The 256,813-nt window shown below is 40.4% G+C and overlaps 3 protein-coding genes across 9 annotated transcripts; 1 reads left to right on the top strand and 2 right to left on the bottom strand.

The window, feature by feature from the left end:
- Positions 1-56,423: 56,423 nt before the first annotated feature.
- Positions 56,424-156,009, bottom strand: CD86 (CD86 molecule). 4 transcript variants are annotated; one of them, XM_045185893.2, is made up of 8 exons: positions 94,362-94,517; positions 81,648-81,697; positions 74,341-74,676; positions 71,788-72,096; positions 68,503-68,661; positions 67,190-67,280; positions 61,404-61,507; positions 56,424-57,582 (listed from the first exon to the last, which is right to left on the bottom strand). In XM_045185893.2, the coding sequence occupies exons 1-7, from the start codon at positions 94,376-94,378 to the stop codon at positions 61,411-61,413; spliced, it is 1,059 nt and encodes a 352-aa protein (XP_045041828.2). In that variant the 5' UTR covers positions 94,379-94,517; the 3' UTR covers positions 56,424-57,582; positions 61,404-61,410. The 4 variants fall into 4 exon arrangements, with proteins under 4 accessions (XP_045041828.2, XP_045041830.2, XP_045041829.2 ...); XM_045185895.2 differs by lacking the exons at positions 56,424-57,582; positions 94,362-94,517 and adding exons at positions 148,199-148,304; positions 155,940-156,009 and having other exon boundaries at positions 58,681-61,507; XM_045185894.2 differs by lacking the exons at positions 56,424-57,582; positions 94,362-94,517 and adding an exon at positions 125,624-125,754 and having other exon boundaries at positions 58,681-61,507.
- Positions 156,010-156,045: 36 nt separating this feature from the next.
- On the top strand, positions 156,046-194,852 carry ILDR1 (immunoglobulin like domain containing receptor 1). Of its 4 annotated transcripts, none has more exons than XM_045185890.3 (8): positions 156,048-156,282; positions 169,858-170,028; positions 171,377-171,526; positions 175,292-175,411; positions 175,689-175,835; positions 183,025-183,156; positions 183,367-184,146; positions 192,246-194,852. In XM_045185890.3, exons 1-8 carry the CDS (start codon positions 156,228-156,230, stop codon positions 192,263-192,265), a joined length of 1,575 nt encoding a protein of 524 aa, XP_045041825.2. In that variant the 5' UTR covers positions 156,048-156,227; the 3' UTR covers positions 192,266-194,852. The 4 variants fall into 4 exon arrangements, with proteins under 4 accessions (XP_024433798.2, XP_024433795.2, XP_045041825.2 ...); XM_024578028.4 differs by having other exon boundaries at positions 183,367-184,187; XM_024578027.4 differs by lacking the exon at positions 192,246-194,852 and having other exon boundaries at positions 156,047-156,282; positions 183,367-189,210.
- Positions 194,853-213,803: 18,951 nt separating this feature from the next.
- On the bottom strand, positions 213,804-249,057 carry SLC15A2 (solute carrier family 15 member 2). Its single transcript, XM_024578022.4, has 22 exons — positions 248,715-249,057; positions 246,769-246,856; positions 246,031-246,172; positions 241,071-241,163; positions 239,846-239,945; positions 237,731-237,821; positions 237,386-237,463; positions 232,022-232,104; positions 231,509-231,595; positions 231,246-231,335; positions 230,565-230,609; positions 229,496-229,528; positions 228,692-228,780; positions 227,514-227,595; positions 226,804-226,938; positions 225,724-225,888; positions 225,522-225,568; positions 223,990-224,100; positions 221,410-221,506; positions 216,892-217,038; positions 215,914-216,018; positions 213,804-215,583 (listed from the first exon to the last, which is right to left on the bottom strand). The coding sequence occupies exons 1-22, from the start codon at positions 248,817-248,819 to the stop codon at positions 215,407-215,409; spliced, it is 2,190 nt and encodes a 729-aa protein (XP_024433790.2). The 5' UTR covers positions 248,820-249,057; the 3' UTR covers positions 213,804-215,406.
- Between the last annotated feature and the right edge of the window lie 7,756 nt (positions 249,058-256,813).

Raw genomic sequence — 256,813 nt, 5'->3', positions numbered from 1 at the left:
AACCATTCCGAAGGGCCAAGAGGATAAGGCTGCTCCCCCTTCTTTGCACACATCGGCATTTCCCACTCCCACATTTCTTTGTGTGCTTACTGCTTATCCCAAAGCAGCTGCCCCTACTGTTCATTTTAACTCCCTTTGACCAGTATAAAAATGTACGTGTGGTGGAAAAGATACACAGTGGTTAAAAAGTTACTTTGGTGTAAGAAATTTACTTTGTAACCATTTAGCCTAAAAATGTGTGAAGTATAGAGCCATGCCTTGTTCTGGTACATGAAATATCTTAGAGTTCACCTGGGCCCATTGCCTCTAAGGGTAGAAATGCTCTTCAGAGCTTATTTGGCAGGTAAGCTAGAGAGAGAAGACCCTTCTGAAGGATAAATGCCTTCACTAGAATAACTGCATCTAGGGAAAGCTTATTTAATTGTAAGACAGCTCTTTGCATTAGAAAGTTCTTTCCTGAGGCGTCTCTGATGCCTCTCTTTCTCTTACACTCCACATCCAATCCACCTGCAAGTCCTGCTGGCTCTAATTTCCACATACATGCAGAATTAACCTCTTTTCCCCACCCCTACTACTATTAGCATGCTCATCTAAGCCAGCATCATCTTTCTGTTAGAAAACCTCCTGTTTCTGCCCTTCTATAGTATATTATTTCCACAGCAAGTGGAGCAATACATTTGAAATGACTTGAATTATGTCATTTGTCTCCTCAAAACCCTGACTGTAATGACTTTCTGTTTCATTTAGAGTAGAATCCAGTAAAATCCATCACCCATGATGGCCTGCATTATCTGGCTCCTGCCTATTACTTTTTTAAAAACTTTTATTTAGCTTTTAGTGTGTGTGTGTGTGTGTGTGTGTGTGTGTGAGAGAGAGAGAGAGAGAGAGAGAGAGAGAGAGAGAGAGAGAGAGAGAGTGAGATCTGTTGTTCCACTTATTTATGCATTCATTGGTTGATTCTTCTATGTGCCCTGACCGGAGATCAAACCTGCAAACTCAGCATATCAGGAAGACACTTTAACCAACTGAGCTGCCCGGCCAGGGCACCTGGCTATTTCTCTGATGTCATCTCCTACCAGCTTTCTTGGTTCCACATACACTGGTTTCCTTGCTGGTCTTTAAATGTGCCCAGTATAACATGCCTAGGAGTCTATGCATTTACTTTTCTCCATGTGGAACACTCTTCTCCCTTACTTTTTTTGCTCTCTATTCAAGTATCACCTTTTCAGAGAGGCATTCCTTTGGGATATCTATTCTCTAGTAGCATATTCCCCTTTTCAACCCACTCCATCACTATTTCTTTAGTCTAATTTACTATTTTTTAGGGTGTTGTAAACTTTACTAATGGTTTGGGAGCAAGAAATTGGGGGGGGTTGCTAACGAGAGAGTTTAGAGCAAATCACAGCACAGAAAACAACACAAAATGAATATTAAATGATCCGTTCTTTAAAACACTTAGGGAATTCAGCAACTGTGAATTTTTTTTATTAACCAACAGTTTTTATTTATTTTGTTTTTTTAATTGTTATTCAGTTACAATTGTCTGCATTTTCTCCCCATCCCTCCACCCCATCCCAGCCAATCCCACCTCCCTCCCCCTCCTCTATCCTCCCCCTTGGTTTTGTCCATGTGTCCTTTATAGTAGTTCCTGAACACCCCTCTCCCCACTTCCCCTCCCCACTCCCCTCTGGCTATTGTTAGATTGCTCTTAACTTCAATGTCTCTGGTTATGTTTTGTTTGCTTTTTTCTTTTGTTGATTATGTTCCAGTTAAAAGTGAGATCATATGATATTTGTCCCTCACCGTCTGGCTTATTTCACTTAGCATAATGCTCTCTAGTTCCATCCATGCTGTTGCAAAGGGTATAAGCTCCTTCTTTCTCTCTGCTGCGTAGAATTCCATTGTGTAAATGTACCATAGTTTTTGGACCCACTCATTTGCTGACGGGCACTTAGGTTGCTTCCAGTACTTGGCTATTGTAAATTGTGCTGCTATGAACATTGGGGTGCACAGGTTCTTTTGGATTGGTGTTTCAGGGTTCTTAGGGTATAATCCCAGCAGTGGAATTGCTGGGTCAAAGGGCAGTTCCATCTTTAGTTTTCTGAGGAAATTCCATACTGTTTTCCACAGTGGCTTCACCAGTCTGCATTCCCACCAACAATGTATTAGGGTTCCCTTTTCTCTGCATCCTCTACAATATTTGTTTGTTGATTTGTTTATGTTGGCCACTCTGACTGGTGTGAGATGGTACCTCATTGTGGTTTCAATTTGCATGTCTCTGATGGCTAGTGATGCTGAGCATCTTTTCATATGTCTCTGGGCCCTCTGTATGTCTTCCTTGGAGAAGTGTCTGTTCAAGTCCTTTGCCCATTTTTTAATTGGGTTGTTTGTCTTCCTGAAGTGGAGTCATGTGAGGTTTTTTTATATATATTTTGGAGACCAGACCCTTGTCTGAGGTATCATTAGCAAATATGTTTTCCCATACTGTTGGTTCTCTTTGTAATTTGGTGCTGTTTTCTTTAGCCATGCAGAAGATTTTTATTTTGATGAGGTCCCATTTGTTTATTCTTTCCTTTATGTCCCTTGCTTTAGGGGCCATGTCTGTGAGGATGTTGCTGCATGGAATGTCTGAGATTTTCCTACCAATGTTTTCCTCTAGGACTTTTATGGTGTTACGACTTATATTTAATTCTTTTATCCACCTTGAATTTATTTTTGTGTATGGTGTAAGTTGGTGACCAAGCTTCATTTTTTTGAATGTAGCTGTCCAGATCTCCCAACACCATCTGTTGAAGAGGCTATTTTTACTCCATTTTATGCTCCTGCCTCCTTTGTCAAATATTAATTGACCATAAAGACTTGGGTTTATTTCTGGGCTCTCTGTTCTGTTCTATTGGTCTGTGTGACTATTTTGATGCCAGTACCAGGCTGTTTTGATTACAGTGGCCTTGTAATACAGTTTGATATCAGGTATTGTGATCCCTCCTGCTTTCTTCTTCTTTCTCAAAATTGCTGCAGCTATTTGGGGTCATTTATGGTTCCATATGAATTTCTGAAATGTTCGTTCTATATCTGTGAAATATGACATTGGTGCTTTAATAGGGATTGCATTGAATTTATAAATTGCTTTGGGTAGTATGGCCATTTTCATGATGTTAATTCTTCCAATCCATGAGCATGGTACATGCTTCCATTTGTTTGTGCCTTCCTTCATTTCTTTCTTCAGTGTTGTGTAGTTTTCTGAGTACAGGTCTTTTACCTCCTTGGTTAGGTTTATTCCTAGGTACTTTATTTTTCTTGTTGCTATATCAAATGGGATTTTTTTCCTGATTTCTGTTTCTGCTGTTTCATTGTTGGTATACAGGAATGCCTTTGATTTCTGAGTATTGAGTATGTATCCAGCTGTTTTGCCAAATTCATTTATTAGGTCTAGTAGTTTTTTGGTGGAGTCTGTAGGATTTTCCATGTACGCTATCATGTCATCTGCAAACAGTGACAGTTTCATTTCCTCCTTTCCAATTTGGATGCTTTTTATTTCCTTTTCTTGTCTGATCAGCAAGTGTGAATTTTTTATTGACTGTCTTTCCACCTGGCTCCCCAGTCTCCTTTTTTATTGCCATAGGGTTTTCTCACACTCTGACCTGTGGCCCATGTCATCTTTTTTATTCTAACTACTCTCGGGATACTCTAAAAAACTCAAATAGGGCCTATCACCATTGGTTGTTTTGTGTAACTACTTTTATTAAAATATAACATATGTTTAGAAATATGTACAGTTTGACCACCACTCATACTATTTCCATTCTATGAAGACCCCACAGAGTTACCACTATCCAGACTTAGACATCATTGATTACTTATGTTCACATTAGTAGAACCATTCAGTAAATACTCTTTTATGTCTAACTTCTTTCATTCAACAATTTGTGAGGTTCAACCTTTTTGTGCAGTAGTTCATTCTTTTCACAGCTATATAATATTCCATTTGCAACAATAATCAGTTTATTTCTCCATTTTACTACTGATTGGCATTTGCATTGCCTCCAGTCTTGAGCTATTATGAATAATGTGGCCATGAATGTTTCTTTATGTGTTTCTTGGTGTACATCTGCTTGCATTTGTATTGGGCAATATAGAGTAGAATTACTAGGTTAAACGGTATGCATATGATTAGCACTAGAAGACATTGCCAAGGAATTTTCTTTTCTTTTTTAATTATGTTATATTGATTATGCTATTACAGTTTTCCTAACCCTAACCCTTTTCTTAGCTCCACCCAGCACCCCCCACTCCTTCAGACAATACCCCACCATTTTTCATGTCCATGGGTCATGTGTATAAGTTCTTTGGCTGCTCCATTTCCTGTACTGTACTTTACATTCCCATGGCTATTCTGTAAACACCTATTTGTACTTCTTAATCCCCTCACCTCTTCACCCATTCCCCCACACCCCATTTCCATTGACAACCATCAAAATGCTCTTTGTATCCTTGATTCTGTCTCTGTTCTTCTTATTTGCTTAGTTTGTTTTTTAGATTCAGTTGTTGATAGATACGTATTTATTGCCATTTTATTCTTCATAGTTTTGATATTCTTTTTCTTTTTGTCCATGTGTCCTTTATAGTAGTTCCTAAAAATCCTTCCCCCCGTTGACCCCTCCCCCCTCCCCTCTGGCTATTGTTAGATTGTTCTTAATGTCAATGTCTCTGGGTATATTTTGTTTGCTTTTTTCTTTTGTTGATTATGTTCTAGTTAAAAGTGAGATGATATAGTATTTGCCCCTCACTGCCTGGCTTATTTCACTTAGCATAATGCTCTCTAGTTCCATCCATGCTGTTGCAAAGGGTATAAGCTCCTTCTTTCTCTCTGCCGTGTAGTGTTCCATTGTGTAAATGTACCGTAGTTATTTTTTAAATATATTTTATTGATTATGCTATTACAGTTATCCCATTTTCCCTCCTTTATTCCCCTCCACCCTGCACACTCCCTCCCACCCACATTCCCCTCCTTTAGTTCATGTCCATGGGTCATACATGCAAGTTCTTCAGCTTCTACATTTCCTATACTATCCTTAACCTCCCCCCTGTCTATTTTCTACCTATCATTTATGCTTCTTTTCCCTGTACCGTTTCCCCCATTCTCCCCCCTCTCCCTCCCCACTGATAACCCTCCATGTGATCTCTATTTCTGTGAATCTATTCCTGTTCTAGTTGTTTTCTTAGTTCATTTTTGTTTTTGTGTTTTTTTAGGTTTGGTTGTTGATAGTTGTGAGTTTGTTGTCATTTTACTGTTCATGGTTTTTGATCTTCTTCTTTTTCTTAGATAAGTCCCTTTAACATTTCATAGAATTGGGGCTGGGTGATAGTGAACTCCTTTAACTTGACCTTATGTGGGAAGCACTTTATCTGCCCTTCCATTCTAAATGATAGCTTTGCTGGAGAGAGTAATCTTGGATGTAGGCCCTTGCCTTTCATGACTTGGAATACTTCTCTCCAGCCCCTTCTTGCCTGCAGGGTTTCTTTTGAGAAATCAGCTGAGAGTCTAATGGAAACTCCTTTGTAGGTAACTGTCTCCTTTTGTTTTGCTGCTTTTATGATTCTCTCCTTATCTTTAATCTTGGCTAATGTAATTATGATGTGCCTTGGTGTGTTCCTCCTTGGGTCTAACTTCTTTGGGACTCTCTGAGCTTCCTGGACTTCCTGGAAGTCTATTTCCTTTGCCAGATGGGGAAGTTCTCCTTCATTATGTTTTCAAATAAGTTTTCAATTTCCTGCTCTTGTTCTTCTCCTTCTGGCACTTATATGATTCAGATGTTGGAATGTTTAAAGTTGTCCCACAGTTTCCTACACCTCTCCTCATTTTTTTGTTCTTGTTTCTTCATTCTCTTCCTGTTGGATGTTTATTTTTTCCTTTTGTTCCTAATTGTTGATTTGAGTCCCGGTTTCCTTCCTCTCATTGTTGGTTGCCTGTACATTTTCCTTTATTTCACTTTTTACAGCCTTCACTTTTTCCTCTATTTTGTGATCACACTCAACCATTTCTGTGACCATCCTGATTACCAGTGTTTTGAACTGTGCATCTGACAGGTTGGCTATCTCTTTGTTGCTTAGTTGTATTTTTTGTGGAGCTTTGATCTGTTCTTTCATTTGGGCTTTTTTTTTTTTTTCTGGTCTCTGGGCACCTGTTATGTAGTAAGGGGCGGAACCTTAGGTGTTCATCAGGGCCAGGCAACTGGTGTTGTTGCATTGTGATGCTGTATGTGGGGCACGGGTCTGAGAGGGAACAGTCCCACTTCCTCCCCTCTGCTGGTTTTTAGTCTCTTACTTCACTACCCACAATGACATTGGTCCCTTCTGGTGCTGATTCCCAGGTGGGTGGGGTTGTGTACATTCTAGGACCCTGTGTGTCTCTCCAATGAACTCCCCTGTGAGATTGGGAGTTTCTCTCACTGCCGCCTCAACCCCCACAGGTGTTTTCAATCAGAGGTTTTGAGGCTTTATTCCTCCTCGCTGGAACCCTGGGTTGTGCAGACTACCTTGCTCCCCAGTTGTTCCTCCCAGTTTATCTGCACTCGAATGTAGGACTGCCCAGTCCACAATCCACCACCTTGCGGGGTCTGTCAGCTGCAGCCTTGCCCGCCCTGGTCCTCCAGCTGCCACCTTGCCTTGAGTCCTCTCCGCCCAGCTGCCCATCTCTGCCACTCCTACTGGTCTGGATGAATGTTTCTTCTTTAACTCCTTGGTTGTCAGACTTCCATACAGTTCTATCTTCTGTCAGTTCTAGTTGTTTTTTGTTTTTAAATTTGTTGTTGTCCTTCTTTTGGTTGTGCGAGGAGGCACAGTGTGTCTACCTACGCCTCCATCTTGGCCAGAAATCTGATCTTCTTTTTCTTAAAGAAGTCCCTTTAATATTTCACGTAATAATGGTTTGGTGATGATGAATTCTTTTAGTAGTTTCATGTCTGGGAAACTCTTTATTTGCCCTTCGATTCTAAATGACAACATTGTTGGGTAGAGCAATCTTGCTGTAGGTCCCTGCTTTTCATGACTCTGAATGTTTCTTGCCAATCCCTTCTAGCCTGAAAAGTTTCTTTTGAGAAATCAGCTGGAAATATTATGGGTACTCCCCTGTAGCTAACTACCTTCTTTTCTCTTGCTTTTTTAAAGATTCTCTTTTTATCTTTAATCTTTGGCATTTTAATTATGATGTGTCCTGGAGTGGGCCTCTCTGCATCCACCTTGTTTGGGACTTTCTGTGCTTCCTGGACTTGCATGTCTATTTCCTTCACCAAATTAGGGAAGTTTTCTTTTATTAGTTTTTCAAATAGGTTTCCAATTTCTTGCTCTTTCTCTTCTCCTTCTGGTACCCTTATGATGTGAATGTTGAACCTCTTGAAGTTGTCCTAAAGGTTGCTAATACTTTCCTATTTGGGGGGCTTATTTTTTCTTCTTGGTATTCTGATTGGTTGTTTTTTGCTTCTTTATGTTTCAAATCATTGATTTTATTGTTGGCTTCATCCACTCTACTGTTTTTTCCCTGTAAATTGTTCTTTATTTCACTTAGTGCATCCTTCATTTCTGACTGGATCTTGTTTATGCTGTTGAGGTCCTCACTGAGTTCCTTGAGCATTCTTATAAATAGTGTTTTCAACTCTGCATGTGATAGATTGCTTATCTCCATTTCATTTAGTTCTTTTTCTGGAATTTTGATCTATTCTTTCATTTGAGCCTTGTTGCTTTGTCTCCTCACTTTGGAAGCCTCCCTGTGTTTGTTCCTATGTATTAGGTAGAGTTGCTATGACTTCCTGTCTTAGTAGAGTTTCCTAAAGTAGTAGGGGTCCTATAGGGTCCAGTGACTCAGCCTCCTCTTTCACCCAAGCTGGGTACTCCAGTTGTGCCCTTCCTGTGAGCTGAGTACACCCCCCTCTTTCAGTTGAGCCTTGGTTGCTGTGGGCAGATCAATGAGAGGGATTTACCCAGGCCAGTCAGCTGCAAGGATTGGCTGTGACCACTTACTACCAACCTTTACCCTTTGTGGAGGATCAGCTGTGCAGGAGAAGGGTGGTGGTGCTCTGATGTGGTCTGTAGCTGTCCACCGGGTACACTGGCTCTGGGGTTTCAAGGGTGGTGCAGGCCAAGGTCAGCCTGCATCTGTGTTTTGCCTGGGGCCACCCTGCCTGAGCTATAAACCAATCTGACATAGCTGCTACTTGTGATGGACTTGCAGATTCCCAGGCAAAGCCAAGCTGTGAATCTAGGCTGGCTGCTGCTGGTGCCGTGCACTGAAGCCAGCTGTTGCTTGTTTGAGAGGATTTAGGAAGTTGTGCAGTATGTGCCAAGACCAGACATTTATTTGGAAAAGCAACTTTGGTGGGCCCTTAAATTGGGTGGGAGAGAGCCTCTGGGGATCTCCAAGGTGGGTCAAACAGTGTTAGCCAGGTTGATAGAGTCTCAGATATGGCACTAGCTTGCCAGCTCTCTGGTAGGAGGGTTTATTAAAGGTATAATGTCCTCTTCTTGCCTCAATGTCAGACACTTCAGTTTCTCCCTCTATGCCACTGGTGCCATATCAAGGTGCTACCCTGGTGCTGGAGCTCAGAGGGAGTGAGTCTGAGAAGGTGAGTCCATATGTGGGTTCTTTAAGAGGAACTGTTTGGGGCTCCAACAATTTCTTCCACCAAATCAATCCCCACTGGTTTTTGCGGCCAGAAATTCTGGGGATTTATCTTCCTGGCACTGGAACCCTGGGCTGGGGGCCTGGTGTGGGGCTGGGACTCCTCATTCCTGAGATACCCCTCCCAAATTTTTATCCACCGCATGAGGGTGAGAGACCAGCCAGATCTGCATGTGCACCCCTCCTATCTCTCTGGATGGATGTGGTTTCTTTAATTCCATAGTTGTCAGACTTCCAATCAACTTGATTTCTGATGGTTCTGAGTGATGATTGTTCTATATTTTAGTTGTAATTTTGATGTGGTTGTGTGAAGAAACGAGCCATATCTGCCTACACTGTCATCTCTACTGAAAGTCTCATGAATTTTTCCAAAGTGGTCATACCAATTTATATTTCTTCCAGTAGTCAATGAGAGTTTTTATTTATTCATCTACTTACCAACCCTTGTTATTATCTTTAAAAAATTATTTATTACTCTTGTAGGTTAAAGTGGTATCTCATTGCAGTTTTAATTTGCATTTCTCTTATGACCAGTGAAATTGAGTCCCATTTAATATAATTACTATTTGGATATTCTCTTTTTTTAAGTATACTTTATTAATTATGTTATTACAGTTTTCCCAATATTTTTCTCCCTTTTATACCCTCTCCTTCCTGCACAACCCCACCCTCCAGCATTCCCCAACCCCTTAGTTCATGTCCATGGGTTGTACATATAAGTTCTTTGGCTTCTTTATTTCCTATACTATTCTTGACCTCCCCCTGTCTATTTTGTACCTTCCATGTATGCTTCTTATTCTCTGTACCTTCTCCCCCAACCCCATTCTCTCTCTCCTGCCTCCCACTGATAACCCTCCATGTGATCTCCATTTCTGTGATTCTGTTCCTGTTCTAGTTGTTTGCTTAGTTTTTGTTCTTTGGGTTCAGTTGTTGATAGTTGTGAGTTTGTTATCATTTTACTGTTCATATTTTTGATCATATTCTATTTCTTAGATAAGTCCCTTTAACATTTCATAGAATAAGGACTTGGTACTGATGCACTCCTTTAACTTGACCTTGTGTGGGAAGCACTTTATCTGCCCTTCCATTCTAAGTGATAGCTTTGCTGGAGAGAGTAATCTTGGATGTAGGTCCTTTCCTTTCATGATTTGGAATACTTCTCTTCAGCCCCTTCTTGCCTACAAGTTTTCTTTTGAGAAATCAGCTGATAGCCTTATGGGAACTCCTTTGTAGGTAATTCTCCATTTTTTCTTGCTGCTTTTAAGATTCTCTGTTTATCTTTAATCTTGGGTAACTTAATTATGATGTGCCTTGGTGTGTTCCTTCTTGGGTCCTATTTCTTGGGACTCTCTGAGCTTCCTGGACTTCCTGGAAGTCTGTTTCCTTTGCCAGATTGGGGAAGTTGTCTTTCATTATGTTTTCAAATAAGTTTTCAATTTCTTGCTCTTGTTCTTTTTCTGGCACCCCTATGATTCAGATGTTGGAATGTTTAAAGTTGTCTTACAGTTTCCTATGCCTCTCCTCATTTTTTTGAGTTCTTGTTTCTGTTCCAGTTGGATGTTTATTTTTTCCTTTTGTTCCAAAATGTTGATTTGAGTCCTGGTTTCCTTCTCTTCACTGTTGGTTCCTTGTAAATTTTGCTTTATTTCATTTTGTGTAGTCTTCATTTCTTCCTTCGTTTTGTGACTGAGCTCAATTAATTCTGTGAGCATCCTGATTATCAGTGTTTTGAACTCTGCATCAGACAGTTGTCTATCTCCTTGTTGCTTAGTTCTTTTTCTGGAGTTTTGATCTATTCTTTCATTTGGGCCTTACTTCTTTGTCTTGGCACACCTATTATGTTGTAAGGGGGTGGAGCCTTAGGTATTTACCAGGGCAAGGCAACCCTCTTTGCTACATTGTGGTGCTATCTGTCGGGGAGGGGTCAGAGAAGTAATAATCCCTTTCATTTGCTCTGCTCTAGCCCCACTTTCCCTCAATTCCCATGCTTCCCACAAGTGCTTTGTGCCCTTTCAGGGGCTGATTCCCAGGTGGGTAGGTTTGTGAGAAGTCTTTTGTGAGACTAGGAGTTTCTTCCGCCTTCACAACCCCCACAGGATTTTATAGCTAGAGGTTTTGAATCTTTAGTTTTGGGTCAGCCAGACCCCACCTTGCCCACATGGTCCGCCTTCTTGCTGTGGGTCCTCTCTGCCCAGCTGCCCATCTGTGCCCCTCCTACCAGTGTGGATGAATGTTTCTTTAACTCCTTGGTTGCTGGAGTTCCATGAAGTTTGATTTTCTGGCAGTTTTTGTTGTTTTTTGGTTTTTGTTTTTTCAGTGGATTGTTATCCATTTTTTGGTTGTGCAAGAAGCAAAGTGTTTCAACCTATGCCTCTATCTTGGCCAGATCCCACCATATCCTGGATATTCTCTTTAATGAAGTGTCTGTTCATGTGTCCCTGTTCCATCCCTTTAAAAATATTGGGTTACCTCTCTTCCTCTCTATGTGTTTGTTTTTAAAAAATATTCTAGTCTTACATGTTAGGTTCTTTGTCAATTATTGATACTGAAAATAATCTTTTACAATTTTGTGGTTTGGTTTGATTCTTCACTCTCTTAGGGGTGTTTTTTCATGAACAAAAGTTCTTATTTTTAAGGTAGTTCAATTTATCTATTTTTCCTTTATGGTTAGCTTGTTTCTGTCATGCTTAAGAAATGTTTGCTTACACTAAGTCATAAATATATTCTCTAATCTTACCTTGTAGAAACCTTACTGTTTGCCTTTTATATTAAGATCTAGAATCCTCCTGGGTCAACTTTCATTTTTTTCCAATGAATATTCAGTTGACTTGGCACCATTTATTGTAAAGCTCAACCTTTCCTTAGTGTTTGGTGTTTCACTTTTGTCATAAAGTAACCATCTATGTGTGGGTATGTTTTTGGACTCTGTTATATGTCACTTGTCTATTTTGTCATTTCTTTTGCCAAAGTACCACACTGTCTTATTTATTGTGGTTTTATAGTAAGGTTTGAAAACTGGTACAGTGGTTGAATTTGTTTGAAAACTAGGTGAAAAAATGAAGCCTATGTTAAGAGAGACAAAGGAAAATGTACAGGGAACCAATAGTGATGCGAAGGAAACGGACTCAAATCAATGGTGTGGACCAGAAGGAAGAAAGAAACATCCAGCTAGAAAAGAATGAAGAAACAAGAATTCGGAAAAATGAGGAGAGGCTTAGGAACCTCCAGGACATCTTGAAACATTCCAACATCCGAATTATAGGGATGCCAGAAGGAGAAGAGGAAGAACAAAAAATTGAAAACTTATTTGAACAAATAATGAAGGAGAACTTCCCCAGTCTGGCAAAGGAAATAGACTTCCAGGAAGTCCAGGAAGCTCAGAGAGTCCCAAAGAAGCTGGACCCAAGGAGGAACACACCAAGGCACATCATAATTACATTAGCCAAGATGAAAGAGAAGGAGAGAATCTTAGAAGCAGCAAGAGAAAAGGACACAGTTACCTACAAAGGGGTTCCCATAAGACTCTCAGCTGATTTGACCTTACAGGAAGGAAGGGACTGGCAAGAAGTATTTGAAGTCATGAAAGGCAAGGGCCTACATCCAAGATTACTGTATCCAGCAAAGCTATCATTTAGAATGGAAGGGCAGATAAAGTGCTTCTCAGATAAGGTCAAGTTAAAGGAGTTCATCATCACCAAGCCATTATTCTATGAAATGTTAAAGGGTCTTATCTAAGAAAAAGAAGATAAAAAATATGAACAGTAAAAATGACAGCAAACTCACAGTTATTAACAACCACACCTAAAACAAAAACAAAAGAAAACTAAGCAAACAACTAGAACAGAAACAGAACCACAGAAATGGAGATCACATGGAGGGTTATCAATAGGGGATTGGGAGGGGGAGAGAAGGGGGAAAGGTACAGAGAATAAATAGCATAAGTGATAGGTGGAAAATAGACAGGGGGAGGGTAAGAATAGTGTAGGAAATGTAGAAGCCAAAGAACTTATAAGTATGACCCATGGACATGAACTATAGGGGGGGAATGTGGGAGGGAGGGGGTGGGCAGGATGGAGTTGAGTGAAGGTGCAGAAATGGGACAACTGTAATAGCATAATCAATAAATATATCAAAAATAAAAAAAATAAAATAAAACAACAACAACAACAAAAGAAAACTGGTACAGTGGGTCTCTAAATTTATTCTTCTTTAAGGTCATCTTGGTTCTTCTTGAACCTTTGCATTTCCATATGTGTTTTTAGAATCAGCTTGTCAACACACACACACACACCTATACAGTTTTTATTGGGATTACATTAAATCTTTCGATCAGGGATTTTCAGTGGGTGTGCCACAAGAATTTTTAAAGCATGCAATGCCTGAGTATTTAGTCTGGGGCACTGACTTCTTTTCCTTAGACTGTCAAATAAAAAAATTTTAACAGCCAACACAAGAGTAGCCATCCAGTGTGAAGAATTAAAATTATACATATTTTTTGTCAGATTGACAAAAAAAATATTTTTTTTTGGTGTACTGAAAAATTTTAGTAAGTAGTTTGTGTGCAATGAGGTAAAAAAATCAAAAATTGCTGTTTTAGATCAATTTGGTGGGAAATTGGCATCCTTATAGTATTTAGAATTCCAGCCTACAAACATGGCATATCCTTCCACTTATTTAAATCATCTTTAATTTCTCTCACTAATAATTTATAGTTATCTGTTTATCAGCCTTTCATATATTTTACTAGATTTACTCATAGGTTTTTGATATTTTTTGATGTAATTGTATTTTCATCCTTTTAAAATTTTATTCTTTTTAAAAATCATTTTATTTTTTCAATTACAGTTGACATACAATATTATATTAGTTTTATTGTACATCTCAGTGATTAGACACTATATAACTTATAAAGTGATCATCCCAATAAATCTCATACCCATCTGACATCGTACATAGTTATTAGAATATTATTAACTATATTCTCCATGGTGTACTTTACAACCCCATGACTATTCTGTAACAACCAATTTGTACTTCTTAATCCCTTCACCTTTTTCACCCATCCTCCCAATTCCCCTCCCATTTGACAATGGTTAAAATGCTCTCTGAATCTACATCTGTTTCTATCCTGCTTGTTAGTTTATTTTGTTTTTCAGGTTCAAGTGTATTTACTGCCATTTTATTGTCCATGTTTTATCTTTTCTCCTCCTCCTCCTCCTCCTCCCCCCCCCTCCTCCTCTTCTTTCTCCTCCTCCTCCTTCTTCTTCTTCACCCTTGAACATTTCATATAATACTGTTTTGGTAGTGATGAACTCCTTTACATTTCTTCTTGTCTGAGAAGCTCTTGATCTGTTTTTCAATTCTAAATGATGGCTTTTCTAGGTAGAGTAATCTTGATTGTAGGTCCTTGCTTTTCATCACTTTGAATATTTCTTGCCAATCCCTTCTGGCCTTCAAAGTTTCTGTTCAGAAATCAGCTGACTTTTTTATGTGAGCTCCTTTGTATGGAACTAACTGCTTTTCTCTTGATGCTTTTAAGATTCTCTCTTTGTCTTTAACCTTTTGCATTTTAATCATAATGTGTGTTGGTGTGGGCTCCTTTGTGTTCATTTGTTTGGGCCTCTCTGTGTTTCCTGGTCTTGTATGTCTATGTCCTTCACCAAATTAGGGAAGCTTTCTATCATTTTTTAAAATAGGTTTTCAATTTCTTGCTCTCTCTCTTCTCTTTTAGTACCACATGATGTAAATGTTGGCATGCTTGAAGTTATCCCAGAGGCTCCTTACAGTATCCTCAATTTTTATGGATTCTTTTTTCTTTTTACTGTTCTGATGGGATGTTTTTTGCTTTCTTATATTTCAAATAGTTGATTTGCTTCTTAGTGTCATCTACTGTACTGTTGATTCCCTGTAAATTATCCTTATTTCAGTTAGTATATCCTTCATTTCTGACTGGTTCTTTTTTTATGGTTTCTATGTCCTTTTTCATGCTGTTGAAGTTCTCACTAAGTTCCTTGAACAACCTTATAACTATTGTTTTAAACCCTGTATCTAGTAGTTTTCTTGCCTCCATTTCATTTCATTCTTTTTCTGGAGTTTCTGCTCCTCTTTCATTTCAGAACTGTTTCCATGTCTCTGCATTTTAGTTGCTTCCATGTGTTTGTTTCTATGTATTAGGTAGAGCTGCTATATCTCCTAGACTTGGTAGAGTGGCCTTGTGTAGTAGGTGTCATGTAGGGCCCAGTGGAACAGTTTTCCAAGTCACTGGAGCTAGGCATCCAAGGTGTGCCCTTGTGTGTGCTGTGTGCACTGTCCTGCTGTAGTTGAACCTTGATTGCTGCTGGTGGCACTGGGAGGGATTGACCTCCAGGCCCATTTTGTGCAAGGACTGGCTGCAACTACAGTGGAAGAGCTGCTGTGCAGGAGTAGACCTTATGGAGCAGGACTTGCTTCAGTGGGGCTCTGGTGTTCATCGAGTGTGCCTCTTGAGTGTGTCACTCATGGAGGTGGTAGAGCTGTGATCTGGTATGGTCTGAAGTTGTCCACTGAGTGCACTTGGCTCTGATGCTCCCAGGAGGTGCAAGGTTAGCCACTGCCAGTACCCTGCTTGGGGCCACCTGGCATAAACTACAGAGCCATCTGCAGATGGCTGCTACTTGTACTGGGCTTAGAGATGCCCAGGAGAGGCTAAGTTGAGAACCGAGGCTAAGCTGAGGACCATGGCCAGCTGCCACTAGTGCCAGGCCTAGAGCCACTTAGCAAGAGGCACAGCATATGCAGAGACCAGATGCTACTTGTTTGAGAGATTTTCAGAAGTCTGAAGCATGAGGCAAGAGAGGCCATTTGTATGGAAAAGCTACTGGAAAGCTTGAGTGGGTCTTCAAGTTGGGTGGGGCTGGGTCTCAGGGAATCACCAGGACAGGGTGAACAGTGTAAGCCAGGTTGATAGAGACTTGGATATGGCACCTGCCTCTTGGATCTGTGTGTGTGTGTGTGTGTGTGTGTGTGTTATAGGGGGTGGGGGAGTATAGTTGGGGTGGGCTGGTCTCAGAAAAGGAACAGTGGCCTCCGCTATCACTTTTGTCAGGCAAAAAGCTGCCCCCTCAGCTCTCTCCCTGATGCCAGAATTCAGTTCCTCCCCATATGTCCCTGCTTCTTTTTAAGCTGCTGCCCCAGCACTGGAGCTCAGAGGGAATGAGTCCGAGTAAGTCCATGTGCAGGCCCTTTAAGAGGAACTGCCTAGGAATCTAGGGGCACTCTATCTTACTCCGCCACAGTCTCCACTGGTTTTCCAGACAGAAGTTATGGGGACTTTTCTTCTTGGCTCCCCTGGGCTGGGGGCCCTGTTGTGGGTCTGGGATGCCTCGCTCCTCAAGAGGGACCTACACAGTGGAGATATCCCTCCCAATTTTAAACTACCATATGTGGGCATGGGACCTGACCCTTTGTAATCTCTGCCCCTCTCACCAGTCTCAATGTGGCTTCTTCTTTAAAACCCTAGTTGTAGAACTTCCATTCAGCTAGATTTCAAGTAGTTCTGAATGATGGTTTCTCTGTAGTTTAGTTGTAATTTTGATGTGGTTGTGGGAGGACTCGAGTACTGTCTTTACCTATGTTGCCATCTTGACCAAAAGTTCTAAAATTTTATTCTTAATAATTTGTTGCTGATACCTTGTTGTATTTTTTTCCTTTGGACAAATCATCACCTGACATATATATTTATGTGTTATTGTCTACTTTCTTACACAATACAAAATTTGTGAAAATATTTTGTCATTTTGATTACTGCTTTATCCCTAGTGCCAAAAAACTGTTCCTAGCACATAATGGGTACCATATATCTTTCTGAATTTAATTGAGTCAAATATATTGTTTAATATATTGAGCTGAAATCTCACAACTCATACTTCCTTCCTCTAGGACAATACAGAATAAGTCTCCTTATTCTTTTTTATGATGGCTTTTTAGCTATCCCCCAGCAGCATCCCCATCCCAAAGCCAATCATTCAGTTCTTCAGTAATTCCAGGCAAGTTTTAGAGACTCTCATCATATTGTCTGCTTCCCTTCACACGTGCTCTGGTTTGCCAGTCTTCCCTTTCAATCTGGGCTCCCAGGACTGATTTGACCAATGCATATGGTAAATTTAGACTATTACTTGCCTGAGCTGGCTCATTTTTATTTGCTATGTCACAATGTTGATGCACAGTAAGATTGTTATCAAACAATATCTCCCAGCCTGTATGTACCTCTTGGAAAGCCCCTTTCCATATAACTGCTCCAAGGTCTCTAATTCCATCTGCCTGTTTCCCCATTCCCTGCCCCCTCCTCTGCAGGGTTACTCTTGTGTCCGTCTCTCTCTGAGTTTATCTACACTGTACTTGCCTCTTCACTGTGTCCTGTCCTTCAGCATCTGCAGCTCTGATCCTCTCTTCCCCAGTCACCACCTTTCTTCCTTCATTCCCCAAGGCTTAACGAATACAAGATGGTTGTCAAGACTAGATACTGAAGGGATAGAGATAAGTAGAGCGGAATTTGAACAGAGTACTAAAGAGCATCAAAATGAATGTACATTACTGTTGCTGAAACAAATTCTCTTCCTCTGTGGTATTCTGGTGCCAACTTTTAAAATAGTAATGTGTTTTCCTCTCCTTCTGAAAAGATAATATGCATCTTGGTGGGGCTGCCAAGAGCTCTGAATGCTGAGGCTGGGCCTAGGCCCAGTGAGAAGCAATAGTGCTGCTGTCTGGTGTGGCTCAGGGAGGGCTGCTGGTCAGCCACCTTTGTCAAATGAATGTAACGTTCTGTGATTAAATAGGTTTATGTGCTGAGCCCATTTCCACAGGCAAGAGAGGAAATTAGATTCTCTAGCCTAAGAATGGAGACAGCTTGTGCTGTTCAGAACCACATTAGACAAAATAAAACAAAATTGTGCTTTCCTGCAAATGGTGCTATTCTCATATCAGTGTGCTGGAAGAAAGATGACTGGTGGCTCAGTGCCCTGGTCAGCCATGTCCACAGGCTGCAGCAAGTAGTCAAGGAAGAGCAGGAAATGACCTTGAGACGCTCACAGCAGTTACTGCTGGAGAGGAAAGCAGCCAGTGTCTTCAGGATATTTAATGGGGGCTGCAATCTTATTAAGCTCCTGTTAATAAGCGCGGCTTCCTTACTTGTCAGCATAATGCGGTCTGGGATTAGACAGAGAGAGAGCATAGTCTTTAGCTTTCAGGAAAAAATATATATTTTTAAATTTTACCCCACAGCTGTGAACCCAAGAGTAACCATTTTACTGTCGCAGTATTGACCTTCACTGTGATGTACCAAGGTCATATCTGAGTGTTTAATTGTGTCCAAATTCTTGAGTTTTAAAATCGTTGCCAGGTGATTAATAAGAAAACCATAATCACAAACATCAAACCTTCTTTCTGAACAGTGGCTCAGTCTCCTTTGAGAAGAAAAATTCTGGCCTTATTTTTCTTTATGGTAGAGGCATATCTATCTCCTTGAATTTTCAATGATTTAATTGATTGGATCCATACAATTTTTCATCAGAATTTCTAGAATAAACCTTATCCTCTCAGGTAGAGAGATACACAGAATGGCTCTCTTCTTCTCTGAGAATCCCTTCTTATTCAGCATGATAGGCTGGTTTGGGACACAATGCAGCTCAGAGGGATCCCCCTTTTACCCAGGTGTCTGGCCCCCATGAGCATAGTCCCTGCAGAGCTGAAGCTTCCATTCAACACTTGGGAAGCATCCAGAGGAGGTAGACTTGCAGGCAGGTCTCCACCTCATCCTCTCACAGTTCACAAATTGGCATTTTGCTCCTGGGGTTGGTGAAACAGATGGCAAAATAGAGAAGATAGTTTCTGCTGCTCCATTGGGAAGTTTATAATACATGAGCTGACTGAAGACCACTAGGACATGGAACAGAGCTCTGGTCAGGAAAGAGAGCTCTGAGTCCTGGTGTGGGGCCTGGGACTGGGTCAGTGGGCTGCTGGGTAAAGCTAATGCTATGTGCAATTTTACGCATTGAGCAGGTGGTTGGCAAAGCCTCTCAGGCCATCTTGAGTTTTCCTTTTAGCTAAGCTTGACTTTGAATGTTAATAAGCATTACCCAGTGTTTTTTATATATTTATTTTTTAAAAAGAATATTCAAATTGCTCTCTGCTTCTGTGACTGTGTGTGGGAAGGTGGAAGATAAATAGGTCCAGCAAGGTACCTGGACCAGGTAAATGGAGGAAGTCTTTTCCATGCGTGGGGCTTGGCTGGGCTCAACTATCTTGGAATGCCTCTGGGTCATTCTTTGCAGACCTGATCACTAGATCTCTGAGCGCCTCTGTGGGGCTGCAGAGACCACCTACCCATTTATCTCAGACATCCATCCTCTCCATTTGAGAGAGGCCCCAATAATAAAAGCACAGCTAATCAAACAATAAAATCTTTATTGGACGGCTAATATGTTCTCAGCACTAAACTGGGTGCTGGAAAAATTATATATTATAAAATTATAATGCTTTTCATGTATTAAGCATTTAAAAAGCTATGGTAGGCCCATTATTATTACACATTTTACACATGAGGAAACTGAGGCAGAGTAAAGTTAAACAACCTGAGATCATGCAGCTGGTAGAGCAGAGAGGTTTGATTGCAAATGCCAGGGCCTGAGCTTGAGGAAGACACTAGAATGTCCTTTCCTGTTATTTTGGGACTTCTGTGACCCTGAAACCACGAGGATATAATGGTTTATTTTCCAGACTATGGTGATAGAGAAAATGTGGATTAATTAGCGGCATAGTCTGTCTTCTATTTCTGTCACAATCCATATATTTAGGTTTGGTTTTGTGACAAGATTTCTATATCTTCAGAAATATAGATATAGGCCTTTCTCAAGTATAGGAGACATTTACAAGCCACTGTTTCAAACAGTACTCAAAATGTACTTTTATTTCCTTCACTCTGTTTGTTCATCTAAGCACGGAGTATTTTATCTGGATCAGGTTCATCTGATAACTCCAGAGTGATTTTTCCACCCCTACATGCTCCAAATCCCTTACGTTAGGAGTTTTATTTTTCTGTCACCTGTTTGTTGGCTCATTTTTCTTCAGAACTTTGTTTCTCAGAGCAAGAATGACTCATGCCATGCTAAGTCAGCAGGCCAGGAAAGAGAGAAGTGAAATCAAACCTGGAGTTTATCCCTGTGGGGGTGGTGGTTCAGAGAGAAATGCTGTCAGACAAAAGATGTATTGGTGGCCAAGGAATAAAAGCCACAGGGGTTAGGCAATCAGAATAAGTCATGACGGAAAGCTGCCATGGGGGTTAGCAAGGCGCTGTGAATCTCCAGCACCCATTGTCTCTTACAACACCTGTTCTTTTCTGTCTTAGTTACTACAATACAGGATCCAGCACAAATGACGACCCTTTTTTATTATAAAATATTTTATTACACAATCATAAGCGTGTAATTCGGTAACATTACAATATCCCACTCAAGCACACCATATGACATTTTATGTGAAATATTCAAATTAAAACTATAAATTATTACACCCATATTATTACCCTACCAACCACACTCATGCAGGCGTTACTTCTGCTGGACCCTGTATACCTCCGAATTTGTGCAACTTTGTTAGAGCAACTCTAGGAAATTAATACAGTGAGTAATCTGGCACATGTCATTTCTATATCCTACAGGAATAAATTTACTTTTCAGATTTAAACAAAGACATTATCCTAACGGGCTGATTTGTCTTTTCCCTAAGAGTCCTATAGATTTTTCCTCGTATGAATGAAGAAGTAAGTTAAGACTTTTAGGGAGTTCCTCTAGAAGCCAATATCAGATTTTACTCCTCAGATGTTATATACCCTATCAAAAATTGTCACAGAAACCTTGCTCTTGAGAGATAAATAGGGTGATGGCTTGTTCACATGGCTTGTTCAAGTTACTTAAATCCTCGTAAAAAGAGGGCCAAAAATAACACCATCAAAGTAAGTAGGTGAGGATTTTGATATAACTAATATTTTAACAGCACTTCACAACTTGCAACATTCTAATACATTAATTATTTCACTTTGTGTTCTGCACGAGAACATTGTAGATTATTAACATTTTTAAAAAGATTTTCTTTATTTTTAGAGAGAGGGGAAGGGAGGGAGAAAGAGAGAGAGAAACATTGATGTGTGAGAGAAATATTGATTGGTTGCCTCTTGAACATGCCCTGACAAGGGACCGAACCCGCAACCCAGGCATGTGCCCTGACTGGGAATCAAACCAGGAAACTTTCACTTTGTGGGATGATGCCCAGCCAACAGAGTCACACTGGTCATGGCAATTATTAACATTATCTATCCCTTTTTATAGATGAGAAAACTTATCTAAGTTGAACAACCTGCCAAGGTCTCACAGCTAGTAAGTTGTTTAGTTAGGAATCTTAAACCATGTGATCTTTTATTTTTTTTTAAAGAAACTTTATTGTGGTTGACTGATACTCTTTTAAAAATGTTTTGTTCTATATTTGTGTATGAGAAAACACTTCTGGTAATTAATAAGCTAATGTCGTGTGCTTTATTTTGGGGGAATATGGTGGCCTAGATTATTTGTATCGGTTTTCCCTCTAAAAATTGACTAAAAACAATGAATGAAAAATAATTTCCAAAAATCAATGAAAAGATAACAAAATAGTAAAGAATTAACAACTAAGGGTGAAAGGAAGGCATGCGAGATGCTTTTGAAGGCACTTCCACTTCTGGCAAACTTGAATCTTGTTTTTGATGGACTCTCAGACCTACTCTATGGGAGATGGTAATTGGAATTCTTCACAAATTAAGCTAGCTTCCAAAGGGCTACACCTTCAGGGTTATGATGAAGCAGAAATACTTTACCTAAAGTAGATTTGCAGTTTGAATTCATGTCCCTTGGGTCATCTAGGTAACCTCTTGTCATGAACTTGATTTAAACTTTTCTCAGTAAAACACCTCTTTATAGAAAGGCATTTTCATTTTGGCTATAGTATTTCTAAAATTCAAGGTCAATGAGCAGCACAAAGTCAAAGATAATTATGCACAAAAGGAAACAACGTATACAGAAACAAATACACAAAATTTGAATGTTGGCATTATCTGTCTGTAAAACAAATATGCTCACTATGTTTTAAAAAATAAAACACATGCTTTAAAACATCTACAAAAATAGAAAATTAAAAATATTTGGAAAGAATCAATAGAATAAATAAAAATTAATAACTAAGATTGAAAACTCAGTAAAATATTAACATCAGATTAAACATAGGTAAAGCTATAAGTTACTGAATTACAAAATAGGACAGGAAAAAATTCTAGAGGAAAACAAGCTGAGGAATGCAAATGAAAAGTTAAAAGACAAGAAGGATAACATGGGAATACCTAATCAATTAATTAGAGTTGCAGTAGGAGAGGAAAGGAAAATTTGCAGAAACAACATATGAAGAGATAATAGCAGGTAATTTACTGGACATGAAAAAGAAACATCTATATACCAACTTCAGAATCTTAACAAAACTCAAGCAACATAAATAAAAAGAAATCCAGAAATAGATATATTCTAATAAAACTTCATAACTCAAAAGACAAAGGAAGATTTTAAAAGAAGCCAGAGTAAAAACTAACCAATTGAATTCAAAGAAGTAACAGCTTGCCATTTAACTTCTCAGCATAGGAAGGAAAGTTGTTGGACAGTGGAATAATATCTTTGATGCACTGAGAAAGTAATTATCAACATAGAATTTGTATCTGTCATGAAAAGGGTTAATAAACCAAAACTCAGTGAATGTTCCAAGAGCAAACCCTCACTAAAAGAAATTCTAGTGCATATACTCCAGACAGACAGAAAATGATCCTACAAGGAAGGTGTACAATTTAAGAAGACATAAAGAATAAAGTAGTAAGTGTACAGATAAACTATGTCAAAGAATAATGACAACTTTCTTCCCTCCTTTCAAATGGGTGAAGAGGTGAGAAACATCAACATCAATGTGCGAGAGAAACATCAGTCAGTTGCCTCTTGCACACCCCCATCCAGGGACCTGGCCCTCAACCCAGTCATGTGCCCTGACCAGGAATAGAACCAGCAACCTTTTGGCTTGCCAGCCAGTGCTCAATCCACTGAGCCACACCAGCCAGGGTTCTTTGCCCATTTTTTAATTGGATTGTTTGTCTTCCTAGTGTTGAGTCATATGAGTTCTTTACATATTTTGGAGATCAAACCCTTGTCCAAGATATCATTGGCAAATATGTTTTCCCTTAGGGTTGGTTCCCTTTTCATTTTGATGTTTTCTTTAGCCATTCAGAAGCTTTTTAATTTGATGTAGTCCCATTTGTTTATTATCTTTTTTCCTTTATTTCCTTTGCCCTAGAGCACAGGTGGCAAACACAAGGCCCGCAGGCCAAATCTGACCCTCCACTTTGTTTTATCCAGCTCAGCACCTTGTTCCTACCCCACAGCAGCACCAAGCTCTGGCTTAACTGTTAAGGGTACTTACATTTATACAGTCCTAATATTACATTTGGCCCTTTGAAGGCAACCGGAAGGCTGATGTGGCCCCTGGTGAAAATGAGTTTGCCACCCCTGCCCTAGAGGATATATTAGCAAAAATATTGCTGTATAGGATATCTGAAGTTTTACTCCCTATGTTTTCCTCCAGGACTTTTATGATTTCATGGCTTACATTTAAGTCTTTTATCCATTTTGAATTTATTCTGGTGTATGGTGTAAGTTGGTGGTCTAGTTTCATTTTTTTTGCATGTACAATTCCAGTTCTCCCAACACCATTTGTTGAAGAAGCTATTTTTACTCTATATTATGCTTCTGCTCCCTTTGTCAAACATTAATTGATCATAGAGACATGGATTTATTTCTGGGCTCTCTGTTCTTTTCCATTGATCAATGTGTCTGTTCTTATGCTGGTACCAGACTGTTTTGATTACAGTGAACTTGTAATATGGTTTAATATCAAGTATTGTGATTCCTACTTTGTTCTTCTTTTTCAAGAAGCAAAGCTATCATTTAGAATAAAAGGGCAGATAAAGAGCTTCCCAGACAAGAAAAAACTAAAGGAGTTCATCATCACCAAACCATTATTACATGAAATGTTACAGGGACTTGTTTAAGAAAAAGGAGAAGATCAAAACTATGAACAATAATATGGTAAAAATACATATCTATAAATAGTTGAATCTGAAAATTGAACTAAGAAAACAAAAAGAACAGACAGAATCATGGATACAGAGATCACCTTGATGGTTGCCAAATGGGAGGCATGTGTTGGGGACTGGGTGAAGAGGTGAGGGGATTAAGAAGTACAAATAGGTAGTTACAGAATATCCATGAGGATGTAAAATACTGTATAGGAAAAGGAGAAGCCAAAGAACTTACATGCATGACCCATGGACATGAACAATGGTGTGGGGATTGCCTGAGGGAATGTGGGCATGCTGGGTGGTTGAGGGCAAAGGGGGAGAAATTGGAACAACTGTAATAGCATAATCAATAAAATTAAATTAAAGCATTTTTTCTCTCAGTAATTGATAGAATAACAATACAAAAAATTCAGGATTTAAATGATAACTAACATCGTAACAGATTTAGGATAATGAACATACATAGAACACTGTACCCAACAACTATAGAAAGTACTTCCTTTTCAAGCAAATAATGAACATATTAAAAATTTTACCATACTCTAAGCCATAAAGAAGTCACTAAATATCCAAAAGCTGGAAATCATGAAGACCATGTTTTCTGACCACAATGTAATTGAACTAAAAAATGGTTAAAAAAGAAAAAACAAAAACTAGGAAATTTACAATGTTTAGATAATAAGAAGCATATTTATAAATAACTCATGGATCATATAAGAAATCTTAATGGGCCCTGGCTGGTGTGGCTCACTGGATTGAGCACCAGCCTGTAAACCAAAGGGTCACCAGTTCGATTCCCAGTCAGGGCACATGCCTGAGTTGCTGGCCAGGTCCCCAGTAGCAGGTGCTTGAGAGGCAACCACACATTGATGTTTCTCTCCCTCTCTTTCTCCCTCCCTTCATCTCTCTAACAATAAATAAATAAATCTTTTTTAAAAAAGAAATCATAATGGAATATGGAAAACATGAACTGAATAATAATGAAAATGCTGCAGTTAAAGCAGTTTTTAGAGGGAAATTTACAGCCTTAAGTAAGTAGATCAGAAAGGAAAACACCTGAAGATCAGTGGAGGAATCTTCAATTTCAAAAAGTTAGAAAAACAATAACAAAATAAACTTAAAGAAAGTAGCAGGAAAGAAATAAATGTAAGAACAGAAATAAATGAACTAAAAAAAGGCATATAAAACAGAGGCTCAACAAAGCCAAAAGATAGTTCTTTGAAAAGACTAACCTTGGTAAGACCTAGTACATGCATAAGAGAGATGTGTTGGTGGGGGCAAGAGAGGGAAACTAAAGGTCCAGACAATGAAATGGAATCATTACTGCATATCCTGCACACATTAACATGGTACCAAGAATATTTTATAAACAACTTTATGTCAGTGCGTTTGAAAGGTTAGATGAAATGAGCAATTTCCTAGAAAAAATATAATAACAAACACTGATCCAAAGAGAAAAAGTAAGTTTGAATGGTAATATACTACTAAAGAAATAATATCAGTAGTCAAAATCTCCTTACAAGAAAACCTCAGGTTCAGGTGGCTCTACTAGCTAGATCTATCAAACATTCAATACAGAAATATGTTTCAGTGTGACACAAACTCTCTCAGAAAATTGAAGAAAGAGTAGCATTTTCACAACTTATTATCAGAAGCTAATATATATTTGATACCCAAACTAGACTAGGACAGTACAAAAAGAAAAACTGCCAGACAATCTCACTTATGAACATGGATGCAAAAATCTGAAACCAAACATTTAACTAGCCAAATTCAATCACATATAAAAAGGATCAAGGGCAAGTTGCCTTTATACTGGAAATATAAAGTTGGAAAGCTTTAGAAATACAATTAATATAATTTACCACATTAATGGAATAACATTGAAAAATGTATTATTGTCCCAAAAGATATAGAAAATCATTTGATAACAGTCAATATCAATTTATAATAATAATTAAAATCTCTTAAACTAGGAATAAAAAGAAATGTACTTAATCTGATAATGAATATTTATAAAAACTTACCACAAACATTATTTGTGATGGTCAAACATCAGAAAGCATCTTTTTTGAGATCAGGAATAAACACCTGCTATCACTTCTAATCAGCATCATACTGAAGTCCTAGCAAATATAATAAGGCAAATATAATGGTGTAAAAATTGGAAATGAAGAAATAGAGCTATCACTTGTCTCAGATGACATGATTGTGTAGGTATATAGATATAAAAGAATTTATTGATAAATTAGTAGAATTAACAAGAGAGTTCAGGAATTTTGCTGCGTATAAAATCAAAATACAAAATAAATTATAGTTCTAGATAACATAGTAGCTCATTAGACATGAAATTAAACTAAAAATATCACACTAAGTGCCAAGGAGTATGTCTATCAAAAGATAAACAGGTGAGCATGGCCACCATGAAGAAAACTTTAGTACTTTATTGCAAGTCATTAAAGAAGCATAAATGATTGGAGAATCCTCGCCTGTTTACAGGATGAAGGACATGATTTTGTGAACATTTTCATTGTTTATGAATTGAATTCATAGATTTAATCTAATGGCAGTTAAAACTCAAAAAGTCACCTTGACTGGTGTGGCTTAGTTGGTTGGGCATTGCTGGGCATTGTCCCACAAATTGGAAGGTCACCAGTTCAATTCCCAGTTGGGGCACATGTCTGGGTTGTGAGGCCCCAACAGGGCACATATGAGAGGCAACCAATCAATGTTTCTTTCTTACATTTATGTTTCTCTCCCTCTCTCCCTTCCCCCTCTCTAAAAATAACTAAATAAAATCTTTATTTTTTGTTTTTATTTTATTTTATTTTTTAAAGTTATTTTATTGTTGTTCAATTATAGTTGTCTGCATTTACCGCCCCCCCCCCAATTCCCCTCCCACCCCAGCCATCCCCACCTCCCTCCCTTGCTTCCACCCCCCTTGGTTTTGTCCATGTGTCCTTTATAGTTGTTCCTGAAGACTCTTCCACTCTTCCCCCATTATCCCCTCCCACCTTCCCTCAGATGTTGAAATTAAATAAAATCTTTTTAAAAAACTCAAAAAATCTATTTGTGAAATTTGACAAGCAAAGAATAGTCAAGATAGAAAAGTGAGAGAACTTATTTAATCAGACTTTAAGAGTTCTTAGTAAGCCCTAAACAGGCAGTGTAGTACTGGTGTAGGGATAGTAAGCAAATGGCAAAATACAGCCTCAAAGCAAATCCATGCATCTATGGACAGGTGACTTATGATAGAAGTAGTACATTAGAGCAAGGATAGATTTTTTTTAATGAACAGTGCTGGGAAAATTGGGTACTCACACTAAAAGAAACTATTTGGAACATCTATTACACACAGAAAAAATCTAGATAGTACTTAAATGTGAAAGGAAAAAACAAAAATAGTTTAGAGGAGGATATCTTCATGATTTTGATTGGAGGGACTATAAAAAGCACTAATCATAAAGGAAAAGTTTGACGCTTATTTATGTATTTATTTACTTATTCATTAATCTAATTTTATTTTTTTATCACCATTTATTCCCCCCATACCCTCCTCTACCTCCACCTCCTCCCTCCCCTTTAATCACCACACTGTTGTCCACGTCCATGAGTTTTTTTCTCTTTTTTGCTCAATCTCTCTACCCCAACCCCTCCCAAGCTCTCACCCAAAAGCTCTAGCCTGCTTTCTATCTATGAGTCTGTCTCTATTTTGCTTGTCAGTTCAGTATGTTCATTAGATTCCACATGTGAGTAAAATGATATGATAATTATTTTTCTCTGACTGGCTTAGTATAATGTTCTCCAGGTCCATCCATGCTGTTGCAAAAGGTAAGAGTTCCTTCTTGAAGAAACTTCTGTTAATCAGAGGATACAATAAAAAGAATGAAAAGAAAAGTTACAGAGGAGAGGATATTTGTAACACACACAATTGACTAAAAACCTGTTAGTAATCAGAATACATAAAGAATTCCTATATATCAAAAAAAGGACAATCCAATTTAAAAGTTGTGAAAAGACTTAATAGGCACTTTATAATACAGGCAATTAGCCAATAATCCTATAAAAACATGTAATCAAGGAAATGCAAATGAAAACCACAAATAGAACATCATTGGACACACACCAGAACGGCAAAAATTACAAAGTCTGACAATACTAAGATTTGACAAAGATATAAGGCAGTGGAAATCGTCATACATGTTTGTGGGTATTTAATTTCAGACAACCCCTTTGAAAAATAGTTTGACTTTCTCTGATAAAACAGAAGATAAGTATCTCCCATGACCCTATCTACAAACCCAAGAGACATCTGTGCACATGTGTACCAGGACATTTGTATGAGAATGCATTAAAAAACCAAAATTCAACTGAGTAAATCTGAACACCTATTTCCTTTATTAGATAACTTATGAACTGGGCAGCATCCCATTTAGCAAGTAGAAAGGCACTCCGAGAATTGAACAAAATGGATGGTTTTTATAGGCAGAAAGAGGGTAGGGCAAGGGAGATTTTGCAAAACAAAGGAAAGGATTGTTTCAGGCCAGGTCTTCTTTTTTTGAGGGGGAAGGTGATGGCAAGGGGTCTTATGGCGATTATCTTACTAGTGCTAATCAGCAAATTTCAGATTAACTGTTAATTTCCCATTCCTAGGAAGGGTTACATATAGCAATTAGGTCTTGGCTTGCTGTCATGGGGGCAAATGACTCCATTTTGGGCCTGTTCTTCTTTTTTAACAATTCCCCCATTTTGATCAAACTCTCAGCCTGGGAGATGTGACAAAAACTAAGTTATTAGTGCCACTCTCAGCTACCTCTCTCTAGTTCTTGCAGCTTTTGTTGATCCTTTGTGTGCTGTTCCTAGGTCATGGCATTGTGCTGAAGCTTGGAACTCTCACAGGCCATGTCCCAGATTCACAACTTTCAAGACTCAGTTTCTCTTTCCTCCCAGGTACTCCCATCCCAAGGAGATCATTTGCTTAGTAGTTAGCAGCTGTGAACATTCATTTAAATTTCCCCAGAAGTGTTGAACCAGCCACAGCAGGTGGTGTTGGCCACAGCAGACATTTCCTTGCTCAGGTAAAAGATAATAGAAGGTTATGCTATTATCAAGAACAACTTTGGCCAGAGAACTAAGGATTTGGGGACTGGGGCAAGGGGCAGCTATTGCTTTAACAGCAGATTCTGCAATATTTTTAAGAGCTAGGGAGAGGTTCCTTATTCTAGCCTAATTTGCATTTTTTCCTAACCAGGGAAATAGGAACCTGCCAAAGGTCCTTTTTAAATTTAAACCATGATTATATATATAACCAAGGACACTGAAATTGAGAAAAGGCCGACAGTGGCCAGAGGGGAGAGAGGAGGGAATTTCAGGGGAAAAGAGTGAAGGGTTTGTAGGAAAAATTATAAAGGACACATGGACAATGAGCAGGGCGGAGGGGGAGCGGAAATGGGAGGGAGATGGGGAGGGCTGGGGATTAGGCTGGGGTGGGGGGAAAAGGCAGAGAACTGTACTTGAATAACAATAAAATTAGAAAAAAAAATAAATTTAAACCATGAAAGCCTCCTGGTAAATCCTTTCTAACTTAACAACGTAAATTCAGGGAAGTCAACCAATGAGGAATCCCCATTCATTGGTGAAGTTAGGGTAACAGTTACATAAACTAAGAGCCATTGCCCGGCCGTGTGCCAGCTCTTTGGAGGATGATAACCACCACAAGGATAAACCCTACTGGGCACAAATCACTGCACTAAGGTGGCACTGTGAATAGACTCATTGTTGCATTTACCCATCCAAGCCAGGGGTCAGTCAGGTTTTTTATGCATATGGGAGGAAAGTCTCCCAGCCTGAAACAGAGTCATCCTAAATTCCTTGTAAAAATGAGTGCTACTGTTGAGAACTCTTAGTGAGTAGGGGCAAATATGAACTAGATAATTATATATAGACTTTGATGAGAATTCCAGCAATTTGAAAGGTTACCCTTCTCCTCTTTCCCCCCACCCCACCAGCCCATTTAACAATGGTCTGGGAGATGCATGATGACATTATCTTTCCAGGCCAATACTGGCATAAAGGAAAGGAAAAGAAAGAGTAAGTGTTTCATATATAGTGAGGGGTAAATCTTGATCCTTTGTTTTGGGCAGAAATACTCCACATTGATGTCAGCTACTCCCCCTCCTTATCAATTTGATTTGGAGGTCTCCAGCATCTGTTCAAGAACAGAAGTCAGGTAGAGCCTGAGAAGTGTATCCACAGCTCAGTGTCTTCTAGTTTTGTATCAGTGTCAGTGGTCAGAAGTGCTTGGTAAGATCCCTTCCAATGGGGCTCATGGGCTGTCTTCCTCTGCTGATGCTTCGAGATTACCATTATCAGGCTCTGGACTGTAATGAACAGGATCCTTTGAGTTGGGATTTGGGAAGGCTTCTTTAACTTGTAGATGATAGGCTTGAACAAAAGACATTAAAGACTTACAGTAACTGGTCATACTAGCATGGACAACAAGGAATGAGCATAAGGTTGTATCCCATAGTCCTGACTGTTCATTTAATTTACAGACGTTGTTTCCCCATCTTAAGGCTCTACTTTCAGAGCACACTGTTACCATGTTACAAGAACATCAGGATGACAAAATTCTGGCAATGAGGGGTTATTGTTTGCATGTGAACCTTGAACCAGTAGAGCCACATCTCTGGCCATACACAGATTTGCAAGAGAAGACTATTGTGTTCAGTTCTCCCAAAGGGTTGTAGCCTGAATAATATCAAGGGAATGATGTACCCATCCACCTATTGTTAAAATCTTTCTTTACCTCTGGGTACAAAGTTTTAGCATAGGGAAGAAGGTGTAAAAAAAAAAAATCCTATCAGGGTCTAAATATCAGCTTCCAATTTGACCAAATTTCTGATTAAAGGCTATTAAATCCTTTCAAATATGTTGTCAGGTTTTAGCCAGGACAAACAGTAAATATTTCTGACAGTACTACACAAGCCTGGTAATTTTTAGTTTCCTCTTGGCTGTTTAAGGGAATAATGTAGCTCTTTTCCAGGAGATCTCTCAAGACCATCAGTTTTGAGAGGGGGTCCTATGGAGCCCTCCTTCACGAAGGCACTGGGGAACACATCTGGGCTATGGAGGACAATCGCTTCTCCAGTGTCCCAGCTGATTACTATTAAGACATTGATTTCTGGGCCAGTGTTTTGATAATGGATGCTTAAGGGGGTGTGATGAAGAGGCCTAAGCTGTTGTTTTAGGTACCTTTTGTATCTTCAATTTTTTATTAGTAGCCTTTTGCAATAAATCCTTCAATGAAGGTATTTTGGAGTCTTGAAGTCTTTTTTAAGCTTCTTCATACCAATGAAAGTAGGTGTCCCATTTCTTTTTGTTCAACTGGGATCCTGTGTCCTCAAGTGTATTTTTTATATGAACAACTTTGCCTAATTGGAACATTCCCTGTAATGACTGTTGTTAATACTTTGTCATTTTGCTAAATACCTGCAGTTCTGGGGCTACAGTTATTAAAGAGGTGTGCCAGAAGGTGGATATAAAGGATCCCATTTCTCTTGGTCTTCATCTGCACAAAACTAGATAAACAAACCTGTGCATCTAAATATATCAGCAGTAAGCAAGAGATGTTACTGCGTCCTGGCCAAGAAAAGGCCTTGTGGGCACCACTGACAGTTCCCACGGAACCTTGGACAGGGGAAAGAACTGAACCAGCAAATCCCAGCAGTGGGACTGTGAGCATAGAGAACTGCAGCTGCTACCAAACCAACAGTGCCCAACATGAAACCTGGGATCAGAAGCAAGGACCAGAGTTTTCTGTTAGAATGTACTGGGACATGGACCTAACCCACTGCCTATGCTGGAACAAAGAAGGTACACATCACCTGCTAAATACCTGACCACGAGATTCCCTGTATCAGAAGCAACTGAAGCACAGCCACTGGCATCCTGCTGGAAACCAGTTGAATCCTCACTGCCCCTTCCTCTCTCCCTTGAGCTTTCTACAGAATTGGCCCTCCCGGATCAGACACCCAGGACACCTGGAGCAGATCAGCGGGTGACTCGCCCTCCCCCAGGGGTCTGCTACACACCTTAAAAGCCCTTCTACCCTTTCCTTTGGGGCTGCCTTCTGTTGAGACTCAGTCTCCTGATTGCAGTGTCCCGCCTCAAATAAAAGCCCTTAATTGGACTTTTCTGGCTCCGGCTTCTTTCTTAGCCACCTCGGCTACCTGATATTTTCCACTATATGGACAATTACCAAGAGATCTTACTGCATCCTGGAAACTGTGGTCTGGAAGGCTAAGGGGCTTGGCTCTGGGGAGAAAGTGGCCCACTAGCCCCATAAAGGAAAGCCAATTACATATATAGCTTAAATGCAAAGAGAGTGGAGCTCAAAACTGAGAGAAGTTACAGACAGCCCCAGAAATGTTGAGAAAGACAGAACTCAGAAGGGTTTGTGGGTACCATGTTTATGCTGGAGGTCTCCACTGATTTTATCACTGCCCCAAAATCTGTTAAAAAGCAAAATTCAAACAAGTAAGTTTGAAGATTTAATTGGCTTTATTCAGTGATTCGTGAATCAGGCAGCACCCCATTTAGCAACTAGACGGGCACTCCCAGGAATTGTACAAAATGAAAGTTTTATACACAGAAAGAGGGCTGGGCAAGGGAGTTATTTGCAAAACAAAAGAAAGGATTGTTTCTGACCAGGTTATCTATTTTGGGGGCTGGGGAGAGGAGGGTAAGAAAATGGCAGGGGTCTTATTATGCAAATTACCATACTAGTGCTAATCAGGAAATTTCAGATTAACTGTTTAAAGTTCACATTTCTGGGAGAGGTTGAATACTGCAATTAAGTGTTGGTTTGCTATCCTCGGGACAAAATGACTCCATTTTTATAGCTCTTATTTATTGGCCTGTTATTTCTTTTTAAACAAATGTGAACAACTGTATTTTTCATGACAACGCTAACTTGGGAAAAACTCAACTGCCCATCAAGAATAAGCGGATTCTCAAAATCAAGCTGAGTGAAAGAAGCCAGTCATGAAAGTACACATACTGTATTATTTCATTTATGTAAAATTCTTGAAAATCAATCTATTATCTATAAATTAATCTGTAATTGTTACAGAGCAGAGGGGGGGGGTTCCTTCACAATAAATTATTACAGAAAGGATTCCCCTTTTCTGTCTCTGGAGGTTCCTTCCCCCCACACCCACCTGCTAGGTTCGCAATGCCCGCCACCAGAGGAAAGACGTCTCTCAATGCCAGAGACTGGTGAAAAGGAAAGGAATTGTTTATTTGAAAGTTACACAAACTTAGAATAATGACCTAATGTCTTCAATAAGATACTAAAGTCCTCTAGAATACCCACAGATGCACAGTCCTTCCCTCTCCCTGTGCCCAGTCCGGGGTACCGTGTCTCAGGAAAAGAAGTAGAAGTCCGTGATTCAGGCTCCCGGCACCATCAGCTGTGTGGCTGCTGCAATCTCCAGTTAATCCAAAGCCATGTGTCACCTTCTCACGGCCCAGCAGCAAGAGTCCTTTCTCCCCTTTCTCTATGGCTGCAAAGTCTCTCCTGCTGCCTAAGCCGCGTGGCAAGAAGAAGCACTCCAAAACCTCGTGGTCCTCTCTACTCTCCTTCAGAACCGCGTGGTCCTTTTCCCCACTTCAGAACCACATGGTCCTCTTCCTTTCCCCTCAGAACCTCGTGGTTCTCTCTATTTACTTCAGAACCGTGTGGCCCTCTATTTACTTCAGAGCCGCGTGGTCTCTTCTCCATTTACTTTGGAGCCGCGTGGTCTCCTCTCTTCTCCCCCAAAACCTTGTGGTCCTCCCCACTCTTTGAAGCCGCGTGGTCTCTTCTCTCCATGGCTGCCGGGCCTAGGTTCAAATCCCAGTGCCCATCTTCCTTTGCAGCCCCATCTCCGACTCCTCCCACAGTCAGCTACACCTGCCAGCATCCCTGCATTCCTCCAGCTTTACCGGGCTGCCATAGTAAGTCTGGGCAGGTGTGGCCCCATGGCATGGAGCCAATCATCTCCACGCTCCCACGCAGGCCCTGTAACCAGGGGGAGCTACTTCCCAGTCCCATCCTGGGTGGAATTTGGTCCCATCCCCCTGGCTCAAAGCATGGCCACAGCTACTCAACACATCCATGAAACCAGTTAAAGGTTATAGATATGTTAAATGACTATGCCAGGGTTAGCTGCAAAGCTCTTGCTACCCAAAACAGCTCTGAATGGCCCTGTTCCATGTGTCCCATCCCCCTTGGCTCAGGCCTGTGGGGGTGAAGACATCCTACACACATTTCTCCAATACTTCCTGGACACCCCGAGTCCTGGACCCCATCACAAATCCCTTCTTGGGGCCCTCCTCTTGGCTGCACCCTGCTTCATAATGTCAAAAAGCAGATCAGTGGTTGTCTGAGGTCCAAGGGTGTAGAGAGGGATGTGCTACAGAGGACATGAGAAATGTTTTAGGGTGAAGGAAATGTTCTCAATCTGTGATTTGGATATATAAATACAGGATTGGGGACAAAGTACATTTACAGTTGTGAGTATGCAAAGCACAGAGTTTATTCTTGTATTATTTATTAATTATTGTATTATTCATTTGTATTACAACTGTAAACCTACTTTTGCATACCCCTGTATAAATTAAAAACTTGAATGTAAGATCTAAAACTGTTAGGTAGGATAGAAAGTAAACCAAGGCAGGGAGGAGAAGGAAGATATGTCTCACCCACTCACTCAGCAGTCCTGAGCCTGGTCCAATAATATTGCCAGGTGTTCCAACCTCACAAGAAACACCATGATAGCACAGGAGCAGGGGAGTCCTTGAAATTCTGTGTATGTGTATTCATCCCAAGGTCTAGAAGGGGAAGAGGAGAGGGTCCACAGTGCCCAAAGAAAAAGCCCATAAAACAACTTTGGTTAATTGTCTACCTCTCCTCACTATCTATTTTATGAAGGGGTCCCTAAGGCTTACAGAAAGAGCCCATAAATAACTCTGGGTAACTGCCTCAACTTTAATTAATTGCCTCCTGTTGCATATTTATTTTATAACAAGGTGAACAAATGTGGTCTGGAGCATGATAAGAATTTGGACTAGCAGACCCACCACACATACCTATGTATGGGCAGCCACATCCTCCCTGCCCCCCACCCTGGGGAAAGAGGACACCACCTTTACCCACCAATCAATATGTAACTCCCACACTTCATCCCACCAACTATATAAATTCCTCAAAACAAAGGATCTGAGGCTTTTTGTCACCATTGCTTGTTGCCACCCAAGCCTATGCTTTTCACTCCCACCTCAGCAAGGCCTGTTCTCTTCCATGAGAACACATGACTAATAAACTTTGCTTGCACGCTAATAGAGTTGTTGATCTGTAATTCTGTACTGTGTCAGCAAGAAGAACTGAGTTTTTCCCATAGCAAAACCATACAACCCTGAGAAGAAATCAGAGGTGGTAAACTTCTTGATGTAGGTCTTGGAAATAATATTTTGGATTTAATACCAAAAGCAAAAGCAATAAAAATGAAAAATAAATAAGTAGGACAACATAAAAACAATTACAAAGCAAAGGGGATGATCAATAAATGAAAAGGTCGCCTACTGAATAGTAGAAGGTATTTGCAAATCATATATCTGATAAGGTGCTAATATCCAAAATACATAAAGAACTCATACAAATCAATAGTAAAAAGAAAAAAGAGAAAAACAAAACAAAAAATCTGATAAAAAATGGGCAGAAGATTTACACAGATTTTTTTTTCAAAAAAAGGCAACCAACAAGTACATAAAAAGATGTTCAACATAATTAATCATTAGAGAAATGCAAATTAAAACCTCACACCAGTTACAAAGGCTAATTTCAAAAAGACAAGAAATAACAAGTGTTGGCAAGGATGTGGAGAAAAGGGAATCCTAGTGCACTATTAAAGGTAATGTAATTTGGTGTAGCCACTATGGAAAATGGTATGGAGGGTCATCAAAAAATTAAAAATAAAATAAATTTAAAGTAGACCTATCATATGGCCCAGCAATTCCACTTCTGGGTAACCAACCAAAGAAAACTAAAACACTAATTTGAAAATATACAGGGTCTCACAGAAGTAAGGCCTGCTTAAGTGTGGTCCATAGGGTAATAATATGGGTGTAATAATTTATAGTTTTAATGTGAACATTTCACCTAAAATGTCATAAGGTGTGCTTGAGTGTGATGTTGTTATGTTATGGAATTGCATGCTCATGATTTTTAATAAAAGATTTTGTAAAACAAAGGGAGTGTTATTTGTGCCGGACCCTGTATTTGGATCCTCATGTTCACTGCAGCATTACTCACAACAGCCAAGACATGGAAACAACTTCAGTGTCGTTCGATGAATCAGTGAATAAAGAAAGTGTGATATAGATGATGGCAGCGAGATAGGTGGGAGTGGAGTCCACTTCCCCTCAACACCAGTGAAACACCTAGCTGATCTGAGGAGCAGAGCGAACAGCCAACGGTATTCCAGCATAGATGAAGATCGGAGACCAATGATAGAGGACATTGAAAGATCTGACAGTAAGAAGAGTGCTTAAGGACAATAAGGTCCCTGGGACCTGCGCAGGGACAAGGGTTGCTGAAGCCCCGGCCTGGGCGCAGGGTCTGCTGCAGGATTCTTGGGAGAGAGTCAGGCTGGGCTGTGTGAGGAGCCAGGTGCTTGTTTGGACCAGGGGGGCTTGAATAGGAAGAATTTCTCAAAAAGAAAATGAAAATAGAGGCACTCAGCGGCTAATTAGAGAACTCTCTGCAGCAGCCGAGGCCTCTGGCGCCCCTCCCCCCTCAGCCCCTGGATGGTGAACGCAGGACAAGCAACCCTGGCGCTCACCTGAAGCCCGGTTACCTGCACCCAGATTAGTGCACTGGGGGCCCACACCTGAAACCCTGGCTGGGCGCCCACACCTGAAACCTCAGGTGAGTGCATACCGGGAGCAGAGACTAGCTGCCCCATCCACAGGCCCAAAGCGGTGACCGAGGGCCGCGACTCAAGCCCAAAGCGTCCGGATCGGTCGGCAGCCTGCTACTGAGTCCCAAAGCGGACCCGCCAGCCCACGCAACTCAGGCTCAGAGCTGTGGACCAGCCAGCTGCACGCGACCCAGGCCCAAAGCAGCAGTTCAGCTGATCAACGGCCTGGCTGCCTGCAAGGGACCACACCTACAACTCCTACCTAGCCCTGTGCACAGAGCCCTACAGGGCCTACTGGCTCTCTAGGACTAAGGCAGAACATCCAGCAGAGGGGAGCTGCAGGGCTAGGGGAGACTGAATTCCCCGGAAAGACTCAACCCAGTAGGGGGCTGAACTACCCCATAGCAGTACCGAAAGCCCCTAGCATCTAAGACAGCAAAGAGCAAGAAGGTGGAGTGTGAGTTGCCCCTAACTGATGCAACTCAAGGACAGCACAACTGGTGAACTAAAGGCCTAGTGGGGAGCAGAAGGACCCTGAGGAACTGGACTGGAGGCTAAAAAACAGCGAAGAGTGTGGCTCAGGAAGGGAGAAAAGTGAAACCAATCCTTCCAACCACCCCCTCCCGTTCCACAGACAGGAAGACCAGCAGAACTAACCTGACCAGTTTAAAGCCAGCAAAAGACTTTTTGTTTTATTTTCCCTTTCCTCCTTTCTCCCTGAATTCCTTCTTCCTTTCTGTCCTTCTGTCTTTTTTTATTCCTTCTTCCTTCCATCCTTTACCTTTTTTATTCCTTCTTCCTGCCTTCTTTTATTTATTCTTTTGTTTTAATTTTTGTTAAAATTCCTTATCTTGCCTCCAATCTTTCTTTATTCCTTCTTCCTTCCTTCCTTTCCTTTTCTATTCCCTTTTTCCCTCCTTCCCTTCTTTTTTTTTCTCCCCCCCCTTTCTCTTTTTCCCACAGGTGAGACAACAAAACCTGGAGTGCTGAAAAGACCAGAGTTAGACCATGTTACACCCATAAACGTCAGCTCAAGACCAGTGAGCACAGGAGATTAAGGAGACAGCACCACCGAATCCCATTGGCATTCTACCATAGAAGTTCATACCATAAACCCAGGGAGTCAGAACAGAGCAATTTAAGAAGCAGAGGCTAACAAGAAGAGTCTCACAAACAATGGGAAGACAAAGAAACAATTCCCAAATGAAAGGAAAGGAGGAAGCCTCAGAAAGAATGCTAACTGAAAAAGAGGCAAGTCAACTATCAGATACTGAGTTCAAAGCAATGGTTATCAGGAAGCTCAATGAGCTCTCTGAGCTCACAGAGAACTACCAGAAACTGCAGGGAAACTACAATGAACTCACTGCAAACTATATCAACATGAAAAAGGAAATAGAACCTATCAACAAGGGCCAAGAGGAAATGAAGAATACAATTTCTGAATTGAAGAACACAGTAGAAGGAATGAAACACAGACTTGATGAAGCAGAGGATTGGATCAGCGAGCTGGAGGACAAAGCAGAAAAAAACACCGAGAAAGAGCAAGAAAAGGAAAAGAGGCTCAGAAAGAATGAAGAGGCAATAAGGGAAATGCAGGACAACATGAAACATAACAATATCTGTATAATAGGAATACCAGAAGGAGAAGAAGAGCAATGGATAGAAAACTTGTTTGAAAAAGTAATGATGGAAAATTTCCCTAATCTGAGGAGAGAAAAAGTCACCCAAATCCAGGAATCACAGAGAGTCCCAAGCAAGAGGAACCCAAAGAGACCCGCTGCAAGACACATAATAATTAAAATGGCAAAATTCCAAGACAAAGAGAGGATCTTAAAGGCAGCAAGGGAGAAACAGGAACTAACATACAAGGGAGCCCCAATAAGGTTAGCAACTGACTTCTCAATGGAAACGCTCCAAGCCAGAAGAGAATGGCAAAAAATATTCCAAGTAATGAGAACCAGAGGCCTGCAACCAAGACTACTTTACCCGGCAAGGCTCTCAATCGAGATAGAAGGCCAAATAAAGAGTTTCCCAGACAAAAGAAGTCTAAAAGGATACAATTCCACTAAACCAGCTCTGCAAGAGATGCTAAAGGGACTGCTTTAAGGAAAGGAAGGAAAAGAGAAAGACAGAGGAACACAGGTAGGAAAAAATGGCAATGAATAACTACCTATCGATAATAACCTTAAATGTAAATGGATTAAATGCTCCAATCAAAAGACATAGAATAGCTGAATGGATGAGAAAACATGACCCACACATATGCTGCCTACAAGAGACCCATCTCAGGACAAAAGACTTACACAGACTGAAAGTGAAGGGCTGGAAACAAATTTTCCAAGGAAACGGACAGGGAAAAAAAGCTGGGGTAGCAATACTCATATCAGACAAAATAGACTTCCTAAGAAGGGCCATAAAGAGAGACCCAGAAGGTCACTTCATAATACTCAAAGGAAGAATCCACCAAGAAGACATAAACATTGTAAATATATATGCACCCAACATAGGAGCACCCAAATACATAAAGAAAATCTTGGAGGACTTCAAGAAAGATATTGACAGCAACACAATTATAGTAGGGGACATTAACACCCCACTATCAAAAATGGACAGGTCTTCCAAACAAAATATCAACAAGGATATTGTGTCACTTAACAATACCCTAGAGGAAATGGACTTAACTGATATATAGAGAGCTTTTCATCCCAAAGAAGCAAAATACACATTCTTTTCAAGTGTCCATGGAACTTGTTCAAAGATAGACCACATGATAGGACACAAAGGAAGCCTCAACAAGTTCAAGAAAATTGAAATCATATCAAGCATTTTCTCGGACCACAAGGGACTGAACTAGAAACCAACCCCAAAGGAAAAAACCCCAAACACTCAAAATCATGGAGACTGAATAGCATGCTATTAAACAATCAATGGGTCAAGAACGAGATTAGGGAAGAAATCAAAAACTTTCTGGAAACAAATGAAAATGAACTCACAACAACCCAAAACCTATGGGACACAGCAAAGGCAGTCCTGAGAGGGAAGTTCATAGCAATACAGGCCTACCTTAAAAAGATAGAAACATTTCAAACAAACAACCTTAACCCTACACCTACAAGAACTCGAGGAACAATAAAGACAGCCCAGAGCAAGCAGAAATAACCAAGATCAGAGCAGAGTTAAATGACATAGAGACTAAAAGCACAATTCTAAGGATCAATGAATCCAGGAGCTGGTTCTTTGAAAAGATAAACAAAATTGACAAGCCTTTAAGTAGGCTCATCAAGAAAAAAAGAGAGGGGATCCAAATAAACAGAATTAGAAATGAAAGAGGAGAGATTACAACTGATACCACAGAAATACAAAGGATGGTAAGAAATTACTATGAAGAACTGTATGCCAAGAAATTTGAAAACCTAGATGAAATGGACACATTTATAGAAAAATATAATCTTCCAAAACTGAATGAAGAAGAAGCAGAAAACCTGAACAGACCAATATCAGCAAAGGAAATTGAAGCAGTCATCAAGAAACTCCCAACACACAAAAGCCCTGGACCAGATGGTTTCACAGGAGAATTCTACAAAGCATTTAAGGAAGAGCGAACCCCTATCCTTCACAGACTATTCAAAAAAATCCAAACTGATGGAAGACTCCCAAACTCTTTTTATGAAGCCAGCATCATCCTAATTCCAAAACCAGATAAAGACACAATGAAGAAAGAAAACTTCAGGCCAATATCGCTGATGAACATAGATGCTAAAATTCTCAACAAAATATTGGCAAACCGCATCCAGCAATACATTAAAAAAATCATCCACCGTGACCAAGTGGGATTCATCCCAGGGATGCAAGGATGGTACAATATTCGCAAATCAATAAACATAATACATCACATCAACAACAGGAAAGACAAAAATCACATGATCATATCAATAGATGCAGAAAAAGCATTTGATAAGATACAGCACCCATTTCTGATAAAAACGCTCAGCAAAGTGGGAATAGAGGGAGCATTCCTCAACATAATAAAGGCCATATATGAGAGACCTACAGCCAGCATCACACTCAATGGACAAAAACTTAGAGCTTTCCCACTAAGATCAGGAACAAGACAAGGATGCCCTCTCTCACCACTCCTATTCAATATAGTATTGGAAGTCCTAGCCACAGCAATCAGACAAGAAAAAGCAATAAAAGGCATCCAAATTGGAAAGGAGGAAATGAAACTGTCACTGTTTGCAGACGACATGATAGTGTACATGGAAAATCCTATAGACTCCACCAAAAAACTACTAGACCTAATAAATGAATTTGGCAAAACAGCTGGATACATACTCAATACTCAGAAATCAAAGGCATTCCTGTATACCAACAACGAAACTGCAGAAACAGAAATCAGGAAGAAAATCCCATTTGATATAGCAACAAGAAAAATCAAGTACCTAGGAATAAACCTAACCAAGGAGGTAAAAGACCTGTACTCAGAAAACTACACAACACTGAAGCACGAAATTAAGGAAGACACAAACAAATGGAAGCATGTACCATGCTCATGGATTGGAAGAATTAACATCATGAAAATGGCCATACCACCCAAAGCGATTTATAAATTAAATGCAATCCCTATTAAAGCACCAACGTCATATTTCACAGATACAGAACAAACAGTTCAAAAATTTATATGGAACCATAAACAACCCCGAATAGCTGCAGCAATTTTGAGAAAGAAGAAGAAAGCAGGAGGGATCACAATACCTGATATCGAACTATATTACAAGGCCACTGTAGTCAAAACAGCCTGGTACTGGTGTAAGAACAGATGCATAGATCAATGGAACAGAAGAGAGAGTCTAGAAATAAACCCAAGTCTCTATGGTCAATTAATATTTGACAAAGGGGGCATCAGACAGTAAGGAATTTCCTCAGAAAACTAAAAGTGGATCTGCCTTTTGACCCAGCAATTCCACTGCTGGGATTATACCCTGTTGGGAACCATCCTGACTGGTTTCAGGAGCTGTAACCCCACTGACAGGTGAAAAGGTCCCATGGCTAGGGGACCTTGGGAACATAAGCCACTAAGGAGACAAACTTATCCTCCTGGCAGGGGCACAGCCTCTGCCCCTTTTACTTCACCCTGGTTGGCCCCTGGAGGATGGCTGGATAGTCAATGATGGGTAAGATTCCTTAAGAAAGGAACAACCTAAGACAGGCACTGTTGTGAAGGTGCCATCAGGGAAAGATTTAGGGTATGGTGGAGAAGGGACAAAAACCCCTCACCCCTTGTCTTTATCATAGCCTGAGTCCTCATTCTATCTGTAAAAATTCTCCTAATCTCTTGGCTGCCTTGCTTCTCCCGCCTGATTCAGGCCTGAAACAATGCTGAAGAGGGGTGCAACCCTGTGCTAGAACCTGTGGTTCCCAGTGGGGGAGTATCAGGCCTGAGAAAGAATGCATAAAGTCCTGTGAAAACTGCTTTGCTAAGAATGTCCTCAATTTAAATGTTAAGGGTCCAAGCACAAAATAAGTGTAAAACCTTGTTTCCCAAGGTTTTACAGCCAATTGACATCACCCTATCTACCAGACCCTGACTCAAAAGGACCCCCGTGATCCCAGACATGTTATCTGTAAACCATACCTCCTTTCTTTGATATGCATCCCTATGCAAGCTAAACTCAATAAAAGACCTTTCTCCTCTGAGAGACTGGTCAGCCTTATTCCCCAAGCAGATCATGTTTTGGTAGAATTATTCTCATCCATGGTGGCCTGGGAGAGCTCTGCAGGTGGAGTTCCCCCACAATACCCTAAGAACCCTGAAACACCAAACCAAAAGAACCTATACATCCCAATGTTCATAGCAGCACAATTTACAATAGCCAAGCGCTGGAAGCAACCTAAGTGCCCATCAGCAAATGAATGGATCAAAAAACTGTGGTACATTTACATGATGGAATACTACATAGCAGAAAGAAAGAAGGAGCCCCTACCCTTTGCAACAGCATGGATGGAACTGGAGAGCATTATGCTAAGAGAAATAAACCAGGCAGTAAAAGACAAATACCATATGATCTCACCTTTAACTGGAACCTAATCAAGAAAACAAACAAGCAAGCAAAATATAACCAGACACATTGAAATTAAGAACAAACTGACAGTAACCAGAGGGGAGAAGGGAAGGCATAATGGGGGGGAAAGGGGAAAGGGTTTACAGGAACAACTATAAAGGACACATGGAAAAAACCAAGGGGGGTTGGAATCAGGGGAGGGAGGAGGGGATGGCTGGGGTATCGGGGAGTGGTGGGGAGAAAAGGCAGACAACTGTACTTGAACAACAATAAAAAAAGAAAAAACAAAAAACTAAAATGTTTACTTAAATCCAACTGTGTTCTTTCACTGAGCAAAAAACAGTACAATAAAAATTAGTCTGAGGTTTTTAAAGGGATACAAATTCATAAATCATAATAAGCATTTCAACTAGTTAATTTTAAATAAAGGCATAATTTAAGAGTGAAAAAAACCCAGGGTTGACAGATTTAGTGAATAAAAATACAGGATACAGGAAACTCTTACACTAAAAAATTATTCATTGTTGATCTGTAATTCAAATTGAGCTGGGCCTTTTGCACTTTATCTGGCAGGCCTGTTTGTAAAGCACAGTTTCGTTCGACATCTCTTTACAGCCTTTGCACAGCAGAAGGGCTCTACCTTCCAACAAGGGAGAGGTGGTCACTTCCATAGGCCCAGAGGGTTCAGGAGATTCAAAGTTCTCGTTAAATCTTCATCTTCAGCTGTGTCTCCCCTCTGGCTGCAGGGAATGTGTCTCTTTAAATGTTGTCAGGGACATACTCTGACTCTTCTGCTGCTTAAAGTTGTTGATTAAGAGCTAAGCCTGTAGTTTTTCTGTCTGCAAAGAATCCATACTGATTACCAAGAGCTACTGGATTCCACAGCCTTTCCTTACAGTTCCTATTGCTCCTGTACCTTTCCACTGCTTGAGACAGTGGTTCCTCTATTGTCAAGCACAATGGAATCAACTGAGGGCTTTAAAAACGTGTAGCCCTGTTGTGCCCTAGCCCCAGCAGTTGTGATGTAATTAGTCTTAGGTGTGGTCTGGGTTTAGGAAATTTAAAAAATTCCAAGTATTTTTTTCCATTACAGTTTACCTTCAATATTATTTTCAGTAGTTTTACATTTACACCATAGTGTTCAGATAATCATATGCTTTACAAAGTGTTTCCCCAACATTTCCATTACCTGCCTGGCACTGTACACAGTTATTACAATATAATTGACTATATTCCCTATGTTGTACTTGACATCCCCAAGACTATTCTGTAACTACCGACTTGTATTTCTCAATCTCTTCACCTTTTCAGCCAACCCCTCAACCCTTCTCCCCTCTGGCAGTATGATTTCTGTTTTGGTTTGTTTATTTACACTGTTCTTTAGATTCCATATATAAGTGAAATGATGTGGTATTTATCTTTTGCTGACTTATTTCACTTAGCATAATGTCCTAGCACCCTATAGGACATTTTAAAGAAGTTTCCAGGTGACTTTCATGCTAGGACATTGTACTACTTAGTGCAGGGGTGTCAAACTCATTTTCATGGGGGGCCACATCAGCCTCATGGTTGCCTTCAAAGGGCCGAAATAATTTTAGGACTGTATAAATGTAACTACTCCTTAAATGTTAAGGAGTTGAAATTACATTTGACCCTTTGAAGGCAATTGTGAAGCTGATGTGGGCGCCGGTGAAGATGAGTTTGACACCCTTGACTTAGTGCATCCCCTTGTACCTCTACCCCATTATAGCTGACTACAGGTAAGTCTTAGTAATTCACTTGCACAGCATCCAGCCAGTATCCAAACCCAGTCCTCACTCACCCAACCGGTAACTACAAAATCCCCACCTACAAAATCTCACCCTTGGTTTTTACTTTCTAGGACCCTTCCTGGTTATCAGCTGTCTTGGGCAGGGTTCTCTAGATGGCAAGCTGAAGACAGGCAATCTTATCCAAGTGACTTGCTGGGAATGCTCTTAGGAAAAGAGAATGACAAAGTCAGAAACAGGGCAGAAATAAAAATGAGCAAAAATGTGGTTCTAGCTGGAGACTAGCTGGAAACTCTGATCCCTTGGGGAGTTCTAGAACACAAATTCTATGGCACAGTTAGCCCTATGTTGAGGTAAGGGGGTCGAACTTTTGTACCCCTACATTAGTTAATTATGGGCTGAAGCCTATCCCCAAGCGGATAACAGAGGGCCCAAATGCAGTTTCTTGAGGTAGGCGGGGTAAAATTTGAGGGATGCCAAGAATCTCAGTAATCAACATAAATACTATTTTAATGCAATATTTTAAATAAGCTAACATTAGGTTAAAAAATCATGATAAACAGAATCGAATTTTAAATAAAGATAGAATGAGGGGACGATGTTCCTGTTGGACTAAGGGCAAATCTCAGTAAGTGGGCAGCTGTGGGCTATCAATCAACACTCTCACATCTGGGGAAGAGGTGCACTGGCCAAGTAAAGGGGGTGAGGGTGGGACACCAACAACCACTAACCACCACCTTCCTCCATTCCATGAATTTAAGTTTGGATTGACTCCATTCCCTGAGGATTTGGGGGAGAGAGCAGGAGAGAATAACACTTGGGCCTGTTTAATAGGGTCAAAAATCGGAGAACCAAGATGGCGGCGTAGGTAGACACACTGCGCCTCCTCGCACAACCAGAACTGACAGAGAATCGAACAGCAAGGGGGACCAACACCAAGGAAACAGAAAATAATCATTCATCCAGACTGGTAGGAGGGGCGGAGACGGCACTGGGGTGGAGAGGACTCGCGTGGCTGTGGCGGGACTGAGACTGGCGGAGTGTGGGACAAATGGCGCAGGCAGTCCGAGCACTAGCAGAACCTGCAGTCCCACATTTGCACAGATAAACCCAGAGGGCCGGACTCAGAGTGGCGGAGAGTGGGGCAGGCAGAGTGGCAGGTAGCACCTTGCGGCACCACATTCGCCCACAGATAAACCGGACGAACGGCGGGCAGAGAAGCAGACCACTGCGCAACCCAGGGCTCCAGCTCAGGGAAATAAAGCCTCAAACCTCTGATTGAAGGCGCCCCTGGGGGTTGGGGCGGCAGGAGAGACTCCCAGCCTCACAGGAGAGGTTGTTGGAGAGACCCACAGGGGCCTAGAGTGTGCACAGGCCCACTTACTCCGGGACCAGCACCAGGGGGGCCCAGTTTGATTGTGGGTAGCGGAGTGAAAGACTGAGATCCGGAGGAGAGTGGAGCGGGCGCCATTGCTCCCTCTCGGCCCCGCCCCCACGTACAGCGTCACGGTGCTGTGACCAGCATTACCCCGCCCCAGTGAACACCTAGGGCTCCGCCCCTTAAAGTAGCAGAGGCGCCAAGACAAACAAACAAACAAAAAATGGCCCAAATGACAGAGCCCTTCAAAGCTCCAGAAAAAATGCAACTAAGCGACGAGGAGATAGCCAACCTATCGGATGCACAGTTCAAAGCACTGGTTATCAATATGCTCACAGACTTGGTTGAATCTATTCGAAAAACAGATGAAAAAATGAAGCCTATGCTAAGAGAAACAGAGGAAAATGTACAGGGAACCAATAGTGATGAGAAGGAAACTGGGACTCAAATCGACGGTGTGGACCAGAGGGAGGAGACAAGCATCCAGCCAGAGAAGAATGAAGAAACAAGAACTTGGAAAAATGAGGAGAGGCTTAGGAACCTCCGGGACACCTTGAAACGTTCCAACATCCGAGTTACGGGGGTGCCAGAAGGAGAAGAGGAAGAACAAAAAATTGAAAACTTATTTGGACAAATGGTGGAGAACTTCCCCGGTCTGGCAGGGGAAATGGACTTCCGGGGGGTCCGGGAAGCTCGGAGAGTCCCAAAGAAGCTGGACCCAAGGAGGAACACAACAAGGCACACCATGGTTACATTACCCAAGATTAAACGCAGGGACCTACATCCAAGATTACTGTATCCAGCAAAGCTATCATTTAGAATGGAAGGGAGGATAAAGTGCTTCTCAGATACGGTCAAGTTGAAGAGGCTCATCATCACCAAGCCCTTATTATATGAAATGTTGAAGGGAGTTACCTAAGAAAAAGAAGATCAAAAATAGGAACAGTAAAAATGACAGCAAACTCACCGTTATTAACGACCACACATAAAACAAAAACGAGAGCAAACTAGGCAAACAACTAGAACATGAGGGTTGTCAATAAGGGAGTGGGAGGGGGAGAGGGGGGTAAAGGTACAGAGAATAAGTAGCATAGATGATAGGTGGAAAATAGACAGGGGGAGGGTAAAAATAGTGTAGGAAATGTAGAAGCCAAAGAACTTATAAGTATGACCCATGGACATGAACTATGGGGGGGGAACGTGGGAGGGAGGGGGGTGGGCAGGATGGAGTGGAGTGGGGGGGGAATGGGACAACTGTAATAGCATAATCAATAAATATATTAAAAAAAAAATAGGGTCAAAAATCTCTGGCCTTGGTCATTGGTTTAGGGATAAATCTGTGACTTAAACAAGCCTGATTAGCATCCACTCCAGGATATTTGTGCTGGAGCTAACAGAGAAGATGCTATAGACAACATAAGCTGGAGCTGCTTGTGGCCATCTTTCCCAGCTGCATTGAAATAATGTGCCTGTGTTAGGAAAGGAGGTCAACATACAGGAAAAATATCTGAGCCAAAAATAAAGCTAGAGAGAGTAAGAGAGTGAGCTGACAATACTGATTATGCATTTGGCCTCAGCTGGGCCTAGGCTTTTCTGTCCTATAATGTATCAATTAGGAATATTTTGTTGTCTAGAATGGAAAGTCTGTTTTAAGGAATAAAATCAACTTGAGGAATAAAAACTGGGTGAGAGAAGGAGAAGGAGGAGAAGGAGAAAGAGAAGGAGGAGAAGAAGAAGATGGAGAAGAAAGAGAGAGAGAAACAACGTATTGGCTCACATCACTGAAGAGCCCAGTAGTAGATTTTTTTCAGAGGTGGCTGGAGTGGCCTGCCTGACGTTACCATGATTCATCTCTTGGCTTTTTCTTAGGACTGGCTCCATCTTTGGGCTAAACATGAATTAGACAAGAAGCTGAGTGACATGTTCTGGTTTCTTCAAAATCTACTTACTCCTTTTGACCATAGTTCCATGGTTCCTGAATGAAACATTTGTGCCTGGATTCTCTCTTTCTTTAAGATAAAGTATATGGAGTACCACCATTTCCTCCCCACCAGTTCTTTCCTCATGATCATCTATTCCAGAGTCTTAGTGCAGGATGATTTGGGTTCACATTGCACCATCCTGCTCCAATGCAACAAAATACTTGGTCACTGTTCTGCTGCTCTCATAATGTTTTTATCTTCTCTTAATTCTCATGTTATCTTCAGTGTGCTTTCTTTTTGGTTCTCCTTTCTCTTTTTGAAATGAAATGAATTCTTTAACTTCTACAAGATGATTCAGCCATTTGCCTTCTTCCCAAGATAATACATGTAAACTGTTTAACAGTTCCTAGCATGTGGTGTGCTCAATAAGTAACGGTAATGATGATGACAGTGATGACAATGACAATGATGCAACATCACTCCCTTACACAGGTTTGGGAAGATTTGACAATTGTTTCCAGTGCTTAAAACCCTGATGCAAGATTTTCTTCATATCTCACCTATATTTCCTGCTACAAATAAACCATTGCCAGTAAGTTCTGGATATAAGCAATTTCTCAGGGAGAATGAAAATTCTTAAAATTTTCATTGATCTGCCATCTTGTTTCTTTAAGTCTTGCTATAGTATTTTTTCCCCATCCAAGATTATTTAAACTCAGAGAACATCCACATATGTTAATATGCATGGCTGGTTTGCACGCAGAAACAGATTTATTTTTAACATATAAAAAGTGTTCCTTTTCTTTCTTTTAAAATTGATAATGAGAGTCTCAAACTCTGAGATTGTGAGTTCAATAAATAAATTGAAAACTAGGGACATTAGTAAATTGGTAAACTGATTTGATTGTTTGGACTTGTATGTGTGAAACATGGACCTGATGTTTCCTGATTAAGTGGACACAGCTCAACTGTTCTTACAGAGACTGTGAAGTCGGAAGCCCGAGGGCAAATACGTGACGTGTGCAGTTAAAAAGTGGCAAGTGCACTGATGGAAACGGCATGTAACTAGTTTGTGCTGCCAGTCAGCAAGGCAACCATACCCTGTCATGTTTTAAACTTCACATATATGCCTTGGTTTGCAAATATGAACTTAAGAAAGAGTTTTAATTATTTAATAGTTAGTGATCTGGAAGCAAAGAGCTTCCCACTCTGTGTCTCTGGTCTTTCATATCTGAAATTAACCTTTGGTCTAACTTCATGCTGGGACTATGATATAGAAAAGGATATTTTCACCTTGGTGACTAAATCAAAGGCTGTGATGTATAATACTCTTTTTAGTCTGCTAGCTATGTCCGAATCACCTAACTTTTCCAACACCATATTTTAGGATTTCTTCCCTCTCATTCTGATTGAGTGCAGAGAATTCCTGTGGTGTGTCTCTCCTAAAGCAACTCCCTTAAGTTTCCTTTCCCCTGACATTTGGGTCTGCTTCTGTGGTGGAGTCTATTTGGCCCTGCCCCTAGTCTGATGAGCCCAGGAACCAGGATCCAGCTGGGAATATAAGGAAGCTTCCCCTAGGTCAGCTCCTTAGCAATGCCATACTTGTGCCAGTTCCCTGATTTTCCTTTCTCTGATTTACACACCCCTCTTCCCACCAAACCATCTTCTGTGTGACTGCCCCTTAAAACAGAGACCTTTCAAAATCTTGGCTAGGGGCCCCTTTTTATCTCAACCTGACTGCTTAGAATTTTATGTTGTATTTAGCAAGAACAGAGCTCTCTGCTGTTTTGACAGAGAAGTAGATATTTTTGAATGTGTGGAAAAATCTTGACAAAGGGGACATAGAGAAGGTCTTAGAAAGATGGCTTTGGCCCCAGACAGTAAAGATGGAAGAGTCCCATGGGCATAAGGTGATGCACAAATCATCTCAGTCCCTGGGTTGAAATGCTGGGAGACAGACTTCTTCAAGGGAGGAGTCATAGGAGCATTTCTGGCTTTCAGCAGGGTGTGAGGGGACTTCTGTGCTAAATGGCATGAAAATCCATACCCACCCCTATTATGCCATGGTGGCTTCCTTTTCCCATTCTCCCACTGCTAATGTTCCCTCATCACCCCCAGCCCTACTCTACTACAAGCTTTGCAACTGCATGTTTGCTGGGGTCCTTCTCCTGTCCTTTCCTCTCCCCAGTTGTATAATCCTCAAATCTTCTGAATTGTCCTTGATCTCATGAGGTATGTATGGATTATTAATCCTGTTTATACATAAGGAAACTAAAAATCAGAGAGATTAAGTAATTTGTCTACAGTCACATGCTAACTATAGCAGTGTCAGATCTATCTGACCCAGAGTCCATGCTCTTCCCGAATTACACTCTCCTGACATCCAATTACCAGTTCTTCCAGCCAACGGGAAGAACAGAGGGGCACAGACAGGTAGAAAACACCTTGGTCTGAAGATTGGGAATGTAAGCTCTGGTCATGACTCTCTGATGTTTGGTGAATCCCTCTTCTCTTTGTTCTTGTTTGTCACATAAAAGGGATGCTTTCTACATTCTTTCCATTTCTAACAGACTGTTTGGACAATTTAGTGACTTTTTATTATGTACTTTATATATTTAGCAAACCCATGAGTCTATAATTTTAATTTCAGAAACAATGACATACAATCAGATTTTGGGAAGAGCAGCCCCTTTGCCACATGCTATGAGTAGCATTGAGCTGGCACCGCTGTCAGGATAGAGAGATACTTTTTGAAATAAGCTCATGTATATTTTAAAAAGGTATCTTGTCATAATAATAAAAACACTTAAAAAGTACTGAGTACTCTAATTTTTGTTACACTTGTTTATTAAGGTACTTTATTGTTCTTACGTGCATATGAATAGGGAACAGCATAACCAGTGCCAGCCAGGATGAGGAAGACTAGGGTCTGTCATCAGTAGGAGGCCTTGACCCAAAACACAGCATCTATGGTTCCCCCAACTCTGTCATTCTGATTTAGACTCCTCAGGTTGGGTCCTATGAATACTGAGATATATTTCCCTTTCCTTTTCCACTAAAATTTTTATTAATCACTGCAGCCAAAAGTGTAGATTAATGGCAAATAATTTGAGAAGTGGGAAATCTCATGTGAAATCTACTGATTCTGATCTCTTTTCTGTTTCCTTCATTATCATGCCTTTTGTCCTTAATGTTTGCTCACAGGAAAACATTAAGAAATGTATAAGAAACAGACAGAGATAACTGCCTAGATGATCAAAAGCATTTTGTTACATGCAGGCAAACTTAAAGTGCAGCAAGATGCATTCAGTTGCCATATATGGACATTTTTCCTTTTCTATTCTACTTAAACTTTGCTACCACCCCACCACCTCTGAGTGAGTCTTCACTTTCTGTTTCCCATCTCTTCAGACCCTACTTCCCAATTCCTGTGGTAACCAGCTTCCATCAGTCCCCCACAAGGGACAAGAACAGTTTGGCTTCTTTTACACTCTAAAATTATGAGATTTCACAAAATGAGAGGTTTTACTTTAGTTTATAAGGATGTCTACTAAAACTGAGGGGCAGAAACAGGCACATCTCTACCTCCTGTGTAGAATCATGCATTCTGTTATAATTCTGCTTCCTGTTGGCTGGGAAGAGCTGGGCTGGTGTGACAGCTCTGATATAATGAGAGGCTGAGCTAGGTTGGAGGATGAGTATTCTGGGTAGCCAGAGGCAGCTATTTAAGAGAGTGAATCCAAGTTGTACTTAGAGTGGAAAACTAATGTTAAAACCTGGAAGAAGGAACTGAATTTCAGGTCTAAGTAGTGTAACAAGGACAAGGGATAATTCTGTGGTTGAAAGCCAGATGGTTGGGAAGAAGTTGGCATGTAGAGCATAAAACTGTGCAGACCAAAGGGTTTAGAACTAGGACTGTGCACAACAGGAGAACTCTTGCTTATTCAGTAGCTTGAAGTTCCCCTTGGAAAACCTGGAGCTGCTCTACGAATTGGCCAATGGTCAGAGTCATAGTGCTTGGTGGGGAAGGACAGTGTTGGAACACGAATGAATCATTCCTAGAAAAGGTGTTCTTGACTCACAAGGATATGGTGTACAGCCTGGATAATAATCAAGTATGTGGAGTCACAGAGATAGTATATTTGAGCCAGGCTTTAATGATGAAAAAGAGTCCAATAAGCAAAGGGATATTGAGAGAATATTCCAGAATAGCAAAAGTGAAAAAAAGATAATATAAACTATATTTCAAAAATTATTAGTAGCTAAATATTGCAGGATCATGGTTTTCCAATATGAGAAGAGGCAAAAAATAAGGTTGGTAAAGAGTTTAGTTAATTTTGAGTCACGTTGTTGATGACTTCGGATTTTAGGCTGAAGGTAGTCAATGGAAATTGAAAATTTTCAGTAGTGCAGTTCCAGGTAAGATGGTAGATTAAATATACAAATCTAATTCCATTACCTCCTGAAATTCCATTAAAACTTAAGAAAAAATTATTTTTAAACTTAAATGGAAAATTTAATAAGTACGAGAATAGGGAAGGAGACAACAGTTTGGAACCTGAGTAGTAGATGGATGAGTGGTAAATAACTAGAAAGTCAGGACAGCCAAATCTTATTTGTTAGTTGAGAGAAACCCAAGAAACAACCCAATTTATACTCCACAATCATAAAAAACCTCAGGAACTGGTAGGACTTCACCCTCACTTCACTAAGTGAAGGTTAAGATTGGGAGAAAAGATTACGTAAAAGTTGTCTGAGATGCAGTTAGAGCTGAGCTCTCCTTTTTTACTCCACACCACTGGGCAACTTCCCTCTCCCACCCTGGCAGAAGTCTGGAGTCTTGTTCTCTGGAGAGAGTAAGGAAAAAGTGTTTGAATTGAGAGATATTTGACACATTTGAGGATGGAGTTACCATATTGAAAAAAACATAGATTTGGTAAATTTATGGATACTGAGTGAGTGTGTGCACCATGAACACACATATGAACACATACACATGCACTTCTTCTCTCACTTGGCTCCCAAAATGCTGACAGCCAGTCTTCTACCTTCCAAAAAGCATACTGCAAAACTACCAGTTGAAAAGACCTAAAGACAGTTTTCCAACAAAGGCACCCAGATTCCTTTGCAGTACAGCTAAAGTTAATAAGCTAGTCCATAGACTCAGATCCTCCAAACATATTTTTAGTTTCTGACTCTTAATTGTGACTAGACAATCAAGGATGATCAGACATCTGAGAAAGCCTCCAACATACAAACTATAGAGCAAAGCAAACACACAGGAAGAAAAAACTGGAGGATACAGAGACCATGTAGGAAAAATAAAACTTAACTTCTCAGTATCTTCAGAGAGTTAAGAGATAATATTGCAACCATGAGGAACAGACTCCTTGGAGAAAGACACATTCAGAGAACAACAACAACAACAAAAAAGCTCATAGAAATTAAAACATGATAGCAGAAGTTTAAAAATACAATAGAAAGTTTGGGAGATAAAGTTAGGGAAATCTTTAAGAAAGAGAACAAAAGTCAAAAAGATTAAAGAGGACAGAAAGATAAGAAAACAGGAAGATTAGCCTAGGGGATCCAAAATTGAAATCCAATATCCCAGAATGACAGACTAGAGAAATAAAGGGGAAAAATAATCACTGAAACAATTGAAGAAAATTTCCCTAGAGTAAAAGATAAAAGTTTCCAGATAGAAAAGGCCATTTTAGGCTAATCACAGTGATCAAACATGCATTTCATTACAAAACTGAAGAACAATAAAGATAGGAAGAAGATCCTAAAAGTGTCCATATAAAAAGTCATATGTTCTTAGAAGCATTATTTACAATAGCCAAGTGCTGGAAACAGCCTAAGTGCCCATCAGTAAATGAGTGGATCAAAACACTGTAGTATATTTACACAATGGACTATTATGCAGCAGAAAGAAGGTACTCCTACCTTTCATGATAGCATGAATAGAACTGGAGAGTATTATACTTACTGAAATAATCAAGGAGGTGAAATAATCCAGGCAGTGAAAGACAAATACCATATGATCTCACCTATAAGTGGAACCTAATCAACAAAACAAACAAGAAAGTAAAATAGAACCAGAGGCATGGAAACAAGGAACAGACTGACAGTGACCAGAGGGGAGGGGGAGGGAGATAAGGGGGGAAAAAAGAAGACAGGTCAGGAACATGTATAAATAACACATGGACAACAGGGTGGGGATTGACTGTGGGAGTGGGGGTAGGCAGGTAGGGGAGAGCACTGGGGAAAAATTGGGACAACCGTAATAAAAAACTTCAAAAAAAACAAACTTCCGGCCAAGATGGAGGTGTAGGTAGACACACTGTGCCTCCTCGTACAACCAAAACAAGGACAACAACAAATTTAAAAACAAAAAACCACCAGAACTGACAGAAAATTGAACTGTATGGAAGTCTGATAACCAGAGTTAAAGAAAAAACATTCATCCAGACTGATAGGAGTGGTGGAGATGGGAGCTGAGTAGAGAGGACTTGCAGTAAGGCAGGGGCTGGAGGACCAGGCAAGGTGGTGACTTGTGGACTTGGTGGTCCCACATTCCAGTGCAGATAAACTGGGATGAACAACTGGGAATCAAGATTGACTGAACAACCCAGAGTTCCAGTGCAGGGAAATAAAACCTCAAAGCCTAGGACTGGAAACACCTGTGGGGATTGAGGCGGCAGCAGGAGAAACTCCCAGCAACACAGGAGAGTTTGTTGGAGAGACCCACAGGGTCCTAGATCGTACACAAATCCACCCACCAGGAATCAGCGCCAGAAGGGTCCAATTTGATTGTGGGTAGCTGGGGAAGTAACTGAAAACCACCAGAGAGCACAGCAAGCGGCACTGTGTCTTCTCAGACCCCTCCCCCACATACAGCGTCACAATACAGCTACGTGGGTTTCCTGGCTTCCCGGCTCTGGTAAACACCTAAGGCTCTGCCCCCTACTACATAACAGGCACACCGAGACAAGAAAAAGAAAATAAAAGGCCCAAATGAAAGAACAGTTCAAAGCTCCAGAAAAAATACAACTAAGCAAGTGACAAGTAGATAGCCAACCTATCAGATACACAGTTGAAAACACTGGTTATCAGGATGCCCCAGGAACTCACTGGGTACTTCAACAGCATAAAAAAGACCCAGGCAGCAATGAAGGTCAAATTATGTGAAATGAAAAACCTGCAGGGAACCAACAGTGACGGGAAGGAAATCAGGACTCAAATCAACAATCTGTAACAAAAGGAAGAAATAAGCATCCAGAACAGGATGAAGAAACACGAATAAAATAATTGGGGAGAGGCTTAGGAACCTCTGGGACAACTTTAAACATTCCAACATACAAATAATAGGGGTGCCAGAAGGAGAAAAGGAAGAACAATAAGTTGAAAAGTTATTTGAACAAATAATGAAGGAAAACTTCCCCAATCTGGCAAAGGGACTAGACTTCCAGGAAGTCCAGGAAGCCCAGAGAGTCCCAAAGTTTTTGGACCCAAAGAGGAACACACCAAGGCACATCATAATTAAGTTACCCAAGATTAAAGATAAACAGAGAATCTTAAAAGCAGCAAGAGAAAAAAGAGAATTACCTACAAAGAAGTTCCCAGAGAATATCAGCTGATTTCTCAAAAGAAAACTTACAGGCAAGGGGCTCAAAAGAAGTATTCCAAGTCATGAAAGGCAAGGACCTACATCCAAGATTACTCTCTCCAGCAAAGCTATCATTTAGAATGGAAGGGCAGATAAAGTGCTTCCCAGAAAAGGTCAAGTTAAAGGAGTTCATCATTACCAAACCCTTATTATATGAAATGTTAAAGGGACTTACCTAAGAAAAAAAAAGAAGAAAAAAATATGAACAGTAAAATGACAATAAACTCACAACTATCAACAACTGAACCTAAAAAACAAAAACAAAAACTGAGCAAACAACTAGAACAGGAACAGAATCCTGGAAATGGAGATTACATGGAGGGTTATCAGTGGGGAGGGGGAGGGGGAGAATGGAGGGGAAAGGTACAGGGAATAAGAAGCATGATTTGTAGGCATAGAATAGGCAATGGGAGGTAAGAATAGTATAGGAAATGGAGAAGCCAAAGAACTTAACTGTACAACCCATTGGCATGAATTGTGGGGGGGGGGGGGGAGGGGTTGGTGCTGCAGGGTGAGTGGGGCAGTGCAGGGAGGAGGAGGATGAAGGGGGAAAAAAATTGGGACAACTGTAATAGCATAATCAAGAAAATATACTTTATTTATTTTCTTTTTTTTTTAAATACTTTTGATTTTTATTGTTGTTCAAGTACAGTTTTCTGCTTCCCCCCAACCCTTCCCCACCACCCCAGCCTTCCCCACCTCCCTCCCCTGATTCCACCCCCACCCTTGGTTTTATCCATGTGTCCTTTATAGTAGTTCCTGTAAACCCTTCACCCTTTTCCCCCCATTATCCCCTCCCCTCTCCCCTCTGGTTACTGTCAGTTTGTTCTTAACTTCAATGTCTCTGGTTATATTTTGTTTGCTTTTTTCTTTTGTTGATTATGTTCCAGTTAAAGGTGAGATCATATGGTATTTGTCTTTCACCGCCTGGTTTATTTCACTTAGCATAATACTTTCCAGGCCATCCAGGCTCTTGCAAAGGGTAGGAGTTTCTTCTTTTTTTGTGCTGTGTAGAATTCCATTGTGTAAATGTACCATAGTTTTTTGATCCATTCATTTACTGATGGGCACTTAGGTTGAAAAATCTCATTAAATTTACTTCTCACATATCCTTTCTCAGAAAGCTACTGGTGGATATGTACAACCAAAGTGAGGGAATAAGTCACGAAAGACAAATATATGAAATGCAGGAAACAGGAGATCCAGTTCAGAGTGACTGTTATCCACCAGACCTAGGATATAACTTGTTGAGATTGGAACAAGTTCAAACATTTGTGTCTAAGGACAGTGCAGGACTTTGTATCTGTATGTATTTTTCCTCCTTTAGTGCACAGGTAGCCATGGTGAAGGCCAATAGAATCTCACTTTTATTATAAAATCAACAAGAATGCTGGCGTGTGGGTGAGATTGAAAACTGATACAATAAAGAAGTATGTTTATAATATGAAGGATTTCAATGAAAGACTGATCGCCTTAGCAAGAACCTTATGTTTATGCTGTTTAGGTTGCTTAGGTGTAGAAGAAAACCAAATCTGACCAAATAAGGGGAACATACAAGGTCTGTCCAGAAACTATCCAGTCATGTAATATGAAAAATAGAGACATTTCCTGAAGCAGATAAAAGATACAAGAAACATTGTACACAGGACAATGATGCCTCTGTACCCTTCAAAGTAGGCACCTTGGGACCTCACACAGTTCTCTCAATTTCCATCAGCTGCCCCGTCATATTTTCCTGAATGGCATCAATGGTCTGAAATCTCTTCCCTTTCAAGGGTAATTTTAGTTTGGGGAAAAAACAGAAGTCGCAGTGCGCCAAATCGGGGCTGTAGGGGGGGCCAAGTCACCTGGGTGATTTGATGTTTCACCAAAACACTCTGCACAGGAGGTGATGTGTGAGCGGGTGCGTTGTCATGACAAAGCTGCCCATCACCATGCCCACAGCTGCGGCCTTCTGAATCATCTGAATAGTTTCTGTGGAGGAATGTTCAAGCTTAATTCAAAATTTGATGCAGATTTGTTGCTCTATTCAGTCATTTTGAACGCAATGGCCACACAGTACACGTGTTCGCTCAATGGCTCTACTGCCCCCACTGACTAGTACAATGAAGTCGTCATTGTTCACGCATGCACATTCCAGTCCACTCTCCTTGGCTGCCAGGATACACTGATGTCACACAAACAGTTTTTGTTATATTAATGATGGTTGGGTTTTTTCTGGATAGACCTTGTACATATATGGAATATATATATGTAAAAATATACATTAAAATATATACATACATATGTGTGCATGTATATATGGGTGTACATGTATACATGTATGTACATCCTATATATGCACACTATATGTAGGCATAGTGTGTCTATGGAAAGATACATAAGAAGCTGGAGATTGGAGTTCCCTCTGTATGGCTAGGACAGTGCAGGACTTTGGAAAAAGGAATGTAAGGGAGGTCTTTTTTCCACTATTTACCTCCTTGTTCCTTTTGATGTTTTGGACAGAATGCAGGGTAAGAGAGACAGTGGATTGGGGTCAGGTGAGTGGTGGTGTTATGTTCTTGAACATAAGGGCATGACTGAGAAAAGAAGGGGTAGATGCTAAAGCTGGAGGGACCCTTGCCTGGCCTGGCGATGACCTAATGTGGTAGTATGGGGGAGGTGGGCAGTGGGTGTAGAGGGAAAGTTCGGAGGGCAGTAGTCAGAAATGACTCTGCTTCTGGCATGGGCTAACGTATGTGAGGGCACTGAATGGGTGAAACTGGCTTCAGAATTGTGGACGGAGGATGGTGAATTGCAAAAGGATAATAAGTAGTGGAGGGGGAGGATTTGGAGGCAGCAATTGTAGTTCACATTCCCTCTGACCAAAAACTCATTTTCACATTGTGTGCCTCATCGTCCATATCTTCTGGCCTGATGAGATGATGGAATGGCTTCCAGAAGAGTCAGTGCTCAGACCTCTGGAGGCGCCACGTTGGAGGGATGAGCTACAGTAATGTGAGGTATTCTGTGGGCACTCAACCTGCAACCAGCCAAAATGCTGTCTCTTCTACAGGGACATGAAGGGGGCGGGGGGGGGTGGTGCTTTCTAAAATCTTCCCCATCTCTGCCATTTACTAAGTTAGAGACCTTGGATAAATTGCTTTGACCTCTCTGTGCTTCATCAGCAAAATGGGCATGATATTCCAATACTGATATCCCAGGGTCATTATGAGGATTGAATGAAGTAATAAATTTAAAGGTTTAGGAGAGTCCCTGGTACAAGGCAAACAACAGTGATGTTAGCACTGTTATCAAACCTAGTGGTCTCTTTTAACCTTTCATGGCTTTCCTCTCCCCAGACTTGGAACTCAGAAGGTCTAGAGAATTTAATATACCAAGGAGGGATGTTTTTATAAGAGGACACATTAATGTTTCATTCAACTTTTAAACAAGTAGCTTTGAGGTACTATCTTAGGTGCTGGGGTCCACTGGTGAAGATGTCAGTTTCCCCCCAGAATTTCCCTGCATTTATGTATTTTTAATTGAGATATAACTGACCTATAACATGTGTGTGTGTATACTGTTAATGATTACCACAATAAGTTTTGTTAAAATCCATCACCACACAGAGGTACAAATTATTTTTTCTTCTGATGAGAACTTTTGAAATCTGCTCTCTTAGCAACTTTCAAACATATAGTACAGTTACATGATTCATCTTACAATAATGTATTTTTGAGGAATAGCTTTGTATTGGCCTTTGTTTAGTGTATATACAAGCATATAAATTTTAAAATTACACAGTTTAAAAGGCTACAAACTGAATAGCAAGTAACCCTTCCTTAACTCCAAATTTCCCAGTTGTCTTCAGAAACAACCTGTCTTACCTAATCTTTTATGTCATATTACTGAGATGAACATTTAGAATGATATTAGCCCCTCTTTTTTGTACAATGGTTAGGAAAAAGGAAAGAACAGCATTTGGGATGAGTCAGAGGCTTCTGGCTAGGGCTACTGGAGACCGGGGCCACCACAAAGATGTCAAGGGGAAGGAAGTTCCTTAGGAAAACAGAGGGAGTAACTTCAGGCTCCAGGGTTTGGGTGGTACTGCTGAAGTATAAGCAAAACACATAGACTTTTAAATCTATTTAGTAAAAATTTACTGAGAACTACTCTATACAAAACATGTCAGGACCCAGCAAGGTGCTGAGTCTAAAGAAGGCAGGAGCAGGGCAGAGCACACAAACGGTAAGGTTACAAAAATGAGCGGCCTAGTGCAGTTGTCTGCAACCCGCCAGGGTCTACAGAACTATTTCTGTAGCTTGGGCCTCCCAAAGTTCTCTTTAGGTTTGAACTCAGATTGCTCCATTCCTTAGTGATGTTGCCTTAGACCCAGGGTCTCCTGACTTACTTCTACTTGACTTATTCCTCTACTTCTACTTATTCCTCTCCTGTACCTGGTTTTCTTGTTGAGAATGATGCTCATAGGCAGTCTTTAGACACAAGTTCACTAGTTCTGCTCTGGGCCAGCCAATATGTTTTTAGGGCACCTGTGGGCTAAATCAACATCTGGATGATTTGCATCCTGCTTTTCCAAACTTTAGTCCAGCCCTTTGTCTCTCAGCCATTAGTTGGAAGAGTTCTGAGCCTCCTTTCATTTATCTCATGATAGCTCTCTCCCCCAAGCTCTGCTTTCAGCAGGTGAAACATCAAAACAACCTGGGTATCATCAAAACAGCTCATCGACCACCGAGGAACCTACTGTCTGTCTTAAGTCCATTTGGACAGACTGTCCATCTCTCGCTCGTCCCAAGGCTTGTCGAAGGACTAGACAGACTGAATATTCATGTGCATCTCTGTTGGTCAAGATCTTTCATTTTTTTCTCTTTTGAGTATTGTGGTCTCTCTCTTGGCTCTTGCACAGATGCCCCAGGCCATCATCTCAGTCAGTTTTTCCAAGAAGAGAAGTGTGTTGATGATGCACAGCACTCTTCCACTTTATCCAGGGCTCTCCGCTAAGCCAGGCGTGCGGGTCCTCCTCAATATCAGCAACAGCCCATATAGAAATGGCTCCAGGATCCAGAGCTGGTTCCTTCTTTGCCTCTTCTAGTCTCCCAGATTTTGAGTTTGTCTGGTTATTGTTGTCAGCACACTAGGCCACCACTTTCCTTACTGACCCTCAGTGAAGAACAAGAACTCCTTAGCAGAGGGTGGACATTTCTCTAGGCATCGTAATTACATTATTATAATACATATTTCTTTATATTTCAAAATGTTAATATTAACACTATAAAGCAATAACATACATAGCTCCCACTCAGACTGAAGAGGTAGGTGTTCGGTCACAGATATACAAGATAGATTGAGGCACTACCTCAGAATCCAGAGTAGACAGAAGCCACTATTCCAGGAAATGGGAATTCTACAGTAAACACAATTTGTAAAATTAAGAAAAGAGACTGAATCTGATACCGGTGGCGTTAGTCCTAAACACTAGCCAGGAGTCAATCAGCATGTTCTGAAAAGAAAAGAAGCCGATAAAATCTGCTCCTGGCATAGGGAGCAGAGCTGGCATGACAGGGAGGCTATTTCATTTAGAGAGAGTCCTCGCCCCCTTGCTGTTATTCCTATAATATTTTCTTGCCTCTGGGAAGGCTCAGAGAGACAACAAAAAGGTCAGTCAAAAACTTGAAAAGGGAAGCATATGATCTTATTGCCCAATGTCACCCCAATAAGTTTAATTTAAAGAAGGAAAAAAATAGAGGAGCCAATCCACATGTGATTTGAAAAATGGATAGTCAAACGGACTTAACTCTTTAATCAAAAGTGTGAGGCACTTCTGTCACCTGAGGCCGTCTTCAAAATGTTAACAACACACTGGGCTTCATCAGATCTTTCAGGTACACGGTTTTCTACTCTGAAAAAAGAGAAGAAAAGAATTGGGTCAGAATTCCCAGGAGAGCCACTTCCTTTTCTGGATTTCAATGACAGGGACAAGAACAGGCAGCACTGCAATAGCAGTGAGGAGAAACAAACTACTGAGGAGAGAGGTGGAAGGGTGTCACCACACTCTTCCTTCAGTAACTACCCTTTATTTTTTTTTTAATTTTTTTTTGCAAATAAAACTTTATTGGTGTTTGCCCATTCATTTTTTTTAAATTTTAATTTTGTATTGTTATTCAATTACAGTTGTCTGCCTTTTCTCCCCATCCCTCCACCCCACCCCAGCTGAACCCCCCTCCCTCCCCCACCCCCACCCTCCCTCTTGATTTTGTCCATGTGTCCTTTATAGTAGTTCCTGTAATCCCCTCTCCTCACTGTCCCCTCCCCACTCCCCCCTGCCCATTGTTAGATTGTTCTTAACTTCAATGTCTCTGGTTATATTTTGTTTCCTTTTTTCTTCTATTTATTATGTTCCAGTTAAAGGTGAGATCATATGGTATTTGTCCCTCACCGTCTGGCTTATTTCACTTAACATAATGCTCTCCAGTTCCATCCAAGCTGTTGCAAAGGGTATAAGCTCCTTCTTTCTCTCTGCTGCATAGAATTCCATTGTGTAAATATACCATAGTTTTTGGATCCACTCATTTGCTGATGGCAGCACAATTTACTACACTTTATTTTTGTCTAGGCCTGTCCCCGCTCTATGCTGAGTCCCTGCTGCCTTCCCTCTGTAGGCTTTTCCGAACCATTTCTGAACCGAGCCTGACAGGGCAGGCAAGATCTTGGCACCCTGGCTCACCACTGGGATCCCTAGACTCACAGTGGCTGGTGACCCAGATAAGTGCTGGGCACTCTGGGTCCTGGGCACCCTGGGGTCATAAACATGTCTCTGTGACCAGGCTCTTCACTGAGGGCTGCTTTGACCCCACGACCACGCAGCCAGAGCCTTGATATTCTCGATAAGCTCAGTCCCTCAAGGGGGCATGGAGGTGCGGACAACCTGATTATGTCATGTTGTGAAAGGACTGATCACCAGGAGTCTTCATGCATTCCTTCATGCATACATTCATTCTTTCAACAAATATTTATTGAGCACCTACTGTATGCTGGGCACTGTGCTGGGTGCTGGTAGCACAGTGATAAGCTTAACTGATATGATCCCTGCCCTCTATAGAGTTCAGTTTATAGAGTTTAATAAGGCAATTACACATATTTATTAGTATACTTGGCGTTATAAAGAGAAAGGACCAGAATCCACACGACACTATCATAGGCTAAGTCTAGTTTGGGAAGGGTTTTTAAGAAAGTGCTGCTTGAACCAAGATCTAAAGAATGAGGTGAAGAAGTGGCAGAAGAATATTCCAAGCAAAGGGCACAGAAGTTTCAAAGGTGCAGAAGCTACATGGAACATGTTATCATTCCTCACTTACTCATGTATTCACACATGTAGGTCACCCACACGTCCAGGCTCTTTTCTAGGTACTGGGGTTACCATTGTGAGTGAGACGCAGCCCACGCTCACCATATCAAACCCCTTTGGTACTACTGAGAGTTTACTTGGCCATGACTGAGCATTGTGCATTGGATACCTGCCATCCATTTACAACTAGGACATTTTCCTCCAGGTCCTACTAGTCTCAATCTCCTTTCCCTCTCCATTAGTTCATGTTTGCTGGGAGTCTCAGCATGCCTCAGGGTTTTTTAAGTCTATTCAAGTTATAGACCCTCTGGGAATCAGACCTCTTTCAACAACGTGGTAGAGTCAGGATTCACCTTTCCTCCATCTGTTTACTCTCTTCCCCTTCCACTTTCATGGCTTCTGGAAGAGAGCAAACAGCCTCAGAAAGTGTATTTCCTATTGATACTAACAGAGGGAAAGTTTGGAGAGGCTCCAAAGTCCTAGGACCCAGAGAAAAATCATTGTAGCCTATAAGGCTACAATGTAGCCTTAATGACATGGTAGCCTTAATGTCACATATAATGTGAAATTGATGGTTACCTGATGCATTTTCAGGGGGGCTGAGAGAGAGCTCCTTGCATCCAAAAAGTAAAAGCCTTCATTTGGTCGCTGGGCCTTAAGTTCTAATGTTGGAAGTAGGATTTTTACTTAAAACTCTACTCTTTGCTAAAATAAAAATATTAGTGGAAGGGGTAACACATTTAGTTTTAGCAATCATTTAATGATCAGAAAAGAAGCCCTGGCTGGTGTGGCTCAATGGATTGAGTGCTAGCCTGTGAACCAAAGGGTCGCCGGTTTGATTCCCAGTCAGGGAGGGCACAAGCCTGGGTTGCAGGCCAGGTCTCCAGTAGGGAGCACATAAGAGGCAACCACACATTGATGTTTCTCTCCCTCTTTTTCCCCTTCCCTCCCCCTCTTTACAAATAAATAAATAAAATCTTAAAAAAAAAAAAAGAATTTCCAATCCTTTTCTGAAAATGAGATTTAGGAGGAAAAGGAAATCTTGAAGATGTTGATGCTGAAATGGGTTAGCCAGCCCACACTACCAACAGTACAGTGTTGCATGGATGGGCCAAGGTTAGAAATGTCTAGCTCCTGGACCTCCCAAAGCCTGAGTTGCTACTGGTATGGACTTGCTACTGATGTTCCTTGGGGTGTAAATTCCTCTAGGCTGACTGTCCTGACAGTGCTGTCGTTCCACTCAGAGCCTTCCCGTGGGGGTTGTTAACCCGGGTGTCTATGGAGAAATTTAGGGACCTCAGGAATCCTTTCAATAGCCCCACTGATGGTTTTGAACCCTTCCTATCATTGGCAGTTCTCATGTGTGCACACAGAGTTGAACAGTAATTAGCATTATTGAGGGATAATTAATATACAATAAAATCCAATCATTTTCCATATAGATTTTGGTGAGTTTAACCTTATGTATGCAGTCATGTAACTGCCACCATACCCAATATATAGAATGTTTATATAAGCCCCCAAAGTTCCCTCTTGCCCCTTCCTCCCACCCCATCCCCTGGTAACCACTGATCTGCTTAGTGTCACAAGAGTTTTGCTTTTTCTAGAGTTTCATATAAGTGGGTTCATACAATGGGCAGTCTTTTTCTGCCTGGAGTCTTTCACTTAGCATACATAATGCTTTTGAAATTCATCCATGGTGTGCTGTTACCAGTGCCCATTCCTTCCCCTAGCTTGGCAGTATTTCATTGTATGACTATACATCATTTGGAGCCACAGTAACACATGATCTCTGCCCCAGGTGACAGCATTGGGGGCCTGAGCAGGGCCACCATCTGTGGCTACCCAGGCCTGACCCGCTCTCCACACTCCACCGGCACTGGTCACAGACCCCTCTGTGAACAGGGCACCTGGAGTTGTGCCAGCTTGTCAGACCAGAGCTAAAGTTATAAAAAATGTTTTTGCATTTTTATGTTTAATTTATCAAAAAAAAAAAAGATATTTGCACCCTAAGACAGCTCCTCAGATATCTGTAGGCAGTACTTGTGTCATTGCCAAGGCTTTTTTCTTTTTCTGGCTAAGACCTTTGGTTACTTGAGTGATTTCTTATTTGACTGAGTTTCCAGACACAATAAATCTGGTTGGGTTCTAATTTTATTGAAGTTCCTCTGAAAAATAATGGTGCTTATAACTGAATACAGTATTTCAGATGCCTTAGATTAATGCAGAATAATTAAATTATCCTTTTATACCCATGACAAAATCATCACCATTAAAAAAAAAACACTGCTATTTCAAAGTGAAAGCCGACAATAAAAACAGATTTTTAACCTTTTGGATTTGATTACAAATTTAGCATTTTTAAGGGCAGATGTGATGATATCACCAACTTTCAGTTTTTAAGCCCTGTGAAGGTTTCTATTTAAATGGTGATTAAAATGATTTATTTTGGAAAACATACTTGCCCTTTATGAAATCATTTCTGAAAAAGCTGAGACTAAGGTTTGGTGGATGGTCGCAAGTTGAAATAAAAACTGTTGGTTGCTAGGTCACTGTTACACACAGAGTCCAAATGAGGAAGCAAAACTTCAGAAGGAGCTATTTCAGTCTTTCTCCCCAATGGGTAAGCTGGCAGGGTAGCTTTTGATTGGGAAAAGACAGTAATTCAAAATGACAATTTCTCATACACTATGTGCCTTGACAAAACGAGAGAGAGGAAGGAGGAGGAGGAGGAGAAAGAGGAGGAGGAGGGGGAGGAGAAGGAAAAGGGAAGAGAGATCAGAAACCAGCTGGAATGACCATGGCATTTCCCTTTTATTAACTTAGGCTAAACAGGGTAAATATGTGTGGTTGAGGAAAAAGCACTATAATTAGGAACAAACACTGGAAAGGACTTCTAATGCCAAGTTAGTTTGAGGGCTGTCTCCTCTGAGGAAAGGATTAATATTGAATTAGAAGAAGCTCCACTTTTGGAGAAATTCCTACAGGTTATCAGTAAGCTTGTGGGTGGATCATGACTGCCTTGATGTCTGTCTGTTGGAAAATTTAGTTCCTTGTGGATGTAAGACTGAGATCTCCATTTCTTTGCTAGCTCTCAGCTGAGGTTGAGCTGGCTCTCATTTTCAGCTTCTAGAGGTTGCCTACATTTCTTGGCTCATGGCTCCTTCCTCCATCTTCAGAGCCAGCAATGATGGGCTGAGCCTGTTTTATCTCTCCTTCCCTCTCAGTTTTCTAACCAAGCTGGGAAAGGTTCTCTGACTCATGTGATTAGACCGGGTCTACCTGGATAATCCAGGATAATTTAATCATCTTAAGGTCAGTATCTTAATCACATATGAAAGTCCCCTTTGCCATGTAAGAAAATATTCTAGATTCTGGAGTACAGGAGATAGACACCTCGTTATTCTGTTTATCATATAGCCAATGCCAGAGGTATCCACAAAGCAAGTGCAGACGTTGCTGAAGCCAAATTTACAAACAGCTCATATTACACGTCATAGTTGTTTGGTACATCTCCCTTCCTCCAGTGATATCAAGCTCTTCTCTTTGACCAAACTTACTGGCACAGGTGACTGACCAAACAACTTTTTCCTACCAGTACTTTTAATCACATTCTTGGGGGGTCCTGTATGTGCTGTGCTCTCTTGTTGCCTTCTGCCTTTTATCACCACAGCCCAATTGGACCATCTCATATGTACCCATATGTACAGACACATCCTCCTCTTTAACTACCTTATCTATTCTGAATTTTTCTGATTGTCTCTTGAGGGAAGAAACATTCTTATTCTCTTTTTCTCCATTCATTCTTCTTTGTTTCATTTGTAAGCTGATCATTCCAATGTGAAAACAAATTTAGGAGACAGCTTATTCCCAAACTGAAGGTTGCTTCTGCACATTTAGCCAATGCTAAAGGCAATGAGATTAAAAGAAACAAAAGCTCAAACCTCTCACCTTAAAAAGTCAAAGCCTGGGCAAGCATGGTATATCCATGCATCTGATCCTGTGCACTGCATTTTACACTTCTATATCATGGAAATATTTCAGTGTGCCCTCTACGTTAGCAGTTTAGATTGCTCTGCCATATGCTTTATATTAATTTATTGAAATTGGATAATCACTCCCTAATTTCCTGTTTTAAAAATATAGTAAGATGCACTGACTGATGTGGCTGAGTTGGTTCAGCATCATCCCACAAAGCAAAAGGTTGTTGGTTCAATTCCTGGTCAGGGCACATACTTGGGTTGCAAGCCAGGTCCAGTTGGGGCATGTGCAAGAGGCAACTGATCGATGTTTCTCTCCCACTCTTCCTCCTTCCTTTCCTCTCTCTCTAAAATAAATAAATAAGTAAATAAGTAAGTAAATAAATAAATAAAATCTTTAAAACACAGCAAGATGAAATGAGTGACTGCTAATGTCATTTATCTATTTTCTAGATAGATCTTAGAATCAGTACACTGAAATCTTAAACAAGGTGCTGACCAGAAGCATTATTCTTTTTACCATAAGTGAGTAAGAAGGGTATCTTAGTTATCAACACCAACCAAACTTCTACTAGAGGCAATTATTGACATAAAGTCCAACTTTACCTTACAACTGCCCAAACCAGCCCAAACCACATACAGGGATTATTCTAATGTCAGGAAGCACCTTTGCCCAATTAAACACGGGCCACTTTCACAACAGATTTGGGAAGGCTGCTGAATGCAGTGCTGTTTACAATAGCAAAAAGTATGGGAACAACTCAAGTGTCCAACAACATGGAGTTGGTTAAATAAATTAAGGTATATCCACATAGTGGACTCTCTTGCAACCGTTTCATGACATTGAATATTTTCTTTCTACATTTAGCATTAAAAAATTCAAAAACATGAGGGGGATTTATCCTAACTGTAAAAAAATAAAAGCCCTTATAAATATTATCCCACTTCTGGGAAATAACATAGATTTCTACTAAAATATTGTAGATATAATAATCTTTTTCTTACTCATGAAACTACAGGTGATTTTTTTCCAGTATATTTAGTAATGCACATGTAGTACTTGGTAATGAAAAAAAGTTAATATTTTTAAAATTCAGTGGGGAACTACTCATCTGACCTCTCAGGAAACCTGGTTTAGAGATAAGAAAACAGATCTGATGGTTATCTAATGCCCCCTCCTCCCACTAAACACCTCTGCTTGAACACCACCACCAGGAATATAACCACTAATGTTTAGAAGTGTTTTCACCATTTTACTTCATTGAATTCTGACAGTAACCTTATGAAGGGAGATGGGTAAAGTAAGAAATAATCTGTTTTTTCTGGAAACCAGAAGCATATTGTAAACCTGAGGCTAGAAATATTGCCTCTTCTAGAAATCCAGAGCAACATTATCAGTTGTTGAGTCCCATCTACACGAGTTACAAATCCTGAGGGGAAACCTTCTCCTCCGACCACTTGCTGACTTTTTGCCAGTCTGGGCTCAGCCAAGGAGCTCCAGGAGGAGGGAGGCAGGTAGAGAAGTAGCTACTAAGTGTCACTCTGCAGGGAGGACACACACTGACTCACCACGTTCACGAGCAGGGCCAGGCTGCTGCTTCTTCCTTTTCTTTAGTGTTACACAGAACCCCACCCCACACAGAAAGATGACCAACAGTGTAAGTACAGACGCAGTCACAACGATGGCAGGGTCTTGTTCAGGTGGGGCTGGCTTTGGTGGCTTTGCACCTAAAAATGACCACAAGTTTTCGATTAGCCAGGAAGTTTGATTAGAAGAGCTTTAATCACGGGCAACAGTGTGGTGATTGTGGGGTGGGTGGAGAGGAGAGGTGGAGGTGGAAGAGAGTATAAGGGGGAGAAATGGCTATGGAAAAAATACAATAAAAAATAAGCTACTAAAAATATTATATATTCATATATATTATATATTAAAATTTTATTATATATACTATATATTAAATATGTATTATATCAAATGTATATATCAAATGCATACATTAAATAAATATATATTTGTATGTTCACAATATATTTATAATACAATAATACATTGTTATTGTATTATAAATAATACAATAAACAATATAATATTGTTTATATTATATTGTTAACAATATAATAATATTGTTAAATATTGATAAAACAATAATATATTGTTTTAATTATATATTTATAATAATGTACTAAATATATTAAACTTACATATTAAATATATATAAATTTATATAATATATATAATAAAATGTAAAAGGGGAATAAAAGAAAAGGTTTATAATTACTGCTCTTTTTTTTCCTCTTTTCTTAATTACATGCCAGCTTCTCCCCAGGGCTCTACTGCCAGAGGAGCTAGAAATATGCAAGGTGAGGTTATTGAAAGTCCCAGTCTCCTGGACAGCTGACTAAGAACCAAGCCAGTGCCTCTGGCCAAATGCCTGGACTGATCTCCCTTACTTCCTGGAGGCGGGGAAGACAATGACTATGACTAGAAGAGGTCAACCTGGCCCTTGGGTTTGGGATCTGGGTAAGTTACCTGTGCCAAGGTTCTGAGTGTACAGTCATTGTGTGACGCCCTGCTTCCTCAGCCCATGTGCGGTCAGGCCCCAGGCCTTGACGTTTCCTTTGCAGTAATACCTCATCCACCATCATCTGTAGATCAGGCTCCAGACACCTCTCAGCTGGACAAATATTACAACCTCCTCACAGGCCTCCCACCTCCAGTTCTGTTTTTGTTTGTTTTTCACACTGAGGTCACAGAGTTCCTCAGGCATGCTGTCAGCATGTTTCACCCACTAGAAAAACTTTGCTATCTCTTCATGGCCTGAGGGATCAGGGTCAGAATCAGCTCCTGGGAGGTCAAGACTTACTTCCTTGCATGGAGACTCACAAGTTCCTAGGAAGTTGAAAAACAGGCTTTGGGGGAAAAACTTAGAACTGAGTGTCCCACTTTGTAAACATTTATGGAAATAGTTCTGGTAGTTAATTCTAAATTACAGGAAAATAGGACTAGCTGACCTCCCATTAGCTTAGCAAAGAGGAATCATTGCAAGCCTTATTCAACACTTTTTGAGTCTGTCCCAGTTCATCCCACTTGACGCCTGTTTGGCATTCCCAGTAAAGGAGGGTTATACTTATTAACATGGAGACTGCTACATTTTGACACCCAAAATGTTCCTTGACTCAGGGTCTAACCTATCTGTGATCAACCAGAGAATACGGACACAGAGAGGCAAGCCCCATCTTCCTGATGCAGCTAGAGCTGAAATGGTTCCGAAGCAGGAGTTGAGAAGCAGCAGCAAGGTGAGTCATGATGGGGCTATAGTGACGGCAATGCCCTATTCATTTGCTGACTGTGGGAGCTGTGGCAGAGGGCCACAGGACATGCCAGGTGTGGTGACTGGTGGCTCCAAGAAGGTGCTGAACTTGGGATAGCTTGGGAGAGGCCTCTATCAGGCTACAGTAGAAGCAACCCAGATGGGCTGGGTAGCCTCACCATTTACTGGATCCTCAGGTGGAAGTATCTGAATGAAGGACATCAGTACAAAGAGAGAGAATAGGCCCACTGGTAAAGTTGGCTGGTAGGAACTGGCCCTAGGGACTGTATGTAAGAATGTGCCCAAAGGACAAATTATGTTTTAACAATGAGACATCAAGAGAGAGGAGGCAACAAAGCCAGAGGATGAAGCAAGGAGTTGGAAGGATCACTTAGAAGGGGACAAAGCAAGGGCCCTGAGCTGGAGAAGAGCCCAAGGCAAGCAGAAGGCAGATAGGTAGAGGAGGGCAGTGTGGTAAGGATCAGAATGACCAGTGATGGAGAGAGTCCGGGAGAAGAGCGCCTTTACTCCAGGAAAGAATCTTGCAGTTACTGCTCCTCAAAAGTGGGATTTCAAACACAGATGCATTTCCTCAAGGGCAAAGATATGACTTTAAAATGGCAGGTTCCTGTGAGTGGGCCCTTTTCTCCAACTGAGCTGGTCTCCTACAACACTGGCCACATGCCACAAGAATTTCTGCCTCTGGGTCTTTTCTTGACACGCATGTACTGAGCTTGACCATTACCATTTGTGCCCACATTGGATACGGCTAATTGATTGCGGTCCTCTCACTTTCTAAGCCTGAATGCTGTCTCAAAACTTTTCTTCCTGTTCAGGAAGCCACCAGAAGTCTGAGTACCTGTCATCACCTCAACACACTCACTAAGTCCAATTATTTCTCTTACTGTGTTATAAGATTCCACTTCCTTTAGAAAGACTTCCCTCACCCTCAAAAATTTGCCCATGTCTGATTGCCTATAAACCTAATTAGAGTCACTTTTGTATTTAAATTTATAATTTGTTTCCATGGAATATAATTTAGATTCCAATCAAATCTTTTTAAAATCCAGATTTTCATGGGTGGACATCACGTGAAAATTTAATTCTATTGGAAGGTCCTTGACGGCAGAGAGCCTGTCTTACGCCTTTTAGTTTTCATCCTTGCAACCAACAACGTCTAGAATGGATCTATGCTCATAATAAGTGCTATATGGATGTAGCATGGTGTGTGTGTGTGTGTGTAACGAATGGTAGAATTCTAGCCTGGAGGAATCCTGCACTTTCTGACCTGTACTTCAGAACGGTCTACCCGAAAGTAGCCCAAAAGAGTGGGTCAGTTCCAGGGCTTAAGCACATGCTTCCTCAAGTGCAGCACAGGGTTGTAGCCTCCCAGACCCCGCCCCACTCAGATGACACAGGAGTCTGCTGAGTATAAAGTAGCTCTGGTGGAGGTTTCCTGGCAAATAAGGGATATTGGATGATTTGCCCTAACCATCTGTGTATAATACCTGATAAAAGAAATAGCCTCGGGAAGCCACTTTACCTATAATGTAAGATTCGGAGACAAGCTGTGTCTGTGTTGGCCCAGGTTGCAGGACACAGAAGATGCTCACGTTCGATCCAGGAGATATTGGAAAAGACAAGCTGATAGAAACATTGTATAATCCTGTGATATTATTTTGAAATATATTCATGACAGCATCATACTTAGTAGTTGCATTCACGGTTGTTAGCCAAAAAAACATCTTCTTAGGTTCTGGGTAACCTCGTGCAGATGAGCAGGTCAAATTTGTGATGTCAGAATTTCCTGTACTGTTAGAAGTTGCCATTATTTTAGGTTGACTGAAGTTAGCTGAAAGCAAGTAGAGATACAAGAAAGAAAGAAAGAGAAAATCAGTCTACATTGTATTTAGAAGAAAATAGCAAAGGACCAGGTACCTGATCTGGGAACTCTGGGGGCATACCTGGGAGCCTCAGGCTGTCTAAATTATGGGCCTCAGCTCATGGTGAGAACCACATAATGGCCCCACATTTATTTTTTAAGAATGGAATTTGGGGCCATGCTTACTTCCTGTTTACCCAACTCGAGGGGGACATTGTCTGAGTGATAGAAGGGCTGAATTTTAGTCATCAAAGATTTATAATGAGGCCACTTCTCTAAGAAATAAAGTCTGGAAGGAGAAGTGGTCTGACTTTAGGACCCAAGTGTCCCATGTGGTACATTCCAGGTCACCAGACCAAGAGAACAGAAAAGGATTGATGCTACAGTTCCACCAGGTTTCTTCAAGAAACCCTCACAGGATGGTAGTATGTGAGTGGATGGGGATTTTGGTTTTAGATATTCAGAATACTGGTTTTGCACATGACAGAGCTTCTCTTGCCTTGTTTGCCATTCAGACTTTTATGGCTGTTGAGGATCACTGGCACCTAGTCCCTTTGCCAGTCAAATACCTTGATATCCTCCCAGAGTTACTAGGTCATTTTCAGGTTTTACCTGCTAATGTATAATTTAGTATATTGCTTCAGAAACTTGAGTGATCTGCATGACACATGTATAAGTTTTGATATATCAACACACTACTGAAACACTCTGCCTGTAACTGTATGTGGTCTGTAGAAGGTGGAATGCCACAGTACTACCTACTGTAGCCTTATTAGCCAGATCTGTGAAGCCACAGGTTATAGAAGTTACTTATAGTTTTTCTAATACATATTAAATACAAAGCCACTAAAATTTTTTAAAACATGATTGTCTGTGTCCCATCTAAGACACACCACATTTCTTTATAGTACCTGGCTACACTTTGAAAACATTTATTTAGCACTTGGTTACATGCCCTCAAAGCCCTGCAGCCTAGTTTGAATCACACAGGGCTTAGAGGGAGCAACTTCCTGTTCTATCTCTATTTTTGCCTCTGTTTTACTCTGTGGTTTCAGAACTGGTGTTAATCTGCCTTTTCCAGTTCCATCAAAAATTAATCTGTATCTAGTAATCCCATACCTGGGTAGCTATCCTGGAGAAATGAAAATTTACGTTCACACAGAGACTTATACACAATTGTTTATAGCAGCTCTATTCATAATAGCCCCAAATTGAAAACAACCCAATGTCTTTTCTTGGTTTGAGTACAGATGTAGTAGAATGGATAAGTAGGGATAGAAGGGATAAATAGTAGAATGCTACTCAGTGATCAGAAGAAACAGACTTTTGGTACATGTAACAACATGGAAATCTCAAAGACATTATGTTGAATAAAAGAAGCTAGTCTTAAAATGTTGTGTACTCAATGGCTCCATTCACAGGATGTTCTCAAAAACACACATCTATAGGATGCAACACAGGGGTATGGATGTGGTAAGGGTGTGATTAGAAAGGGATAGCATGAGGAAATGTTTTTATGGTGATGGAAATGTTTTATATCCTTTTTAGAGTGTCGGTTACAAAATCTATACATAAAGTTAACAGAGCTATATGTCAAAATAAAATAATTAATTTTACTATATTGTAATCTTAGAAATGCATAGTAATATTTAGGCTTTCCAAGGCCTGGAGAAACAAAAGGGTTGCCTTGCCCGTATTTAGACTGTGTGCATTGGGTGATTTCCCTTCTGTCTACCAGGTTCAGGGTGGGGCAGCAAACAACTCATAAGTAACCTCTGGAAGGTTGAAGGGAAAACCCAGATTAGGTAGCTGTCACCCTCATTAGGGGCTCCAGGCAAAGATTCCATGGGTGAGAAATCTTGGACCAAAGGAGACAATGAACATAAAAGAGATTTGAGGCCTATATGGTTATATAAACTTAGTAATGGCCAAATCACCCATGGTTTTTACTTAGCCACATTACCTTTGTTCAGTTAGCTCCATTTTGTCCCCAATGCAGATTTTTACTGATCTTTCAGAGGCAAATGATAAAATGTACAAAGGACTTTTAGCTTCCCTCTCCCAAAGCCTGCATTACCTTTAAATGGACTTCCCAGAAATGGCTGTCCTGTGCCTTCTCTCTATGGGGCACCCCCTGGCCCCCACCCCTGTTTCTCTGCTCACTGCAGTCTCATCTAGAAGGTCAGGGATCAGAACACGCTGTTGACAACATACCACGCACTGACAGGTCAGTACTCATTTGGTGGATGGGAACCAATCCACTGGTCCCTTTGCGATGGACGAAACACTGATACAAGCCCTTGTCCTTGATCTGAACATTGTGGAGTCTCAGGGTCCAATTATCCTTGTCCAAGCTTGTGCGGCCCTTGTAATCTGGATCAACATTCTCAGGATTTTCTTTGCCTCTGTAGAATTCATACAGAACCAACTTATCCTGGTTCTGCCAAAATACTACCAGCTCACCCAGGCTTATGTTTTGAGAGTTGGTAAAGTGGCAGGGAAGATATCCAGTCTCATTGAAATACGCCTGATTCTTCATGGAAGCAACACCTAAAAAAGGAAAGGTGGAAATTGGGGAAGAAGAAACAAGAGAGGAGAATAACAACTCCCTTTCTCTTGATACAATAATCAGATGCTATCTTGCAGTAATGGGATTGGAGAACTTCATATTGAACTCTGGAACTGTGCATACACACTGGCATCTGGTGATGGGACTTCTGTTCTCACTCTACAGCTCACTAAACGGGTGTGGCCTTGTATAAACTGCAATTGCTGTGTGGCTCAGTTTCCTTATCTGTTTAATGAAGGGGCAAACCAAATGTTCTAAGGATCTTCCCAGTACTGTGGGTCTGTGAATTTAAATCTCAGAACAGGGAAAGCCAGTAGTTGGACAACTCATTCACCCATCTGTTACCTCCCTATAACCTGAACATTGATCTTCTGTAGCTGTTACAGGTTCCATTACTTCTAGACCACGGGAGGCAAACACAAGGTCCTCGGGCCGAATCCGGCCCTCCACCTTGTTTTATCTGACCTGGCACCATGTTTCTACCCGGCAGCAGCACAGAGCTCTCGCTTGACTGTTAAGGAATAATTACATTTATACAGCCCTAAAATTACATTCGGCCTTTTGAAGGCAACCGAGAGGCTGATGTGGCCCCCAGTGAAAATGAGTTTGACACCCTTGTTCCAGACCATCACCAAAAGCTATCCCTTTCCCACCCCATCCCATTATTCCTTAGCCTGCTATAGTGACAAGATTTCTGATAATGGTAACAATTTGATTACCCGCACCCCCGCCCCCTTCATTATGCCTCAAGAGCTGGAGATCACATTGAGTAGCAGCTTTGAGATACGAATAGTTCCCTGTATAGAGCTTCCCTCATGACTGCAGTTTTCATAGCCAACTCTCTCAAGGATGTGGCCCAGTTCCAAGGCTCAGTGATCTCTCTAAGTTCTTTCAGGGATCAGAAAGAGAACTGGGCTAATATCATGGTTGTTTGGGGATTGTGGTGGTCAGAGAGCATTTAAGGTACATGAATGAAATGCTGGAAATGAATCAGAGATTGGAAGGTGAGGATGTGCTCTTGGAGCATTGGGGAAACCCCAATTACCATAAACTTGCTATTGCCTGTATGCATTGCCCTGGAAATTTTTACAACCCCTGGAGGACAGACTGGGTGAATTCAGAGAAAAACTTCCACTCCCAAGGATGTATTGGAGTTTGTGGAAGTGATTTTGGCTACTGAACTCCTTAAATGTGATTATTTATACAAGGGGGGTACCCCCCCAAACCCTGGAATTTATTTATAAAAAATTGTGCACATATTCTTATGTTTAAACTTCTGTCACCTTCGAAGTACTCTCCATGTGATGCAATACACCTGTTGAGATGTTTTTGCCACTGCTCAACAGTTTCTTGAACTCTTTGATTTTGATGCCCTTTAGTGCTTCAGACATTTTTTGTTTCACTTCTTCCATGTTGGCAAAATGTTTCCCTTTGAGGACTTTTCATCCAGGGGAACAAAAAAAGTCGCTTGTGGTGAGATGGGGTGAATAGGGTGGGTGGGGCACGGAGGGGGAGCCATGCCATTTTGGATCAAAAACTGCTGAACACTCAGTGTGGTGGGCGGGTGCGCTCGTAAGTCACCCATCATGAAAGGGGCAAACACATTGAAAGGGTCTTCAAAAATAATTCACTGAAGGTGAGTGCAGCCTCTCACAACAATGCCAGCTGGTGCACTGATACAGATGGGTTCCTAGAACACTCACCTAGTGGGGGGAGCCTGTACTGCAAGGGCCCGCCCTCCATAAGATAATTCCAGTTTTGGGGGGTCCCCCCTCATATATTGTAATAACTATGCATGGTGCCAGGTGGGTACTTCAAATATCAGGGGAACACTTTGTAAAGTACATGACTGTCTAACTACAATGCTACAGACTTGAAACTAATACAAAATCATATTGAATGTAAATGGTAATTAAAAAATAAAAATTAAGAAATGTCATCAATTGCAGAGTTTTTGTAGGACTTATTCTGGGACACAGAATTACTGAAAGTTGGCCAAGATATTATTGGTAAGTGAGAAGTGTGGGGTTGGGGGGAAATGCTGTTTCTTAGTTAGTATGAAGTTAGATACCACCTTGGGGAGAAAGTTAAGGTGGGTTCTAAATAAAGCTTCACCGTTCAGAACTTTATTAAGGAGAAAAGGGAGATGGGTTGACGAGAGATGAGAGGAGTTTCCTTTGAGGTGTTCATTGAGGGGTGGTAGAAATTTAATTGATCTGATCAATGGGATTTTCTTCTAAGAAAAAGTAGAAGGACAAATAACAATGACATGCACTTGGAAAAATGGAACTGTGTGCAGAATGGCCCAGTGAGAACAAATCATCAAGGGGGCTGGAGGTGGTCTTGAATGTGAGGGGAAGAGGACTCCAAGCATCAGCGAGAGCTGGCACAAATTTGAGCCACTGCCTATTACTTTCTGCTCACTAAAATCGTGTGACCACTTGAAAGTATAAAAATGCAGCATCCATACAGGATACAGTCCCACATTGGTGAGAAGTGGAAAAATCTACCTGGGTACCTGAAACAGTGAAAGGGGGACCTGAGGAAGGTGTCCTGAGGCTTCTGCTCCTCCTTTGCTACACTCTGAACGATAAGATAAGAGTGCCACCTACTGTAAAAGCTTCTAGCAGCTATCTCTGGGGTAACTGATTCTGGTTGTACCAGCAACTTGCCATATGATATAGGGCAAATGGCCTTATGGAGAAACCAAACACAGCTGGAAATTCTGCCAGTTAGCAGTCAGTGTTACATTATTACTCAGAGGTCAACTGTGCTCTCTGGGCCTGGAAATGACTTAGCCTTAGGTTTCTGCCTTCTTGATTTATGGTTGTTTCTCTGCTGGGCCTCACCATACCTTCTCTCCTTCCCACTCACTCTCTTCACTCAGACTGGTCTAACTTATCTGATCCAAAGATTAAAAGGGCTTTTTCTTTTTTTTTTCCTCTTTTTTTTATTTTTTAAAATTATTTTATTGTTGTTCAATTACAGTTGTCTGCATTTTCTCCCCCCACCTCTCCCCCACCCCAGCCAAACCCACCTCCCTCCCTTGCTTCCATCCTCCCCCTTGGTTTTGTCTGTGTCCTAAAAGGGCTTTTTCTCCCACCCATCTAACTGCTCCCCTTCTCTTCTACCTACCAAACGTGTGGTCTGTGTTCTCAAGCTTCAGCATCATGGAAGCCTGCTCAGAAATGTAGAAGCTTTGCCTGCACCTAGGCCTACTGAGTCAGAATCTGAATTTTAACAAAAGTTCCAGTTTGAGAAGTTGCAATAGAGGATGTCAACCTCTGTCTCAAGAGTGTAACAGAGGAGATAATGACAGGAACAATTGGTTTCCATCCAAACCCTCTCTTTTACTCTGGGGTGGAAATCACTCTGAAGCCCATTCTGGGTGGAACTGAAAGAATTTCGCAATTTGTACTCCATAGTTCCTCATCACCATTGGCTTCCATGACATCATCAGAGCTATGTGTGCTAATCCCCTGACAATATGGGAAAGACTTACTCAAGGTCTCTTTTCCCTAAGTGGCTTCAGCGCTCCCCTCTCCCCCCTTATGACACCAGACCCTAGACCACCCAGTTACTAGACTCACTGGAACTCCATTGGTGGGTAAGTATTGAGATTCTCTCCTTCCCAGCACCTGGGTAATAGGTCTGGGTCTAGTTATAACTGGCTGCTATGATGATATCAGGAGCCAGGCACTCAAGAATCCATCTAGATACCTCCCTAAACAGCTAAAGGAGTTTGTTTCAAAGGATACTTGAGAACTTCCTGAGCAATATACTGTTTGACTGTCACACAAAAACTATGATCTTCTAACCTTGTGAGGTCTCTGACTCCACCTAGATCTTCATTCTTCCCTGGCTACTACACCAAATACATGTCTTTTATAGTCAAGAATTATCTCTCATTCATGTTACTATACTTATCTGTACTCAGGAATTTTCCTATTTTTCTTACTAAAGTTCCTTCAATGCTATACAGGGAGTGGCAAAAATAGGTTTACAGCTGTTCATATAGAAAATAATATAATAATCAATAAATAGTAATACAAGAATAAACTCTGTGTTTTGCAGACTCACAACTGTAAACCTACTTTTGCCCCATGCCCTTTACCCTCAGGAAAATTCATTCCACTGTAATAAACTACATCTTCCAACTCTTCATCAAATGTTTCCCCCAGGGTTATGCTTTCATTAAAATCTGGCCCTACCCAAAAGCCACCACTTGCCCCAGCCACTGCTTGTTTGTCTTACTTCGCAGCGACCTTGAGCAATGCCCGTCCCCTTTGAAGGGTTTCTGTCAATGCTGTCAGCCACTACAGCAATGACATCACTTCCTTGCTCACTGAGCATTTTGGCATTCATTAGAGGCAAAGTTTTTTTCAAACAACTATTACTGTGAATTTGGGTGACGTCAGCAAGGATGAGTTCACCAACAAACTTGCCTGAAAGTTCTTTGATCTTTTCCACTTCAAAGATCTTCAGCCTCAGACTGTGTTAGCAGCCCCTCTGCCCCTGAACCTAATCTCCGAGAACAGCTCTGCTCCAAGAATCTTAAAACTCAATGTACCTCTGTCCACAACATATCTTCCTCCAAGATTTGCTCAATTACTTCACCTGTCTCTGTTTTTTACTTCATCTGTCCAGTTTGGACTCTCGAGCTCAGTGCTTTCCAGAGGAGCCCTGCAATGATGGAAATGCTCTGTATCTGTGCTGACCAATATGGAAGTCAGTAGCCACTACCATCGAGCCAATGAGCGCTTGATGTGTAGCTAGTGACTGCAAACTGAATATTCAATATTATTTAATTTTAACTAATTTAAATAGCCACATGCATCTAGTAGCTGTCATATTGGACAGCACAGTGATAGTATATCTTTTCAACCATTCTCTTGCCAGCAGCTTCAGTAAATTTGCCTCTTCGTGCAGAATTCATTCCAAGAACACTTAGCTTTTGATCTACATATCTGAAGGAAATTATTCAATTATTTAAACTGGTGACATTACAAATCTACAGTCTCTTGCCTGCTCAACTCGGACTCTGAGCTGCTCACCGTGATTACCACCCTCTCCTTTCCTCACAGCAGTTCCCTCTGCTACTGCTTTTAGTTTCTCTTTCTCTTATAGTCAAACTCCCTGAAGGAGTAAGGCAGCAATTGCTGCCTTCATTCCCAGCCTCTGGCCCCCACCTCACTGCTGAAACTTCCCTGGCAAAGACTGTCAGTGACTACCCACCATTGCCAAATTCAGAGCTCTTTCCAGACCTCATTTTATTTGACCACTCTGTTGAATGTTGACCACTCTGTTGGCCATCTCTCCTTGAAATTCTATTCTTTCCCAATCTCTGACACCCCTAGTCAATTTTCTCTGATCATTTCTTAAATACTGATTATCTTGATGCCTGCTCTTGATCTCCTTACACTCTCTCTGGCTTTTCTCCTTTAGTAAAAGAAGGAAAAATCATGAGGACAGATAAGCAAGGGTTTGACTGCCAAATATATAAATCAATAATTCACAGATGCTTATCTCCAGTCAATAATGTCCACTATAATTCCAGATATCCAACTGTCTGCTGGACACTGCTGTTTAAAGAGCAATAGATATTCTGTCCTCTAAACTTTCCTGTCCTCTATCTCAGTGAATGATTTCCCCACTTGCTACTGTCAGTAACCATCTGAATCATCTACAGAAAACACTTAGAGGGTCTGCACAGGTGTAGCTGAGGAGATCTAGAACTACTATAGCCAGAGCTGAACTCGTGGCCGGGCTGGCTAGTCAGGAGCAGCTTGCATGCTGCTGTGGCCAAACTGCAGGCTCAGCTCATGCTCCCAGGATGTGTGTGTAAGATGGCTTCCCTCCTGGTGCTGAGGGTGGGGTAAATGAGCAGCAGGAAGAAGCAGGACAGGTGAAATGAAAGGCACCCAGTCACAGGACGTGTGGCAGGAACCTCCACCAATCCATTAACAGATGAAGAAAATGAAATTCAGAGAGGAGCTGAAAATAGGGAAGATCCAAGTTCTATGAGGCCTGACACTTTTAAAACTTCTCTTTTTGTGTGGAGGAGGTGCTCTTTAAGAAAAGAAATGCAGAATTCAAGTACACAATGCAGATGGCCATTATAATACCAGAGGAGAATATGATGGAGAGAAAAGTCGCAGTAAAAAGAGGCAGTGGGCTCAACTTGTTCTGGTTAAAATATCTTACTTTTGAAAATTTTACCAAAGTATAAGACATGTGACCATATTGCTGGGTCCCCTCATGGAATCTTGGAGGGGCTTGTGCAAGTGAGAAACCCAGCAGCTAAGGTTCATTAACTTCATAGTAAATCAGCTGATGTAATCAGCCAAAGGTCACTGAAGTAGATAGTAGCAGGGCTGAGATTTTTTGATCCTCCCCCTAAGCAAGGGCAACTTCAATCTATGGGTATGGGCTGGTGGGGAAGGTAGAGGAGGGAGAGAGGGAAGGTAGAGAATGTGAAAACCAATGCTCCCTAATGAAAGGAGACTTTTAGAAGCCCATTAGCTGTTTCCTAAAAGCCTGTTAATGCCAGAAATGGGAACAAAGAAGACCAGAAAAGGATATATATGGACCAAAAGAGTTAAGCCTCCGGGGTGTCAGGGCAGGGACCTTCCCCTTGCTCTCTGGGTGCCCCTGGACAGGCCAGTCGACCCTACTTCATGAGACGGCAGAGGAGAAGGATGCACAGAGGGGATAGGGCTCCAGGCCAGGACTGCCAGCAGCTGAGATAGATACCTGTTCTCAATCATGATGTGTCCTTCTTCTCCACAAAAGTCTTTTTTTTTTCTTTTTTTTAAAAAAAAATTTGGTAGCGTGTAACACTGGATAGAAAGTGAGTAAAACCCACCCAGTTTCAGGCCTGGGTTTGCAGTGGTCAGACTCATCAGGAGACAGTGGAAGGATTCTAGGACTTTACAAAGCCAAAGGTGCTTACCAAAGAGCAGGAAGGCCATCACAAAGAGAGTGGTACTCAGTCCCATAGTGCTAGAGTTAAAAAAGAAAAGATAAAACATGATTAGAAAATTAAACTGAAAACAAACACGACAAGTGAAGTTTGGGATTATCTCAGGTCCCTGGGTGCACTAGAGACCATGCTATGTGCTCACCAAAGCCGTCTCCTCTTCCTCCTAGCTCCACAGAGAAGCCCTATTTTTCAGGCTCCCCTTTAGTTAGGAGGGTCATGTCATTGGGCTCTTCCCAATAAAGTTGAAGGCAAAAAAGTTGGGTGTTACTTTCAGACCTGCCACTAAAACTCCTTTCTCTTTTCTTCCTCTCTGCCGTCTTGAATGTAGAAGGTCCAGAGGAGTCCAAGGGTGTAGAGGATGGCAAAGCCTCTTTGTGAAAGGAAGCTGGTTTGCTGAACAAATTAACAAGATAACTCACCCACCCTATCGTGACTCATACTGGACTGTGACGTTAGCAAAAAATAAACTTTTCTTGTGTTAAGCTATGAAGTTTTCAGCATTGTTTATTGCAGTAGCTAGCACTATTTATTTTGGCCAACACAATGGGTATGATGGAAAAAACAGAAAGTACCTGTTTAGAAAGCAGCATTCCTTTGATTTGCCTGTGGTTTTCAAACTTTAATGTGCATAGAAATCATCTGGGAGAGTATGTTAAAGCAGTTTCCTGGGCCTTGTCCACAGAGATTGTGACTTAGTAGGTTGGGTGAAACCCATGTCCAACAAACTCGCGGGTGATGCCAATGCTGTTGGTCAGAGGACCTCATTTTGAGAAGAGTGGCACTATTCACTTAATCTACATGATAGAGCCAAGGAAGGTGACAGGAATTGCTCTAAAAATTTCTACCTTCTCTTTCTTCCTCTTTCTGCACTCACCCACTTACCTCAGCTGAGACCAAAAAGGCTACCAAGTGGCTTACAGGGAGGCACAGGATAAGGAAGGATAAACAACACTAGAAAGAGGTGAAAAGCAAACCAAATGCAGGAATATAAAATGGAGCTGAGTACAAGGCCAATGCTAAATGCTTACCATAGAGATCTGCCCACCCTGCATGGCACAGGTCACAGGTTTGGCTTAGAGTTTTAAACAGCCAAGTGAAAGGAAAACCTAACTGGTGAACTCATGAATTATCTGTCTAGAAAATAAAAACATACCAAGGTTTAGGAAAAGATATACAACTATTCCTGATCCAATAGCAGAATTCTTCCTTGGGGGTGGATTGTCTAGAAGCCATCCCCAATCCCTTTGGGCTATGCTAGATACCCTCCCTCTGCTCCCACAGCACTCAGCACAGTGCTTTGGGCTAAAAGTGTCTGTTACGCTTTTTCCCTTCTAAACTATAACTTCTCTTTTTTTAATTAAAAAATTTTGAATACATCATACCTGCTTATGGTACTAAATTGCTTACCACCCTCTCCCTTCCTTGCAGCAGTTTCCTCTGCTACTGCTTTTAGTTTCTTTTTCTTATAGCCAAACTCCCTGAAAGAATAAGCAAGTCTCTCTCCAAACCGTATTCCCTAGCTGCCTAGCTTTCCCCCATAGACATAACTGGAGGGACCACTGTTACCTATTCACAGTTTCTTGCCTCTACTTGCAGTTATTTTAGGCAAAACAAAATAAAAATATAGACCCATATTTTTTTCATTTTATTTTTAAATACCTGGTGGCACAGTATACACACTTTTGCACACTTACCACACTACCTTGGAGATTGTTTGGTATCACCACATACTGAGTATCCTAATTCTAACAGTTGCTTATTATTTGGCTGTATTCTATCGGGTGGTAATAATTTATTTTTCTAGGCCCTATCAATGGACATTTAGGTTGTTTCCAATTTTTTGTTGCAATGAAAAACTTTGATCATATGTCAAATCACATATGTGGAAGTAAGCTACCTTCCTAGAGTCAGAGGGTAACTGCAACTTTAATCTTCACAGATATTGAAAAATTGTTCTCCCCTAAGATTATATGCATATGCCCCAACTGACAAAACATGATGGTGCTTATTTTTACATCACTTTTGCCAATAGAGTATGTTTTCCAATTTGTGATCTTTACCAATAGAAAAAGTTAAAATGACATCTCACTGTAGTTTTGAAAAATATTTGTCATTGTGGTATAATACACATAACATGAAATTTCTCATCTTACTAATTTTTTAAGTATACAGTGGTATCAAATGCATTCACATTGTGGTGCGACAGTCGTCACCACCATCCATCTCCGGAACTCTTCTCATCTCACAAAACTGAAACTCTGTCCCCATTAAACAATAGCTCCCTTCTCCTCTCCCCCAGCCACTGGAAACCTCTCTTCTACTTTCTGTCTCCATAAATTTGACTTCTCTAGGTACCTCGTATAAAGTGGAATCATACAGTAGTTGTCTTTTTGTGATTGGCTTATTTCACTTAGTAGAATGTATTCACTGTTCATCTATGTTGTCGCATGTGTCAGAATTTCCTCTGTTTTAAAGGTTGAATAATATTTCATATATATATGTGTATGTGTGTATATATATATACATACATACATATATATATATATAAAACTTTGTTTATCTGTTCATTGGTTGATGGGCATTTGAGTTGCTGCCACCGTTTGGCCACTGTGAATGATGCTATCATGACATGGGTGTGCAAATACTTCATTTGTCTGGGGCATATACGCAGAAGTGGAATACTAGATTACACTATTGTAATGTTTTTGAGGACCTGCCATCCTGTTTACCAGAGCAGCTGCACTACTCCCATTAGCAGTACACAAGAGTTCCAATTTCATTGTATCCTTGCCAACACCTACCTTGTGTGTGAGTGTTTGTGTGTGTGTGTGTGTGATCCCAATGGGTGTGAGGTAGTTCTCACTATGATTTTTAAATGAATATTTTTTATTATAAGTATCAGCATCTTTTTAAATGTATAAGAGTTTATATTTCCTATTCCATGACTCTACATTTCTTTCACCTACTTCTAATTTGGGTCTTTGGCCCTTTACTTATTGATTTGTAGGAGCTGCTTTATATTTAAAAATTAGTGCTATTTAGTGACTAATTAGAAAAATAATTAGTGCATTGTGACAATGAGTTGCAAATATATTCAGTTGTTAAAGCACACAGTAGGTGTTCAACATATGAACCTCACACTGCTCCTGATTGCTCTCTTTCCCCACTTCTAGTGATTTCAGTAGGGTTCAGAGCTTGGCTTTATCTGTTGGGCCAAAGCTCATGCCACTCAATGGTAGAGCCTGGAAACAGTTTCTATGTGATTCTTGTGCACTTCCTCATATTAAATCACTCTCAGCTGGGGGAGGGAGGTGGGTTCAGTTGGGGTTGCGGGGAGGGAAGGGGAGAAAAGGCATACAACTGTAATTGAATAACAATAAAATTTTAAAAATAAATAAATAAATCACTCTCAGCATCACATTTATCATAGAATCTGAGGACCTGAGAGCCCTTTGAATCGGAACTTCTACTTAATATAAGAATCTCCCATTGATTTCAAACCAATAATCAGTATGCTTGACCTAATCAAAGATTCCACCCCCACTCCCACATGATATGTTGAAAAGGGGCACAAAATCAAGTTATAGCTTGCTATGAATTTAACAATTCACCTTGAATTCAAATAATTACCAGAAATTACTGGCCCTGGGAAATCTCGCAGAAAGGGTCTATCCCTGTAAGTCACACAGTGAGAAGGAACGCTGGGTCTGACAAGGAAGTCGGCACCATTTTTGACTTCTCTATTTGGAAACTCTCCTCTCCTGAGTGAGCAGCTGCCTCCTGTTAACTTCCTCTCATTGATACTTTTGTTGTTCTCTGGAACTACTCAGAATAAGCCTAACACACTTTGCCAAAGCCCTTTAAGGATTTGGGGATGATGATCACATCCCTCCTCAAAATCCTTGCCCAGCTGGGACAGTCCTAGTAAACGTCACTAACATTAATTTGGAGAGTGTACTTTGGACACCAGTTTGTCAGAGACCCTAGCAAAACAGGATGCTAAAATACTTGAGACAGACATCATTCTCTTTTATAAAGTATAAATGCCCGTGTGAAGAATTTCAACTCTAGCCATTTTCTCTCTCTCTCTCTGTGTGTGTGTGTGTGTGTGTGTGTGTGTGTGTGGTGGGTGAGAGGGGAGTGGAGTTGGGTTATAAGCCAGTTTCTTCAATGTCGCTGGCTCTGAAAAAGAACAGAAATGCCATTGTTCCCTCGGGAATAAGGTCTCAACCACAACCTCGAGTCATTGCTTTCTCTAGAGGGCCTGCAAAGTAGAAACCCTTGCTTTTGGAGGGAGAGAGCAAAAAGGGTAATGGGAGAGGAAAGAACCTAAGAATTTATGGGGGAGAGTCTCTGAGAGATTTCTGTCAGCTGGGAGCAGAATAAGGTCTGTAGGTACATGAACTGGTCACAAATCTGAAATGAGTAGTTGGAGGTCACTTCAGAAACTAAAGAAGAGCACCCACAGTACAACACTTTCCCTCACTTTACATGCCGGGCCCATCATGGAATGCAAGTGAGTGTCAGATGAATGAATATACTATATGTTCTCACAGTAAGGTGGGATTATTTGCCCCCATGTTACAGATGAAGAAATGGAGCTAGTAGGGGGGTTGTTGGGAAGGGAAAGTGTCCCTTTGTATCAGAAGATTTTCTATCCTGAGCTCCCATTCATTCCACAAATATTGTTTCAGCACCCACTACATGCCAGGCAGAGAATCCTCTTCTTCCCTCCAGCCCTGGACACGTAATCAGTTTTCCGTGATGGGTTCAGCTCCAGGCACATGTTACTGTGTTCCAGCTAAGCCTCACCTAGAAGAGCTCTGGGCAAATGTGAATATTTGGGCAGAAAAAAGGAGGAAATGCAGAAGGGATCTTCTATGTCTCAGGTCTGAAGCACATGTAAGATGTAATTCGGGCAAAAGGCAGTATGAAGGGGTGTGCACTGGTGGTGGCTGCAGTTGGGTGGGACAGGGAAATACAGAAATGATGACATGGGAAGTGAGAGAAGGATTCCAAGGCAGAAGTTGGGGAGAAACAAACAAAAATGTTCCTTATTTCACAATGTTGTCTAGAATATTAGTGCCAATCAGGGTACTAGGCAAAAATGCTGGTAAGTTTGCTGCTGTCTGAGGAAGGCTGTTCACTGAGACCAGCTCTCACGCAAACATTTACTGAATTTACTCAGTGTCAGGCTTGTTTCAGAGGTTTTGTGGGGGAATTTAAAGATGTTTAGGCCTTTGTCCCTCACCCAGTTCTGAAAAAAACAGACAGGGTCCACTAATAACTATAATTCAAGCTTCAGGACTAGTATGGGAGGTGGCAATGCTTATCTCCTCCCAGCAAATTAAAGTCCTGGTTCCAAGCAAAGGAGGACACCACAGCCTTTGTGGAAGGAAGACTAGGTTGGCCTCAGCCCAGCAGCGCTCAGGGCCTGACCCTTTGCCTTTGTTGGTTCATACTGCCACTGGACAAGGCAGGCTTGTGAACTGGAGCTGCCAGCGAGGTGAGAGGAAAGTGGCATGCAGGAGGAGCATAGGCTGCCCAGGGCCTTGGCTTGCCTATGGGGGGACATGCTGCATGGATTCCTTCTCAGAGCACCAGAATCCGAAGCTATCTATACCTTTAGAGCAGCTAGTACTACCTCTGAGGTACTGAGAGAAATAAGGCAGGCTTACTTCTTTTTAAAATCATTTGTTAACTGCAAATTAGGAAGAGTTCTGGGAATTGAATGTACCTGAATTTTCATGAGGCTCTGACAGGGTGTTTTATAATATGCTTAAGAGCAGTATGGGGAAATGTGGGATTGATATTAGTACCCTAATATTGCCCTAATATTGTTGACTAGTTCAATAAACATTTATTGAGCCAGGCATTGAGCTAGGTACTGGGAATGTAATGATGAGCAAACCCAGAAACAGCTCCCTTCATGGGGTTGCTGTAGTTAAGTAGAGGAGCAAGATAATGATCAAATAATCATATAAGTAAATATAAAATTATAATGATGACAAGTGCTACAAAGGAGAGGTTCATGATATTTTGAGATTACTATATTTAATGATATTTAGATAACTAGAATATGAGTAATCTAAACTGAGATTTGAAGAACAATGTGCTAGATTAAAAGTGGACACATGGTTGGGGAGAGTGGGGGGTGGAATGGAGACAACTGTACTTGAACAACAATAAAAAAAAAAAAGTGGACATTTTTGCCACTCCTCCCATCATGGTGTGGAATCTAAGCTCTCCATGAATCTGTGCTGGCTTCGGAGACTTATTTGACCAATAAAATGTGTAGAAGAGAGGTTTGGGACTTCTGAAGCTAGATGAAAAGAAGCTCTGCAGCTTCTGTCTCTCTTGGAATACACTTTCTGGAGCTCTGAGCCACCATGTAAGATGTTTCACTACCTTGAGACCATTGTGCCAGAGAGGCTATGTGTTGGTGTTTGGGTCAATAGTCCCAAATGAGTCCAGCTTTCCAGTTATCTCTGCCCAGCCACCAGGCATGTGGCTTGAATTCTCGACATCAGAGGTCATCAAACTGGAGCCTACAGACCAAATCTAGCCACCAGCTATATTTATAAATAAAGTTTTGTTAGAATGCAGGCATACCCATTTATTTCATTATTGTCTCTGGCTGCTTTTGAACTTCAATGGTAGGACTGAGTAGCTGTGACAGAGACTATATAGCCACAAAGCTGAAAAGACTTTCTATTTGGCCTTTAATAGAAAAAAATTCCCTTGCTTTAATCAGCCCTGTCCAATAGAAATATAAGGCAAGCCACATAATTTGAAAATTTCTACTAGCCACATTAAAAAAATTAAAAAGCAACAGGTGAAATTAATTTTAATAGTATATTTTATTCAGTCCAATATATGTAAAATATTATAATCCCAAAATGAAATCAATATAAAAATTACAATGGAAATTTTACATTCTTTTTCTGTACTAATCTTCAAAATGTTGTGAGTATTTTACACTTACAACACATCTCAATTAAGACAAGCTACATTTCAGGTGATCAGTAGCCACATGTGGCCAGCGACTACCAAACTAGACAGTTAAGCTCCAGAGAAGTCCATTCATTAGGTTAATACCACCTAGTGAGCCTAGCTGATGCCATCAGAAACAGAAAAATCACTTTGAAGCCTGACCACGTTTCTGACCCACAACATTGAAAGAGAGAGAGTAAAATGTTTATTGTCTTAAGCTGCTAAAATTGGGGCAGTTTGTAATGCACGAGTAGGTAAACAGAACAGGCTGAATAGGTGCTAAGTAGGTGAAAGGCTGAGCAATGGCTTGCAAAGATTCCTAGGCAAAGGAGACAGCGTATGCAAAGGCACCAAGGCAGAAGGTTGATGTGCTAAAGTGAACAGGGAGGTGGCAGGCAAGGCTGAAGAGGACAGCCGGGGCCAGACCATGCTTACCTTATGGGTCAGTTAAGGATTTGGTCTTTTTTCTGACAGCAATGTAAAACACTGAAGAAATTAAAGTGGAGGAGTGACATAATCAAGTCAGCATTTTGAAAAGATGACTCTGGCTACTGTGAAGGAAATGGGCAGCAGGGAAGCCAGAATAGGTGCCAGGAGCCCAATCAGTTGGCTGTTACTTAATTAAAAGAAGGTGGCTGTTTGGCCTGGGGTGGAAGGGACAGAAGTAGAAAGAAGTGGATGGGCTCAAGCAATATTTAGGATTATAATCAACAGGATATGGTGACGGATTAAATACAGAGGATGATGACAAGGTATTGATTGGTTCATTGATTAATTCATTCATTTATTCAACAACCGAATACCAGGAATCATTCTTGTTTAATGGGCTGATACCAGAGTGGGATTTTACTTTTTCACTTTCACATATTTAGTAAAACTATGAACGAAAGCACAGAAATCATGCTTCTGCTTTCAAATGTGCAGATGACACAAAAATGAGCCAGACAGCTACTGGTCAGTTCGTCAGCTGAATTAATAATATTCATAAATCCCCCAAAGAGAGTCTGATACTAACATGATGAGTCTCATGGGGATAAGCATAAAGATCTTACTTAAGTTTTAAAATAACTGTGAAGTGGAATAAATGGTCAGTAGAGAAGTAGCTTATCCAGCCCTGACTGGTGTGGCTCAACGGACTGAGCGCCAGACTGCAAACCGAAAGGTCACCCATTCGATTCCCAGTCAGGGCACATGCCTGGATTGTGGGCCAGGTCTCTCCAGTTGGGGGCGCGTGAGAGGCAACCAGTAGATGTTATCTCCCACACATCGATGTTTCTCTCCCTCTCTTCCTCACTCCCTCCCCCTCTCTGTAATAATAAACAATTAAAAAAAAGAGAAGTAGCTTATCCATAGTAAATGGGAAAATAACACAGATGTTAGTGTGGCATGGCTAATCAAAAATTAATTCTAATCTTACTGCGAAATTTGGTCACTATATTCTGTGCTTATCAGAGCACATTACTTGTGGTATCACGTTTAGTGAGGTTGGTTATGCTTGAATGACAATAAAAAATCAGAGCTTATCAAGAGAAGGAGCAGCACAATTCACTAGAAAATAATGAAAGTATGTCAAATGAGGTACAGTTAAACGAACTGGGGGCAAAAAAAGGCAAAGAAGTACACGACAGCTCTCTGCAAATGTTTAAAGGCCCTCCTGTGGGACAGCACACACAATGTTGCTGGAAGGCAAGTACTTCCAATAACTGGTTACAGGGAACACAGATTCAGTGTCAGGGAATGAAGAACTTTGAATAGACTGCTACACCCAAAGACTGGATGTTCTCGTGAGGTAATGAGCTCCTTCATCACCAGAATTGCTCAAGCATTTTAGGAGAGATTCTTGATTTGGGTGGGTGGTTGAACTCTGTAACTTTTAAGTTTCCTTTAAGGTTCTCATTACATTCCAAGAAATGAAGAAAAATAAACTAGATGACCTGAACACACCACCTTTCCCTGTCCCCCGCCCTGAGTCCATTTCTCTAATTTTTAGCAGGGTATGGTACATTTGGAGGATCCCCCTGTCTGGAGGATCTGCTGAGCTGACTACAAGTGGCCCAGGGCTTCCAAAGAGAGCAATCCTATAGCCCAAAAGGTGGGGTGAAGGTGTAAAAGTAGGTTAGACTTGGTCTCAGAACTGTACCCTGAGAATGGAACATGGTGAGCTAGGCATGGCGTGTTTACAGGAGAGTTGATTTCTGCTAGAGCAGATGAGGCTTTTACTCAGTATAGGCTCCAACTAAGCCTACTCATTCTGATACTTCACTCCTGAGAGTTGCCACTACATTGCTTAACAGCTTTTCTCAGAGAACTGCTGTTTTCCTTTCACATTAGCAATTGTTGATTGCCTAGAATTCAATGTAGTGGTCTTCTGCCTCTGCCCTTAAAAGGCATTGCAAGCTTCCAACAATTCTTCTCACGAGAGCCTTTCAAACAGATTCCTGAAGAGGTACAACCCTGCATCCCAGGCATCCAGCTGATGTCTTCAAGAACTACTGTCTCCTGATGAACCACTTTTAAATGTTGGATTGAATTCAAATGGATAAATATTTCAGTCACATTCTCGATACACGTGTGCACACACACGTACAAGAACAGAGGCATAACCCTATGTTTAACATTTGTTATTGGTATAGGAAGCATTGGCAAATTTCTAAGCCACAGTAAAATATAATAGTCTATAAGGACACATGGAAGTGGGGGAATGGTCATGGCCTTTTTGCAGGACGATAAGAAACGCTGACTAGACTGAACGAGAGGTGCACTTTGGGCAAACAATGAGAAATTAGCTCCTATAAGTAGGGTAGGATAGCTTAATGGGGCCTAGACTGTAATACTTAACTAGCTACTTAATGTAGCCTGAGGAAAGAGGTGAAGGCTGATATGAGAGTGATCAAGAAAACCAGTATTAAAGGCTCATAGACCTGAGATGAAGAGGCTGAACTAGCAGTACAAAAAAGGTACGTGTGTCAGTGATGCCTTGATGAAAACATGAAGACTTCCCGGTGTCCGGTGGACACATGGGATCGTGGCTACAGATGCATGCCGCCCATCCTGAGCGCTGCTTTCCTTGAGCTCCCCCACCAGCCATGTCTCCTTCTAGCCCAGGCTGTATACTATATCTGACTACATTTCCAACCTTTTTTGGAGCAAACCCCCTTGGGCCCCCACTTTTGGAGAATTTTTCTGTCTTTTCCCTCACCCATTTGAGAGCAGAGTGCCTCCATGCAGGTATGAGGGGAACGTAGGTACAAGGAAGAAATGTCTATGCAAATGCTTGAGGAGCAGAGGATTCTTTTACTCACTCCCCAGTCTTATAGGTAATTAAAGTATTAAAGAGTTCATTCTCCTCACTCACTCAGAAGAAGGAGCATAGCATGGCGATAGCATTTAGCTTTTCCTGTCTCCCAACGGCAAGTCTGTATACAAGACAGATACCTAGCTCTCTTAGTTACATCTAGAATCAGACCTTTCTGTGTCAAGGATCATGCCTTTTTCAAATTGTCAATGGCTTTGGAAACCACTTCTTCCATTTTGCCAAAAAGTGCCTATGGGTAAGCATCATGCAAAGTTTTACAGGTACTCTGAGTCTGCGCACATCCAGTCTCGAAAAGGCAGCCATCCCAATCCTGGCCGCCTAAGGGAGACCCTTCCTGTTCTCTCAGAACCAGAATCAAAGGGAGAAAGTCAATATTTCAGAGGCACAATTTGAGAGGTGTCCCCCTCTCCCCATTTCAAGTACCATCCCTACCCTGGAATTTCCAAATTACTCATTCCTTGGGTTAAGGCATTTTTGAAAGCCCCTGTTAAAATGCAAGTGCAAGCTGGAAGAAATGTGTGTTTTTTTTGTTTCTTTTTGTTTTTAGCCATTAAAAGTTGAGTTCAAGTTAATCTATCTGAGTAGGAAATGGAACTCAGAAAGGAACCATACTCACAAAAGGAGAGCAGGGAACAGGACCTTTCCCATCTTGAACGGGAGATAGATGAAAAGTGCAGAAGACATACTTTTCTTCCTCAACACATATTCAAAATGGCATCTATTTTCCAAACCTCAGCTGGAGTATACGCCGAAGCCCAGTTAGAAAAAAATCTCTATATTCGGTTAGAGATGAGGATAAGGGCCCAATAGAGGTTGTATGCCCAGCCTATCGCCCTATCCTTCCTGCCTGCCTCCCAAGCATTCTTACCTGCCCTACCATGAAAGACCACTTGTCAGAACTTTCTTAACCACCCACTAACCTCCCCGGCACCCTCCTTGCCTTTCAGACATGTTTTGCTCTAGCTGTATCTCTTCACAGCTTTAGTATCCTGGCCCAGAGACCACCACCCTCACTCCCACCTCTAGCTGGTGTTTGAAATGTGGTATTTGAACCTTGATTTTCTCTTAAAAGAATCTGGCTTGGCTCACCTTTTCACCTTTCATGTTCTCCCCTCCCCAACCTGCCCCCCACCCTGCCTCATCTCCATAAAAATCCAATCCTCACCTCCACCAGGAAGGGACATCAACATCCAGGGATATCAAAGTAACCAAAATATCAAACCCAATGACATAGTCATTAAACAGTGAGCACAATTACAAAGAACTATTTCCTTCCCTTCATAGCACTGTTGCTATACAGTCATTTTTAGTGTGACTATTTTCCCTACAGGCTAGAAGCTTCAAAGTATTGGGACCATGTCTTTTATGCTCCCTGTGAAATCCCAGTACCTGGGACATGGTAAGCACTCAATACACATATTTAAAGCATACAAATGAACAGAGATTTATAAAAGCTTTTATTGTGTACAGGATAGCTTTTGTAAATAGCATTAATGGTATCTGCAACAGACATACTATGGAACTACGAACCTATGCACATAATTAAATAGACCTATTTTAGTCCAGAGCCTTAGTCCTAAGATTGAGGTTGCATGTCAGAGAAACAGGTCATCTCCTCAGGTATAAAAATTTGAGAGTAATGGGAAGTTCCCTTGGCCCCAAATTATTTTCACCTGTCTCTCCAGAACCTTAAATAATTACTGGAGGCATTATTTTAAGCCTACTTGCAAATGCAAATATGTTCATGGTATACAGAACACAGCGAACCGCTGCCTCTGCTCTTTTTTTGCCCAGACTATTTCTTTCCAAATGAGCTATTGGGGTCTCTGGTGCCAAGAGGGGCCAATATTGGGACAGGACACTTGGATGGGAAAAAGAAGTGGGGAAAGTTTTCTGGACCAGAGAAGGAAAAGACCAAAGAAGAAAGCAGAGGCCACTGCAGAGGCTGTGGGTTTTGTCCGGCCCCCCCCCCCCCCCCCCCACCCAGCCCGGACTTCCCACTGCCACAAGCAGCTCAGGCAGGGCCAGCATCCTTGGATAGCTTCTCCTAGTGCAGAGCTACCTGGAGCCCCCAGCACTCTAAGGCCAAGAGAGGCTGTCGGTTAAGTGGCCCCTTCTGTTTCCTGCCTGTCCTGTCGCTAAGCTCACCAAAGCAGAGAACAGAATCTGGCTGAAAGACACAGTTTTGTAATGCCCCACCTCGAACGTAGCCAGTCTGAGAATCAAGCCTCAAGATCATAGGTATTAAGCATGTATTCCACAACCCTTCTTACCCCTCCCTTGACAGCCATCAGCCCCACCTCTGAACATCTGCCACAGATGCAGCTTTACTCCACACCACGCTCCCCAGGCACACGAGCTTCATAAGAACATACCTGTCACTAGTGCCCATTCACGGCAGCTCCCAGAGACCAGATGTGTAAGCCGAGTGGCATTCCAGAGGAACACAGAAGCGAGGTATCAAGAATAAGTGAAGAGGAGACTTTGTGAGCTACCCATTTTTCCTAACACTCCTTGTAGAAATAAAACATGTTAGTGCTGAGGCCAGAACGCAAATGTAGAAAGGGGAACTGACTAGAGAGAAATAGCACCGCAGAAAGGGCCGGGCTCTTCTTCCAGATAAGATTGGCAGGTGGGCTTTTCCACTGATCATAATGACTATGAATGCACTCTCAGAGAGTGAGTGTAAAGCCCTAAGGAAACCCCCCAAAGACAGCCCCAGCCACAAGAAAAAGACACATTCCTTAACACACGGACAAATCCAGGGGTGCAGCCTTCAGGCCCACAGGTAAAGATTCATCTCAGTTTAATGAAGGTTTTGCTGGGCAGCCGTATGCCAGGCACTGTGCCTGGCACAGGAGGACTGCAAGACACAGTCCTTAACCAGAGAGAGCAGAGAGACCAGGAGCTTCACCTGCCACCTTCCCCTCCAATCATTCATTGAGTACCTACGTCTCCATAGATCCTGCTAGAAGGCAATTAATATACAGAGCCCTATTTCCATATTATCCCAATCTCTTCCTAGATGTTCTAATCTAGTTGTTTCTATTACCTTGGTCCACAATTCCTGGAAGTGAGCGGTACTCTTGAGAGTGGGAACAACTCAAAGCAGAAGTGTAAAATGTGTGTGAATGCCCAGTGGATTTTTCCAAGCCTAGTGCTTCAGCAGGGACAGGCTTTACATATACAATCCCGCCCACACACCCACCGCTTCTTTTTCTGACCTGATCAGGCTCTGCAAAGCCCTCTGCTCAATGTGGGGGACATTTATGTGCCTCCAAGTCTGCAGCATTTGAGCTCAGGGGAGAGGCAACCCTCTTCAAGCACGCCTCCCCCGCTCTCTTGGAGGCTCGCTGTGTGCTGCATGGCTGGAGAGATTAAGTGACAAAGTGAAAGCTGCTATTGCTGCATGGGTTGAGCAAGCCCACTCAAGCGAAGACGTGTGGCCCAGGGGAGGTAGTGCAGGTTTGGAACTGCTGCACCAAGGTTCAATGAATCCTGGCTCAACTCCTGGACCCTGGGCGCATTACTGAGCATCTCCCAGTCTCAGTCTGCTCATCTATGAAGTGTAGTAACTTCCTTGCTGCATTGTTGTGAAAAACAAATTATGTCTTGCACGTAAATCACCTGGCACAGAGCATGCTATGCAGCTGTATAGTCTTCATTACTACTTTCCTACCTTCCTTTCGGACTTTCCAATTTTAACTTTGAACTTTCCACAAAGGTCTTCCCTCCATCACCAGAAAGGTGATAATCATTTTTCCAAAAACAGGTCTGTAAACCCCTTCAGCTTCCCCCCAGGGCCTCTCAAACCCATAGGACTCCTGCGTGGGTCCTGGCCCTGACTCACAGGGTCATCACTTCCCCTCAGCCATTCTGTGTGCATACCTTGGAAACTTCATCCTTTATTCGAATAGGCCCCACCTGGGGTTTTCCTCTGGATTTTACAATCATAACTTTTTTTATTTGCAAGGTCCATTTGGTTTCCTTATTGTAACACATGAAATTACCTACCCATCAAAGCACAGGAGAATTAATTCACATTCAACTTTGTCTTTAAGTTTCTTTCTTTTCCTTGTACTCAGCAGTCAAAATATAAGATAGTCTAAATTAGAATGTTCTGCTATCAAAATATTTGGAATAGTATTTCCCAAACTTCATTCTTTCTAGCTACTCTTTCATATCCATGTAAAATCTATATTGTTTGTTACACAATGTTTTTCTCTTAACTTTAAGTAAATTTATTTTACACAGAATCTTTGTGTTAATACTAAAACTTTTTCAAAGCAGTATCATTTGCAATAAATAAAGGATGGGTAAAAATAACATGTCACACTGGGCTTTACAATCACAGAGACATGTGTTCAAATCCTAGTTCCACTAGTTGATGTCTGTGTGTTCTTGGGGAAGTTACTTAACTTCTCTGAGCCTTAGCTTCCTCACAGAAGTAATACTAAATATCTCACAAGTTTTTTGTGAGAATTAAATAGGATAACATATATATGGTGCCTAGTACAGATTCTAGCATATAGTAGGTTCTCTCTTTTTTTTTTTAAGTTATTTTATTGTTTTCTCTTTTCCATATCCTTGCCTCATCTCTTTGTTTCAGTTTCTTCTGAGAGCAGCCTCCCTCAACGTCATGAGCCAGGCGGCAGAAATAAAGGATGATATGGTGGTGTCACGGGATTTTCTTACCCTAAGATTTAGGGTTGCAAGTTTATTTAAGGGATCTCAGAAGTCATTTCAGTCTCTCCTCAAGCAAGAACCCCCGTGATGGTATCTCCAACAGATGGATATTTAGACTTTGCGCCCTCACTTATGTCAGAAGAACTCACTAGTTGATAAGACAGTTTATAAGGGTCTTCTTTATAATAATCCCACATCTCCCACCTTTCACTCCCCAGACCCATAAGTACCACCAAGTTGACCCTGTCCTGTTTTCTGGAACTACAAGAATGTATATTAATTTCCAGGTTTACATAAAACCCTTGAAATACTTGAAAGCAGGTTTTATAAATTTCCTGAACAGTCTCTTCTCTCAACTAAATATAGTCACTGTCTTCAACTGTCCCTCATATGATGTGGTCCTAGACCTGATCACTTGGTGGCTCCCCAACTGCCACCTGGTTCCCTGAATTTGTCAGCATGCCTCTTTGAAGAGAAGGCTCACAGGATGGGATGGGCACTAATATCACTTTCGTTAATAAGTCAGAGATCAAATTAACCATAAGCAGTTGCACTGGGAGGTTGGCTGACCATGATTTTTTTAAAGAAATTTTTTAAAGAGTTTATTTGTTTTTACAGAGAGTGAAGGAAGGGAAAAAGAGAGGGAGAGAAAGATCAGCATAAGAGAGAAGCACTGATTGGGTGTCTCTCATGTGCGCCCCAACCAGGGATGGAAACCACAGTGCCAGCAAGTGCCCTGACAGGGAATAGAACCAGAGACCTTTCACTTTGCCAGACGATGCCCAAACAATTGAGCCACACCGGTCAGGGCTCACCGTGATTTTTTTTACATGTCAAGTCAGATCACCACCTGCTGGCCCCATCTTGTTTGTGTGTCAGTGTTTGGGGCCAATTAAAATTACTCTGAATCCCATACATGTTATCCATTGTATTAGTTATCCCTCTAGCCTTGTGCCACTCAAAAATCTGATAAGGAGGCCTTACCCAGCGGTCCTAAGAGCCAAGGACAGAGAAGTTTCAAAAGCAATGGTGGGTCAATGGCAGTCAACAGTATCAAATGCTGAGGAGGTGGAGTAGAATGAAGATCAGTTCCTTGTGTTTAGGGAGAAGGAAGTTGCTGGTAACCTCAGAAAGCTGCTTTCTGTGTAGGGCTGCTTCCTCCACTGCTTCACTCCCGGATGTTCTCAGGGCTGAGGACTACAAGGAAAAGCATCAGGAAGGGAGTGGCTACAGATGGTAGCTGAGGGGAAGAAACAGTTACCTTCCTGATGTTCTTGCTCAGCACTGCCCAAGAGATGTTTCCCTGGGACCAAATAGTTAGGATTAACTCTGGGAGGCAAAGTGGGAAACTTGTAGGCATTTGGAAACATCTAAAGAACACTCAACTGAATGTTTCAATTTCAGCCATATATTTGTTGTTATTTGTAAGTGGCTTCCTGTGGCCAGTGGGTGGAAAAGGCAGTCTAAAAGTATTCCAGGTGGTGGTGGTGCAAATATAGGATAAAATAGTTCCCACAAATAATTGTAACAGCATTATTTATTGAAATGTTAATTAGTGTTTCTTCTCTGAGTTTTCTTGACACAGTGATTTTTGCAGGGGGGAAAGTAGAAGAAACCTACAGTCAAAGGCACTTCTGGACTCTTGTGAAAGCCCATGGAAGACACAATACAGGTACCCTAGAAGGTGAGAGCAGAGAGACAGAGTGCTTTTGTGATGCAAGAGGAAGGGAACAGGTGTGTGGATACTGTAAACAGTGGAACCAAGCACCCACTCTTGGTGCTCCCAAGGGATAACAACCTCAGGGACGACAGATGGCCTGCGCCTACAGAAGAGGTGCCTTTGGTTCAGGGGTCCCAGCCTTGGTAGATAATGTCAAGCCCACTGTGACATGGGGACAGAGAGCTGCCAGACTTCACAGACCACTATGGGCTAGATAGTGAAGTTGCCAATGGCCACTGAGACAGACTAGGGACTTGAGGCCCTTTCACCACTTTCTACGCACCGGGTAAGCTTTCTGAATTCTTCCTGGGCTTCAGGAGAGGAAAGGAATCCTGAATGATCAAAATAGAGTCTCCTGTCCAACTGGCAGAATGGTGGCTCAGAGGTGGTATTACGTTGAATTAAAGGAAATTAAAAAGTGATAATCTCTTACATGCTTGGATTCATGTACAGAAATTCACACCCTATGCATAGTATAATCACTGCAGGGGGTCTGGGATTGGACTGTACACATAGTTCCCAAATTGTTCTTAATTCAGAAGTGATGCAGCTCAGGGTCAGGTTCTGTTCTCATTCCCAGCCCTACTGTACAACTTCTAGTAACGCTGAATAGCCACTCACAGCCTCCAGGCTCTGACTCTCCCCTTTTGACGAAACTGAGCTGGGTCCACAGACAGGGTTCCCTGACACAACCTGAGAGAGAATATAAAACATTTGCTATAAAAGTTTCCTTTTACTGCTATTGTAACATTGTATTTTTAGAATCCTTTCTCCTTAAAGCATAAATATTGTAACTGCTAAGAGAATGCCACACAGACTGGGAGAAAATATTTGTAAAATGAATATCCGATAAAGGACCCGTATCCAAAATGCACAAAGAACTCTTAAAACTTAAAGATAAGAAAACAAACAACTAAATTTAAAAATGGGCAAAAGAATAAGCAACCAAAAATGGGTTCAGCTGGGGTGGGGTGGAGGGATGGGGAGAAAAGGCATACAACTGTAATTGAATAACAATAAAAATTTAAAAAAAAAAAAAGAAAAGAAACAGACTCATAGATACAGAGTCAGGCTGATGGTTGGTTGCCAGAGGGGAGGAGGATTAGGGGGGTGGGTAAAAAAGGTGAAGACATTATGAAATACAAATCGAAGAGGAAAAACTCAAGGACGCAGACAGTAGTGTGGTGATTGCCAGGGAAGGTGGGGAGGAGGGAGATGGAGGAGGGGAAGGGGGACACATGGTAATGGGCGGGGACCTGACTTGGGGTGGTGAACACACAGTACAGTGCACAGGTGATGTGGTGTAGAATCGTGCACCCGAATCCTGTATTTAATTTTGTTAACCAGTGTCACCCCAATAAATTCAATAAAAAGAAAAAAAGAAGTACAAATTGGTAGCCAAAAAATAGTCACAGGGATGTAAAGTATAGCATAGAGAATATAGTCAGTAATATTGTAATAACTATGTAGGGTGCCAGGTGGGTACTTGAAATATCGGGGGACCACTTTGTAAGGTATATGGTTGTCTAACTGCTATGCTGTACATCTGAAACTAATAAAAATAATATTGAATGCAAACTGTAATTGAAAAAAATAATTTAAACGGGCAAAAGATCTGATCATACACCTTGCCAAAGAAGATATACAGATGGCAATCAGTATACGAAAAGATGCTCAGTATCACATGTCATTAAGGGAGTGCTAAGTACAACAACAACGAGATACTACTATACAACTACCCATTCAAATGGCTAAGCCCCCCCCAAATTGACAATACCAAATGTTGGCAAAGATGTGGATCAACAGGAACTCTCATTCATTGCTGGTAGGAGTGAAGAAATGATATAGGCACTTTGGAACACATTTTGGTATTTTCCTATCAAACTTAATTAACATAACCCTACCATATGATCCAGCAGTCATGCTCCTAGGTATTTACCCAAATGAGCTGACACTTACGTCCATACAGAAACCTGCATGTAAATACTTACAGCAACTTTATTCATGACCTCCAAAAACTGGAAGCAACTAAGATGCCACTCAATAGGTGAGTGGATAAACAAGCTATGGTACATCCACACAATGGAATATAATTCAGTGCTAAAATGAAATGCACTCTCAAGCCACAGAAAGACATGGAAGAACTTTAAACGTATTTTGTCTAGTGAAAGAAGCCAGTCGGAAAAGGCTACATACTGTGTGATTCCAACTAAATGACATTCTGGGAAAGACAAAACCATGGAGATGGTAAACAGATCAGTGGTTGCCAGGGAATGTGAGGAGGGATAAAAAGGTGGAGTTACAGGGGTTTTTAGGGCAGGCAAACTATTCTTTATGACACTGTAATGGTAGATGTACGTTATTATAAATTTGTCAAAATCCATAGAACTACAGAACGCAAAGAGAGGAACTTACTATAAAGTATGGACTTTAGTTATTAATAATGTATCAATATCGATTCATTAATTGTAACAAGTATCACACTAAGGAGAGATGGTCAAAATAGGGGAAACTGTGCAGGGAAGGGGGGCATATGGGAATTCTCTGTACTATTTGCTTAATTTTTCTGTAAATCTAAAGCTGTTCTAAAAATAAAGTCTATTCATTAAAAAAAATACACACACTAACCACATGCACTGATTCCTGGTAAAGTAGCTCAGTTAATGATGTGACATTTTAGAGGGCTTCTAGACCAGTGGGTAAGAAAATTAGCATCAATTTCACAGTCCAAAGCTTCACTTCTCCTCGTTGCGCACACGTAATCCAATGCCCTACACACACTGCTGCTGTGGACCATCTCCAGTTTTGTATTTCTGCCCTGTTTGGACACTTTCTGCAGATTTCTGGTGCAGAGTCCATAGATTTTTATGTCAATTCCTTAGGTAAATAAAAGAAAAAGCCCCATTGTTTTCTAAGGGCCAGATCAATTGAAAAAAAAGCTTTCAGTTCCATGTTTCTAGAGGAACATTCTTAGAAATGTAATAAGGTTTTTTTTTTGAGGTGGTGATACAGTCTTGACTTACAATTAAAAGCAAACTTTATACAGTTAAGCATTAGAGATTGAGTGTTTTTTCTTTGCCTGAGCCCAATTTTGCCACCTCGATATTTCTACCCTACAACTGAGTTGCCGAGGTTGGGCGAGATCCTCAGTCTTACAGGCTCTACCGTGTAGTCCTGGACTGGTTGGTTTGGTATCTCTGACTGCCCTGGGGTACCTTCTTTTATTTACTTTCTCATGATGCAAATTAACAGCCATCATTCATGCATGCTAAAGAAAAAAAGAGGCAAAGTGAATTGTTTCTTAACTTGTATTCAATCAACTCCTAAACATGGAAACTAGGACCTAGTGACATACTTTTGTCTAGATGTTCTCGAAAAGGAACTCAGAAAGGCAAGACAGTTATTTGTAAGATTCTATGAAGTGAATGTGAACGATTCTTGTCTGCACTTTCTCTCAAAATCAAATGATGGGTTAATAAAACATGCCCAACTTTTGCAGCAAAATATGTTTATTTGGATTGAAAGTTACATTAGCATATATTGAAAGGAGGTTAAGAAAAAATGTCAAAAGAGTAAGCATCGTGATGTATGCAGTTTAGAAAAAGGAGTACAGTTGTACCAGGCATGGGTGTCACCTTCTGGTGAGCTGTGACTTCAGCAGTTTGGCGAGTGGGCAAGATGAGGAAGGTGGGGTTGGGTAGAGCTCTGGCTAGGGAGACCAACTCCAGCAAGTGAGGAGCCTGTCTTTCCATATCCAGGGTCTCGGAGGGGTTGGTGGAGACATGGCAGAATGGGGTGGGGTTATCCTGGCACCCCCAGAAGCAGGAGTTTCTGCGAAGTGCGATATCTACAGTGGGTGGGTGGAAACACCTCATCATTTCTCCCTGTGGGACAAGGCCCATCTCTGGGGGACTGGCCCCAAAGGGCCAGTTACGAGCCAGACCACAGGTCAGGAAACAAGGCTAAGCCAGAGAAGGACTGCAGCTTGTGGAACCGAGGGACTCACAACTCACCCCATGGACACTAGAGACCAGGATTATAACAGCAAGAACACATCCAGAGCAGCTGTTTTGCCTGCCTGTGTACAAACACCTCACGAAAGGGGTGGGCAGAGCTTCAGGGGCAGTGCCAGGCGTCCGTGGAAACTGGTAGTAATTATAGAGTCTAGTGACACACAAATTCATACATTTTCATGCTTTACATTTGTCCCTACCCATCATTTTATCTCAGTAACATTTCCCATTTTCTAATAATACTTCAACATCCACAGATGCAATGGTACCATTTGGAACTTTTACTTTTTAATAGTTTGCCTTCATTCATTCAACAAATACTTAACCAGACCTGATTGAGTGCAGGCCCTGGGCTGGTCCTGGGATCCCCAGTGAGAGAAAGCAGAAGGTCCTTGCCTTCCCAGAGCCTGCAGGTGAGTGTAAGAGACATACACCAATCTAATAATGTCAAGGTACTTGCCACCAGGCAATTTTCAACATAAAAAACTTCAGTTAAGGATGATGTCCTAATGACTAAATACCATCTTAAGAGCATGAGGTAGATTTACTAGGTCATGTAGGTCACAATTAAGAAAAATTTCCCCAGGCCCTCCATCTCAGGAATAGGCTTCTCCAAGAGACATCGGTTCTCCTTCACTTTGTATTTTAAATGGTCACAATGTCTACATGACTACTAGTCATGGGTAGCAGAGGATAGAAAACTCACTCAAGGGTAGGACAGACTAAATGATCCTTAGCTTCTAATTTAATAATTCTATATTCTAGCTCATCAGTAAGATTTATAATACAATACATACGAGATGGACTATTAGTTAACAAATAACAAAACTAAGTAAAATATTTCCAAGACAAATGAAACACATAAAGCAGCAAGTTTCAAAGTTGATACCAATAAACTACCAACATTGGTGATGGCACTTTTCAGAACTCAACAAAGTAAATATCCAATTCCAAACTCATTATCCTTTCAATCCTCAGTGTTGCCTGAGAATGTTAAACCCCAATGCAAAAGACTGCGGTCTCTGAATTTAAAGTGGCCCGTTTGCTTAAGGGTATGCACTCGCGCATTCTGAGAAACATCATTTCTTTCACAAAGCATCTGACATCTGTCATTTCCTTTACAACCTCAGAAGAAATAAAGTGAGGTAATATTCTAAATGTAAAAGTTGCTTAATGTCCATGTTTTTTTTCCTATGTGTGTAGGGGAGGGAATATAATACATAACAAAACTAACACATTTTAACAAATGGCAGCATATTTCAAATTTAGGGAAGCATGAAGATCTGTGAAAACACCTTTTTATGCAAAAATATTTATATAAGAGTATAAATAAAACATGCACTACTAACTAAAATAAAATAGATTACAATATACAGAACACAGCCAATATGACTAAGCTTATTTTAAAAAGTGAAAGAACCACTGGATTTTTTAAAGCTTCCATTTCACAACAAGGTCAAGGGCAGGGCATTGCACCCCCAAAGGCTCACTTCCCTCTGTCATCTTAGTAACCAAAAGCAATGTGCGTAAGACTTCTGAGAACCCTTAAGATATGCAGTTATCAATGTGGACTTGCAGTTTTCAAGTTGGTGGTGCAGGACCATAGAGGTGCAATTTTTACAGCTCTCTTTGCACACCTTTTATCTGGGAGATTGCAAAGGTCCACCACCACACTGGTGTTGCTACTTGAAATTTTCCAGTAAAACAAGATGTTGCTTCTCCTACTCTTCAGCAGTGTAAGTAAAGGATGGCCTCTTTTGAAAAGGGCCTTAAATAGCTTTCCTCAAATCTGGTTTAAGATGGAAAATAATCACACATAAGCCTTGTACTGGTTGGCTACAATTTTAATGCGAGGAGTTAGAATGTTTAACAAGGACACATTGGTAAACCAATTCCATTTTTGCGTTTTGTGGGTTGGAGACAAAATACTGCACTCCTCATTTCACTTGAGTTGCATTTTCACTGTGCATGCCCTATTTGCATACAAACAAAAGAGATCATTTTTAAAAGAGGTTTACTTTGTTTTTGTTTTGGTCCTTAGGGATGACTGTGGTAAGCAAGATGGGACTGAACAATTTTCATACCTTGGATTTCACTGTTGTATTGCTCTCACCCTTCACTTTCTCTTTCTCACCGCCCACTTCCAATTCATTGGCGGCTAGTTTGGGGGTATGTCCCCTCTTGTGTGGACTATTATAATAGCCTCCTGGCTGGTTTCTGCTCACTATTCTTTACCCTATTACTATCTTCTATCAAAAACAATCTGATTATAAAATATCCTTGCTTGAAAGACTTGCTATCTGTTCCTCATGGGCTAGTGGTCACACTACCTAGCAAGGCACATAAGGCCCTTCAAAGCATGAATCCAATTTTTCTCTTCTGTTTCTATCAATCAGCCCAAGTAGCTAACCCTCTAGCCGCACTTGAACTGTGCACTGTTCCTTGATCCTCCCAGACCTTTTCACACTTTTTGCCTTCTTTGCTTTTGCACAAGCCTGGTCCTTCTGCCTGGAATGCCTTTCCTGGCTTGTCTATTTGCAAAACTCTACTCTTCCTTTGAGATCCAGATTATTCCATAGTTCGCGGCTGAATCCTTCCAAGCAATCCTTCCCTCCATATCTGTATCTATCTTCCTCCCTCCCAAATCACATGATTTATTCTTCCATTATAACAGTTTCCTCAGTGTTAAAATTTCACTGCTCACATGGACACGTTTCATTCCCCTTTGCATCCCTGGTACAGTAACAGTTCCAGTAAACACAACTGCAGTTAACATCTGTTAGCTGATTGCTTACAAAGAACTTTAACTGTATTACTTCATTTAATCTACACAATAAACATACAAAGTTTTACAAATGAGGAAGCTGAGTTTCAGAGAGTTTAGGCCACTTGTCCAGGGGCACACAACAGGTGATCTCAAGATTTTAGCAGGATATAGAATTGAATGTTTGAATTTCTAGCCAATAATGTTATATGACTATCAGTAGAATGTCAGACAGATAATAGTACCTTTTTTGGGCATAGTTTGGCACTTTTTGAGTAAGTCTCTCCCCTCTGCCCCTTACTAATTGTGTGACCTTGAGTAAATTACTAAGCCTCTCTAAACCTCAATTTCCTCATTTTATCATTTAACGGAGAAAATAACACCTTGTTCACACGGTCATTGTAAAGATTCAGGGACAACACGTCAGTAAGGTTCCTCGCCCCACTGCTCATCACAGCAAGCAATCTTTTATTCCTTCCCACTCCGAGCCATGCACTACGTATTCCTCCGTCACTCACTTAATCCTTATCCTCTGAAAATTTGAGACTAAACCTTCTGACAGATGAAGAAACTGAGGCTTAGAGAAGCAAGTAACCTGTCCAAAATTCCTTTAATCTAAGGAAATGTTTTTCCTAAGGCACCCAGAACTGATTGGGACTCTCAGGTCAGTACCTAAGTAGTGTGTAAAGAAATCACTGCCCGTATGTATGGAAATAAAAGTAGAGGCATTAAAGAGACTGGGTTTGGATTTTTCTTTTTCTTTTTTTTTCTAACTAGTTTTCCTGGCAATCATGAACACATAGCAAGCCAGAGAATTCTCCTGGAAACAGAATCTTGAGTGAGCCACTGAATGGTCACATTAACTTATTATTCCCTGTGGTCTAAATTCTCCATGTCCTTCAAACTTCCACCTTCTCAACTGGGCCATCAATCAAGTCTCCCTCTTCACCCAATCCATTTCCTTCCAATCCCCAGCTGAAGATCTTGAAACCATGTCCAACCCAGCCAGAAGGGAATAAGACAAACGGCCTCTGCCTTAGGATCTTGTGTCCTCAGAGGTGTATTTCTGGGTCCATACTTTCAAACACCCTCACCTCTATACTCCCAGCTCTCATCTGCCTCGTGCCATTTGGTTATTCCTTCCCACATTTTCATGCTTCACTTTTTAGCCCAAGGCTTTAAAAAAGACTCAAGTGCCTGAAGATTCCTGGCTGGAACTTAAATGAACAAAGTAGGCCATATGGAAGGAGGAGAGATTATACCCCATTGGAAGTTGAGCAGCCTCTGCCAGATTCACCAGTTGTTACTGTAAGGGACCACTATTCTACCAGTGTGCCACAGTACACTGGTGGGCTGCAAGAATTTTAAACCATGCAAACCTAACTATTTGGTCAGGCACGCTGACCTACTTTCCCTTAGACTGTCAAATAAAAAAAAAAAGACAATAACCAATACAACAGTAGTCATTCAGTGTGAATGAACAAAAATTCTATCTATTTGTTGTCAGATCAGCAATATATATATATATATACCTATATATATATGCCATAGAATTTTATTAATTAGTTTATTTGTGCCACAAGATGAAAAAGGTTGAAAATTGCACAACACAAGTCACAGGTTAAAACTGGTGGTCTGGGCCAAACCAACCCATCCAGACACTGGGGCATTACACATGTAAAAATCTGGAGATTTCACCTGTAAGTCTACCTTTCTGATGTCCCTTGAAATATAAGACTGTGTTGTGCTGGACCACACTCCTGCCCACAGGACAACAGAGTGGTGACCAGTAGTATTGCTTGAGGTAGGGCTCGTCTGCTGGTGTCACACAGCTGCCACCATTCATACATCATGAAGGTATGATACCCACATGCCTGCATCACTCACTTGCTATCTGACAGTCTCCACGGGCATTCCAGGTCTGCCACTCCTGACTTAGAGTCTGTACCTCACCACTTGATTGCTTTTTACCTTGATTTCATCCTGCTTAGCCAAGCAATATAAATTCACTGTAGATTTAGCAATTTCAGTCAAAGAAAAAAGACCCTATTTCTATAATCTTACCAATCTAGAGGTAACCACTATGACTATTTTCACATATTTGTTTGCTCTCGTTTCTATGCATTATTTTTATGCATTATTTCCTTTATTATTTCATAGCCTTATGTTTAATTCTGTCATTTCAAAGTCATTTCAACTTCACTTATAATTTACTTCACCATTCACCTAGTATGAAAAATTTAGGTTGATTCTTATTTTTTATTATATTAAGTAATGCTGTAATAAATATTTTGTACATATATTTCCATATCTATTATTAATTTATTATTTAAATCACTAAATGTAAAATTATTAGAGCAAGAGGAATGAGCATTTTTCATAAAGAAAAGTGGTTGTTTATATATTTTCTAGAATTAGAAATGCAATTTGAATATGTTACCCATGATGATAATGAGCAAAAATATCTTTATAGATTAAAAGCAGACATAACAGATATTAAATTATTTTAAGTTCAGAAGGCTAAAAATGGGGGGTTTATGATAGCTTCATGAAGATACTCACATGATTACAAATTACAGGACATGATTTTATTTTAATGTTTTTGGTATCCTACCCTTACACGAAATATATTTTAGGTGGCTTTAACCTTTTTCACCTTCATTGAGCCTGCACTTCTCTTATCTATAATTAGGAGTTCTACTACCGCAACTCTGGATTACAGGTAAAAATCTACTTACTAGAACTGAATCAGGAAAGGTAGAGCTAAAGGAAACTGAATCTTAATTTAAGATATAGGAATCCCCAAACAAGAGGTGTTGGTAAGGTGTGGAGAATCTGGAACACTTGTGAATTGTTGGTAGAAATGTTGATTGGTATAGCCTCTATAGAAAACAGTATGGATCCTCAAAAAGGTTCTTAAAAAAATAAAAATTGGACTGCATTATGACATGCCACTTCTAGGTATATGAGTATATCTTAAGAAACACCAAACACTAATTCAAAAGAATATATGCACCCCTATGCTCACTGAAACTATATTTACAATAGCCGAGGTATAGAAGTAGCCTAAGTGTCCATCAATAGACAAGTGAATAAAAAGTTGTGGTACATGTATACAATGGAACATTAATCGGCCATAAAAAAGAATGAAATCTTAACATTTGTGACAGCATGGATGGACCTGGAGGGTATTATGCTAAGTGAAATAAGTCAGTCAGAGAAAGACAAACACCATATGATTTTACTTATATGTGAAATATAAAGAACAAAATAGAGAGAACCAAGATGGCGGCGTAGGTAGACACACTGCGCCTCCTCGCACAACCAGAACCGACAGAGAATCGAACAGCAAGGGGGACCAACACCAAGGAAACAGAAAATAATCATTCATCCAGACTGATAAACCGGACGAACGGCGGGCAGAGAAGCAGACCGCTGCGCAACCCAGGGCTCCAGCTCGGGGAAATACAGCCTCAAACCTCTGATTGAAAGCGCCCCTGGGGGATGGGGCGGCAGGAGAGACTCCCAGCCTCACAGGAGAGGTTGTTGGAGAGACCCACAGGGGCCTAGAGTGTGCACAGGCCCACTTACTCGGGAACCAGCACCAGAGGGGCCCAGTTTGATTGTGGGTAGCGGAGTGAAAGACTGAAATCCGGAGGAGAGTGAAGCGGGCGCCATTGCTCCCTCTCAGCCCCGCCCCCACGTACAGCAGCACAACGCAGCGACCAGCATTACCCAGCCCGGGTGAACACCTAAGGCTCCGCCCCTTAAAGTAACAGACGCGCCAAGACAAACAAACAAAAAAAATGGCCCAAATGACAGAACACTTCAAAGCTCCAGAAAAAATACAACTAAGCGACGAAGAGATAGCCAACCTATTGGATGCACAGTTCAAAGCACTGGTTATCAATATGCTCACAGACTTGGTTGAATCTATTTGAAAAACAGATGAAAAAATGAAGCCTATGCTAAGAGAAACAAAGGAAAATGTACAGGGAACCAACAGTGATGAGAAGGAAACTGGGACTCAAATCAACGGTGTGGACCAGAAGGAAGAAACAAACATTCAACCAGAAAAGAATGAAGAAACAAGAACTTGGAAAAATGAGGAGAGGCTTAGGAACCTCCAGGACACCTTGAAACGTTCCAACATCCGAATTATAGGGGTACCAGAAGGAGAAGAGGAAGAACAAAAAATTGAAAACTTATTTGAACAAATAATGGAGAACTTCCCCGATCTGGCAAAGGAAATAGACTTCCGGGAAGTCCAGGAAGCTCAGAGAGTCCCAAAGAAGCTGGACCCAAGGAGGAACACAACAAGACACATCATAATTACATTACCCAAGATGAAACGCAAGGACCTACGTCCAAGATTACTGTATCCAGCAAAGCTATCATTTAGAATGGAAGGGAGGATAAAGTGCTTCTCAGATAAGGTCAAGTTGAAGAGGCTCATCATCACCAAGCCCTTATTATATGAAATGTTAAAGGGAGTTACCTAAGAAAAAGATCAAAAATAGGAACAGTAAAAATGACAGCAAACTCACAGTTATTAACGACCACACATAAAACAAAAATGAGAGCAAACTAGGCAAACAACTAGAACATGAGGGTTGTCAATAAGGGAGGGGGAGGGGGAGAGGGGGGTAAAGGTACAGAGAATAAGTAGCATAGATGATAGGTGGAAAATAGACAGGGGGAGGGTAAAAATAGTGTAGGAAATGTAGAAGCCAAAGAACTTATAAGTATGACCCATGGACATGAACTATGGGGGGGGGAATGTGGGAGGGAGGGGGGTGGGCAGGATGGAGTGGAGTGGGGGGGAAAATGGGACAACTGTAATAGCATAATCAATAAATATATTTAAAAAAAAAAAAGAACAAAATAAATGAACAAAATAGAAACAGACTCATAGACACAGAGAACAGACATTTGCCAGAGGAGAGGGGAGTCAGGAGACTGGTTGAAAAAATGAAGAAATTAAGAAGTACAAATTGGTGGTTACAAAATAGTCACAGGATGTAAAGTACAGCATAGGGAATATAGTCAACAATATTGTAATAACTATGTATGGTGCCAGATGCATACTGTAAATATTGGGGCAAATACTTTGTATAGTATATGATTATCTAATCACTATGCTGTATACCTGAAACTAATATAAAATAATATTGAATGTAAACTGTAATTGAAAAATAAAATTAAAAAAAGAAATAATAGATCTTAAAGGAAAGAATGTGAAGACTAAAATATTTTATTTCCACAAGATTTTACATCCATTATAAATTCTTAAAACCTTCAAGATATTGGTTAAGTGCTAATAGCTGCATTTTATAGATGGGGGCACTGATGCTCAGGCAGTTGGATAGCTTCCCCAAGATGATACTGCTAATATGTATAAAACTACTTATTAACTACTTATTACATGACACCAGCCTGACTGACTCAAAACTCTGGCACTTATTCAAGACCCAAGACTGCCTACAGACAAATGGAAGACAGCTACCTTTGTGCTCCTGTGCAACTTCATACACTCCACTGCTATTTTTAAAAAATCACATTTGATATATTTACCACTAAACTAAGCTCCTTGAGGACAGAAATCATATTTACTCATCTTTGGTGTAATTTTAATGTGTGGCACATGCTTGGAACACAGGTGCTGAGTGAACTGAAAAAATTGCTAGAACACAGAGAAATAGGCAGTATTTGCTTGTACAGATGCTTCTCAACTTATGATGGGGTTATGTTCTTAGTTTTTATTCTAGCTATTCTGATAGGTGTGTAGTGATATCTCCCTGTGGTTTTAATTCCCATAATGGCTAATGATATTGAACATCTTTTCATGTACTTACTTGTCCTCTGTACTTACAGATCCTCTTTGAGGAAATAACTTTGTAAATCTTTTGCCCATTTTTTAATTAGATCATTCATTTGTTTGTTTACTGTTTAGTTTAACAAATGAAAATATTTAATTAGTGTTTGAATTGGTGTTTCTTTAATATCTAATGAGAATATTTTTGCCACTTATATTTATTTTTTGAAAGTCACAATTATTGAGATCCAAGATGGCAGAGGAGTAAGTGGAAATTACACTAACTTCCTCTGATGACCAGTCTGGAATTACAAACAAATTGTAGACAAATCATCCTGAATAATCAACTAAACCCTGGCTGGAGGGAAGCCTCATAACCAAGGATAGATAGAAGAACCCCTTTCACTGCAACAAGACTGGTAGGGAATGCCGAGGAGATGAGAGAGGGCTGGGGCTGGGCTCCAAAAGGTGGCAGCCAAAGTTCTGGAGGGATATTTTAGCAGCTGGGGGGTTACCCCTGAGAATGTGGGGTCTAAACCCCAAGCTGGGTTCCCCAGCCTATAGCACCAGAGCCAGAAAGTAACCCAGATAACATCCAGCTGGGAAAAGTAGCAGGGTTTCTGAAAGGGAGAGATGGTTGGAGATGCAGAGAGCCTCTTAAAGGGCCAGTGTACAAAATTTTGTTTGCAGCCACTTACCCTGGGCTCTGGCAGAGGGAGTGCAGAGTAGACTAGAGACATTTGAGGAGAGTTTGGGGTTGGTGGATCTGGGGAGAGAATTGAAGGAACAACTGCCATGATCCCTGTGCTGAGTCATTCTCCAGACTGCAGAAGCCATCTTTCTTAGGCAGAACACTCCTCTTAAAGTGGCATCAACCTGAGGGGGAGTAATAGGCCGCCCACAGGAACTACTCTGCCCCACCCTGTGGTGCTTAAGCTAGGCTACTGATTACAGCTTGAGGCAGTATCACTGATCAGTTTAACAACTAAGGTGAAAAATACTAAGAAGCAGCCAAAGTGGAAAAATCAAGAAACAGAACCCAAATGAACAAACAAGAGAATTCTCCAGAAGAACAACTGGATGAAAAGGAGGCAAACAATACATCAGATAGAGAGTTTAGAGTAGTGGTTATAAGGATACTCAGTAGTTTGATAAAAAGACATAGAATCCATAAAAAAGGACCAGTCACAAATAAAGACTGTAATATCTGAAATAAATAATACACTGGAAGGAATAAACAGTAGGTTGCATGAAGCAGAGAATCGATCAGTGATTTGGAAGACAAGGTAGAAAAAAACATTCAGGCAGAGCAGAAAAAGAAAGAATTTTAAAACAAAAAGGTGAGCTTAACACTTTTTTTTTTTGAGGAAGCAAAAAGTTTTAATTTTTGCAATTTGCCATACTGGTCCTTGTTTAATATCACTTCAAAGATATATTTATTTACCAATATTTTATAAGTATCAGGTACCACCTTCATTGAGATAGGCACAATATAAGGCAGAGTAGCTCCCAGGGGCTATTAGAAGAACATTTACTCAACTAAATTAGAACAATATGTTAAATGGCACTGTGGAAACCCAAGCATGTTAGTGTCCACTCATGGGAAATGGGCATTTTGTCCATGAGGCTTAGACTGACCAGTGTATAAGGATTTTTTGTTTTTTAAATCAATTTTACAGAGGCCAAATGAATTGTACTAGGGATTATTTTCTAGCATGGTTACCTGAGTACATAAGTAAAACTATTAATATACTACTGAGATCATAAAAAATTTCTTTGGGAAATCTGTGACTTGACTTGCATTCAAAATATTGGCAAGACGCAATTTGTCCACATGAGTTTTGTATCATATATTATATTCAAATTGCCTAACCTGTCAAGTTTTTATACACTAACTATTGAGCAGAAGCAAAGGGAGAAAACCTCATAATATACTGAGCTGTATTTTTTTTAAGTATGGGTTTTAAACTGAAAATTTATATATATTTTTAAATTGTTGTTCTATTACAATTTTCCCCCATTGCTTTTGCCAGCCCCACCCACCACCTGCTCCCATAGTTAATCCCCACCCTGTGGTCCACGTCCATGGGTCATCCATACATTTAACAAACATTTTGGACAACATGAAGTGTAACAACAATTGCTAATGGGAATACCAGAAGGAGAAGAGAGCAAGCAAGGGCTTGAGAATGTATTTGAAGAAATAATGATGAAAAACTTCCCTAACCTGGTGAGGGAATAAGACACACAAGTCCAGGAAGCTCAGAGAGTCTCCCAAAAGTAGGACCCAAAGAGGCCTACATCAAGACACATCTAAATTAAAATGACAGGGCTTAAAGACAAGGAGAGAATCCTAAAAGCCACAAGAGAAAAGCAGGTAGTTACCCACAATGGAGCACCAATTAGATCATCTGATTTCTTAACAGAAACATTTCAGGCCAGAAGGGAGTGTTGTGAAATATTCAAGGTGATGAATAGCAATGACCTATAACCAAGACTACCTTACCCAGTAAGGCTATTGTTTAAAATTAAAGGAGAAATAAGGAGCTTCCCATACAAGAAAAAGCTAAAGGAGTTTGTTAACACCAAACCAGTATTGCAACAAATGTTAAAGGGCTTGCATTAAGAAGGAAAAGGAGAAGGAAGGAGGAAGAAGAAGAAGAAGAAAAACAGGAAAATAGTCTAACAATAAAATGGTGCTAAATACATATCTATCAATAATCACATTAAATATAAATGGCTTAAATGCTCTAATCAAAAGACATAGGGTAGATGAACTGATAAGAAAACAAGACCCATATATACTCCCTCCAAGAGACTCATCTCAGATTGAAAGATACACACAGACTGAGGGGATGGAAAAAGATATTTCCTACAAGTGAAAAGGGAAAAAACTGGAGTAGCAGTACTGATATCCAACAAAATGGACTTTAAAACCAAGGCTGTAATAAGACACAAAGAAAGACACTACATAATGATAAAGGGAATAATCCAACAAGAGGATATAACTCAAGTAAACATTTAGGCACTCAACATAGGAGCACCTAAATAAGTGAAGTAAATCTTGAGGGACATAAAGGGAGAGATCAACAGAAATACATCATAGCTGGGGATTTTAATGCCCCACTGACTTCAATGGATAGATCTTTCAGACAAAAAATCACCAAGGAGACAGTGCCTTTAAATGACACACTAGATCAAATGGATTTAATTGATATCTTCAGAGCATTTCACCCCAAAACAGCAGAATATACATACTTTTCAAGTGCACACGGAATGTTTTCTAGGATAGACCACATGCTAGGACACAAAACAAGTCTCAATAAATTTAAGAAGACTGAAATAATATCAAGCATCTTCTCTGACCACAATGCTATGGAACTAGAAGTCAATCACAAGAAGAACACTGAAAAATACATGACATGGAAGCTAAATAACATGTTATTAAATAATGAATGGGTCTACACAAGATCAAGAAAGAAGTTAAAATATACCTTGAAACAAAGGAAGATGACACCACAACCACCCAAAATCTGTGGGACATAGGACTAACAGTCCCAAGAGGGAAATTCATAGTATTACAGACCTATCTCAAAAAACAAACAAAAAAAAGGAAAAGCTCAAGTAAGCAATCTGACTTTATGTTTAAAGGAACTTGAAAAAGAACAACAAATGAAGTCCAAAGTGAGTAGAAAGAAGGCAATAATAAAGATCAGAGCAGAAATAAATGAAATAGAGTCTAAAAATATGATACAAAAGATCCATGAATCCACGAGTTGGTTCTTTGAAAAGAGAAAAAAGATTGGCAAGCCGTTAACAAGACTCATCAAGAAAAAAAGGGAAAGGACCCAAATAAATAAAATCAGAAATGAAAGAGGAGAAATAACAACTGACACCACAGAAATACAAAGGACTAAGAAAATATAATGAACAACTACATGACAACAAACTGAACAACCTGGTTATAATGGATAAATTCCTAGAAACATACAATCTTCAAAAACTAAATCAGGAAGAATCAGAGAATCCGAACAGGCAGTTTACACCTAATGAAATTGAAGCAGTAATCAAAAACTCCCAACAACAAAAAAAGCCCTGGGCCAGATGGCTTTATAGGTGAAATTTATCAAACAGTCTGAGAAGAGCTAACACCTCTCCTTCTCAAACTATTTCAAAGAGTTCAAGAGGAGGGAAGGTTCCCAAACTCATTTTATGAAGCCACCATTATCCTCATTCCAAAACCAGATAAAGACACTACAAAGAAAGGACATTATAGGCCAATAACTCTGATGAACATAGATGAAAAAATCTTCAACAAAATATTAGCAAACTGAATACAAGAATGCATCAAAAAGATCATACACTATGATCAAGTGGGATTTATTCTAGGAATGCAAGTTTGGTACAACATTCACAAATCAATAAATGTGATACATCACATAAACAAAATGAAGGATAAAAACCACATTATCATATGAATAGATGCAGAAAAAGCATTTGATATAATCCAGCAGCCATTTATGATAACAACTCTAAACACAGTGGGACTAGAGGGAACATATCTTAACATAATAAAGGCCACATATGACAAATCCATTGCCTGCTTTCAACTCTCTTATTCAACATAGTGCTGGAAGTCCTAGCCACAGCAATTAGATAACAAGAAGAAGAAAAGGCATCCATATTGGAAACGAAGAAGTAAAACCATCTTTATTTGCAGATGCCATGAGAACCCCAAAGATTCCACCAAGAAACTACTAGAACTGATTAATGAATTCAGCAAAGAACAGGTAACAAAATTAATATCTAGAAATCAGCTGCATTTTTATATGCCATTAACAAATTAACAAAAAGAGAAACTAAGAAAATAATCTCATATACAATTGCTTCAAGTAGAATAAAATACCTAGGAATTAACCTAACCAAGGATGTAAAAGACCTGTACTCAGAAAATTATACAACACTGAAGAAAGAAACTGAAGAAGATACAAATAAGTGGAAGCACATACCATGCTCATGGATAGGAAGAATTAACATCACTAAAGTGTCCAGACTACCCAAAGCAATCTATAGATTCAATGCAATTCCTATCAAGATTCCAATGATGTATTTCACAGAACTAGAACAAAAATTTCAAAAATTTATATGGATCCACAAATGTCCTGCATAGCAACAGCAATCCTGAGAAAGAAGAGCAATATTGGAGGAATCATGCTACCTATACCAAACTATCTGTAAGGCCATCATAATCAAAACAGCATGTTCCTGGAATAAGAACAGACACGTAGATCAGTAGAACAGAATAGAAAGCCCAGATATAAACCCACACCATTATAGTTAATTACTTAATATTTGACAGAGGAAGCAAGCACATATAATGGGCTAAAGATAGTCTAGTCAATAAATGGTGCTGGGAAAATTAGATAGATACAAGCAGAAAAGTGAAACTAGACCACCTTCTTACACCACATACAACAATAAATTCAAAACAGATCAAAGACTTATATGTTACACTGGAAACCATAAAAATCATAGAAGAAAACATAGGCAGCAGAATCTCAGACATTGCTTGTAGCAATACTTTATCTGATATATCTTCCCAGGCAAGAGAAACAAAAGAAAAAAATAAACAAATGGGACTACATCAAACTAAAAAGTTTTGCACAGCAAAGAAAACCATCAACATAATAAAAACACAGAATAGGAGAACATATTTGTTGATATATCTAATAAGGGGTTGATTTCCAAAATTTATAAAGAACTTACAAAACTCAATACCAAAAAAACTAACAACCCATATTAACAAAAGGGCAAAGGATCTAAATAGACACTTCTTCTAAGTGGACATACAGATGGCCAATAGACATATGAAAAGATGCTCAACATCCCTAATCATCAGGAAAACAAATTAAAATCACAATGAGGTATCATCTCACACCTGTCAGAATAGCTATCATCAATAAATCAACAAACAACAAGTGATGGACAGGATGTGGAGAAAGGGGAACCCTTTTGCACTGGGAATGTTGCACTGGGAATGCAGATTGGTATAGTCATTGTGGAAGGCTAATGGAGATACCTCAAAAAATTAAAAAAGCATCTGCCTTTTGACCCAGCTTCCCACTTCTGGGAATATATCTGAAGGAAACCAAAACTCTAATTTGAAAGAACATGAGCACCTCTATGTTCAATGCAGTATTATTTACAATCACCAAGACATGGAAGCAGCCCAAGTGTCCATCAGTAGATGAGTGGATAAAACAACTATTGGACATTTACATGTGGAATACAACTTGGCCATAAAAAAGAAGAAAGTTTTACCCTCTTCAACAATATGAATGGACCTGGAGAATATTAATGCTAAGTAAAATAAGCCAGTCAGAGAAAGACAAATACCATATGATTTCACTCGTATGCGGAATCCAATGAACAAACTGAATTAACAAAGAAAATGGGGACAGACTCACAGGTGGAGAGCAGGATGAGTGCCAGTGGGGGGGAGGTGAGAGGGTGTAGGAATGGAGCAAAAAGGAAAAAGGACACATGGACTACAGTGTGGTGATTACTGGGGGGAGTGGGGTGTGATGGGGGTATAAATGGTAATGGGAAAAATACAATGAAATTAAATTAACAAATAAAAATCACAATTACTAACTGCATGGATTGCTTTTGTAATTTATAATTGTTGTTATCTATTCCCAATTAGACTCTTAAAACTCCATGTTGGCTATTTCTTCTGTATTGTTTTAGAGTATTCTTTAAGTTTATTCTTAAAACTATCAGGTTCTTGATAAAGATTTATTGTTTAGTTGGTTGAAAATAGTTGTAAGATTGGGTGATGATCTAGATTTACCTTTGGGTAGTTACTTACTTCAGGTTTTACCTCATTATTTGCTCCTGGATAGTAGTGACTAATTGGTTTCCTTAACTAATTGGTTTCCTTAAATGCTCATTCTTTTTTTTAAAATTAGGTCTTAGATCTTTCAGCCAAATCTGATTAATTTGATCTCCTAATATAGAACTGTGACATTTGGATTATTTTGCCAATAATATCCCTGAGACTACAGAAAGGATATTTTAGGCCCTCATTTAAAGTTCAAAGCTTTCTAAGAAAATGCTTTAGTGCGTATCCATTCCAATTCTATGTTTTTTCCTGCTTATTTAATTTATAGGTCATTCCCAAAATTTCACTAGAACTTGTTTTCTTCTTTACATCACCATATTCAAAATGGGTTTCATCTCTGAGAAGCACTGAATAACAACTTTCTTATGGCTTAATGAAACAAAATAGAATATGTTTTCATACCAAAATCCCAGTATATAAAGTGACAACTGCAAAAATCCTTTTCTTCCTGAGATCCTTCCCAAAGCAGTTTTGGGTGGAGTAAGAAGTATCGACTCTTCCCTCTTGTGTTTAGCTATTAATTTGGAGGAGCCTCTAGGTCTAGCTAACTCGACTCTAAGTTGTTTTCCATGCAGCTCTTTATGATAGCAGAGGTGAGCTGGGTCCAATGAAAAGGTCCCTTTCATCAGCAAATGTTCTGCAGCAGTGGTCTATCTGCTGTCTCCATATTCTCAGCTCTCTGAGATCTATTCCTACTTAACTGGGAATGTTCTAAAAGGTCCCTGAAGGCCTTGAGACTGACATTTTTAGTCATTCTCCTACTTCACCTTTCTGCAGAATTTGACCTTGTGACTACCCTCTGCTTTGTGAAACATCTTTCTCCTCTTAGTTTAGGTAACCTAATCCTTTTTGGACACTCCCCCTCCCATGTCTGAGCCATTTGTTTAGTTTCTTTCTCTGGCTGAATGCACTCTTACCAAGGTATTATGCATATTCACCAAGTTTATTAGTTTGCCAGGGATTGTGAATGAAAAGGGAGCTGTAATAAATCTAACTGAAATAACCTCCCAGGGTGATTGGTAAAAAATTCCTAACTAGGCAGGTCCCAGGCATATAACATCTTTAGTAAAAGATTTATCTTTGCCTTAAGCAAGCCTTGTCCATTGGTTTTGTACATCTAGGTTAACACACTGTTGAAATGCCTCTTTTTAAGACCCCTCAGAAGAGTAACCACCCTCAAAAGATCACATAATCTTATTAACTATCCTGTAATCCAATCTCTGCCTTGCTTTTTCTCGCCTTTATGTAATCTTCCTTATGTTCCCTCCTTAATTCCAAATGCATAAAAGAAAATGAAAAACTGTCACTCTTGAGAGCATTTGAGACCTCGCTTCCTAGCAATTGTTGTCAGTTTGGCTCAAATAAACTCTTATAAAAATTCTCTTCAGGTTTGGACATTTTTACATTGATAGATATAGTAACAAAGTACCACAAACTGACTGGCTTAAACAACAAAAATTTGTTGTTTCACAGTTCTGAAAGCCAGAGGTCCAAAATGAAGGTATCAGCAGTGCTAATTCCTTCCAGGGTCTGTGAGGGAAGGATCTCTCCCAGGCCTCTTTCCTTGCTGGGTAGATGGCCGTCTTCTCTATGGCTGTTCACATCATCTTTCCTCTATGTGTGTTTCTGTATCCAAATTTCTTTTTTTTAAAAATGTATTTATTGATTATGCTATTACAGTTGCCCCTTTTCCCACCCCCCTTACTCCACTCCAACCTGCCCACCCCCTCCCTCCCACATTCCCCCCTATACTTTATGTCCATGGGTCATACTTATAAGTTCTTTGGCTTCTACATTTCCTACACTATTCTTACCCTCCCCCTGTCTATTTTCCACTTATCATCTATGCTACTTATTCTCTGTATCTTTCCTCCCTCTCTCCCCCTCCCACTCCCCTATTGACACCCCTCCATGTGATCTCCATCTCTACGGTTCTGTTCCTGTTCTAGTTGTTTGCTTAGTTTGCTCCTGTTTTTTTTTTTAGGTGTGGTCGTTAATAACTGTGAATTTGCTGTCATTTTTACTGTTCATATTTTTGATCTTCTTTTTCTTAGGTAACTCCCTTTAACATTTCATAGAATAAGGGCTTGGTGATGATGAACTGCTTTAACTTGACCTTATCTGAGAAGCACTTTATCTGCCCATCCATTCTAAATGACAGCTTTGCTGGATACAGTAATCTTGGATGTAGGTCCTTGCCTTTCATGACTTGGAATACTTCTTGCCAGCCCCTTCTTGTCTGTAAGGTCTCTTTGGAGAAATCAGCTGACAGTCTTATGGGAAGTCCTTTGTAGGTAACTATCTCCTTTTCTCTTGCTGCTTCTAAGATTCTCTCCTGTTTAATCTTAGGTAATGTAATTATGATGTGCCTTGGTGTGTTCCTCCTTGGATCCAGCTTCTTTGGGACTCTCTGAGCTTCCTGGACTTCCTGGAAGTCTATTTCCTTTGCCAGATGAGGGAAGTTCTCCTTCATTATTTGTTCAACTAAGTTTTCAATTTCTTGTTCTTCCTCTTCTCCTCCTGGCACCCCTATAATTCGGATGTTGGAACATTTCAGGATGTCCTGGAGGTTCCTAAGCCTCTCCTCATTTTTCCGAATTCTTGTTTCATCATTCTTTTCTGGTTGGATGTTTCTTTCTTCCTTCTGGTCCACACCGTTGATTTGAGTCCCAGTTTCCTTCGCATCACTATTGGTTCCCTGTACATTTTCCTTTGTTTCTCTTAGCATAGGCTTCATTTTTTCATCTACTTTTCGAACAAATTCAACCAATTCTGTGAGCATCTTGATAACCAGTGTTTTGAACTGTGCATCCAATAGGTTGGCTATCTCTTCCTCGCTTAGTTGTATTTTTTCTGGAGCTTTGAAGTGTTCTGTCATTTGGGCCTTTTTTTTTTTTTTTGGTCTTGGCGTGTCTGTTACTTAAAGGGGCGGAGCCTTAGGTGTTCCCTGGGGCGGGGTAACGCTGGTCACTGCACTGAGATGCTGTAGGTAGGGGAGGGGCCGAGAGGGAGCAATGGCGCCCGCTCCACTCTCCACCGGACCTCAATCTTTCACTCCACTACCCACAATCAAACTGGGCCCCTCTGGTGCTGGTTCCCAAGTGGGTGGGGTTGTACACACTCTAGGCCCCTGTGGGTCTCTCCAATGACCTCTCCTGTGAGGCTGGGAGTCTCTCCTGCTGCCACCCCAATCCCCAGGGGCATTTTCAATCAGAGGTTTGAGGCTTTATTTCCCCGCGCTGAAGCCCTGAGTTGCGCGGTCTGCTCTGCTCCCCGCCGTTTGTCCGGTTTATCTGTGCACAAATGTGGGGCCGCCAGGTGCTACCCACCGCTCTGCCTGCCCCGCTCTCCACCACTCTGAGTCCGGCCCTCTCGGTTTATCTGCGCGATTGTGGGGCCGCAGGGTCTGCTAGTGGTCACACTGCCTGCCCTGTTGGTCCCTCACTCCGCCAGTCTCAGTCCCGCCACGGCAATGCGAGTCCTCTCCACCCCGGCTGCACGTCTCTGCCCCTCCTACCAGTCTGGATGAATGTTTATTTTTTATTTCCTTGGTGTCGGACTTCCTTGCCGTTCGATTTTCTGTCAGTTCTGGTTGTGCAAGGAGGCGCAGTATGTCTACCTATGCCGCCATCTTGGTTCCGTGCGTCCAAATTTCTTCTTTATAAGCACATCTGTCATCTTAGATTAGGGCCCACCTGGATGAATTCATTTTAACTTGATTATCTCCAAACATGATCATATCCTGAGGTATGGGGTTAAGACTGCAACATATGAATTTTGAGAGGACACAATTCAATCCTTAACACTGAGTCCCTAGAGTCACTTTTCCTGTTGTATCACATGTGCTCAATGTAGAAGTTAAGTAAATGTGCTTGGTCTTTCCATGGATACATCCTCCTCTTTCCTGCACCTCTCTCCTGCTTTGCTCCAAACTCTGTAGGCCCTCCTTGGTGTCTGTTTGGGACTCTTCATCCTCTTCTACCTTCTTAAATATCAAAGTTTTACAGGTTTCATCCTTGGCTTCTTCTCACTCCACCGTCTCTCCCTAGTGATCTCACCCACAACAAGAAATTCAACAATCAGCTATACTTATGCTGAAGACTCTTAATGTCTACTCCAGCCCATAACTCTTGCTTGAGCTTTGTGCCTGTATATATGTTTGTCTACTCGCACATCTCCATTCAGCTGCTCCACAGGATCTCTAATGCAGTGTGTTAAAAAATGAACTCAACTTCTTCCCTCTTTTTCTCCCAATCCAAACCCAGTCCACTTCCTACATATTCCCCGTTTTATGAAGAATGCTACTGTGTACTTAGACCTCTCCTTCCAAGCTCCACACTTGCCAAAACCCAAATCCTGTCAATTCTAGTTTTAAAAATTTCCTAAATGCATCCTTGCCTGTCTGACCCCACCATAACTGCCCTGGTTTCATACCCTTAACACCTTTTCTTGAATTATTATAATAGTTTTCTAAATGATCTTGTCACCGCAAATCACTTCTGTGCTCTGCTGCCAGAGGAATTTTTAAAGCAAATTTTATCATTATCTTTGCTTGTTTATGGCTCGTCATAGGTAGGCTGTGACTTTAGGATAATCACAGCTGGATGCCTGGGCTCTGGAGGCTCTTTGTCCTGGACCCTCCCCAGCTTCCACCTCATTCTTTTTTATTACTATCGGTCAGGCATCTTCTTGCAGCAATAGTTGCAATTCCCCCATGCACCCTATTTGTCTATTTAATCACCCAGACCTGGGGTCTTTAAACCATGTTGACCCATCATGAAGCCCATAGCTAGTGGTCTATAAAAGTATCTGAGTCGTCTCTTCTGCTCCAGGCTTTATCTCTGTGCCTAACCTGGCTCTTAGCTTCCTTAGCCTCACCCTCTTCTCCAGCACTTGGTTTCCCACTGTAACCAGAAGTGTCTGACTTTGTCAGAGAAAGACAAATACCATACAATTTCACTCATATGTGGAATCTAATGGACAAACTGAACAAACAAGGAAAGTGGGGACAGAGAGCAGGATGACAGCTAGTTGGAGGGGGGTGCTTTAGAGGGTGGATGGATTGAGCAAAAAGGAAAAAGTACTCATAGACATGGACAACAGTGTCGTGATTGCTGGAGGTAGGGGAATATAAGGGGAGTATAAGGTAATATAAAAATATACAAGATTAAATTTAAAAAAAGAAGAAGAAGTGGCAGGCCTGTACTTGGGCTCTGCCTACTTCAGGTCAGCTCCCCTCGGAGCCCAGTCTGGGGTTGTCCTGACAGGCTCAGAGGGCATTAAGTACCTGCTTGAAGAATAACCTTCCTGAATTCTAGTCCTAATATTGCCATCAAGTAGTTGTGTAATCTTGGACAAATCATTTTTCTTCTATTTGTTAATCATAACAGTAACAGTAGAAAAACAACTAATAATAATTACTTAGTAGTTATCCGAACAAGGTTCTAAGCACTTTACATGGATTAACTCATTAAAACCTCACAACCACCTTATGACAAGCCACAGTTATCCCCATTATACAGATAACAAACTGAGGATTACAACTGTTAAGCAACTTGGCCAAGGTCACATAGCTAGAAGGAGGGAGAAGCTGAGATTCAAACCCCAGCACTCCGGTTCCAAAGTGTAACCACTTAACCACTACACTGTTCTTCCTCCCATGTGTCGCTCTAGGGCCATGCCATTGCATCCATAAAATAAGGAAATGAGAGCTCTGGTCTCTTTCACATAGACCATTCTATGAAAACAGGCCTATTAAGATCTAGTGAATTATGGGTAAGGTAGGTATTTTTGAAGAGGAGTCAAGAGATAAAAAGTTAAACACAAAGTGCCAAAGCCCTAAGAATGACATTTCACAAACTATGAGTTATTGGTTTCTGTTTTTTTAGGTATCTAATTTTCTTTTTCTGCCTACAGATGTAATCCAAGTTTAAAAGCACAAAGTAGAGAATAGAAATCACCTACATATCTGATTAACATTGCGTGTATACAAGTATCATGTATAAAAGTAGTAGAATTGTACATTCTGCTTTTTTTTGTTCTTAATCTAAACACATCAAAAATTGTTCTACAATAGCATTTTTAATTATTGTGAGGTATTCTATTCTAGACATTCCCTAATAAACCAGTTACCTATCTTTAGAAACTTAAGTTGTTTCCAAGATTTTCCCTATTAGAAACAAGGGCAAGAAAAATATCCACATCACTAAAACTTTACAAACATATATGATTGTGTCCTTACAATAAATTCCTAAAAGTTGAATTGCTTGGTTAAAGGAAACACATTTTAAGGGCTTTCGATATGTGTCACCAGATTATCATCCAGAAAGACTATATTACCACCCTCTGATAATAAGGGTATAAATGTTCCTGTCTCCTTAGGAACATGTAGAATTTTTGCTTGCTTGCTTGCTTTTTAAACAAAATATTTGCCACTTTGATAAAAGAAAAATACTATTTCATTATTTTAATTTGCACTTCTTTATTTCAGATAAGACTAAACATTATTTTTATATTGTGGCTATTTATATTGTGAAATTCCTGCTCATAATCTCTTTAAACAAAGAGGATCTAGAATCTACACAATGTTCATACATGTGTAATATTTCAGAATTCCACTGGAGGGAAAAGAAATCTTTACTTGGAAATTAAATTCTAATTTTCTAAAATAAAAGCAACAAAGCTGTTTCCCAAACCAGTAAGCACTGGGTAGATGAGAGTTACTTAGATTTTCAAAGAACAATAATAAATAATGACCCTAACTGCCATGATCCAAGAGAAGTGTGGCTGTGACCCCTCCCCATTAAGTCACTGACATAGGGGCCTGCCAGGGCATGGAGAAACTTTGTGGTGTGGAACCAAGTGGCAAGAAAGATTTTTGGCTCTACTCCTTAAGAGCAGTGGGACCTTTAGCCTCTTCAGCCACAGTTACTTATCTCATTCATAAAACACAGTGACAATATTATCTGCCTGAGAGTCATTGCAAAGATTAAAATTCAGTGAAACAACAGTAGTAAAGTACACAGCACACAAAGCACACTCAATACTCAGTAGCTAATTGAATTACTCTCCTTTTTTCCACCACCTTACCCTACTCAGAATCTCCCAAGGCCTATTTGTGACTCATTATTTAGGTTCTGCATTTTCTATTTATACTTCTTCTTCCTCTTCCTTTTCCTTGGCCTGTCCCTTTCTACCTTCTCTATCTTATTATCCCATCCTCAGACCAAACTGATCTTGGTAGACACAATATTTTCCCCCTATTATCTGCCATCCTTATGTAGATATTTTAAAATTTCATGATTCTGAAAATCAACAACTGCCGACATTGAAATATTTGAAAAGAATTTACAAAATTTAAATTAGGCACTTAAAAAAAACAACAAGCAATAAAATTTTGGGCAGCTCAGTAATTCTCTCCTTCAAGTGGCAGTCAAATGTCTTTCACAGAAATTTTTTTAAAAGCTTCCCTTCCTTGGAGCTCTATAATCAACCTACAATAGATGTTCCAAGAAGGAGAGAATGGCTTTGGGACTTCAGCTACTGCTTTCTAGAATAGACCATTCTTTCTCCCCAGTGTTTGTACTTTTGGCTTCTGTGTAAATATGTCCTTAATACATATTAGCATTCTTGGGCAGGAAGGACAGAAAACAGCACCCATCCTAAACCTCAGCCTGTCACTGAGGTCACTTAATTCAAAGTTGCCTTTCAAAGAATAAATACAATGTTTACTCACCATCCAAGATCCATCCTGGTTATGTCCACCGTTGGGCTAATGTCTAGGAATGACCTTACTCGTCTCTGTCTGTGCTAGTTCGCGTTACAGTGGAAGGAGGAGCAATCCCTCTCGCCCTGTGAAAGCCTTCCTTCTCAATGACTCTATACCCTGTACTTTTCTTTAACAAAAGTTGTTCCTCTTTCCTCTTTTGTCAGAGTTAGCTGACACTTGTGGAAGAAATTTAACCTTTTCCTCGCATTTGAATTCATTGACCTAGCTCTACTTATATGTTTAAAGAAATAATTCAGTGGCTTGAGTTCCAGACACAACATGAAGATGAGGCGGACTAAAAATCCTCTCTCTTGAGCCCTGGCTGGTGTGGCTCAGTGGATTGAGTGCTGGCCTACAAACCAAAGGGTGGCTGATTTGATTCCCTGTCAGGGCACATGCCTGGGTTGTGGGCCAGGTTCCCAAGTAGGGGGCGCATGAGAAGCAACCACACATTGATGTTTCTCTCCCTCTCTTTCTCCCTCCCTTCACCTCTCTAAAAATAAATAAATAAAATCTTTTAAAAAAATCCTCCCTCTTGAAATTCCCTCAAAAAACAAACAACAACAACCAAAAAACAATTAGAAAGTAAGATACTTAAAAAGGGGGGGGGGGTGGGGGAGATCTCTGCATCTATAAGATAGAATAAAACAACATTTTATAGATTTGGGTAAGACAATAAAAAGTGTGATTTATTACGTACGTGGACTGGGAGCCAGTAGCTTTCCCCTGCTGATTTCCATCCCAAGATTATGGAGGATTTTAATGAACTCCGGGGACCCCGGGGTGTCCTCTTATGAGAGCTGTACAACCAAGGATGGAAAACAAAAGCCACTGCTTTTATTATTTCATTCCTACTATAACCAGAGATTAAATTGGTCAAAGAGATGATTCCTCAAATAGAAGCCTGGGGGAAAAAACAGTATCCTAAAATTAAGAGATATGTTTGTAAAGAAACATAAAAGTCATGAAGCAGAAACTATTACCAAAAGAAGTCACATGTAAACTAAAACGAGCACTATTAGGGAACTCATAGAGTTCAGAATGTCAAAAAATTTGAGAAGGTAAATTTTTATTCAGGTAAGTATTGCAAACATTTTAAACTCCAAAGACAAAAAAAAAAGCTAAAAAAAATTAAAAAGTAGAATGACTGCAAAGCAAGACAAACCAGCTTGACCTCTTACTCAACCCTAAATAACAAAAGAGTACAAAACAATATTTATAGAATTTTGAGGAAGAATTCTCTACCCAGATAAGATCCCAGTTAAGTATAAAGTCAATACAATTTAGTTCACAACAAATACTTTTAAAATGTATGAAGGCCATCGCTTTTCATTACTTTTTTTTTCAAAATCTTCAAAAGGCATAGTTATTATTATTTCCACTTAAATTCTGGGGTAATTTTGTCATATTTAAAAATAAGTCCTTCTTTAAGCATTTTAAGAACTTATCAGTGAATTTTAAATTGTGTTTTTTTCATTATCTATTTTACACATACTATAAGACAATACAGTTATTATTTTGCTTTAAATAGTTATCTTTTAATTAGCACATTTACATCTAAAATGGATTTTACTTACTTTTATTTATTCCATTTTATTTATTCCATTTTAATTTTTGTATACATCCAATTTTCTTACCTATTTCACATTCTTTCTGCCTGAAGTTTTTTTGTGTTTGTTTGTACATTTCTTGCAAAGTATGTATACCAGCAGTGAATTTCATAAGTATTTGTCTGAAAAAGTATTTCTCCATTACTTATGAAGAATATTTTTGCTGAGCACAGAACATGGGTTGACAGTTTTCTTTCAGCATTTTTAATATGTAACTATATTGTTTTCTTACTTGCATGGTTTCTGCAGGGTGGGAAGTTTCTGTAATTCATGTCCTTGTCCTTCTGCAGGTAATATTTTTTTTCTCTATGTATTTTCAAAATTATCTCTGTTATTTTATTGTTTTGAGTTTTTAAACAATTTATTTGAGCTTCCAATTGATATATTCTATTTTATTTACATCACAATCAGAATTTCTTAAGGGACTGTTAAGGAAATATTTTAAATTAAATTTATTGGGGTGACATTGGTTAATAAGATCGTGTAGATTTTATGTGTACATTTTTTTCTTGTTTTTAGTAGTTTGCATACTGGTATGGACTGAATTATGTTCCCCCAAAGTTCATACGTTGAAGTCCTAATCCCAGGTAACTCAGAATGTGACTGTATTTGTAGATATAGTCTTTAAAGAGGTGACTGAATTACAATGAGGTTGTTAAGGTGGCCCTTAATCCAATATGACAGGTACCCTTATAAGAAGAGAAAAAGACTCATGGATGACATCCATGGATAGAGAGATGAACATATGAAGAGAAAGCAAGAGGGTAGCCATCTGCAAACCAAGAGTAGATGCCTCAGACAAAGCAACCCCTGCTAGTACCTTGATCTTTAACTTGTAGCCTTCAGAACTGACATATGTATTTCTGCTGTTTAAGCCACCCAGTCTATGGAATTTTGTTATGGTAGCTTTAGGAAATGAATACAAATATGATATGCCTAGCACTGGGGTTTTGCTTTAGTTATTTATCCTTCATGGTGTCTTCTGAGCTTCTTAGATCTGTGGGGGGTTTTATTATTAAATACTTTTGAATTTTATTGATGTTCAAGTACAGTTTTCTGCCTTTCCCCCCTTCCAGACACCCCTACATCCCCCCCCTGTTTCTAGCCCCCTTGTATTTCTCAATGTATCCTTTATAGTTGTTCCTGTAAACCCTTCACCCTTTCTCCCCATTATCCCCTCCCCTCTCCCCTCTGGTTACTGTCAGATTGTTCTTAATTTCAATGTTTTTGGTTATATTTTGCTTGCTTGTTTGTTTTGTTGATTAGGTACCAGTTAAAGGTGAGATCATACAGTATTTGTCTTTCACCTCCTGGCTTATTTCACTTAGCATAATACTCTCCAGACCATCCATGCTGTCACGAAGGATAGGCGCTCCTTTCTGTTGAGTAGAATTCCATTATGTAAATGTATCATGGTTTTTTGATCCACTCATTTCCTGATGGGCACTTAGGTTGCTTCCAGCACTTGGCTATTGTAAATTGTGCTGCTATGAACACTGGGGTGCATAGGTTCTTTTGGATTGGTGTTTCAGGGTTCTTAGGATATAATCCCAGCAGTGGAGTTGTTGGGTCAAAAGACAGTTCCATTTTTAGTTTTCTGAGGAAATTCCATACTGTTTTCCACAGTGGCCTCACCAGTCTGCATTCCCACCAACAGTGCACTAGGGTTCCCTTTTCTCCGCATCCTCTCCAACACTTGTTATTTATTGTTTTGTTTATGATGGCCATTCTGACCAGTGTGAAGTGGTATCTCATTGTGGTTTTAATTTGCATCTCTCTGATGACTAGCAATACTGAGCATATTTTCATTTGTCTCTGAACCCTCTGCATGTCCTCCTGGAGAAGTGTCTGTTCAAGTCCTTTGCCCATTTTTTAATTTGGTTGCTTGTCTTCTTAGAGTGGAGTTGTGTGAGTTCTTTATATATTTTGGAGATCAAACCCTTGTCTGCAGAGTCATTGGCAAATATGTTTTCCCATACTGTTGGTTCTTTTTTCATTTTAATGCTGTTTTCTATGGAATGCAGAAGCTTTTTATTTTTATGAAGTCCCATTTGTTTATTCTTTCCTTTATGTCCTTTGCTCTAGGGGACATATCAGTGAAAATATTGCTGTGTGGAATATCTGAGATTTTCCTGCCTATGTTCTCCTGAAGGACTTTTATGGTAACTCGACTTATATTTAAGTCTTTTAACCACCTTGATTTTATTTTTGTGTATGGTGTAAGTCGGTGATCAAGTTTCATTTTTTTTTTTTTTGCATGTAACTGTCCAGCTCTCCCAATACCATTTGTTGAAGAGGCTATTTTTACTCCATTTTATGATGCTGCCTCCTTTGTCAAATATTAATTAACCATAGAGATTTGGGTTTATTTCTGGGTTCTCTATTCTGTTCCATTGGTTCACATGTCTGTTCTTATGCCAGCACCAGGCTGTTTTGTAATACAGCTTGATATCAGGTATTGTGATCCCACTTACTTTGTTATTCTTTCTCAAAATTGCTGCAGCTATTTGGGATCATTTATGGTTCCATATAAATTTTTGAACTGTTTGTTCTAGATCTGTGAAATATGCCACTGGTACTTTAATAGGGGTTGCATTGAATCTATAGATTGCTTTGGGTAGTATGGACATTTTGATGATGTTAATTCTTCCAATCCATGAGCATGGTACATGCTTCCCTTTGTTTGTGTCTTCCTTAATTTCTTTCTTCAGTGTTGTGTAGTTTTCTAAGTACAGGTCCTTTACCTCCTTGGTTAGGTTTATTCCTAGGTATTTTATTTTTCTTGTTTCTATATCACATGGGATTTGTTTCCTCATTTCTGTTTCTGATATTTCATTGTTGGTACAAAAATGCCTTTGATTTCTGAATATTGACTTTGGAGCCTGCCAAATTCATTTATTGGGTCAAGCCTTTTTTTATGGAGTCTATAGGATTTTCCATGTACACTATCATGTGATCTGCAAACAATGACAGTTTTATTTCCTCTTTTCCAATTTGGATACCTTTTATTTCCTTTTCTTGTCTGATTTCTGTGGCTAGGACTTCCAATACTATGTTGAATACAAGTGGTGAAAGTGGAGAACCTTGTCTTGTTCCTGATCTTAGTGGGAAAGTTTTTAGTTTTTGTCCATTGAGTATGATGTTGGCTGTAGGTCTCTCATATATGGTCTTTATTATGTTGAGGAATGCTCCCTCTATTCCCACTTTGCTGAGCGTTTTAATCATAAATGGGTGCTGTACCTTATCAAATGTTCTTTCCACATCTATTGATATGATCGTGTGATTTTTGTCTTAGTTTTTGCTTATGTGATGTATTATGTTTATTGACTTGTGAATATTTGTACTATCCTTGCATCCCTGGGATGAATCCCACTTGATCATGGTATATGATCTTTTTAATTGCTGGATGTGGTTTGCCAATATTTTGTTGAGGATTTTAGCATCTATGTTCATCAGCAATATTGGCCTGAAGTTTTCTTTCTTTGTGCACCTTTATCTGGCTTTGGGATTAGGATGATGATGACTTCATAAAAAGAGTTTGGGAGTCTTCCACCTTCTTGGATTTTTTGGAATACCCTGTGAACGATAGGGGTTAGCTCTTTGTTAAATGCTTTGTAGAATTCTCTTGACACCATCTGGTCCAGGGCTTTTGTGTGTTGGGAGTCTTTTGATTACTGCTTCAATTTCATCAGCTGTTATTGGTCTGTTCAGGCTTTCTGCTTCTTCTTCATTCAGTTTTGGAAGATTATATTTTTCTAGAAATGTGTCCATTTCACCTAGGTTTTCAAATTTCTTGGCATATAGTTCTTCGTAGTAATTTCTTACAATTCTTTGTATTTCTGTGGTATCAGTTGTAATCTCTCCTCTTTCATTTCTGATTGTGTTTAGTTGGGTCCTCTCTCTTTTTTTCCCGATGAGTCTGTTTTAAGGCTTATCAATTTTGTTTACCTTTTCAAAGGACCAGTTCCTGGATTTGTTGATCCTTTCAATTGTTCTTTTAGTCTCTATGTTGTCTAATCCTGCTCTGATCTTGGTTATTTCCATCCTTCTACTTGCTCTGGGCTGTCTTTGTTGTTTTTCCTTGAGTTTTTGTAAGCATAGGGTTAGGTTGTTTATTTGAAATGTTTCTATCTTTTTTTAGGTAGGCCTGTATCACTATGAACTTCCCTCTCAGGACTGCCTTCTCTGTGTCACATAAGTTTTGTATTGTTGTGAGTTCATTTTCATTTGTTTCCAGAAACTTTTTGATTTTTTCCCTAATCTCGTTCTTGACCCATTCATTGTTTAATAGCATGCTATTCAATCTCCATGTTTTTGAGTGTTTGTGAATTTTTTCCTTGAGGTTGGTTTCTAGTTTCATTCTAGAAACTAGAAAATGCTAGTTGTGGTCAGAGAAAATGCTTGATATGGTTTCAATATTCTTGAATTTGTTGAGCCTTGTTTTGTGTCCTATCATGTGGTTTATCTTTGAAAATGTTCCATGTGCGTTTGAAAAGAATGTGTATTTTGCTTCTTTGGGATGAAAGGCTCTATATATATCAGTTAAGTCCATTTCATCTAGGGCATTGTTCAATGCCACAATATCTTTGTTGATATTTTGTTCGGAAGATCTGTCCATCTTTGACAGTGGGGTGTTAAAATTCCCTACTATGATTGTGTTGCTGTCAATATCTTTCTTGAAGTCCTCCAAGATTTTCTTTATGTATTTGGGTGCTCCTATGTTGGGTGCATATATATTTACAAAGTTTATGTCTTCTTGGTGGATTCTTCCCTTGAGTATTCTGAAGTGACCTTCTGGGTCTCTTTTTATGGCCCTTATTTTGAAGTTTATTTTGTCTGATATTGAGTATTGCTACCCAAGTTTTTTTCTTCTGTCCATTTGCTTGGAATACTTGTTTCCAGCCCTTCACTTTCAGTCTGTGTAGGTCTTTTGTTCTCAGGTGGGTCTCTTACAGGCACTATATGTATGGGTCATTATTTCTTATCCATTGAGCTATCTATGTGTTTTGATTAGGCCATTTAATCCATTTACATTCAAGGTTATTATTGATAGGTACTTAATACCTGTGTTCCTCTCTCTCTCTTTTTCTTTTTGTTCTTAAAGCAGTCCCTTTAGCATCTCTTGCAGAGCTGGTTTGGTGGAGGTGTATTCTTTGAGGCTTCTTTTGTTTGGAAAACTCCTTATTTGTTCTTGCATTTTAATTGAGAGCCTTGCTGGATAGAGTAGTCTTGGTTGCCAGCCTTTGGTTTTCATTGCTTGGAATATTCCTTGCCTATCCCTTCTGGCTTGGAGTGTTTCCATTGAGAAGTCAGCTGTTTGTCTTATTGGGGCTCCCTTGTAGTTACTTCCTGTTTCTGCCTTGCTGCCTTTAAGATTCTCTCTTTGTCTTGGAATTTTGCCATTTTAATTATGATGTGTCTTGAAGTGAGTCTCTTTGGGTTCTTCTTGATTGGGAATCTCTGTGTTTCCTGGATTTGTGTGACTTTTTCTCCCATCGAATTAGGGAGGTTTTCCATCATTACTTTTTCAACAGGTTTTCTATCCCTTGCTCTTCTTCTCCTTCTGGTATCCCTATTATATAGATATTATTATGTTTCATGTTGTCTTGCAGCTCCTTTACCACTTCTTCATTCTTTCTCAGTCTCTTTTCCTTTTCTTGCTCTTTCTGGGTTTTTTTTTGTTTTGTTTTGTTTTTTGTATCTTGTCCTCCAGCTCACTGATTCAATGATCTGCTTTATCCAGCTTGCTTGTAATTCCTTCTAGTGTGTTTTTTATTTCCAAGATTTTATTGTTCACTTCTTCCTGGGTTTTGTTTATAGTTTCTATTTCCTTTTTCATGCTATTGTAGTTCTCACTCAGTTCCTTGTAGCTGTCTATGAGTTGCTTGAGCATCATTATAACCATTATTTTGAATTCTGTATCTGTTAGTTTGCTTACCTCCTTTTCATTTAGCTCTTTTAGTGGGGAGTCTTCCATTCCTTTTGATTGCATGTTCTCTTTTTGTCTCCCCATTTTAGGTGGCTCTTTTTGTTTGTTCTGTGCTTCCTGATGTTTCACTTTGCTAGCTGTCCTTGTAGGGTGAACTTCTATAGTAGGAATTCTATGGGGTTCAGTGGTGTGGTCTCTTTGATTTTGTCTGGATGCTCTAGGTTTGTCCTTTCTTCTGTTTGTGTGGGCTCTCTTACTGTACTTGGATTTTTACTTTTTGGTGGTTCCTTTGTTGGTGGTTTCTTTCCTCCAGCAGGTATACTGATACTCGCAGCTCCCACCTATTCTTGTATGTGATCAGTGGCAGGGGGTAGGCAAAATGGATTAAGACAGCGGGAGAGTATTTTATGGGATTTAAAGTACCAGCAAGTAGAGAAGAGATAGGAGATTCTTTGGATAAGTATAGAATTATCTGTGATATTTCACCCAACTAGCCACTTTTTATAAAAGGTGAAAGATAAGACTCTTGTTAGAGGGGAGGAGGATTGTGAACTGAATCCAGAAAACAGAGCACTTGTGCAAGGTTAGATGATGAGATACAGTGAGAGTAAAGGAGAGAAAGTAGGCATAGTGTGAGAGAGAACAGAGTTAACCACAACAATAATAATGCTCAGGAATAAAGTGAAGTGGGCTAAGATCAAGGAGGGTTGCTGTGTAGTGTGTACAATTGTATGGAACAATTATTTACAATAGTACTGGAACAACAATAATATGACAAGAAATATATGATTTGGATAACCAGAATAGAAAGTACCTGATCAACAGTTGTGTTTTATTGGAACACAAGTGAAGTGAAAGAAGGAAAATTAAAACACAATAAAGAGAGAATAAGGAGAACCAGTCAAACAATGCAATTAAACAGAGAAATAAAGCAAGGAAAACTAAACATAAGGAAGAGAAATAAAAAAATACTAATAAAATGAAAGTGGTAAAAATAATGAAAAAATAATAATAATACACATAAACAATAAAATGCCAGCTCTATGGGCTAGCAAAGTGACATTTGTCTCAGTTTCTCAATTTTTGCAGTTAGCCTGTGCTCCCCCTTTGGATCTGTCTCTGGACCTTTTGTAACTCCATGCCTTATTGTCTCACTTGGGGGAAGAAAACAAGGGAGAAAAAGAGAAAGGAAAGAAAAAAAACTAAGCCTCCTGCTGACTTTAAACCTGTTCAGTGAGTTCTGCTGGTCTTCCTGGATGCCACAGGAAGAGGGGGACTGGGCTTTGCTTTTTTCCCTTCCTATGGTTTTGAGAGGATTGGGACCAAGTCTGGGCTGAAATATTCACAGTTGCCCAGCCTCCGGCCCAGGTCCTCTCTGTGAGCTGCCAGGCTCAAATCAGCCACTCAGCCTCTGGGCACGCATTGCAAGCCAAGCTCTGGCACACGGTTCCACTTAGCCACTCAATCTCTGGGTGCATGCAGCTCAAATCCTCCTCAGGGCAAGCCAGCTGCTGCTCCAGAGTTCCTTACAAAGAAGCTGCCTGCCGTTCTTAACAAGCACACAGCTTTTCACACAGCCCAACTTTCCAACCAGTCCAGAAACTATCCACATCAGGGTCCAACACAGCCCAACTCCTCCCTTCTCATGGTGTTACCTGGCACCCCAATTTCTCTGGTGCCAGCACCCACAGTGGATGTACACTGCCTCTGTTTGTCTCCCACTTCATCTCTATTCCCCCCAGTGACCTCCATCATCCAGGTCCCTCCTGGTTCTGGGCTTCCCTCCCTGCTCTGGTAGGGGAGGGAGCTGGTGATCTAACTCTCCTCCCCATATCCTGCAGCAGGCGCTGGGCCAGGGGCCACAGCAGCCTAGGTCCCTGTGCAGATACCAGGGACCTTACTGTCCCAGCACAATCTCCTCACCATCTGTTTTTCTATGTCCTCTACAATTTTTGGCCTCCAAACTTCATATAAGCTGGGATTCCGTTGGCTGTTCACTCTGTTATCAGAAGATCGGTCTGAGTTGCAGGTTCATCCTGGTCAGGGAGCATGCAAGAGGCAGCTGGTCGATGTTTCTGTCTCATATCAACAGTTCTCTCCCTTTTTTCCTCCTTTCCTTCCTCTCTCTCTGATGCTCCAACAGCAGCAAAGCAGTCTAGATCTGTGGTTTGGGGTAGGCATTAGTTTTAGAAAATACTTGGCAATTATTGCTTCAAATATTTGTTCTATCTCATATTCTTTCTCTCTGCTCCATCTGGGATTCCAATTACATGTGTATTATACCATTTGATACTTTCCTTCAGCTTTTGGTTGCTGTGTTCTGTTTTTTCCCCATTTTATTTTTTCTCTTCTTCACCAGTTTATGCAACTTCTATTGACTTATTTTCAAGTTTCAAGATTATTTCTTTTGGATTTTGATTTTTATTGCCATTTTGTATGTGTCCCCCACTCCCCCCACATCCAATATTGAGTCCCTGTTTAGAGATGGAGTCTTTGAGAGAAAATTAGGCTTCGATGAGGCCACGAGGATGTGACAAGATTAGTGCTTATCTGAGAAGAGGTGCCCATAGAACTTTATTTCTCTCTTCCTCCACTGTGTGAGGACACAAGAAGACAGCCATCTGAAAGCCAGGTAGAGAGCTCTCATAAGAACCCAACCATGCATGCTGGCACCCTCATCTTGGACTTCCCAGGCTTCAGGACTGTGAGAAATAAATTTATGCTGTTTAAGCCACCCAGTCTAAGGCATTTTGTTATGATAGCCTGAGCAGACTAAGACAATCACACAATTTTTTTGATCAAAGTCAGATGTGTTATATTAAGATAATAGATCCTGAGGTAAATATGTTTTATCCTTAAAGATAGGCATGCCTTTCCTTTTGCTAGGCCCTTAGGAATGTTGGGTATTTGTGTTAGTTTTTTTCTGGAGTTGAATTGGATTTGAAGTTTATTGTTGCTATAATTAACCTTAGTGTACCACCGCTTCAACCATTTTTAGCAATACCTTGTGCAGAATATTTGCCAGAGTATTTCTCTCAGTATCTACTCTGTACTTTGCTTTATGTCTCTCTGCTTTGTTTTGAGACTTTCCTTTGTATTTCTCCCCAGGAAAAATCTGTCTTTTACAGCTTTCCTAGCTATATTCCATTCTTATTTTTACTTGATGCTTATAGAGTGGTTATGGGAGTGAGGGTAAGAAAGTCATAGTTCTCTGATGTTCTAATGGTTTCAGTTTTAGTCAGACATTGTCAGCCTGCTTCTTGTGGGCCTTCACTAGTGTTCCTGCCCTTCCTCCAGATCTAGTGCTGAGCCAGAATCTATTCCCAGTGCTAAATTTTTTTTCTTGTTTTGTCCCCCAGTTTCAGTGGACTCACACCAATGCCCTAAGGATACAGTTTTTGTTTTCATTATCCCTGCAGATTAAGCTTTCTGTTCCATAAGGGAGATAGAATAGATGGGTTTGGGCAGAGTTTTAGCACCAATTTCTGGTCCCCCTCATCCAGCCATCCCTGTAAGGAAAATTTTCACGGGATTACCTCTAATTTTTCTTGTGAGCTCCTGGAGAGGTTCTCACAAAAAAGGTGTAAAACCCCAGGGTCTTCACTGTATAACACTAGTTCACACTCAGCCTTTAGCAATTTATTACAATTTTCCAGCTGACTTTTGTTACTGGATTATATAGTAACTGGAGGCATTTGCATCAGGTAATTAAATGCTCTCATCTTGTTTTTCCATGTAGGATCTTCTATCTCCCTAAATTTGGAGCTACATGTTTGTCTTCTGACAGAAGTTCTGTTAAGGAGTACAGAATCTGTATTAGTTTGAGTTTTGTCCAGCATTTTCTTATTTTAAGGGTGGGAATAACTCTCTTATAGCTCTCTGCATCTCAGAGGTAAAACCAGAATTAGTCTTAATAATTTTTCATATGCAATTTTTGGGATCTAACAAAAATAACCAGACAGACAAGTTTGCTGAAAAGAAAGTCAACATACAATATAAACTGAATGTCTATATGCCAGCCACAAACAATAAAATTTTTTTAAATGATACAATTTACCATGAAACTATATTGATACTTAAAGAGAAACCCCATGAAGATGTGTATAATTTCTACCAAAAAATAAAAAATACAAAAAATATTGGGAGAAAGTAAAGAATATAAAAATACCTGGATGTATATAATAAGTTCAAAATTTGGAAGGCTCAATAACATAAAAATGACAACACCCCCCCACCCCAATTTGATCTATCAGTGTAAGGTACCCTAATTCAGAACCTACCAGATTTTTGTGAATATTAGCAAGCTGATTATAAAATGTGTGTGGAAGGACTTGCTCTAGTAGATATCAAGACTTGTTATAAAGTTATAATAATTAAAAGAGCGTGATTTTGGCACAAGAGTTGGGATAGAATAAAAAATAAAAAATCAGATCACATGTATACACACTTGACTTTTGGAAAAACTGACACTGCTGAATAGGGAAAGGAATCTGGATATCCCTATGAAAACAGTGAAACTTAACTCTCTACTTCACGCCTGAGTTTTATGTGGATTGTAGATCTAAATGTAAAAAGCAAAATATGCTCCTAGGAGACAACAGAGGAGAATACTTTAATAACCCTAGGGAAGGCAAGTATTTCTTAAATAAAACCCTAAAACCATAAGAATATTCAATGAAAAAGATTAATAAATTACCTTATTTTTTGATATAAATAATGAAAATATCTGTTTACCAAAAAAATATCATTAAGAGAGTAAAAAGGCAAATCACAAATTGGGAGAAGAGATTTTTACCCTATATAACCACAAAAATATTCTACATATGTATTCCATATCTAGAATACATAAGAAACTCCTACAAATCAATAAGAAAAGAATAGAACACTGAATAGATAAGTAAGCAAAAGATTCAATCAAAGCCAACAAAAGGATATTCAGAAGTCCAATTAACATTTGAAAAGGTGCTCAACTTCATTAATCATCAGAGAAATGCAAATAAACCACAATGCAATCCTTTTAAACACCCACTAGTAGAGCTATACAATGTAAACGACTGCCAATCACCTGGAGTGGAGGATGAAGAACGTGACTAGATATCTGATGACGATAAGATAGCGAAGATGGCTAAACTGACTTAGAAGGATTTTCATTCATATTAGACAATACAGAGGTGAACATGGAAGTCAAAAGTTGAGGCCTAGTTGAGAAAAAGCTCAGAAGACACTCAGTAGAGTTTTGTCAAGAAGAAACTCTTTGTCAGCACCTGTATTTATTTATTTATTTTTAATTGTTATTGTTGTTCAATTACAGTTGTCTGCATTTTCTCCCCACCTCTCTACCCCACCCCAGCCAAACCCACCTCCCTCCCTTGCTTCCACCTCCCCCTTGGTTTTGTCCATGTGTCCTTTATAGTAGTTCCTGAAAACCCTTGCCCCCATCGCCCCCTCCCCCTCTCCCCTGGATATTGTTAGATTGTTCTTAACTTCAATATTTCTGCGTATATTTTGTTTGTTTTTTTCTTTTATTGATTATGTTCCAGTTAAAGGTGAGATCATACGGTATTTGTCCCTCACCGCCTGGCTTATTTCACTTAGCATAATGCCCTCCAGTTCCATCCATGCTGTTGCAAAGGGTAGGAGCTCCTTCTTTCTCTCTGCTGCGTAGAATTCCATTATGTAAATGTACCATAATTTTTTGAGCCACTCATTTACTGATGGGCACTTAGGTTGCTTCCAGCATTTGACTATTATAAGTTGTGCTGCTATGAACATTGGGGTTCATAGGTTCTTTCGGACTGGTGTTTCAGGGCTCTTAGGATATAATACCAGCAGAGGAATAAGCACCTGTATTTAAAAGAGGATTGTAAGGAAGATCCAAGATGGTGGTGGAGTAGGTGGAAGCCACACTAACCTCCTCCCAGGACCAGACTGGAATTATAAGTAAATTATAGAAAAATTATCCTGAACAAACAACTGAACACTAGCTGGAGAGAAGCCTTATAACCAAACACTTAACAGAAGAAACCACATCACCACAACAAGACTGATAGGAAGTGCAGAGGCACAAGAGGACTGACTGAGCTCCCATAGGTGGCAGCTGAAATTCCTGGGGGGACTCCCCCTGAGAACTGTGGGGTCTAAGCCCCAAGTGGACTTCTGGCCAAGACAGAGGTATAGGTAGACACACTGTGCCTCCTCGCACAACCAAAAGGACAACAACAAATTTAAAAACAAAAAACAACCAGAACTGACAGAAACTCAGAAACTCAAACTGTATGGAAGTCTGACAACCAAACCGTTCAAGAAGAAACATTTATCCAGACCGGTAGGAGGGGAGGAGACAGGCAGCTGGGTGGAGAGGACTCACAGCAGGGCAGCAGCTGAAGGACTGGGGCTGGCAAGGCAGTGGCTGGCAGACCCAGCAAGGTGGCAGCTGGGGAACTGGGCAGTCCCACATTCACATGCAGATAAAGCGGGAGGAACAACTGGAGAGTGTGATAGACTGCCCAACGCAGGGTTCCCGTCCGGGGTCGGGGGAAGCCTCCAAACCTCTGACTGAAAAAACCTGTTGGGGAGAAACTCCCAGCCTCACAGAAGAGTTCTTTGGAGAGACCCACAGGGTCCTAGAATGTACACAAACCCACCCTCCTGGGAATCAGCACCAGAAGGGTCCAATTTGATTGTGGGTATCGGGGAAAGTGACTGAAAGCCGGCAGAAAGCAGAGCAAGCGGCATTGTTCCCTCTCCGATCCCTCCCCCACATACAGCATCACAAACAAGCAACATGGGTTGTCCTACCCTGGTGAACACCTAAGGCTCCACCCCTTACTATGTAACAGGCACACAGAAACAAAACAAAATAAAAAAAAAATGACACAAAGAACAGATCAAAATCTCCATAAAAAATACAACTAAGCAACAAAGAGATAGCCAACCTATCAGATGCACAGTTCAAAACACTGGTAATCAGGATGCTCACAGAATTGGTTGAATACAGTTGCAAATTAGAGGAAAAAATGAAGGCTATGAAAAGTGAAAAAATGGAAAATGTACAGGGGATCAACAGTGAAGGAAAGGAAACCAGAACTCAAATTAACAGATTGGAGCAGAAGGAAGAAAGAAACATTCAACTAGAACAGAAAGAAGAAACAAGATTCAAAAAAGTGAGGAGAGACTTAGGAACCTCCACGACATCTTTAAATGTTCCAAAATTTGAATCATAGGGGTGCCAGAAGGAGAAGAGGAAGAGCAAGAAATTGAAAACTTATTTGAGAAAATAATGAAGGAGAACTTTCCCAATCTGGCAAAGGAAATAGACTTTCAGGTAGTCCAGGAAGCTCAGAGAGTCCCAAAGATGTTGGACCCAAGGAGGAACACACCAAGGCACATAATTAAGTTACCCAAGATTAAAGATAAACAGAGAATCTTAAAAGCAGCAAGAGGAAAGGAATTACATACAAACCAGTTCCCATAAGACTATCAGCTGATTTTTCAAAAGAAACCTTACAGGCAAGAGGGGGCTGGAAAGAAGTATTCCAAATCATGAAAGGCAAGGACCTACATCCAAGATTACTCTCTCCGGCAAAGCTATCATTTAGAATGGAAGGGCAGATAAAGTGCTTCCCAGAAAAGGTCAAGTTAAAGGAGTTCATCATCACCAAGCCCTCATTATATGAAATGTTAAAGGGACTTATCTAAGAAAAAGAAGATCAAAACTATGAACAGTAAAATGACAACAAACTCACAGCTATTAACAACCAAACCTAAAAAAAACAAAAACAAAAACAAACTAAGCAAATAACTAGAACAGGAACAGAACCACAGAAATGGAGATCACATGTAGGCAAGGAATTATTATTTATTTCAGATGTTGCAGTCTTTATTTTGGATTGGTCCTAAATGGAGGCAAGTAATATATCAGACATAGGGTTATCAGCGGGGGAGTGGGAGGGGGAGAGACAGGGAAAAGGTACAGGGGATAAGTAGCATAAATGGTAGGTAGAAAATAGACAGGGGGAGGTTAAGAATAGTATAGGAAATGTAGAAGCCAAAGAACTTATACATATGACCCATAGACATGAAGTAAAGTGGTGGGGGCTGGGGGCAATGAGAGTGGGAGGTGGTATGCAGGGTGGACTGGAATAAAGAATGGGAAATGGGACCTATAATAGCACAATCAATAAAATATATTAAAAAATAAAAAATAAATAAGCACCAAATGGGACTCCCCATCATAGAGCACCAAAACTGGGACAGGAACCCAAATGACACCTGTCTGTGAAAGGTAGAGGGGCTTCCTTCTGCCAGGGAGAGATGACTAGAGATGCAGAGAGCATCTTAAGGGGACAACGTACCAAGTATCTATAGCCAGTTACCCAGGGCTCCAGCAGTAGGAGGGCAGAGCACGCCAGAGTGATGTGAAGAAAGTCTGGGATTGGTGCCGCTGGGGAGAGAGCTAAGGGTCAGCTGCCAGGATCCCTGTGCTGAGTCATTCCCCATAGTGCAGAAACCATCTTTCTCAAGCAATGCATTCCCCTCAATGTGGCATCAGCCTGGGAGGAAGTAATAGCCCCACCCACAGGAATCCCTACTGCACCATCCAATGGAGCTTATGCCAGGCTGCTAAGGAGTACAGCAGGAGGCTATTTCAGTGCATAAGCTGAGCAGAAAGCCTGCAGGCAAAGGCAGAACTCTGAGAGCTCTGAGACTTTAGCTGACCCTAGACCCAATGTGGGTAAAAGCCAGACTTGCTACACAGCTTGGTTCTTTCTGCATATACCCAGGCCCAAGAGGAAGTCACAAGTAGTGGATTGCTGATAGCTCCAAACAGATTGCCCAGGACCAGTCATAGGCAGTGTGTGACATAGATCTGTACCAGAGACTTTGCAAATCAACCTAATACATAGAAACAAAACAAAGAGACAGCCAAGATGGGAAAAAAAGAAACAGGCCCCAAAAGAACAAGAGAATTCTCCAGAAGAAGAGCTAAATGAAACAGAGGCAAGCAATATATCAGATATAGAGTTTAGAGTAAAGGGTATAAGGATACTCCACAGTGTGAAAAAATACATAGAAACCATAAAAAAGGACCAATCCAAAATAAAGACTGCAATATCTGAAATAAATAATACACTGGAAGAAATAAAAAAGTTAGATGAAGCAGAGGATCAAATCAGCAATATGGAAGATGAGGTAGAAAGAAACCACCCAAGCAGAGTAGCAAAAAGAAACAAGAATTTTAAAAAATGAGGAGAGTTTAAGAAGACTTTCAGACAACATGAAGCATAATAACAGTCACATCATGGGAATAACAGAGGGAGAAGAGAGTGAGCAAAGGATCAAGAATCTATTTGAAGAAATAATGACCAAAAACTTCCCTAATCTGGTGAAGGGAAAAGACACACAAGTCCAGGAAGCGCAGAGTCCCAAATCAGATGGATCCAAAAAGACCCAAACCAAGATACAACATAATTACAATGGCAAAGCTTAAAGACAAGGAAGGAGTCTTAAAAGCCAAAAGAGAAAAACAATTAGTTACCTACAAGGGAGCTCCTATAAGAAGGTCATCTGATTTCTTAACAGAAAAAATTCTATTCAGCAGTGATAGGCATGAAGCATTCAAGGTGATGAAAATCAAGGACCTACAACCAAGGCTGCTTTGCCCAGAAAAGCTATCATTTAAAATTAAGGGAGAAATGAAGAGCTTCACAGACAAAAAAAAGCTAAACCAGTTTGTTACCACCAAGCCAGTATTGCAACAAATGTTAAAGGGCTAGAAGGAAAAGGAGGAGGAGAAAAAGAAGAAGAAAAAGGAAGAAAGAAAGTTAAAAAATAAAATGGCAATAAATTCATATAGATCAATAATCACATTAAATGCAAATAGTTTAAATGCTCCAATCAAAAGACACAGGGTAGCTGAATGGATAAGAAAACAAGACCATATATATAAGCTGACTCCAAGAGACACACCTAGAATGAAAGACACACAGACTCAAAGTAAAGGGATGGAAAAAGATATTTCATGCAAATGGAAAGGGAAATAAAAAGCTGAGGTAGCAATACTTATATCTGACAACATAGACTTTAAAAGCAAGATTATAGTAAGAGACAAAGAAGGACACTACATAATGAAAAAATTAACAATCCATAAAGAGAATATAACCCTAATAAACATTTATGACCCCAACATAGGAGCCCTGAATATGTAAAGCAAATCTTGATGGACATAAAAGAATAGATCAACAGAAATACAGTCATAGTTGGGGATTTTACCATGGATAGATCTTCCAAAAAGAAAATCATAGGGAAACAAAGGCCTTAAATGACACACTAGATCAAATGGATTTCATTGATATATTCAGAGCATTTCACACCTAAAGCAGCACAATATACCTATTTTTCCAGTGCACTTGGGACATTTCCTAGGATAGACCACATGTTAGGACACAAAACAAGTCTCAATTAATTTAAGAAGATTTAAGTCACATCAAGTATCTTCTGTTACGAAAATGTTATGAAACTAGAAATTAGCCACAAGAAGAAAACTGAAATATACACAAAGACATGGAAGCTAAATGTAACATGATTGAACAATGAATAGGTCAACAATGAGATCAAGGAAGAAATCAAAAGATACCTTGAAACAGATGAAAATGAGAACACAACAACCCAAAATCTGTGGAACACATGAACAGCAGTCCTAAGAGGGAAATTCATAGTATTACGGGCCTAACTCAAAACGAAGGAAAAAGCTCAAAAAAACAATCTTACTTTACACTTAAAGGAACTTCAAAAATAACAAACAACAAAGCGCAAAGTGAGTAGAAGGAAGGAAATAATAAAGATCAGAGCAGAAATAAATGAAATAGGGTCTTAAAAAATGATACAAAAGATCAATGAAGCCAAGAGCTGGTTCTTTGAAAAGATAAGCAAGATTGACAAACCCTTAACTACACTGATCAAGGAAAAAAGAGAGAGGACTCAAATTTTTAAAAATCTGAAATGAAAGAGGAGAAATAACAACTAACACCAAAGAAATACAAAGGATTGTAAGAAAATATGTAATATGAACAACTATATGTCAACAAACTGGACAACCTGAACAAAATAGATAAATAGCTAAAAACATACAATCTTCCAAAACCAAATCAGGAAGAATCAGAGAAACTGAATAGAAAGATTACACCTAATGAAATTGAAGCAGTAATTAAAAAAAAAAAAAAGACTCCCAATAAACAAAAGCCATGAACCAAATGGCTTCACAGGTGAACTTTACTAAACATTACAAGAAGAACTAACACCACTCTTCAAACCATTCCAAAAAATTCATGAAGACTCCCAAGCTCATTTTATAAGGCCAGCATTATCCTAATTCCAAAACCAGATAAAGACACTACAAAGACAGAAATTATAGGCCAACATACCTGATGAACATAGATGCTAAAATTATCAACAAAAATTAGCAAATCAAATACAGCAATACATCAAAAAGATCATACACAATGAACAATTGAGATATATTCTGGGAATGCAAGGTTGGTACAATATTCACAAGTCAATGATTGTGATACACCACATAAATAAAATGAAGGATAAAAACCACATGATTATATCAATAGATGCAGATAAAGCATTTGATAAAATCCAATACCAATTTATGATAACAACTCTCAAAAGAGTGGAAACAGAGGGAATATATCGGAACATAATAAAGGCTATACATGACAAACCCACTTCCAGCATCACACTCAACAGGCAACAAGTACAGGTGTTCCCCTTAAGATTGGGAACAAGACAAAGATGTCTGTTTTACCTCTCTTATTTAACATAGTACTGGAAGTCCTCGCCATAGGAATCAGACAAGAAGAAAAAATAAAACACATCCAAATTGTTAAGGAATAAATAAAACTGTCATTATTTGCAGATGACATGATATTGTACATAGAGAATCCTAATGATTCCTCCAAGAAACTACTAGATCTGATAAATGAATTCAGTAAAGTAGCAGAATATAAAATTAAATCCAGATATCAGCTGCATTTTTACATGCCAATAACAAACTATCAGGAAAAAAAATTAAGAAAACAATCCCAGTCACAACTGCTTCAAAAAGAATAAAATACCTAGGAATAAACCTAACCAAGGATATAAAAGATGTGCTTGGAAAATTATAAGACACTGAAGAAAGAAACTGAAGAAGATACAAATAAGTGGAAACACATATGGATATGGAGAATTAACATCATTAAAATGTCTATACTACCCAAAGTACTCTATAGAGTTAATGCAATTCCTATCAAGATTCCAATGATGTATTTTATAGAACTAGAACAAATATTTCAAAAATTTACATGGAACCACAAACTGCCCTCAATAGCAACTGATCTTCAGAAAGAAGAACAAAGTTTGAGGAATTCACTACCTAATGTCAAGCCATACTATAAAGCCATAGTAAGCAAAACAGTCTAGTAATGGCATTAAAACAAACACATAGATCAATGGAACAGAATAGATATCTCAGAAATAAACCCACACCTTTAGAGTCAATTAATATTTGACAGAGGAAGCAAGCACATACAATGGGCTAAAGACAGTTCATTTAATAAATGGTGTTGGGAAAATTGGACAGATATGTGCAGAAAAATGAGACTAAGCCACTTTCTTACACCACACACAAGAATAAATTCAAAATGCATTAAAGACTTAAATGTTAGACTCAAAACCATAAAAACCCTAAAGGAAACATAGGCAGTAAAATCTTGGATATTGCCTGTAGCCATATTCTGGTATGTCTCCTCAGGCAAGAAATACAAAAGATAAAAAATAAATGGGAATACACCAAACTAAAAAGTTTTTACACAGCAAAGGAAACCATCAACAAAATAAAAGGACAACTCACTGAATGGGAGAACATATTCACCAATACATTTGATAAGGGGTTAATGTCCAAAATTTATAAAGAACTTATAAAACAACACCAAAAAAACCAAACCACCCAGTTAAAAATGGGCAGAGGACCTGAGTAGACACTTCTCCAAAGAGGACATACAGATGGCCAATAGATATTTGAAACGGTGCTCAACATCATGAATCATCAGAGAAATAGAAATTAAAACCACAATGAGATACCATCTCACACTTGTCAGAATGGCCATCATCAATAAATTAAGAAAGAACAAGTGCTGGTGAGCATGTGGAGAAAGGAGAACCCTTTTGCACTATTGGTGGGAATGCAAGACGGGTGCAGCCACTGTGGAAATCAGTATGGAGATAACTCAAAAAATGAAAAACAGAAGTGCCTTATGACCCAGCAATTCTACTTTTGGGAATTTATCTGAAGAAATCTGAAACAATATGAAAGAACATAAGCACCCCTATGTTCATTGCAGCATTATTTTCAATCACCAAGATTTGGAAGCAGCCCAAGTGCCCATCAGTAGATGAGTGGATAAAACAACTTCAGGACATTTACACAATGGAATACTAATTAGTCATGAAAAGGAGGAAAATTTTACCCTTTGAGACAGTATGGATGGACCTGAAGAATATTGTGCTAAGTGAAATAAGCCAGTCAGAGAAAGACAAATACCATGTGATACCACTCATATGTGGAATCTAATGAATGAACAGAACTAACAAGTGAAATAGACAGATTTATTGACAGAGAGCAGGCTGACAGCTCTGGGAAAGAGTTAGTGGGCAGAGCAATTGAGCAAAAAGGGAAAAGGACTCATGGACATGGACAACAGTGGGGTGATTATAGGGGTTATAAGTGGGTGAATGGTAATGGAAAAAATGCAATAAAAAATAAATTTAAAAAAGAAAAGACTGCTAATTTCAAATATTGCCAAGGACATGAACAATGAAAACTTCATTAACTGGTGGTATGTAGGTAAATTTGGGAAACTGTTTGGTATTTTCTACTAAGGTTGAACATATAACCACTATATTGGCAATCTATTGTTGCATAACAGCAATATTGTTCTAGTAGGTTAAAACAACAAATATATATATTCTCACATTGTACATGCAGAACTGGACAGTAGCTTATTCGTATGTTGTTTGTCTCAGGTTCTCTTATGAGTTTACAGTTATCAGCAACTCAGAAGCTTGACTCAGAAAATTTCCTCCCAAGAAGGCTCGCTCATATGACTATTAGCAGGAGGACTCAGTTCCTTACTGTGTGGACCTCTCCATAAGACTGAGTGTCCTCATGAGATTGCAGCTGGCTTCCCCAGAGCGGGCAAGGAAGAAGCTGTAATGCCTTTTATGACCTAGTTTTGGAGGTAACACAGTGTCACTTCTGCTATTCTATACATTATAAGTGAGTCACTAAGTCTAGCCTACACTTGAGGGTCATGATTTTAGGTTCCCTCTTTTGAAGGGAGAAGGGCAAAGAATTTATGGACATATATTAAAATGACCATACATACACTCTGACCAATCAATTTGACCCTGAGTTATAGCAGCAAAAATGGGGGTTACCTGTCCTACTTAACTACTTGGTGGTAATGTCCTGAAATTCAATCCCATCTGATGGTACCATGTGTATGTTATGCTCGCCTGGTGAAGAAACCAGAAAAGGGAAGTTACACATCCCAGGACCCTGGGCTTTGGAGTAGAAACTCTCCTACTCTCTCACTTGAGGCGGCAGCAAAGTAAAGTTACCAAAGAGAAGCTCAGATAGGAAATGTGTTGGAGCGTGTTCTGTTTAGGGACTACGCTGGGGAATGCCCTATTTGGTAACAAACCCTTTAACTATCTTTTCAACTCTGGTTATACATTAGAACCCCCTGGGAACTTTTAAAAAATACTGCTTCCTGGGCCTCCCCATAGACTAATTGAATCAGGCCCTCTGGAGTGGGCTGGAAAGAACTAGATATTCTGACCTTTATTGAGCTTTACTGAGATGTGCAAGGACAGAGCTCATTATGTCAGAGCAGTCTAAATGGCAAACTGGGAATTGCCACAAGAGGAAGAAACACCAGAAAGAAAAATAAATACCTCTGGTGGAAGTAGAAGTTCAGGCTCTCTATCTTTGTTTCTATGACCTCTTCTCTATGGTTCCAGCTTCAGGAAAGCAGGCCTCCATTTGTCCCCAGTTTCTCTCCTTATAATAAAATATTGCGAGAAACAGATTCTTAGGCCGTGTATGACAAATGTAATTAAAGTATCTTGGTTTCATGCATGATTTTAGCAGAACACAGAACCTCATCCAGTTTCCCATTTGGCCGATAAAAACGTTCTCAGCCCACAGTGACTTACATAACATCACACTGGATGCCAATGGAAATGTTCCGTCAGACACAGCTGGTCTGATTCTCTACCTGCTGCTCATTCTTGTTTGTCTTAAAAATATTTTTAATTACAAAATATGCCAAAGATACAGAAAAGCACATAAAACAGTATAATCAGCACCACTTACACCTCGTAAATTTAACTGATTCCACATTTTTAGTGTATTTGTTTTAGGTATTAAAAAAAAAAATGGCACAGATTCAGCTAATGTCTCTACCAACCCATTCCTCTCCTCCTTCCTCTCAGGAGTAATGACACTAGTAATGTCAATTAGTAATGTCAATAGTAACTTTTAACTTCTTTATTGAATATATGTTTAATATACTTATTTATAGTATAGATCTAGTTGATCCATTTTAACAGTGGCATATTATTTCATTGCATTGATTAAGCCCCATGTTATTTATTTATTCTTCTTGATGGAAAGTTGTTTCCAAGTTCTGAACAAATTGCTTTGCAATGAATATCCTTATACATGTATGTGTTTGCACAGAGCGACAATTTCTATAGAGTGCAGACATAGAAAGAAAATTGCAAGGTTCTAGGATATATGTACCTTCAATTTTATGAGGTTTTATCAAACTGTTCTCCAAAGTAGTTGACAGAATTTACACTTCTTACATCTTTACCAACACTTGGGCTCACTTTTACATCTTAACCAATTTGCCAAATGTGAAATAGTACTTATTGTTTTAAATTTATGATTTCTGATTATAACTCAGATTGGGCATCTTTTAATATGCTTAATAGTGAATCAGATTTCTCTTATGCGAATTGCCTGTTCATCTCCCTTACCATTGGGTTGCATCCTACTTACATTTTAAGAGATTTAAAAAAAATATATACTGATTATAAATTTTTGCTTTTTAAATGCACAGGAAATATCTTTTTCTATTCTGTAGCTTGTTTTTTCATTTTGTATATGTTGTATTTTGTTTATAGAACTTTTAAATTTAATATTGTCTTATGTATGTCTTCCTTAATAAATTATTCTTTCTGTTTTTAAGAATTCACTCTTTTCTTCAAGGCCATATGGGTATTCTACAATATGTTCTTTTAAAAACTTGATATTTTTGCTTTTAACATTTAGATTATAATCAGTTTTGAATTTTATTTGTGGTATAAAGAAAAGATACAGGCATGCCTCCTTTTATTGTGTTTTCCTTTATTGTGCTTCACAGATGTTGTGTTTTTTACCAATTGAAGGCAAAACTCACCACCAGCAAAAAGATTATGACTCACTTTATTGTAATATGATGTGGACACCGGCCTGCAGTGTCTGCGCTGTTGTGGCTGAGACGAGACAAATTCACAAGGACTACCGAGTCCTGTGGAGGAAAAGGGATGGCAGGGCCACTGTCTCAAGGGGAGAGCACCCGGACCCTTGCCTTGACAGGCTTTTATTGCTTTTCTGGGCACATTACATTGAGGATGGTCCTCATTCACTATGCACAGGTTCGCTTTGGGTGGTTACCTTTTACAGAAAACAAAGGAGAGGATGTCACTAATTACCTAAAAAAGGAAGGATATTTGCAAATGAAAAGGGAAAAGTGGTTGAAGTGGTTACACTTGTCCTTGGAAGGTTTAGCATAAATTTTAGGAAGTTACTTTAAAGATATGCAGTAAACGTTTGCTGCCTCAATTCAGGGTGAGAGTTTTAGCAAAAAGCAAGAATCAAAGCGGCCTAGGTGTAATGCAGGCCTGATTCCCCATGGGAGAACCTATCTGTGGGTATGGGTCCTGTGTGCTGGACCTTGCTTTCCACTGGCCTTTCTGAGTGGGAGGTGGGCCCACGCCACGCAGAACGGTCTCCTATAGCAATACTTGTTTTATTGCAGTGGTCTGAAGCCAAACTTACAATGTCTCTGAGGTATGCCTATACATCTTATCTTCTAACATAACAAACACTAATTGTCTCAGCATCACATATTGAATAGTTTATGGCTGTCCCACTGAATTATAATGCCACCTCTGTTATATATCAAGTTCCCGTCAATATGCATGCCTACTCCTACGATCTCTTTTATGCTCCACTTGTCTGTTTGTCTACAAAGTCTGCCCTGAAAAAGTCCAACCATTGTTAATATAATGAGAATGGTTTGTGTGACACCGATGTTACCTGGCAGCCAAGGACAGTGGACTGGAATGCGCATGCGTGAATAATGATGACTTCACTCTACTAGTCAGTGGGGGTGGTAGACACCGTTGGGTGAGCATGTGTATGTACTGTGTGGCTGTTGAATTAAAAATGACTGAGCCAGTAGAGCAACAGAGCTGTATCAAATTTTGTGTTAAACTTGAACATTCCTCTGCGGTAACTATTTAGATGATTTAGAAGGCCAGAGCTATGGGCAACTGGTGATTGGCAGCTTCATCACCACAATGTACCCGCTCAGGCATCATGTCTCATGCAGAGTTTTTTGGCAAAACATCAAATCACCCAGGTGACTTAGTCCCCCTACAGCCCATATTTGACATCCTGTGACTTCTGGCTTTCCTAAAACTAAAATCACCTTTGAAAGGGAAGAGATTTCAGACAGTCGATGAAATTCAGGAAAATATGATGGGGCAGCTGATGGTGATTGGGAGAATTGTGTAAGGTCCCAAGGTGTCTACTTTGAAGGGGACTGATGTGTCATTATCCTATGTACAATGTTTCTTGTATCTTGTATCTTCTTCAATAAATGTCTCTATTTTTCATATTACATGGCTGGATACCTTCTGGACAGACCTCATATACATGAATGTCGCATTGTTTTAATTGCTCTAGTTTTATCATTTTAAGAGGTGAATTTCCCTCTTCCTTCTTATTTCTCTTCAATGTTAGCTTGACTACTACCTATAATTTCCATTCAACTTTAGAAATGACTTATGAAGTTCTGAGGAGGTATTTTTGTATTTTTTTAAGAAAAATACAGGATTTACTGATTAAATTTAGAGAAATAATCATCCTTAGTAATACTGAATGTTCTTATCCATGAACATGGTACATCTTTGCATTTATTTGTCTTTAAAAATGTTTTCTGTAACTTTAATAATTTTCTCTATAAAACTGTTCCACATGTATTGTTGGGCTTATTTCTATTACTTTATAGATTTATTTCTATTGCACATGTATATTTTAAAGTCATACTTCCCAATTGATGTTGCTGGTATATACAAATTCTAGTGATATTAATATATTGTCCTTGTTTCTAGCAACCTCTCTTGTTGGTCCTTATACATAAGATTCTCAATATTCTATATAATCATAATACTGTAACATCTTTATTCTTCATTTTCAGCTGTTTTATTTTTATTTTCTTATTGTGCTAGTTATGATATCTAATATAATATTGAGTAGGAGTGGTAATAATGAACATATTTGCTCCCAGACTCCTTTTACTAGATTCCTCCACCTCTTGCTTTTAGCTTTACTCCAAGATTAACTATCTTATTATATCCTACTAACCAAAAAGTAGGTCACCCAGGACCCTACTGACTCAGACTTCCTTATATAGATATGTAGGGCCTACCAACCGCATTCAATCGATTGCATTTAACAAACTATTCCAACCATCCATAGGCATTTCATTTGGATAGTCCACTATATTTTCAGGTACAATGCATATGAAGTGATTCAAAACCTTTCTATATATCTATGTTCTTTAAATGCAATACCATCCACCCAGGCTTAATAGTCAGGAACTTATATTTTTTTATCTCAATTTCCACATCTAATTTATCAGCCAAAGTATTCTCTCCTCTCCATTCCCAACAACCAGTGATTGGCATGAGGCCTCAGTATCTACCACTTTGACTATAGTAACAGTTTCCTAACTATTTTGCCTGCCTTTCATCTCGTTTTTTGCCTACTATTCTTTGCACTGCTGCCAAGTTTATCTTTCTAAAATACAAGTTTGATCATGTTTGCCAGGCTTAAAACCCTTCACTGGCTTCCCATTGTCTACTGTATAAAGTCTTATTTCTCTAGCTGGTTATGCAAGCCCTTTATTTACCCTGGCTAACTTTCTAACATACTTTCCTACCGATCTCCACCTTGTGCTATAGTCTAGCAAATTTTAAATGCTTATAGTTTAGCTATGCTATTTCTTGGTGCCATAATTTTTTGCACATGCTCTTCTCTCTGCTTGGTTTGCAAAGTCTTATTCATTTTGAACCCCACTCACAGCTCACCTCCCAAGAACTATGGATAAATAGCTCAATAAATATTTATTGAGCACTATCTATATGCTGGGTATTATGCTAGATGCTAGGCATACAAAGATGAATAATATGTACAGTTGTACCACAGGGGTATTAGTTCCAGAACTCCACATAGATACCAATATTCATGGATCCTCAAGCCCTTTAATTGGTCTTGTGTATTTGTGAGAGATTCGGTTGGTTGAACCTGAGGATGTGAAACTTTGGATACAGAGGGCCAACTGTATTACAAATGTTGCAGTATTAGTACTTTCATTTCTTGCCTTTCTTTAGCTTTAACTGCCTCAAGATGTTTTTACTTACATATTTATTTCCTTTTCTGACATTTCTTTTCTCAATTCTTGATAAATATACATTTGTAGATGAACAAATATCACATTATTCTCAACTACAGAGGCACATGTGCACACACATGCAGTATTCAGAAATACTCATAGACACAATTTCAACTGGCAAGTGTGATTACACATGATGACATCACAAACTCAGTACTTTGTGGTTAGACCCTGGACCAGCTGACACAAGAAAGCATAGTATGGCTAGGGTAGTGATAAAGGGTATACGCTCTGAAGGCAAATGGCCTGAGTTTGCATCTCAGCTCTGCTACTTACAAGCTGGGTGATCCTGAGTAAGTAACTGAACTTTGTGCCTCAAGTTTTTGAGCTGTAAAATGAGGACAATGACAGTCCCTGTCTCACAGTGTTGTTGAGAGAATTATTCAAGTTAATACAAAAAAAGTGCTTAGAATAACACCTACCACAATATGTAATAAATTGTAGTAATAAATTGTAATTATTACTTTGTATATGAGTACACTTTGGTCTCAGTCACTATCAGCAAGTCAAGTGATTTTTACTTCTATATTTAGCAATGAAATAATTGGTTTTTGTTCTGAGTTAAATGTGTACCCTTATCTAATTTTTAACGGACTAATAGCATATGTTGGCACAATGACTGGCCCAGGAGAGCTCATGCCAGTGAATGGAATTTTCTTTATGTAAAGCTAAATGACATATGTGGAAAGAAACGGCATTAGCACACAATGACACAGCCAGTTAGCTGTTAATACAGATGGAGATAGAGCTATATGAAAGTGCATGGAGTAATAGCTAAGGGCTTTAGTTCTGGAATCAGACTACCTCACTTAGACTCATAACTCCACTGCTTACTATCTTTGTTGCCTTGGGCAAGGTATTTCCCTGTACCTCAGCTTTCACATCTGTAAAGTGTGATAATAACTTATTTTATACAGTTATTGTGAGAATTTAATGAGATAATGCATGTAAAGTACATAGAATGTTGCTTGGTGCATAATACATAAGTGGTGAAGAAAAAAAGTTGCATGAAGTAGACAGAGAAACATAGAAAGTTAACCATGAAGTGTTCACTCTAAAATAAGCCATAGAGGCAGATGTTCAACTGAATAGTGATTCCCAAGAGAAAATAAAAATCCTAATTCTCCTGCATTTGGATAACCTTTGTTAAAGTCGTCTTTTTATCGTTCCTACAGAAGTCTCCAAAGTATCCTCCCCAATCATGTTTAGAACACCAGGACTTCCCAAAATATCCATGACGCATCTGCCTAAGATGTGTGTAGGGGGCAAAAAAAATGGTTTTGTGGTTGAATAATGCTGAGAAATATTCCCTTGGAAATTCAAATATACACTAGCACCCTAAGGGTTTGACAAGTCCTGAGAAAATATTTTATTCAGTTTAATCTAGCATTTCTTGAATTTATTTGATCCCATATACTATTTATTAACATTCCATGAAACTACTGTTCCATGAAATAAACATGGAGAAATGCTGGCTTCAATGAATATTAAAATGACCTTTATCCCAAAGCAAGTCTGAGGGGCATGGGAGGTAGGTATGGGAAGGAGAAGGTTCATTCTTATTTAGACTGGGACTGAAAATTTGCCTCGAACAACTCAGTAAGCAGCAACCACACAAATCCTTCAGGGTTACAAACACTCAAACACATACAATGTTCCTGGGAGCATGTGCAGGGCCTCTAGATGGGGACGGGGGGGGGGGGGGGTACCCTTCACTCAAATTGTATCCTGCTGCTATTGTGCTGGGATTCCACTGTGGAAGATGTAAAGACTGCTAAACATACTGTGCCATCTGCCCTTGGTCATGACTTCCTAAATTTACTTCCTATTTTCTGGAAGAGAAACTACAAGAAAAACATGTAAAGTGGAGAGGCCCAATTAGGGAACCAAGACGCCAGACCCAGGAGTGGAGGGGGAGGAGGGAAGATGGGCAGAAGGGTCTGTGTTGAGAACTCCAGTCAGATTCAGGACAAGGATATTTCTCTGGGTGGAGGTGAGATGAGGGACACCAGTAACATGAGTGAAGAGGACTCTTCAGAGAGAGCAGGGCAGGGATACACTTAGGAGAAATAATATTGACTTCTAAGGTTGGTAACCAGAAGGGAGATGTTCTGAGGAGCAGAAACCATGTTAAATGCATCTTTATAATTCTTTTCTTGAGGAGAAAGATGGTGGCTGGGAGGAAGGAGAATTGTGTTTGCTGCAGAAGGGGGAGGATGACGAAGAATCCCTGATAAGGGAAAGGCATATGAAATGGCTTGCTGTCTATTTACGTTGACCACTGTATAGGTGATTTTCCAAATTAACGTTATTGGTTGGTAACTGAAGGCAAACGTGCCCTCCTCCTCTATTTTCCTTTTCCCCTTCCTGTGGGTTCCTGCTAAGGAAGAAGCAGAGACAAGTTCTATCCTAAGAGGCCTGTTGTAAAGAGTCCTAGAATCTTTGACCTTGGGAAGGCTGAGGTCTCTGAGGGCTGAGCTGCATGCAGGATGGGAAAAAATAGGGGAAAAAATGTACCACAGGATATTTTATTTCCATGAATTTATAGTTTTCTAACTCATAATAAACACCTGTTACTTCTATAATTGTCATTAAGTTTATTTATTTCTCTAGTTCATACCCTATGTCTTTAGTTTCTAGAAAACCTGAATAGACAGTGTAAACTTCATATTGGTGTGTACTTAGTTGGGGGGGGGGGGTGCTTTCCAAGATCGTATGAGTGAATGAAAACAATACGCAGGAAATACTCCGTAGTAAGTTTACGTTTACATAATTCTACAAAAACATGGTGAGAGATTATCTAGAGGTAGGAGTTCCCGAGAACTTCTGGAGAAAAATGGTAACATTCTCTACCGGCGAGAGGGATGAGTGGCAGGAGACGCTTTTCGGTCTAGAGGGGAAAATACCTGGCAGCCTGCAGGCAGCGTGGTGGCTGGTCAGCGAGGTGGCCGCAGTCTTGGGGAACCTGGGGCGGAGCAGGAAACGGCGGCGCGGGTGTGGGAGGCGGAGCCGCGGCGAGCGGCTCAGGTGGGGATGAGCCCGAGTACCTGCCCGCCGCCGGGCCGGCCCTCTCACCGCTGCGAGGAGCGAGGGGAAAGCCGAGGCATTCCTGCAAAAGTGCTGAGTCCTGCGGAGGCAGCTGATGAAGAGTGCCCCCGAGCACCTGAGCTGAAAGGGGTTAGAGAGGGGCTAGCATGGGCCTCGAGTTACCTGCACCTTGGCTACTGCTCTTCACCTGGCTCCCAAAAGGTGAGCGCCTGGGCCCGAGGAGACTGGAAGCCATTGTTGCCTGCCTTGCAGAGCTGGCCACGGGCCGGGCAGCCGAGGCCTGGGCCGCGCTCCGCTGGCTCTTGGCACGGGCGCCAGGAGGTGCGGGGACTGGATAGTTTCACCTGTGGGAACCTGTTGTTTTCCTCTCATTAGCCCAGGCCCTTCAGAAACAGGTGCAACTAAGAAAAAAAAAAAACCTCTAGGCTTCCCTTCCTGCAGTCTCTAGGCACTTCTTAGTCTCTAAAGCTGAACTGATAGAGGCGGTAGCACCACTTCTACAATTCCTAATTACTGTTTCCTCACATCTTGATACTTGCTTTTAGTTTTGGGGTGTGATGACAACCATATTGGCCCAGAAATGCATTTATTTCACTCCTGGGAGATTATAATGTGTCCTCGAGCATATAATGGATGTTCATTAAGACTCAATATATTTTACAGGACCACAACATTTAGCTCTTTGCTAACCATCTTCAGGGTCACTTGTATACTTTTTTGCTATTCACCCGCCTCCCTAATTTCCACCTTGTTTAGCATCTCCCCCTCGGGTGTCCACCCACCCATCACTCCTTCGACTTCAACCTCTGTGCCAATCCCCTGTCTGCTTTGGAAAGCATGGTTTTGTGTGTCTCGGCTTTTATCTCCCGGGAATGTAACAGAAGTGCAGATCCGCATGAGTGAAACCTGGTAGCCGAGGGTAGCGGAATGGCGGCGTGTACAGGCTCTTCAGCCCCTGTCAGTGAGGGTGTAGGTGTGATCTTGCAAACCAGAACTTATCGTTTCCCTTCCGGGTTCTGCCCTGTTTTATTTTGTTTTACCTTTTTCTCCTCCCCCCGCCCCCACCCCCACCTTTTAGGAATAACTGCCCTCTTACCTTTGTCAGTGGGAGGTCAGCTCAATTTTCTCACAGACCAATTTAAGTCTTGTGTTTTTCTGAGGGAAAAGATATAATCTGAAGGTACAGGCAGAATTCCATTTTTACAAGCTTACTAAGCCATGAAAATCACTCAGATGTAATGAAAATTCATTCAGACAAGATTCTACAATAACTTAAGCTTAATTAAGCTGAGGGATGATTGCAAAAGGGTAGAAAACTCGAAAATTGGTATCCCTAAGGTCCTCTAGCTTACCACATTTTCTGCAGGAAGTAGGGCCTACAAATTACCTGAAACTGACAAGACTAGATATTGGACACCCATGATACACAAGAAAATGGACCAAACCTCACCTAAGTCAGAGTGCCTGAAATTCCACCAGGGCAGTCAGCAGTTTGGACTATGAAGGCAAACTCATGAAAATCCCAGTTCTGCAGTTTTCTCTTTGATGCCTTGTGTGTTCAGCTCAAAGTCCACAGCAGCTAGGGATTTCTAAAGTTCCCTTATCTGCCTTTTTAGGAAAATGGCGGTCTACCACCACCTCTGCACCTGGGCATCCCTTCCCCCGAGTGCTCATGAGCTGAAAGAAGCCAGAAAGTGCCCAGTATGGACCTTGTAGCCAGCAGTTGTCCAGGTCAATAGGACAAGAAAAAAAGCCTTACAGAGAAAAATCCCATTAGGGTATAAACCCCAATCCTTAGATCACCAGCATAATGTTTTAAAAGTTATTCAGTTTTTATGAAGAATATTGAACAATTAACAACTTTCAAATATAGTGATGATAACCAAAGGGGATATTTTTCTAGTAAGCCAATTGCTGAGTGTGCAGGGACTTCAGAAAGCGGAGCTCCAGGTGTCTATGAACTAAGCATGCAGTGTGAAGAGCCAGGATATTGGAGTAAAATAATAAAGACTGTTACATTCGCCCGACATTCTTTAAATGCATGACATGTTTTATTGGATTGGCCCAAAAGGTCGTTTCATAAAGAAACAATTTTTGCTGTATGATGGCACTAGTTGTGCTTAGTGGTCTTTAACTTCATTCAAAACAATTTGGTTAGATTGTATTGTGACAGCTGTCATATCAGCGTGCATTTAAAAAAGGCTTACCAAAATTGGTGAATTTTTGTGCAGCCATTTCAGTATTGAAGATGGAAGAAAATGCGCAACATTTTCTGTGTATTATGCTTTATTATTTCAAGAAAGATAAAAACATAACTGAAGTGCAAAAAAGGATTTGTGCAGTGTATGGAGAAAGTGCTGTGACTGATCAAACGTGTCAAAGTGGTTTGCGAAGTTTCTCGGTACTGCTGACATTTTGGCCAAATAATTCTTTGCTGTGGGCCTGCCTTATGCATTGGAAGATGTTTAGCAGCATCCCTGCCCGACTAGAAGCCAATAGCAGGAGACAGCCAACATACTCAATATATCCAAATCAATAAAGTCATTGGTAAAAATGAAAAATGTTTATTTTATGGAAAAAAACAAACAAACTTTTTGGCCAACCCAATAGAACCAGAGAATGCTGAATGAAAAAGACTGAAGTGAACATCTAATCTCACTTTTATTTCATAGGTAAGAAGTTGAGATTTCAACTGTTTTGACTCCAACACTTTGAGGGGGAAATAGCTCTTTTACTAGGCACAGACCCTGAACGTGTATAGGAAATGTAAATAAAGCTGCATTCAACTATTTAATATGCATTTGGATTTTGCATCCATGATGTTGGTCAGCTTACTGAACTGCTAAAAGCCTCCAGTAAACTGGGATGACTACAGTACATATCTCATAAGGGTTTTTTTTGTGTGTGAGAATTAAATGAAATGAAGGTTTTAAAGCACTTAATACAGTTCCTGGAATAAAGTGAGGGCTTAATAAATGTTAGCCATGGTGACTACGGTGATCATGATTTAGAACCCAAGTAGGATTTTATACAGCTCACTTTAAAGAAACAATTTAGGCTTCTCTATGCGTTCTTCACCTACAGCTAAGAAACTGCAATTAATAGTCAGATGACTGTCAGGTTGGATTTCAGAATCTGCCTCTTATTAGGTGTAACTTTGAATGAGTCTCCCTTCATCCAGGCAAAATTCCTGACAAGCCGTTTTTCTCCCCACTCCCTTCCTCCCACCAAAAGGCCAACTCTTACTAAGTGGGTTAAGATCAAGCACAGTGTCTACAACATGGTCATCACTCAGGAAATACTGGTCCCTCCCCACTGCCCTCACTTCTTTATTTTTAAACCAAACTTACTAAAATGTCTCTAAAATCAAACTGGTGAAGATCCTCTTTCTCTCTTACTCCCAGTATCTACCAAAGCAGTGTTTTTCAGACTCGTTTTTTCATAGCCCCCAGGAAGACATACCTTTGTGACATGTAAACAAACACACGCACAGTTTGCAAAATAGAAACACAAGGTTCACACATACATCAAACCCCATTACTATGTTGGATAAAAGAATAACAAATCGACATCAAATATTATGTTATAACATTTAAGTTCATAGATAATACTCCCCGAATTAGCAATACTAAATAGAAAAAACCCAGGAAGTTGATTTTCTCAAGATCCACTGCAAATTGTGATAAGAACTTTGGAAACCTCCATGCTAGAGTATGTTCATTTTGTTCCATCACCTTATTTTCTTCTGTTTCTAGAGAGGAGTCAACCCGATCCTCTGATTTGCATCCAAGCTTCTGCAATTGCAAAGTGTAGGCCACTAGTGAAATGATGTCAGATCTGGGTACTCACTAGTCGATATGGCAGGGCGCTGAGGTCAGGGAGTCCTGGGAAGTTACCCTAGTCCCTGTGCTCTGAGCTGTGGAGAGATCAGTTGTCAGAGGGTTTGTTTGTTTTTAAGAAATAAATTTTTATCATACAGGTAATACTTGCTTCTTAAAATAAAATAATAAGGTAAGGCTAATGTATGTACCTGCAGCCCTTGGTATTATTGGCTAACGTCTCTGGTTATGTTCATCCAACCTCAAAGTTTATTCCTGGAATGCAAATTCAGTTTTTCCTTCAAACTATGAAAGGGTGTGTCACTTGTGCTTTTGTGAAAAATAAGATCATAGAGTGGTGTTAACTTACGGGTCAACACAGCTATCAACACGAAATGTTATTCTTTGGGAAATCAGACAGCTGAATCAGACAAGAGTTTTAGCATCTAGAACTTGTTTTTACTGAAGGGTGTGAATGAAGGCTGGGATCATACTGAAGACTTAATGACATCTTGATCCCTGGCATAGCAGATAGTAAAGTGGAGCTTCTCAGGGTGAGGGGCCTGTGGGAGCTGCCCACTGGACAGCTCCCTTTTTTTCCATGGAGCCCAGAAATACCTGCCCAGAATGCCAGTGCTCTGCTGAGCAGAAGAAGAAGTCACTCCTAGTTCCTGTCTTCTCCTTTTGGCAAGTTTTGCAGATGAGGAAATCTGTGTTCAGGGAAATCACACATCTCAGGTTGAAACAATGGAGTTAGTTTTAGAGCTGAGACAAGAACCCTGGCGTCCTCATTCAGTCCATTGCTCTTTCATCTGTTTCATGCCATGGGGTGCGGTGGTTTTGTCTCATTGAATCTTTGGATGCAGAAGCAGAAATGGACTGCCTCTTGGATGTCTAACTAAATGCTGCTTATTAAACATCTTGCCCCAACAACAATGCAGTAGAATGAGATGCCAGGTAATTAATGTATCGTCGACTGCCTGGGTTTTCTTCAACTTAATATTTTATTTCCTTATTTGAAGTTGTTGGGAGAAAAATAAAATTGTTGTTTTAAAAATCAGGAAGACTCTGATCATGTCATCTTTTTCTAGTCCTTATTTCTGTATCCTCAAGTGTGTGAATCTTAGGGTAAGATAGAGTCGGAGGCAAGCAGTTTTGACATGTTTTTCATTTTGAAAATTCAGTTTAAAACCAAATTCTGTTGCTTAATCCCAGGATCTGTCCCTTCTTTTTTATTCCAGGCAACAAACCTCGCACTAGCCTACCTTAAGCATCTTGACAGCCCCCTTGCCTCTCAACCTGCTACCTCTCTGTCTAGTTGCAGCCATTCTTCTACCCAGATAGTAGGTTAATTTACCCAGGTTAATCCTCCAAGAACCTCCACTAGATCCCCACTGCTTGTAAGAGTGGGTTAAAGCTCTTTGTGTGGCATTCAAGGCTCACCCATTCTCACCTCACCACCTTGGGCGGCCTTGTCCCCACTGATATGGCATGTTCTTGTACTCCCTCTTCCCCAACACACACCCTTCACCCTTGCTTTTTATCTGAACATACTACAAATGGTTGACTTTATTTTTTGTACTTTTAGAGCACTTAAAATTCATTCTAAGCAGTTTGCCCTGTGTCATATGAAGTTTATTTTTTCTTTCACTCAACAAATGCAGTGGAATGAGATGCTGGGTAATTAACCAACAGGTGTGCTGGCAAACAAAAGCACACATGGCCCTGGCCCCTAGTGCTTAAAGCCTAAAGGAAATGCAAGCAAATGTAGAAGTGCAACTATGGCAGGAACCATAAGAAAGAGCTATAAGGGGCCACAGCAACACATAATAGATGGATTTTGCTCACTCAGGAGGCCCTCCCCAAAGAAGCTGATGCTTGAGTTGAGAGCTGAGGAGTCATCATTTCAGACTAAAGGAAGAGCATCTGCGAGGCTGCTAGCGAGGAGCTCAGTGGGCATGAGGGAAGGGAAGAATGTTAGTGTGACTGAGTGTAGGAAGTCACAGGGCGTGTGATGGAAATGAGGTCAGAGTGGCGTGTGGGACCAGATATGCATGGCTTCATAGGTCATGGTAGGAAGCTTCTTGGAGATTTTTAAACAGTGAAGGGAGAGCTTTTGGAGATTTTTAAAGAGCGGGAGTTGGGAGACTGATGGCAGTGTGGAATCCACATGGCTGAAAACCAGAGTATGTGCAGGTACAGCAAAGCTTAGGCAGTATCCAGGCTGGAAGTGATGGTAGCATGTATTCGGGTGGGGGTGAGGGTGGACAGAGAGGTCAAGAGAGTCTAGAAATACTTAGGAGATAAATAAAACCAATTTGACAATAAATTATATATGGAGAGTGAGGGGGAAAGAGATGTCAAGAATGGTTCCTAGTTTTCAGTGCTGCCAATTCACTGAGATGGGAAATCAAAGAGGCCCAGGTTTGCATAGAAGGATGTTGATTTAGATGTGGGGCTTGATTTAAAGTTTGGAACAACCAAGAAGAGCTACCAGGAGTATTTGGATTCATGTGCCTCTCTTGTCCTTTATTATATAGTAGTAGGATTTATATCCAAAGCTCTGTCCGTTTCTGAGCAACCCTATAAAGCTTAGCCGTGAAGTACCTTCCTTGTCTCTGTGTTTACTTACTTATTGCAGACTCCCGCGCCAAGAGTATAGTTCCAGCAGTGCGGAGGCATTGTCTCTCCGATTTGCTACTGCACGCCCATCGTGTAGCATGGTGCCTGCCTCCTCGTAGGTATTCAGTAAATTAAGTGAGTGGATGACCTCTGAAGACCCAGGGGACGCAGAGATTTGTCATTCTGGTGAGACCCAGATTTGCATATGATCTGAGATTAGCATGTGGGGAGATGGATGAGTCACTGATTTGATCGACAGACTTTGGGAAACTCCGAGGCTCTGTCTCTCAACCAGGTTTTATCTTCTACCCTTAAAGAATTAGCAAGTTCAAACCACCTGAGTGGCTATTTTTTCACCTTGTAGTTTATCAAAAATTTTTAAAGATTGATATGTTCCCTCATTGGAAAGATTGTGGTGAAATATGGGACTGCCACACTGTTGATGGGAATGCGAGTATAGATTTCTTTCCTGGAGTTTCTATTCAAATATAAAAGCCTTATTTCCTTTGATCCAGCGATCTCACTTTAAGAAACATATCCTACTGGAAGGCATGCATGTGAAGAGGTACTTTATATAAAGACAGCCATTTTAACAATTCATGTCAGCGTCATCTGTAATAGTGATAAATTAGAAGCAAACTAAATGCCTATTATTAGGAAAATGGGTAAATAAATATTGTTCATCCATGTAGTGAATTATTAGGCAGCCTCTAAAATAATTAGACCTGTAAAATAATTCGATCTATAGAATATAATGATATAACATTAGTTTGAAGAAAAACAAAGTTGTAAGTCAATACATATAATATGATTACATTTTTTTTAAAGAGTAGCATAGGAAAAGCTGTGGAGGAATATACACCAAATCATCAAAAGGGGTCCCTCTAGGGAGTGGAGTGCATGGTGAGCAAGAAGGAAGTGTTTGCTTTATGCCCTTCTTTATTGTTGGAAGTTTCTTATTATTTATTTTATATTACAAAAAAGGAAAAAAAGTGTTTTTATATAAAATGGTTAAAGTGAGTCTGTGAGAGTGCCTTAAAGTAAATATCCATTAAAGGTTAAACTTCCACCATTAGAAACAGTTACTCAGAAGGCAGTCGGCATGCCGGAATCAGCGTACGCTTTGGAATTTGAGAGATGTAAATTTAAATCTAGCTTTGCGACTTTCTAGCCGTGTGACCTTAAATCAGTTAATCTCCCTGTGGATTTTCTTGACCTATGAAATTGAGATAAAAATAAAGCTTATCTCATGGGATTTTTGCAAAAGTTAAATGAGATACCATATAACAAAGCACCCAATACCATACAAGTGCCCAGTATATGTCACTCTCCTCCACAGGGTAGCCAGCCTCATGCTTTAGTGCCACTCCAAGCCTAGCACTGCTGAGCCCCACAAGCCAGACCTTCGTTAAATCCGTAGTATATAGACATAATTCCTTCCCTGCCCCAGCCCTCTCCTAACTCCCTGGATCCCTTACTTCTTGTCTGTACTCATTGCCAGTTGCTCTTCCCCTTCAGTTCTCTCATATTTGCACTGTTATCTAAGGAAATAGAATAACTACTAATGGCAAATATACTTGAGGAGATAGCTTGCTCAGAGATAAACTCTGATAGGATTAAACCTGTGTACTTTTTGTTGACATGCTTATTGGATCAGAGGTGCCTGGGTACCTGAAAAACACTCAGGAATTGAGACCTTTAGTCACCCGTCACCACCAGGCCATGGTCCTTCCTTCCTTCCTCTCCCTCCCTGGCCACCATCCCCTTTTAGGCAGGACCCTCCCTGTGGAAAGGAGGGGAAATGCCATCTAAAGTTCTGAAAATAGTTCTCAGTTAGGAAGGAAGAAAGGAAGGAAGGAAGGTTAAACTTCCTTCAGAGAGGAAGGAAGAAAGAAGCTTTGTACCTGTGTCCCTATGCTGTGTGGATAATATGTTGTAGAAACTGTAAAACATCTGCCCAATATGATTGTAGACAGGGAAGACAATGAAAAAATAAATGTACAAAGATATGCTTGTATTCGGGAACACATAGCATTTAGTTGTAAAGATACTCTTCTTTTTTGGTATGTTTTTCTTTGACTTTAATGTCAGATGGTAGTCCCCACTCTCCACGGCAGCCTCATCTTGGAAAGTACCTCATGGCGGGAAACAGAGAATCCCCTTCCCCTTCCCTCCTTCCCATGAGCTCTAGTACCTCATCTGAAGTTACCTTTCCATCCTTAAATGACAGGACTCCCTCTCTTCCTCTTTCACAGAGGAGGCAAAGTGTGAACAGGTTTGCCAGAGTATAAAGTGACGCAGCTTTGAAAGCTTTTAATGCACTCACTCATTTTGCAAAAAGAAGACAGTGGTGATAGTTTACGTTTGTATCATTTTAATTCTTTCAGAATGCTTTCACATGATAATCTCAGTTGACCTCAATATTTTAAGGTAGGCAAGATGCATACAGTTGATGCAAATAATAGCTAATGTTTATTGAGTTTCTGGCATGTGCCAGGCTCTTTGCTAAATGGACATTTATTTCATTTAATCCTCACTACAACCCCATCAGGCAAATATTAGTATCGTCCCAATTTTGTGTGTAAAGAAACAACTGGAGTTTGGAAGTACCTTGTTAGCTCTTTTAGCTGGTGGGGAGTGAAGGTAGAATCTGAACTCAGGAAGTCAGTCTCTAGAATTAAGTTTTCAAGGGAAAAATGATAGACACAGCTAAGAAATAGGTAGCAACGAATTGGGGATAAGGTGATGCCACAAGATGAAGAAAATAAATGTAAGAATAAAAAGATAATTTATGAATTTAAAAGCTAGTAGTACTAAGTTTAAAAGAGCAATGATGTGGGGGGTGGAGGTTAGGGGGTGGGAGGATTGAAGAAAAAGGACTCATGGACAATAGTGTGGGAATTGCTGGAGGGAGGGAGGTATAAGAGGACTAAATGGTAATGGAAAAAAATACAATAAAGATCAAATTAAAAAAATACAAGAGCATAATGCCATCTATAAACAGTGCATTTATCTCTTTGAATCTGTTCATATTTTCAGCCCTGATCTTGCTGCTTTTGGCCTCTTCTTGAAAACCCCTAGCTGCGTAGTAGTGTGCATGCCCAATGTGGTTAGTTTTTCAGAGAAGTTACAGCATGGGAGAGAAAGATGGGAGGTTTTTGCCTTTGAGATGGACTTGCTACTTCCTTTGTCTTCTTGATCTGAAAGATCCTCCTGCATTTAAAGAGTCCAGTGCCTGACTTCCACTTAGGAGGTTAAACTTGCCTGCTTGGGAAAGATCAGGTTTGGGTTAAAAAATAAAAAAAAGATTGGGTTTTGGTGTCATCAAGCCCTAAATTCAAATGCTGAAGCTGAGAGGGCTTAGTTTATTGTCTGAACTTTGGCCCACATAGATGAGCAGGGCTGATCCCACTCTAGGGGGGTTGTGTAGATTAAAGACAATGTATGTAACAGTGGATGCTGAGATCCAGGCCAACGACCTAGAAGAAGGGAGAAGGGTTTGCTGGTTGCTCAGTTACTTTTTATCCTGGGACCCTTCCTTATTTTCTGTGTGATGGTGGTGGGGGCTGGGAACACGTGGGGGAGGGTCTGAGAACTGTGCCGGATGCTATGGGGCTGGCAGACCCCTGGAGGGACTGTGAGTGAGCTCAATGTGCTCAAACTATCTGGGAACCTGGCGTATTTTAAGGCTTGAAATTCCCATAAGGGATGAAATTGGAGAGAGGATAAAAGGCAGCATAGCCAGTGTTGACGTTGGAAAAGGTGAGTTCTCTGCCCCCAGGTGTTATTTGCCCATAATAAGAGCGTTCATGGAAGGGGAGCTGACTGAGGATTTGATAATGAAGGTGATCACCCTTGTCCCTGTTCTCCTGCCTCAGAGTGTCAGGTTCAGCAATCTTCAGAGCTACTCCAGAGCAACTTCTGGCTCCAGCCAAACTTCCTCTGACTCCCAGGAAGCCCCAGTCCTTCCCTAAATGTTTCACCTCTATACAAATAATGTTGAGTAGGGTCTTTTTGATAAATTGCTTTTTATGTTGAATTACCATTTAGCAAAATAAAGAACATGCAGGTTATTAATAATTGTATCAGAGTGACAGTGGCTAATTACATATTAATTATTGTTCACGTAGCCTGGACCGATGTTCTAGTTCTTTGCAAGCCAATGAATACCAAATGTGCTGCTTTACGTAAAGAACAGCTAGGCAGAGTGGCAGGAGCACTGCTCAGGGCACGAATCTTGGACCATACTTTCTTAGAAAATAAATGACCACAGACAAGTCGTGTTTTCCGATCTCAAATTTGCTGTGTATGAAATGGGCACATTTCTCTCTTCGCAGGGATCATATTTAGTGTGTGAGAGAAAATATTTGAAAGTGCTACATGAACCTGGGGTCTTGTTTAGACTGTAAATCAGTGTTTTTCCCCCTATTCCTGGGGTGTCAAACTCATTTTCACTGGGGGCCACACCAGCCTCGTGGTTGCCTTCAAAGGGCCGAAATAACTTTAGGAATGTATAAATGTAACTTCTCCTTAACTATTATGGAGTCGAATTATATTCGGCCCTTTGAAGGCAACCGCAAGGCTGGTGTGCCCCCCAGTGAAAATGAGTTTGATTCCCCTGCCCTATTCCAATCCATTTGTGTTACTACTGTGCAAAAGAAGCTAGTGTTGACAAATTCATTGTCAGAATGTTACCCATAGCTCCTGTTCAGTTAAAGCTATGTTGGGCAAAAGCTCCAAAGGCCATTTCAGTTCAGTACTGGAAAGAAAATGTGAGGGTAGAGAAGCAAAAACAAAAAAGCAGATTATGATAGAATCCATATTAGGCTTGAGATGCTGGTCACTGGCTGCTCTGTTCTGATTGTATTGGTTTCCAGGAATCCAACAGCCAGTACAGACAGCAGCTATTTTTCCCCAAACTACTGAAGGCTTATTTTCAAAATGATGTTCTTTTTTCATTAACTGCTGAATAAGGAAGTCATCCATCTTCCTAAAACACCACTGTCACCCTATTATTGTTCTTCAGAAAAATCTCCAGTGATTATCTATTAACTAGAAATAGGCATTGGAGTGTGATGTACTCCATCTCCCCACCTTCCTGTCACCAATACCAGCACCACCTAATTTATCACCTCTGTCGCCCATTAAGCCAGAGCTGCCAGCTAGGTTGGTTCCTTCCCTCCAGGTTCCCCAAGTAATTGCCCCTTCCTGCTAAGAGCCTTTGCTCATCTTCCATCCTGACATGATGAGCTTCTCTGCCTTCTATTTCTCATGTGTAATGTTTATCCTCTTTGAGTCTTAGAGTCTAGCTTAAATCTCTTCCTTCGTGAAGTCTCCCCTGCCCACAGGTCTCCCCTACACTTCTGTAGACCCTCTCTACAGCACAACTGCCACGGGCACATCCTCATTTATACCCCTGGAGATGGCTCGGGTCATTTCTGGGGGCCAGAGTCTGTCCTGAGCAGCATTTGGATCTCTCCATGGACGTGAGAAGAGTGGGTGCAGGTGTCCATCGTAAGCCTCAGCAGACTATCCTATGTGGGCTGTGCCCAGAAGGTGAGGCAGGAGCCAGAACCAATGGCTTTGGCTCTTGAGTCAAGCCCACCCACCTGCTCCGTAATGGGTGTCTGTATTTATTTTGTTTGTGGGATCAACTCAGTTAAAATAAAGTCAGCTCCACCTGAGAACCCCAACTTGAACCTCTTTCTCCTTGGCTCTTGTAATAAAGGAAAGAGGGGAAGAGACTCATACCCTGATGCTAACACGGCAGTGTATGAGACAAGCATTGGATGTGGATTATTTCATTGAATTCTTGCAAGGACCTGATGAGGTTAGTGCTATTATCATCTCCACTTATAAGGAAACACCAATTCACTGAGAGTAAATAACTTGCCCAATGTCTAAGTAATAAAGTTTGATTTGAACCAAGTCATATCTGAGTCCAAAGCCTAGGTTGGATTTTTTTTTTTAAATCTAGTCTATACCAGTTTTTCTCAAAATATGGTGCCCAGAGCAACAGGATCAACATCTCCTAAAAATTTATTAGAAACGTAAGCCCTTGGGCCCCACCCAAGTTCTACTGAATCAGAAACTCCTGTTGACATTGATCTGGGCTGTCTCAAGTCTTCCTGGTGGTGTATGCTCAGGTTTGACTAATCCCGCTCCACACTAGCCCTCCCATGAGAAGATCCCCTATAACCTGGCCTAGAAACCATATTGACATGGGAACATTAAAGATGCCAATTATGTGTGGTCCTCTGACTGTGCCAAAGTCCCATCTGACATTTCTGTGCCACCTGGTTCTTCATCAAGGCAGACCTGGAGTACATCTCTATCTTTGGAAGGTAAGAGGAGGGAGACTTTTTAATTCCTTCAAGTCTTTCTTGATAAAATTTGTCACAGTCTGATTTTTTCTTTCATTTGCTTTATGCTTATGTTGACCTGTGCTGCTCTTATCCACTGGTTAATGTATTTTTGGTCAATCATTCTATCATTTAAAATAGACATTTTTTGGTGCCAAGGAGGTGACAGGCACAATATGAGGTGCTTGGGTTTGAACAGTGAGTTAGAGACAAAACCAGTCAGCTTTCTTGGAGCCTATAGTAAACAGGCCGTTGGCAAGAAGTGTGAAAATGCTTCCTTAAGGTAAGATGAGGCATGTTGAGAAAACAGAGGGAGGCCCCTTTCCCAGATTTGCAGGAAGGCCAGGCTTCTTGAGGAAGGGAGGGCGCAGCTGAAGACCTGAGGAATAAATAGTAATTAATCTAGCAAAGGGAGTAGAATGGTGATATGGAAGAGTGCTCCAGCCGAGCAAGACAGCGATCCCAGCCTCGAAAGGACTGAAGCAAGTTCAGAGTAGCCAAGCTCTGATTGTAAGGTAGGGCGTGAAGGGAGATGAGGCAGGAGAGAAAGGCTGAAGGCACACTGACCAGCCTTATAGGCCTTGTTGTGGTCGTTGGAATTTATCCTTAGGTAAATGGGAAAATGTTTTTAAAAGAAAGTGATGTGAGAATATATATGTATTAACAAGGTCACTCTAGTACAAATATCGCCTTATTTTAATACAATTTCTTTATTGTTGTATGGGTTACCACCATCGATGGACCGATGGACCTTGAGCTCCTTGGGAGTTGTCTTTGATCTTTTTCTCCACTGTCTTCACCATTGTGCAGTTTTTTACCCAGGCCGTGTAAGAACTCAGACTCCGCCTGTGAGCTCCCAAGCAGTCAGGCAATTTGTGTTCATTTGCATAGCCTTTGTTACCCCTCGCACAGAAGTAGGTCACCTCCCAGAGATCTGGCTTGCCTGCAGCATTGTCTCCTGCTCTTGGCTTCAGGGTGCCTGTCCTTGTTGGTGACAGTCCAGCACACAGAGCGCTATGTCACTCTGTTTGCCTCCGTCGTCCTCAAATGTGACTACACCACCTCTGCCCAGCTCCAGGACGTGGTAGTGACGTGGCGCTTCAAGTCCTTCTGCAAGGATCCCATCTTTGACTACTACTCTGCGTGTGAGTGCCCTCTCCTGCCTCTGCCCGGGTCCCTCTGTGAGGTACTGCTGTTAGGCTGTAGGAATTATTTAGGATCACAAATCCTCGTTAGTGAGAAGAGGCTCCAAAGATCATTTAATCTAGTCTCCTCATTTTATAGATAAGCAAACTGAGCCCAGGCAGACGAAATAACTTATTGAAGATCACATACTATTTTATTTATTTAAAAGTTTATATCCCACCTTGTTCTAAAAAGATTTAAGGCAGCTCAGGCATCAAGCAAAAGGCAGGGTAAGTTCTGCCTCCTAGTCCATGCGAGCACACTGAGATGAGGATTCAGATCTGCCCCTTATCACCCCCACCCCTAGAATGCCAACAAGAAGACCCCTATATCCCCCAGGGTGCATGAGGAATGATCATTTCTGAACCTTGTGCCCATTGCCATGTTCAACTCTGTGGCCAGCCTTCCTGGTAGACAGTCATTCCTCTACTGACTAAATACTCACTGATGCGGAGCTCACTGCCCCCAGGAAGTACATTTGTTGTTAGACATCTCTGAGATCCACAACTCCCCTATGTTCAGCCAAATCCTATCTCTAAGTGACAGTTGCCCCACTCGTGTCAGTTCTGCTGTCTGGAACCGAAACTCTTCTTAGCTGCTCACCTCTGCCACTCTCAAAGAACAAAGGAACCTAGATACCCACAGTCAGCCTGGGACAATTAACCTTGTAGAAATTTTGGGAACAGAAGTGCACGCCCTGTTTGTAGGCAGGAAGTGAGCTTCCTGAGAAAAGGAGGGGGAGGCATCAACTTTACCTCCTTTAGTTCTACTAATGTCTCACAATATAAACCCCAAACCCTAACTGAGCTACCCACAGAGTCTGATGTCCCCCCAAGAAACCCTCCCTCTCTAAATTGAGGTATTGTTTCCTGGGGGTTCCTCATAAAATGCCTGGGTTAAGTGGGGAGGTAGGAGAGACTAGGGTAGTAGATGTTTGCTCCAGCAGATTTAACAGCTCTCAGACTTTGTACTGTAAGGGCAGATGGATGAACCCTATGAGAGCAGAGTCTGGGGCGACTGAAAATGAGACAAAGGAAGTTGAGAGGGGAGATCAGGGGATGCAGCCAGGATTTGGAAATGGTGGCCTATTGGGTGGGTCTGGAGTCTCACTGCTCAAAGTGTGGCTCATTGTTATCACTTGGGAGCTCATTAGAAATGCAGAATTTCTGCTTCTCATTCCAAACGTACCGAATCAGAATCTTCATGTTTAACAAAACTCCCTGGGGACACGTAGGCTCACAGTAAGAGCACCTTTCTTCCTGGGAATCCCCCATTTCTGTGTGACTTGGGTGTGTCCTCTTTCCTCAGCATACCAGGCAGCTTTGTCCCTGGGCCAGGACCCTTCCAATGACTGCAATGACAGCCAGCGGGAGGTTCGCATCGTGGCCCAGAGGCGGGGTCAGAATGAGCCTGTGCTGGGGGTAGATTACCGGCAGCGCAAGATCACCATCCAGAACCGTGAGTGTGGGGGAGGCAGCAGGGGACTGAGGGTGGCAGGGGTGCAGACACCAGGCTGAGTCACTGTGGGGATTTCCCTTTTTCTCTGCTGCCTGATGATCTCTTTGGTCCCTGCCATTGTTTGAGTAAAATGCCAGATATACGGAATGTGCTGCATCATCTGAAGTCACTTCTTTGGAAGTTGGTCTTTGGATGAGCACTGGCTAAAGGTCTGGCAGTGGATGGTTTCCTTTGCTTCCCTGAGGTTCAGGGCTACGCAGTGGATGAGGCTCTTTGACCCCTTCTGTGAATTGCTCTCAGAGCCTGCTGGAACCCAGGCTCCTGAGTTTCCCCCGCTCATGCCTGTTATACATATCCAAGAAAACAGCCACCTTGAGACCAGCAGCCTCCACTGGTACAGAAAAGAGCATTGGGCTTAGAGTCAAAGCACCTGGCTGAGTGTTCCATTACTTCCACGTGCTGGCTCAGTGAGCAGTGGCAGATATTTTCTCTAGCTTCTGTTACCTCCTCTGAAAGATGAGCATAATGGTCTCTGTCTCCCCACACTGAAGTGAATATCAAATGTGGTATCTGAGAGCCATATCTAAAGCACATCTATTCATTGTGCCCAGTACAGGGAGTGGTGATTAGACTCAGGTGTGAGTCCTCATTCTGCACTTACGGGGTGTGTGAATTGGGCAAGTCCCTTCAATTTTTTTGTCCTCAATTTCTATTAAGTGAAACTTGACAACAGCACCTGGGGACTTGTCAGGATTAAGTGAGACGGTATGTGTAAAGCACTTAGCAAACAGTAATTGTGCAGCGAAGTTTAGTTATGATCACTCAGCATACTTTTGGATGGATGGGTTAGCACCCCACATTCCTATCTTTTAATCCAGGATTAGTGTGATGAGTTATTGGCACAAAGTTCAGAGCCTATTTCAGTGAGCTTTGTGTGCTGTGTTACAAAAACATTTGCTGGTTAAAAGGAAAATCGGATGGGGGGAATACTCAGGGTACCCATAGCAACAACGTAGAGAAATCAGTCAATGTTCTGTGACCATTTATACGTAGATCATTTAAAGGGAGCCAGTTTGCCTTGGCCAGCATGGCTCATTTGTTTGGAATGTTGTCCCGTAAGGGTTGCAGGTTCAATTTCCGGTCAGGGCACATATCTGGGTTGCAGGTTCGATCCCCACTCCAGGTGCATATGGCAACCAATTGATGCTTCTGTCTCAAATCAACATTTCTCTGTCATTCTTCCTCTCCTCTCCTCTCTCTGTTAAAATATTGAAAAATAAATGTCCTCAGGTGAGGATTAAAAAAATAATAATAAAATAAAGGGAGACAGTTTAACAATTACCTTTCAACTTTGTTTCTAATACTTTGACTTAAGTCTGATTCCTTTACATTCAACCTCTGATTTCCCTAAGCAGTGCTTGAACTCCTGGCCTTAGGGAACATCTGTCCTTTTCTAGTCTTCAGGGGCATTCTCAAAGATTCAGGGTGGTTCCACTTTCTCCAGAGCCCACAGAATTAGCTCTGATATGACTCAAGTTTAAAGTCTCTTTAATAGCAAATCTCCTTTACAGTTTTTGAAGGTTGAAAGTCCCCATAGGTGACAGTCCCTACTTTATTGTCTTTTTTTCCTAATTGTGAGCGGTGTTGTCTACTACCTCCACTCCCAATTGACCACTTTGGATCAGACACGGACTGTTTCTTACTCCCATGGGAAAGTGGTATTTCCCCTTGGTTTTTATTTTTACCTCTAGGCTTGTGACATCTGAAGCCCTTGTTTTCTGATACTTTTCTGCCCATGTCTGCTCTGTGTGAGATGACCCTGTCAAATCAGTTCTTGGATCATTTAAAATGTTAACATATTTAAATGTCCTCATTACTCTGACATCCATAAGCAATCCTTAATGTCGCTAATAAAAATTGGGGCAGATTTATATGTATTAACTTTTGAGGGGGAATTTCCCCCAAAGCATTTTCACCATTCTTCCAAATCTGTGGTAAGCTTGTTTCTGGGAAAGGTAGTGGGTTTGGAATATCATGGGTAGGAAAAAATCATAGGGATTGACGTAGAAAGAGAAGGGAACAGAAGTCCAAGTTAGCTCCAGTATTGCATGACCTCATATTTTTGTTTCATTTCCTCAATAAATGTTTCTTGACAAACAAATGATAAAGAATTGCAGATATACAGATGTTTACTAGACTTATCATGTGATCACTTCATATGGTGTGTAAATGTTGAATCGCTGTCGTATACCTGAAACTAATACAATATTGTATTCCAACTATATTTTAATTAAAAAAACTTTTTTAAAAAAAGAATTGCATCTATGACTGTCAACTAAACAGGAGCGAGTCTGTAATGCTAAGGTCTTGAAGAATTTGGAGCTGGCCCCTGGTACTTACGGTGGCTAAAATAGAGGGGACTGGAGGCTGCCCTGATGCCTCTGAGTGGATTTTAAGCCCTTTTAGGACAGAGATAGGACTTCTTCCTCTTCAGGTCTCCCTCATTTCCTCTTGAGATCTTCCACCTTGTCTGATACAGTGCTGGACCCACAGAGGGTCTTTAGTGAGCATTTGTTGTATGCGCTAATCTTGAACGTTCCATTCATCCACCTTAGGGGGGTAGCATAGCACTTGGTGCTCATGAGAATGAAAATTCTTTTTTTGAGTAACATTTACTCTTAAAATATTGGCATTTCAACCCTCCTTATTCAGGCTTATCTCATAATCTATCCCTTCAAAAGTCAGAGGTATCTCTTTTCAGGTGGCAAGGAATACAAGCAGTGGCATTTTCCACCTAGTTTGGAGAGGACATTAGAGCTCAGTGGTTAACAGTACTGGGTGTGAGGCAAGGAGGCAGGGTCTTGAACCTACCTCTGCTAAGTATCATTTCTCTGTTGTTAGGCCAGTTTCTTAGCCTCCTGGAGAAGGCCAAGGCCTGCTAGGCCTTGGTTTCTTCATCTGAAATGCAGCTAATAATTGTATCCACTGTATCAGGATTAAGTTTGATTGTGAGTAAGCAGAAGCCCAAAACATGAGTGACTTAAACAGTAAGGTTTATTTCTTCTCATTTATAAATTTGAAGTTAGACAGTCCAGAACTAGTATGGTGGCTCTCTTCCATTAAATCCTCAGGGACCCACGCTCCTTCCAGCTCACCAAGAATATCACCTTCTTCCTCAGGGTCCAAGATTGTAGTCATCACAGTTGCTTTCCAGATAACAGAGTAGAAGAAGAAATGAAGAACAAAAGGGCAAAGGTGCTCCCAGATAGTTCTTAAGAAAGTTCTTGAGAGTCATCGTGTAACACCTGTACTTACATTCCATCCGCCAGAACTGAGTCCCGTGTCCATTTCCCTCAGTCAGAGAGAATGGGAAATATTGACTTTATTCTGGATGGCCACATACATGACCAGAAATTCTATGAGTGTGAAAGAAAGGGAGACTGGGAGAAAGAAATAGACACTGGGAGACAAGCGGTAATCTCTGCCACACCCACTTGAAGAGTTGTGGTGGGAATTGAATGAGGTGATGCATCCAAAATCCTTTCAAGATACCTTGTAGGGCCAAGGTATGATCCGTTCTACCGCCATGATACTGTTTGGAGAAAGAGGAAAGTCTCAAAAGAAGGAGTTGAGGTTTTTCTCTGAACTACAAGGGGCCCTCTTAGGATGTGGAAGGACAATGCTAGGTAGGGTCTTGACGCTATCATAGGTCAGAAAGTATTTCCCTCCTCTAATCAGTGGCACTTTCTCCCTCCTTTCATGCAGGAGCAGATCTTGTGATTAATGAAGTGATGTGGTGGGACCACGGAGTGTATTACTGCACCATAGAGGCTCCAGGGGACACATCAGGTGACCCAGATAAGGAGGTGAAGCTCATTGTCTTGCGTAAGTGCTGCAAGAACTTTCTATTTTTCCACCTCATCCTGACACTTTTTTTCATATGGAAAAAAAAAAAAAAGGCAAAAAGCAGAAACAGGCAAGCCCAGGTTTGCCAACCTCTGAAGTTCTCTTACCAAAGCTAAACTTTTTTTGCTTTTTGCATTATATTGCTCAACCTTAACCTGTGAGTCAAAAGCTGTATTTGTTAGACCTCTAGGGTATTAGAACTGGGAACATGCCCCTGTATGTTTGGTTCAGCCCCTGCTTGGCTTCTCCCCTGCAGACTGGCTGACGGTGATCTTCATCATTATGGGAGCCCTCCTCCTGCTCCTGCTGATTGGAGTGTGCTGGTGCCAGTGCTGTCCTCAGTATTGCTGCTGCTATGTCCGCTGCCCCTGCTGTCCCACCCGCTGCTGCTGCCCTGAGGAAGGTGAGAGGGGGTGGACAAGCAGTGAGATGGGGTGCTGCTGGTGCCTGGTACCCCAAACAGATCAGATTCAAAACCTTGTGTTCTTCCAGGCTCTCATGCATGACCTTCTCCCATCACAGATTTAGGGGTCTTTGGCCTCAGCTCAGCAAATGATGCTTGGGCAAGCTACAGAGTCAAGTGAGAGAACTTTTTCCTGGCCTCATTCGAGCCTGTCTAAGGCCTTTTTGGATGGCTGTGCCTACTGATGGCATTTCCTCAGCGGCTCTGATATCCCTGTCCTCCACTATACGATCCTGGCACTGACCTTGCTGACCATGAGGTGGCTGAAGGGAGTGGTTTAAATGTAGCAGTGAGACCTCTGGCTGGTGGCTCAGTTGGTTGAAGAATCGTCCTATACACCAAAAGGTTGTTGGTTTGATCTCCAGTCAGGGCACGTACCTACTTTGTGGTTTTTTCCCCAGTCGAGATGTGTACGGGAGGCAACCGTTCAGTGTTCCTCTCTCACATCAGTGTTTCTTTTTCTCTCTGTCTCTCTCTGTCTCTCTCTCTCTCTCTCTCAAATCAATAAACATATTGTCGGGTGAGTATAAATAAATAAATAAATAAATGTAGCACTGAAGAGAGGAGCCTGCTCATTGGAGATGACTTGAAAAGAGCAGAATAAAGGAAAGAGGTCTTAAAACAGTGGTTCTCAAACTTAAGAATCACCTAGAGGGCTTATTAAAGCTTAATTGCTGGCTTCACCACTGGAGTTTCTGATTTAATTGGTCTTGGGTGGGCCTGAGAGTTTGCATTTATCAGAAGTTCCTGGGTGATGCGATGTTGCTGGTTTGGGGGCCACACTTTGGGAATCTCTGCGTTAGGGGAAGGGAAGAGGGAACAGGAGAATACCTTGCTCTTAATGTGATCTTTCTTTGGTCTGAAATTTGATTTTTTAAAAAATCATTTATTTATTTATTTTTAGAGAGAAGAGAAAGGAGGGAGAAAGTGAGGAAGAGAAACATCAATGTGCAAGAGAAACATCAATCAGTCACCTCTTGCATACCCCCAGTCAAGGGTCCAGCCTGCAACTCAGGCACCCACCCCAACTAGGATCCAAACCAGTGACCATTTGGTCTGTGACATGACACCCAAGCCACTGAGCCACACCAGTCAGGGCTGATATTTGATGTTTTAAAACAGAATTATGACATGCCCTAAACAATTTGGCTGCAGGATGCGTGGTGAAGATAAAAGAATAATAAATTATTGTATAATAATATCTTCTTAGTAGATAGCTGGAGTGGAATTAACTTCTTTTCATGGAAGGGGTATTTGTGTTTTTAAAATAACAAAAATAACATTTCCTTTTCCTGATAAGTATTATGTTGTAGAAAATTTGAGAAATTCTGGAATATGTAAAGTCTAATTTTAGTATCCAAAGATAACCACTCTTATCATTTTGGTCCTTTTGAAAGGGAATTTTTAAAAGGGGAAAATAAGGAATTGCCTCTTAAGATGGAAACAAAACCTAATCTACAGTGTCAAGAAGTTCAATGGTCTAAGTCTGGTTTCAGGCCTGTGTTCTGAGGTTGCTGTCTTACAGGAAAAGAGAACTAACTTTTATTGGATGTTTGGTCTGCGTAGGCCCTTTGCATATATTTCCCCATTGAATCTTAACAACCCTAGAAGGGAGGTATAATCACTTTTTAACAGATGAGGGGACTGAAGGTCAGAGAAGTCACACAGTAAGTAGCAGTGGTAGTACAGTGTTTAATCCATGTTTATCTGACGTATGAAAGCCTGAATTTCCCACAGTAGAGCCTGCCACAGCTTCTGTGTGCAGATCACAATCGTTGGCTGCAATATCAATAAACTTCTTAAAGAGGAAAAATAGCAGAAAACTCAATATTGGGCTGTGGCGCTCCCTACCTTTAAGGAGCCTCCAAGGGAGACACCATGAAGAAGTCGCTGTCACTGGAGTAGTGATGTACAGGAAGAGATGAGAAAAACCCTCTCAAATGCCTTCTTACAATCTCTAAATCAGTGGGACACTCAAAACAGGTAGAACTGAGGGCAAACCCTCCACAAATGATAGATGTATCCACTGTCAGTCAGCTGATAAATAGGTTCCCAGGGAGAGTAGTTCCTCCTAAGTGATTAGAGTTCATTTAGAAGAACTGGTAAAGGCAAGAAATGCAGTCCACAAATAAAGGTCCCTAGACTGGAGCAAGCGAGGTCACTTCCGAAGTGAGTCACTGTCCTGAGAAGTTTGGTGACGAGAGGCGATTACATGGAGGGGGCGGAAGTTGTTAGGAAAGCTTTTAGATAGAGAAGGGTGTGTGTGTGTGTGTGTGTGTATGTGTGTGTGAGAGAGAGAGAGAGACTGTTTTCTCTTTGATTTTGTAAAAGAGAACCATAAGTTTATTTGTAGGCAAAGACCCAAGGCCTATGGAAAATCAGTAAAGGGAGGTGATTACCAAGGAGTGACGGAACCAATGGGAGTGATATCAGGCTTACAGTGAAATGACTACCTGTAGAAAAGAAAGGAAAGACAGCCTGACCTCTGAAGAGAGCAAGGAAGTCATTATAATATAGACAATGATTAAAATATAAGGGAGGAAGCTAAGGCGGATCACATTGGACAAATCAAAATTCTAGACACAGAAGAGAGCTTTAAGAATGATGTCAGTGGTTCTTGAATTTCTCTGACCACAACCAACCTCCCTAACCTGCTCCACTTTCTAGTGAGAGTTAGTAAAGGAGAAAAATGAAAATGACACCACATTTCAGTAACTCTTTTTTTAAAAAAAGATTTTGTTTGTTTTTAGAGAGAGGGGAAGGGAGGGAGAAAAAGTGGGAGAGAAACATCGATGTGAGAGAGAAACATCAGTTGGTTATCTCTTGTATGCACCCCAACTGGGGACCAAACCTGCAACCCAAGCATGTGCTCTGACTGGGAACTGAACCCGTGACCTTTTGCCTTTCAGGATAACGCCCAACCCACTGCGCCACACCTGTCAGGGCACATTTCAGTAACTTTTGATAATTTACTTAGTACTAGTAAACAACCGACAGTAGAACTTAAAGATGAAAGTTACTGAAATGGAAACTTATTTTTTTTCTGTGAGAACTGGAGAAACAGTTTTCATCCCTAGATCGTTTACTGGGCCTCTTCCCCACAGAACCTGTGGCACACCCTGCAATAGGCCACAGGCCACACTGGAATCTCTGATCTATGCCACACACCACCCCATCAGCCTCACAGGTGAGGGATGTGAGGCCTAGTGAGACTTTCTCACAAGTATATACTGCTAGTGGTGGAGCCTGGACTAGAACTAGGTCTCTTGATTCCTTACCCAGGGCGGGTTCCTCTTCATCAACAAAGATGATATCATCAGCTGAAAATTCATGAGGAGGGTAAGACATGAGAAGTGGGATATGTTTAAACTGCTGCTCTAGACGAGGGAATCAGGGTCGCTAGATCAGTCAGGGAAAGTCAGGATGGGAGGAGGGCTACTTGAGGTCAGTTCCCCTCCAGTGCAGTCAGCTCTAGCAGTGTGTGGCCAGGAAGCATGTGCTGGTGGTTCCCTAAAGCTGAGTTTGTAAGAGTTCAAAGGGTGTGGGATTCTAGAAAGGTCCTGAGGATGTTAATGAAATGACTAGCCAGTCAAGTCATATGGGTGACTGGTAATATGGGAAAAAGCAAAAGGACTGTATGACCCTAGATCAAAAGAGGGCAAAGAGTGAGTTCTGTAAGAGTGGAAAAGAGGTGGAAAGGAATGGTAAGCAGTTACAAGCGAGTGCAGTTGGAGCTCTTCAGGGGAAGCACAGATGATGCCCACAGATGATGCTGGCTACAGAGGACAAGAGGCACAGGTCTCTGGAGGACGGGGAGGTTTCGAGTGTCATTTCTATCAGGAAGGAGACATCTTAAAGAATATGCCCCAGGTTTTCCTGAGAAATGAAGATGAATGTGCATTGGGTGGTTTAGTCTCCAAATATGTACTTTTGTCTCCTATGGGATCTAAGGCGAAAGAAGCAGTTTATTCTAACCATTTATTAAAAACAGTGAGAGCCACTATCTGTTGACAGTCATATGTTAGGCACTTTTTTGTGTACTACCTCACTTAACCTCAATAATCTTGGGAAGCAGGTATTACTCCTATCTCACATATGAGGAGACTTGGCTTAGACCCTCTGAAAACTCACTCAGCATCACACAGCTAGTACATGCTGGGATTCCAGTTAAGTCCATCTGACCCTCAAAGCTGTATGTAAGGAAACCTATCCCTGAGGATCATACTTTTCAAAAGGTTTTGGGGATCCTCAACAGTCAACTCCAATTTCACTCCCTGCATTAGAATGAGGGAACTTGTTGAAAACACAGATTTTCTTGCCTTGCATTAGACTGGAGAGTTTCTGGGAAGTGGGATCCAGGAGTCTGTATTTTTAATCAGCTCATTAAAGGTGACCGAGGAAGACTTTACTGCAGTTCCGAGATAACGTTGTAGGAGTCTTTTGAAGCTATGTTACTTTCTCTGTGCTTCTTATTTTATTGCCTGATTTCCCTTTAGCTGAGCAGCAAAAAATCCTGATAGTTTATATGTCCCCATGGGGCTCTTTCCAGGGTCAGGATGGGCAAGGGAGAAGCTCAGAGGCTGTGTTTTCCACTGTTATTAGTTCCCGTGCATCAGGGAAGGGAGGACCCCTGAGAAAAAAGGTGGTAGCAGCTAAGAAAGGAACAGGTGGGTGACTCTCTGGAGTGTGTGAAAATTTGACAGAAATATGGAGGATCTGGAAGAGTCCCTAGGGAGTTATCTGTGCAGGGAGTCTGTTTAACTTAAAAGGTGGTTTGGAGAGCCCTGGCAGAGTGACTCTGTCGCTTGGAGCATCATCTGGTATAGCGAAACATCGCTGGTTTGATCCCTGGTCAGGGTACATACCTAGGTTGTGACCCCTAGGGGAGGCAACCAATTGGTGTTTTCTCTCCTCTCCTTCCCTCGCCCTTCCCTCTCCTCCTCTCCCTTCCTTTGTCCTCCCCTCTCCTCTGCTCCATCCTCCCTTCCTCTCTGTGTAAAATCAATAAACAAATGCTCAGGTGAGGATTTTTTAAAAATTAAGAAAAGTATTTAGAGAGCAAGGACTAAGCCTAATGCTCCTTTTTTTCTCCTTTTCAGTTGGGGAATAGGCAAAGGAAGTGGACAAAAGGGGGAATGGTACCATTTAGAGTAGGGGTGTCAAACTAATTTTCATTGTGGGGTGGACACATTAGCCTCAGGGTTGCTTTCAAAGGGCCAAATGTAATTTCAACTCCTTAACAGTTACGGAGTAATTACAATTTTAGGAGGGCCTAACATTGTTTTGGCCCTTTGGGGAATAATTTTAGGAGAGGAAGCCAGGAGTCAATTATAGGGGCAGGGGATGTATAAGGTTGTTCCCAATGGCATCAGATATCCCCAGGCCTTGGGGGCAGAGACTAAGCTGGAGGGGGTTTTGAAAGGAGTTGAGATGAGCTGGAGAGAAATGAGGAGGTAGTGCTGAGCAAGGGTTTTCTACTTCACAGAAATAAAGGAGTCTAGGGACACGGTGGTTTGGCAGAAAGAGTACAGACACAGGTGTCAGAGAAAGGGTCACACCCTGTCTCTGCCAGTCACCTGCTGTTGGACTGTGGGCTGGGGAGGTAACCTCTAGGAGCCCAACTTCCTCATCTGATCCCACATTGAAGATTTCTCTGAGGAGCAGTTAGCTTATGTAAAGTGGCACATATAGAGCAGGGCATTATGTATGCTGATGGTGGCACACACAGAGAGCTGGGGGAGGCAAGTGTTGGCAAAAGCAAGAGGAAAGTACTGAACATGTGAATTTGTCTTTGGAGGGTCTGGAGTGCTGTCCGTTGGCTTGAAGGGGTAGCAGCTGGGTGAGCTGCTATAAGTTTGCATTCAATTTCCTCCAGGCTGGGCTGTGACACACCATCAGGGCTGGAGCTCCAGCATTTCCGGGGTCTCTGCTGCAACCACTTCCTGTTGTGCTGGAAGTTTTTTTCATGCTGGAGACAAGCCGCTGAGTGGCCTCACCAAATCCTCCACCCTGTGCTACTGGGTCCAAAATGCCTGTCTTCTTTTCCCTCTACTGTGGCAGGAGGAAGCTTCAGTCAGAGCCTGCTGTATCAGGGGGGGCCGCGGGGCTTGGGAACCCAGGGAGGTGAGAGTGCCAGGCTGGGGGCCTGAGGCAGGCACTTCCTGCACTCAACTGCACAAGTACACTTCCTATGTGCATGGATAGTCAGGGACTTTGGGAGACATGGCACTCGTCAAAGTTACCTCAAAACAGAAATTCATGAACAGAAACAACCAAATGCTTTTGTTTTTTAAGATTCACTTACTGTGGGTGATGAGCTTCAGACCAACTGCACCTAGGGGACTAGAGTAACATTTCCATGGAAACCTTGTGCTGCTTTTTAATATTATTATTTTTACCCTGATAGGAAATGGTATTTCCTTTGTCCCTTCTCTGCCTCACCCCACCCCTTAGAGATTCCCCCCTACTTGGGGAAAACCCCAACACTTACTAAGGTCGAGGAGAAGGGTGCAAAACGTCCACTGGATCCACTTCAGCTTTTTGCTTTCTCTTGCCTTCCACTGGTTTTCTCCTATGGGGGCAGGGTACTAGCTAGAAACATTCTTTACCAGTAATTCTGGCTATTTACCTCAGCATCTACATCCTTCTCTATTTCTTTTTCCACTCTGAACAGTCAGCCCTGAGCTTCCCTGGCAGCCCCTGACTCACAGCCTTCTCTAAACTCTTGCAGCTGTACCAGCTATATTTGGCCTGTGGCTGAAGACCTTGTTGGTTTATGGCCTGAGATTTCTCTGCCTGCTAATTATCATGTATGTCCGTATACATTATAGGTGACCTTGGGAATGGGCAGGATGATGAAATGTTTTCAAGATTAGGAAGTCAATTTTAAGAGTATACTGACCTGAGGTGCGGGAATCGCAGTCTTGCCTAGGGTATTTATTACCAGTTCATTCCCAGAGGAACAATTGATTCCTACTCCGTTGCCTCTAACTCCCATGCAAGATAGTTCATAATGAACTTTGGGGAGGGGAACTGGACTTCTGGCAAGGCTGCTGTGCAGTGAGAAGTGAAGTGGGAGGTGTGGGCCTTGCCCTGGGTGAAGGTCTACATTTCACCTTTTCTCCCGCAGCCCTGGCCCGCCACCGCCACATGAAGCAAGCTCAGGCCCTAGGCCCTCAGATGATGGAAAAACCCCTGTACTGGGGGGCAGACAGAAGCTCCCAGTTTTCATCTTATCCAATGAACCAACTGCTGCAGCGAGGTAAACCTTGCCAGAGGTTTAGGGTGGGAGAGGGCAAGGGTAGGAGCACGGGCTGCCTCAGACCTTTTTGACCAATATGGTGGGTATGTATATGGTTGAGGGTGGGAGGGATGGACGCAAGCTAAATAATGTGTCATTTTGGTGTCCCAGTTCTGAGGAGCATGCTGTGTGTCAGCTTTTCTCCAAGTTCTCATCCTTGTCTTCATACAGATTTGTCCCTGCAATCCAGCCTCCCACAGATGCCAATGACCCAGACCACTGCTCACCCTCCCATCACCAATGGTGTCCTGGAGTATTTGGAGAAAGAGTTGCGGAATTTCAACCCAGCCCTACCCCTGACCTCTGACCTCAAAGCCATATCTGGCCAACCCTGCAGTATGCTGTCCTCCCTGGGCTCGGAGGTTGTAGAACGCAGAATCATCCGCCTGCCCCCACTGATCAGACACCTGCCGCCTTCTCGGAGGACCAGCAGCTCCTCCCGCCAGCAATGGCTTCCCCCAGTTTCTCCAGGACCCTGGCATCTGAGTGAGGAGAGAAGGCAGCACCACCTCTCTGATTTCCACCAGGAGCTCCAGGACCGGGAGCCTAAGCGATGGGCATTGGAACGAAGGGAGCTGGACCAACTTCGGGGTGGAAGGCACCGCAGCTCCAGGCTGAACACATCACCCATGCCCTGGTCAGACAGAGACAGCCTCAGCGATGGCCCTTCGTCCAGTGAGGACCACTGGCAGTGGCTCAACCACCTCCCTCTCCGCAGCCGTTACCCAGACAGACCCCGCAGGCCCAGCCCCAGGGAGCGCGCCCACAGGCAACAGACGCGCAGGAACCGAAGCTACTCCCCTCCCCTGCCCTCAGGCCTCAGTTCTTGGAGCTCTGAGGAGGAGAAGGAGAGGCAACCCCGGAGCTGGGGGACTCACCGTCGCCGCCCCCACTCCCCAAATTGGCCTGAGGAGAAGCCACCCAGCTACCGCTCATTGGATGTCATCCCAGGCAAGAATGGCAGGAAAAAAGGGAATGTGGAGAGGCGCTCGGTGAGCCTGGGACATCCTGCTGAGGGTAGGGCATGGTCAGAAGGGGCCCTTCAGCCAGGCTTGGCCACAGCTGACAAGGCCACCTCACATGCCACTGCTGAGGGTACCTCTTCCCTGTTTTGCTCAGCTAGCCCTGTGGTGAGACACCTCTTATAGAGCTAGAAGAGACCTAGTGAGTGCAGAGGGCAAGTGAGGTGCTGGATGCTTACAAGAGGCTTTCTCATCCTCAGCTCCCTCCATTTCACAGATGAGGAAATGAGGCTCAGAATAATTAAGCACCAAGTGAGTAGTGGCGCCAGGACTTGAACACTGGTCTTGATGGCTGAAGCTTTACTTCCTGTCACAGCTGCTTTGCTTTACTTAGCAACTGTATTTCCATATCCCAAATTAGAACACGTGGTGTGACAGAGGATGTATGTGCTACTTCTGGTGCTTCAAGTCAGTGTGCAAGACCCTGTTGTAGTCAAAGATGAGGTCCTCTGAAACCCCCGCCCCTTTCCTGGGAAAGGATCACTGAACTGATTAAAATAAGAAGAAAGATCAAATGTGGTTCAAAACTTGAGGATTCTGTGAACAGGCAAGGTTATCATGGTGCAGGTCAGCTTACCAGCCTGAAAGGCTTGCTAAGAGGGATGTAGGCTTTTGGGCTTCTGAATAGAGACCATTTTTTAAAAAGATGTAACTTTAAAAATCATTTCATAATTAATATACCCAAATGATGGTATTCTTTTGAAGATTTTATTTATTTTTAGGGAGAGCAGAAAGGAGAGAGAAAGAGATGGGGAGAAACATCAATGTGAGACAGAAACACATTGATCTGTTGCCTTTCCTATGAGCCCCAACCAGGGACCAAAACTGCAAACCTAGGCACATGCCCTGACCGGGAACCAAACTGGCAACCTTCGCTTTGCCGGATGACTCAACTGAGCCACTGAGCCACACTGGGTAGGGTGATGGTATTCTTTTAATGTGGTCTCTTTGCAAAGTTATGCTGTCATGACTCAAAAAATACTTTTGAGGCAACTTACAAGCTACCTACAAAAATCTATTTCTCTATTTGTCCAGAATCCTTTTTCTGTTTTGATCCTGTTGAGATAAAGGGATATGTAGCTCTAAGAGCAGTTCTCAAGGGGAGGGATATTATAGGAACAGGAATTTCAGTCTCACACACTTTGAAGCATATAGCACACTTTTGGAAATGCAGATTCTGCTGTAATTTGTTTAAAAACTGGCGCACATAGTGTGTACAAAGGAACAGATACCTATGAGCCACAGTGCTGGTCTTTCTAGGGAAGCACCTTGGTGAGAGAGTGATTTGTGAAGACGGCAGCAAAGGCCTTTAGGCATTTCTGAAATAATCAGTGACATTCATATCATATTCTCACAGATGTCCCATGAGAGAGGCAAAGACCAGTAATACTGAAAATTAGTAGTATCCTAGGTGGTACTGAGCTATGGACATTTATGCTATACTCCTTTAATCCTTATAACACTGGGTGAGTACAACTCTTCCTCCTGTGTTACCAGTAAGAAAATCACATCCTGAGGGAAAGCACAGAATCAGTTAGATCTGGGAAAACTGCTATTACTTTAATTATAAAGTGACTAAACAGTCTCTTGACTTCATTTTAATAGAGAAATGCAGTTTAAAAGCCAACTTTGGGCCTTAACCCAAACCCTATTTTCTTTTAATTTCCTTCTTGTCTTTATTTTCTTCTGAGTTCAATTATATGGTTTCTTTTAAGTTAGAGAAGGGTGAAAGGAATGCCAATTATGTTCCAGACACTGGGGTAAGCCCTTTTCAAGCCTTATTTCCTATAATCCTTTTAACAGCTATGTGAGGCTCAGTGAGATTGAGGAACTTGCCCAGAGTCAAACCCACAGGGAGTGAAGCCAGAATTTGAACAGTCCTCTGACTCTCAGACCTGTGCCCTTTTCAGTCATGCTGTGTGGGGCAATGCTGTTTCCTGGTGACTTTATTTCTTCGTTTTCTGAAAGCTTCCTTTATTATACAGATGCACACACCAATAATTCTACCACAAGTAAACCATATTTTTTATTGTAAAGCTGCTGGTGAGAGGCAAAGATTTCACTGAAGATAGTTTTTAAAGCCCTCATTGTTTTGGATGTCTCTGAGCTTATCTCCCAAACAGCTATCACTTTACTTTAATCACATTCAACTGTCCACTCATATTCTGAGTGACCAGAGGCCAGGACCAAAACTTGATTTGGAAGATTGGTTGGTTAGAAGGGCATAGTGCTTTGTGTGTAACTTGAATATTGAATGCCTTTAGTGAGGCCAAAATCTTACTCTACTCCTCTGCTTGGTGGGGCGGGGTGCTTCCCACACACCTCCTTAGCCTCAGAAGAAGTCTTTGGCACTTGCAGCTACCATCGGAAGTTATAAAACACTTGGGCCACTAGATGGTGATCTTTGATTATGTGTAACTTGAAGTTTGTTTACCCCTTGAGTGGATATGATTTATTACTATTTTCTTTTTTTAAGTATATTTTATTGATTATGCTATTACAGTTATCTCATTTCATTTCTCCCATTTACCCCCTCTGTCCTGCACCATCCCTCCTTCCAGGATTAGTCCTCCCTTTAGTTCATGTCCATGGGTCATACATACAAGTTTTTGGCTTCTCCATTTCCTATACTATTCTTACCCTTTCCCTGTCTATTTTGTATCTGCCATTTATGCTTCTTATTCCCTGTGCCTCTTTCTCCCATTCTCCCCCTGCCCCCTCCCCGCTGATAACCCTCCATGTGATCTCCATTTCTGTGATTCTGTTCCTGTTGTATGTTTGCTTAGTTTGTTTTTAGGTTCAGTTGTTGATAGTTGTGAGTTTGTTGTCATTTTACTGTTCATAGTTTTGATCTTCTTCTACTTCTTAGATAAGTCCCTTTAACATTTCATATAGTAAGGGCTTGGTGATGATGAACTCCTTTAACTTGACCTTATCTGGGAAGCACTTTATCTGCCCTTCCATTCTAAATGATAGTTTTGCTGGATAGAGTAATCTTGGATGTAGGTTCTTGCTTTTCATGACATTGAATACTTATTTCCAGCCCCTTCTTGCCTGCAAGGTTTATTTTGAGAAATCAGCTGACAGTCTTATGGGAACTGCTTTGTATATAACTGTCTCCTTTTCTCTTGCTGCTTTTAAGATTCTCTCCTTATCTTTAATCTTGGGTAACTTAATTATGATGTGTCTTGGTGTGTTTCTCCTTGGATCCAAATCGTTTGGGACTCTCTGAGTTTCCTGGAGTTTCATGTCTATTTCCTTCACCAGGTTAGGGAAGCTTTCCTTCATTATTTTCTCAAATAAGTTTTCAATTTCTTGCTCTTCCTCTTCTCCTTCTGGCACACCCTATGATTTGGATGTTGGAATGTTTAGAGTTGTCCCAGAGGTTCCTCAGCCTCTCCTCATTTTTTTGAATTGTTGTTTATTTGTTCTGTTCCAGTTGAATGTTTATGTCTTCCTTTTGTTCCAAATCTTTGATTTGATCCCAGTTTCCTTCCCTTCACTGTTGGTTTCCTGTATAGTTTTCTTTATTTCACTTTGCATAGCCATTACTTCTGCCTCTATTCTGCAACCATACCAATCATTTCTGTGAGCATCCTGATTACCAGTGCTTTGAACTCTGCATCTGATAGGTTGTCCATCTCCTTGTCACTTAGTTCTTTTTCTGGAGTTTTGATCTGTTCTTTTTCTTCATTTGGGTCATATTTCTTTGTCCTGGTGCACCTGTTACATTGTAAGGGGCAGAACCTTAGGTATTCACTAGGGTGGGGCAACCTACTTCGCTGTATTGTAGTGCAATGGCATTGTATGTTGGGGAGGAAACAATGCTGCTTGCTTGGCTCTCACCCCACTTTCAGGCACTTCTCTCATTTCCCACAAGCAGATTGTGCCCCTTCAGGTACTGATTCCCTGGTGGGTGGGTTTGTGTACATTTTAGGACCCTGTGGTCCCCTCCAACAAACTCTCCTGTGAGACTGGGGGTTTCTTCCACTGCTGCAACCCCCCACAGGATTTTACAGCCAGAGGTTTTGAGTCTTTAGTTTCCCACACTAGAACCCTGGATTGCTCGCTCTGTCTCGCTCCCCGATTGTTCCTCCCAGCTTATCCACACACGAATGTGGGACCACCCAATCTGCCCGCTGCTGCCTTGCCTGACCTGTTCTTCCAGCTGCTGCCTTGTTGCACATCCTCACAGCCCAGCTTTCTGCCTCCGCCCCTCCCACCAGTCTGGACAAAGATTTCTTTAATTCCTTGACTGTTGGATTTCCATGCAATACTGTTTTCTTTCAGTTCTGGTTGTTTGTTTGTTTGTTTGTTTTTAAATTGGTTGTTATCCTTTTTTTGGTTGTGTAAGGAAGTGAAGCTTACCTATGCCTATGCCTACCTACCTATGTCTCTATCTTGACTGGAAGCCTATTACTATTTTCTTAAATCAGGCTTTCAGCAGCTATAGCTTTACCATAACTTTTTTACAAAGTACTTATTAAAAATACTTTATTAAATATTCAGAAAAACACGAATTAATCAAAAAATCCTTTGGCTCACATGGAATCTTAACCCTCAAGCATGTGGGGTTTTTTGGTTGAATGTTTTTTTTGTTTGTTTTTAATATATTTATTGATTATGCTATTACAGTTGTCCCATTTCCCCCCCTTCACTCCACTCCATCCCGCTCATCCCCTCCCTCCCACATTCCCCCCCTATAGTTCATGTCCATGGGTCATACTTATAAGTTCTTTGGCTTCTACATTTCCTATACTATTCTTACCCCCCCCCATCTATTTTCTACCTACCATTTATGCTACTTATTCTCTGTACCTTTCCCCCCTCTCTCCTTCTCCCACTCCCCTGTTGATAACCCTCCATGTGATCTCCATTTCTGTGGTTCTGTTCCTGTTCTAGTTGTTTGCTTAGTTTGCTTTTGTTTTTGTTTTAGGTGTGGTTGTTAATAACTGTGAGTTTGCTGTCATTTTTACTGTTCATATTTTTTATCTTCTTTTTCTTAGATAAGTCCCTTTAACATTTCATATAATAAAGGCTTGGTGATGATGAACTCCTTGAACTTGACCTTATCTGAGAAGCACTTTATCTGCCCTTCCATTCTAAATGATAACTTTGCTGGGTAGAGCAATCTTGGATATAGGTCCTTGCCTTTCATAACTTTGAATACTTCTTGCCAGCCCTTTCTTGCCTGTAAGGTCTCTTTTGAGAAGTCAGCTGACAGTCTTAAGGGAACCCCTTTGTAGGTAACTGTGTCCTCTTCTCTTGCTGCTTCTAAGATTCTCTCCTTCTCTTTCATCTTGGCTAATGTAATTATGATGTGCCTTGGTGTGTTCCTCCTTAGGTCCAGCTTCTTTGGGACTCTCTGAGCTTCCTGGACTTCCTGGAAGTCTGTTTCTTTTGCCAGATTAGGGAAGTTCTCCTTCATTATTTGTTCAAATAAGTTTTCAATTTTTTGTTCTTCCTCTTCTCCTTCTGGTGCCCCTATGATTCAGATGTTGGAATGTTTCAAGATGTCCTGGAGGTTCCCAAGCCTCTCCTCATTTTTTTGAATTCTTGTTTCTGGTTGGATGTTTCTTTCTTCCTTCTGGTCCACACCATTGATTTGAGTCCCAGTTTCCTTCGCATCACTATTGGTTCCCTATACATTTTCCTTTGTTTCTCTTAGCATAGCCTTCATTTTTTCATCTAATTTGCGACTGAATTCAACCAATTCTGTGAGCATCCTAATTACCAGTGTTTTGAACTGTGCATCCGATAGGTCGGCTATCTCTTCGTTGCTTAGCTGTATTATTTCTGGAGCTTTGATCTGTTCTTTCATTTGGGCCATTTTTTTTTTTTTGTCTTGGCGTACCTGTTACGTAAAGGGGTGGAGCCTTACATGTTCACCAGGGTGGAGTAACACTGGTCGCTGCGCTGTGACGATGTACGTGGGGGAGGGGCCAAGAGGGAGCAATGGCGCTTGCTCCACTCTCTGCCAGAATTCAGTCACTCCCTCCGCTACCCACAATCAAACTGGGCCCCTCTAGTGGTAGTTCCTGAGTGGGTGGGCTTGTGCACACTCTAGGCCCCTGTGAGTCTCTCCAACAAACTCTCCTGTGAGGCTGGGAGTTTCTCCTGCTGCTGCCTCAACCCCCACAGGTGTTTTCAATCAGAGGTTTGAGGCTTTATTTCCCCGAGCTGGAGCCCTGGGTTGCGCAGTCTGTTTCGGTCCCCCACCATCCCTCCCAGTTTATTTATGAGAGAATGTGGGGCCACGGGGTCTGCTAGCAGTTGCAGTGCCTGCCCCGTTTGTCCCACAATCCGCCACATCTCTGGGTCCCGCCACATTGCTGCGAGTGCTGTCTGCCCCGGCTGCCCATCTCCGCCCCTCCTACCGGTCTGTTTAATGTTTCTTCTTTATCTCCTTGGTTGATGGGCTTCTGTGCAGTACGATTTTCTGTCAGTTCTGGTTATCTTTTGTTTTTAAATTGTTGTTGTCCTTCTTTTGGTTGTGCGAGGAGGCTCAGTGTGTCTACCTACGCCTCCATCTTGGCCGGAACTCCAAGCATAATGTTTTTTAAAAAGACAAGAACTTCTTGTAAATGATCTCATTGGAGTACCAAATAGCTAAGAACTGTTTTCTGAATAGTGCCCATGAGAAAATAGAAGTTATGTTGAGGAATCTCCCATTTGACTCCAGAACTAGGACACTAGTTGAGATCTTCTCATTTTAGGTCTCTGGTCTTTTCGCTCCACCAAAGGCTGCAACCTCAGAAATGTAAGAAGCATTAACACCAAGTTTTAAACCCCAGTGGTTTCAGACTAAGTGGTCTCTGTGTTCTGACCTCCTTCAAATTAATTACCTTTCTTTCCAATCATGCCCTATCAGAAAGGACTTTTCAAGATATTTCTGATTTGTTCTGAACTTGGTCGGTACATACCTGTTATAATAACTGTTCTAAGAGAAAATCATTGTATTCTTTCCTCTCCAAGCTAAACTCAAACTTTCTGTAGAGAGTCCAGGATTGTTTTTCTTTTTTCTTGACTCTGTCTTAATAAAAACATATATATATTTAGATCAGGATACTTCATCTTCTCCTTTTAGTAAAATGTCTATCCTTGAAAATGTCTAGGTTTTTTTCAGCAAACCCTAAACAAGTTCCTTTTGCCTCATTTTGTTGGTTTCCTTTGTGTCAGAGAGTATTTATCCCATAGCTTTTTGATTAGAAACCCCCTGCCCTAAAACTCACTTTCCTGATAAAATGGAAACACACAAAAAAATTTAAAGTAGCAACATGAATATACATACATATATGATGCATTTTGATCAATATGTTTTGGGATAGATACCTTATCTTACCATTTCAAATAAGATAAGAAAGTTCACATTCAGGGACTACAGCTACAGATAATTCAGAACCTAAACAAAACAGTCCCCACCAATACAAAGAGAAATATGAGGAATGCAAGCCATAGTCCTTGCCCTCATAAAGCAAGTTGAAAAAGCCAAAAGATCAAGTGGAAAAATGTCTGAAGAAAAGCAACTGAATTTGGTTAGGAAGAGGTAATTCGTGATCTTTGAAAAATAACTTCAGAGAAGTACTAAAATATGAAGCTAAACATTTTATATGAGGGCTGAGAAGGAATAGTCTAGGAGAATGTAAACAGGAAAAGAACTGGGCCATGGCTTCGTGAATGAATGGTGGAGAGAGAGACTGATGAATGAAGCAGGTACCTTTTTTTTCAATCTAAGCAGGACTTGAAGATGTTAAAACTCATCAAAAAGCAGAATGAATGAGAATATAAGAAATTTTCAGAAATTAAAGATGTTTGAGGGAGGCTCAAGAAAGATAGGAAGAGAAACCTAACCCCTTAGGGAGAGCCTGACTTTACGAAGAGCTAAAAAATAATTTTTGCATTCAGATCTGCTGTCCCAACAGCCACCACTCACCTAAGATTTGTGCCTCAGTCAAGCACACCTGTGTATTGTATGCATAGACAACAGAGCCCAGCTGACTGGATTTTTTGTGTTCTTCTATTCCTCAGGAGAGAGACAGCTCCCATAGTGGAAGGAGTGTGGTCATTTAGTCACCGGGCACAGCACCACTTCAGTGGCTACTTCTTAGCTCCTGCATGTCATCAGCATCACCTAGACTTCCAGGTGACTTGGCAAGGACACTGCAAGTCTACATTAGCAAGTTTGGGCTTAGATTCTGAGAATCAAACAGAAGAATTTTAAAAACAAGAGTTTTAGGAATTAATGACTTAGTTTTAGCCTTGGCTCCCATTATCTGCATATGTACATAGTCTCTGACTTGTCCTGAACCCAAATGAAATGTGATTTCTCAAGAACTTAGTAGCCTGAGTCTTCTACTAGGTTACACTGCTCAGAACCTTGAGCATTCTCAAGGAGAGAACTCAGGAATCTTTAAGAAAAAAATGAACTGTGTTTCAGGAAAAGGAAATCTATGGAGTACTGTAGGGTAAGTTCCATGGGAACTTATCTCACTCTATAGCATATCCAGAGGGTCCCTCCATGTCAGGAGTCCACCTTGCTGCCCCCATTCCCCATCCCAAGTGTTTCTGAGGACCCAGTAAGAGATGGCACAGGAAATAGTCCAACAATGCGCTCTCTTATAAGGTATTTATTGCAAGTAGAGAAAAATCACAGGAAGCAGTTTTGCAACAGCCTTACTCTTGTCCCTTTTTTTTCTCTTTTGATTTTCTTTTTTTGCCTATTGTAATTTATATTTCTGTATATGGTATGTATCCATTAAAATCACTTTAAATGTTTCTTGGAAACAACAGAATATTGTTGTCCTGTAGGGTCAGGTGACGCTGCCTCCACTATCACCCAAGCTGGGTACTCAAGGTGCACCCTTTATGTGGGCTGAGTACACCCTCCTCTTGTAGTTGGGCCTTGGTTGCTGTTCGCAGATCAATGCGAGGGATTTACCCAGGCCAGTCAGCTGCAAGGATTGGCTCTGTCCACTTGCCACCAACCTCTGCCCTCCATGCAGGATCAGCTGTGGAGGGCTAGGGTGGTGGTGCTCCGGCATGGTCTGTAGCTATCCACTGGGTGTGCTGGCCCTGGGGTTTCACAGGTGGTAAAGGCCAATATCAGCCCCCATCTGTGTTTTGCCTGGGGCTGGCTTTCCTGAGCTATAAAGTAATCTGAGAAGGCTGCTACTTGTTTCGTGCTTGGAAATTCCCAGGTGAAGCAAAGATGTGAAACTAATCTGGCTGCTGCTAGCACCCAGCCTGGAGTTTACTGAGGCCAGCTGTTGCTTGTTTGATAGGATTTAGGAAGCTGTGAAGCATGAGCCAAGACCAGCCATTCATATGGAAAAGCAACTTGGGTGGGGCAATCTCTTAGGATCTCCAAGGGGGGTCAAAGAGTGTTAGCAAGGTTGACAAAATCTCAAATATGGCACCAGCCTGCTGGCTCCATAGCTCTGTGGGTGGAGGGCTCAAAAAGGGAAAATGGCCTGTGTTTACCTTGATCCCAAACACTTCAGCCTCTTCCAGTATGCCACTGATGCCCTTCCAGCTTCCACCCTGGCACTGCAGCTCAGAGGGAGTGAATCTGAGTAGATGAGTCCATGTAGGGTTTTTTAAAGAGGAACTGCTTGGGGATTCAGAAATTTCTTCCACTGACTCAATGCCCTGCCCAGCACCCCCCCCCCCCCACACACATACCCGCTGGTTTTTGCAGGCAGAAATTATGGGGACTTATATTCCTGGCACTGGAACCCTTTCTGGGGGTGGGCCTGATGTGGGGATGAGACTCCTTCTTCCCAAGATATCCCTCCCAAATTTTAATCCACCACATGTGGGTGAGAGAGGAGCCCATTCTGTCTCTGTGCCCCTCCTACGTCTTGATGAATGTGGTTTCTTTAATTCCGTAGTTGTCAGACTTCTATTCAATTTGATTTCTGATGGCTCTGAGTGATGATTGTTCTATATTTTAGTTGTAATTTGGATGTGGTTGTGCGAAGAGGCGAGCCTGTCTGCTTATCCTGCCATCTTGACTGGAAGCCTTTGCTCCTTTGATTTTAAATGATAGCCTTGCTGGGAAAAGACTTGGTTGTAGGTCCTAGCTTTTCATCACCTTGCATATTTCATGCCACTGGCTTGAAATGTTTCTTTGAGAGATTAGATGACAGTCTAACTGGTACTACCTTGTATGTAACGACCTGCTTTTCTTTTGCAGCTTTAGGATTCTCTCCTTGCTTTAGGCCACAGGTGGCAAACACAAGGAATCCGGCCCTCTACTTTGTTTTATCTGGCCTGGCACCTTGTTTCTACCCAGCAGCAGCACCAAGCTCCTTGCTCCAAGTTAAAGAGTAGTTACATTTATACAGTCCTAAAATTATATTCAGCCCTTTGAAGGCAACCATGAGGCTGATGTGGCCCCCAATGAAAATGAGTTTGACACCCTGTTTTAGGCCTTGCCATTTTAATGGTGATGTGCCTTGGTGTAGGCCTCCTTGGCTCCAATTTGTTTGGGACTCTTCTGAGCTTCCTGGATTTGTGCGTCTTCTTCCTTTACCAGATTACGGAAGTTTTTGGCTATTATTTCTTCAAATAGGTTCTCTATCCCTTACATTTTTCTCCTTCTGGTATTCCTATGATGCTGATGTTGTTACACTTCATGTTGTCCAAAATGTTCAGTAAGCTCTCAGAATTTATTTTTTTAAAATTCTTTTTCCTTTTTGCTGCTTTGCTTGGGTGTTTTTTTCTATCTTGTCTTCCAGTTAACTGATTCGATCCTCTGCTTCATCTATCCTGTTTATTCTTTCTACTATGTAATTTATTTCAGATATTGCATTCTTTTTTCTGACTGGTCCTCTTTTATGGTTTTTATATCTTTTTTCATGCTGTTGAGTATCCTTACAACCATTACTCTAAACTCTCTATCTGATAAATTGCTTGCCTCCAATTCATCTAGTCTTTTTCTGGAGAATTCTTTTGTTCTTTCATTTGGGCCATTTCATTGTCTTCCCATTTTTGCTGCCTCTTCGTGTTTGTTGCTATGTATTAAGTAGATTTGCAAGACTCTGATGCAGACCTAAGTCAAATCATGACCATGACTGGCCCTGGGCAACCCTTTTGGAGCTATCAGCCATCCATAGCTTGTGGCTCCCTCTGCTGGATGTGGGGGTGCACAGAAAGAACCAACCTATGCACCAATACTGGCTTTTACCAGCACCCAGCCTAAGAGAGGATCAGCTACAGTTTCAGATCTCACAGTAATCCACCTGTGCCTGCAGGCTTTCTTTAGGGTTAATCAGTGAATGTCTTCCAGCTGTACTCCTCAGCAGCCGGGCTTAAGCACCACATTACAGGCAGAGTAATTCCTGCGGGCAGAGCTATTGCTTCCCCTCTGGCTGATGCCATGTGGACAGGAGTGCCCTGTCTGAGAAAGATGGCCTCTGCAGTATGGGGAATGACTCAGCACAGGGATCCTGGTGGCTGTTCCTTCAGTTCTCTCCCCAGAGCCACCAGCTGCAGACTCTCCTCATGCATCTCTAGTCCACTCTGCTCTCCCTCTGCCAGAGCCCAGGGTAAGTGGCTGCAAATGAGTTTTGTGCATTGGCCCTTTAAGAGGCTCTCTGCATCCAGTCATCTCTCCTTGGTGGACAGAAACCCTGCTGCTCTTTATAGCCATATATTATTTGGGTTCCTATCCCAGTTCTGGTTCTGTAGGCTGGAGAACCCTGGTTGGGGTTGACCCCACACTTCTCAGGGAGAACCCCCTGACTGCTGAAATATCCCTCTGAAAATTCAGTTGCTGCCTGTGGAAGCCCAGCCAGCCCCCTCTCACTTCCTCTGCATTCCCTTCTAGACATATTGTGGTAAAGTAGCTTTTTCTACCTTTTCGTTGTTATAAGACTTCTCTCCAGCTGGTGTTCAGTTGGTTATTCAGGATGATTTTTCTGTAATTTAGTTGTAATTCCAGTTTGGTCCTGGGAGGAGGTTAGTGTAGCTTCTACCTCTCCTCTGCCATCTTCAATCCTCCAATAACTTAAGTTCTTACCTCAAGAAACTAGAAAAGCAAGTCAAAGGAATAAAATAAAAAGAAGAGCAGAAAATAAAATTGGAAATAGAACAAAATCAAGAAAATAAAAAGCTGTTTCTTTATAATATCAGTAAAATTGAGAAACCTCTAACAAGACTGACAAGACAGAACACAAATCACTAATGTTAGAAACGAAATAAGAGACATCCCAGATACTACAGCCTTTTAAAAATAAGGGATGGAGTACTACATACAACTTTATGCTCACAAATATGACAGCTTGGAAGAAGAACAATTCCTTAAGTACCAAAAACTGCCAAATTTTAACTAAGGTAAAATAGACAATCTGAAGAGCCCTATAACTATTAAGGAAATTGAACTTTTAGTTACAGAGCTCTCCAAAATGAATTCTGAAAGCCCATATAGTCTCACTAGAGAATTCTATCAAATCTTTAAAGGGTTATTAACACTAACTCTACATAATCTCTTCCATAAAATAGAAGAGGGGGAAACTCTTCTCAACTCATTCAGGAAACCAATGCAAAGACAAAGACTTTACAAAAAAAATCCTATAAATATCTCTCCTGAACTTAGTATACTACCAATATTTTAATACATTGAAAGCAATTATACCCCATGAATAAGTGGGATTTATTCCATGTAAGAGCAAGGCTGGTCCTCAGAATAGTCAAAAATAATCTTTAAAATTAAAACTGGAGTACTTATACCTTCCAATTTTAAAATGTACTATATAGCTACGGTAATTAAGATAGTGTGGGGTTCTTCAGTAAACTGGAGGCATAGGTAGACATGCTTTGCCTCCTCATGCAACCACAGACAGAATTACAACTAAACCTCAAAATAAGTAACACCCAGAAATGTCAGAAAATCAAACTATATGGAAGTCCAACCACCAAGGATTTAAAGAAGCCACATTCATCCAGACAGGTAGAAGGGGTGGAGACTCAGAGATTAACGGAGAGGTGAGGAGATGTGGTGTGGTACAGAGAGGTGGTGGTGGTGGTGGTGGTGGTGGTGGTGGTGGTGGTGGCAGCAGATGGGTGGTCCCACATTCACATGTGGTACATAAAAATTTGGAGGGATACCTTGGTAGTGAGCAACCCCAGCCCCAGGCCAGACTGCACAGCCCAGGGTTCCAGTTCTAGGAAGGTGAAGCCCCATAACTTCTGGCTATAATACCAGTGGAGGTTGTGGCAGTGGAAGAAACTGCCAGTTTTTCAGGAGACACCACTTAAAGGGCCCACATGGTCTCTGAGTGGGTGGGTTGTACGCAAACCCACCCACTCTGGGATTCACCACTGAGGCAACAGCTGGAAGGGTGCCAGTGACATATGCAGACTGGGTGAAATGACTAGACACAGGGCAGGTGCTGGGCAAACCTCCAGAAGCCAGGTAGCAGCACTGTCCCTGCTCTCTAAACCCTCCCCCATACAGAACCACACAGTGGTAAAGCATGTTGCCCCACCCTGGTGATTACATAAGGCTCTGCCCCACACAATTTACAGCTGCCTTGTCTACAATAGGCCATGCTACCAAAACAGGGAGTCAAAGCAGCCCTACCTAATACAAAGAAACAAACACAGGGAGACTGCCAAATTAAGGAGACAAAGAAATATGGCCCAAATGAAAGAACAGAACAAAACTCCAGAAAAAGAACTAAATGAAACAAAGATAACTGACCTATCAGATGCAGAGTTCAAAACACTGGTGATTAGGATGCTCAAATAACTCAATGAGTACAGCAACAACATAAAGGAAGAAATGAAGGTTACACCAAGTGAAATAAAGAAAAATCTACAGGGAACCAACAGTGAAGGGGAGGAAGCCTGGATTAAAATCAACAATTTGGAACATAAGGAAGAAATAAGTATTCAACCAGAATGGCAAGTAGAAACAGTAATTCAAAAAAAATGAGGATAGTATAAGAACCTCTAGGACATGTCCAAATGTACCACCATCTAAATCATAGGGATACCAGAAAAAGAACAGGAAGAGCAAGAAATTGAAAACTTATTTGAAAAAATAATGAAGGAAAGCTTCCTTAATTTGGTGAAAGAAATAGGCATATAAGTCCAGCGTTCCAATCACATTGGACCCAAAGAGGACCACACCAAGACATATCATCATTAAAATTAAAAGGGTTAAGATAAAGAGAGAATCTTACAAGCAGCAAGAGAAAAGCAGAGAGTTATCTACAAAGGAGTTCCCATAAAAATATCAGCTGATTTCTCATAAGAAACTTTGCAGGCAACAGGGACTGGCAAGAAGTATTGAAAGTGATGAAAAGTGAGGACCTACAACCTAGATTACTCTATCCAGCAAAGCTATCATTTTGAACTGAAGGGCAGATAAAGTGTTTCCCAGACAAGGTAAAGCTAAAGGAGTTCATTATTACCAAACCATTATTACATGAAATTTTAAAGGGACTTATTTAAGAAAAAGAAGAAGATCAAAACCATGAACATTTAAAAGGCAACAAATTCACAGCTATCAACAACTGAATCTAAAAATAACAAACTAAGCAAACAACCAGAACAGGAACAGAATCATATATGTGGAGATCATTTGGAGGTTTATCAGCTTGGAGGGGGAAGGAGGAGAATAAGGGAAAAGGCGTAGGTATTAAGAAGCATAACTGGCAGATACAAAATAGACAGGGGGACATTAAGAATAACACATGGAGAAGCCAGAAAACTTATATGCATGACCCATGGACATGAATGAAGTGGGGTATGGTGGCAGGTAAGGAGGATACTGGGGGGCAGATGGGGAAAAATTTGGACAACTATAATATCATAATCAATAAAATATATTTTCAGAAAAAGGTAGTGTGGTGCTAACATAAGAATGTACAATGGAACAGAGTTGAGAGTCCAGAAATAAATCCTATTTATGGTAAATTGATTTTTGACAAAGGTGTTTAGGCAATTCAATGGGGGAAAGATACTTTTTTCTACAAATGGTTCTGAGTCATTGGATAGCCACATACTCAAAGGTGGATTTAGACCTTATAATTCACAAACAACTCTGAGTGGATGACAGACCTAAATATAAGAGCTTAAGCTGTAAAACATGTTGAGAAAAGGGTAGAAGAGAACCTTTGTGTCCTTGGATTAGATAAAGAGTTACCAATAGCAAAATCCTTAAAAGAAAAAAATTATAAATTGGACTTCATCAAAATTTAAAACTTATGTACATCAAAAGATACCATTAAGGAAATGAAATGAAAACACAAGCCACAAATCATATTTCTGATAAAATACTTATAACCAGAATATTTAAAGAAATCTTACAACTCAATAAGACAGCTCAATTTTTTAAAATAGGTAATAGTTGAACAGAGATTTCACCAAAGAAAGCATATAAAGATGGCCAATAAGAACATGAAAAGATGTCTTTTACCATATTATTAGTCATTAGGAAAATACAAATTAAAATCACAGTAAGATATCACTTTATACCAAATAGAAATGGTAATAAAAGAGACAGAAAAGATAACTGGTGGCATAGATGTAGAGAAATGGGAATCCTCATAATTGCTGATGAAAATGTAAAATGATGTAGCCCTGGCCAGGTGGCTCAGTTGATTGTAACACCAAAGTTTATGGGTTCGATCCCTGGTCAGGGCATATACCTAGGTGTAGCAGGTCCAATCCCCAGTCACAGAGAGTACAGGAAGCAACTGATTGATGTTTCTCTCTCTCTTTCTCACTCCACCCTTGTTCTGTCTCTAAAATCAATAAACATGTCCTCAGGTGAGGATTTTAAAATAAAATGTAACAAAATAAAATGGTATAGACACTTTGAAAAGCCTTCTGGCATTTGAAAAAAAACACATTAAACATAAATTTAGCATATGGCCCAGGAATTTTACTCTTGTATCTACCCAAGAGGAATAATATATGTACATAAAGACTTGTACATAAATGTTCTTAGAAACCCTATTCATAATTTTTAAAAATGTAGGAAAACTCCAAATTTTCATTAGTTAGTGAATGGGTGAACAAAATGTAGTATATCCATACATTGAAATTCTATTCAGTAATAAAAAAGAACAAATTACTGATACATGCTACAGTGTGGATGAACTTGAAAAACATTATGCTAAGTGATGGAAGCCCAATGTAAAAGACCACATATCATGTGATTCCATCTGCATGAAATGTCCAGAAAAGCCAAATCCATAGAGACAGAAAGTAAATTAGTAGTTGCCTGGGACTGGGATGGGAATAGGAATTCACTGCAAGTGGGTAAGAGATGAAGAAAATTTCCTAAAACTGTATTATAGTGATAGTTGCACAATTGTGAAATTTACTGAAAATCATTAAATTGTACATTTATGAGTGTATTCTATGACATGTCCACGATACTTCCATAAAAATCTTAAGTATACTAGATGAACATCATTCCCAAATGTAATGTATAACATACATGTATAATGAGTAATAGAAATCCTTTTAAATGTATTCATATGAATTCTAGTTTTAATTAAAATGTTTTTTCTACTTTAGCATAAAAAAGGAAATAAAAGTGAAACTAAAGATTTTGTTAAACTTCAAATCTTTCATTTCAAGAAATTTTGTTTTTTAAGAGAGCACTCCCAGATTATGAAAAAAAGACAAAGGAAAACATTGAGCAGTCGGTGATGTTGTGCTTTAAAACCCCAGGCTTCAAATGGACTTCCTGGTATAAAAATGAGAATGCTGGAAACTCTCATGTTTCCTCCAACCTCTCTGCTCCTCGCCTCTCTCCTTAGTTTTGTTGCCAAAGTAAATGAATTTCCCTGTATGTTTATTTTAGAAAATCCAAAAAAGACATAGTTTTTATTCGAGATAATTTTCCAACATCTACTACAGAAGGGATGCAAAGACTTCAAATAGCCATCTTAAAAATCAAAAGTTCTTCTTGCCTTTTATAACCCTGTAGAGTAAAATGCTGTGCTTTTCTTTTGGTAGAGTTCATGGAGGATAGAGTTCATAGAGTTCATTTTAAGTTCAGATACATCAAGACATGAACTAGCCAGGCCTTGGACCTCTTTTCATTATCTCAAACATATTTCACAATTTTTGACAAACAAAAAGATTTACATTTCAGATGAGTCATTAGACTGTTTGACAGCACGAGTCTTGGTTTCTTTACCTAGAATAGCAGGAAAGTACAGCAAAGAAATTGTAGGTTAAATAGAACATAATTGAGTTTTGTATTACTAGAGACCTCATCTGAACCTGAATTAGTTAATAAATACAACCTTGCTTTAGTCACTCTGGTCACAAATACTGTACCCTTTAGATTTCATTATCAGGAAAAAAAGTGATTTATAATATAGTATCTAAGTGTAAAAAGAACTTTTAAGACCTGTTATTAATTTTGGTCAGTTTCTTTCAAAGTTAAAGTTGATGCCCTTGTTAAAGCAAGGCTCAAATTTTGGTTTATGTATTTTCTTTATAGATGAGATATATTATTCTCTTCCTGTATACATAAGTATTAGTTTATCAAACTTTCTATTTACAATGTTCTTTATAATCACATTCTTACAATTTGTCAATATTGGTTTTGGATCTAATTCAGCTTCTTCATTCCTGAGTTCTTTATTTGTATTCATCTTTTCTTATCTAGATTTCATTGTCACATGGTTTTTGCAGAGTTTCTCATAAAGGCAATCTTCCTTGACTTTGTTCTTGTTTGTGAAAGCTGTCAGTGGCCCTACAATTTCAACCATATTTGCTATAATTTTTGCTCCACTATCTTTCAATATTAAGTGTTGCTGTGGAAGAGACTGAGGACAATCTGTGGGATTTTTTTTTTCCTTTTCTCTGTAGATCAGGAGTTCTTAATGTCTGGTCCCTGGATCAGTAGCATCAATATCACCTGGGAATTTGTTAAGATGCAAATTCTCAGGCTCCATTTTACAGCTACAGAATTAGGAACTTCAGGTATAGAATCCAAGTAACGTTTTAACAAATCACGCAGGACTCCTCATACACACTGAAGTTTGATTGATTAAATATGAAATACTTTTTCTGCCTGAATACTTGAATATTTCTTACTTTGAAATTCAATAACCTAATCCAGGATATCTTAGAATTGAGAGCTTGCTATCAAAATTTCCTGTATTCATCTCTCAGTGTGTACTCTGATTAGTTAAGGATGCATAGCAAACAAAATCACTTGGCTCTCATGACTGGATGACCATACATCTTGGGACAGTTTTAACTTATGCCTGTGTTCCCAGAATACTTATTTTTTTTTCAATTTTTAAATTATTTTATTGTTGTTCAATTACAGTTGTCTGCATTTTCTCCTAACCTCTCTACCCCACCCCAGCCAAACCCACCTCCCTCCCCTGCTTCCACCCTCCCTCTTGGTTTTGTCCATGTGTCCTTTATAGTAGTTCCTGTAATCCCCTCTCCTCACTGTCCCCTCCCCACTCCCCCCTGCCCATTGTTAGATTGTTCTTAACTTCAATGTCTCTGGTTATATTTTGTTTGCTTGTTTCTTCTATTTATTATGTTCCAGTTAAAGGTGAGATCATATAGTATTTGTCCCTCACCATCTGGCTTATTTCACTTAGCATAATGCTCTCCAGTTCCATCCATGCTGTTGCAAAGGGTATAAGCTCCTTCTTTCTCTCTACTGCGTAGAATTCCATTGTGTAAATGTACCACAGTTTTTGAATCCACTCATTTACTGATGGGCACTTAGGTTGCTTCCAGTACTTGGCTATTGTAAATTGTGCTGCTATGAACATTGGGGTGCATAGGTTCTTTTGGATTGATGTTTCAGGGTTCTTAGGGTATAATCCCAGCAGCGGAATTGCTGGGTCAAAGGGCAGTTCCATTTTTAGTTTTCTGAGGAAATTCCATACTGTTTTCCACAGTGGCCTCACCAGTCTGCATTCCCAACAACAATGTACTAGGGTTCCTTTTTCTCCACATCTTCTCCAGCATTTGTTTGTTGATTTGTTTATGTTGGCCACTCTGACTGGTGTCAGGTGATACCTCATTGTGGTTTTAATTTGCATCTCTCTGATGGCTAGTGATGCTGAGCATCTTTTCATATGTCTCTGGGCCCTCTGTATGTCTTCCTTGGAGAAGTGTCTGTTTAAGTCCTTTGCCCATTTTTTAATTGGGTTGTTTGTCTTCCTGGAGTGGAGTCGTGTGAGTTCTTTATATATTTTGGAGATCAGGCCCTTGTTTGAGGTATCACTAGCAAATATGTTTTCCTATACTGTTGGTTCTCTTTTTATTTTAATGCTGTTTTCTTTAGCCATGCAGATGCTTTTTATTCTTATGAAATCCCATATGTTTATTCTTTCCTTTATGTCCCTTGCTTTAGGGGACGTGTCTGTGAGGATGTTGCTGTGTGGAATGTCTGAGATTTTGCTGCCAATGTTTCCCTCTAGGACTTTTATGGTGTTATGACTTATATTTAAGTCTTTTATCCATCTTGAGTTTATTTTTGTGTATAGCGTAAGTTGGTGATCGAGTTTCATTTTTTTGCATGTAGCTGTACAGATCTCCCAACACCATTTGTTGGGAGGCTATTCTTGCTCCATTTTATGCTCCTGCCTCCTTTGTCAAATATTAATTGACCATAAAGACTTGGGTTTATTTCTGGGCTGTCTGTTCTGTTCCATTGGTCTATGTGCCTGTTTTTATGCCAGTACCAGGCTGTTTTGATTACAGTGGCCTTGTAATACAGTTTGATATCAGGTATTGTGATCCCTCCTGCTTTGTTCTTCTTTCTCAAAATTGCTGCAGCTATTCAGGGTCGTTTATACTTCCACATGAATTTCTGAAATGTTTGTTCTATATCTGTGAAATATGTCATGGGTACTCTAATAGGGATTGCATTGAATCTATAAATTGCTTTGTGTAGTATGGCCATTTTGATGATGTTAATTATTCCAATCCATGAGCATGGTACATGCTTCCATTTGTTTGTGTCTTCCTTAATTTCTTGCTTCAGTGTTGTGTAGTTTTCTGAGTACAGGTCTTTTACCTCCTTGGTTAGGTTTATTCCTAGGTACTTGATTTTTCTTGTTGCTATATCAAATGGGATCTTTTTCCTGATTTCTGTTTCTGATGTTTCATTGTTGGTGTACAAGAATGCCTTTGATTTCTGAGTATTGACTTTGTATCCAGCTGTTTTGCCAAATTCATTTATTAGGTCGAGTAGTTTTTTGGTGGAGTCTATGGGATTTTCCATGTACACTATCATGTCATCTGCAAACAGTGACAGTTTCATTTCCTCCTTTCCAATTTGGATGCCTTTTATTGCTTTTTCTTGTCTGATTGCTAGGACTTCCAATACTATGTTGAATAGGAGTGGTGAGAGAGGGCATCCTTGTCTTGTTCCTGATCTTAGTGGGAAAGCTCTAAGTTTTTGTCCATTGAGTATGATGTTGGCTGTAGGTCTCTCATATATGGCCTTTATTATGTTGAGGAATGCTCCTTCTATTCCCACTTTCTTGAGGGTTTTTATCATAAATGGGTGCTGTATCTTATCAAATGCTTTTTCTGCACCTATTGATATGATCATGTGGGTTTTGTCTTTGCTGTTGTTTATGTGATATATTATGTTTATTGATTTGCGAATATTGTACCATCCTTGCATTCCTGGGATGAATCCCACTTGGTCATGGTGTATGATCTTTTTAATGTATTGCTGGATGTGGTTTGCCAATATTTTGTTGAGGATTTTAGCATCTATATTCATTGGCAATATTAGCCTGAAGTTTTCTTTCTTTGTTGTGTCTTTATCTGGTTTTGGTATTAGGATGATGTTGGCTCCATAAAATGAGTTTGGAAGTCTTACATCTTCTTGAATTTTTTGAAATAATCTGTGGAGGATGGGGGTTAGCTCCCCCTTAAATGCTCTGTAGAATTCTCCCGTGAAACTATCTGGTCCAGGGCTTTTGTGTGTCAGAAGCTGTTTGATTACTGTTTCAATTTCATCAGGCATTACTGGTCTGTTCAGGCTTTCTGCTTCTTCTTCACTGAGTTTTGGAAGGTTATATTTTTCTAGAAATTTGTCCATTTCATCTAGGTTTTCAATTTTTTTTGGCATACAGTTCTTCGTAGTAATTTCTTACAATCCTTTGTATTTCCATGGTATCAGTTGTAGTCTCTCCTCTTTCATTTCTGATTCTGTTTATTTGGGTCCTCTCTCTTTTTTTCTTTATGAGCCTGTTTAAAGGCTTGTTGATTTTGTTTATCTTTGTGAAGAACCAGCTCCTGACTTTGTTGATCCTTAGAATTGTGCTTTTAGTCTCTATGTCATTTAACTCTTCTCTGATCTTGGTTATTTCCTTCCTTGTAGTTGCTCTGGGTTGTCTTTGTTGTTGTTCCTCCAGTTCTTGTAGGTGTAGGGTTAGGCTGTCTGTTTGAAATGTTTCTATTCTTTTTAGGTAGGCCTGTATTGCTATGAACTTCCCTCTCAGGACTGCCTTTGCTGTGTCCTATAGGTTTTGGATTGTTGTGAGTTCATTTTCATTTGTTTTCATAAACTTTTTGATTTATTCCCCATTCTCATTCTTCACCCATTCATTGTTTAATAGCATGCTATTCAATCTCCATGTTTTTGGGTTTTTAGGGTTTTTTCCTTGGGTTTGTTTCTAGTTTCAGTCCCTTGTGGTCAGAGAAAATGCTTGATATGATTTCAGTTTTCTTGAACTTGTTGAGGCTTGTTTTGAGTCCTATCATGTGGTTTATCTTTGAAAATATTCCATGTACACTTGAAAGGAATGTGTATTTTGCTTCTTTGGGATGAAAGGCTCTATATATATCAGTTAAGTCCATTTCATCTAGGGCATTGTTCAATGCCACAATATCTTTGTTGATATTGTTTGGAAGATCTGTCCATCTTTGACAGTGGGGTGTTAAAATCCCCTGCTATAATTGTGTTCCTGTCGATATCTTTCTTGAAGTCCTCCAAGATTTTCTTTATGTATTTGGGTGCTCCTATGTTGGGTGCATATATATTTACAATGTTTATGTCTTCTTGGCGGATTCTTCCTTTGAGTATTATGAAGTGACCTTCTGGGTCTCTCTTTATGGCCCTGCTTTTGAAGTCTATTTTGTCTGATATGAGTATTGCTACCCCTGTTTTTTTTCCTGTCCATTTGCTTGGAAAATTTGTTTCCAGCCCTTCACTTTCAGTCTGTGTAGGTCTTCTGTCCTGAGGTGGGTCTCTTGTAGGCAGCGTATGTGTGGGTCACCAGCATACTTATTATTAGTGCTTCCTTTAAATCTCAAATTTGTCCCATTTTGGACGATAGATTATATGGTCACCCTATTTATGACCATTGAGTCCAGTGGTTTGAAAAATATCTATGGTTGATGGAGATATTGTATGGACTCTGTGGAATTCCTGATAGGAGATTCAGAGCAGAGGCACAAATGGTTCTGGAGCAAAAGCATGCCATTTTGAAAAGTAATTATCCTCATTTTGAGAGATAGCTCTTGGCTTGCCATGGCTGTTGTAGAGACTGAACACTTGACTGCGGAAGAGCAGCTGCCCCATGTGAATTGGGTGTCTGATCTACCAAGCCACAAACTCAGGCAGGCCCAGCAGTACTTCTCTGTCATGTGATATATTTGGTACCCGGAGTAAGCAAGTGTAAATTGGATGAGCATGTGGCTCTCACTCCTGGGTTGTCTATTCCCATTGCACTGCCATCCTGCTCTCATTCCATGCTTAAGCCACATGGAGCATTCTCTATGGTCAGTTGTCTGATAAAGAAGACGTCTGAACCTAATTTATAGATGATTTTGCAAGACAGTGGGAGATGACCTATTCGATGGAGCAGACTGCCAAGGAATAGCCCTGTAGTATAAGAATAGGGAATTTCTTCCACCAAGCAAAAGTGTAAACAGGGCATCTCATTCCCTTTTTGCCTGTAGGAAATCTGTCCTGTAGAGCCGCTTTGTAGCAAGACATGGATCGGGGCTGATGATTTGGCAGGACAGTCAGGGACATTAAAGGGATATGAGGATTGGTAACAAGTTAATCTGGAGAAAGAGGTACGTGAAGAGATCTCTCAGAATGAACTCATAATGTCAGAACATTTGAGTCCTATGTAAGTGTTCAACAAAGGGCTTTTACTTCACCTAGGTTTTCTTTGCCCAAATATACATAATGACCCTCCTACTTCAGCACTAGAGACCCTGTGCTCAATTGTTCAATACCAAATATTACAATAGCGCTGTTGTCTCTGGTAATTTGGTGCTACTTACTATTTTCTACTTCCCTGAAATGTCATTAGCGTTATTGAAATCATAGGACCTATTTTATTATCAGCATTTTCTACCTTCATCTCTGACCTACAGAAGACAGCCATTGTGGTGCTTTTAAAATAAGTTGGTACTACCTTCATTAATGCATTTATCAATTCTCTTATGACAGGCATATCCTTGGGGCTGGGATGGCTAAACAGGTAATTCATAACAAATCCACTCTAACATTCTCATTTCCCTAAATCTTTCTATTCCTTCCTCTACAAGGGATTTCTGGCATCTCAACTCAGCATAGGTCAGCAGTGAATCTAATTTGCACTCTACCAACAACAAAAAGAGAAAATACTATAATTAGAACTCTATCATCTGCGTGTGATAGCAAATTGAATCCAGAATCTCTGGTAAGTGTACCTATATAATAATGTCAGCCTAATTAAAGTTTATTTTCTTCCATCTCTGGTCTAGTACACTCATAATTCAGTTCATATATATTGCGCAGGCTCTTGCTGATAAACATTAGTTCAGTTTTGTAACTCTTGCCACACAGGCCTTTTGCTCTGCAATTAAACTTAGCAATTGGCCCCATGGACATTTTAGGCATTTTAGGATCTGTCTATAGTTGTAGGTATGGAAGCAATGAAGGAGAGTGGAGTAGAGGGCATGGGAAGAATTGGCATTTACTCACAGAGCACCTCAAGCGGGACCACTACAGGGTTTTCAGGTAAGGCAGGATCATCACCAGGGAGGTGAAGGGCTTCTTCTGCTGGCAACAGAGGCTCCGTAGTATTTGCAGTTAGCAGATAATTGGAGTTATCTGAACCCTTCTAGGGTGACCATTCCAGTTGTTTCCCATTTGATATCCTGTCCCCTCATCTTCCTCACTTTTCCCTGAGTGTCTGTCCTCTTATCTGTTTTTGTCTCTTTCTGTTGCTCTTATCTCTCTTTTAATCTGTGTGCTCATAGTTCAGCTTTTCTCTGTATTTGCTCATCTGTCCTCTCTGCTGACCATTTTCTTTTGCAGGATTCTAATTTCACCCCAATGTAACTTTTGCTTACACAAAGTTGCCATGGTGCCAACCCCCTGCCCCCCAACAACCTAAAACTCCTCAGTTCAAGTGCCCTACACCATCTGACTGACTCTTTGAACCTTTGTGTTAATTCCAAACTCTTGAGGGACTCTGATGGGCCACTTGTGCCAAAGTCCACTCGGTCGCATCTCCAGGGATGGGAGAGTTAGTTAATATTTAGGGTTTCCCCCTTTTTCTGGGTTGTGGCTGAAGATTTTCTCTAAGAGAAGGGTTTGATAGGGAGAATCCTGTGGAGAATGTAAAAGGAATGTAAAATAAGGTCTTTTTTGGCAAGAAGTCACCCTGTTTAGGTGCAGTGCTCAAATCAGGTTGGGGTGGATGTTCAGCTCCCCACTGGATGTTCAACTAGCACTACCTCATAGCTGCTGGGTTTAGGTGGAAGTTGAGGTCCCTGCTGGGCCGCACTGTCACTAGAGAAGAGATTAAAGTACTAGGTAGCACCACCTCGTCCTTCCCTCTTCAACCCCATTGCTATTGGTTGGGTGTGGAAGTTCAACTCTACGGAACTCCACTTAAACTGAAGCAGAGGAGAAATGGGGTGGGCTGCAAAAATTTCTAAAGAAATATTCAAAGGCTAAAAAATTTCCAAATTTTGTGAAAGGCATAAATCTGTACATTTAAGAAGATTAGCATACCACAAACAGGATAAAGCAAAAGAAAAAAGTCCGAGTCACTACATTTTATAATCAAACTTAAAAAAACAAACAAAAATCTTGAAAGCAGTTGTACAGAAATGATGCATTTTCTACAATAAAAAATGGTTCAAATGACAGCAGTTTTTTTGGCGTGTTATATAATGTATTGATTATACAAAGTGAATCCACCCAGGATGTACAACTCAAACCCTACAGCAGTGGCGGCCCCCACGCCCTGGACAGCAAATATTTATCTGAAACCATGGAGGCCAGAAGGAAGTGGCAAGCACTTTTCACACGCTGAAAGAAAAGAACTATTAACACTATTTATATAACCACGGAAAATATACTTCAGGAATAAAGGAAAAATGAAGGCATTCTCAGATGAAGGAAAACTAAGAAACTGTCACCTGCAGACCTACTAGGAAAGAATGGCTAAAGGAAGTTCTCTAAACAGAAAGGAAATAACAGAAGGAGGCTTGGGACTCCAGTAAAGAAGAAAGAACACTAGAAGGAATTTTCAAAACTCTTTTCCCCAGCTCTCCCTTTAAAATATCTGGCTGGTCTCTTGCTGCCTGAACCTATAGGGTAGCCCTAGGCAGCCGTGATGCTAACTGTGCCCATAGCGCTGCTGCTTGCTATTCTTTTCAGCAACACCCAGGCACAGAGCTTTTCTGAGGTGCTCCAAGTCAGGTCAGTTTCTTCCAGCAGCGGCAAGTTCTCACAACTACCTTACCAAAGAGCTGGCACGCGGGGAGAAAAAAAGGGTGGAAAATATAAAAAATAATATAAGAAACATAAAGGATAGTATGAAATATTCTATGAGTCTCAGAAGGTGAGACAGAAAGGGAAGGTGGGGGGAGATGAGGGAGCGGAGGAAGGGTAGAAGGAGGGAGACAGAGAGAGAGAGAGATTTGGAAGGCTCAAAATGGTAAAGATACCAACTTGCCCCAAACTGATCTATAGATGCAATAAAATCCGGATTAAGATCTCAGTGGACCTCTCTGTGTGTAGGTGTGTGCAACTTGACCAGGGCCAGTGGCAGGGGTGAGCCTAGATAAAGGCCAGGCCAGATGGCCTTGTTGAGGAGTTGGAAGTTTATATTTAGAGTAAATAGGGAGCAAAGAGGGTTTTCAAGCAGCAGAACAATATGGATTGCATTGTAAGAAAGGTCATAGTGCCAGGAATGTAGGGAAAAATGGGAGGCACAAAGTAAACTTAAAAGGCTGTTGTAGTACTTTAGAGACATGGCGATGCCTTCAGCTGGTATAGTGGCAGGGAGAAAGGAGAGCAGTGGCCAGGTGTGAAACCTGTGAGGACCCACTTGTTTGTCTTTCTGCTTGTCCGGGATATCTGTGGAGCTCTCTTCTAATACCATATTTCAAATGAATCCATTTTTCCCTACCAGCCTTTTTCACTGTCCAAGTTTCATATCTGTTCATAGTATGAGGAGGGTCCCAATAAATACCCAGAATTTGTTTATAAAAAATTTTGTATTTATTTTTACATGTGTAAATTTCAGTCACCTTCAAAGTACTCTCCAGTTGATGCAATGCACCTATTGAGACATTTTTTCCACTGCTCAAAACAGTTTTTGAACTTGTTGATTTTGATGTATTTTAGTGCTTCTGCTGCTTTTTGTTTCACCTCTTCCATGTCGGCAAAACATCTTTCTTTGAGGATTTTTTTCATCCGAGGAACAAGAAAAAAGTCACTTGGAGGAAGATAAGTGAATAGGCAGGGTGGGGCATGGGGGTCATGCTGTTTTTGGTTAAAAACTGCTGAATACTCAGCGCAGTGTAAGCAGGTGCACTCATAAATCACTCATCATGAAAGGGGCAAACACACTGTGAGTTTTCAAAACAAAATTCACTGAAGCCAAACAGCAGCCTCTCACAGCAACACCAGCTGGTACACTGATACAGATGGGTTCCTAGAACACTCCCCTAGTGGGGGAAGCCTAAACTACAAGGAACCTGCCTGCCAGAGGATAATTCCAGCTTTGTTTTTGGGTGCCCCCCTGTAATTGAGAAGACGAGGGTGTGGGTCATCTTAACTTTGGTCTCTAATAACACATCTTTAGTGTTCTTGGTGATCTCTAATTCTTCCATTGCTGCCTTTCTGAGTCTCAGGCTTCTCTTGATTTCTGGGCCAAACCAAGATAAGAAAAATCTTTAACAATTTCAATGGCTTTCTCTGTTAAAGAAATGGCTTTCTTTAACAGAATTCTCTATGTTAAAGTTCTGTATTGCTTCTGTAGTCATAATTTTATTCTGCGTGTTAAAGTTCTATATGTTTTCTGTAATCATAATTTTTGTGTTCTCGATATTCAAATGCAGACCTACTTTGGCACTCTTTACTGCACACAAATCAGGCTGCTCATCATCCCCCAACATTTTGTTTTCCTGCCTCTTTACATTTGCTTGTGATGGATTCTCTATCTGGAGTGCTCTCTTGTCCCTTGCCTCCATGTCCAAATTCTGCTTACCCTCAAGGTCAGTACTATCTACTCCATGTTTACTCTGTTAAGCCTCCCTAATCCCCATGGCCAGATGTATTCTCTCCTTTCTATGAACTTTTTAAAAACATTTTGTAATTTCCTTGGCATAGGTCACATTCTGTCTTCAGTATACAGGATTGAAAGAATGCATGTGAAAAGTTAGGTGCTAAACAAACAAAAATTATTATACTACTTTTTACTTAAATGATAGTTAGTTATGCACATGCCTTGTCTTCCTTCTGTAGACTCCTTAAGAACAGAGACTTTCTTATTCATACCCATTTAATTCTCACATAGCTCCTGACGTAATGTCTGGAAGGCCTTAAAAAAAAAAGTTCTGTTAAATTGAATTAAACTGTGAAGGCAAAAGGATTCAGGTAAACTTACATAGAAATTACCAGAACTCAGGTTTACTAACAGGAACATGTGCTTCCTTTAGTTCAAATATTTTTTTCATTTTTAGTTTTCTCTGATTGTAATAAAGAATGTATCATCTACATTAAATCATATTCTCCTGGTTTTCCTCTTACTTCAGAGGTCACCCACTCTCATTACCTTTGATGGATCCTCTTCTGCTTCTAGACCTCTAATGTTGGAAAGCTTCTCTGCCTGCATTCACTTCCTACGGTATCTCCCCCAGTGTCATGGCTTTAAATACCATCTATATGCTGATGACTCTCAAATTTGTATTTCTAGCCCTAGCCTCACAACTTCAGACTCATGAAATTACCAGCTCAACATCTCCAGTCAGACAACTAATTGGCAACTGGAGCTTAACATGCATAAAACAAAACTATTAGTTACTTTACATCCCAAACCTATTCTTACCCTAGTCTTCCCTATCCCAGAAACTCAAGCCCCAAATCTAAGAATCAGCATTGATTTCTTTCTTTCAAACCATATATATAAACCATAATTAAATCATGACAGTCCTACCGTAGTGTTAAATTCTAACACATCTCCACATCCACTATTGCCGCCTCATCCAAGTAGCAGTCAGTTTTTGCCTGGATTATTATAAAAGTCTTCTAATTGGTTAACTGGACATGCTTCCTTCCTGCCTACAGACAATTCTCCACTCAGGATCCAGAGTAAACTTAAATGGAGAATCAGACTATGTCTCCCATGTTCTAAACCTCCAACGTTTCAGATCTCACTTAGAATAACATCAAAATGTCTTGCCATAGTCACAAGGCCCCACACGATCTGGTTCCTAGCTTCCTCTGACTGCATCCCTCTACCTCTTCACACCTTACTTATCCAGTTCTGTCATAGTGTCCTTGCTCTTCCTCAGTATACCACTGTTTCTTCAAGGCCTTGGCACTCTCTAGACTCTTGACAGTCAGTCGAAATAAGTAAGGTAACTTTGCACACAGGTGTAGTGGAGTATGACATTTTTGTTTTTCCAATACCTAGCTTAGTGAATGGCATATAGTAGAACTCAAAGGTGTATTTGGATAAACAATAGCTCTCTTAAAAAACTGGAGATTTTAGCCAACCACGTGGCTAGAATATAAGCCTTTATTGTGATGTAGTTGCCCCAAACATCTAATGTTACCTAAGGCTGTATTAACAGATGTGTATTGTTTGGAGACAGGCAGATCCTGGTTCTAGTCAGACCACTTCTGGAATGTTGGATTTGGCTCTAGGATCACATATTAAGAGGGATTCTGATCTGCCGATGCATTTCAGACAAAGGATATTTTTCAGAAGAGGAAAAACAGAGTAGTGAAAGGACAGACTATGCCCTGTGAGAAACCATTGAAGAAACTGAGAATCTTTAGCTTGGTGAATATTTACTTGATGATTAGGGAGGAGACAGGAAAGCTCTCCTCAAATAGCAACTGGTCTGCCACATGAAACGGGGGTTATGCTTATTTTTGTAAGCTAGAAAGGAAAGAGCCAGTGTGGCAGGTTGTTTTAGAAAAGAAGCTTTATTTCTGCATAAGTAGAGATTGCCTACCAGTTTTCCCAAACTAGTGTTCTGCAGAACGCTACACCACTTTAGGCTCTACAAAATGTTTTGTGTTTTTACTGCAGGATTCCTCAGAATCTTTAATATACAAATGTTAAGAAGATATAATATGCCCAATTCCCGAAATCTGTTTGTCCATAGAAACTTTTATTCACAGAGCACTGGTCATATTGCTTCAAACAATATTTTATTGAACAGATTGAGTTAAAGTTGCTCTGGTTCACGTCGAAGTACCTGGGGAAACTGGATGGTGCTGCTGTCACTTCTGTACTTCTGAACCCTAGGGCACTGAAACTGAAGTATGCACTATTTGGGAAACTGGAGCACCCTCGTGTACTTGTTACGTTTATAGTGTCAGACTCAACACAGTTCTAAGCAAGAACAATGGAGTAAAGCCAATGAAAATGAGGCTCTCCAGCACAGTGGTTCTGAACTTTTTTCTTAGCAATACATTGTAATGACATTCCCATGTCTATCAAAGGGTTCATTTATTGTGTGCAAGGTCATGTTTCCCACCTGTTTCATGAACATGGAGACAAACAAACCCTCATGTTCTCCCTTCCCCCCCCCCCAACTGTGGTAGGATCCTCATATGAAACCATGCCCCTCCATTGAGCATCGCCATTTTAGAGACTCATACCTAGAGTATTAATATAACCTTTTAATAAGCAAGAAATTCCCAAGCCTAAATGAAGAAATGGCATTTAAAAATTGTGAGGAAAGTAAAACAGGAAGCTATCAAAATGGAGCTCCTTATTTGAGGCTGAGGAGAGTAATAATAAAAAAGGAAGATGGATTCATAAAAATATTGCTGTTATTAAATATTTGTCACAATAAGCTAGACATAATGTAATAATGAGAAGAGGCTGGCCCAACAACATTGAAAAGACAGGGTTTCAAAATTAAAGTATACACAACTGTCCACAGAAGACATAAACCAGGGCTGAAGCATTGTAGTCCCTCAGAAGAATGTCTACTGCAGAGGGGATACATCATGATTTCTACAATTTATAGCCATTTCTGTTTTCCAGAACCATATTTACCAATGTTACTATGTTTAAGTAGATTTCCAAATACCTATCACTCCTCAGAAAGGGGTGTTTGGGATAGTAGATAAAATACTATAATTATAATAAAGATATATTTTCTACTAGGTTAATAAAATATTATTCTGTACTGAAAAATTTATTGAGTTTTTATCAAACTTGGATAGCTGATAAGCCAGCCCCTGGACAAGATCACACCATATGTACCAACTCTTGAAGTCCCTGTGAAAATTCAATGACATTGCTTATGAAGAAACATGAACTACTATTTCTCCATTTCTGCAATTTTGCTCCTAAATTGGCATCTCAGAAAGTGGGGTTGTCAGTTCTAAATAGTAGGTAAAGGAATTCTCACATAATTTTGCATACCCACAGAGACTAATCTTAATTATACTTTTGTATTTTCATGGCCATTTGGAGACACCACGCCAGCTTCACAAACACTACACAGGTTTACTGAGTTCACAGATACATGGGAAGACATAGAGTCTCAGGGGCCTTGGTCTTTAATGTACTTCAAGTTCCAGAATTTCCTCTTTCATGGGAGAAAAGTAGAGGAGATCAGCTCAGATATGATGCTACCTCTGACCCCTAACCAAACAGGAGGAAAAAAAATGCTTAAAATTCAGTGATGACTAAGACCAGAGTCATGAGTTTGGGCCAGGGCAGAATCTTGGGAGTCATTACAGCTTTGTGTTATTGGTCTCCAGATTGGTCATATCCTCTTGGATATGGGGAATCTGTTTATCTTCTGGCTCCTTAATATCCTCTGACTTTACAGGAACATAGTAGTAGCCCATGATGGAGAAGATCAGGAAAACCAGCAGCAGGAGACAGGAAAACAAAATGAATTCGGCCCACTGCAGGAAGAAATAAATATGAGAAAAAATATGGAGAAACCTTAAACTGAAGGGATCTTCAAAGGATGAGAAGTGGGGGGCAGATTGACCCGGGCTCACCATTTAGGTAGAGGTTTGTTAGAAGAAGACTGGGTTCACTGATCTTTCCTCACATGGGCATATGGTGGCCGTTAATGACATCTCATATGTCTGTTTTTTTTGCAGTCTGTGTGCAGCTAACCCATCTCACATGGGGAACATGGGAGGCAGGGGAATGGGGGAGGAGGAAGAAGAGGAATCTGAGGGGGAAACCTTGGATAGACAGATGCTCTGTTTCTCTTAGATCAATACCTGTACCAGGCCACTGAACTGTGCTACAGCGAGCACAATGACATTCCCAACTCCAATTGTCAACAACCAGGCTGCCTGGAGTACTGATTTCATGCTAGTGGGAGCCTAGAGAGAACATGAGTTTGTCAGTAAATAAAATCCCTACACAACCCTCATGCTCTATGCATCTATCTAGAATAATTCTTCCACAAAAGTTTCCAGATTTAAACTTTCCCCACTGAGTTCAGCTATCACATTGATTCAGAGGGTGTTAATAATGTTAACAGTATTAACAGGATGGAGCTCTTAATCAAATATTTAATTCATTATGTTACATAATCTTCATTATAAGACTAACAGACTTAGTATTCTTCATTAGTATTCTTCTTCATTAGTATTCTTAGTATTCTTCTTCATTAGAATACTAACAGACCAAGAAATTAGGTCTGTTAGTATTCTTACTTTATACACAATGAAAAATAGAATTAGAGAAATAAAAATTCACTTGCTTGGGATTACATAAGTTGTATAGCCAAAATTTGAACATAGGAAGTTTGACTCCATAGTCCTTCTTAATTTTTAAGTATTCTTTCAGATATCAAATACCATAGGCTACTATGCTATTCCGTGATCCCAGGAAACAAGATGACCCTCTGTTCAGGGTCATTGTCATTCATAAGGAAACTAAGGCCAACATATATGAAGGTCTTGGCCATGACACATAGCTATTTAAGGCAGTGCCAGAATTAAAATTTACCATCCTCCACCAGGGGTGTCCAATCCATGGCCACCAGGCTGCATGTGACTGAGGATGGCTATGAATGCAGCCCAACACAAAATCATATATTTACTTAAAACATCATGAGATTTTTCGTTTTTGTTTTGTATTTAATGTGTGGCCCAAGACAACTCTTCTTCCAGAGTAGCCTAGAGAAGCCAAAAGGTTGGACACCCCTGCAACAATATGTCTATTTTCACTTTCCACTTGCAAAGACCTACCTGAGAATAAGAAAACTCAAGTCCTGTGACAGAGAACATGACCTCCCCAGCTGAAACCAGTATGTATTGTGGCAGCTGCCATGCAATGGATATTTTGTTGGCTGGAATGTCTTCTGTCTTCCACACCCGAGGACCCTGATTGGTGCTCTTTGTGAGGGAAAAGATAAACAGGTTTGTCACTACTCTCAAGTAACTATTCCTTACATACAGCATTCTATGATTTTTTATCCATCCTCTCTTTGTATTTTTAAAGTATATTTTACTGATTATGCTATTACAGTTTTCCTAATTTATTTCTCCTCTTTATCCCTTTCTGCCCTGCACCTCACCACCCTCCAGGATCACCCCCCCTTAGTTCATGTCCATGGGTCATACATATAAGTTTTTTGGCTTCTCCATTTCCTATACTATTCTTAACCTCCCTCTGCCTATTTTGTACCTACCAATTATGCTTCTTATTCCCTGTACCTTTTCCCCTCATTCTCCTCTCCCCCTCCCCACTGATAACCCTCCATGTGATCTCCATTTCTCTGGTTCTGTTCCTGTTCTACTTGTTTGCTTAGTTTTTGTTTTTGTTTTTTAGGTTCAGTTGTTGATAGTTGTGAGTTTGTTGTCATTTTAGTGTTCATACTTTTTGATCTTCTTCTACTCAGATAAGTCCCTTTAACATTTCATGTAATAAGGGCTTGGTGATGATGAACTCCTTTAACTTGACCTTATCTGGAAAGCACTTTATCTGCCCTTCCATTCTAAATGATAGCTTTGCTGGATAGAGTAATCTTGGATGTAGGTCCTTGTCTTTCATGACTTCAAATAATTCTTTCCAGCCCCTTCTTGCCTGCAAAGTTTCTTTTGAGAAATCAGCTGATAGTCTTATGGGAACTCTTTGTAGGTGACTCTCTTCTTTTCTCTTGCTGCTTTTAAGATTCTCTGTTTATCTTTAATCTTGGGTAACTTAATGATGATGTGCCTTGGTGTGTTCCTCCTTGGGTCCAATTTCTTTGGGACTCTCTGAGCTTCATGGACTTCTTGGAAGTCTATTTCCTTCACCAGATTGGGGAAGTGTTCTTTCATTATTTGTTCAAATAAGTTTCCAATTTCTTTCTCTTCCTCTTCTCCTATGTGTACCTCTATGATTTGGATGTTGGAGCATTTCAAGTTGTCCCAGAGGTTCCTCAGGTTCTCTTCATTTTTTTGAATTCTTGTCTCTTCATTCTGTTCAGGTTAGATGTTTATTTCTTCCTTTTGTTCCAAATTGTTGATTTGAGTCCCAGTTTCCTTCCCTTCACTATTGGTTCCCTGTATATTTTGCTTTATTTCACTTTTTTTGTCTTCATTTTTTCCTTCATTTTGAGATCAAACTCAATCATTTCTGTGAGCATCCTGATTACCAGTGTTTTGAACTCTGCATCTGATAGGTTGTCTATATCTTCGTTGCTTAGTTATTTTTCTGGAGTTTTGATCTGTTCTTCCATTTGGGCCATATTTCTTTATCTCGGTACCTATTACCTTGTAAGGGGCAGAGCCTTAGGTATTCTCCAGGACAGGGCAAACTTCTTTGCTGCATAGTGGTGCTGTCTATGGGGGAGGGGTCAGAGAGGGAACAATGCCGCTTGCTTGGCTCTTGCCCCACTTTCTGTCACTTGCATCGCTTCCCACAAGTGGATTTCAGATGCTGATTCCTCAGGTGGGTGGGTTTGTGTACATTCTAGGACGCCTTGGACCTCTCCAATGGACTGTCCTGAGAGACTGGGAATTTCTCCCACCTTTGCAGTCCCTATAGAATTTTACAGCCAGAGGTTTTCAGTCTTTAGTTTCCCATGCTGAAACCCTGGGTTTCAGTCTGTCTTGCTCCCATTGGTCCTCCTGGGTTATCTGGGTGCAAATGTGGGACCAACTGGTTAGCTAGCCCCCACCTCACCCACGTGGTCCACTGCTTTGCTGCGTCCTCTCCTCCTGCCTGGATGCCCATCTCCACCCCTCTTACCAGTCTGGATGAATGTTTCTTTAATTCTTTTGTTGTCAGAGTTCCATACAGTTTGATTTCCTGGGAGTTCTCGTTGTTTTTTGTTTTTGAATTGGTTGTTATTCTTCTTTTGGTTGTGCGAAGTAGTAGAGCATTTCTACCCATACCTCCATCTTGGCCAGAACTCCCCTCTTTGTATTTTCATCCTTTTGCTCCCCTCAAGAGATTGAGCAATTTTTACACAATTTTAGTTGTTTGGAATTCTCGTCTTTAACACTGCACTCACTTGCCTGATTTCAGATACCATCAATGACAGAGTCCTTAAGTGGCAGAAAATTTTGATATTGTACTTTGGATTCCCACTATTTTGACCTATTGGGTATTTTGATCCTAATCAACAACATTTTAAGTATAAAATGGTATCTGAATTATACAAACACAATAAATTTTCAGAAAACATGTTCTTGAGAAAAGTTTAATTCCTTTTCCTACATAAGTGGAATTAAATTGTTTTCAACATTTTCCATTAAAATTTTTATTTTACTAAAATTTTATCAGAATGAATGATTTTCTTGGTAACCCTTACATTGGAAATTTTGTTGATCAATTTTTAAAAACCCACATTAAATACCACCTGCTATTTTTAATATATTTTTTCAATTTTATTTATTTAATTTTAAAGAGAGGGGGAGGGAGTGAAAGGGAGGGAGAGAAACACTGATGTGAGAGAGAAACATCCATCAGTTGCCTCTCATTTGTGCCCCAGCCATGGACCAAATCCACAACCCAGGCATGTGCCCTGACTGGTAATCGAACTGGTGACCTTTCAGGTCATGGGACAATGCTCAACCAACTGAGCCACACTGTTCAGAGCCCACCTGCTATTTTGAATTCTTTTTACTGGCCATATTTTTTTTTACTTAAACCTTACACACTGAAATTTTCAAAACACTGCAATTTTTCTGTAAAATTTTGGTCAAAAGAAAATTTTAGGCTCAAATTTTTGTTATGAATGTTACCAACTATACATGATTCTATAATTTTTTTGTCTCTAAAACTTCTTTTACTACTTGTAGGTTTTTAGCTATGATTGATTTTGTATAAATTATATCTGCTAATGTTTGTTATAAATTGAATGGAATTTTAAAAATTATATATATTTCTTAGAGTGAAACCATTCTTAAATGGTAGGTATAATACCTGGATGTTCAATGAGAAAAAATGGCAAAGTTAAAACCAAGATCAGAAGTCCTTGAAATAAAATGTTTTTGATGTCCAAATGTGGTTGATTCTCTGAGTCAAAGGGCCATTGGGTTCAAAATAATAAGGTAAATTTTGTTTTAGTAGATATTGGGCATATACAATATTTGAGTCTTCTCAGCCTGAGAAAAAAGACCTGCACTTCTAAATCAAGTTCACATACTCAAATACCCATAGGCAGGTAAGTAAATATGGCTGGCTGGCTGGAAATGAGGGCGGTGTGGTGTACTGGACAGCACAGGCCCCATCTAAAGGGTACAGCCATTACAGCACCAGCCAACTGACGGGGGATTCTTGTTATAACATCTTCTGATATTGTTTGTAAGAAATGTTATGAATCTAGCTTTTTGGTAAAATCTCTTGAATTTTAAATATTGGCAATTAATAATAATTGTCATCAATACTGTGCAGATCAAACAAACCAGGATATGGAAGAACTTGTCCCCCAGGCCTCCAATTTATGATCTCTACATGCTTATTAGATCCTCAAATTCAGAAACAATACATATGGTGTCTGTCTTGAGCAGTATATGAGAAATAGAGCAAACAAAAAATGGGTAAAACCCAGAATGCAAGCACTATGGGTGTGGTTGTGTCCCCTTAAAACTCATATGTTGAAGTTTGAACCCCTAGTACCTGATAATGTGACTTTATTTGGAAATAGGGTTATTGCAGAATGATTAGTGAAGTTAAAATTAGGCCATCAGTGTGGGCCCTAATTCAATATGACTGGTGTCCTCTTTAAAAAAGGGAAATGTGGACCTGGAGTTCTCCCTGTATGGACAAGCATCCTTGTACAGATAAGGGCAGAGATTGGGATTATTTGTCTACACACCTGGGAACACCAAATATTTCCAGAAAACCACTAGAAGCTAGAGAAAAGGTATGGAAGATTCTTCTGCACAGCCCTCTTAAGGATGCAACCCCACCAACACCTTGATCTTGGACTTCCAGCCTTCATGACTTGCATGTGGAGTTAGTCAAAAAGACATAAATAATCTTTGTTTTCTTAGGACCATAATGAGACTGAAGGAGCACATGTCACCTCATAGCAATGGCTCCAGATAAATTGTCTTCCATTCCTCTAGACCCTGTGCCCCCTGCCAATGCTCTCTCTTTTAATGCCCCCTATGGAGACCTCAGTAAGCTTTCTAAGGACACAAGAGCCTATCATCTCACACTAGAAATAAGTATGGGATCCTGTCTTGCCACAAAGTCTTCTCTCAATTCCAGGATAGACATAGATACAGATATATGGAAGGAGAGTGCAGGGGTAGCCATGAGCTACTTACATTAGTAATAACAAACAGGTAAGCTGCACCAAAGTCTAGTAGACCCAAATTCAGTGAAAAGTCATCATCTTCTGTTCTACAATGCACCTCAGGGTATCTGGAATAGGAGGAGTTCAGGTTAGAATAAACATTGTAGCTTAGAAAAGCACTCCTGTTACCAGGGGAAGGATCTCATTTCTTTATTGATGGTGAGTTGGGCATCGAAGCCACCATTTCTCTTAAAGAGAGGAGTCTCAAGGAGTCAATTATTTTCATGCCAGGCTTTTCTGCCACTGATCTGAGCCCTTCATCATCTGTCAGGTATTTGTTTTTAAGTTAACCCAAATAAAGAAGGCACAAATCATCTTCTTCTGTGGACTCCAGGCCCTAAGTATTCTCATCTAAGTCTTATGAATTTTTCTCAGCATAAAACAGTGAACCCAAAAGGATAAGCTTAAACTAATGATGTGCTAACAGGCAGAACTTTGCAAACCTCCCAGAGATGAGCCTTACCAACTACACAGTATGGCCTTCACAACAATCATGATCTCAATATATCTGTGTAGAGAAAGGTGAGACTGAGGGAAGGAGGCAAGGGTCAAAAAAGAGTTGGAGTCTGTGTGTACTCAAAATTAGCCAAGGTGTGCCTACTATCTCGATATACCCGACCTATGTGCAGACATTTAAAAAATTGTTAATAAGAGAGGGAGAACCAAGATGGCGGCGTAGGTGGACACACTGCGCCTCCTCGCCTCCTCGCACAACCAGAACTGACAGAGAATCGAGCAGCGGGGGGCACCGACACCAAGGAAATAGAAAATGGACATTCATCCAGACTGGTAGGAGGGGCGGAGACGGGCACCGGGGTGGAGAGGACTCGCGTGGCTGTGGCAGGACTGAGACTGGTGGAGTGTGGGACAAATGGCGCAGGCAGTCCGAGCACTAGCAGACCCTGCGGTCCCACATTTGCACAGATAAACCCAGAGGGCCGGACTCAGAGTGGCGGAGAACATAAACCCAGCGGGTAGCACCCTCTATCTGTGGGCACCACATTCGCCCACAGATAAACTGGACGAACGGAGAGGAGCGAAGCAGACCTCCCAACCCAGGGCTCCAGCTCAGGGAAATAAAGCCTCAAACCTCTGATTGAAAGCGCCCCTGGGGGTTGGGGCGGCAGCAGGAGAGACTCCCAGCCTCACAGGAGAGGTTGTTGGAGAGACCCACAGGGGCCTAGAGTGTGCACAGGCCCACCCACTCGGGAACCAGCACCAGAGGGGCCCAGTTTGATTGTGGGTAGCAGAGTGAACGATTAAAATCCGGAGGAGAGTGAGGCGGGCGCCATTGCTCCCTCTCGGCCCCTCCCCCACGTACAGCATCACAGGACAGCGACCAGCGTTACCCCACCCCGGTGAATACCTAAGGCTCCGCCCCTTAAAGTAACAGACGCACCAAGACAAAAAAAAAAAAAAAAAATGGCCCAAATGACAGAACACTTCAAAGCTCCAGAAAAAATACAACTAAGCGACGAAGAGATAGCCAACCTATCGGATGCACAGTTCAAAGCACTGGTTATCAATATGCTCACAGACTTGGTTGAATCTATTCGAAAAACAGATGAAAAAATGAAGCCTATGCTAAGAGAAACAATGGAAAATGTACAGGGAACCAATAGTGATGAGAAGGAAACTGGGACTCAAACCAATGGTGTGGACCAGAAGGAAGAAACAAACACCCAACCAGAAAAGAATGAAGAAACAGGAACTTGGAAAAATGAGGAGAGGCGTAGGAACCTCCAGGACACCTTGAAACGTTCCAACATCCGAATTATAGGGGTGCCAGAAGGAGAAGAGGAAGAACAAAAAATTGAAAACTTATTTGAACAAATAATGCAGGAGAACTTCCCTAATCTGGCAAAGGAAATAGACTTCTGGGAAGTCCAGGAAGCTCAGGGAGTCCCAAAGAAGCTGGACCCAAGGAGGAACACACCAAGGCACATCATAATTACATTACCCAAGATTAAACGCAAGGACCTACATTCAAGATTACTGTATCCAGCAAAGCTATCACTTAAAATGGAAGGGAAGATAAAGTGCTTCTCAGATAAGGTCAAGTTAAAGAAGCTCATCATCACCAAACCCTTATTATATGAAATGTTCAAGGGAGTTACCTAAGAAAAAGAAGATCAAAAATAGGAACAGTAAAAATGACAGCAAACTCACAGTTATTAATGACCACACATAAAACAAAAATGAGAGCAAACTAGGCAAACAACTAGAACATGAGGGTGGTCAATAAGGGAGTGGGAGGGGGAGAGGGGGGTAAAGGTATAGAGAATAAGTAGCATAGATGATAGGTGGAAAATAGACAAGGGGAGGGTAAAAATAGTGTAGGAAATGTAGAAGCCAAAGAAATTATGAGTATGACCCCTGGACATGAACTATGGGGGGGGGGAATGTGGGAGGGAGGGGGGTGGGCAGGATGGAGTGGAGTGGGAGGGAATGGGACAACTGTAATAGCATATCAATAAATATATTAAAAAAAAAAAAAAGAAAAAAAATTGTTAATAAGATAAAATGTCCAAAGCTTAATAAATGTTCTTACTCTCCTGTTTGCACAGTTTTGTAAGCCGATACACCGTAGTCTTCACCAACATTGAGGGAGATATCTGTACCCAGGTTGATATTGACCTCTTTATGCAAAGTGTTAACAAACCTAAGGGTAGAGACATTGTTACAGATCAGACAAACCTTCCCAAACAAGGACACATAATAAAAGGGCAGGGGCCTTTTCTGTTCTGTTTACCACTATATCCCAGTGCCTAGAACAGTGCCTGGTACATAAAAGGTACATCATGTATATTGTTAACTGAATGAATGAATCAACTCAGATGTAAAAAGTAGTCTTAGCTGTCCCTACCCTTCTCCTTCCCAAGGTATTAGCTTTCTATTGGCCATACACTCACACTGACCTCTAGCTGGGATGGACACTATCATGATCACCCATGGCAGTCTGAGCTTCTTCACTAGCCCAGCTGGGTGCACCCAATTTCTTTCCCTCTTATAATGGTGAGATTCACCAATTGATACTCCATTAAGAAAAATGATTATGTACATACAAGTATATACCAGTATTTATATAAAACTGATACTTTATCCTCTTATAAATGAAGTCTGGTTTGACTTATGTGAACTCAGACTCCCAGACCATAATAGGTTGAGTTATCATTGTTTTGGAGTCTACAGACAATCCTGGACCCTTCTAGGATTATCTTTCTAGTCTTCTGAATCTAGGCCCCTAAACTGTTCCCTCAGTATGGGTTTTCTGTACATTTGTATTTTGATAACTTTTGCCTTTGTCTCTGGCCCATGGGATAAGAAGGGAAGTTCTCTCTAACATCCTTAATGTTGATCTTGGACTATAGATTATCCTGAACTGATCTAGTAATTTCCCCCTTCACCCCTTTTGGGGGTTCCTCCGGTCTTCCAACCCAAGGAGTCCTATCAACTTTTAACAGCAACCACACAAGCTTGATGGCCACAGGCGTGTGCACCTGTCTATCTCACATCAGATTCCGACCACAGAAGGCAGGTGACCTCTTCAGTGCTCCATCTCTGTAACTGTCCCAGGCTGTCTGACAAGACCTCCGGCCTTATGTGAATTCACAACTAAGTCTTTTGACTCCAAATGTGTTACCTTTATTATACCAAGATACCTCAGTAAGTTTAAAATAAAAACTATACTTTGAAAACACAGTAACAAGAGATATTCAATTACCAACAATGAAAGATTATTTGCTCACTTATAAATTTCTCTCTAGTCATCAAAGAGGAAAGTACTGAGTTATTTTCCTGAGAACAAGGTAAGTGGATAAAATTCAGTAGAGGAGATATGTGCATCGGAGCATAGGAGACATATACAGACAGATACAGGGTCATCTTCGAACACCACATGGGAAAGCAAGCCTATCTGTTCTGTGTCCCAGAAAATGCCTTCTGACACCCATGCCTCTGACATTCTAGGAGAGAGAATCCCTGTACAGCACAAGTAGAGTGTCAGGCCTCATTATCTGAAGATCAGAAGTGACCCAAGATTCAAGAGAATAGAGTGGCCCAGGGTGTCCTTGACATCCAAACCTCACAGCTGTCATCCCATTGGTTGTTATGTTTTCTGCATCCTTCACCTGAAACAGAGAAAAGTAAAACTCAGTTACAGCTGACAACAGGGAACCAATAACCAGAAAATTTTATCATTAGGCATATCCTCAGTAAGATAATGCTGAGCCAGTCATTATATTCTAAGATAACAATTTGGAACCTAGGCCATTTCTCAACTTACCATCATACTGGAAATACTTTTCCCATCTTCTCGAATGACCAGACTGTACCATTTTTTCTCCTCCACAGAATGCTCAGTGTAGACAGACAAATTGTGGTATTTCAGGTGGAACTGGAAATTCTGGCTTTCTGTCTTCAGGTGGAGTTTGGAAGGGTGTGGCATTTTCTGTAGAAGGAAAAACCTATCACACTCACCTTCTACCACATCTTGGACAAACCAGTCCCAGAGTATCCCAGAGTGGGCGACTTCATGAAGTACTTTCAACATGATCATTTAATCTACTGAACCCATTTTTAGGACTATACCAGAGGAGTAATTAGAGGCAGGCATAAATATTTATGAGTAAGGTTATTCATCATAGGGTCATATATAATAATAATAAAACATAAATATCTATAAGGAAATCTTTAAATAAACTATGATATATCCATAGGAATATTATATGTCCATTAAAACCATGTTCTCAAAGACTATGTAAGGATATGAGGAAAATGCTTATGATACAATTAATGTTAAGAATCAAGATCAATAACACAGTTTGAGCACTGTTTAAAAATTAGTTTGTTTATTTGGTTATAAAAAATTCTCACTGTGATTATCTCTGGGTGATGGAATTATAGATGGTTTTTTTTTATCTTTCTACATACTTCCCAATTTCCAAAAATAAATGTATATTACTTTTTAAGTAAATATTTCAGAATATGCACAGTAATAGTATTGAAAACCTATAGGCCAGACTTTTTCAAAGGAAGTGTGGTTTAGAGGCAGTTTAAAATAATGATGCAAATAATAACTTGTTGAGAGCTTACGATGTCCCTGACACTATGCCAAGCACTTTACATATAATACTTATCCTTACAATAGCTTCTGACTTAAAAATTACTGCCATTTTACACATGGTGAAACCTAGAGAAATTTAGAGATAAAACAACTTGTTCAGGGTCTTATAGCTAGGGAGTGGCAGGACCAGAAATTGAACTGGGGCAGTTTGACTCCACAAATGCATGCTCTTAACCACAATCTTATGCTGCTACTTTGGTGCCTAACCAGAATATGTTTCTAATTCATTCAAGTCCTCACCTGAAAGGATTTGATGGACTCTGTGAACAGAGAATTGTTCTCATCTCCCAGCACTGCCACCTTCACCTCATCATCTGCCAGATTCAAGACTTGTAGGAAAATCTCTTGGGGACCTGGCTGGGGTGGGGCCATTTCCTTAGAACAGAGAACACATGTCAGAACCACCAACAGTAAACCTTTTGGATACAAAGAGAACACATGTCTCAGTCCTATTTCTGACAGCCTCGTCCATCTAGTCAGGTTAACACAGTTTTCTCCCTCTGAAGAGCATTTGGCTTAGAAAACTCTGAAGGCTTTTAGAAGCGGCAACACCAGCTCAGCGCATCAAGCACAGACGCCAAGTAACAAACTTCATGCTTTTTGACTCAGCTGTGGCCTCACGCATCATTCCCTGATAATGGTTATTCAATCTGCCAAAAGGTGTTTGTGTGCTTAAATGGTAAGTATCACATTAGCTTGTGTTTCCAAAGAGATGGCTAGATACCTCGGATATTAGTGTTTGGAAATTCCTTGACAATATTCTGAATCACTCAGGTGGGAGTTGAGCATTATTTTGCATTATGGCTCTATCCCTGTATCTACTCACTTATCACAAATATTTATTATACACATTCTTTAAAACAAGAGCTGTGCTTGGCCCAGGCAATCAGAAGAGTGGATGTGATAGATAAGGTCCTGCACTCAGGGAGCTTAAGATTTATTGAACTCACATTAATTTTTATCTCTACAACTGCCACAACTGCAAATGCCAGGCACGCTAGGATCATGCCGACAGCCATTTTCCTAAGTGATCTGCAGAGGAGAGGGAGAGAGAATTATAGCTCAGCTTTAAACTTTAAAGGATAAAATCCCAAACCTCTAGGCCTACCATTGAAGACCTTCCTGATTTGGCCCCAATTACTTTCCAAGTATTCCTCAGAACACCCTGTCACACACCCTTCTTTCTCCCTTGACTGGGGTCACATCGAATGGCTCCTTGTAATGTACCACATTTTCCCACATCTACCTTGGTTTATGATGGTTTTTCTATCCATCATGTCATAATAACAAGTTAATAGTAATGCAGCCAGGTTAATTGAAGATTTACCATATGCCAGGCACTATACATTATTATTTCATTTTCCTCTTCTTCAGAAGTTTTCCTTGACCCTGCAAGCAGACTTCTCTATACTTCCCTGGCGTCTAATCTCCCTTTTTAGGGCACTTAACATTTTTAATTAACCATGTGTAGGTTACCCTCCCTTATTAAGCATTAAACTCCTTGAGGACAAGATCTGTGCTCTTACATTTGCATGGCACTTGGTGCTGAACCCACTAAAATTTGCTCAGTGAATGAGTAAATGACAAAAGGCCATTTGAATAGGGTAAAGTGGTCATTAAAAGGAAGTTGCTATTAAATCAGGAATTAGAAGAGGCTTGAAAACCTCCTCTGCCAAACTTTACAAAGAATAACAATAGGGACAATTCTATCCCCACTCTCTCCAGGTCCCCCTACTTGTTATATAGGGACAATAGGAGATTTAAAGAGATTAGTAGTCATCAAAAGCTTTCGAACTCTTTGAAGAGGCAACATTCAAGAACAAAGCAAGAAGTTGGTTTAGGAACCTACTCTCACATCTCTTGACTTTCCATTTAACTTAGACCTTCCTTCCACATTGCACAGCTCAGTCTGCAGTAATGGCTTAGACTCTCTACAATAAGAATTAATTAGTTCTATTTCCCATCCTCTAGCATTAATGGTGTCTAGTCTAACATGGGTAAATAGAAGCAGAAAAACGATAAACCAAAACGAATCATTCCTAAGTGTAAAAATACTGACAATGAATCTTTATCAAACTGGACAAAGATTGAGTCAGTCTGGAGCAAGGCAGGCATAATGAGCACTTACGAGAAGTTAATTCCACACTTGGAGACCAGAGGATAAATGACAAGGTCAAACAATGGGATGAAGATAAGAACCAGAAGGGGATTTAGTACCTGTAATACCACGGTAAAAAAGATGAGTTACTAGTGTTCTCCTACTGTAAGTGTGAGCATGTGCTCTCATTTGATACTGTGCGTTCTCTTTCACATCCAAACACACTTTCATCACACAAGTACAAAATGATTCCACCTTAGTCGCTTTACACCCAAGACTTGCAAAGCACCTTAGTTGCCAAATATCCCAAAGAGCCAGTTTCACTCTGAACCTGTTTTTCTGTCAAGCAATTGGGAGTTCTCCCCTCCCATTTTCACTTATCTTCTCCAGTTCCACAGCCCAAAGGAAAATGTCCTGGCCAGAAGAAATGAAGAAGAGAAGGAAAAATTGGGGCTTGTTGAGCAAAGGGGTTAAAAAAGGAACTGGGAGTCACCAGTGAATAGGTGACTTCGTTGCTCACAGAACAAAGCTTTCCACTTTCTTTGACAATATTTCCATTATACTACGTTGCCATGGAAAAAAAAGTCCAATGCTTATACTTTTCCTGTGAGCTCAAAACTCACTCTCTCTGGAGTTGGGCAGGAGCTACTTGCATAACAGAAGATGTGAAGGAGGAGTATGGGGCTTAAGGAGAGTATATTCATCCCTATGCCTAGCACACTTCAGCTTACAAGGAAAAATAACATCAAATTATTGTTGGAAATCCTAATACTACAGGTAGAGGTGTAGATGAAAAAAGAAGTAAGCCCCCATGACTATAAAGAAGTATCCTACCTGCATCTGGTCAGGCTGAAGCACAATAAAACCCTGAAACATTATAATAAATTAAATTTAGAGGTGGCTAAATTAACAGTCTTGATAATTAGCAGGCATTAAGCATATGTTAAAATTCATCAGGTCTCTAGTTCAGGGCCACTATCATGCTTGTAAGGGTATGTGGGGGAACAGACTGGGAATGGCTTCAGGCTGTGTTTGCTGATGGCTGGTGCCCTAAGGCAGAATATTCTTTCTATGTACTATGCTTTCCTTAAATTCAGAGAGAACAGAGTCAGTGTGTTTTTATTATTCATCTCAGGATGTGCAGTTTTAGGTGGTAATAATGTGAGGGCGAGCCATTGTGGTTAGGGTGAAGATTCCTGCTGACACACAGTGTTTCCAAAATTGTTCTCCACGGGATCAACAAGAGGACAGTCATAGTAAATCCTGGACACCAGAGGAAGGAAAAAGGTAAAATTATATTTGGCCTTTAGACTGGCCTTTGCAAATAGACTGGCTAATAAAACCCTGGCATTGTTTCACCCTTCCCTCTTCATGACTGAGATGGAAGAAAACAAGACAATAATCTGGGAAGTAGAATAATTGAGAGCAGAGATGAAACTTTATATGAGTTTTCCAAAGCATGAAGATGGGGTAAAAGAGAAAATGATGCTTTCAACTTTCCCATTCTTTCCACATCCATGTACAGAATACCCCACGTCCAGGTCCTGTGCTGGGCTCCTTGACTGAGAGATGCGGCCAACTGTGTACCAGCAGAATTAAACCTGTCTCTGCTGTGCAGGGCAGGCTTAGGTGGAAGGTCTATGGCATTTCATTTGCTATCCTCTCAATACTTCCTTGTATACATTTAAACCTTTCCCATCCTTATGTTCCTGATTTCTAATAAGATTCTGGTTTTTACTTCTAGACACAATTTCTTTACTTTGCCTACTCAGAACTGTCATACTAAAGGTACCTATCTTAGAATCTTAAGTCAGTTTTCAGGCAAAACACACAAATTCATTTTTTTCTGAATATGGATTATAAAGAAAATAATAGACTTCTCTGGAAGAGCTCTTCAACTCACCAAATTCCTATTCATCCTGGTGGCTTGCAAGGTCCATCGTGAGCCCTAAGACAGACAGATGCCATTATCAGAAATCCTTTTCTTTTCTTTTCTTTTCTCTTTTCTTTTCTTTTCTTTTCTTTTCTTTTCTTTTCTTTTCTTTTCTTTTCTTTTCTTTTCTTTCCTTCCTTCCTTCCTTCCTTCCTTCCTTCCTTCCTTCCTTCCTTCCTTCCTTCCTTTTCCTTCCTTCCTTCCTTCCTTCCTTCCTTCCTTCCTTCCTCCCTTCTTTTTTTCTTTCTTTCGAATGTATTGGTGTGAAAGTGGTTAACAAAATCATACAGGTTTCAGGTACACAATTTTACAACACATCATCTATACACTCTGTTGTGTGCTTACCACCGAAAGTCAGGTCTCCTTCCATCATCATTTATCCCCCTGTACCCTCCTCTACCTCTCTCGACCCCTCCCTACCCCCAGTAATTGCCATACTGTTGTCTGTGTCCATGAGTTAAACAAAATGAACTAATAAGTAAAATAGAGACAGACTCATTCATAGAGAGCAAGCTGACAGCTGTCAGGGGTGGGGAAGAGGCAGGGGGAGGGTGAAGGGACTGAAAAAAGAAAAACAAAGAGGGAAATCCCTTTTCTGTAAAAGGGAAGTAGCTGGAAAAAAGGGGTGGCTTTCAAAAGAACTTTTCTTACCTGCTGTTCCAAAAGAGCCCAGAACATGGGCAATGGGATATAAAGGAGTAGTACCCTGGTCAGTGCCTTCACATCTGTGATGAGCTGCTTCTGCAAGAAAGGGAAGGAAGGAACAGGCTGAATTGCTAGACATGGTTTTCTTGCTTGGAGTAGAGGTATCCCAGAACAGTAAGAGAAGAGGTTAAATGCAGCAGGGGGGAATCACTTTGGATATTAGACAAGATGCTACAGAGGCATAAGATATTTCTGAAGTTTCAACTTACTGGGTATTTCTCAGCTGCCCAATCCAGCCAGTGCTGTCTCTTTGGAATCTCCCCAGAATGGTTCTTAAAACGGTTAGAAATAGCAAACTAGGGCAGAGCATAGACATCAGAGGAGAGACAAAAAGAAACTATCCCCTGCCTTTTCCAATTCATCATCCCTTCCCTCAAACACATACACTTCAAGTGACTTATTCCAACCCTTTGGTTTAATTAGACACTGAATTTCAGAATATTCCCGATATAATTTTATTAATCCTTATGTCTTGTTAACAACATATGTAACCACATTTCAGAAGATTTTTGCCAACTTAAAAAAATGATTACAACTCTCTTTTTTACTTAATGGTTAAGTAGGAGCACAGAGGAAGACTGACTGACTGATTTCAGTTTGCCAAAAGGCACAGATGTATAGTGGTCATTGAGAAAACTGTATACCCATGTTTGAAAGCCTATATGCTCAGCATAGCATCTTTCTCCAATTGTAAAAGGCATGTAAATAATACATGGACTTACCCAGATACATTTGACAACTTGATTCACTACATTTCCTTCCGGAGGTGTTTTTTTGTACATTTTGCTTCCCATTGCAAACACAACTGCAGTTGATACACAAACAAGGTACTTAGCTTCTCATTTAGCACATTCAGTATGTCAATGCTAAGGACAGACAGCTGAAGTGTAGGAGTGACTGGCAGATCATCTCATAAACGGAGGAAACTCACCTAACACTTGTTGACTTCGGAGTTATAAAAATTATGGGAGCCAAAAAAAAAAAAGAATAAAATGGTCCATTGTTAAAAGAGATATCTGTTGAGACTTCCCTGTAATCACAGAAATGGAAGTCATCTTCCTCCATCTCTCCATCAGATATGTTACCAACTCTCTTTGGTCCTCTTTCACCAGGCTGCCTCCTCCTTTCCCCTACTATTGCTATGACTCTTATCTAGGACTTCACAAATTCTACCCTAGGTTATTAAAATGGCCAACAACTAGCTTCTCAATCCCTGGTCTCCTCTTTCCCCTAGCTGATACCAAATCAAAACTGTCTTTTCAGGATCTACCTAATAAGCCCAAATCCCTGGCATGAAAGACCATCCCAAATTCATTCTTGTCCTGATGGTTATTATTATAACTAACAGTCTATTGAAGGTTTACTAGTCTATGCAAAGTGTCAAGCACTTTACATACATGAATGGATTTAACCTGACAAAATATGTACTACTCTCTCCATTTTATACTTAAAGAAATTGAAGATTAAAGTAATTAAACAACTGGTACAGGGCTACAAAGCTAGAAATTGCCAGAAACTGCACTTTAGACCTGAGACCTGTCTGATTCAAAAATCCATGCTCTTAACCATCATAAAGCATCTCATTCACTCATTCTTATATTATACATTGTGCCAGACAGTACTAGGAATAAAGATAAAAAAGACCTGGTCTCTGTCCACAGAGGAGTTCACCTCAACCTACTGTTTCCCACCTTATGTTTCATTACTGTCCTTTAGGTACGCTATGCTGTAACCACTATTCATCATTCCTACAAAAATTCTGTTCTGTGTTATTATGATCTTGAGCTTATTCTCTTCCCCTTAACTCACATTTGTATTCTTTAATCACATCTCCCCAGCTAATTGTAGGCAAATTTTATTTACTTATTTTCCTTTTACTTTCCAAATGATCAGCAATGAGCTGATAATGCTTTTATAATTATAAAGTGCTATTTTTTTTTCAAATTTATTGAGTTTAGCTAAAATCAATGGGAAGACTCCATCTTGTTACCCTCCTAGATGTACTTTCCTCCTTAAGGGATTTTCCAGTTCCAGCAAGATGTCCCTCTAGCAGATCATTTACGGAAGATGCCTTTCTCAGCAGCATTTTCCAATATCCTTGGACATGAGACTGCCTGAATCACCTTCCTTTACTGATCTTAACTTTTTAATCTCTCCATTTCTCAGTCAATTCCCTTTACCACCTTTTCTTTATTCATCCTCAGTTTCCCCAGTGCTCCTCCAAATGGCACTCTTTACGTACAAATTGTTGATAGAAAAAAGTAGTTCAGGAAAAGAATGCTGATCCTGGGAGATAAGTGAGCAAAGAAAGAGGTATCCAGACAAGATGAAGATTTTGGACAGGAAATAAACTGCTCCTAAAAATAGAATAATCCTAGAAATAGGCTGGAAATCTCAGGAATTCTGATTTCAATAGTGACATTGGAGTGACAAAAGGAAGGCCAGGTGATAAACTCAAAAAGGTCACCTTTAAATCTCAAAGCTACTTCTAAAGAAAGATGAGTAAGGACCTTGAGTTTCTCTTCTCCCTGTTGACATAAGAGATGTCCAAACCTGTAGAGAATTTTATAAGTTTATTTGAGCCAAAGTGATGACAATGCCAGGAAGTATGATTCAAATGCTCTTAAGAATGACAGTTATGCAGTTTCTTTTATGCTTTTGGAATTAGGGAGGGGGAAAAGGAAGCTTACAGAAAGGTGGGAAAAAGCAAGGCAGGGATTGGATTATAGGACAGTTGACAAAATTATGTACTTCCTTGAGGGTGGGTACACATTTGAGGAGTCTGGGAAAGAGGCACTTCAAAGGTGTATTAACCTGGATGCACAAAACCAATGGACAAGGCTTGAGGAAGCAAAGATAAACCTTTTACTAAAGCAGTAATATGCCTGAGGCATGGTACCCACCAGGACCTGGCCAGTTAGGAATTTATGATCATATAGCTGTGGGAGGTTACTTTCAGTCATTGGGCTTGTCAAATTTATTATAGAACCCCTTTTTCCTCATACCCCTGTAATAGATGGTATTTCCTCTTACTCAACGAAAATAGAAAAAAATGGAAACTCCCTCAACTTCCTCACTCCAGTTAGGTGAAGGTAATGCTCCTCCCGCACAAAGGTAATCCTGCCACGTGTGCTTTCATGCTGACTGCACTATCTTCTGCATTTTAAACCTCTCTTTAATGGAGTGTTCCCAATAATAGTCCAGCATGTTTGGTATCCTCTCTTGACTCCATGTCACCTTTTAGCTATAAATACTTACTGTTATCCCTTTCTTCTCTCTTATTCACTTCCCAGAATCTCCACCATTCTACTATAACTGATATCAACAAATCAATGACCTTCTTGTTGCTATATTTAATGGACACTTTTTACCCTTAATTCAATTTCTTACTCAGTGATATTGGTCATGGAATGATTTCCTTTCTTCTTGAAATCTTCTTGATATTTTGTGGGCTTTTCCACTTTGCCTATCTTTTTCTTTTTTTAAAGATTTTATTTATTTTTAGAGAAAGGGGAAAAAAGGGAGCAAGAAAGGGAGAGAAACATCGATGTGCAAGAGATACATTGATTGGCTGCCTCTCGCATGCTCCCAACTGGGGACCTGGCCTGCAACCCAGGCATGTGCCCTGACTGGGAATCAAACTGGTGGCCTTTCAGTTTGCAGGCCAGCACTCAATCCACTGAGCCACACCATCCAGGGCAGTCTTTGCCTATCTCTTAATGCTGGTGCTCTTTGGGGTTTTATCCTAACCATCTTTTTACCTTAGCCTTATTATCTCTTAGTTATTTCCACTATTTCTATGGCTTAATCACTATCCTTACACTAATAGTGCCAGATATTTATCTACAGCCCAAACATTTATTCTGAGCTCTACACCAGTACTTCCAAATAATTGCTTGATAACTCTAATTACATATGCCAAGATACCTAAAATGTAACATGTCCAAAATTAAATTCATCGGACTTGTCCCAAACCTGTTCTCCCTCATTATCTCAGTTTATGACCCCACTATCGACCCAGCTGCTCAAGTCAGAACCATTAATTGAACTTTGACTTGCCTTCTCCCTCACTTCACGAATCTAATCATAATCAAGTTTTGTCAGTTCTACCAGGGCTGGGAAAAGGTGAGCTGCATGAGGCACTTGGCTTGAGCACAAAAGTTAATTTCAGTGATCAGGATAGATAGTATTCTTTACGCACCCTTTCTACACACTATGGTCAGAGACACTACTGCAAAATAAAAATCTAACACTCATTCCTTTGTTCAAAATCTTTTTGTAGCTCTCCACTGTCCTCCTGCTAAACTTCTAATTCCTTAATTACTTCAAGGGCCTTTCATTATCTGGTTTCTATTTCTTTTTATTTTTCTCATTTATGCTCCAGGCAATCTGACTTCTTTTAAGGCCTTGAATATGTCATGCTATATTTCACTTCTTTGTCTTACAGATACCATGCCCTATTTCTGTTTCACTTACAATCTCTTCTTTGATTAATTGCTGTTAATTCTTCAATTCTACCCTTAGACATCATTTCTTTAGGCAAACCTCTTTTGATCCTCAAATTCTTATTCAGACATTCCTCTTCTGTGTTATTATATGCTTCCCCAGTTGTGACACTGATCATACCATATTGTAAATTCCTGTTTACTTTCTCTGTCTCCCTCTTCCTGGTGGGCTATATAAGGGTTTTTTATTAATTAATTTTTTTACTGTTGTTCAGTTACAGTTGTCCCATTTTTATACAATTTTTTGAAAGCATGAACTGTAGTTTTCTCATGCACCAATGTGACCAGTGTCTAGTACAGAATCTGACACATAATAGAGATGTTAAACAAGTGTTTGTTGAATGAATGAATGAATGAAAAAATTAATTAATTTAATTACAATGAAAACCCAAAGGATTGAGTTGTTTTTTAGTACCAAGAAAAGTGAAGCAGCTGAATAATAATGACAGCTAGTAGTTGTTTAACCTTTCATAATTTATAAAAATTTCACTTGCAGCATCTGTTTTGGTCTTCATAATTACTCTGATATGTAAATATTATTATTGTACAACATTCCAGAGAAGGAGACATAGTTCTAATCACTGGAAAACCAGGAAACTATTTGGGAAAATGTTGGCTTTGAAGGGAGAAGGAAGCAGGGAATGTATTATCACAGCTCTCCTGAATAACACATAAATTTCCTTGGAATTATAATTGGAATCTAAGTATTACTTTTAGCCACCCCCTGGTAGAAAATTATCACACTGAACATTGAGTCTGGGCTCTTTTCCTCTATTGAGTTCTTTATGTGTTTGGACTGGACTTCATCCAGAGGGTTGTTACCCAAAGGCTCAGAGTGAGAACAGGTTTCCAGGTCAATGATTAGAAACAATCAAGTCCAAGTTTCCCCTTAGACTGCACAAACTAAGCAGTCCACACATCCCCTTTCCTTTTGCATTGCTGGGTTCTCAGTGGTAGAGAGAATGCCACTTGATCTAAGTTGCCCGAGTCCCCACCTACTTATCCGACTTGCCTTATTCTCTTTGCTCTAAAGCAAACTCCTTGGGAGCATTGCAGAGTAGGGCAGAAACAGCTAAACGTAGAAGCAACTTTATAAAGCCCAAAGAATTAAGAATGTCTTCCAATTACCAGATGAATAACTATCAGATGAAATAAGCTAGTTTGAGAGAAAGGATTAATTATCTTCCTTTCTTCCACACACACTGTAGTGTAGAACAGTGGAACTCAGCCTTGACTACAAATTAGAATCACCTAGATTTTTAAAAAATTATAGATGATCAGGCCCTATTCCACAGAGAAAATGATTTAATTGGCCCTACATCGAGCTCAGGGATCAGTCTTTTTTAAAGCTCTCCAGGAATCTTCTTATCAGTTGTGTAACCTTGAGCACTTTTTAAAACAGGTTTCTGACTTCAGTTAATTTATCTCCAATATTTAGGGAAAACCCCTATAATAACATCTGCCTAAGAGAGTTAGCGTGAGGATTGAGTAAAATAGTTTGTGTGAAGTGCTTACATGATGTTTTACATTTGGCAGGCAGGCATCAGTAGTTATTAGTTTCCTCTGCCACACTGGACTTACCAAGTGCTATCACCATAAGCAATCCTGGAACTCCAAAAGCCAGTGCATAGCAGTCTTCCCCAAAGCACTGCACATCTCCTAAAGAAAAAACAAAAAACCTTGAATCTTGAGTCTTTGGTGTTCTATTCTGCAAGCTCAGGTTTAGAGGTTGCAGACAGAGACGTCCTCTTTCCTCCCATCACCTAATCCATAATCCTTTGGGGCCAGACAAATCAAGATTGAAAGAAATTCTCTCAGGTTTTCAAGCCCTTATAAAAGAGGGGAATGAACAGCAGGAAGTCTTGGACAGATTTTTGGCAGGCAGGAGTAAAGCTTTATATAGGGCCCCACAGAGAAGATTCTAACCTCTCAGCATGGGTGTAATAAATGTAGAAATCAAGCTCCCTGCATTGATGGAGAGGTAGAAGACTGAGAAGTATCTAGTCCGTTCCTCTTCCTGAAACAAACAGGAAACACCATCAGTTCAATATGCCCCTTAGCTGCACTCTATGCTGTGTTCAGATTCAGCTGGAAGCACACACACAGAGATTCAGATATTGCCTCCGTGGTACCTGAATACTGTATTAGATATTTTAAGAGACCTGGCTCACCCCATACAACCACTTACCCATCTTTCAAATCCCAGTACAAGCATCTTTAACATTCTTTTACCCCTTTATCTGGCCAAAACTGATCACCCTGCACACTGTCACTGTGTCCTATATTAATTTTTTTGCATTAAATGTTTTTTTCAGTATGTTGTGAGCTCCTTTAGGACAGAAATCGTGAAGTGTTACTCATTTATGTAATCCCCACTATCTAGCATAGCACCTGCATATATTACAGACTAAATAGATACTTATTGACCAAATTAAGTGATTGATTGACTGGTTTAAATAATAGATTTTGTGGAATGCATGGTAGAAATAGGACTAGAACATGGGAGAGTGGAGTAAACTGTTGATCAAGCAGGGTAATTCACTTAGTGCTTATGGGAAGGGCTGATGGAAACTTGGAGGTGGGTATGTCCTATTATTAAATATCCTTGTGGAGCAGTTACCAATGAAGCAAATTTCAAATAAAGTTGCTAATTGTTGTGAACTGCTGTGCTTCACTTTAGCACCCCAGATCTTTTCCTGGCACAGCAAAATGTCCTTCCTATTTTACAGTGTATTTCACTTCCTCTTCTGCTCTCCATTTAAATTGTATTTCATCTACATATTTGTATAGCTCATTGTTCATAGAATCCCACCTGCCAAAGTTGTGTTATTTCTCCAAACTCAGTAAGCAATTATGATCTATGGATGCCAAGACATATGAAGAATCTAAAATGACTCCTAAAGTGGTCCAAAGGGTAAGAGACCATTTAAGTTATGACCACAGGGAGATAAGACACTAAGAGAGAACAGAGAGAAAAAAACTGGAAGCATGATAAATATCTATAGAAGAGGGAATGGATACATGAAGACAGACCAAAAAGAAAACAGAGCAAAAGAAAGGAAGCCAGAAATTTTGGCTGATCTAAGAATAGACTATTTCCCTTGCCTATTTCTCACTGCTTCCTCATACAGGACCATTTTTACTTTATTCATACTGTTCCCCCCCATTGACAATGAAAAGTATTTAGAAAAAGAGAGAATAATCATCTAGCCCAGAAATTTTCAACCTTTTCATCTCATGGCACACATAAACTAATTACTAAAATTATGTGGCACATCAAACAATATATTTTTTGCTGATCTAACAAAAATAGGTCTAATTTTGATTCAGTCACACCAGATGGGTATTGTTGTGTTGCCTGTTGTAATTTCTTTTTTAATTTGACAACCTAAGGGAAAAGAGGTCCACGTGTCTAGCTAAATAGTCAGGTAATGCATGTTTTAAAGATTCTTGCAGCACACCAGTTGAAAATTGCTGATCTAGAAAAGTTTATCTATAGAAACTCATTCTGTTTGGTCGTTTTGCCCTTTCATAGAATCTCAAAGCTAGAGATGCTTAAATCATCTCTACACTACTCATCCCCTCTCATTCCCAAAGTGCATACCACATTTCTTCTTAAATAGTTCAAGTGAGAGTGAACTCACTACTTCAAACTCTGACTATTTGAAGATTTTCCTTCCATCAAGCAAAAAGCTAGCTTCCTATCACTTTGGTCTCAGGCTTAATTACTGACATTTGTCCATAATGTATAGAGAGCTAATATATTCTTTTTAATTCTTGTCTTATCCAGGCTAAATATCTCCTTTTCCCTGAACCTCTTCATAAGATGTGTCTCTTAGTCCATCTGCCACGCTGGTCACTTTGCTTTGACCATTTTCACTTTTTCTCTCGATTAATGCCCAGTACCCAAAATGAAACATAACTCCTCAGGTATCATCTCACCAGTCAATTACTTCAATCTTGGCAAATGGCTACCTGCCAGATACCTCTTTTAATGTCTGCTCTACATTCTTGAAAATATAGGATTAAAAGGACTCTTACATGGTTTTTTTCAAACTGGTCTCCACCAAAAGCTGCCACGCAGGGTTTGATACCTCCTGTCCCCAAAGCTATTAGACTCAGGCCGACCAAGGATAGGGCTCTGAAATGGAGAGGTGAGGACACTAACCATATTGATATTAAACACATCTGTAGAAACTGAATGTAGAGCTACATGAGGGAGAAAAGTATACAAGGGCAAAGATCCCCTTTACATTTCTAACCTGTGGGCACTTTCCATCTGCTTTTACTCCTAGGATAGATTTGGGGACACTTAAGAGCTTTATGACCCTTGAGCCTCCACCAGAAAGTATTTATTGCATGGGAGGGTTTTGTCCCTGACATTTTCATGTACCCCTTGTGTACAATAGATAAGAGCACATACTGTAGCAACTTCAAAATTAAAACTCTGGTTCTCTGTCTTGTCTTAGTCAAAGAGACACTTCAATAGAAAGATCCTATGAACCTTTATCCCATATACTATTACTAAGCACACAACACAATGTTAAAATTCATCATAATTAGTAGGAACAGTGTCACGATTTTTAATGGGACAGCAATAAGGAGGTATCTAATATTCATTAAATTTCAAACAAAATTCTTAACTTAATGGATAAATACATGTATAGGCACATTATAAACATGAATACATATGACCTGTTTCTTGAACAAATGTAATCATCTTTACTGACTGAACTAACAGACATAAAAACCTATCAAATGCTTCTTGTCCCATAAACATGAATAACTTAAGTAAAAATGAACACAGCAGCTAGAATATATGGAACTACAAATAAATGGAAAATATCCAAGCTTTGAATATGACTTCTATAATTAATTATAAAGAAATATTACAGACATTTTTTGACCCTGGCAACGTACAGGTGCATGGATGGGTGAATAGTGAGGGAGTATGCAGGGCATAAAGGTTTTAATGATTCTCTTCAAGCATACGGTGAGTTTTTCTGAAGAGGATACTAAGTAGGCATTCTACAAGTCCTCGAATATTAAAAAAAAAACAAAACAAAACAACAATAAACCCTGATAAAGTAGGAAAGAGTTCAACTGGTAAATAATTTTTTCTTAACCAATTTGGTAAGAAAACAACAGTAGGTTGTAAAGTAAAGAGACATCTTTGATAAGAAAATAGAAAATAATCTGTGATGAATACATGAGGCATTTACCTAATGGAAGAAAATGGTTCCGTTTATTCCATGATTTTACTCACGTGTGTACTGTGTGTCCCCCTAGAATTGGTAAGGCGCCCAAGGACTTGATCACATGGCCAAGCACATACACCAAGGATAGAGAGATAATTGTCCTGTTGAGAGAGTTAAATCAATCAGCCTGGAAACAGCATTCAGAGACCTGAGTAACATAGACTCAGAGTTCATCGTATTTTCAGTGCCAGGATAAATAAGGTGGGAGGAAGGACAAATTACCTAGGAAATGCAGATAGAAATAATAATGGGGAATGAAATAAACAGAAAAAGAGAGAGGAACTCTTTGCCCTGAATGTGAGAGGTTAACCAACAGTAAGAAAGGAGCCAGAGACTTTGAAAAGACTTTCCAGTGATAAAGATCACATGGCTGGTAGGGACTTCCTGTTGTGTTGTTTTTCCAAGAAATCTAAGTGGCAAATAGAAAATAGAAGAGTGAGGAATTCCACTGGGAACATACATAGAAATGGATATACTGAAATAAAGCATACGGTCACATATACAATATACTCCTTATGTATATCACCACACTAGTATTCTCTTTATGTAAAAGTAGAATGTTAGTACTAGAAGGAAACTTGGAAATTCTATAGTTTATATCTGTAATTTTAAAGTATTACATGCTAATGTGAAATATAATGAATAAAATGAAGGTATCAGAGAGAAAGCCTGAAAATACCAGAAATTTAGGTGTGGATTTCTCATTCTGAATGTCTGATCTTCCTAGGTTGGCTCTCCAGGGAAGGCATCTTAGGAGATTTATAATGGCAAGTAGAGGATAAAAAATTGGATGACTAATTAATATCAGAAGGGCTAATTAAAATCAAAAGGAAGGGACAGGGTTTTGTAAAACGTTTTGTAGGTAAGATCTTCTAGAGAAAAGATCTCTTTGTTGGAATAAAAAGAATAAATAGAAAGAATAGGAATGAAAAGGGACCGGAAAAAGGCCAGCTGTCATAAATCTAAAAGAGATGACCTATGTTAGATCATCAGAGAGAAAAACCAAAAAGAGTGTGAGCTGGAGTAATCGAGTCTGCGTAGGGAGATCAGAGCAATATTACATTATTGAACCAAATGAATGAGAGAAGTGTATATGGCCTAGAAGGAAAATAGGCATCTTTCTAGGTGAAAGATTCAGGATATGAAGAATATAAAAGGAGGCTAATAGCAGGAAACTAACAGAAGGAAAAAGAAGTCAAGAAAGACTTGGAAATTCCACATTGGAAATGAGATCATTGGGATCATTATAATTCCAACCATATAACACAGAATGTTTTAGACAGACTTGACCTAGCTGCCATTTGCAAATGAGGAAAATCAAATCAGAGAGATCAAAGCTTTGGCAGTCCTAAAGTGACATTCCACTTAGTACTGGGGCTAGGTCCAGAACTTCTAACATTCTAATTCATGGTCTAGTGTTCCTTTAGTGTTATCATGACCAAGTTAACATGGAAATAGAAAAGTAAAGAGGAAGAAATTTTAAATTTTATGTCACCACCAGAACTAATTTTAATTAGAGCTTAGGAACTGAGGAGTATGTGCAGTGATCACAAAGGAAGAGACCCAGTGTGAAGAGACCCAGTTGCCTCTGACCAGACCAAGAAGATAGGAGGGAGGAGAAAATGCTCTCAACCCACTAGAGGAAAGAGAAAGCAGAAGTGTAGACAGGACATCCAAAAGCATATTTGGTAATAAAAACATTTAAGAGAGCAGTTGTAAGTGACTGCCAACACCATCAAGTCCCCCTGATAGGCATGAGTCACAGGGTATAAAAACCAACAGTAGGGATGAAAGCCACCTTCTTGCCTGTCCACAGCCATCAGTCTTATGACTGCTTTTGAGTATCTGAGGGTGAACAAATTTATTAACTGAAACACTTATCAAGCACTCTTCTAGATTCTGGGGATAAAAATATAAATGAGACTTTATTCTCTGTTTAGAAGAAAATATTAGACATACACAAATAAGATAGAATTTAGTAAATGCTACATGAGGGTAAAACATAAGTTCAGAGAAGATTAGATTACTTCTGACTAGTAGTGAAAGGTGAGTAGTAGAGAATAATCCATAACATAGGACGCATTTGAACTAATCCTTAAAGGATCTGGAAAAGGGAGGATGGGCAGGAAGGAGATTCCACAAAGTAGAAACAGAGCAAACCGAGATAGAAAAGGTATGCAGTGACTATTATTAGGGAAATAGTAGTATTCACTTTTCTCTAGAAAACAGTCTTGAAAGGGAATATGACAGTAAGAGCAGAAATGTCAGTTGGGTTGAGATTAGTAGAAATGGGTTAGTCATCAGAAAATTTTGAGCAGACTAGTAATGTGAACGGAGATTTCTTTTAGGAGTAATCTCCTAAAAGAACAGAGATTTTAGTAATGTGAACGAAGATTAATTTGGCAGTAGTGTATAGGCTCAATTCTAAGCAAAAGTTCTGGGAAGTAGTGACAACATTTTAGGTGTCCTTCTGAAGAGGCCAATTGGAGGTAATGAAGACCAAAACTCAAGCAGCGGCAATAAATGGCCATGAGATTCACTGTGAAGAGTGACACATGTGAGAAATATTACACAAACTGAATTGGGAGAATTTGGTAACTGAACGTGGGCGGTATTGGTTTGGGAGGTGGAGTAAGGTAGGGCATCCCGGAGATGAATGGCAATATGCAGTTATAATGCACATTGAGTGAGAGGTTAAGCTTACAGAGTTTGAGGAGCTATCTGCCTATAGCTAGTATTGACACCACAGGATTTGCTAAAAGAGAATGTGAAGAAAGAGAAGAGTAAATGATACATCCTGGGGAAATGCCCACATTCAGGAAAGAGTTAAGTAAACAAAAGGAAAAAAAGAGAAGCCAATAAGGAAGAATCCAAAAAGAGTATGAGGCAGAAAATCAGAAAATGCAGTGTTAGAGAAGCCCAAGAATTTTCAAGAATATAGGAGTGATAAACAGACTAAAATGTTAAAACAAGTTCAAATTGGATAAGAATCTCGAAAAGACCACTGGAATTTGTTAACAAAAAGATCACTGTCAATGATCTTAGAAGACTTTCAACAGGCTGAGGAGATGATTGATGTTATATTTTATTGTACTTACCACGATCTGCTGCTCTGCATTAAAGGCAGTTGCATATGAACGATATGAAGCAGGTATTTGTGCCTCATCCATCTCTTTATCCCCCCTACTTTTTTGAACAAATAGATGTTTGATAAACATTTACTCAATTAAATTTTATCAGATTAAATTAAATTGAATTGGATTCTACTGCATTACATTATATTACTCTGCCCTAAGGGGTGATAATGAACAGTGAGAAAGGAAGGCAACAACTATAGATGATTCTTTTTAAAATTTGGAGATAATGGTAATAAGAAAAAGAAGACAGTTTGAAAGGAAGGTTAACAATAGTTCTGTTTGTTTAAAGGTATCAGAGATTTGCACATGCTTCTAGGTACAGAGATTTACACCTGCTTCTAAGGGAGAATTTGAAGGCAAGGGAGGGGAATATTGAGGGTACAAAAAGCCTGGGGAGAATAATGTAGGTAATGGTGATACACATGTAAAAATTCATCAAGCTGTACACTTTGTATTAAGACCTTTGGAGTTTTGTACTTTATATAATAAAAATAATTTTTAAAAATAACACCTAAAAAAGGATTGAGACTGAGGGCATAAGTGGAGGTTGTTATATTTCCTCGGAAATAGGAAGCTATTGTTCACCAAATCCCAGAACTGTACTCCTTTAATTTTAAAGGAAGTCATTTAAAAAATAGATAAAAGTACAGGACTAGTTGTGTATGTGAGTCTTTTATTCTATGACTGAATACAGACCACAGCTTATTCTTTTCATTCTGCACATACTACCAGCCCCCTATTTGAACAGACCTGGAAACTAATACCACATAAGGAGCAAACATGGATCTCAGCCACCTACTTACCATTCCTCTCTCAAGTCAGAAAACTGTGTTTAGTACTTTATATATAGGTTGCAGCTATATATAAGGTGCTGATTAAACACTTTAGAACAATGAGATATAAAACAGTGTTTACTAATGAGGATTCCTTGAAACAGTAGGTCCACTAGATATCCGGAAAAAATATTCTATGATCAAACAAGTTTGGGAAACTCTAAGTGACATAACCTTCTCTTTGAGATTTTACAGTGCGTATTAGCATGTTGAAGGCTGTAACAGTAAAGAAACATTTTAAGCTTCATTCAGCCTAGCATTTTCCAAACTTATTTCACCATGATATTTTATTTTCCTATACAACACTCATTATATCCTATATAACTGGTTTTCAACAGAATGTACTTTGAGAAATGCTAATTTAAATAAACCCATAGGTGACAAGTCCATAGAAAATAACTGGGTGATGGATATCTGACATCCATCTCTAGCCTATGAGGATAATGTTATAGGGGAACAACTATGTCTCTTGGTGCTACTTTCAGGGACCTAAAAGATACTCAACTGAATAGACCATTAGTCTAACTCATAAAAATATTTATATTCTTAAGAAGGAAATTACAGGAAGAGGTTAGAGGAGAAAAAAAAAGTTGGTTATAGAACTGAAAAGAGGGACTCATAGGAAGATACCAAAGGAGTTGAGATGATTCAATATGGAGAGGAGATGCAGAGTATATCAAATAGCTACACTGAGGCCTCTAAAATTATAAATTATAAATTTTCTGGTGGGTAGCAATGTTTATTTCCCCTGAGATAAGAATATAAACTGGTCTTAAACTACAGGATAGAAGATTAAAATTAGATTTAAGAAAGAACAAATAACTCCTGATTGAAAAGGATATAAAAATATTGGAAAAACTAATAATGTCTGTCTTAGAGAGATTCTATTTGTCATGGACACATAGTATACTCTGGTTTGGAAGAAGAGGCTCTAAGCGGTAACCTCTGCACAATTAATCTGTGAAGCTCCTGGGGATGTGATCTTCCATCTTCCTTACTTGAATTTTCCCAACCATGAGTCAGCAATGGCTGCTCCCAGGATGGGAGTGAAATAACAGAGGCTGCTGAAGGCATGGTATACAGATGTGGAAGTATCTTCGTTCCAGTGCAGGAAATACAGGAAATACAGGGTCAGCACAGCTGAGGTGAAAAAAGGGAGGCAAAATAAGATAGATGCATTAAATTGACTTACGGAAGAGAAGTACATTTGATCTCTGGTCTTTGAAGGTGATCTTGACCTTCAACATTCCTTTCAGTGAAGTGACTGAGGACTGACTGCCAGGCACTAGAAGCAGGGCCCATGGGAGCTGTGATGGGGTGATGCTTAGTGTACAAATGCAATATTCTTCCCTTCAGTCTATGTACACACATAGCATCATTTAAGCCAACCATAAAGATGATGTGGTGCTTCTAATATCCTTTCCTTCTCTTTCTCAGTAACAGTACAGTTCACAGAACTGAGGAACAGGTATGAAGATGGAACTCAGATGGTGAGCATTTTCCAGCTTATATTTTCAGAGACTGTTTCTATGAGGCCTTTCTATTCTTGCCCTGTATCAGTTACTAGGGGAAATCCCTTGAGGCATTTATTGTAAGTCCTGGCCAAAGGAAAGAACCAATTTGGATGAAGACAGGAAGAGTGGTTAAAGGAAATAAATGTATACAAGAAGACCAGACATTACAAACATGGGGTGAGGGTGAGTGAAGAAGAATGAGACTTTGAAATACATACTTACCTTTCATTCCATAATAGGAAAAGCGCTCACAGAATTCATTCACCACAATGAAGACAATGCTCAGTGGATAGTTGGAGCCACAGATTTTCTATGAAGCAGAAGAGACAATGGTTCAAGCATAAGCTTCCTCACCCCCCATTTAAACCACTATATTGTTCCACAGCAGAAAAATTCATCTAGTTGAAGTCAGCATGATAGGGAATGTGAAGCAATGGTGCCTATTCATGAAACAGCTATTATCTACTAAAAGTGCTCGCATTGCTGCTATAGGAGCCATAGAAGCTATCCTGAATGTGATTTGTTCCTCATTCATTTAACATGGAACTGCTCAGACATTCCTTGATCCCAGACACAGGACCTGCTATCTTCCCACAACTACTGACTGAAAAGCCTGAGGCTCTGGGCAGATTAGTCATTACTTATTTCTAGATACAGAACAGGAGGTGGCCTATATATAGAGCACTTGATATCCAAGCAGTTACATTTAGATGTCAGTAACCTGCTTGGCTGCACTGTACAAACTAACCTCCTTGTCCCCACCTGCCCTTTTTGCCACTCTGGGAGGAATCCTGGCAATGTGATGCCTTCCCACCCAGACGCTGCTGGAGACAGGCTCAGAGCCCAGCAAGGTAAAGATAGCGAGAGGTAAGCTGATTGATCACCTTGACTTTATGCAGAGAGTTCTTCAATCTTGTAAAATTAAATGTCCATTCATCCTATGGAAGAGACTTGATAATATTTTTGTAATCTTATGGATTTTAAAAGGACTATGCTATTTCATGCACTGTGTCAGTCAGAATATAAGGAATGTTATCTTTTATTTGAAATCCCTACACATTATGACAGCCCAACAAACTTGAAGGGGAGGAGGGGGATAAAGATATCTGTCCTTGGGAAAGTCAAATGTTAGGAGATTTGTATTGCCTCGTATTTCATAAGAAATGTATGCATCTTTGTAAGCAGTTTTAAATTGTATGGGACCAGAAGACCTATAACAAAATAAATAAATTGATAAAGCAGCAAATTAATTTTTTCATTCTTTTACCCATATGGATAGATATAAGCAACTCTCCTAAATATTAATATATGTTAATGTATGACAGTAATTTGCTTGAAAGACACAATGAATCAGCTTCTTACCTTCCCTGCTCACAATTAGAGAATTACGCAAGCTGAGGTTTTGTTAACACACTTCACTTGCTATGTAACATTGTCACTGGCTGGCTTAACATACTGACCCTGGCCATGTCACTATACCTGTCTTCATGCCTCAATTCTGTTATTCCAAAGAAATGAGAATAACACTGCCTCTTGGCCCTATTAAGAACTCAGTAAATATTGGCTGTATTACTGTATCCTCTCTACTACAGGATTTTGATGTGAGGATTCCACAAGATAATGAATTTGGAAGTATTTAAACAAGTATATAATGCAAAATATTATTTCTTCTTTGTTTCTCTATTCTGTTTCCCACTGTAAGCTGGAACACGCAGTAACAGAGACTGGATCTATTATTCTAAAACTTGTCTGATGTCCAGCCTGAGACTCTGCCCACAGGAGGAACTAAAGGTTGAGTTTTTATACTGGTAAAGAAAGAACAATCACACACAGTTCTCCAGACAGGAGTGCTTGCCAAGTTTCCCTGGACTTTCAAATTACTTTCTTCCCCCTTTGCCCCAGATAAATTCAGAACATACATACAATGAAACACAGCAAAGTCCTGAATCTCAGCTGAAAAAACTTTGACTACCTCTTCCTGCTGTTTCCTCTCCTACGTATAGGAAACCTCGGTTTAGATTTGGTTTTCACGTTAATTCTAACTCCAAGAATGAATAGTTGTAACACCCTAATGCAGTTCAGCCTGAAGCTCCAAGAGGCCAAGGAAGAGAACCAAAAGTTTGCACTTTCTGTCCCTGTTAGAGATGTAAATGAACCTGGGGACTTACCGGAGGTGGCTTCTTTGGAAGTCTGGGAGGACGAGGTGGTACCTCTTCAGTGAAGACAGGTGAAAAAAAAGTTTCCTTGGACTCATTTTTCTGGAAGGGATTCATAGCTGGCTTCTTACTCTCTCTCTCTCTTCAAGCATTTGTCTTCAGTAAGCACTCGGGACAGCTGCCAGCCTACTGGGAAAAGGGGCACTGGGAGGTGGGGGTGGCTTCAGCAACTAGGTTTAACCCTGTGGGTGTTGGCTTCAGTAACTGCCTGACCCAGAGCAAAACACAAATCTATAGGAAAATAAAGGGTTGTCTCTCAGAGACCAGTTTGTTCAAACAACAGTTATATGAAAGCTAAAGCTGGAAAAGTGAGAGCAAAACATTACAAGATGGGAAAGCAACACCGGAGAATTGCAAAAGAATGCAAAATAGTTAAGAATACAATTCCCCAAGCATGGATTTAAACAGTGATTTGAGGATAACAATAGCTGCCATTTACAGAACATACAGGGTGGAGCAAAAGTTGGTTTATAGTTGTTCCTATGAAAAATAATACAATAATTACTGTCAATTTGTTCCTTATTTCCAAGTCTCTGGTTCTATTTTGCTCATTTGTTTTGTTGATCAGGTTACACATATAGGTGAGATCATATGGTAATTGTCTTTCACCACCTGGCTCATTTCACTTAGTATAATGTTCTCCAGTTCCATCCATGCTGTCGCAAAGGGTAGGAGTTCCTTATTTCTGCTGCGTAGTATTCCATTGTGTAAATGTACCACAGTTTTTGATCCACTTATTTACTGATGGGTACTTAGGCTGTTTCCAGTACTTGGCTATTGTAAATAATGCTGCCATGAATATTACGGTGCGTAGGTTATTGTGAATTGGTGATTCAGGATTGTTAGGGTATAATCCCAGCAGTGGAATTGCTGGATCAAAAGGCAGAAAGGAGGAGGGAGGGGGATAATGGGGGAAATAAGGGGCAGAGGCAAGCCAAGGAACAGGAATAGAGGACTCATGGACATGGACAGTTGGGGGGTGGGACTGACTGTGGAACTTGGGGGGGATGGGATGGGGGAGAGAAATGGGGAAAAAAGCGGGACAACTGTAATTGAACAGCAATAAAACAAACAAATACATAAAAATATAATACAATAATTATACAAAAATAAACTTTCTCACAACTGTACCCACAACTGTAAGCCAACTTTTGCCCAACCCTGTATATATTATGTATCTATCTATTCTAATTCTTATTACTATGCTCATTTTATAGGAATGAATGTCCCAGGAGGTTAAGTAATTTGTCCAAAGTCATGTAGCCAGTATGTGGCAGAACTGGAATTTCACCATGACGGATAAAGGTTGGTATTAGTAAACTGAAATGCATTGGCGAGGAAAAGTCAACACAAAATTGAATTTGGAGAGTTGACAAAGATGTAGAGCCCTGGCTGCATGGCTCAGTTGGTTAGACTGCTGTTCCATGAACTGAAATGTTGGTTCAATTCCCAGTCAGGGCACATGCCTAGGTTGTGGGTTCATCCCTGGTTGGGATGTGTATGGGAGGCAACTGGTCAATGTTTGCCTCACATTGATGTTTCTTTCCCTCTCTCTCTTAGATCAATCAATTTAAAAAATTGAAAACAATAAAAGATATTGATTTTTGGTTTTCAACATAGTAAAATTCAAATAGAAATATTCTAAAAGCAGTTAAAGACATGGGGCTAAAGGAAATGAGAGAAAAGTGTTAGTGATGTACATTTGGGAGTCGTTCTTCTTCTTTGCTAAATTCACTCCCAGTGTTTTCATTACTTCAAGATGAATCCATTATTTCATTAATAAATAAAATTTAATTTGAGCAAAAATTATAAACCAGTTACTTTCTAGGTACTATTGCAAATATCATTTTCCTTATTTTTTAAATTGGATGGACTCCCAAATACTCCAGAATATATTTAGTCCTTATCAGAGAGGAACAAGAATGGGCACTATGATTAATAGATGAATTTTATACAGTATTATTTTTGCTAAGAGTAGGATGCCCTTGTAGTTGTCAGTCAAAAGAGAAAGAAAAAGAATGGTCAGAGAACTGTAAGAAAAATGAGGAAACCAACAAGGAGCTCAGGAAACAGGAGGGTGAATTATGTAACTGAGACCATGAGAGACAATCTATGACTTACAGCTTGCAAAATTTTACATTACCCTTTTGAGTAATTTATTGACAAAACCAGGAAAAGCCTGACCTTTCTTCCACAAACTACCTCAGACTTTGACCATGTCTTCCCAGCTTCTTTTACACTCATCCTCCAGCCCACAACCTTTACATGAATCCAGATTAATTTTTGACTGTGGCATTAATAATTAAGCTGTAGTTATTCTTTCTGGGAGCAAAACAAGTGAAATTACTAGTCAATCACTAGAGACACAGCTGCCTTGAAGATTTAATTATGTCAATGGCTCCTCCTGCTCTAGTCTTGCATCTCTAGAATAGCATTTGATCTAGCAGAGCAGATGAAATTGCATTTGTATGCAATGCACCAATTTATTTGTGCTTACAGGTACCCAAACTACCAAACTTTAGAGTATTGACATTAGTTTTCTTTTACTTTTATAAAGTATATTTTATTGATTGTGGTATTAGTTTTCTCAATTTTTTTCTCCCCTGTATCGCCCTTCTGCCCTGCATCCCCCAACCCTCCGGCATCCCCCACCCTTAGTTCATGTCCATGGGTTGTACATATAAGATCTTCGGCTTCTCCATTTTCCTGTACTATTCTTAAACTTTCCCCATCTATTTTATGCCTGCCAATTATACTTCTTATTCCCTGTGCCATTCCCCTCCATTCTTCTCCTCCCCAACCCCACTGAAAACAATCCATGTGATCTACATTTCTCTGTTTCTGTTCCTGTTCTACTTGTTTGCTTAGTTTTTGTTTTTGTTTTTTAGGTTCAGTCATTGATGTTTGTGAGTTTGTTGTCATTTTATTATTCATAGTTCTTGATCTTCTTATATTTCTTAGATAAGTCCCTTTAACATTTTATATAATAATGGTTTGGTAATGATGAACTCCTTTAACTTTACCTTATCTGAGAAGCACTTTATCTGCTCTTCCATTCTAAATGAGAGCTTTGCTGCACAGAGTAATCTTGGATGTAGCTTCTTGCCTTTCATGACCTTGAATACTTCTTTCCAGCCCCTTCTTGCCTGCAAGGTTTCTTTTAAGAAATCAGCTGACAGTCTTAGGGGCACTTCTTTGTATATAACTGTCTCCTTTTCCCTCGCTGCTTTTAAGATTCTCTCTTTACCTTTAACCTTTGGCATTTTAATTATGTGTCTTAGTGTGGTCCTCTTTGAGTCCAACTTGCTTGGGACTCTCTGCTTCCTGCATTTGTATATCTATTTCTTTCACCAAATTAGGGAAGTTTTCTCTCATTATTTTTTCAAATAAGTTTTCAATTTCTTGCTCTTCCTCTTCTCCTTCTGGCATCCCTATGATTCATATGTTGGCCCTTTTGGAGTTATCCCAGAGTCTTCTTATTCTCTTTTTTTTAACTCTTGCTTCTTTATTCTGTTCTGGTTGACTGTTTTCTTTCTTATGTTCCAAATCATTGATTTGAACCCCAGCTTCCTTCCCTTCACTGTTGGGTTTCCTGTGGAGTTTTATTTCACTTAGTGTAGCCTTCATTCCTCCCCTATGCTTTTGTCCTACTCAATGAGTTCTCTGAGCATCCTTTCAACAGTATTTTGAACTCTGCATCTGATAGGGTCGCTATCTCTGTTTTGTTTAGTTCTTTTTCTGGGGTTTTGTTTTGTTCTTTCATTTGGGCCATTTTTCTTTGTTTCCTCATTTTGTCAGCCTGTGTTTGTTTCTGTGCATTAGGCAGAGCTGCTTTGACTTCCTGTCTTAGTGTACCTGTTAAATAGTATGGAGCAGAGCCTTAGGTATTCACCAGGGTGGGGCAACCCTCTTCACTGCTTTGTGGCTCTGTATGTGCGGGAGAGGTCGGAGAGGGGACAATGCTGCTGCCTGGCTGCTGGAGGCTTACTCGGCACTTGCGCCACTTCGTCACTTCACCCACTTCCCTAGGTGACTGGTGGTGACTGGTGACCCTCTACCTGTTTTCCTGGTGTTGGTTCCTAGAGTGGGTGGGTTTGCATATGTTCTAGGACCATGTGGGCCCTTTAAATGGTCTCTCCTGAGAGACTGGTAGTTTCTTCCACCATGCCAACCCCCACTTGTTTTTATAGCCAAAAGTTACAAGGCTTTATTTTCCTGGCGCTACAACCCTGGGTTGCATGGTCTGGCCTGGGACTAGCATCACTTGCTCCCCAGGTATCATTCCTGATTTTCATCCATCACATGTGAATGTGGCACCTCCCATTACTCTTGCTGCTGCCACACCATGTCCTCTCCTCCCTGGCTCCGCCCCTCCTACCAGTCCAGATGAATATGACTTAAGTCTTTGGTTGTGCAAGTCTTTGGTTCTCCATACAGTTTAATTTTCTGGCAGTTCTGCATGTTTTTTGTTTTGAGGTTAGTTGTGACCATTATGGTTGTGCAAGGAGGCGAAGTGTGTCTATCTACCACTCTGTCTTGACCAGATGTCCCAGATTCAAGAGCTTTTGATTTTTATCTGCTATCTCTGTACCTTTAAAGGTTGACAACAAAACTTGTGGACCCTCTAGGTTAAGGGCTGACCACCCTGCACCACCTGCAAAGTTTCCCGTCCAGCCCCTCTGGACACATGTGTCAGCCTCACACCGCCCAGCCAAAAAGAAATTATATTTAAATTCAGCAGAAGCAAACAGAAAGGGGGATTTAAAAAATAGTATCACCTATAATAGCATTAAAAATACCTGAAGTAAATCTAATGAAAGATGTTCAAGGCCTAAACACTAAACACGGTAAGATATTATTTAAAGAAATTTTAAAACATCTAAATAAATGGGGAGACCTACCATGATCATAATTTGGAAGGTTCATACTGTAAACAAATATTCCCTAAATGAACTTATTATTTCAACATGAAATTTCAACAGGTTTTATGGTAGGAAATGACAAGTTGATTTTTAATATTTGAGCGTGCTTTATAGTTAAGTAATAAATGACATAGTTTTGATTCTCATGAACTATTGATGAATAAAATACAAAAAAGGTGAAGATACAGAGCAGCTAAAGGTAAGTCAGAAGAGAAAGTAAGAAAGAAGAAATTAGAAGAGATTAAAACCAAAATTTAAGGATTAAAAAAAACCCTTATGTTCTGCTGAGCTTCCGGCCAAGATGGAGGCGTAGGTAGACACACTGTGCCTCCTCGCACAACCAAAAGAAGGATCACAATTTAAAAACAAAAAACAACCAGAACTGACAGAAAATCGAGCTGTACGGAAGTCCGACAACCAAGGAGATAAAGAAGAAACATCCAGACTGGTAGGAAGGGCAGAGATGGGCAGTTGGGGAGGAGAGGACTTACTGCAAGGCGGGGGCAGGTGGAACCAGCGAGGTGGTGGATTGTGGAGTGGGGAAGGCCAGGCTGCAGCTGGCAGACCCCACAAGGTGGTGGCTGGCAGACCCTGCGGCCCCACATTTGCAAATAGATAAACTGGGAGGAACAGCAGGGGATCGAAACAGACTGCACAACCCAGGGCTCCAGCTCGGGGAAATAAAGCCTCAAACCTCTGATTGAAAACACCCGTTGGGGTTGAGGCGGCAGCAGGAGAACCTCCCAGCCTCACAGGAGAGTTCATTGGAGAGACCCACAGGGGCCTAGAGTGTGCACAAGCCCACCCACTTGGGAAGCAGCACCAGAGAGGCCCAATTTGATTGTGGGTAGCGAGGTAAGTGACTGAAAACCAGCAGAGAGTGGAGCAAGCACCAATGCTCCCTCTCAGCCCCTCCCCCTCGTACAGTCTCACGCTGCAGCAACCAGCGTTACTCCACCCTGGTGAATACCTAAGGCTCTGCCCCTTTATGTAACAGGCGCACCGAGACCAAAAAAAAAAAAAAAAAAAGACCCAATTGAAAGAACAGATCAAAGCTCCAGAAATAATACAGCTAAGCAACGAAGAGATAGCCAACCTATCGGATGCACAGTTCAAAACACTGGTAATCAGGAACTCACAGAATTGGTTGAATTTGGTTACAAATTAGATGAAAAAATGAAGGCTATGCTAAGAGAAACAAAGGAAAATGTACAGGTAACCAATAGTGATGCGAAGGAAACTAGGACTCAAATCAATGGTATGGACCAGAAGGAAGAAAGAAACATCCAACCAGAAACAAGAATTCAAAAAAATGAGGAGAAGCTTAGGAACCTCCAGGTCGACATCTTGAAACGTTCTAACATCCAAATTATAGGGGTGCCAGAAGGAGAAGAGGAAGAGCAAGAAATTGAAAACTTATTTGAACAAATAATGAAGGAAAGCTTCCCTAACTTGGTGAAGGAAATAGCCTTCCAGGAAGTCCAGGAAGCTCAGAGAGTCCCAAAGAAGCTGGACCCAAGGAGGAACACACCAAGGTACATCATAATTACATCACCCAAGATTAAAAATAAGGAGAGAATCTTAGAAGCAGCAAGAGAAAAGGACACAGTTGCCTACAAAGGAGTTCCCATAAGACTGTCAGCTGATTTCTCAAGAGACCCTTACAGGCAAGAAGGGGCTGGAAAGAATTATTTGAAGTCATGAAAGGCAAGGACATACATCCAAGATTGCTCTATCCAGCAAAGCTATTACTTAGAATGCAAAGGCAGATAAAGTGCTTCCCAGATAAGGTCAAGTTAAAGGAGTTCATCATCACCAAGCCCTTATTATATGAAATGATAAAGGGACTTACTAAGAAAAAGAACATAAAAAATATAAACAGTAAAAATGACAGCAAACTCAGAGTTATTAACAACCACATCTAAAACAAAAACAAAAGCAAACTAAGCAAACAATAGAACAGGAACAGAACCACAGAAATGGAGATCACATGGAGGGTTATCAACAGGGGAGTGGGAGGGGGAGAGAGGGGGGAAAGGTACAGAGAATAAGTAGCATAAATGGTAGGTAGAAATTAGACAGGGGGAGGGTAAGAATAGTATAAGAAATGTAGAAGCCAAAGAACTTATATGTATGACCCATGGACATGAACTATAGGGGGGAATGTGGGAGGGAGGGGTTGTACAGGATGGAGTGGAGTGAAGGGGGGGAAATGGGACAACTGTAATAGCATGATCAATGAATATATTAAAAAATAAATTAATTTTAAAAATAAATTCTTTCTGTTGAAAAAAAAAAAACCTTACAGACATGTCTTTGGTAAGAGGTAAAGTTGAATAAATTTTTTATTCATAATTGTCAAAACTTGGAAGCAACCAAGATGCCTTCAGTAGGTAAGTGGATAAATAAACTGGTACATGAAGACCATTTAACATTATTCAGTGTTAAACAGAAATTAGCAATTGAGCTATGAAAAAGGCATGGAGGAAACTTAAGTGCATATTACTAAATGAAAGAAGTCAATTTTAAAAGACTGCATACTATATAATTCCAACTATATGACATCTGAAAAAGGAAAAGGAAGGAGACTGTGAAAAAAACCAGAGGTCTAAAAATTGGTGGGGAGGGATGAACAGGCAGAGCACAGGATTTTCAGGGCAGTGAAACTATTCTGTATGCTACCACAACGGTAGATACATGTCACTATACATTTGTGAAAACCTAACGAATGTATGGCACAAAGAGTGACTCTAATATAAACTATGGACTGTGGGTGATGATGTGTCAATGTAGGTTCATCAACTGTAAAAAATACACCACTCTGGTCAGGATGTTTACAGTAAGGGAGGTTGTGCAGGAAGCATATGAGAATTTGCTATACTTTCTGCTCAACTTTGCTGTGAAACTAAAACTGCCCTAAAAAAGTAAAGTTTAATAATTAAAAAAAACCTTGCTACTTGTCGGTAGCTTTCAACTAAAATCTAACATTTATCTTTCATCCAGATAAAAAATATTAGAGATATAAATATTAATTACCTTCACAACACTTAACTGCTCAGTTTTCTCTCAAAAGCAAAGTAAGAAAATGATGAAATTATGAAGTAATACTTCTTTTAAACATTTAGCTTT

This window comes from Desmodus rotundus, chromosome 2 (genome assembly GCF_022682495.2).
Source record: "Desmodus rotundus isolate HL8 chromosome 2, HLdesRot8A.1, whole genome shotgun sequence".
Taxonomy (NCBI): Eukaryota; Metazoa; Chordata; class Mammalia; order Chiroptera; family Phyllostomidae; genus Desmodus; species Desmodus rotundus.
Note: the sequence above shows the minus strand (reverse complement) of the source record. Positions and strands in the feature narration are given on the sequence as shown.

Bases quoted from the DNA above. Each gene is read 5' to 3' on its own strand.
- SLC15A2 (XM_024578022.4), bottom strand. From the start codon at position 248,819: ATGAATCCCTTCCAGAAAAATGAGTCCAAGGAAACTTTTTTTTCACCT. The intron at 246,173-246,768 runs GTAAGTATGTAT...TTTTCACCTCAG, and splicing joins TTCCTATTATGGAATGAAAG to CTGTGCTGACCCTGTATTTC. The intron at 237,822-239,845 runs GTAAGAGTCCTT...TGTTTGTTTCAG, and splicing joins ACCAGTTTGAAAAAAACCAT to GAAGAGGAACGGACTAGATA.
- CD86 (XM_045185893.2), bottom strand. The intron at 72,097-74,340 runs GTATGTTGTCAA...ACTTGCTTTCAG, and splicing joins TACTGACCTGTCAGTGCGTG to CTAACTTCAGTCAACCTAAA. The intron at 61,508-67,189 runs GTATGTGCCCTG...CTCTTTTTTCAG, and splicing joins GGACCTGGCTTGCAACCCAA to AGTAGAAAACCGTGTACCTG.
- ILDR1 (XM_024578027.4), top strand. From the start codon at position 156,228: ATGGGCCTCGAGTTACCTGCACCTTGGCTACTGCTCTTCACCTGGCTC. The intron at 171,527-175,291 runs GTGAGTGTGGGG...CCTTTCATGCAG, and splicing joins CAAGATCACCATCCAGAACC to GAGCAGATCTTGTGATTAAT. The intron at 175,412-175,688 runs GTAAGTGCTGCA...TCTCCCCTGCAG, and splicing joins GGTGAAGCTCATTGTCTTGC to ACTGGCTGACGGTGATCTTC.